The 288,358-nt window shown below is 40.5% G+C and overlaps 4 protein-coding genes across 14 annotated transcripts; 2 read left to right on the forward strand and 2 right to left on the reverse strand.

Annotated features, from left to right (window-relative positions):
* Nucleotides 1–12,355: 12,355 nt before the first annotated feature.
* Nucleotides 12,356–88,182, reverse strand: XRCC5 (X-ray repair cross complementing 5). The gene is made up of 21 exons (XM_016156705.2): nucleotides 88,040–88,182; nucleotides 85,589–85,702; nucleotides 82,941–83,124; nucleotides 82,043–82,091; nucleotides 80,977–81,099; nucleotides 77,851–78,042; nucleotides 74,907–75,021; nucleotides 73,544–73,682; nucleotides 71,174–71,286; nucleotides 68,235–68,297; nucleotides 66,148–66,285; nucleotides 65,192–65,282; nucleotides 62,791–62,924; nucleotides 57,508–57,704; nucleotides 50,226–50,319; nucleotides 48,671–48,740; nucleotides 25,353–25,462; nucleotides 23,570–23,666; nucleotides 21,824–21,891; nucleotides 13,376–13,450; nucleotides 12,356–12,601 (listed from the first exon to the last, which is right to left on the reverse strand). The coding sequence occupies exons 1-21, from the start codon at nucleotides 88,058–88,060 to the stop codon at nucleotides 12,587–12,589; spliced, it is 2,202 nt and encodes a 733-aa protein (XP_016012191.2). The 5' UTR covers nucleotides 88,061–88,182; the 3' UTR covers nucleotides 12,356–12,586.
* A 2,369-nt stretch (nucleotides 88,183–90,551) lies between these two features.
* Nucleotides 90,552–102,474, reverse strand: TMEM169 (transmembrane protein 169). Of its 10 annotated transcripts, XM_036235985.1 has the most exons (7): nucleotides 102,386–102,460; nucleotides 101,995–102,071; nucleotides 100,981–101,079; nucleotides 97,505–99,834; nucleotides 94,971–95,335; nucleotides 91,535–92,740; nucleotides 90,554–90,808 (listed from the first exon to the last, which is right to left on the reverse strand). In XM_036235985.1, the coding sequence occupies exons 5-6, from the start codon at nucleotides 95,239–95,241 to the stop codon at nucleotides 92,118–92,120; spliced, it is 894 nt and encodes a 297-aa protein (XP_036091878.1). In that variant the 5' UTR covers nucleotides 95,242–95,335; nucleotides 97,505–99,834; nucleotides 100,981–101,079; nucleotides 101,995–102,071; nucleotides 102,386–102,460; the 3' UTR covers nucleotides 90,554–90,808; nucleotides 91,535–92,117. The 10 variants fall into 10 exon arrangements, 9 of the variants coding, with proteins under 9 accessions (XP_036091881.1, XP_036091879.1, XP_036091877.1 ...); XM_036235988.1 differs by lacking the exons at nucleotides 97,505–99,834; nucleotides 101,995–102,071 and having other exon boundaries at nucleotides 90,552–90,808; nucleotides 102,386–102,402; XM_036235986.1 differs by lacking the exons at nucleotides 97,505–99,834; nucleotides 101,995–102,071; nucleotides 102,386–102,460 and adding an exon at nucleotides 101,711–101,984 and having other exon boundaries at nucleotides 90,552–90,808.
* A 49-nt stretch (nucleotides 102,475–102,523) lies between these two features.
* Nucleotides 102,524–128,693, forward strand: PECR (peroxisomal trans-2-enoyl-CoA reductase). The gene is made up of 8 exons (XM_016156766.2): nucleotides 102,524–102,709; nucleotides 110,829–110,962; nucleotides 111,313–111,478; nucleotides 116,417–116,498; nucleotides 121,548–121,644; nucleotides 123,472–123,582; nucleotides 127,527–127,638; nucleotides 128,143–128,693. Exons 1-8 carry the CDS (start codon nucleotides 102,586–102,588, stop codon nucleotides 128,226–128,228), a joined length of 912 nt encoding a protein of 303 aa, XP_016012252.2. The 5' UTR covers nucleotides 102,524–102,585; the 3' UTR covers nucleotides 128,229–128,693.
* A 17,971-nt stretch (nucleotides 128,694–146,664) lies between these two features.
* MREG (melanoregulin) lies at nucleotides 146,665–198,725 on the forward strand. Of its 2 annotated transcripts, none has more exons than XM_016156805.2 (5): nucleotides 146,665–146,984; nucleotides 163,898–164,057; nucleotides 194,800–194,890; nucleotides 196,161–196,324; nucleotides 196,869–198,725. In XM_016156805.2, exons 1-5 carry the CDS (start codon nucleotides 146,890–146,892, stop codon nucleotides 196,965–196,967), a joined length of 609 nt encoding a protein of 202 aa, XP_016012291.2. In that variant the 5' UTR covers nucleotides 146,665–146,889; the 3' UTR covers nucleotides 196,968–198,725. The 2 variants fall into 2 exon arrangements, with proteins under 2 accessions (XP_016012291.2, XP_036092831.1); XM_036236938.1 differs by lacking the exon at nucleotides 146,665–146,984 and adding an exon at nucleotides 153,736–155,295.
* The last annotated feature ends 89,633 nt before the right edge of the window (nucleotides 198,726–288,358 follow it).

Here is a 288,358-nt window from a genome sequence, read left to right on the forward strand (position 1 = left end):
TCTGTGCTCCTGTCTCTACAGGACAGACCACACACAGAGACAGGCTGTGTTCCCTAAGGCCAGCGGCGTTACTGCTTTATTCACTCTTTCCTTACCTGGCACCTTGCAACACCTTCCCCGCTCCCAGGGTCCGGTGCTTCGGCCACATGCACAGCCCTTCCCCTCTCCAAAGGCCCTGTGCCACCACGGATTCTGGCATCCACCCCTCAAGAGCCTCCAACCTCTGAGCCTCTTTCCGGTCCTGAAGAGCCTTTGAAACATTAAGCATCTTTTCTGTTTTCCAGCAGCACAGTTTGTGTGTGAACGTGCTTCCGAGGGGGCCGACCTTAAAAACCACAGTGGTCCACTCTTCCTTTGCTAGGAGTTGCGGACCCACCAACCGTGCCACCCTGAGTTGTCTTCCTGAGGAGCCCATGCAGTAAGGTGGCTCAGAGTGGAGATTGGGAAGCCAGACCACCTAAATCTAAATCTGGTTTTCACTCCTCATTACCTTTGTGACTTGGGAGCGTCACTTGGTGTCCCTCTGCTGTACATCGGTCCCTGGCACAACTAACGTTAAGCGATTGCTTTCATTCTTACAAAAACACAAACCAAGGTTTTAACAGGTCACCCCCCTGTACGGTTTAATCCAACTGGCACATAATAGGGATAGAAACATTGTCACCGTTTTCTCTTTTAGCATCATCCTCACAGGGTGCCAGCTCTGGGAAAGACTTCTTTTAGAGAGTTTCCGATTTCATAGTAGGAACCAAGGGCACTTCGTCACTTAGACACCGGTAAATACTCATGATGGTACGCTGCGAGGGAACAGGCACGACCGAACAGTCCCTGTTTACTGCGCGCTGTTTACGGAGGGGACGATGTGTACCACAGAGCAGAGCAGCCAGCCAGACCCTTCTCACAGAGAGGAGGCCCAGGCCTACTCCCACGTGTCAACACACGTGAGTGAGGTGGGCGGCCTGGCCCCATGCCCGAAAGCACCCTGAGTTCAGGCTACAGCAAGGTGCTCTCCCCCCACCAAACTGCGGGAGAAAGGAAGGGCTCTTCTCTGCAGACAAAATGCGAATGCCGACCCGAAGAGTAGTCTGGACCCAGCAGGGGAACCAGGCCAACGGGACACAGTGGGGGGGGGGGCTGCTTTGGGTGACTCAGGAGAACGGGTTTTGTGAATAGGGTTTCACGTGGCCTGGGGACGCTGAAGGAGCAGACGAATGGCCTGAGGCGAGCCCTCTACTCTGCTGGTCCTCGGCCTCCACAGCCAGGGAGGGGACAAACCAGGTGTGCTGTCTCTTCTGGCCTTGACGCTCTATGGCTATCCCCTGGCCTCTCGTACTTGACTGGCCATTGCTTGTTATTTATTCTGTCTGTCTCAGTCCCGTCACGGGTACACTACAATCCCCCAAAGCAAGAACCATTTAAGATCCAGGCTCTCATATTGGGGGCTGCTTAGAACCCCAGACCTAAATGGGGTTCAATAAGCTTTTCTTTTTATAGCAGTGGCTTCCGTGCTAGGCACACCACACTTATATATTTATCAATTCTTTAATTAATTCAACAGTTATTAAGTTCTTATCACTCATAATATGGTGTTGGTACTGGGGAGAATGAATGAGATAACCCAGGACATAAAACCCAGCAACTCACCCACTGGGCATGAGCTCGGAGCTCTGAGAGCTGGTCCCTCAAAGCATCCTGTCATGCCCCTGCTTCAGCATATACACCACGGCTACCTTGTGTCACCCCAACTTCCACAGTCAGGTGGGTGCAGGGGATACGTATCAGAGGGCCAAGACAGCTTCCAGAACCATCTAAAGCACCATGCTGTCAAGGGCTCCTCCTCAGGCCTGAATCACAATCACTTCCATGCTATACCTTTGGACCAGTGGATGGTCTGAAACCAAAGCATTTCCAGAGATTTTTCCCAAACTGCACGTATCCTGGATTCTGGCGTCAGGAGCCTCTCTTCTTTTCCTAGAAGCCTAGACACTCACAGAGCCTGATAATAAATGAGTTCATTACCTTGGCTGCTGGGGTCCATGACAGCCCATCTGCTGGCATGATTAATTAAAACTTTGACGGGCGATGGAGGCGCCATCTCAGGGCAGGAAAGCAATTAATCGGAGCATCTTCCAGCCCATCACTCCTGATGGATCCTAGAGACCGACTCCAGGAAGAGACAGTGGGGTCTTTGTGGGTCGGTCCCATTGCTGTCCTCTCCTTTACGTTCCCTGCAGCATCTCCTTCCCGGAAGCCCACTCTGAGTGAGTGGGGGTGGGGTGGGGAGCCACACCTTGCACTCCCCATGTTGGGCAGGGGGAACACCTCCTTAGAAGAGGGTTTTTTCCACTCCTCCCAGGAGCAGGAACTGTTGGGGTTCAAAGGAGGGCTTCACCCTCTCTTTTCTTGACCCCTGTGCTTGGGGGCAGCGAGCTCCCCACTTTCCATCTCCATGCGAAGATGAGTACACCACTCTGCCCTGCCAGCTGTGTGCGAAGCAAGGCTGCAAGGTAAGGCCTCAGAGCTCTTCAGCCCGTGGTACCAGAAGCCCGGCATTGGTCTGGATGCTGGTGCTTTCCTGGTCATAAGTAGGGCTGCTACTTTGGTCCCCAACTGTCTGTGATAAAGGTATGCTGATCTCTATGTCAGAACGCAGAGAAGGAGCCGCAAACTCTGAGGAGCCCCCATTACCTCTGGGGAGACGGAGGCACTGCACTTGTCTTTTCCCATGTAGCCCACAGGTCCTAGAATACCGGTGTGACATCCAGTGTGGTTCTCACTTGAAGGATGCCACAGTAGGTACCTCTTTGTGCCCTCACAATCTAGAGAAACTGTCAAGTTTGCCTTTGGTCTATAGAAATTCTGTACCTGTTTCTAATACCACTTCTTCCTCCACAACTCAGGTCCCGGTGCTCGTCTACTATGCCTGAAACTAACTCCGGTGAGAACAGGTTAAGTTATCACATTCATCAGGAGCATCATCATTTTAACGAAGACCAAAACCTTGAGCTGTGGAAATGAGAGAGAGGTGCACTTTTAGAACAGGAACGAATGAATGGAGGGAGGGCACTTTGGGGGGTCCTTTGGACCTCCTAGAAATAAACTTCTGTACTAATAGATTGGATAAACCCCTCCCCCTATATCCTCAACACTACCACTTATCAGAGGTAGCATTATTTCACCATATCGCCAGGAAAATGTGGGATGAGGGTTCCCCCTCTGGATGGCCTGTCGTGTGGGACTTACATCCTCTCAGGAATGATGTCCTGGAGTTGAGTATGGACTGGAGTTAACTCATATATATAGGCTTGGGTGCTTTCAATAGGTGCCTGTGCTTTTTGGTAGCACGAAGCGAAAAGGGGATGACTCGGAGACAAGAGGTGGGAGTGGGGCCCTCAGGCTGCGTATGTTGAACAGATACAGATAAGAACGAAGAGGGAGGGCAGGGAATTGGGGTCGTCTTTGTGGGACACTTTGACTCACGCCACGAGGCGCCTTAAGTGCTCAAGTTCTGCCTTCCTTACAAGCTCACTGTGGGATTGCAAGGAAAAGTCTCCATATTTCTGCATCTGTTTCTTTTACACGTCCATTTGGAGATTCCTTCTTGACTTATTGTATGGTAATGTGGTGGCAATAGGGAAACTTTTGTGTGATAAGAATTTTGAATTTTAACAGAAGAAACTTCTATTACTTTGTTCAAAGCCCCAGCAGCTGCCTGAGAATGTGGATGTGCTCAGTCTTGGCTACCTGTCTGTTTTAAGAGGTACCCAGAAGAGCGTCTGGCACACAGTAAGCATGTGGGGAAGAAACGAGTGAAAAGACTAGGAAGACTTGAAGTGTCCTTCAAGCCTTCATGCAGTCCAACATTTTTGAAATTTTTAAAGTCATAGAGCCTTATGTTCAAACAACAGCTCACGTGTATTCCCAATAGGAAAACAATAGAGGATCTGTTTGGGTTCAAGTGCATATGGATGGAGTGGGGAGTTCCTTATTTGCCCCATTCTGAAATTACAATTCAGAAAATGGGCATAAACAGACACTGCAGACTTGTGAAGCTGGCCCCACACGCAGATGCCTCCTCTCCTGGGTAGGTGGCCCTCAGAGGCCACCAGACTTCCCAGTGGAGGGCCTGGGGTACTCCGCAAGGCCATGCCCCCCAACTCTTCTCAACCAGAACAGCCCCACCACTACCTGTCATATACGGGGAGCTTCTGCACAGGCTTTCATTTGAGGAAAGGTTCTTAAAGAGAGTATTTATTGAAACAGAGGTTGGTTACCAGAGAGGGCTCAATTGCTCCTTATTACATGACCTAGAGTCAGGACACGCATACGCAAGGCAGGCACGGACATGCACACTCCTCTCTCCTTTCGTTTGGGGGTTACTGTTTCATTCTGTGCACTGAACACTCGTGCCTCACTGACTAGGATTTAATTTGGTAGGAGAAAGGAAGAGAAGTGGAGAGATGAAGAGGAAAAGCGACAAAGGAAGAATCTCCTCTGTCTCTTCCGGCCCTGTGGTGCACAGGAAGGAGCGACTGGGCAGCCTTTCTGCCCATGTCCCTCTAGGCAGATGTTTAGAGGTAAATACTGCCCAGAGTAGGAGAGAAACACCAGAAGATGGTGCCCAAACGTGGCCACACATGGAATCAGCATGGGATCTTTAGGCACTGCTGATGCCTGGCTCCTGTGTTCTGATTCAATCAGCGGGCTGTGCCGTGGGCGGCACGAGCTTTTAAAGCTCCTTGATGATTCTAGGTGGAGCCAAGTCTGGGAACCGCTGCACCAGGAGCAGGGATGTGCAGCCCTGCCTGAAGCCTCCCGGTGAGCAGCCTGTGTGATTCTCACCCCACTTCTCACCAAGTGTGGGTCCCAGGGACAGAAACTCGGACAGGACAGAGTTGCAGGACGCATGAAGGTGGGGCCAGAGCATCTGTAGCCACATGGTTATTCTGCGCCACAGGGCACAGGCAAAGGGGACAGACAAGAGCTTTGCAGAGGGCTGCAGGAAACAGGATGTGGTAGATTTTACGCACTTTCCTAAACATGGAGAAAGACGAGAGGGAAATGGCTGAGGCAGGAGGGACAGGGGGAGGGAGAGCGATGAGTGTGTCAAGGTGGGGCAGGGAGCAGTCAGGTGGCCCGCTCTGAGGAGTGGGAAGAGGCTGTGAGGGAAAGCCAACCCCGCCTGACAAGCGAGCAGAAGTGGGCGGATGTGCACATGCCCTTCCTTGACACTGGGCCCCAGTTTCCCAAGAATCTCAGGACCCAAGGAGTAGGGGAGAGACAGATTTCCCACCACAGAATGGCTGTCAGTGGGGTTGGGCTCTCTGCTACCCCTCGCCTTCCTCCAGTCCTTCAGGGGCTGCCCAGGCTTGGACCCACATTCTTCTAGACTATTCCATCAGCCTCCAAATGGCTCTCCCTGCTTCTCTGAGGAGTGGTGCAAGACTGCCAAATAACCTTGCTGCCTATCCGATTGAATTTTTTTCAAAAACGGGTTTTCCCATGATAATTGCCGTGACCTACCTTTGCAGTCTAACTGATCACCATTTTCCACCATGCAGCTCACTCTCCAGCCAGACCAGACCACTTACCCTTTCCCGAACCTGGCCGGAACTCTGCTGTGTCTCCATCTCAACACCTTTTCCTCTCTGTCATTCAATTCTTGTTCCATTCATGGTCTTTCTTAAATGGCACTGACTACAGAAAGTGTCCCATTACCAATACGGAAATTGATCTCTTCCTCAGTGCCCCTGAAGCCCTTCTTGGGTGCCTTTACAGCCTTTCTCAGCTCGCGGATTCTATTTGTGAGCTTCTGGAGGACTGGCAATGGTCTTCCACTCTGATCTGGAGTAGCTGGCAGTGTATTGGATACAGCAGGTAAGCAATGAAGTTTATGAAATTTTATAGACAAGGAACCTGGGACACACATCAGGGAACAGGGTGGGCACACGCACCTGCTGCAGGGCAGCTGGAATATTGAGAGAAGTGGCCCTTCCAGCTAGCCCTGAGGTGGGACAAGGTCCCAGTGTCCACATAATGCTCATAAAGGCAAATGTAAAAGGAGAGCCATGTGCCTGGGACCAGACACTGGCCACGTGGTCTCTTTCCTAAGAATTCATGAATAAGAGGACACAGATACATACATATCAATAACAACAGCTAAAATTTATGAAACACTTGGTTTCATTTCCATATTCTCAATAAACACAGAGACAGATTCTTTCTTCATAATTCTGCAGTCTGACCCTTTCTACTCACACAAGATGTACAAATGTTCATTACCTTCCCATCGAGCGAGAACATCACACACGCACGCGCGCGCGCGCACACACACACACACACACACACACACTTTTCCTATTTATAAAAAGGGGACTGAAATTGAGCCCCTTCCATCTCAGATGATGTTCTAGATACGACAGATACAACAAACTCCTCAAAGACCTGCTCACACGTGTGTCCAACTCAACCCACCACCTCTCTGTATCACAGTACTCTTGCCTCTAATGCCACACATTTATTCTCTGCAGACGTAATAACCAATCTCAGTGGCCGTTATGGATTGAATGTGTCCCCCACAAAAGCTATGTTGAAGTCTAACTCCCAGGACCTTAGAATGCGACCTTATTTGGAATCAGGGTTGTTGCTGACATAATTACTTAAGATGAGGTCCTACTGGAGTGAGGAGAACTTCTGACCCAGTGGCTGCTTCCTTATGAAAAGATGCCCTTGGAAATGAATACAGTGGTCCAGCACGGGGACGTGCGCACAGATGGGCACGCTGGGCGTGGGACTACGCCTTGTCTGTGTAATGAGTAAGAGTACATGTTAGAGGGTTTGAGTCTGTGCGTGCACATGTATTATGCCGGTAAAGTACATCTTAGAGGGTTTGAGTCTGTGTGTGTGTGCACGCACACAGACACACACACACACACACACACACACACACACACACACACACACAAATACCCTTCAGACCTGAAACTTCAAGTGTCTCAGTGCCTTCTTGGTTTAGACTATCAGTGGGTTGTACACTCCTCTGCCTCTCTTTCCCAGGGGGCACATGGTAGTTAATGAGTGGTGATTAAACTTCTATTAGGACACTAATCAACGTAGCCCACAAAAGGCATTTAATCTTGATGCTGCTGGAAGATCCAGGGCGCAGCAGGCCGGAAAAAGGGGAGGGAAATCTTTAAACAAAAGACTCAGATGAAGTGACACATTACTATGTGACCAACCTGAAGTTCTAAGACTTGAAACACATACACATGAATGTGCATGCGTGCAAACATGTCTCTGCCTATCTAGAACTCAAATTGCCTTGAGTTTTCTCTTAGAGTTTTCTATTCCTCATTTTCTGCTCCAATATCCTCCAAGAGACAGCTGTCAATTTTGTCAGACAAAACAGATGGCCTGTTGGAATGACGCATATGGATCACAGAGCAAGTTAAGGTCAGAGATTGAGTTCTCTCCCTGAAAGTAGTTACCGATTGGCTGACCCGCGTAGGGCTAGCGGTGTTCATTTGCAGAGGCAGAGCAGGGAATATTAAAGCCAGACAGATACTGGTGTAGAAGAAGAAATTTAGAATTGGAGAGGCTGATAATGGAAAATATTTACTGTGCACTTATTATGTGCCAAACATTTTATGTGGGTCATCCTCATTTATCCTGACGACTTTGGAAGATAGCTACTGTTACCATAAGCTCTGTTTGGCAGTTCAGAAACCAAGGCCAAGAATAGATGAGTAACTTGGCCATGGTCACACAGCCAGGAAATGGTAGAGGCAGGATGTGAAATGTAGGCGGTCTAAGCTGGGAATTAAAAAGCAAGCTTCTAGTGGGAAGAGGATGGAAAGAGCTGTGGAATTACCAAATGGCACAGACTCTACAGATGACTGAAACCCTAAATTACAGAACTGAAATTCCATTTCTGTACTTTCTTGGTGCCCCTCCAGCTGCCACCATTGTCCTCTGCGGGCCAGTGCAGGGACTCCGGTCATGGTGGGAGGGACAGCTGCACTTTCTGAAGGCGCCGAGCAGCAACATCTCAGGGAGAACAAAGTCTGTGTGAGGGGCACGGCAGGCGCTCCCCAATGGGCCCTGGGTATGGAGATCTGGGAGGCCCTGTGCTGTGGCAGAGGGTGGGACCTGCTCTGGCTCCCTCCAGAGGTTTCTGCAGAATCTCTGGCTGTGACACAGGACATAGGGAGATAAGTGAACAAGAAGCTGGAAGTACTCAAATTTACTGACACTGGCTTAGTCTACAGGGAGTGATATTCAAGTGACTGATTTTAAATCTCAAACAAACCCATCAACTACCATATATATAGCAAAATGGAAGACTAGAAGGGTGAAGCACCTTCTCTGAGCTTACGTAGCTAGCACGTGAGGGAACGGGGTGACAGAAGCTGTCGGCTGGCTAACCCAATATTCATTCTTCCCGTCCCTTCTTCCTGAGTTGTCTCAAGTAGGATGGCTGAAACAATATGGATCTTCTCACCCTCACAACCCCCTTTGCTGCTACGGTTACGCATGCGAATAGTTCCTGCTCAAAAATTATTTGACTCAGAAGGTCCTGTCTTCTCCCAGGCCATCCTGCCCACAGATGAGATGTAAGTGATTTCATTATTCTATTGCTTATAGAGCCTAAGGGGCTCATGAAGGTCACACAGATGTTAATTGCTACTGACATCAGAATTTAATAAACTTAGGAGTGTCTAGCAGCCATTATACCACTGAAGAACAGAAGGAAGCCTAGTCCGGGGTAATGTTCGGATGGAGAAAAGGGTGATTCCTTCCTTTCCAAAATGACCACTGCAAGTCAACACTATTTAAGCAGAGAGGATCAACTCCAGGTTAGGTGGACGGACCTACATGGGGGTGAAAGTGTGTGTGTGTGTGGGGAGGAAGCCCACTCCCCTCAACCCTCCCAATATTCCCTGCTCACCACAGGGACGAGGACCTACACATGTGACCGGTTCCAGGGCCACAGTTATTAGGAGTCATGAGAACCCTTCATAGGTTCTATGTACATTAAACTTCAAGTGCGTTTCCACTTTCTGCTCCATGCCGCCAGCCAGGTGGTGACGATGTCTGGTGTAGGAAGCAGACTACACACTTCAGCTGTGAGCCACAACCCAGCTGTTTCTACGCTGATTTCCATGTTGCTCCCTGTGTATTTAAGCTCCAGCGGGAGTTAACGAGAGAGGGGTGCTGGGCAAGGCAGCATACGGCCATCCTTGGGCCCTGGACTTGATACTAACTTAATATGGTCAAAACCTAGGGCGACCATATAATCTATAACCCATATCTGGAGGGCACTTTCAAGAGTGAAAGAGCGTAGTATTATGTCAGGACAATTCCCAAGTAAACTGGGATTCATGGTCACCTTATCTAAACTATCAAAACCTACCCGGGTCCTGACCCCCAACCTTCACCACACAGAGACTCTAATTTTCATAATAATTGCATAAGAAAACCTAAGTCTAATAGCAATAGATAATTATGAAAACTAGCACTGGAATACTCAAGGCTCTAAAGAAATAAGATGGAAATAGAGACATGAAGCAGACCTAGTCAAAAGTTCTGCGCATGCTTGTTATTTTGAGTCTTCATAATATCATAATACTATACTGCTTTATTCATATAAAGTACTTTATAGTTTACATAGTACTTCCAATGGGCATGTCCTTTCTTAGTAAGCCTGGGAGGCAGGTAACAGGTTTAGCATCTTGATAAAGGCCACAGAGCAAACAGCAGAGGCAGAACTTGAATCTAGAACCTGGGCTTGCCTAGTGGTCTTTCCCTTCAAGGCATCTACCCCAAATGAGCTATGAGCTTGTGTTTTGAACCTAGAGTACCTGGGGGAAAGGGGTCAATACAAAATGAAGCCGATGTGAGATAGTGGACCAATACATTATATGTTGCCTGAATCGAAATTAGTTGTAAAGCTAGTCATTAGTACTGTACATATTCAAAATAGAAAGTCATTAGCATTGTACATATTCAAAACAGAAATATATACATGTCCATTTATTTTCAAAACTATCCTTAACTAGGTAAAAAAACTGCCTATCCCCAATATGGTTTTCTGAAGAATCTTCTAAGATGCTAAATTTTCTATGTAAATTAACTGGCAAAGGATCAAACTCCAACATTTAAGTTAGTGGTTCATACCAAAAGGGCAGCACACACCCTTGAGGGGCATAAGGGTTGTGACTGGAGAGGTGAGTCCTCCTCCTTTATCTCTGCCTCCTCTGTAAGTCAGTAAATGTTAGTGACACAGAAGTCCAAAGATGACAGGGCTGACAGTCAGCGATTTCCAGTTCACATGCATGCAAACCTGTCATTCGCGGGACTAACGGGCTCCGAGGTCCAGTGCATGCCTGAGGACAACACTGCCTGCTGTTCTCCCCACGCCACAGTCAGCAGAACACCGAGGAGTTCTAGAGCCCTGCAAATCTCGTCTCAGGGCACGGGCCCTTCGGTGTGTTCATTCAAAATATGATGCCCCCAAGACGGAAAAAGTCAAGAACCATACGATTTCACTCATATGTGGACTATAAAACAGAAAGCAACAAACAAGACAAACACTCGCAGACGCAGACAACAGTATGGTGGTTACCAGAAGGAAAGGGGAGGGGAGCTAGAAGAGGATAAAGGGGGTCAAATATATGGTGACAGAAGGAGACTTGACTTTCGGTGGTGAACACACAATGCAATATACAGATAGTGTATTACAGAATTGTACACTTGAAACCTATATAGTCTTATTAACCAACGTCGCCTCAATACATTTAAACAATTTAAAAAAACATGATACCTCTACTCAGAACAGTATGCTCTGACAAAATCTACACAGCATGTATACACTGCCTACAAGAAACAGATTTAGAAATTACATGGCTAATTTAACCCTTTCTCATCCTAGCCTGTTAAACTGATTTCTTCCTTCAGGTATTCAGATAATTTAGGTAAAAATGTGCTTAGAGAAGCAAAAATAACCCACTGCCTGCATCATAAATCAAAAAGTATCAGAAGGTCTAAAGGACTAACTTGATTCAAACATTTCCTGGTTTGTCACCTGGTTTGACAGAAGGATTATTTCCAAGAGGAAATTCCACCTACTGCCAACAACAAGGGATGCTTCTGAGGCCACGCTCACAGAACTGATTCACACTGCCAGGAGGAGCTGATAAGAATAACGTGGAATTTTGAGAACAAAGTTTTCCCTGTTAATTTTATGAAATGTCTTGGTTTCATCCAAGTCACACACATATCCTGGGCTGTAACCCTCCAACCAGACAGTAGGACATGGCATCATTGGGGTTGCTTTAAACAGGCACCTGTATGTCAAGACTGACTAGAGTTTGCACAGTATCACATGGTGTCCCAGAGGCCCCGAGTAAGCCCCTCCTCCCTCTCTCCCCTCAGCTGACTGAATGATGTTCTGTCATGGAGATCTATTTCAAGCATTCTCTTGCAGATGATTAGTAATGAGCAGTGATCCGCAGGAGAAACAAGTCATTTGTGCCTTTAACGTTATATTTGCAAACTGAAGTGACTCAATGACCATTTATAGGGGTGCTGAGGATATGGGAGATTGCACACAGCAAAGTTTGTGAGACCAAGAAGGAAGAGTTAGAACTCTGGGAAGAAATGAGGTCAGGAAAACAAAATAATCCTTTGCTATTTCTTATTTTAGGAAAAAAAAAATTATACAGAGAAAAAAAGGACAGTTAGGTGGAGATGGGAAAGACTGGGAAATTAAGAAGTGTTTTAACACGACCAAACTTTCTCTCATGAGGTGTGAAAGTCAAATAATGAAATGATAAAATCCTAATTACTGGCGGTAAGTTTTTGTTTTTGTTTTTTTAGGGCTCACTAGTATGCCAGAAGCTGGGCCAAAAGAGCATCTTTATGAGGACACCATAACTCACTGCTTATAATGTGTACGCGCAGGAAGGCTGTGCTCTCCCTTCCGCCCTGCGTAATTTCCCACCTACAAGCACATCAAGACAAAGTGATATGTGACTAAAAGGCTTAAATAAAAAGAATAACGAGTCAGACCTTAACCAAGGTTTTCCAAACCCAGCTTTCTGTTAATAGGAAACAAATGCCATTGTGTGATCAGCATAAGTAGTGACTGCCGTGAGATGCTAGGACAATGGACTACACGCCTGGGGGGGGGGCACTGAGAAACTCACCAGTGACCATGCCACAGTGCTGGGTGAGATAACTCCGTGAGGGCTGCAATCCTCACCAAGATACCAGGTCGGGAGGAAATCCATTTCCCAGAAACTTCGAAGCACGTGCGTTACGTACGAAGATCAATAAGACCACAAGAGAAATAATATATATCGATCAGAAAATAACAATGGCTCTTTATAAACTTGCATGGGGTCTAAATATCCCTTTTATGTGCATATATTTATTACACAGAGAATTAGGTGATTCGCTTCCATGTAACCTGCAGGGACTGTCGCCAGACCTTCCTGTCCCCTTCAATGGCTTCCTCCAGTTTCTGTGTAGAACTCCCAGCACGACAGTGATGACAAGGCTTGCAGACTCCCCACACATCCAGGACCTAGATCAAGTCCAGCTGTCAAGAGGAACAACACATTTAGAAAGGGACCAGGCCAACTTCAGAGCACTGCTTCCCTGATGAGAAAGAGTTTAATGACAATTGCTCTCTTCATTGGTAGTATGCACGGACTTTCACACTTACTCACTGCTAACTATTTAAGGAGTTAAATAACAAGTATCTCCTCATTCCAATACTAAGAACTTTTCCACAAAAGGCTGAACATTTTTATTGGACAGCTGTCACGTGAGGCTTAAAGGCAGAAAGTTTCCACACGTGAAAGACGGATGTAAAGGCCAACACTTCCACACTGCCTCCCAGGCACCCGGACACAGTGTGATGAGGTGCAGAAATCCCCAAGTGCCTGTAAGCCTCTGCTGCTTACATTAACTGAGAACATTTAAGAATGAGGCTTTTTAAAGGCTGTTTTTATTCTGTCAACCCACACAAATCACATGTTGTTATTGCTTATTTTGTTGAGAACAACTTCAGTAAATTAAGACATTTTACTCCTTACAGGAATAGCCTCCCCAGTTCTCTTTAGTCCTTCACAGAAGAGGATTAAACCAAATGAACATATAACTAAAACCACTAAGTACAGAAATTTCCATTATGAAGTCACCTATCTGATTAAATTTATAATGGCAATAAATAATAGCATAGGGAGCTTCTGGTGTGGTAGAAATAAAACACAAATAAGAAACAAGTCTATGATAAGCAGCCTTCCTGCTATGTTTAAAGCTCAGATGACTTCAATCATTAGAACAGCTGGTGTATGTTAAAAGTACTTACTAAATCATCCACATCGCCACCTTCTTCAAATACGGCTGCTGTGTCTTCACTGGGATTTTCTTTGGGGGCCAGAAACTGTGAATATAAATTTGGTCATGAATACCAAAGGAACAGTTTCCTCTCTTTTGATGAAGGAGCAGACTGCTAGCACCGTAACAGGCAAACCTAAGAAGACCTGCTTAGCAAAGTCTCACTACAAATGGCCCAAAGAAACATCTTCGCGTCTGCTCCTTCATTTGTCCCAGGATGAAAAGACTAATTTTGAAGTTGAGTAGTCCACACTACCTAGTCACAGAGAAAGTTCTTGTGAAGAGGCAGGAAATGACATGGCTCGCCAAGGTAGTGACAATGTAAAGGGGCCTACGTCGGGCACTGAGGATACATGATATTCCCATCTGTGCTTCCACAGGAGACATGTGGCCTCATCAGGGTTAGGAAAAGAACCAAACTCCCCAAACCAGCATGTCTTGGTCTCTTCTGAAGGGAGCACAAGAATCAAGGGTCTGAGCTTAAAGATTATTATCAGCCATTCTTTAACTCCACTGTGGACAGAAGAGGTAAAAGGAAGAACTTCTTGTAAACGATGTGAAACAAAAAATGGGTGAGCTTGGGAGGTTGTTCAGTTCCTTTCTGTAAATCCTTCAGTGTGTGTTAGAAATGGTTTGAAAACAGAAAGGTGGATGAGAGAACTTCTAGTGTTCACTTCTGTTCAGCAGTAACGTTCCAGACCTGGAGCTTCTAAAAGACAGACACATAAAAGAGCAAGGGCCTGAATTAAATCTGCAAGGGTCGAGGAGTGAACCTCAGATTTTAAAAGGGTAGTGAGTGCCCTTGAAAACCATCTGAACACTCCTGTTCTCCATCCTGTCTCTTCGAGAGACAGCAGTGGGGACTCTTTTTCTTCAAGGCATGTGTGGTAACTACATCTGAGAGCTAGGTTTTATCAACCACTTATCTATCCAAATACCAGAAGTGATCTTCTGGTAGCATGAGTACTTAAAATGGTAGCAGCAGAGATGGTTCTACAGGAGTGAGTGTTTTTAAAAGGAGAAGTGGAAGGGGGAGCATCCTTCCCTCCGCCACTAGCATTCCTCAGGGTCAGTGTGCACGGAGCATGCCTGCCGTGAGTGAACCCGCCAGCCCACTTCTGCTCTCCTGCAGCTGCCTCCACCTAAGGGGGAAAAGTGTAGTTACACTTTTCTCACTTTCTCAACATGAAAAAAATGCAAGAACTTCTTTCTCTATACATTCCTGTAATTTTTGTGGTACAATGGACACAATCAAGGCCTCTAAAACTGAAACATAAACAGACTAAAATATGTCTAACAAATCAAAACCAAAGTCACCCTTTAAACATCAGGCTGTGTGTAGCAAGGCTATGACAAGCAGCCTTTGTGCTGTATTTACAACTCAGACGACTTTAAGCACTGCACGTCCTTCCATTCCTGATGTGTGAAAACTCACACAGTTAGCAAAATGGCAACAGCGGCGGCTGTCTGTGCAGAACTGGACGATGTTCCGTTAGCACTGCGCATGTGGCCATGATGGTTCCCTGTAGACACGAACTCTCTCCTGACTTTTCACCCCTCAGTCAAGAGTCCCCTCCCCATTCATTATCTTCGATATGACCGAGAGGTTGGGATCTGTCTTTTTCTAAGGCATTTGTGGATATTTCTATACCCTTTTGACCACCCGAAACTGGACTGTTCAGTGCTGGGTGGGACTCAATAGCGTAAGTGGCAGAAAATGCCACCAATGGTGGTACAGTCTGGAACGGAACTGTAATGCAGCTTCTATACCATTAATTTTATTTATTTATTCTGGTAGATTATTAATAAAGATACCTGAGGGCCAAATACAGATAAATAAATAAGAAAGCCACATATGTATTTGCATACAGTTTATGTCTAAAGATTAAACTGCTCTATCCTAGATTCCAAATTGATCTTTATTTATGATTCTCCTAATTATTATCACTGTTAAAAAATAATTTTTATTTTGTTTCTCTTCTCATTATCATTAATCTGCACATGATTTTCCCTATATCAGAAACACACAGCTAAGAATAAGACATCCATTTGGGGTGAAGGAAATAAAGAGCAGAGCTGTCATAAACCTCACTGGGGCCAAGAATGGCCAGCACTTTCCAAACACAAACTCTGTGGGCCAAAAGGTTCCACAGCGCACTCAACTTTGATCACCCCTTAGTAACCTGATACAGAGTAGGTACTTACTGGTGAGTCTAGAAAATCCCTCATGTTTTTTTGGCACATGGCTCTAAAAGCTCCAATCCCTGTCCCCTCCCCACCTGCAAAGCCCCTTTCACACTGCAATGACAAGATAAATTGAGATAGGACTGGCTGCACAGATCGACCACGGTATACACAATTAAACACAAATGGCACATCTCTGAGACCAGACCAAACTCCTAGGAACTGAGGAGCAGCAGCAAACAATCTGTCATTTCCATCAAGTGCGGAACATCTGCAACTGATTTTCCTGATAGACCTGCTCAACATTTCTGCGGAAGCAAATTACGGTTAAAAGCTGCGCTGCCATCCACTATCTTTCCCAAAGCCCCCAGGCAAGGCTGAGCTCTCACACACATCACTCCTCGTCATCAGGGTTTTCAACTGCAAGTAATTTCCAAGCTGTGCAGTGACAGGGAAGCTAGAGATATAGCAGAGAGTTCAGTAATTGGCCTGCTTTCTCAATAAACCCAAGAGATTCTCTGAAAACATCTGGAAAAGGGCGGAGTCTAGTCTCATAATTGTTTTGTGTGTGTCTCACCTCTGCAACATGCTGAAGAAGTAGAGAATAAATAAAAAGGGCACTGGTGTAACGTACTTCTCCTTCCTCGGGCCACTGTCACTTACTTGGGGTTCAGAGTTAAGAGCCTCTTTACTTGGAGATCTTAAGGGAATGGATAACCTCAATGCAATCCTGGCAATAAGCTGAGCAATGGAATCAATAACATCTGTATAGAAATTTCCAGTCCTATCCCTCCATAAAACTAGAAACAATCAGCTTGTGCTCAGAACCTGACCAATCCTCAAATCAAAAGTACATGGCTGCTGCTGAGCTAATTCAAACATTAGGCAAGACCAAAAAATCACCCATAATCCAGATGTATAAAAGCATCAGAAAGAATAAAAGTCCACTTGTATGTATTCTGCTAACATAGAGCCACTTGTAGCTTACTTCATGCTATAAGAGCAGGAGAGCGCGACAGAGAAACCCTGCAAACTCGTATGGAAAGAGAGAGCCAGCCCCTCAGCTCTGTCAGTGCCTCAGTAACCCTGAGCGCTGGCTACTTGACCTTTCCATAACAAATTTTCCTCAAAAATAAAATGGGGATACTACTCCTGTCTCATGGGGTTGTACAGAGTTTCAGATGAAATAAAGTGTGCAAAAATTCTTTCTGATACTGTAGGTTTTATGTTCCAATTCCTAAGAATATACCCAACATACGTCCACCAAATAATATGTACGAGAATATCTACAAGCATTTTTCTTCATAACTGCCAGTTCAGAAACCAATGTCCATCAACAGGAGAACAGATAAATAAATTGTGGCATAACCATAAAAGAAATACTACGAAGCTATAAATAAAGAATGAACAATTCTTGACAATATAACTGAATCATAAAAGGCCTGATTCCAATTATAAGAAGGTTAAGTACAGGCAAAACTATTCTCAAGTGACAGATGTCAGAACAGTGGTTACCTTGGGGGACAAGGGAATTATGCCTGGGAAGGTACTAGGGAGCCTATGGCGTGATAGGAATGTTCTATATTTTGATCTGGGTGCTAGGCATCGAGATATACAAATGTGCAAGAATTCATCAGGTTGCGCATTTAAGATTTTTGTGTTTACTATATGTATGCTCAACCTCCATAAAGATTTAAAAATTGTATCTTAAAAGTATCAAGATCTAAACAAATGTTCAGGTAACACTGTGACATTTTCATTACTGCTTTTCTTAGACTAGCATATAGAACAAAAACATCAGAGATTTAAGCCAGGGAAGGAAAGTAGAAAAGAACAAAGGAAAATGTCATGGGTCCATCAAGGGCCAGCAGTTAGAGACCATTGTTCTCAGGAAATGATTCTTAATTCCAATCTTATAATCCTTCACAAGACTTTGGCCATCTCACATGCAAAAATGAGCATCCTCTTGAAAGAGGGAGTGTGAGCATCTTTTCTTTATGTAGATGTGGCAGGTGGCATTCTAAGGTGGGGGCACAGAGAGGTGGGGCCAAACCTGACTATAGTAGGAGTCCAGGGGACTGGATTCCAGTCAGTTCTACTGGCCAAGAACTTGTTGTAGGACATTGAGCAAATAAACTTCACCTCTCTACACAGCATCTGTAGAATGACCAGATGGCTAAGCTCTGAGCACATATGACGCTAAGCTGGAGAATCGATGTCAACAATAACAAAGAAAGCTAACTTGGGCGGCTGCAAGAAAGATTAGTGCTAAAAAGATGATTTCCCCCACAAAGAGCTGGTATCAAATGTTTAGGCAGAGCTTAGCCTTTTAGAATCCCATGAGAAACAATACTCCAAAGCCATGGGAATAAATCCCATGTCCCCTCTGTGTTCTTAATACAGAGTTAAAAGAATGTAGGAGGTCGGCCTACAATTGGTTTTCTGGCCAATGGCTTACTATGAGGTCTCAGGTCATTTTACTTCATTTATCTGTTCTCCTGTTGATGGCCCTAAGTTTTTCATCTATAAAATAAGGAGTTTGCACTAGATCAGTATTTTTCAGGTTCTGTTCTGCGAGGTCCTGAGGGCCCTCCAAGTCCCCTAGGCATAGGTACTCCCCAACTGCCACATCCACTGCTCATCAACTGAGGAGTACCACCTTTATCTGTTTTACATAACAGGCTTCCTTGTAAGCTTTCAGTTTTAAAAATAAAAACTCAGCAAGGTCATCAGGATTCTTTTCAGCTGAATACAATTCTGTTCAACATAAGCCAATGTCCTCTGCCTCAGTTAAGAATCCAGCTTGTTTAGGTTGTTCTAGTCCAGTGCTTTTCGACAGTGCCATTATCAACACTGGACCAGATGATTCTTTCTTTGGTGGCTGCCCCGTGCTCTGCAGGGTGTTTCCAATCACCCCGGGCCTCTGCTCAGTAAGGGTCAGCAACATGCCCCTGCTGCGGCCACCAATCACATCTCCAGACTGCCAAATGCCGTCTGGGGAGCAAAATCTCCTGGTTGAGAACCACTGTCCTAACTATAACACAGGTTAGCAAGAAGAAACATAAAAAAAAAAAAAAAAACACCAAAGATAAACTTTAAGTGGAGGACCAGTCTATCCTGACCTTCCACAAGTCCAGGTCTTGTGGCCAAGGACAAAAGCCCAGGTGCTCCTGGAATGTGCCAGGATGCACAGCCACAGCTCTGCCCCCACCATGCTTTGAGAATGAAGTGATGGATGAAGGGTACACAAGAGCTACATAAAGACTTTACCAAACATCAAATGTTAATGCCATGTCTAAGAATAACAAGTAGAAATGGAAAAAGTTAAGAACTGACAGGTTATAATGACAATAAAGATGAATGTAAAAGAGGTAAGAGTTATTCCAGGCTTCAAAATGAAATGAGAGCTATCAGTACACTTAAAAGAAAATGACTATTTGTATCTAAATTTATGTCATGGAAGAACTTTCTATTTCTGCAACAGGGCTGACTTACCTATATTTGTCAAAGAATCAAAAATCCACACATTTCTAGAATACAGTGGGGGGAATGGCACTCCTTAAGACATGCAAGTGTAAAGTTAAGATTCAGTTTCACTTCAAATGGACATCCCTGGATAATTATTTCCTTTCAAATCATCAACATTTTATAGCAAGAATTTGATAGCTTGCCAACTTTAAATAACTTGTAAATATCTTGAAAAGAGTTTAAGAGCACCATGAAGATTGTTTTTCAATCTCTCTGATCATAGTCAAGTTTCCTTAACTGATTATTTGAGAAGTGACAAAATTTAATACTTGTTTTGAAGGCAATGTAAATGACTATTTTAACACATGATCAAAAGTGGTTATGCTTCCCTAACTTGGCCAAGAGAAATAGCTGAAGTGTGTCTCTCCTATTAAAGCCACAAGGAATCAGCTTCCATGAACCAGAATCTCTCTAGGTAATGCTCCCCATTACCATCTGTAAATGTACAATCTCTTCTGCACGTCTCACCAAATATCAACAGGTGCCATTTGAAAACAGTTTTAATGCAAAGGATTAGGTCTTTATTCTGGAAAACAAAACGAAGGATTCGTGGGATACTGAAGGAGACATAAAAGCACAACCTTGCCAGTCAGACGTGACAGCACGCACAGGTGAGGCGCAACCAGAGGCTCTACTGTGTTTACTGTTTCTTCCTTATTCGAAGATGGAGAAGTTTTCAGAATCGTCTTAAATTACAACCAACTGAAATCAGTTCTGCTGATAGGAGAATCATGTAAGGACATCGCCCCACACGTAATCATTAACTGCAATTCCTCTCCATAGCTTAATTATCAGACAATAAAATTCCTTTTGGGAAAGCTCTGTGCCCTTAAATTTCAAAGAAGATACCACACATGCAACAAAGAACAAACCTCAGACTATCTGCAAGAAGCATATTACCCCTTCTTTGATTTCTTTCCTCTGTAATATTCTAGATTCACTTAGCTGTGACACCTTTGGTTAAATGTACTGCTGTGAGGAAAACTACCTTTTTTAGATCACTGCTCCCCTCTTCCTCCAAAAACCATAATACATACTCAACTCTCATTTAGATAACAGATATTATTTTAATACAACAAAGACTAAAATTAAATTATTTGTCTTGACTAATTTTACTTGTTTAGCAAAAACTGATAAGCCTTTACCATATTGATGATTAATTTTATGTGCCAACTTAGGTAGGTTATGGTACCCAGTTACTGCTTTAAACACCAGTCTCAGTGTTGCTGCAAAGGTGTTTTGTAGATGTGATTAACATTTATGATCAGCTAACATTAAGTAAAGATTACCCTCAATAATGTTGCTAGCCCTCATCCAATCGGTTCTCATCCAAAGGAATTCTGCCTCAAGACTGTAACACAGAAATCCCCCCTGAGCTTCCAGCTTGCTGACCTGCCCTACTACTTGCAGATGCGCCAGCCTCTACAATTGTGTGAGCCAGTTCCTTAAAATAAATCAATCTAAACTCTCTCTCTCCCTCTCAACCCTTTCTGAGACAATAATCAGCATCTATGCTTCTAAAACTCCAAGGTATTACTTTCTGAAAGCAAGGACCATATCTATTCTTTAAAAAAATGCTTTTGCCAGGCACAGTACTTAATAAAAATTCTTGTATATTCTGACTATCCCAAACAACATTATTAGTCTCTGCTAAATGATTTTATAAAAATTCAAGGCATTTTAATTTGGCCTGAATTTAGCTGTATGGTGAACATTTCTAGCCTTCTTCCGGCCATTCCTTGAAGATTCCTGTCTGCTGCTTCAGACCGAGCTCTCCCTTACTGTGTGCAGTTATTTTTCGAGTCTCACTCCCTCCTATGCAACCTTGTAACTGAGTTTCGAGAGGACTGGGGCGCTATCTTATCGCCCGGCACAGTGCCTAGCATGTAGCAGAGGCTTAGTGCATACCTGGCAGCTGCCAGGTGCTGCGCTAGCGGGACTGGATCGGTCAGTGACTAACTGAAACTAAATGCTATGAACCATCTACTTTGGAGCTATGCAATTTCATTTCATTAAAATTTCATCAAAAACCTGAGGCATCATAAAGGATTACTGAGCTAAATAGCCACATGCATTTGACTCACAGCTGAATCAGATTCAGTATTCCTATTTCGAACAACTAGGAGACACTGGCCAAAGGGCCTGCGTCAATCCAAGTGCACAGGGTTTGCATACACAGGGTCTTCTACTTACTGAAAACACGTGGATGTGCCTTATGCTAGAATATTAGTGTTCTCTATCTTGCTGCAAATAACAATGACCAGAGGGACTTTAAAAATTCAAAACCATACCTAGGACCCATCTCAGATAAACAGTAGCTTGGGGGAGGGGCCCAGTCATCAGTACTTTTTCAAAAAACAAAACAGCTCCCAGGTGACTATTGTGTGGCCAGGGTGAGAATCCCTGGGCTAAAGGGATTTCATAGCTTGGACCCTATGATCCAGGCTAAGCTTGGACTCTGGAGCTACTGAAACTGGGATCACATATGAGTTCTGGAAACATACCACGGTCTATGGAAAACTGAGTGAAATTATAATTTCTCCCATAAGGACGCTGAGCTGAAGCAATATGCCTATTGACTGAGTAAAAATGGGTACACTAATTTTAGTTACCCTTAAAATTTAACTTCTTCAGGTAAGAATGGGCATCAAGAAAAGGATATCCACTGCAATGACAGACACATCTGAAGGCAGAGAGTTATCAATACCTTTTTGGCTTCCTCAGCTGTGACAGAACTTCCAGAGGCTTCATCTTTGGTGATCAGGGTAATTCCATCTAAAAAATAATTCACAGAGTGAAATCCAAGGACAGAATTAACCCCAATTCCACCTTCCTTTCCACCATTCCTCCTCTCATTTGCACTGGAGATTTTTAAAACTATAAAAAGGTGCTCTTCCCTATAAGAAATATCAAACTATAAAGGTACTTAACTCTCATTGTTCCTTCCATCTTACATTATCCTTTCTCCTATTTTTGCTTGTGTAAAATAAAGGCCACCTCTCAAATGCTACCTGCTCCACGAAGCCTTCCTTGACTAAATCCAGGTAGAAATGCTTTCACCTTTAGAATTCTCTGATCACTTTGTTTATCCCTTTGAAATGGCTCTCCTGACAGGACTACACACCTTTTTCTAAGGCAGGGATGAGGTTTTATTCACCTTTATATTCCCCTCAATGTAGTACACAGCAGCAGCTCAGTAAATAAATGACAATAGAATGACTTCTAGTAGTATTACTGGCTATTGATGGAATGGCAAGAAGGCTAAGGTCAGGAGGAAACACACTCTTATCATGGCCACATCTATCATTTAACATGCAATTTTAGCATAGTGAGAGCAAATTAAGGATAGAAAACCACCCTTTAGTTTTCTCTTCTTCCTAAGATTTTCTTCTGCCTCAAACATCTGATGTGTGAAACACTTTCAGGAAAGTACATACATTTAACATCCATTTGCACCTAGAAATGGCACAGGTGATGTGTATTCTCTCAATAGGATATTAACTCTCAGAAAATAAGTATCTTGTGTATGTCCTGTAAATTTCTTTTCAGCAAACAATATGCTAGAGGCATTCAATAAATACCAGAACCAATCTCTTTCATCTACCTGGTTGGCAGCAGAAACATGACAGTGATTTGAGCAAGCCTCACTCACCACCTATTCTAATTGCTTTTGCTCCCCAGTGTTAAAGGGCTGAAAAATTAACTGTCAGAGAAATGGCTGCCTGTGTGAGGAAAAGCTGCCCATTGGAAGTCAGACAGATAGGTATATAACTCCTTTACACAGAATTTTAAAGACAGGTTGAAATTAATTTGAGGGCCTTACTTCAAGCGAGAAGTTTCACACTTTTCAACACTGTTGTTTTTCTAGTATCTATTTTTAATATGTAATATCTTATACTTCGGTTCTAAAAGAAAATCAAGTCAGGTTTTAAAAAATGGGCAAAGACCACTGAAGAAAATCAAACATCAAGCCTAAAGTTTAAAGAGTGTATGTTGCCTTCTTCCTAGGTTTAATTTGCACTGGTCATTGTGATCAGTGAGGAACTGAGGGACTTTGGTACATGAAGATGCTGGTCTGCTGATATGAAAAGCCCAAGAACAGGGCAATCAAAGGTAACAGGAGAGCAAAATATGGGTGAGGTCGATGAAAGTGCTATGGATCCTGTAGGACTGAAAGTGCCTATGAATCTCAGAAAGGGGGCAATTTTGCCCACACAACTTCTTTTGACAAACAGAAAAGCGCAACCTTGGAAACAGGTCATGCTACCTAGAGTTTAGGATGGAACTTCTATGTTTACTTATTATTTATCACTTTGTATTTATGCTTATTTTAAGTTAACTGAATCCTGAGAATTTCCTAAATCCACACAGAAAGTCATCACACAATATAATTTATATTTAGAGTTTATATTTATAAAAAAAACTGGCATATTTGGAGAAAATGACAGCTTACCTTGAATGACGATTTCCCAGAAATGATTTAATTGTTTAATTTCTACTTTCTCTCGAAGGGCTTTCAGGAAATTGTTAAAGCGCTGCTCTTCGGACAACTGGTGGCACGTGGGGGTAGAGGAGGCGGCAAGTCAGAGCACATAAAAAGAGTCATCCCCAGACTGAAGTACTACATACGTCGAATCCACCCTTTATAAAAATTTAAAAAAATGCATCTATCTATTTACATGATGTTCTTTTGCAAATGGGAAACTGATATTTTAAATTTCAGATTTGCTTGCTGGGAACCGGAACTCCTTTACCTGTGGAACTTCCCAGAACCACACAGTTTTTTGCTGGCTGGGTACTTTGATCTTAACTTTTAATAGAGACATGTTCAAACAAAAAGAAAGAAAAATTCATTGAGCACTCACGGACCCATCACACAGCTTCAGCAATGACCAACTCGGCCCACCTTGTCTCAGCTACACCCCTACCTTCTCCCACAAACCCTTGGGTTGTTTTGAAGCAAACTTTCGTCATCTTATTTTGTCTATAAATATTTCAATAAGCAATATGTAAAACATATAGAGATTTAAGAAAAAATATACTCATAAAAATTAATAAGAATTCCTGAATAGGAACAAATACCCACTCGGTATTCACATTTTCCCGACTGTTCTATGAAACACATTAAAAAAAAAGTTTTCTAGTTAAAAAGGTCTATACATTAAGATGAATTCTGCTCTAAAGTTTCTTTTGATCCTCCTCTGCCTCTTTTTCTTTTTCTTTTAAAAAAAGAAATCTCATCACCTGGCACCTTTAAGGACAACTGGTGGGAACAGCGCAAGGAAGTATTACCAGACACTCTGTCTAGCCCTGGGCCGGGGGGCGGGGAGGGGTGGTTTACTTAAAAAAACAGTATGTTTCCACTATTTTCATTTAACCAAATTTTTCTCCACCTGAGTCACCTTTGTCTTATACTGACTCTACTTTGCCAAAATTTTGTCTTTTATCTTCAGGGAACTTGGGTTATCTAGTTCTGAATCTCTTATTCTATTCTAACCATTTTTCCTTTCTTTTTTTAAAAATCATTCTTTGTAGTACCTAAACTATTTAAGAATTAATTTGCTCATTAATTCAGCAAATATTTAATAAGAACTCACACAAGAACTAACATATCCTACAACTATGCCTACTTAAAACATATACTTTCTGATTTAAACTTGCAAACTCTTGCCTACAGTTGATATATAAAATCCTAGAAATAATTTGGAAAGTTTTTGGAAGTGTTTTCCAAACATTTCTAATAAAATCAACAAAAAGCCCACACAAAACGTAGGGTAGAGGTGCTGAGTAATTTTCAGTGTCTGCTCCTTCTCCCCTCCCAGCCCCTGCATTCAGATTCTTACTCCAGTCTTTATAAAATCCTTCTCAATAAATATGCCAATATGTATTTTCCATCAATTTCCTTAAAAGAGTTGGCTCATCCTTTAAAATGATTACAGGATTCCCAGAAGTCACAATGGAAATGTCCTTGGTTCTCTAATAGGAACCATAAAGCCAGGCTACGGTATAATAAAAAGCTAACTCCCAGGGATGAAACACTCTACTGACCCACCTATCTTTATTCTCTCTCAGATACGACACTGATAGTAAGATGAGTTAGTCGTTTCTGCTTCTCTTGGCGTACATTGCTATTCACAGTGAGAATGACTATTTCAAAGCCCAGACTTATTCATGGGATGCTGCACGTCTCTCCTCTGTGGTGCTAACTGTTTAGGAAGAGGCTAGGATAGCCTTACCTGAATGGCTTCTTCCCGGAAGGCTTTGATGCAGTCCACGCTCTTCATAAAATACAGTATTTCGTTAGTATCCAAAAACTGTTCAATGTGATTTATTAGCTGGTGACTCACTAGAACACAAGATAATAAATTAATTTTTCTCTATTTGAGTGATGCATGTTATAGAGAATATATGCTTCTGTGTGCCTATCAGTATGTATTGTGGTTCCAAAGCCTCATGGTCAGTATGCACAAAAGCCAAACTTCTTTTTGTTGGGATGGAGGGGTAGCGGGGCCGAGATGCAAAATGCTCATTCTAAAAGTCTATATTTAAAAAGGTTGGGTAGTACTTACTGAATAAAATTTAATTTCTAACATGCTTATAATTATAGCTAGATGTTCCATTTAGTATTACAAATACTAAGTTATTAAGGGTTTTTAAATTGTTGTTGTTGTTGCCTTTTACACAACTCCTCCCTGAATTTAGGGGCCATTTAGGTAATTCACAACTGCCTATCCTTATGTAGTCATAGAAAATAGAACCTCTAGTCCTTCCCCTAATTCCACTCAGGGTAAATATCAAACAATGCAAGACAGTGAAAAATAATGAGCCAGGAATAGCCTATCTTATATCATTCCCAGGCCAAGTTAGAAAAGACCAGCCTTATTTTAGTTTAATAATAATCCTTTAGAATGGGACGTCACTGCTACTTATCTTCTGCCCTCAGCTGAACCAAACATTCTCTACAAGCCATGAATATTTAATAAACAATAACTGCCAACCAGCAATGTCATAAATGCTGCAGAAAAAGAAAATACATTAATAATGTTACCATTTCCAAGATGGATTGCAACTTGAGGCTGCCTCACAAACAATTCTTCAATATGTAAAAAGCAAAGGAAAATAGCGACATAAAGTCACTGTGGAACTGAAGTTGCTGAGCAGATCAAAACTGACCCTCATGATCTGCATAGAGGAATAAGCCAAGGGGATTTATATATACCTTCACAGCCTAAAGATTCACTCTCACCTGTCCCTTGAAACCACTTACCAGCTGGCTGTTTGCCAATTTATGCTGAATAATAATAAAGATATTCTAAGATCATATGTTTGCCATAATCATGACCTCATCTGAGCACTCTAATAGTTATAAATGTGTGTACGCAATATTAATGAAAACTACTTTCAAGGCTCACCTATAATTGAATCACAGTGACCTGATGGTGCCACCGACTTTTTTCCTAAGGATCTTGAAGCATGTGGAAAGGATTAAAGAACTGGACGAAGTATTTTCTAACATAATAATTTCGCAGCAAGAGAAAATATTCCCAGTAACCATTTCATCTCTTCTACCAACTAGGAGATTATGAACTCCATTATAATAAGGTACTTAACAGACTTAAGGGATTAAAGAAACACTCCCCTGCAATTTCAGAAATCTTTACCAATGTATCCTGCAGCAGTAAATTAATATCCAACAACAATTCAAAGGAGAGAAAGAATATCTGAATGGGTCTTTTTAAAGAAGGTAAATAATACAACCCTGATTAGTAAGCAGAGCAGAATACCATCAACAGAAGCTCAAAGCAATAGAAACTATCTCCTTTTTTCAGCTTGAAAAGGTGAAGTAACAGAAATGTTTGATATTTCCTACACCGCTTACAGCAGCCTCCTTTATTAGACAGTCTGATACAAAGTTCACACAGAGTTATATATCTGGGCACAAATAAGAGCCTTTTAGGTCAATGGCAGTAATCCCAGAGATTCCAAGTTTCTCATTTCTTTTGAATGAGAATGAGGACTCTTAGCGAGCTATAATGTAAATGTTCCTATACGCTTGATTTAGTAATCATTTCCATTAATTTAATCTGGTAAATATTTATTGTGTAAGTGTTGCATATAAGACATTATGGTATGTTCTGCGGAAGATTCAGGTAAGTTGAAGATAAGATCCTTGCCTATGTCACAGTCTAACAGAGGATATAACACACATATAGAAAAATAACAGGAGGTAAATGTGATGAGTGCTATGAGGGATATGGAAATATATCAACTGATCTGAACTTTTAAAAATCTGTGGTGATTGTAGGAAAGCTTCATGAATTAACATGGTTTTATAGCTGGGCAATGAAAAATAGAAGTTGCCTGTCACACGGCAGAAAACAAAATGAGAAAAGTAGGAAGAATAGAGGTGAGAAAGTACAAGGTGTGAAGGAAAGCAAATGATCCAGTATGTGGAGTCCATGGATCGAAGTACACAGGGAAAAAAGGGAGGAGTAAGAATCAGACATAAAGAGGAGGGAGAGAAGGGAGTAACAAGAAGAAAGAAGAATATGTGTGGCAGTCCTGAGGCAGGATAGAGCCTGGCTCCTTAGAGAGTATGGGGAAAAAGGGGTACGAGACAAAGTCTTTAAGAAACTACAACATTTAGAGGCTGGAGAGAGGGAAGGGAGCCTATGAAGGAGGCTAAGAAGGGATAGTCAGGGAAGTGGATGAAAATCAGGAGGATATAGCATCAAGATACTAAGAAAGAGATGATCTGAAGAGGAGAGTTGTCTGTTGTATTATAAAGTATTACACAAATAATACTGCATGTTATTATTACATAAAGACTGCAAGGAGAAGAGTGTAATAAAGAGCATAACGGATTAAAAACTGAAACTTAGGGAGACCTTATACCCAGAAGCCCATGGAGCAACCACATAGGTACCAAACTGCTTTGCTAAAACATAGCTTTCTGACCCATTTTATCTTGAAGTATGATGGAACACACACACACACACACACACACACACACACGCAGTTACCATATTACAGACAAAAATATTCAATAGACTAAAATAAAGCAAATGAAAAAGCCAACGATCCACTTGCAATAACACGGGAAAGGGTTCAAAGAAAAGGAAATAGGAGTGTCGATAACCAGTTTCTATTTAAGAATTAAGTCCTTCTGTACCTGTGGGCCTATCTGGATTCGGTTTCCTTATTTACATGATATACTGTTCTATCCTTTCCTCCAGAAGGCTCAGGAACACAGACAAACATATCCATACTTCCAATAAATCCAATGAATACAAACAAAGACCCAGATTTTGCCCTTCTAGGAATAATCGATTATATGGTTTGTGCATCTGGCCCATGATTCTGAATTCTGTCCCTCTACCTAGACTATTTTGTGGTTACCTGATTGTAATGAACCATTTAACACTAGTGAAAACCAGTGATGAATGATGCTTTTAATATACTGGGTATTAAAATGGGGTGTGGACAAGAGACTTCCCTTCCCAAGTTTCGTGGCACTTCCTGTTTTCCTGCCACTTTTAATAAAGATAAAATGCAGAAGTGCCTGACAAAAAATAATAGCCTTTGGCTGGACTATGCTTTGACTACCCGCCCCCCCACACCCTACACAAAGGAAATGCTGAGCATTGGAGTGCTTTTCTCTGCTTCTGCATTGATCACAGGGCTAAGGAACGGCCTGTCAGTCTTCATACTCAGCAGTCAAAGCCCCAATGCTCAGTAAGTCACCAAAATGCTTCTCAGAATTAGTCAAAGGCTCAATAATACTCATTAGTAGCTAATATCTAAAAAGGGCATTGCAAGGGCCATTCATCTTGGGACACTAAGTCAGGCAAGGGCCATCATTTACCTCAAGGAGTCTTCAAAATCAAAATGTCTGTTCTGGAATTTGAGGTTTTAAATATAGGCATTATGTATTAACCCAGCATCTTACATGAATACAGACTGTCGATATACAAAATTAGTCTCAAAACAATAGTACTTTAGAGTTATATTAAAACATCATCCAGATTCATAAGTGTTATATAAGAGAAAAATGGCAATTTTCTTGTTTAATCTGAAATGTATGTTCTCCCTGTTTAGATAAAACACTCAGCACCATCCAAAGTCCCACAAAACAAATCACCTCCCTTCTTGCTACACAGTCACAAGTGCCAAAACACCCGGGGCCATGTCTTGCTGGCCTCTGACTTTATACTTACTTACCACCTCTGTTCTCTGTAAAGATATTTCTAACAAACTGAAAGAAAGTTATTCATTGTGGGTTTCTCCCCGCCATCGGTCCGAGTCACAAAAGCAGTAGGCTCACTGACTGTCACACACCATGCATAAAGGACTGAAGAGCCAGCTCAAGTGGTTTTGCTGAACCCAGACATCATTCAGGATGTTTCCCAATTTAATTCTTCTCACTATCTCAATGCTTCATGTGAATTCTGCTTACTGAAGAGGTGCACATTTTGCAGATATCAGCAGTTAAATCATTTTTAAATGTTAAGAACAGATTTATATAGCCAATGACAATGGCATCTTTATAAAACAAAATGAAAAACTGACAAGAAAAATCAAGCACTTAAATAAGTATATGGTCAGGTCAGTCATTAAAGGAATAAAAATAAATAATATTTAACAGCAAATAAAACTCTAAGCAAGTAGTCTAGTCTGCCACTAATTAAATCTACATGTAAATTATAATCACTGTTTTCAGCCAGAAACTTAAAAGAAACATTTGCCTGATAAGAAAATGAGTGTGTTTTAATATAGGCAACTAAAACAGAAACGGTCACAAACAGGCATCCTTATGTCTCCTTATTAAAGGATATAAATTTGCCACTGTGGGTAGAGGCTCTGTGTATCAGACAGGGCCCAACCAGAAGAACAGAAATCACTGAATATATAACTTGGGAAATTTAATGCAGGCAACTGTTACACAGATGATGAAGGACTATAATGTCAAATGAGAATGGTCCTGCAACCAAGAGATTATGGACAGCAAGAAGCCCTTAGCATCCCTTGACAGTGTATGGAAAAGGAAGAAAAGGGAAGGGAAGAGAGAGAAAAGAGAGAAGGAAGAGAGGAATAAAAAAAGGAAGGAAAAGGGGGTGTCTGTAGAGTTCACAGTCCTGGTGCTATGGGAGCCAAAACCATGGACCACTAGAGATGCTGCCCAGCACATTAAGTAAGAAAGAGAAATACCCTGGCTTCGCCTTCCCTCCTTACTTCCTACCAATATTCCACCAGGTCTCCTATTGGCTAAACTCAGTAGGAAGCTGGTAGACTTGGCAGCCTGGGAAATGCACCTGGAGGAGCCAGCTCTGCCCCACTCAGCCCCAGATCAGTGCCCAAGGAAAGGGTGAGGAGTGGTGTATAATAATACACCAGCACAATGTATTACTATAAACCCACAGAGACGGTGCCCCTTTTTATGCACTAGGTATTTCCAGGAGACAGAAATTAACATAGTATTCTTTAATTTAAATAAGGGAAGATAAAATGTACAGATTTTTTTCCCTTTCTTTCTAGTGAAGTAGGACACAATAAAACTCAACTGAAAGTTATTGAAAGGTTCATAAGCATATTTAAAGCTTTTCCCAGACATCTACTTTTTTTTTAAAGCTGTACTTTTACAAAAAAAAGTTATGTAAAAAATAAGATTTTCACTTCTATTTGAAACATCTTTAGAGCTACATACATTTTCTTTTCCTTCAGGTTTAATATGGTGAAACACAGCAAACAGCTGCCAAACAGTATGCAGACTGTGATGATAAACCAGAGGAGCTAGAAGTGGCTGGACCCTCCGCATGGTGCTCGTGTCCTTTCAGAAGTCAAACGTACTTCTGAAAATATAAGTGCCAAAAGAAGGTATCCGAAATATTTTTCCTCTAAATGACAAAAGATATGCTGATTAATTTCTTAAATATCCTTTCTGCTTCTACTTCTAAAAAGGGTTCCGATCTAAGATCCCAGGAATAATTTGCCCTCAATGCTTATGCTCTTTGATCTAGCATTCCTGTTTTTTAGTTTTTGCAGCCTTTAATGAAACAGTCTCGCTGGAGAAAAAGAAATCACTGGGTGGCCAATAAAAGAAATTGAAAACAAAGAGAAAAGTATAAGCTTTATGAACCCGACGAGGACGTTCAAATGTTACCTCGCATTTAAGAAGCTGGCGTGTGAAGCAGACACAGCTCGGCCCTGCTCTTTGCCTCGTCCCTGTCCTTCGTCCCTTTAGAAGCTGCTAGACTAGACTCGGCCTCAGGCAGAAGTTGCCTGCCTCCCTTTTAAGAACAGAAAAAGTCAGTGGACACCACATAGAGGAGAATGCGGCAGACGTGATATGACGCATGACCAGAGGCACGTGAAAATGAGCTAAGGTATAGAAAGCGCTGACCACCTCAACTGTACAGACTAAGCCATGGTGGTTTTAGTATTATTATCATTTTTCTTACCAATAACTAAAAAACTCAATTAAAGCCTCACCATTTAAACTTCACAAGTTCAATAACAGCCCATTTTTTCATGCTTAACGATTTTCTCATTAAATGCAGTAATTTCTTACAAATTGCACTAATAAAAGTAAGTCCTGCTGGGTGTTTTCTCCCCTTTTTAAATGCAGCCTTTTCATTGATGTGTTAAATTAAAACCCCAGGCATAAGGAGCCGAGTAAATGCAAAGTCTTTATTGTCAGAATCCATTCCTGCAGACTATGAGATCTTTGTTTTATTTTTGTTTGTATTTGTGCTGTGAGTCCTACTTTGTAGCCACAGGGAGAATGATACTGAAGGTCTCTTGGACTTGGCTCACTCTTGAAAAAAGGCGGTAGTGCAAGCAATTGAGAAACTAAAAAAATGACACCCAGTTAGCCCACTGGTTGTAAGCTCACTTTTTGTAAGAGAACATGATGACAAGTCTTTTCCATTCTGGGTGAATAATAACCCGAGTATAAGACCAGTAAATCTGTTTCTAAGTCAGCTGAAAAATTTGGTTTCCTGGTCAGTGGGGTGGTTCCATGGCATTCTAAGGTCTTTAAATCTTTTGTTAAAAACATTCCATTTAGCCATAAAGACTCACTGAACATGTCTCACAAAACCTGAAGGCTATCAATTAATATTTAGAGGATATATAGTGGTTAACTAAAGACCAAAGAACATCCACTCTAATTCAGGGTAACTAATTTCCCCAATTCCAGAAAGGAATGTACTTAAAAGTACAAAACTGGGACATGATGCCTAACGTAAGGAGGAAACTAAAGGAAGACCTCATCAAACAAGAAAGTGATTTCTTTGGCTTGTTTATGTAACATATATGTCATATGTTTGGAAGTATGCGTTGGGGGTGGAGGTAGAGAGGACAGAGAAAGACGGTTTCCACAATTTTCTAAGGTCTTAGAATTCTGAAACTTGGTGAAGCTCACTAAAATACAAGTGATAGAGAAGACTTCAGAACCTTACCATGTAGACTTGATCCCCATCTGATAGGCAGTAGGAAGGAAGAAGAATGCAAGACGATATAGTGTTTGGTACTGTAGCAATTTTACGGTATCTCTAGCTTCAATACCTGGGTAAATGTCATGAAATGAATGCAGGAAGTAAGCAGAGGGAACCAAGAAGCCATAGTGACAGCGCCGCCAAGAAGAAACACTCTGGAACAGGAGACCGATCTGGCAGTGGGAGCCAATTACAAGTTGGTAATTGAATGGGAGTAGAATTCACGTATTAGTAGGAGATACGACGTGTGAAGAGTCAGACACCTCAGCAGGGAGAGGAGCAGGCTTATACGTTGAATGCGCTTTTGTGGATGATGGAGGAGTGGGAGGTGGCATACGATGTTTTACGATGCTGCAAAAATTGGACTCATTCTTTCAAGGAAATATCAAGCACCAGAAATTTTAAAACAACCATATTCCATGTGGTAAATCTTTCTAAAAATTGAGAAATGATGCCCTGTGTTTAGATGCTTCCTTTCCTTAAGGACCCCTCAGATCCTTCTTTTTTCTTTTCATTTTTTTCCCTATTTTTTTCTGATTTTGTGAATAAAGTTGTATAATATTACAATATGTAAATATAGACATATTAATTTTATCTAATTCTTTGATAGGGCTAATATTTATGAATTGCTCCAAAGAACCTGAGAATTAATTTTGCCATAATTCAAAAATTTCAAATTGTTATTATTTCCAAGCATTGCTTTGTTAAAATCAACAATGAAAACAAATGAAAAATTACTTTAGCTGGAAGTACACTGAGAATATAAAAACAGATGGAGATTATTTGTGCCGCTGACGGTAGACTAGCAGCAGCATCTTTGATAGTGAATCATACTATAATAAAACTACTACTGGGCATTGGTATCCCAGGATATATTAGCTCTTAAATCACGAGCATCTCTTTAGAATGGAATTTGAGAGTGAGAAAAAAGAATAGACATTCTTGTGGAAAGAATATCATGAGCTAACAGAGGCAGGAAAGCCCATGTCACAAAGGTATTAGAAGGAATACAGTTTGTTTTGAGTACAGGGATTACCAAGGGGACCTCTAGAAGATGGCTCTGGAGTGGCAGGTGGGACCAGATAGTAGAAAGCCTGGAAGTGGGCACTAATTTTAAAGACATGAGGAATAATTAAGATGGGCTGACCCATAATCAAATCTGCGCCATAAGGAGCTAAATATGTACCAACATATAGTGAGCTGAATGAGAAGAACTCTGAGGATAATTAATATAGAATGCTATCACTGTCTAATGGTAAAGTAATGAAAGCCTGAAGTAGCATAGTGGTAGCTGGGATGGAAATGAAGAAACAGATCTAGAAAATGATTAGAAATTACCAGAGAATTAGAAATGAGTACAAAGTGGTCAGAAATGCTTATCGACAGTAAACTCAAGAGGCAAACAATAGTAACAAAAATCTCTTATTTCTGGGGACACACAGCACACACAGCACGAGGACACCCCATTACTTACATTGTTGCCTCACTTGAGATGTCTTTCTTTAGGCCCTCACCTCTCCAGCCTTCTATCACTCAGGTTATGCCAGTCTCCTCCATGAATTCTTCTCCGAGCTGGTCACCCACCTGCATCTGCACCCATACTCTGCCTTCCATCTTATCGTCTTGGATGAACTACCTGTGCATCCATTTTAGTTACCCCCTCCCACCTGTGCCCTAGACCCCAAACCTCTTCTCATGCAAAGATTTCATCCAGCCTCAGCCCTCTACAGTGCATCTCTATGCTGACTTCTCTCAGATTTATATTTATAAACCCAAACCTTTTTCCTAAAGTTCAGATGGGTATAACCAACTTTGTATCTTTTCCTTCTGAGTAAATAACAATTCCTTCCAGTTGCTTAGGCCAAAAAGCTTGGGAGTCATCCTATTTCTTTCTCTCATACCCTACATTCAAAACATCAGCAAAACAAGTCAATTCTACTTTCAAAACATATCAAGAATCTGACCTCTTCTTACTACCTCCAACACTACCTATCCCACTTGGATTACTAGTAGCCTTCTAGTTTATCTGCCTACATCAACCATTATCCATTCTCAACATGGCAGCCAGAGCATCTTTTAAAACATAAGTTGACCACATGCTCCTCTACTTAGAACTCTTCAGTGGTTTCTCATTTTTCTCAGAGTGAAAGCAAAAGGTCTAGGTGGCCTTCCATGGTATGTGCCTCCCTGATCTCATCTTCTACTTCTTTCCTCCAGGCAAACTGATGCCCGCTGAAGCTACTAGACAAAGCCAAACCTACTCCTTCTTCTGAGGAACAGGCTGCTCCCTGTCTGTAAAGGTCTCCCCAGAGGTATCTACTAGTCTCTCTCCTCCACTTTCCTCAATTCTGTTTATATGACACCCTAAAAGTGAGCCTTCCTTGATCCTCTACATAAAATGACAAGTCCATCTCACCCCAGGTTTCACTATTCCACCATCCTGTTTTATCTTCTTCTATAGTGCTGTCATGAGTTGAATGGTGTTCTCCCAAAATTTGTGCCTTTCCCAGAACCTCAGAATGTGATCTTACTTGGGAAGAATCCTTGTAGATGCAATCCAATTAAGATGAGGTCATAAGGATGAGCCCCAATTCACTATGACTGGTGTCCTTATAAGAAGACGTAAATTTGGACACAGACACACAAAGAGAACTCCATCAAAGATGGAGACAGAGATTGGAGTGATGAATGTACAAGCCAAAGAACAATAAGGATTGCCAGCTGTCACCAAAATCTAAGAGAGGGTTGGGCATGGAAGAGATTCTCCCTCAGAGTCCTCAGATGGAACCAACTCTTCTGACACCTTGATTTTGGATTTCTAACCTCCAGAATTGTGAGAAAATCAACTTCTGCTATTTTAAGTCCGCCAGATTATAGTACTTTGTGACAGCAGCTCTAGGAAACTAACACAAGTGCTTATCACCATGTGACATATATATTTTTGTTTACTGTCTGTGTCTTGCCACAATGATTAGCATATAGTAGGATACTAGGCATTTGCTAAATGGATGAACAAAATGATCTAGGCCTCAATGGTTTTCTCCTATTAAAATCTATAGAATGAAGATGTCATTTTGTGTTCCTTCAATTTAGACCCACACACTACACATTCAGTATTGGTTATCACTAATGAAATGGCCAGTCTAGAACTTTATGACCACCCTTTACCTTAACAGAAATGAAAATGGTTAAAATAAAGCTCTATGGATACGCATAGACAAAAAGTAACAGGCTATGTAAGAGATGTGTGCAAGTGTGTGTGGAAGAGATAACATTTTCCAACACCATCATGAACATATGCATGCAGGCATCTTTGTTTTTGCTTATCAAGTATGACTTAGCCCCATCTCATTTTGTTATAAGCTTCTTTTTCTCAGATCAAACTGCTTGATCCCACTGGGAATGGGTGGGATTTCCCCAAATGTACTGCCTATGGCTATAACCCCAATTTACCATACCTTAAAACAATGAACCATCTTGAGTGCACTATAGAGGATTAGTAGGAATTAGCAGGGTTATTCCTATGAAGAGAGAGTGAGAAAAGAAGGTAGAGAATGCATGTATGAGGAGAGTTTGGAAGAGAGGAAGATGATGAAAAAAGAGACTACTTTTTAACTTTATGTACAACTACATTACTATTTGACTTTGTCCAATGCATACTTATTTTTTAATGAGGAGAAGTCACAGGAGCAATTAAATCATCCTGAGACACATAAGAAGCTATCAAATAAGTAGACAATAAACAATTGTTTCTATTTCTAGTGAGTCCTAAAGGAAGAGACATTTTTCATGGCTTGGCAGTTACTGATGGTGAAGCTCAAAATACTTATAATCCATTGATCCTCTTCTTTTTGTTTTCTTCTTTCTGAAGCACTTAGTTCTTTCTGTTTACTACTCATATACTTAAAGGGTGGTACTAAAAAGGACCTTAGAAATTATTTATTTTCATCCCCTGTTCTTAGGAAAGTCTATCAAATTAAACCAGATTTTCTGCAGGTAAATTTTATCTTTGGTTTGTAGATTCAACCCTCTGCATAACTGTATATTAAAAATTCCAATATATAAGCCTTGCTGGCTGTATCTAATGAGTAATTAGAAATGAGGACAATTATGGGATAATCCAACCTTGGTTATTCCATGTAACTGCTTCTCAGTGTATTCAACAAATAATAAATCAACCAAAATAAACCTTGAGAAATGGCACCAAAGAAGAAACAAATGAAAGGAATAATGAATCTATGAATTTTCCAAATCTATAAAATGATCTAAAACTTGATATACTAAAATATCTATTGTCACTAAAATGTAAACTTGTTTTCATTATTCACAACTAATCATCTTTGTGCTCTAAAAAGTTCCTGAAATCTATACAATTTTCCCTGTACTAATGTAAATGGACTCCTGCCATGAAGCAAAGTATTCTGAAGCATAAACATAATCTTGCGATACATGAATCTAAATGTTTTTTTTTTTAATTCCCATACCTGAAGACCTTTATTTAAAGTACATTTTATTACCTGAATTGACAATGATTTCTTTATTGGTGCTCTGAGGAATTCACCTGGGTCTCTATATTTTATTTAGCTAGGCGAGGTAAAAATTATAAAGGTCTCACGAGCCCATAAGGTCTCAAGATGAGTAACTTTCAATACTCAAAATATCATGGAGAAAACTAGACAGAAAAATCGATGAAGATACAGATTTGAACAAATCATCATCCTAAATGGCTGACATTTACAGAACCCTCGACCGAACACCAGCGGAATACACGTTCTTCTAAAGGGCATGTGGAACATCTGTCCGAATAGACTTCACGCTAAGTCATAAAACAAGTCTCCATAAACTTAAAAAGGTTGAAGCCATTCACAATATGTTCTCCAATCACAAAAGTAAAAATAAAAATTAACAAAGAAATCTAGAAAATCTCCAATATTTGAAAATTAAACAACATACTTCTACATAATTCAAGGGTTGAAGAAGTAATCACATGAGAAATCACAAAGTATTTGTACTGAATGATAAGGAAAACATAACATCACAATTTATGGTGGTCAGCTAAAGAACTGGCTAGAGGAAAATGTATGGCTGTAAATGATTATATTAGAAAAGAAATGAGGTTTCATATATAATTTTAAGAACCTAGAAAAAAAAAAAAAGACCAAATTAAATCGAAAGCATGTAAAAGAAAGGGAATAATTAAGACTGGAGAAGAAATTCATGAAACAAAAAAAATTTTTTTAAAGATAATGGCAAAAAAACCAACAAAACTAAAAGTTAAGATCTTTTATGAAAGATAAAGAAAATTCATTGTGAAAATTAATAAAGGAAACTTCAACTAAAATTGTAGTCAGGAGGCCTGTAGAGGCAGCTCTCATACCCTGTCTCTCCATATTAATCACAGACTCCAAAAGGGGGACTACCTCGTCTCCCAAACAGGAAATGCAGCTACTTTACTACTCCAGCAGGTTTTCCTTTTACCCAGTAATAAGCCTGACCAACAGAAACACCACACAGCTCAGCCAATGAAAAGCTGCTATCACTTGAACTTACTTCCTCCAATGAACTTTCATTTTTCTCTTGCTGATGACTTCCTTGACCTACACTCCTTTCTATAAAAGTTTTCTACCTTGTATAACTCCTAGGAGTATCTCTCTGCTTGCTAGCTGACATGCTGCCTGATTGATGAACCAGTTAGTAGTAAAGCCAATTAGATCTTTGAATTCACTCAGTTAAAATTTTTTAACACCATATATAAAACTTTACTTAGAATGACCAATAAAAAGATAAGATATGAATTAGCAAAATCAGAAATAAAAGAAGGGAATTTCGACCAAGAGAACTTAAAAATATTTTAAGAGAAAAACAATATGAAAATTATGCCAATGAATTAGACAACTTGGAGGAAATGCTCAAATTCTTATAAAGACATAAATATTACAACTGACTCAAGCATAAATGGGAAGACCAAATCTATAATAAGTAAAATAACTGAATTAGTATTAAAAGTTTCCTAAAAAAACTCTGGCTCAGAAGGCTTTGCTGGAAAATTCTATCAAATATTTAAAGTAGATAGAATACTAATCTCAAAAAGGATGAGAGATATTTCCTAACTCATTCTATGAGACCTGTATATTCCTGATACATCGAAGCCAAAGACACCACAAGAAAACTACGAAAAACCATCCCTCATGAACATGTACACAAAACTCCTAACAAAATATTAGCAAAATGAATTCAAGACATACAAAAAGGATTATATACCATGACTGACTGAAATTTATTCCTGCAGGCAGAGCTGGTTTAACTGAAAACCAATGAATATAATACATATAGTACATTATCAGAAGAATCAAACCCACATGATCAACTCAACAGAAAATCCACCTAACAAAACTCAACATCCATTCGTAATAAAAACTCTCAACCAACTAGAAACGGAAGGTTTCTTTGAGCTGATAAAGGAATCTGAGAAAAACTTAGAACTAATATCATAATAATGGTGAAAAACTAAGAAAAGCTTTCCCCCTAAGATTAGAAGCTAGGATATTGACTCTCATCACTTGTATTCAACATTGTACTGGATGTTCCAGCTAGTACAATCAAAAAAAAGAAATTAAAGGCACATGCATTAGGAAGGAAGGCGTAAAACTGCCTTATTTGGAGATAACATAATCCTGTATGTAGAAAATCCTAGGGAGTATATAAAAAAAAATTAGAACTAATAAACAAATTTAACCAGGTTGCAGGACAGAAGATCAATATTACAAAGTCAACACTTCTACATATTAGAAACAAAAAATAACTTTAAATTCCAGTTCTAGAATTCCATTTATAGAATAAAAATTAGGCAAAAAAATTAACAAAAGTGCAGAAGTTGTAACTAAAAACTATAAAACACTATGAAGAGAAAGTAAATAAAATCTAAATAAATAAAAAATATTCCATGTTCATGGATTAGAAAATTCAATATTGTTAAGATGAAAATTTGCCCTTAATTATTTTATTTACTCAATGCAATCCCTATTAAAATCCCAGTGACTTTTTTTTTCCCGCATAAATTAAAGAGCTGATCCTATACTTTGTACGGAATTGTAAAAGATCTAGATTAGCCAAACAATTTTAGAAAAGAACAAAACTGAAAATATAGTAAGTATTTTAAAACTTACTATAAAGCTAAAGTAATCAAAACAATATATTAGTGAAAGACAGACATAAGACAACGTAACAGAATTGAAGAGTATAGAAATAAACTCTTACATTTATAGTCAACTAATTTTTAACAAGGTGCCAAGGTAATTCTACGGGAAAAGGACAGTCTTTTCAACAAATGGTGCTAGAACAATTTGTTACCCCTATGATAAACAATAAATCTAGGTATGTACCTCATACCCATTTACAAAAAAATCAACTAAAACTGTATTATAGATCTAAAACTTCCAGATTATAGGAGAAAATCTTTATGACCAGGGCTAGGCAAAGATTTCTTATATATGACACAAAATGATAGTCCATAAAAGAAAAAAAAGAAAAAAAACTATGTAATCAAAATTAAGAAATTTATACATCAAAATACACCATTAAAAAGACAAACAACAGACTGTAAAAAATATTTGCAAATCATATGTCTCATAAAGGACTTGTATCTAGAATTTATACAGAACTCTCTACACCTCAATAAGACAATCCCAATTTAAAAATGGTTTAAAAAAGGGCAACTGATTTGAATAGACATTTCATCAAAGAGCTATGAATAGCTAATAAGCACATGAAAAATGGTCAGGTCAGTATCATTAGTCTTTAAGGAATTGCAAATTAGAACCACAATAATATACCAATACATCGGCATTAGAAGAGCTATAATTGAAAAGACTGACAACATCACGAGTGTTATCAAGGATGTGAAGAAAGTGGAACCCTCATCCACTGCAGGTGGAGATGTAAAATGGTAAGGTGCTTTTGAAAAGAATGGCTATTCCTTAAAAAGTTAAACATAAATCTTTCCATATGACCAGCAAATCCACTCTAACCCAAGAAAAATAAAAACATAAATGATTTTATGCAAATTTTCATAGAAGCCTTATTTGTAATAGTTAAAAACTGGAAGGTATCCAAATATTCATCAATCGATGAATCAATAAAATGAGATATAGCCATAAAATTGAATATTTGGCAATAAAAAGAAATCAATTATCGATATATGTTATAACATGGACAAACTTCAAAAACATTAACTAAATGAAAAAGCCAGAAGCAAAAGACTGAATATTGAGTGATTCCGTTTACGTGAAATTTCCAGAAAAAGCAAATCTATAGAAACAGAAAGTGGTTGCTTGAGGGGTGGGGGTGGGAAAAAAGAATTGACTACAAATGGTCACAGAGAACTTTTGGGAGTGGGAGAAAAGTTCTTTAACTGAATTGTTGTGATGATTGTGGAACTTTATAAATTTACAAAAAGATCACTGAATTGCACTTAGGATGAATACATTTTATAGTAGAAAATTATACTTCGATAAACTATAAAAAGGTGGCAATAAATAGGTTCAATTTAGCCAAGAGATTTACCACAGACAAAAGAGAGACACTAGACGTTTCTACTTTAGAATAACTGCTAATGCTCAGAGAGCAAATCTTGTCCTCAATGTCCTAAAGAAACACTACTTAATTCCAAGAGCAGAGGAATTATCAAAGGGTAGTTCTCATCTGGGATATGGCTCCTGACTCTAATGGCCTACAGTGACTGAGTGTTAGGGTTGCATCACATTATCACTGAAAGGCATAAAGAGATAAACTACAGATTTCAGCAGTTTAATCTGACAAAGGAAATGAAAATGGGCCTGTATTAGTTAGCTCAGGCTGCCATAACAAAATACCATGGACTAGATAGGTGGTTTTGACAACAGAAATTTCTTTTCTCACAGTTCTGGAGGCTAGAGCCAGCAAGGTCAGGTTTTGGTGAGGGCCCTCTTTCTGGCTTGGATCACTTTCTTAATGTATTCTCAGATGGCAGAGACAAAAGAGAGAGAGAGAAAGAAGAGAGCGTGCAAGCTGGTATCTCTTCTTATCAGGGCATTAATCCCATTATGAAGGCTCAACCCTCATGATCTCATCTAAACTGAATGCCCTCCCAAAGACCCCATCTCCAAATACCATCAGAGTACAGGGCCTTAGCATATGAGTTTGGGGGTGTGGGGGCACTATGCAGTCCACAATAGGGTCTTTGATCCTAACTATTAAGATTTTTCTCCAACTGCCCATAAGGAACTGTGAAAAATAAAAACAGAATAATACAGTCAACTTTTCTTTTTCTCCTATGTCCAAAAACACCTATCTTGATAAAATTCTCCAGCCCTGCTAAAACTGTGCTTTATATCTGAACCAAACTCCCTTCCCTTTTCTGACCAAAGAAAGAACCATGCCACTTTTTAGAGATTTATGTAGACACAGATAACAGACAGTACTACCCGTATCAAATTATACTTGCCGCTTCTTTTTGTGTCAGCATATTTTTTGCCTTGGGCTTGCAATTTGAACGGGGAGAACCAAAACACGTTTATTGCATTTTACTGGGACTCCAAGCTGTTTCTAGACTCCTCTTAACACATTTCAGCTGATTAGTGACTATTTTAACAAAAGCCAAACATCCTTGCCTAAACATCTTAATTGGTTAAGAGCTTCTGTTGTTTGCCATGAGCCCAGTCACTTTAAGTCATTGATTAAAGTGCTTTGCACATCAGCACAATATGAAATTGGTTTCTTTTTTTCAACCAGCTGGGCTAAAAAAGCAATCTTGAAGGCAGCCCAATTCCAAGAGAACCAAGTGCAGTGCCCTGGATGACAACGATCTACTACACAAGGAAGAACTGTAGAATTTCGGAGGCAGAGAGAAAGAACCATGAACAAAAGAAATTGCCATGAGTAAGTACTTCCTTCAGCTGCTCTCTGCCTCACAAATCACTCTCATTAGCACTTACTGCAAGGGTGAACTCCAACAGCAAGTTGGATGACATACCCTTTCTCTGAAGCACCCACTATTAATTTTGCATTTGCCATCAGAGCCAATTGTGAGCACCTGCCTTGTTGCACAGCAGACATGGGTCATCAGGGCAAGCCTGCGGGTCACTGTGTTAAATGCAGGTGTGAACAGATTCTGTGCTTTTATAGTTGTTCAGACGCAGAGAAAGCATTGACATGAGTTCCACAATTTCAGCCAAAGGACAAAATATCCTTTCCACGTTTAACATAAAAAAAGAAAATATATTTGGCAGGTTTGAGGCAAGCAACTTTACCACCTGGGAGGAGAAAACAAACCACTGGGAGAAAATAGGAAGGCTTTTGTATGTCACATATAGACTTTCTCTAAAGCTCTTAAGAGAAATATTAGCACTGAGAACATCACTACAGCAAACAGGCTTTTATTTTTATGCTACCAGTTGGCTCTGTTAGTCAGACTACATTTAACAAGAGCCATACCCTGTAATTAGAGATATTCTGATCCACGGATTGACAGATTCTTGAAAGAATTTTAGCAGCTGAGTAAGAATGGATAGAAGCATTTTAGCGAGAATTTCTAAAAACTGAAAACATTTTAAAAGTGATTATGTGTGTATGGTGGTCTTTGGTTTCTGTCATGTCTTATTTTTTTCTGTCTTCATTTCAATGACTTCGTTTTAATTGGTTGCTAAATTTTATTATATTAAAATGTAAACTATGGGGCAGTGCTGTGCCATCTGATGAAATGTATTGTAGGCAACCAAAGAAAAGGCAGAAGTCACAGAGGCCAAGAACTGGCTCTGCGGAATTTGATTCAGTGTTTTCCACACCTCTGCAATAACTTTTTGGAAAGTCATCTTAACTACTCTGGGCCTCAGTCTACCCACATGAAACGATGTGGCAAGACACTAAGGGTCACTGAAACATAACTACCATGTCAAATAACAGCACACCCTTTTAGCGGGTATCCTTTAAAATTTCAAATTAACTGTTTCTGAATGAGACTACCTGTCACTGATAAATGAAACATAAAATAAGCCTGGACTATCAAGTTCTGTCTGGGGTTTAACAATTTAAAACTACACAAATCAAAAAGGAATCCAATGAAGAACAAGTTAGATGTTTAATAACAAATATAAAGTAGACTAAATCTCTAGAATCTGTAATTATGTATTTTCTTCCTTATAACTAGACATACCACTGCTATTTTGGGAAAGGACTAAGAAATTATGTCAAACTGTTAAAAAACAAAACGAAACTTTTATAAAAATGTTTAAAATTTTAGTTACTGTCTATATTTAGTACCTTTCTAGATGTTCAAAATATTTGAAAGAACTTTTTTAAATTTAATATCTCTGTGCAAAATAATACATAAAGGTCATATTTTTATCTTTTTATCCTTATCTAAAAAGAGCTATGGTAGGTTACAGAATTCATACCACGATTATGTAAACCAGGGCCTATAAAAAGAAGAAAACACACGGGAAACTTCTCTGAGATCCCAATGTTTGAGAAATCATAGTTTAGGGCTTGATTCATAGCAGAAAATCCTTTAACATAAGTCAACTTTTGTGCAAATGGGATAGTACTACACCACACAAAAAATAGAAATGAAAAAACTGTCTTTTTGGCTTTGATGAATAATATAATTCTATTAATAATTAAACCACATTAGACCTAATGTTGGAAGGTCTTGCAAAAGTGAATTTTAAGAAATACCCTTTAAAATTGAAGGATATTGTTTGATGAATAAATTAGAGAACAAAGTCAAAAAGATTCAAAGGTGAGATGTGACCCAAACACAGTGAGAGGAAGGAGTTATGAAAAAAATATAACGCCTAGTAGCCACAGAATAAAGTGATCATCATCTAGTCAAATGGATATATGCATTTCACTGCTTACTGTACATAAATCTCATGTTATATCAGGTTCCAAAAAGGAATCCCTACCATTAATTTAGGAAGCCTTTTCTTGACAGGTTTGTTTTTTCAAACTAATCAAGCTCCTGTGAATTCAATTTGATGGAATGGAGTTCTGTCTCCCTGTCACTAATCAGAAGCCTAACACAGAACCTATAATCTTGGAGGCAAAAATAAGGACCATGGAAGACAGAATCATCTCATATTATACAAAGTTACATTCCATCCTTTTGTCTCCATGTATACATCTTTTCTGGCTCTTAAGGTCCTCAGAGAACCTATGTTTGACACACTGCGTACATTTAAGCTACCTTACCTAATATCTCACACTCAGTGGGAATCTATAAATTCAGACATATCTTAATCACATAGGAACTATTTGGAGAATTAAAATAACGTGGCTTTTCCTTCTCCAATTTGCTCTCCAGTTTTGGACCACTTCAGCACTCTTCCTAAGTAAAAGTAGGGAAGGGACAAGGAATTTGAAATTTCTGGTTCTGCTTAGAAGCCCTGTTGTACCACTGGGGGAAGAGGGTGCTCACATAAGTGAGTAACCTCGATTCAAGGAGTCTCTGAGAACTCTGTGGACCTATGTTCCTCCAATAACCTAGAACTACAGACAACAGACATCAGAGACGATGGCGCTGATGAGCTTTCGAATACTGTGTGAGGCAAACAACTCCGCTCAGACAATTGAGAGGTTATTACATATATAGTGTGCTCAGGCATTTTTCTATTGTAAAACAGCAGTGACAGAATGGGGGCGGGGTGGGTAGGAAAGGAGAAGGAAAGGGACCAGAAAAAGAAGGGCAGCTGAGAATCAAAGACAGCTTATGGAAGCATCAGCAGCCAGAAAGAACCTGTTCCTAGGGTTCAGTGTAATCTCCTCCATGCCAACAAGCTTATGACAAGAAATATTTCTTATACCAAAAACCAGAAGATAAGAAAATGTGTAGCTGCCTGCTGTGGACTACTGATGTCAAGGCGATAGAATCACAATACTCTCTGTATGACTATGCTATTATTAGGCCAGACAGAATGGAATTACAGCCCTATTTTAGTTTATAGCAATAGATAGAAGGGCCAACTTCTATCTAAGGTTAAGACAATCTTACCAACTATCTATTATTGATCACACTTTTGGCAACTGAATTTAAAAAAGTAGATGTAAGGAGAAAAGAGAAGGGCTTCTCCCTCCCTTGCCCTAGGCAGAGATCTCCCAGAGGGATAAAGATCAATACCAGGTTAAAAAAAAAAAAAAAAAAAAAAAAGATCAATACCAAGGAGGCAGCTTAACGACTGGAGGAGTACTTTGGGCTGGCAGGGAAAGCAAGCCTTGGCTCACAAAGGGTCTTAGTTAAAGCGATGCCCAAGCAGAACAACAAAGGTAGAAGTCTTGAGGAAACAAAGTTTCTGAAGCTTGAAGCGAAAGGAAGCCAAGGCAGGACCACAAAATAGAATTAGGTGCTAATAAGTGGGCAGTCCCATTTTCCCACAGCTCTACAGAAAGCCTACTTTTATGAGGTCACTGGAGAGCTCTGACTAACCAAGTCCTAGTATTAGCAATGCACCAGGACTCAGTCACATTCAACATAAAAGGAAAGTCTACTCAACAGAAGTCCTAGCTATAGGTATAAGGTTTAAAATTCACGACCTTCTACTGCCCTTGTTATTTATACAAGACTGCTTCATATCCCCAATTCTATGGTTATGGGAAATATTATGTTTTCCTAAGATGTGAACAAATTCTCAGGATTTTACTCTCTCATGATCCTTTCAGAGTCTGGCCTTCTGTGCTCTCAGGTACTCTCTCTGCTCTGCCTGAAGTAATTCAAGACCCACAACTCTGCCTCTTTACGTAAACTTCTTCCCCAAAGAACTCAAACCAAGGAACAGTTTTACTGTCACTGAATACCTGCAGTCATGACTTGGGAACATTGCGCCCCCTTCTGTGGGTCCCAGGCCTGGCTGGTCCCAGATCTGGCTGTGATCCAGGCTCATGCTAGGAACAGGACCCCGGATTTAGAATGTTACATTAGTGTAGTAGGGCGCCTGTGCCTAAAATATGTCAACATAATTCAGCTTATTGTGTATCACGCATGTGTGGTTGAATGCCACTATTGTACTCTGATATGTGTGGAGCCCATGTGGTCCCCTGAGGAGCAGAAGGAGAGCACAAGAAAGGGAGCAGAAAAAAAAACAGAGCAGATGGCATGCTCTCCACAATCAAGTTGGTGCCCGCCGTTTCAGCCTCATGCCAGCGCCTTGTGCGTTCTTCCAACTGGGCATCTCACCACCGAAACCTTCCCTTCTCCATTAGCTTGGCACTGACACCCTCTTACCTGTTACACCTTTTCTCCTCAGCTCCTCCTCTCCTAAGCTCCAGTTTTTCTACTTTAATGATACTAGTAGCTTCCCACTCCTCTGAACCCGAGAACTGGTCAACAACCAAGCCTGGGGACAGAGACTCTATTTCCACCCCAAGCACTTATCAAAGTAGTTTCCCAATTAAAATAATTCTCTTTTTCAGGAAATTCTGATACTAGCTGTCAAAGCTTTAACATTTTTTTCTGTTCGTTCATGTAACTCTGCAGGAATGCTATGTTGGGTAATTGAGACAAAGAGTACAAAGAGCTAGCACAATGACCTGAACCTAGCAGACACTAAATAACTAGCAGCTACCTTTATAATGGTGATGATGCTGGACTCAGTCCCTGAAGAGACCACGCCTACATCATCAACCAGGGAGACCAGTCAAGTAACTGACAACCTATAATAAAAAGCTAAGAAGGTCATAATCCTTCTTTAAAAACACAATGATCATCAAAGGCCACAGAGTTCACTGACTTGTCACAGTAGTGTTTCTGACTCCGTCCAAACACAGAGTCACAATCTGCAGCCAAACAGACAACAGCACAGGTACAATTCTGTGAAAACCTTCGATCATTTCTGAAGTACTATTTTCATCCTTTTGGAAAGCTGTCATTTAAAGTCTAAATTTCTTTCTTCTATTTAGATATAACTCTGTTTTGTGTTAAAGCTCAAAAGCTTTCCTTCTAAATGGCAATTGTTAACAGGGCGAAAAAAAACAACAACTGCTTTTCTGATCTCAAAACATAAAACATACATACATACCCCACCTGAAAGAATGCACATCACTATGATGACAGAGCTGGTGTCCCTCAGGAGAGTCTTATACACATGGCTTTGGTGTTCCTGCTGACAGGATTTGGCCTGATTATATGCTCTCTCTGTGGCTTAGCTGGTTAAGACTGCCTTTGGTAAACAGCAAAGCAGGTCCAGGCATCTTTCCAGGATTCGCAGACTTTAAATAGTAAGGTACCCTAGACCTATGCTAGGTACTGTAGATGCTTAAACTAAAAAGGTATAGCATCCTAGGCAATGAGGAGTCATTTCTCTCCTTAAAATGCCAAGAAGTTGGAAGAGAAAGTTCTGTGCACACATTAACACAAACACTCACAGAAAAGGCCTGACCCTAGGCAGCAATAATAAATACTGTATTATACACAAATTTGCAGGGTTACAAGTGCCAGTTGTCATTCTTTAAAGGGTAAATGAGCAGGAATCTGAACATCATGAAGTATATGAATGTCAGTCCAAGACCCTCTATCCATCTCTGGAAGCTGTTTCAATACTAGTCCAAGCTGAAATGGAATTCTGTTATAGTTAATAAGAAAAATGTGATGGCATAGTTAATTTCAGAAGGGTCAAATCTAGAAGCAGCAGCAAGGTCTTTCTGGGATGACTGTAAAGGGGCTCAAACCCTTGGGACTAGAATAAGAATTATGTGTCTCAGAAAACAAAGATACGACATAAAAATGTTTTACCCCAAGCTCACTCACAATGATCCAAAGAACTTCAGTGAGTGGAACCAAAAGCTTCAAGGTTCTGGCCCAGTTTTCTTACAAATTATTTCTCCTTTCGGCAGACCTGTGCTGAGTCTATCATGTGCTCATAATGTTGTCTAAGTGAGCTCACGAATAAAAGACAATAGAAAGATCCATTGAAAAAGAAAACTGCTATATATAGCATGATAACAAAAGGCTATACTTCTTAATCGAGACTTTAAATCTATTAATCTAATTACATATCTTCCCTTAAATGCAGAGTCAATGGCATATCACTCACCTTCCTCAAAGCTGGCATTCTTCTGCCTCACTAGAACACGGAAGTTTTCAGCAGGATTCACACTTCCAACCTAGAATGCACCCACAGACAACAAACCTGCAGATCACTTCTCTTTTTGGCTATACCCCAGGCAAGACAAGATGGCTCAGTGTAGTAAGTATGCTCTTAAAAAATAAAACCAAAGGCAAAATGAAGACCCTTTGTATTCATTTTCATTTTCAGGGTCCTGTTAAAAGCTATCAGATTCTTGTGGCCAAAGAGCTGCTGTCTGTACTTTCACTTACCTAGCTGACTTCTTTCCAGAGGGGTCAGAAGTATTACCGCCAAGCTGCCAGCCAGCCCAGCTTGAAGGCTTTATGTGGCAGACGGCTTGTGCATCCTGATACCCAACCAATTAGGAAGGGGAGGATTCTGCACTGCGAGGTCAGCTCAGAATATATTTGTTCCACTAAGATGACATGAGAAATAACAGTCTGATGCTTGGTTCATTAAACTGCCCTTTTAAAAGGGACTACTGCTGGCCTCTGGCATTAAAGTTTTGGTAGAATACATACACATGTCCGAACTGAACATGTTTCTGCCCCTAAAGTAAAAGCAGATCATGTATCAAGATTTATTGCCGTGCTAGGTGGGAAAATTGCAAAGATGAAAATCTCTGACATACTATATGGCACTTTTTGATATATTTATGTCTTTAATCTTCCAATCCCAACCTTACTAGTCCTAAGTATCATTCAGCGCACAGGAGAGAGACAATGGGGTTCTGTTATGGCTGGTAAACTTTGGGACAAAATGTGTGAAAGTTTCCAGTTTGCTCTGGTATAGCAGTCAGAAAAGCTCTTAGAGCAAATAAGGTCATAATTTTTTTCCTTCACTATAAAACACTGAAATAAAACCCAAATCATTTTTTTCACAGTTTTTCTGAGAGCATTTCTTTTTGAGGCAGGAAAAAGGCATACCCTAGTGCTCTTTTTCCTAGTATATTTGGCTAGTAAGGGACAATTTTTAAGATCCACTGAATTCAAACTAATACCACTTACAATAGGCAATATGTTCAAGTTCCGAAAACCTTCCAACAAACTAAAGATCTCAAGTTTCAAAGACTGCTTGGTTTGGGGAAATCCTGATTTATGAAACCTGTTCTGAAGCTGTATATTAGAAAAAAAAAATAGAAGAGTTATACTCTTAAATTTTATGTACTTGGGACCTTAAGACTCATATCATCAATCCCAATTATACTGTCATTTTACCTAAACAGAAAGCTATGGCTGACATGAAGTCAACCAGAAAAAACCTCTACAAAAAGGGCTACCACTGAGATGCCCCATGTTCCATTTATTATATAGTGCTCTATGTACTACATACCATAAAGATAATTCCATAGGTAATTCAATGACAATAATTACAGGAGGAAAAGATGAGTGGGATGAGTCTGGTTTGTATATTGGCAAAGACCAGAGAAAGCGATATGTTAAAGGACTAACAAAACTGTTGCAATCTCCCCAAGTCCCCTCCTTCCTGAAGGGGGAGAATACACTGAGAAAGTTCTGCTTACCTTGGTGACACTGCTGTCAGCTAATCTGGAGATGCTGAAGTGGGCTTCCTCTTCCTCAGTCTTCAATTTTTTAGAGGTGGGTCCCTCTTCATGGCTAAAAAAGAAATAAATATTTTTTTCCTCCTTAAAACAGAAGAAACAGTACAAAACTCACAACTACTGATATGAAAAGTATAAATTTATTCAAGTGTCAAAAACAAACAGCCACACTTAGTCCTTCTTTACAGAGACTGCCTCCTTTGCCTAGCCTCAGAGCTCCTGACGACCCAATAGAAGCAGCCCTGATCTTGCTTCACAGCAGTACAGAAATCATAATTAGCAGTTGCATCACAAAGCCCTCTCAAAAGATGAAACTGCAAGCACAGGTAATGGAAACCGAACATGTCAGTAAGAAACCCATTTACTCTTCAGATGCAACTTGCTCATTTCTAATAGTTATCAGAACTGATAACTATTAGCTTTCCATATACACAGAAGACCTTTGCGTCTAATAACCCATCTTCTCCATCATGTACGTGAGAGCTTTATAAGCCTCCACCTACAGCTGTCAAAACTTAAGAGACAATCCTTAATTAAATATGCAAGAGCTTGCTCTTAGAGAAATCTCGAACTATAAAAACCATTTTCAAAAAAAAAAAAAATCTTTTAATTTATTCTCCTATAAACCTAATTCTGTTTGGGGCAACATGCTAATGGCCCAATAGCATCTGTGTGGTAGGGAAAGAGGACTCCGCGGAAGTGCTCAAGTAACATTAACATTCTGGCTTTAACAGCCTGCCTTAAAGTCAAGAGGAGGTCAAGTTAACTGCAAAGGAGAAGGAAATCGAATCCAAAGACTACCCATAAAATCCCTTAAGTTGCTGAATACAGAGAATGAAGATTTTTCTCCCAGAGAAATAATCAATCTGGGGCAAAAACAGCTGTCAAGAAATGGCTGAATGAGAAGGGAAATTAGTTACTAAGATCTAGTATTTCTAAATGTGATGTTTCAGTTCAAAAGCCCAACCTTCAGGCAGTGAGGCATTAAGAAGAGGTTATCCTAAAAATAAAGCAAAGAAAAATAAGGCATAAGTTGGCTCATTCAGTGATATTTCAATAACGAGTCTCTTCTTCCAGCTAGATACGAGGACAGAAGTAATCATTAGAGCCTCACAAAAACATGAATTAAATGTTTATTACTTGTCATCTTTCCCATTTACCACTTGCCTCTTTCCCTTTGAGAAGCAAAGCAGGAGACAGAAGGATGGGGACCAGGAAACATTAAGAAATGAGTCATCCTGGGCTCTTTCCTTCAAACAGAATAAGAAATGCACAAAGCCTTGATGGCAAAAGCGGAGGGAAAATGCACAAAACCCAAGAAAGCATGAAATTCCATCATAATTTGAGTTCATTCAAAAAAAAGTCACAGCCATTTCAGTTAACCTTTGCCAGTTGTTCCCATGAGATAGAAGAAATGGTACTGATGAACATTTGGAGACAAAAGACCTAGATCCTGCTTTCAGTTTTGCTGCCCACTAGCCCTGGAACCTTAAAGCTTCTCGAAGGTATTGATTTTGTATTAATTTTAGTATATTTAGAATTTAGAGTCTAATACGTTACTATCCTTTTCTCTGATCTTCAGTTTGCTCCTCAGGAAGACACTGTGATGAAAAGTATAATGACTATATCAACTATTCACTTCTCCTCTTCCAAAATACAAATTAACTTATATAATGGTATTACGAAGCACTAAATGTAGGGAGCACTATGCTAAGTTCTGTGAGAATACAAGGCTGAATCACATAAAGAATTTCTTACACCATCCAAGATTGCAGGAAAGTAAGGATAAAAAGCTATATATACCAATTCTCTAGAACTAGGTAGGGAAGGGCAGGTCCAGAAATAAGCAGAAAGTAGTGAAAATTTAATATAGTTAATAATCTCAAGATAGAATCATTTAATAGCATTATTAGGAGTTCTACATATAATAAACTCATACTTTCTATGTGAAGTGGAAAAGGGCAATGACTCTCATCCCCAAATTATCTACGAAGCTGAGCCCTGGACAGTAAAATTATCCATGCAAGGTCAAGGTAAACATATAAGTGTTAAGAGCTACTGAATTTGATGTCGTGACCATGAGTAATTTGTTGTTCGTTCTCCTTTCTCAATTTCTTTTATAAATAAGTACAAATTTTGTAATTCATTTATTTAGCCAAACATTTACCTAATACTATGTGTCAGCCACTAAGCTAGGCTGTAGACTCTAAATATACAAAAATTAATATATAATCAATACTTTTAAGAAGTTCGGCCAAATAAAAAAGCTAACTATATAAAAAGGCAATTAACAAAATATAGTAGTAAGCAGCATATCCCTGTGAGGGCACAGCACGTAGCTGTATTGGGTTGAGGCACGAGGTGCAAGCCAGGAAGTAGTGAGAGATAAGGATAGAAAATATCTAAATTATACACACAGATACTGTGAGGAAAGAGTGTGGTTCTCCAGGCCGCTGGGTTATGAACAAATCTTTTCTTTATGCTTATCTGGGTTTTCTCATTTGTGTAAGAGAGTTTGATCTTAAGCTGAAGGTAATGGAAAGACCAAAGCAAAGGCTTTTAATCAGGGGTCCAAGGATGGCATCGAGAAATGTGTGAACCCCCTGAAAGTATATGCAAAACTAAGTATGTTATGGTATTTTACTGGGGAGAGGGTTCATAGTTTATTATCTGATTATCAAAAGGGTTCATCATTCGCATGCACGCACACACACACAGATTAGGAATCACCTCATTAAAGAATTTTAGCGCGGGAGTGAGGGTAACAGAATGCAGAATGCAGAAGAGACTAAAAAGGGATATGACTAGAATGAGGGAAATAGTTAAAGGGTCGTCTCAGTAAAGTAGGCTAAATTGAGGCCTACGTAAAAGCAATGGCCGTGGGCGACACTAATTAGAGTTAACTTCTTTTAATGTTTATCATGTGCTTGTCACTATGCTAAGCACATTTAAAACAGCTCAGTTAAACTTCACGATAACACTATGAATTATGACTATTGCCTCTTTACAAATGAGCAAACCAAGGGTGAAAGGAGCTTGACCTTATCTAAAGCACAGTCAGTAAGGGTGCACGATTAATCCTGAACTCTTAACCACTCTCTTATACAGCCTCCTGGAAGGCAGGTATTTGTCACTGCCACTTGGCACAGAGCGACTTGGCAATTTTAACCACTATTAGAAGGAGATGCTTGGGTTTGACCCAAATGTATCTGACTCCAAAATCAATGCCATCAGCCACTAAACTAACCCGAAGGAAAAGGAGTGGATTTGAGGTAAATCTAATACAACTTGGTAAACCAATTAGATATGGAAAATCACGTGATGACTCCCTGCAAAAGTAGGTGTCATTCCCTATAATAGAGAATAATAGCATGGAGAGGGGCTTGAAAGGAGCGTGGAAGGAGAAAAAAGATGATGAAGTCATTTCTGGACATAATAAACTTGAGGTAACCATAGACAATTAAGATATCTAGACGATAGGATGCAAACATGTTAGAATAAACAGATATTTAGTAGTTTTTAAAGAATTGTATGTGAAATAACAAAAGGACTTAAAACATGCACTGTTAAGGAAATACGGCATCCCGGTTGAGAGTACAAGCTCTGGACAAGCTCTGGAGTCAGACTGTCCGCATTTAAATCCTTACTCCAAAATATAGTCGGATGTGATCTTGGGCAAGCTTCTTATCTTCTCTAAGTCTCAGTGTCCTCAGCTTTGATATGGGGTTATTTAATAAAAGAACCTACTTTACAGAATGGCCAAGAGGGTTCAAACATGTAAAGCGCTCAGCACGTTATCTGTGTCCAATAAATGCCAGCTTTTTCTGAGAAAGAGGCCTAAAGAACACCAACATTTAAGGTTGGCAGGGGTAGAAAAGTAGCCCCCAGAGGTATCTGAGAGGGAGCCGTCAAAAGTTTAGATAGAAAAACCTGGGGAAGTTCAAGTTAAGGAAGATATATGAGTTTCAAGAAGAATAACTGATGATGTCATAACCCAGTGCTACAAAGAGGTCAAGAAAAAAAGGTCTGCTAAGTGATGTAAACCTAGCAGCTGGTGTCTTTTGCAAGACCAGTTTCAGGGGAGCCGTGGGGGCACAAGCTGGAGACGATGAGTACCGGGAAAAGAAACAGTGCAGACTATCTTCCAATGAGCCTGGCTTATGAAAGGAAAGAAGATGACAGGAGGAAGCAAGGAGATTATTTTATTTTGTTGTAGGGAAAAGAAATAAAATGTTAATGTGTAGAGAGAAAGGAGCAAGTACTGAGGGAGAAGCTGAAAATACAGAAATTAAGGTACCAGATGAGGCAGAAGAATGGTATCTTAGGACATGGGTGAAAGGACTAACTTGGGAAGAGGTACTGAGAGAGGAAAGAAAGTGAAGGTCGAAGCAATACAGATGTGTTTTTAGAGAAGACAGGCCCCAAAACTGACGCATTCCCACCTACTGGCCTCTATTTTCTCTATAAAATTATTATTGCCATCATCATCACTGCCATAGCCATCACAAATATGCCAGGGACATGACTAAAGTTTCGTGAATCATTTCCTCACAAACACCATACTTGTAATGTGTAAGGCATTGTGCTGGGTTCTAGGGACACAATAGTGAACAGCACATATTACTCAATTAACCTTTATGACAACTCTATGAGACAGGTACTCCTATTGTCCCTATTTACTCATGAGGAGATTGAGGCTTAGGGAGGGTAAGTAACCTGTTCCTAAGGCCACACTGCAGAGCAAGGGGACCAACACACACTATCTGACTCTGGAGTCTGATGTCTTAACCAGTAACCGGGTGAGGTTGGCTACTGAAAGGTGGCGGGGAATCTTAGAGAACTTGAAAAAAATAGAAAACTTTAGACTATCTGCACAGAGACGAAAAGAAATTAAGACCGCACAGGAGTTAGTTACACAAGCAAGATTAGACCTCAGATGTCCTATTTCTCACACAAGTCCCCTGTCCAAGAGATGAGACGACATTTTCATTTCAAACAGTGTTTGGCAACATTAAGGGAAGCAATGCTTTTATATCATAAGGATAATATTTAGCATGTTTCTAGACTACAACGTCACATGGTGCCCTTACCCTGTTGGAATAAAGAAATCACTTTTAACACAAAAGATTCAACAGGTTTAGCAGGAATAGATCTTTCCAAATGTTCAATGTTTTTATTAATAATGACACTGTTATTGCTTTGGGTTTTGACTACTGCCTTCCCTCCAAATAGTTCAAAGTGCTTTATTATCTGTAATTTCATTGTTATAACAGCTCTTGAAATAAGACTGTTTTTAGATGGCGAAACTCTCAAAAAGGTAAAATTACTTAACCAAAATCAGGTCAAATTGACAAAGCTGGAATGAAGACTAGTGATTCCCTGCTCAGAGCTTTGTCTTGGCCTCTCATACTTCCTAAACAGACATATGCCCGCTCCACAATCTTAACTCCTCACCCCTACACTGGAAGTACATATCCTGAATACAGAGATGCTGATATACACAAAAATGTAGCTAGCTGTAAGCAACTTTTTTCTCCTTAAGGAAACCATACCATAAAAATCAAGGGCTTTAAGAACTTTGCACAAGGAACCAAGTCATTCTTCTTGAAAACAGGAGATACTTGATAAATATTTGTCAAATGCATCATTTCCACAGTTCTTAAAAACTAAGATTTCTGAAGAAAGGACAGAGAGCAGGAGCGTGAGGTGTGTGTAAGTGAGATAATTCTCAGGCCTTGGCAGATAGCTTGGCTATGTCACCAGCCACGACGGAAGCCAGCACTCAAGCTTCCTGAGTGCGTGGTAGGATTAGAGCCTAAGGTGTAATCACAGCAGGGATCAAATCACAGAACAAGTCTTCTGGGTCTGTCTAAGTGGTGTGTTTTTTTTTGTAACCAGCTAATTTACATTTTAATCAACAGGAGAAGGGGAAAATGACCCCTTTCTTTCCCACAACAGCAGAAGATAATCAAGATCATGAAGTGGAGCTTTAACACACAGAGAGAATAGCCAGGTGACTGCAGTGAGACTAAAGAAAGGATGCAGAATTTTACTGAACTGTTCTGAAAATACTAATCCAGAGAGATAGAGGTAGATGAGAATGGCAGAAGGAAAGTGGATTTTTAATGACAATCTTCCTGTGTAGAAGATGGCATGAGAGACTAAAGAGAAACATAAAACTCGCCAGGATGTGTTAGGAATGCACATGATAGAATCGATCAATCCTATGATTTTTTTTTCCAATTCTGACAAACATTGAGGTATTAACCTCTAAAGAGCTATAGAAAGTTCAAAGTTTTCTATTCAACTTAGAAGATAATTCACTAAATTAACAATTTAGAGAACCCTGTGAAGATTCTAGAAATTACTTAATACTCCTCCAGAGGGGGTATTTACAAATAAGCTTTACTTTGTCAATAAAGATACAGCCATGGGAAGGAAATCAAATAAAAAAAACTGTGGTCTAAACCTGGATCTCAGAATGCAACCTAAAAGAATGAATAGATCATTTTGATTTGGGGGGAAAAGCGACTAATAACCAAACCTACATCTGGTAAAATCAATGTTATATACCCAAATGATTTTGGATAATCAAAACCAGTTTCCTATGGTTTCTTTCTGTTTTACTTTGAATGGAAATTGATGCAGATTCTGAAGAATCTGATGAGGAAAAAAAAAATCACTAGCTACCTAAAAGTTTTATTTAAAGATTATGCAAGAAGCATTTTGCAATCTTTAAAGGACAAACATCTTGCTGATGGTATAACCAAGTACATCCCTGACATAGTAACAGCAGAGCTAAAGTGCCACGTTCTTCATTCTTTCTTCTTTTTCCTCCAGAAATATCATTGATATTCTCTGGACACCTAACCTCTCAATCGAAAAACCTGTGACTTTTACCCCTCTTCTCTTATTCCCAGCACCCTATTTTAAAAATGGTAAAATTCAATTTTAGATATTAAAAAAACTAGTTAACCTTCCTATATACCTAATTCATCAAGAATTTGATGCTGATCAAAAAAAGTCAACAACCCAGAAGGTAGCTCTGCATTCCAAGTGAACAGCAAGAATAAAATATACCTACAATGGACAGATATGAGAAACCAATATTTTCAATGCAAGGGTCAAATATGACCTTTGTGATTCCACAAACCTATATGTAACCCTTAATTATAGACCCCAATCTATGAATACCACCAATCTATGTACTCCGAAGTCAAATGCAACTACATCGAGTACTTACTTGTCGTGGAAGATGTCCTGAGCGGTCACTTGATCTTTTTTCTTGATGGCTTCAGTCAGTGGGAAAAGGGTCTTTATTTTAGAGAGAGGAGTCTGACATTTAGCTGTCACCTCGATGGGGGTATCCAGCATATTTAAAATATGCTGCTGAATTGGGGGCAGAGGCTCCTCGGGATGTAAAGTTCTGTGCAGCAGACACTGTGGAAAAGGTTTAAGGTTTTTAATATATAGATGTAGACATCATACATGGCTTCATTATGCTTTTCTGATCAGGGATCCTCCACATTTAGTTTGGGAGGGCTCTGTGATTCCTACCTTACATAAATGAGAACAAAGAGACGAGCCCAGGACCTCCTTTGTTAGCAGGACATGGATAATGTCTAAAAACAATGGTAAAACAGATCCAAGCCTAGCAGGACTATTAGCTGAAGCCCTCCTGGAAAAGAGCCTCATCTTATAAAAAGAAGCTGATACTTTAACTACTTGGAGAACATACAAGGTTCTCTAAGACACACGATTCCAAGAGCCCCTGACAACGTGGGATTATAACTTTTACCTCCCTTCAGCATACTGTGCTTTCTCCTTTGCTTGATCTTAGAAAACAATGTGGGGTGAATGAAACAAGTGGCTAATGCTCAATCCCAGGAAGAAATCTGTGGACAGGAATACTGGTCTGTCCTGAACCTCCCTGGATTGCAGAGTTTGGGCTATTCTCCACCAGTCCGTCAACTCTGTTCATCTCCCCTACTACCACTCTCATCCAGGCCTCACTACCTCTTCTGTCGGCTACCACAACCACTGTCTAACTGGTCTCCCTGCATCTACTTTCACTGTTCTACTATAGCTAAAGTTACCTTAAAACAAGCTCCTTACCATAACCTAAAGTCGTACATACCAGAGCCTCTGCATGTCTCCCGTATCACTCCACCTGTCACCCTCCTCCTTACTACAATCCAGCTCGCCTGGGCTCTTCCAGTTTTACTCTTATGCTGAATTCCTAGTGCTGGAAATAGTGCCTGGCACATAATGAGCACCTAACAGATATGCGTTGAAGGAATAAAGTGCTCTTTCTTAGGACTCTCTAGCTGTTGCCAGAGGTGTCAGGAAGCAGCATCAAGAGTGAGGCCAGGGCAGGTCCTCCATCACGCATACGAGAGGAAATCTGGACAGCAAGCCACTTCCATTCAATCACCTGTACTGCTTTCAGCCGGCTAAGCCTTGGCAGTACAGGTACCTGCCCAGAAAAGCAAATACTCTAAAAGGAGTATAGGAAGGTAAGCAAAAGGGTGAGATACCACTGAGAGAAAGAGAAAAAATTAAACTTATCAATTCATTAATATTTCCCTTTTATTGCTAGAGAATCAATTCCAAGATTAGGTTGGAAAACAAGGCTCCTTCTATTCCCACCTTTGAATGACTTATATATTACTAATTCTGAAGAAAAAACGGAGAGCTGAATAGCTCCTCCAATTTCAAAATACTGTTTCCTATCATAGGAATATGATTTATACCACCCCATAAACTGTTTTCCTGCCCTGTAGAAATGTAAGCTGTAAGTCTCCATTCTGATAAATAAAAGAAACTTAGGCTTAAATAGTAAATATCATTCAAGAATCAACGTTCTACAAATTCAGAAAACCGTGAGGTAGAATTAAGTACCAATTTCCTCTAGAAATTTCAGGTGATGCTCTCTTGTTTCAACACACCAACTTTCTTCTCCATAGTATATCCATTTGTTTCAGAGTCTGACTCCTGTTTTCCTCTTTCCTAATTATCTGACTTTCCCTTGAACATCAATAACATTGGCCTACTTAAAGTGAAGCAAAAGGGGAAACCAAAATGATCCCAAGCCCTGTGAATCCACTCCCCACCTTCCTGTGCGCAATTCTTAATTCACAGTGCTCTCCCTCAGGTCATTAAAATAGCTCCAACAGCTTAAAAGTCCTAAAGATATAAGCAATAATCAAACACACAACATAGCAGACTACCTTTCACACTCTGGAAGTTTCTATTTGATATTCAACTGACCTTTTTTTTTGGAAATAACTAGAATAAACCATGGACAAATATCCAATCTAGGCTCCCTACTGAAAAATATTACAGATTTTAAGTATGAACTGTAGGCAATTCTTTTAGACAGTGTCATCATCCATAAGTCAGTAATAAAGAATCTACAAGAGATGTTCTAAAGCATCAACCTTTCATATTTTCTTAAAGGTCACATTTTAGGTAAAGCTAAGTGTGATACTTATAAATTCAATCAAAATATTGAAATTCATTTCTTAAAAATAAGATTATGAGAAAGTGACACTTTTAGTAGCTGAGAAGCTGAGATTAGCCCTTGATTTGTTTTTCGTTTAAGCAATTATGATTCTTCGATGTGATTTTTACAATTTAAAAAAGACTAGAGAAAAAACTGCATGCACATGGTTAGTTCCTAAGTTACTAATATGTTGATTTTATAGCAACGCTATCAATTATTTAAAAGGCAGTTTTAACTGTATACTTAACAAAAGATGTATTTTTCGGCATTTCTTTCCAAAATTAGAATTATCCACTTGCCAACAAACTGATTATTAAACTCTTCCTCCTTTTGACCCCCACTCCCAGCTCATCTACTCTGTTATAAATATTTCATTTTAAAAGAAAAAGAAAGTTTTTCTGGGTTCCATATCCTCCTACAGCTTTCTGGGTCCTCTCTTTCTCTTCCCCTTCATCAGTAAAACTTTCTCCTCCAACACCAAACCTGGCTCCTACCCCATTACTCTGCTGACTCTGGGCATCCTAAGTCATCCTCTATATCTACAAACTCCACAGGCCCTCTGCCATGCTGCCCTTTACTCACCAATGTGCAACATCTGATTTGTGATTCTTTCCTTCCAGACATTCTTCTCTTCATAGATCTCCACAGGCATCAGTTTCTCCTAGTTCTGTCTACCTCTCTGACCTTTTTGAGGGTGGAGGCTGGAACGCGGTTTGTTTGTTTGTTTGTTTGTTTTTAACAGCTCTTCTTTTTATGTCTATCCCTAATTGTCCACTCACATGTTGATGTTCAGGACTCTGTTCTCTTTCCTTCCCACTCAATATACTCTCTCAGATGATCTCATTCAACTGTTTTTACCTAAATGAGGAGGGCTCTCTAATCTCTATTTAGTCCTGAATGCTCTCCTAGCTCTGCATCCTGATTTCCAACTTCCCACTGAGTGTCTACACTGGGAGAGCCAACAGATACTTCAAATTTAAACTTGCAAAAACAAATGACCTTTCCTGTCTGTTCACTCTATATGCTTTATCACAATTATGTCAACACCACCCTTCTAGTCATTCAAGCTAGGATCTTCAACTCCTCTTTATTTCTCATCAACCACCATCTAATCCCTTAAGTCATACTCTATCTTCTAAACTGTCTCCTCTTCATTCTCTCCGTCCCTGCTTTAATTTAAGGCTTCACGAGGGCCACTGCATGTTTTCTAACTGGTCTCCAGTCCATCTCCTATGCCACCAAGAGCTATTTTCTAAAAATCATGTCACCCATCTGCTGACAAAATCCTTTTGCAATTACCCACTGCCTATAGGATAAACTCCAAATGCTACTTACCTTCCCTGTCACTTTCCCATATAGCTAATTCTCCAAGTTAATGGAGCTATTTGTAGATCCCTAAATGCATCACAATTCCTCATGTTTTCATGCTTATGCATATGCTACTTCTTTTTCCTGATATGCCCTTGTCACAACATGCATCTCCCTTTTTCCTCAGTGATGCCTTCCTTAAGTCACCCACGTGCATGAATCTCTTGCTCTCTTATTTGCAAAGCATTTTGCACCCGCCACTTTTGTACCAATTGGTTTTATCTTTCTAACCGTCTGGAGGGGTCCTTTCAAGTAGTGAGCTTATAGTATCTTTAGCACATGGTACATTGTTAGTATTTTATTTAAAAAAAAAAAAAAACAGTAAATTCAATTTTAAATATCCTAACAATATTTTTTATACAGATAAGCCATATCAAAAAACTCTCTTTCTCAAAAGAAAACAAAGCGGGTAAGCTGTAAAAATCAAAGTTTCCAATTCTTACAGCTCTGAAAGATAACAATGTCTGTGTTCACAAAGCTCGTATAGACTCATTAATTCAACAAATACCTACTGAAGATAAATATAAACCACCCTAGGTAAATCTGCCAACTACCAGAATTTTCTCTTTTTCACAATAGTAACCTGTTTTTGCAAACTTTCCACACAAACTGGTCTGTTCCTCCCTTTCCTAAAATGGCAAAGGCCTTCGGGTCTTGAAGTCCACTTGTCAAAAACACCAAACTATTATAGAGACTTGATTATATTTAGAATACTAAAAGTATTCACTGAGTCAGGCCTTTACATGTTAAACTTCATATTTCTAATTTTAGAAAGGTTTTTTTTTTTTTTTCACTAAAGAATTATGAGCATCAAAAGCAGGCAATTTCTCTTGTGCAGAAGACCCTTCAAAATCCTATCAGGCCCTAATATGGGCTTGAGTTAGTTAAAGTGCTTTGAAAAGTGGGTCGAAAGACATAATCAATGGTCTCTCCATCACACAGCTCCCCCTTCCACAGGAAAAGCACCCCCAATTCCTCTGTGGGGAAGAGTTTGCCTGAGAAAGCTGCTTGTGCTTTTTTCCCGTTTTTCAGATTCAGAGAAGCCTATGTTCTGTGGTCACCACATTACCCCAGGACTGGAATGTCTCTCTCCCTTGAGCCCTAGTCTAGGACTCTGTTTCCTCAGCGTACGTCATCTCTCTCGTCTATTCTCCCCTATTCCAACTTCCACATTTCAATTCCTTTCACCCAAGATTCAGAAATCCGTATTTTATACTTTTCTGAATTTGTTACTCTTTAATAACTTCGTACTATAACCTCTTTATCTCACCTCTATGTTACCTTAAATTATGAAATTTTTGACAAATGTGGCACCAGAACACTTCTTCCCTAACAGTGATTATTATACAGTTCATAAAAACTAAAGAAAAATCTCATTCACATGAAATAGAGAAAAGCATAAAAGAATCTGCTTTTTATTAAGCTGTCTTTTAAAAAAATAAAAACAATAGCCTTTCTCCAGAAAATGAAAAAGAATTCTAACTTTACTTCTTGCTTTCTAAAAGCTTAGAGTACTTTTCTTTTTTTAGTGGGAAGAGGAAGTTATTCTTCTATTAAATAGAGCAACTGAGGCCCTCAAAGGATATACCCTAACTTTTCACTCAGTTCTCCTTCATTTAAGAAAATGCAATTGGTTCGTCTTTCCTTTCTCACCTGAAATAATCTCTGAAATTGAGGATTTGGGATTTTGGTGGTCGGAAATAAGTCCTCGATCGTGTCTTCCTCTTCATTTTTCTTTATCAAGCTCATGGAGTCAATCAAAGCATCAATGGCACTCAGTTGTGCTTCTAAAACAGGACAAAGAAGCAGAAAGAAAAAAAGACTACCTACATTATTTTCCATTAAAATGAGTTCTTGCCATTCATAGTTATTCACAGCAATATTGGCAGGTTATGTGGCCCTGGATCTGCTAAAAATATTCTCTAGTTATGCATGTCATTTACCCGAGTCTTGGTTTTCTTATTTGTTAAGAGTTATTTAGAGTAGCTGATCTCTTAGGTTCTTCCTTTCCAGCTCTACCATTCATTGAACTTTCAACAATGAAGTAGCATATTAAAAGGAAAAGAGTTTCTTCCAGAGGAACGCACCACAACCACACAAAACCCAACTTGTATACGGCAACTAAAAGTATTCACTATTTGATGAATTAATATTCAAAAAATTAGTAATTAGCTAAAGGAGAAAACCATTTTTAAAAAAGAAAAAGAAAACCTCTCTGATAATGAAGCATGAACTTTATAATAAGGATTTAACATCACTGTACCAGAGTGAGGAGATGCCTTGACAACCTCCCCAAGTCAGAATGAGCTCATGGTACTAAGCGCACTCGCACACACCTGCGTACACATCTTACTCCACTCCACTCAAGTGCTAAAGACACCCGAGAGCAGAAACATGACTTCCTTTTCTTTATATCTGACCTAATACCTAACAGAAAGCAAGTGTTTCTCAGTAAAAATCTACCGAGTCAACGAAAATGGCACAGTCCAAAGTAATGTGGATGAAAGGCAACTCTCCCCAAAATGCTTCTTCTCAAACTACGGTGCGTAACTTTCATTCTGCTGATTCATATAGCAGTTCAGCTGTGAAAAGCTGAAGCACTATTTTTGGATATTCAGGCACGGGGCAAAAGGTGGAAAAGAGTAAGCAGTTCCTAAAAAGTCAATTTTGCTTCTACTCTTCACCTTTTCAAATATCCCTTTTGTACGGCTACTACGAAATGAAAGAGCATACAGATATTTAGCATGAGATGTTTCTATCTCATTTTTGGACTTTCCAGGGGGAGGTTTCAGGGCTGGCATTACCATGTTAAGCTGACTGCTGCAGGATCCACCTGGCAATAGTAGGAAATGGTACCTGTGTGTTAACATTCAGTGATTTTCATTTGCAACTTCAAGGTAGTACCAGGCCTAATTATTATGGCATTGCATACCCTTACATAAGTGTCACCTTGGAAAATATGCTAAGCGGTTTTAATGATGCATTTCTCCAATGGCAAAAATACAAACAAAACTGTTTCCACTCACAGAAAATAAATCAAGAGATATTTAATGTTTTAGCTCCTGAGTAAATGATATATATCTATAATTTCTCAACAAAATCACCTTTTAAAAATGTTCTACTCGTTTAATATCTGGAATTACCAAGAGGAAGAGACAGAATACTGCAACGCGCTGGCAGCTCCCACACACTGAAGTCCATGCTGGGCTCCACTGTGATGCAGATGGACTCACTTCTAGAAGGTAAAGATACCAGCCCGAAGGGCCCACCTGACTCTTGGCTTTCCTACTGCACGCTGCGTCCAACTGGCCCAACCAAAGGAGAGAAAACCCAGTCCTGAGTCTCACCTCACAATTACCTAATCCTACACTGGCAGATTTAACCCTGTTAAGCGAAACATCTACTCATCATTTTGTGTTTTTTGGTATGTTCTCTCCATCTGGCCCACTCTTATACTTTATTACAACTGTCTTAAACTGTGAGCTCTCTGGAAGACAGGATTTGTGTCTGTGAGAATCATTCTGTATAACCATCCCCCACCCCCGACACAAGCAATAAAGGTCCTTTCTCACCAAGTTCAAAATAAATCCTAGAAATAAGGAACAATGGGACTTGGACTGTTACTGTAAACTACAAGAAACAGACAAAGGGAAGAGGTCCTCTTCAGCATTGTCACTTTTCAATTCAAAATTACAATTTTTGTAATGTAGGACACTAAAGTCACAGGTTTGATACACATGTCAACTCACTTCAGCAGAGGGCAAACCCAAACACTAGAGGATTCACATCCATAGCTAGCAAGCTATTCCCTAGATGCAAGCCCTAAATCAGAAGGGAGAACCTAGAGATGCTTGAGAATTTATAGAAAACCCATCTCGACTACAGGAGAACACTTGATGAACCACCTTCACCACTGTTGTATATGAGTATGATTCAAATCCGACTAATTCCACCCTGTGAAACCCCGGCCCCAACTAATGACTATAGACAGGTGATTTCCCCAGAACTGTCCATGTCTAAAGCTAATTAGTGAGCAAAACAGAAATAAACTCACCCGTGGGAGTGTATTTCTTATTATTATTCAAGGATGAAAACATGTATTGCCGCAAGTCCTCCATGAAAGGCAGCTGCACATACACTAAACACTAATGAGAAAGAAAGGAAAGAAAGGCAAAAACAATCGAATGAGCGAAAAAATATAAAACTGGTCCCAAATGCTAAGAAAGTGGCACAACAAAGTTATGTCAATAATCAGACTGCTCAATGCTGGTGCATGGACAGAAAAGTGTTTTGATTTTCATTTTGATTTTCATCAGCTGTACATTAACTGCAAACAGTACAAAGAATATTAAACATAAAAGAAATGCTTCAAAGAAAGACTATCGGAGAATACCTGCAAAATGCATGACCAATGCAATAAATGAGATGAGTCAAGGTGATTGAAAAGCTGATGTGCCAATCAAGATATTTGCCTTCTCTTTTCCAGTTCCGCCACAATAAGTTCTTTGAGAAATAGAAAATGGTAAGGAATACAGATCTATATTTTAAATAGAAGAGCCCTAAATAAACTGTATTTCACAAGGATCACAACAAAATCACACCCTCAACCTTCATCCATAGTAAATAAAGGTTGTTGTGAAAATAGAGGTAATCTCTATTCTCATTAGGTTCTGAGACATCAAGGATGAGAACCGAGAGGCGGTCACTGGATTGGGCAAACAGAAGGTCGCTGTTGACCTTCGCTGATTTGATTGAATAAAAAGCTCCTTTACATACTTACATTAATTTCTGTTCTTTCATCGAAACTGAAAGTGTGCTTCACAGGTCAGCAGCACTGGCATTATTTGGGAGTGAGAAATGCAGACTCTCATGCTAGACTCACAGAATCAGCAGCTCATTTTAACAAGCTCCCCCTAGTAATGCCCATGTACGTTAACGGCGAAGAAGCACTGTTTAGAATAAAGAAACTAAAGAAATAATGAACACAAACAAGAGACTTGTGGGTTTTACCTCATAGGTGTCCTTGATGTAAGGAAAAGCCACGCCGACTTGAGGATTAGCTCTTTTGTCGTAAGCATACCGAACTATGGCCACCATGCCTAGTTCATCCAATGCATGAATCAGGGAGGAAAGGGCAACAGCTGCTGCCTACGAAGAGAGGTGTGTGATTAACACGTTCCAACATGCGAGAATGCTCTAAACAGGACCAAATACTCCTGAGACTGTTACCCCTTCCTGCCTGCTTCGGATCTTCTTTTAAAGTGCCCTACTACCCACACTGTACACACTGGCATTTGATCATATTTACTGTACCTCTCCTGGAACTTTACTTCATAATCTAAATCCTTTCTTATCACTTCAACCAACCTTCCTTCTCTGATACATACCCTCACCCTTCTAGTCGCAGCCTTCCTAAACGAAATCCTTCTTGGTCCCTCTCTCGCCATAAATTACTATCTGTATCTTTACTTCCTTTAACCTTTAAATTTCATGAAATAATAGTCTTGCTGTGTTCACTGCTTAGAACACAATTATTCTTCAGTCTAATCCAGCTTCTGACCACACTTTCTTGGTGAAATTGTCCTCTGAGGTTACCCATGGCCTCCTAATTGCTAAGTCCTTGGTTGCCGTTCTACTTTTTTGACTTTTCAATGGCACATGACCAACCCCTTTCTCTATACTTTCTCCTTCCTTGGCTTCAGAAACAACACTCTCCCCTGATTATTATACTTTGCGGGCCATTCCTCCCTCAGCTCTTCTCTTCTTCCAAGTAATCCTGAAATTCTGCTCTTGAACTTTCCTCCTAAAACTCTACTTGGGGATTATTTTATCCAGTCTTGTGAGCCAATGAATCAAAAATCTGTATATTCAGCTTTAAAACGCTAAGATCCAGACTTACTAGCTGGTAGATATTTCATTTGATTATACCTTGGGTATCTCAAAGGCCACCCTTAGCTAGCAAGTCAAGATAATCACATGTACCTCAACACAGCTTTGTGACAAGATATGCCTCACTACATACCCATCAATTACACGAAGTATTCAGAATTTTCTTTGTGTAAAGGGACAATAAGTAGAAATTAAAATTTCAGCAGTTAAAAAGGCATATGAGATATGTTAACATATATTAGAACTGAATGTTTTCCAAATGGATTTGATTTAGGAGAAATCCATGAACTAATATTCTCAAATTTGAGGATTCACATATGCCTACTGTGCTCTAATAAATTCGTTCAGTACTGAGTGGAAGCCAGGCTTCTTCTAATTTTAACTGTTGACAGAATAATGGCATACTCATTTACTAAATCTGCAGCCAGTTAAGCTTCAGGCAGTTAAACTTCAGAAGGGAGGAGATAAAGAAGACTAGATCAGTTACACCATCACTCTTCTCCCAACCCAAACGAGCCTTCCACATCCAGTTTATTAATTTCAAATGCAAATACTTCCAAAATTTGGAGACCTGATTGAGTAATCTTCAAAAGACTATGATTGTCGTATTCAAGTTCAGATCAACATCTCCAAGGAAATTACAAGTTCTAACTTGGAAGCTACACAGAAAATATTTACTGAGAGGGCAGGTGTGTGTGTAAGATGTGATAGTCATGAGTTGGTTCATGGCCAGGCAGAAACCAGCCTGAAAACAGAATGTCTCGGGAAGGTGGGAGAGTATAGAGAGAGAGGAAAGGGGGAAAAGGCAAATTTCTGGATGGTGGAAGTGGTCCAGTGAGTCAGGGAAGCTCACCTCTGGGATGCTTAAGCTGACACTAAATGCTTAATGTTTATGAAAATGTCAACCTAACCTCAAACCTCCTGAATAGCAGACCATGGGATTCCCACACTGAATGCATGTGTTCAGATGTTCTTGTTTGTAACAGTCACCTGATCTCCAATTCGTAGAACTATGTCTTCAGACCTTGTGCTTATATGATGACAAATTAATCTTATCATTTCTCCATCTTCAGAGTTAAAAGTCAGTGAATTTTCCCACTGCTGTTGCAAGAACTAAAGTCATTTTAAACTATAAAATCCCCAAGCAAGTAACTTAAAATGATAATTCAATTCTGTGACACTACCTCAAAGGCCTACTGTCAACGCACCTCATCATCTTTTGCTGCGAAGACCTTTAGAACTTGATTTCCCATATAATATTTCCTGTGGACCTACAAGAGTAAGTGACAAAAGAATTGGTTTCAATCCAAAATAAGTAACACATAAAACTGTAGTGCTACATGCTACTAAGAAATTCTATTCGAAATGTTCTTACAGAAAAACATTCACAGGTAATAGACACAACTTATTACTTAAAGTTCAAGTCGATTCGACACCATGAATATCTGAGCACCTGGTGTGTGTCAAAAACATTGTTCTGTGTACTATAAAAACAATGAACGTTGTCCTGAGAAGCTTGGATAAATATGAAGTTAACTGCAATGCAGTACTATCATACAGTGTTACGAGAACACAAAAGCACAGTATTACAGTTTGGTGCTGTAAGAGCACATGAGAAGGGCATCAAGCCTGGTCATCAGGGGTCAGGGAAGGCTTCTACAAATGGTGACACTTAAGACCTAAAGAATGTGTAGGAATGAGATAAAAAGTCTGGGCAGAGATAATAGTGTAACTCTGGAGTGACATAAAAACAGAGTACATCAGGGGAACTGCTTTGGGTGTAGTATAGTCCCCTCCTACCTCTAAAGCCTAGAAATTATGAGCACATTCTCAAGTAAGAGCAGCTCAAGAAGACCGAGTCTCAAAGGTGTGGGGTGAGGCCCATATAATTCAAAACCCTTCATCTCCACTGCCATTCCCCATTTGAAAACCATTATTTGAAGAAATATGGAAATGATCCTATATTTTTAGTTTGCTATATTTATACAGATTTATTTGCCCTCCTAATAGAATCTGTAATAGTTCTTGACTGATTAAAGAAGAGCTAATGATATCTTTTCCTAAGGCACCTAAATGACTTTTCAAAAGACAGCCAGCCACTTGGGGGAAGTTCTGGCTAAATTCTTATCCGTCCTATAATTAGATACCCAGAACAGACAACTTGGAGGAAGACAAATTGAAAAGACTCCTGAAAATTTAAAAGAGAAGATTAATTCACAATTCAAAAAAGGAAAAAATACCTCAAACCAAAAAAACCTATTTTATATAATGAAAAGTTTCACATCGATTCAATCCAGAAATGTTAGTTTCCCTCATTTTAAGGAAGTTTGGAGAAATATGTGATCTTATTAAAGATAATTACTAGTTTGTTACAAGGTGCACAATTATTATACTTTATCTTGGTTGACATGGAAAACGTCTTGCTCTTAAGATGATGTGCATCTAAGATAATGTGAAGGCAGGTATGTAACAATGAGACTATTCAAAAATGAGGCTGTCCACTGGGAGGGCAGATTACAAATGATCAATGGCATAGGTTTTGGAGTCAGAGAGACCTGGTTCAAAACCCATCTCTACCACCTTCTAGCTAGGTGACCTTTGGCCAATTACTTAACAGCTCTGAAGCTTCTAATGTATAAAATACACATCATGGCACCTATCTAAGAGGGTCATAACAGGAATTAAATAGGAATTTAAACAAAACGCTTAATAAACTGACTGGAGTATTATAATCACTCAATAAATGATTGTTATTATGACTATCCTCATTGGACCTTTCTGAGATTGTACTTAAGACAAAAATAATTTGGAGCTTAAAACCAACAAAAAGTAGATTTAGAAAGTACTTCCTGACTTAAAAGTTAATTTTAAGTAAATAAAAATCTTTAAAAATGGAAAATGTACTTTTTGTTTGGATCACTACTTTTTGCTTTGCCATTCAGTAGGTCCTCACTCCTACCCTAGCACAGGTGACTTCAATTGTTTGCATCCCAACTTACACTTTCAGATGTTTGGACAGGTTTTTTCGGCCTATCTAGAATCAGAAAGACCTCACAGGAGGCCAGTTTCTGCAAACATGTCTGAATGAAGGTTGTTTCACTGAAAAGACTTGTAAGCACTATCAGTTTTAAGTTTATATACCTCCCGAAGTGAATAATTTTATTTTTAAGAAAAGTCTATTTTGTGTAATTTGTTAGAAAATTGTTAAAGATTCTAAACTTACGAAAAGCATTTATCCTCACTGTTAAATCACATTGACTTCAAGTAAATCCTCCCAATTTTCAGCTTATGAGTTTTAAAAATGTATCCAACAATTTGGGCATATCATGAAAAATATTCTCCCTAACCTCACTGAATTATTCGAACACTGAATCACACAGGGACTATGTGCTTGAGCAGCATAAAGAAGTTCAAATCCAGTATACTGACTAACATTTATTGTTATTACAATTCTTAAGTGAGTTCATCTAGAATCAACAAAAATCTTTTCATCCCTATAGAGCTTGAAAAGATACATTTTATACTTATTTGTTCTCTTTGGTTGCCAACCTCAAGAACAGTTTCAGCTAAGACCTCCAGGAATCTTTAATAACCCTTTCTAGGAGAGTACACGATATCCTAGACCTTCCGTGAATTACTGCATTTCCAACTGTGTCTATTTTTTGTATCTCCGCATTGGTGTCTAAAACAACATGACTTATAGACAAGTTTCACATCTTAGACCACTTTGTTGGGCACTGAAATGAAGGATAATGCATAAATCAATGTTATTCTAAGGTCTATGGTCATTCAATACCCAGCTAGACCTTTATTCCTATAAAACACTCCATTATACATAACAGTTTAGAAAGGGCAATATAATGACAAAGAACTAGATACTGTTTAAGGCTACTATGAGCTATGACTGACACGAAAGCTAGGAAGTGACTTTTAACTGAATCTATCTGATTCGTGCTGACTTCTCTACATCTTGGTTTTCTCTTCCAAAATCAGAGAGCAACAACAACTCCTAGACTACATTTTAGGAAAACTCAAGTGAAATAACCATATATTATAAATAAAAGGCCTAATCGAAATCACACCATCTCAAATAATAACAAGAAAAAGCTCATTTATTTTGTTACAATTAGTAGAATAAGTGCTGTACCTGAGAAGATCTACAAAATCCCAGAACGGAGAAGCACTTCCCCTCCGATTTATATTTCATTTGTTCCTCATCCACTTTAGAGAAAGGAATAATATCACTCCCATAGCGGAACCCTAGAGAACGAGAAGAGCATCTGTCAAGCATATGGGGCCTCATTTTCTACGAGCTGAAATCAGCCCTCCATATACATTAACAATGTATGCGCACTCCGGATCAAGCCTCCATACACTATTCCCTGGAATCAAATTTCTTCCCCTTGTGATCAATGGTGAAAAAGAAGCTGCAGATGCATAAACATATACAATACAGAGTCAATTAAAATCTAATTACACTTTTAAGTACATATTTTGCAATCTAGTTACCTTAATGATTATTCAGCCTAGAAGAATGAAGCGAATGCAATGTACTAGTTATCCTCCAAAGATAAACCATGGTTGACTATAGTACAATCATAATTTGTAAATATAATAACAAGAATACATTTATTCAGAAACCTGGAGACCCACAGAGAAAAATACCCACAGAAAATTTTCAGAACAAAATGTTCTCAAAAATGCATGCTGGAGGTACACAAATGCCTAAGAGAAGCAGCCAAAACTCTTCTTTTGAGAAACATTAAATTTATAAGTTGGCTATTTTTCTGCATTTAAATTTATTCTACTTCTGGGATTGGATTGTCTATTTTTTTCTTTTTCATTATTTAGGTTACTCATACAAATATAGGCACTTGGCTTCTTTTTAAAAAAAAAACAAACAAAAATCCTAATGCTGTTCCAGGGCTTCTGCTCTGGGGAAGGTAACAGTCTTTCAATACACAGTCTTATCTGTTTCGCTGGGAGAAGGATCATCAAAATCCAAAGATTCTGGCTTTGGGTAAAGGAAAGGAAAAGCACATGCACCTTTATTCCAGGAAGCAAAGAAACATGTGACTGAGGGCAGAGTCTGTGACCCATCATTTATCTGTCCCTGTTAATCTGTTGATGTCATGTATTTAATTTAAAAATGTTTTTCTACCTTACGTCTTTTTTAAAAATTCCAACAAAAAATTAACAAGGAATGATTATGGCATATGATTAAGAGTGGTATTTAAATCAAATCAAATGTTCTAACTTTTCTCTGTCATCAGACATCTCACTTGAATCATTTACCAGTACTTTGAAAATTCTAATTAAAACTGTCCAATGTTTTTTGGTTCATCTATTTAAAGGACAAATCAATAACTACATGGCAAAAAGGTCCTTGCAATCTATGAGGTCAACCAAGGGTTGCCTAGCCTAAAAAAATAAAAAATAAAAATAAAAGAGAAAATACAGGTTCTCTATTACATATTACCCTCCAGTACTCATCTGTATATGCCCAATACACCAACTCGACTATTTGAAATCACTGAGAATGTTCTCTATTTTCCTGGTCTTTCGCTTTTCATCATGCTACTCTTCCTAGGTGGGTCATTATACTACCTAGGATCAAATTATAAGCAAGTGATGAAGACATAATTCTAATCCAGGTCTGACTCCAAAATTCATGTTAACTGCATTATACTACTGAATTAAATTAAAAAATTAGTAGAGATTATAGGGTTTTGATTACATTCTATACACAATCCATCGGGAGAAAGAAAAAACCATAACCATCACCACTACCTTTAACCACCGCCCTCCACACCATCACCCCTACAATAATACAAATATCCAGAAACACTGCAACACAGCGCCACAGATTAAAAAGGCATTTTTTTCAAGGCTTGTAAACAAAAACTATACTGGGTGGCACAGAGTCTGGCAATAAGTGTCTATTATAGCTATCATTTGCTATCTTATAACTTCAGCTCTTGGACATTTAGACACTCTCAGCTATTTTCAGAGCCCCCTGGATAGAGATGCCACTTAGACATACTATACAGATCAAATGGGTATAATATAAGAAACACAACTTTAAAGATCCTAGTGAACACAAAGCAATATAACAAACATAAATCATCTTTGTTACCTGCTCAATTACCTAAAGGGAGCCTATCTGGCAGGATATAAGATCTCAAATTGGCACTCAGAAAAGTAATCACCATGGAAGTAAAAAATAAAATAGGGAAAATTTAAAAACTTGCTTCAGCCACATTAATATAAGTGTTTTCCTAGCTAGTAAATTTCAAACTTTAAAACAGAGTCAAGCATTAAGTCCTGTCACTTGAGACATTTAAAACTTAGATAGATGGAACACCTAAGTGCACCCCTGGGAACCATTCTGCCTAAGATCCAACAGATGAGCGAAAGTACCCAGTGTCTCATAATCCCCTCAGAGCTGTGTCTCTAGACACATATCACCTTGAAGAAAATCTCTTTTAGGCAAAAGTGGAAACCATTATTGGCATACCTTGAATAGTATCTTCTTTTGGAACTTCAGTTTCATCATCGTCATTTAAGCAGTAAACAGTTTCTTTTTGTATATCTTCTTTTTTTAGGGTTCTTGCATCTACAACCGTCCAGGACTTTTTAACTTTCTCCTGTACAATCTTATTTCCAAAAGTAAAGAGAAAACACAGAAAGCTAAGATTCCAATCAATAAAAGGTGAAACTTTAATATATTCTTTTTTTGCAGGAAAAAATCCAGAACAATTATTTACTCTAGCTAAATTGTTTTATTCTTGGTTATTGTAGAAATTGTATTTCATAACTTTTCCACATTTAATTTTCCCTAGAGTAATCCACAGGTAAATATTAATATTTGTATATACCCAAACACTTTCTATACAAAACCTCCAGATTGTCTAATGTAAGAGGACCTATACATTTTGTTACCATAATTTTCCAATAAAGAAAGGGAGAGCACTCTATGAGTAGTCAAAAGTTAATAAGAAAATCTTGAAGGAAAAAAAAAACTATGAAGAAAGAAGGAAACTATATTCTCTGTGCCCGGGGACACTATTCCAGGCCTGATGGATCCCAAAATAAAGAAGTACCTTTTCATGTACAGTGTGGTTTGGAATTAAGTCCTTGAATAAACAACAAATACTTGAATACATAAAAGTGTGTTTTTGGATATTTTGTATATTTAAATGCATTTATATATTTATTTTGTACATTTAAATAAAAAAAAGCAAGGAGGGTCATATGGCAGCATGGACCAGAGACTCGCACTCAAACTGGAATTGCAACAGATAATTACCCAAGAGTAACTCATTTTTGAAAGCGTGCTATTATATACAAACATACATGTATAGCAAAAGACAATCTCACAGTAACGAGTCAATTTTTTTTTGATATTTCATAGATATTATTACTACCAGATCATTAATAACAGAATTAGGTGTACTTGAGTGTTCGAAACTCTGAACTTAACTCTAGTGTATAGCTTATATTCCTGCTGTGATATATAATGACATGACTTAATGCATTCCACTTTCCTTCCCTAAAAGAGAAAAGAGAGTGAGAGAGAGAGAGAGAGTGAGCGAGTGTGTATGAGTGTGAAGAGAGGCCTGAAATTCATGATTAATAATCAATTATCAATGGAGAGAAAGAAAGAGGGACTCAATCTCAATCAGAGACAATTCGTAAAACTTCCCCTCCTAGTATGCCTTTTTCATAAAAGCCAAACAGAAATGAAATGAACAGGGAGAGCATTTAGAGAAGCAGTAATCATGGTACTGAATGACCCACACATGAATTGTCAGTTCCTTATCTAAGCATATTTGTCTGTCAGGTAACATTTCTTTAAAAAATATGAACCTACCACTTACCGATTTATATGCCATAATCTTTATAGACAAATTGGAGCCAATGGTCAGCTGACAGACCCAGGGCATGGAAGTCCTCTCAATTTTCTTAAAGACACACAGTTGTCTCAGACTCTCACTTAACAAAGAAAAATGTATAATGAAAACAACAATTCCAAAATGTTAACTTGTGCTAGATGATGCACTTAGTTTTCTAGAATGAGAAATGAACTGTTGTTGATCATAAATAAGGAACAGTAGGGGATGGCAGGAATGAGACGATCATAGTTGAGAGAGCCAGGATACAACTGAGTTGGCTTAGGAGAAAGGGGTTGAATTACTTTACTGACAGGTGAAAACAAACACCTCTATCTTCCCCTATTCAATCTTTTCTTTCAACTTGGCCAGTTGTTCTTAACATTTTTTTTTAGGACCAAGGACATTTTGAGGATATGATGAAAAGACATTCGTAAATGAGTATGCACATAATATAAAGAGTTCGCCAGCTCCCTCAAAACCTTGGATATGAGGATAAGAACCCCCATCTAGAATATCGTCAGGTGGGCACCATCCTAGAACATGACTGCTCACAAGTGCACAATTCTTATTTAATTCTAATTCTCTTAAATAAAAGGCATGTGTATATGCACATAAAACAGAATTAAATGAAGCCTCTCCAGGGGATAAAGGAACTTAGGAACCCATAGTTTAGTCTAAAAGTAAAGCAGAGAACTCTAACTGGGGATGGAGAGGGAGACTTGCTGGGTAGGAAACATAATGTAAAGTGTCACTTCATTTGTACATAAGCCAAGATCAATTCTCTTTTTATCTGGCCCCTAAATCAAACACAATAGAGAAGATTACTGGAGATATTTGGAATCTGTGGAATTCACTAAAATAAGGAATAAAAGGAATTAATGACCAAACATATTCAAAGCATACAGTCCAGACTATAATAGATCCCTCGGTACAGATGAAAAACATACCTAGAAAGAGGTAGAGAATTATGTGAGATTTACAATATGGATGAAAAAGCCTCAAGAAACTCCAATTTTCAGAAACAATTTACAATGAATAGCAAATAATCTCCCTGGCACCCTACTTCCAAAGCTTATGGTACACCTTGGCTTTGGATACGTTGGGGAATGAAAGGGTCTGAACCAGGTCTAATCTGTCTCATAGGACATTGCGAGTACAAGTTTGAGTCGGGTTTAAAACCATCAGGAGGTCTGAATTCTGTTTCAGGGGAAGTTCTAAAGACCATCAAATATGTAACATCTGAGAATACAGGATCAACTCTGCAGTACATGTGAACCTCCCCAAGTAGAAGTCAAGATATTTTCCGAAGACCTTCCAGATGAGGATAAGTCCAGTCCAGTGCTGTTCAGTTCACCTTTTTGCGATGACAGAAATGTTCTATTTCTAACTGCACCCTGTGCAATAGGCTACTGAGCACCTGAAACAGTGTGACTGAGGGACTAAATTTTTAATTTTATTTAATTTTAATGAATTTAAATTTAAATAGCCACATGTGGATAATAGGTGCTATACCACATGGCAAATTTCTGGTCCACACTTTCATGGCTGATCCAAAATCAAAGTAGCTTCAAATTGCTGGGACAATACATGTAATTTCCCTCCTTGCTATGCTATAGGAAAATGAACTTCTTAAACAATAATTTAGGTAGGCCTATAATTTTTCTTTATGATAGGATAGTTGAATATGTTAGCTTAAGACATGTATTCCCACATTAGAGCAAGCCATGTCCAAATTTGAAAATGACTTAGGAACACACATCAGCAAATATCATAAGAACACATATTATGACAAGAAACGTCACTTTATAGGACTCCTCATCGATTCTTTTCCAATCCCTAGTGAAATTATAATTTCCAAAATACCCATTTACCTACAATTTTCCAAGGGTGTCGGTGTTTAGAAAATCAGGTCTATTGCTTGTCAATTATAGCCCATCAGAAATATTTTAAAATTGTGGTTGAGAGAAAACATATACAACACATATATACTGCAGCTCCTTAAAAAGATCCTAACTGTTGAACCTTTACTTCAATAAAGAACTTCACTTAAAATGCCTATATTTTGTGTATTTATTGATAAACGAATTAATTTGGAAATATCAAGTGGTATTATCCCTCAGAATTTGAAACTGCACAAGTCACACTGTGTGGTAAGGCATCCTACTTCCATCTTTACCCAATCAGGCTCCTCAAACACATAGATGCTACAGACCTCTCCTAGGTGCTTTGCTCTAAATAAGTGTATGTTTAATTCCAACCATGAATAACACGAATAAAAAAGGCAGTCTCTAATTAGATGGTAAAAAAAGAGTTTGCTTTATTGTTATATGGTACATCGGGAATTTCATATTTTTAAAATCATTTCCCTTTATAAAACTCACATGAAATAAGGTTATAAATGCTATATATCTGGAGTTTCTTGTTTTGTTTTGCCTGACCAAATCAGTCTGTGACCAAAAGTGTTTTTTTTTTTTTATTACTATATTATAGTATATAAACCTAAATCAAAGGACAGGAGGATATTGAATATCTCAGATCTGCCACCACTTTTTATAGTTGGGAATTTTTTTGTAGGCATATGAAAAGGAAGGACCCAAGAAACATGCCCCAGGCATAAAGGAGAAATCTACTACCTCATCTTTTACATTTTGACTTGTTAAACATTTTGTGGAATTTCTGTATTTCCAAACTTTGCTGACACAGTCCTGGAAATAAACAAGAAATCTTGTGCCAACCACATGCTTCAGAAAAAGGGGATCATGGCCAGGTGCACCACCATTTATTTAACAAAAATTAGAATATTTGTTAAAGAATAACTACTAACTCAAGAGTGGCCTGGGGGGTGGAGGGGAACATTAGGAAGCTCTCTGTTCAAAAGAGAAATGTATGGGTACAAATGAAAATTGTAACCAAGGTTTTCACTTCTTACCTGAGGGAATAAATTTCATCCAGCCCATCTTCACCTTCTAAAGACATCATCACCGTTTTCACCATCTGAATACCTTCTTTTTGTTGCTCAGTTATTCCTTTTAAAGGAAAGGCAGGTCCAAGGTGGTCCGAGCGCAAGCTGCCATCTCCTCTGTCCCCAGTTCCATCTTCCTTGCCAATTGGGAAAGGCAAACTATCAGGAAAAGAACAGCAGTAGTTAAGAAGACACGCTCTGAAGCCAGATAATAAACTGGGTTCCAATTCTATGACTGTCCCTGGCTATGAGAAAATGGGCATGTCAGTCAACATCTCTAAACTTTAAATTTCTCATCTGTCAAATTGCACTTACTATCTTAAGCCAATATTCGACTGGTTTCAAGTAACTGAAGCCTCTGTGATTTGGTAAATTAATAAAAAAAAAAAAAAAAAGAGGAAGAAAGAAAGGGGAGATGGGAGATTGATTGGCTTATATAACCAAATAATTGAAAGGTCAGGGTTGCACAAGGCATTAGGATGAGTACACGCAGTGTCCCAAACATCATACAAATTACCTGACCCTCTCATTCTCTATCTCCATAGTCATTTGCTTTCATGCTGGCTTTGCTCTCTCAAACCGGTTTCTTCCACATCGCCGTTGAACACATTTCAGCTCACACTGCCCAACTCCACTACCAAAGATAGACTGGGTAGTTAAATCTCTCCTTTCACTATCAAAAAATCCTGGAATTAGTGGCAGCCTGGGGAGCAGATCTAGAAGAGGTCAGCCCTCATTCAAGCCAAGAGGTTAAAGTATAGCAAGAAATGCTTCCTAGTTTAGGCTGGGTGATATTCTGGGCACACAAAAATACATAAATGAGTGCTCATTAATGTCCTTCAAGGTTATTATAAAGATAGAGAATTTGTATAAAATAATTAAAACTCAAATAATATCAACGTTATTATTATGAAGAATTCCTCTACAGAAATTAGGTAATTGTTAAAAATAAGTAAAACCAATTTCGGTTTTATGTTTTACTCCAGTTGTTTGACTAAAGCTTGACTGGGGTTACCAGTCCTAAGAATATTCAATAATCAATATCTGAACTGAAAACCAACCAACCAAACACGTTTTATGATAATACTCTACATGGCACTTTACAAATGCTTTCAGGTAAATGATCTCATTTAACCCTTACATAATAGAGGATAGAGATTTCTACTTCTATTTTCTAAAAAGAAACTAAAGCTACAGAGATGAAATAATATGGCCAAGCCACACAGCTAATAAGTGACAGAGCAGAGACTCCGTCATCTGATTCTGAGGGCAATGTCCTTTCCATGCAGCATATCACTTTTGCAAAGCGACTGAATTCTGCAATCAGTTCACTCAACATTACCTGCCAGTCACCCTACGTGGATAGTTATTTTTAAGATGATTTGCTTGTCATTTTGCTATAATTAAGACAGGGCTTCCTATTTTCATTTTTTCTACATATACTTAGCATGACAGATCTGCATGTCCTGTATTACCTATCAGATAAAGAGCTTCCAAGGAGCAGGGTATGGCATATAGGGTTTGCATCAGGCTACTGAGGTTTCTCTAACATCAACAAGGACGAAGGGAAATGAAGAGTCAGGAAGTTACCCTAGAAAAATAAGTTACAATAACAATTCTTTCTACTCTGCAGTAAACCAGAAATAAACTTTCTCAGCAGCCAGTAGAAGAAAATAAAAACTAGGTTCAAGGAACAAGCCTGCTTAGAATATAGCACTTCTCTGATCTACTGGGATTTTTTTAGCCTACCTAAAACAACCAATCTTACTCAGGTTACGCTGAAGAATAAAACCGAAACTCTACTCTGTATGCTTTATATGCTAGAGGTTTGTGGCAATAGGAAGAAGAAATATTACTCAAGAGAAAAACACAACTGGTCAAATAACGAGCAAGTAGAAAAAAAAGGCGACGTTCCCTCTTCAGCATGCTTTTCAGTATTGCTCATACAGGAAAAAAGTGCCCTGTACTGACACACTGACACACTGACAGAAGTGCGGTGTGTTTCAGCTACGTGAAGGCATCCTGAGATTATGAACAGAGAGCAGAAGCCAATCTGGGCTGCTGAAGTACTGAGAAAAACCTTGGCTCAATAAGGAGAGAAGTGTCACTTTAAAAGCACTTAATTTCTCTGAAGTACTGTCTTAACAAGTATCAGTATGATGGGTTATTCTGAATTATTTTCCCACAGTTCCATTTTTCAGCAGTTCTAAGAGGTACATACATGAAAGAGAGGTGCTTAATCCCCCATGGTAGGCATTTTAAAGCCAAAGGCTCACCACTCTGAGCTGGAGGCTTCTCAGTATAGCTCTCAGTCTGAAAAATGAGAGGTCCCAGACGCCTAATAATTCAACATCTTATGTTATCACTCTGCTTTCGCCAAAAATAGGACAAGAAAAAATAGGTTTCAGACACAGCAGGAAGGATTAGTGTAGCAAAAAGAACTTTCTGTTAGGAACATAAGATAAAGAAAGAAAATGCCTTGAGGGGAAATTAAAGTTCCTGGGGAGGAACTCTCCAACAACCTGAAATACATTCCCCCTAAATTTGTATACCTCCTCTCTAAATACACATAAGCAAATTACATTTTATATATGTGCGTGTATCCTATAGATCTTAAAAAGAGTTAAAATTAAGCATTATTTGTGTTTAAAATGATCCCCAAGTTGGCATTCCTCTCTACCCTAAAAATATCTACTGTGAGATATAGTTCTCTAGGGCTGTTCAAGAAAAACACTATCAATCTGGTCATTATTTGGGTAAAGTCCTCTATGTAGACAGGAGATGAACTGTGTGTCCTCAAAAGGTTCTCTAATTCCTCAATGATTTGAGCCTAAGAACAGTGAACAAACAATTTACAACTGAGCTAAATTCTTATATTTCACTGTGACTTTCATCCCTTTATCACCGAAACTCAGAAGAGTTTCTTGGACATAGAGAGTAATCAGCGAATATTTGCTGAGGTCAGTCATCTGACAGATTCTAACTCAGTGCAGAGAGAAGACTCCTGGGAACCAACTGCTCTATAAAGGGGCTCCACTCACTGTGTTATGAGAGCACAGAATTCATCTACAAACACTGTTCTTAGGGTCTTACAAAAATTGCAGGGAGATACCGGAGTTCCTTAAGTTACAAATTATTGTATCCAGCTGATCTTTGCTGAATGGGCTGCTGAGGTCAGTGAACACTTCAATATGCCTCTTGTTAAACTTCTTTCCTCTGAAAGAGAAAGTTATCACATTAAGAAATCATTCTCCTGAATTATTTCCTACAAATTCAAACGCACTTGTTCACTAAACAGAAGGAAGGTACGGAATAGATTTAGAGACAGTTAATAAATGTGATTACCTCCTAAAAGGTCACATTTTATTGATGCTCAGTTAAGTTCCTACCAAACACACAATCACCCAGTTATAACTCATACTTTTAGAGAAAATAACTCATCTCAGAGAAAATTTCAGACCATCATGGATATATTATATCCCGGATTTCCTAACTCTAACGTTGGTTAGAGATGTCGTTATCATTAAAAAGGATCCCTTTCTAGGGGATGTAAACAGGCAAATGTAACAAGGAACCCTCCCAGTGTACTACGACTTCAGCCTAGCGAGACTTCACTTTCCACACATGCTGGTCTGATTCTATTCACAGGGCTAGCGGTAGGATTTTGCAAAGTATGTATGGAGATTAAGAAATAATAATATGAATTTAGGGCTGAAATTTTAGTTGCAAAGGTTATTCCTAATGGTCAAGGAATGTGCTCATGTGTGTATTCACAGACACACATTTTAAAGGCCAGTAAATAAATAAGTAATGAATCAAGAAGCCGGTCAGAGTGCCTATGCATCTAATTTCAGTAACACATGGACCATGGTACTAAGTATTTTTTTATTTCTGGTAATTAGCTTAAGTCAGATAGGAAGGGACTCGAAAAAGCCAAACATGTATTTCTCCCAGAGAAATTCTCAAGTATATCCCTTCCTCTTTTTAAATTTTTAAAAAAGAGAAGTTGAACTGAACCATAGAATTCTATCAAAAGTTTCTATAGGCACACAAATATGCTGCTTGATTAACGTTGAATCACACAATGCACTGAATACATCAACCCGTACTATTTTTGAAGACAAGCTCATTTCCAGCTCTCTTCGGCTGAGACACTTACACAGTTTCTTGTTGAATCACATCCATGCACACGATGAGTGCATCCAGGACTCAGCTAGTTAAGGGCAGAAGATATCACCAAACATTCCCTTTATCCCAAGAACATGCAACTTTTTTTCTGATAAAGTCCACGTGCTGGTAATTGTGGCTACTGTGCTGAGTGTGTGATTAGTTTATTTCACTAACACATATATATGCATGTATGCTATATCTCAAAGTGTGCATCCTGAAACATATAACCAGGAAAAATAAAATAAACTAAAAGGTAATCTAACATATTTTATTCATTTAAACAAAAGTTATAATGCCATTCTGCAGTAACTAAAACCTACTTTTGTGATCATGGTACATTCTTGAATATGAAGTGAGCCAAAACATGGCATTTGTAAGTTACTCTTAGTGATCAGGGATGGCACTTCTAACTATTTAGAAAAATAAGTGGAATCCCTTAAAATGAGGGAAAAAAATAAAAATGTTACAGTTTGGCTATCAGTCGGATTTTTGGCACAAAAATATCCTCCATCCAAGAAAGCATGGACAGTGCTAATGCTATACTCTTTTAGAAATATCTTCTCTATGTCCAAATGTTTCTAACCATCACCACCACCAAATGCTCTGCATACTGTTGATACACACATATCCCTTCCCCAATCCCTGGTATCTTCCCCTTCCAATGCTTCCCATCCTCTCAGTATCACTAGTGCAAAGAAGGGGCAAGATTCTGGAAGGTTGGAAATCCAGACATGCAATCCAACCTGATTAAATTCCTAACATATCACCTGCATGACCTCAGAGCCAAAAATGTTCATATAGTCAGAGCTGGGACTTGGAGAACCTCGCCCAAATTTCCCAGACTAAAGGTAATTTCTTAAGAGTATTCTCGGGATGAAAAAGGATACAGTCAGCTTGTTGAGAACCTGGTTGGATGTTCCTTTCAATGTCTTCCAGCAAGTCAAAATCTGGTAGCATCAGGTGTCTGTGCACTGTGATGTTTTGATACTGATCCTTATAAGCGAGGGCATTCTCAGTGCCATCTGTGCCAAAAAGGACTAATGCAATTTCATCCTTGCTCTCTGCAAACACCTAGAAAACAATGGTAGAAGGTTGAAAACCGTATAGTACAAGATGGAAGCCATTAGATACCTAACCTTCAGGGAGTGAGACAACAGGTCCCTGGAGCTACTGTCAACAATAGAAGGTTGGGCTAGATAGCTCATAGGACAATGACAATTCCTAGGTTCTAAGCAAATGTTTTAATTGACTATAGGTCCCATCCTTCATTTCAGCACAGGGGAATGAGAGGGTGGTAACTATTCTTGAAGAATTCTAGCCAAATCAGACTCTGATTCTCAATGAAAACTAAGTATGGATAACTTCAAAAAATTTTAGTCTGTCTTTCTGGAACGATTGCCAAGGTTTAAATTTTCCAGAGATTAAAAAAAGAATTGCCAGTTTATATCCTATGGCACAACAATTTCACTTACAGGTACATATACCATAGAGAGATTCTTGCCCATGTACACAGAGAGACAATGAACAAGAAAGTGCACATCAACACTGTTTATAGCAGGGCAAAACTAGGGTGGGAGCTATCCATCAACAGAACACAAAAAAGCACTGCAGAGTATTTCTACAATGGACTATTACCATCAAGTAAAAAATGAATAAATTTGTGCAATGTTTATCAACAGGAATAAATCTCAAAAACATAAGGTTGAGAAAAAATAAGCTGAAAAATTACATTTATCATATGATAATATTACATACACCTTTGAGAGCATCATACAATGCTAAATATCATTTATGCCCAAAAATATAAAATAAACATGGTAATAACTATGCAAATTTTGAGGAAAGGAGGGAAATGTGAGGAAACAGGAAGACTAGCAAGGGAAAAACAAGGGGCTTCATGTTTATTTATAATTTTTTTTAAGAAAAAAGAAAAAGAAATCAAAGTTGTCAAAATTTTATAATTCTATATTGCTAGATGATGGAAAAATAGCTTTCCATTAGCATTTGTCTCTTTTATGAAACATTTCATATCAAAGTATATAGTATCTGACACAACAGGCAGTGTTGTTCCCACCTACTTATTAAACTTTTTACATCAATGGGGAGAATGCTGCATGGGAGAGGATGGAATTCTGTCATTCTTCATTTTTGTTTGGTCTGTTAAATTCCCCAGTCTCTTAACAACTCCAGCTACAATCCCTAGTTGTACATACATGGAGGAGTTCAAACATGTCCAGCATACTAGTGGGGCAGGCCAGCTAGAATCCTTTCTGTCTCCTAAATAAGAATCCATCTTAAGGCAAGGTACTCTCACTCAACGACAAAACCTCAGTCAGAAGAAGGAAGGAAATTCTGAGTGCCGCATGAGACTGGCACCAGGTTTTGTCTCCCAATTTTCGGGATTCACTCGGACTCCCATAGAAAGGGCAGAGCCAAAAAAGAAAAACTGAAAGCACTGTTTCACTCTCAAAAAAAAAAGAAAAAAAAATCTATAGCACATTGGGCACGGCAGCACTACTTGAATACAACCAACATAAATATTATAACCAAGAATGGGATTACAGGCATTCTCTTCTTTAATATATTAGGGACTCCAGGTCATCAGAATTTGTTAAAATCTAGGATGACAGGTGGGAGGTAGTAGTGCCCAGTGGGAAGGGCAACACCCAGAAGAAACAGCAGAGCCGTCCAGGAGGAGACGCAATACCCGGGGAAAGAAGCAGAACTTCATGGACTTAGTAGTCATACCAGGTAGAAGGGGCGGAAAGCAAGAGAAGAGTCTAATTCATCCCCTCCCCCCTCTGAATGTGAGTTGGCCTTAGCGACTTGCTTGACTAATAGAAAGCATCAGAAATGACTTTCTGGGATTTCTAAAGCTACATTATAAAAAGCCACATAGGTAGGTCTCTTAGAATACTCACTCCTGGGACATTCCTTCTTAGAACTAGCTACTGCACTGTGAGAATCTCATGCTACATGGAGAAACCACATGCAAGGGTTCTGATGGACAGCCCCAACTGAAAGCAAAGCCACCACAAGGCATAACTAGCAGCCATGGGAATGAGCTGTCTTGGATATCTGGCCAAGTGTGGTTTTCGGACGACTGAGCCCTAGTGACCATTTGAGTGAATCTACATGTCACATAAGACATTAAGTTTTGGGATAGGATGTTACCAACAAAAGGTAACTGGAATAGGCACAAAGCAGTTCAAAAACTTGTTCAAGATCACAAGAAAAGCAAATGACTTGGCAGAGCAAGGGTTCAAACCAAGGCCATCTGGCTCTAAAGATTATACTTTTATACATGACTTACAATGCCTCGTGTTTCTGGTAAAAACTGTAAAATTCAGCAGAGCGGCCAAAAACAAAAGAGAAAAAAAAAATCAGGTTCTAGTGGTAGTTGGACATACATGCGAATGTATGTAAGAAAACTCTTCAGCTTCCTCAAAACACTGAGGCTGGACACTGTAAGTAGGCTAATATCTTGTATTATTAAATGGAGGCAACAAGCAGTTAGAACGAGTTATGAGCTCACCTGTCGCTGCACAAACATGGATATCACCTTCTTTGTTAGTTCAAACGGAGATTCTTCACCAGCAAAGGAGTTGCTCATGGTAAAGCCCACATCTATACACAGCACAACAGCTGCCTAGAAACAAAGTCCCAAAGAATATTTAAGAAATGTTCATGATAGTCATTAAAAAAAAAAAAAAAAGAGATAGGTCCTTTGTTTATTTCACCTTAAGAACCTGCACTGATATTTAAGGGACATGATAAAGGGAGGCAGAGTAAGACACATAAATTTTCACTATGGAGAAACTTTAATTAGCCCTAATATTTTCTAAAAGCTAGAAAGTGTCTGCCAAGACAGGAGCATGCTCCAGGTAGTTGCTGCTCCTTTGGTATGATCTGAAAACAATCTGCAAGCTAGAGCTAAGTCCAGCCCAGTTGAGCCCAAAATACATCACATAACTGCAAATGATCTGCAGACCCACAAGCATGAGAATAGATGCTTTCGTCATAAGCCAGTAATTTGGGATGTAGTTTGTTATAAAGTGTTTTGTGGCAACAGGTGACTACTACAATCTATATATGCTAAAATGATATACCCCAAACAATTTGAATCAGTTTATGAACTGGGAATCTAAAATGAAGACCAAGACACTGAAGCCATTCCAGTAGGGGACAAAGGCACAAAAACAAGTAATACCAGTGCAATGTTCCATGACAGAAGTATGCAGTGGAAGGAATAGAAGGAAAAGGAAGCAGAAAAGGCTGTCAGGATATGAAACATGGGAATCTTAAAGAATGAATAGGAGTCAATCATGTGAGCAAGGGAAATTATAGATTGAGAGAACCACACAAATAAAAACACCTAGTCATTAGATAGCAATTAATTATATAAGGACTAAGGAAATAGTGGAAAAATAAACTAAAAGGATACATGTGAAATTCTGTTTGGCATCCAAAATTTAATTGAGTATGAGCTCAAGGAGTCTTGAACAAATAGCGATTAATAATTTCAAGTGGATTATAAGTCACCAGTATGACATGTCTACAGCACTACATTCCCCACACCTATCTCATTCTAGCCTCCAGTTTACTGAATTCAAGGAAAAGATAATTCTTATGGTGAAAAAAAGACTAGACTAGCAATCTGGAGGCTTGAAATTCAGTCCCATCTTTATTATCGATTAGCTCTGAGTCCTTGGGAATGTCACTTAGCCTGCTATTTCACAAAAAGCAGTGCTCAGAGGCCTGTCTTTTGCTATAAATCGGGTATCCAAAAAATGGCATCGAAGGGTTTTATAATATAGAACTTGTACAGAAGAAAAATAGTCTATGTAATATTTCAAGTTCCTTTCTGGCAGCAGTAAGAAAAGCAAGAGAAACTGGGCAGCATAGCAACTTGGTTTTTATACACCAAAGCAATAAAGGCTGAATTTTGCTGCAAGTCTACCTGCCATAAACAGTTGCTCCACTAGAGCTGAGGTACAAGGGAGTTGAGTGGCAACATATGTTCATAATTGTTTTAAATCAACATTTCCCAAGGGGATATTGAAGGGGCTAGAGATCAGTTGCACAATCTCCTATCTTGTTTATCTGTATATCAGATGCCTAGTAAAGGGACTCCCTTGAACACACCTCCCTCTAGTGACCTTTCTAGACAACTACTACTCTTCACTTACATTGAAGAAATTTTAAAAATTCATTGTACTGTTATTAATCTGGGACACCAAGAGTCTTAGATTCCTAGGAATGCAGAAGTTCTCCAGGGCTCCACAACAAGTCTGGGTTCAAATCTGAGTTTCACCAGTTATGGACGGGATGCCCTGGGCTAAGCACATTTTTTATGCCTCGGTTTTCTCACCTATAAACTGGGGATAATAGTTTTCACTTAATGGGTTCCTTGTGAAGATCGATATAGGAATAAAGCCTTTAGATTAGTGTCTCACACAAAGTATACTTTTAATAACGCGAAATATTAGATTATGGAGATAATAATATAAAGTTTTCTTTACATTTCAAGTTATTTTATTCACAGTCCCTCTTTGAAGTTATACAATTCTGTGGGATAGGTGTTTACCATGGCTAACTTTCATTCTCGTATAATTTTTCAAAACCCTCGCTCAGAAGTAATGGAAATATGTGGCGCTAGGGGGTGGGCTGGGATTGAAGGGTAGAGAGGGAGGCCGACTTGGGAGAGAGGTGGGATGAGGAAGGCCTGGAGAGGAAGTGAGAGGATGGGAGGGCTGAGAAGGCGAAAGGGATGGGGAGCTCAAAAGGCGAGGCTCAGATTAAGGTGTGAGAGCTGCAAATCCCTTTTTTTACAGCGCATCCCTGGGTCTCGGCCCTACTGATCCAGCCTATGGCCCACCATGATCTCTTTTTCCTCACTCCTTGGCACCGCCGTGATCCCACGATTCCTGTTCTGAACCACCCTCTCCATCCCCAGCGCGGGCAGGGTGCAAGCTCATAGCTCTACCTTATTCCCCCACCGCGCCATATTGCCGGTCCGTAAGCGGCTTGGTCACCTCTTCCGGGCGGGAACCTGCCGCGCCGCAACTCAGTTCCGGAGGACTCCGAGCGAGAGCTTGAGAGGTAGACGGGATTCTCCGGGAACCTGGAAGGGGCGGGGAAACTGTTCGCCGACTCGCTGACTCTGAGCATGCGCAGATTTCCTGCCGGAATGCCTGGTGCGGTCGCGGTAGTAGTCCTTGATCTGCCCAACTCTCTAAAGCTAGATAAATGCGAATCACTCCTCCAAAAGATTCACTTCCATTTTTTTTCTTATTGAGAATAACACATAGAGAATTTTATGTCAGAGCTCTGGCGTTAGATATCCTTGAATGTGAGTATGACTCCAGTAAGTCATTTGTCTTAAGTCTGTCTTCTAAAAAGAGTGTGCTGGCTAGGAAATTACTGCTTGTCTATCGCCTATAGGAACATAGGCTATTGCCCATGGGAACATAACATTCTAACGATAAGCTTTCTGCTTCTGTTCCCTTGCTTGCACAACTGACCTGTGGGTTGACAGTTAGTAAATAGAAGAAAAATAGACTTTTGTGTTTAGACAGAATGAAGAATGTGGTTTAGGGCTTTAAAAAAACCTATACCTCTCCATTTCGGGACTGCTTAATTTGGGGTCTGCATACCCCTGGCAGACCCAGCTGGCTGAATAAAAAGTGCGTTTCCTATAACTCACTGATTTCTGGTGGCCCGTGTGTCTATTGGGGGCTGGCGGCTACAACAGGACATTCTTTGCCGAGGAAATGGAATGTACAGAGGCCTCGAGCTATGAAATAGCATTTGCTAAGGATCTCCCAATAGTTCGGAGTGTCGCTAGCATGGAAGAAAGGAGGAGAGGTTTAATTCAGAAGACAAACCTAGGGAGTTTTTCCAGAAATGGTGGCTACCAATCACAGCACCTGACGAACTTACTACCGCCCTCTTTCAATGAAATCTGTCCAGCCTGTAGTCTCTGCCCCTTTGAGAGAGGCATGACTAAGCCAAACGTTGCAGAGAAACAACTATTTTCTATACCAAATGGCCCACAAGCTGACAAGTGAATGGACAAAGTCTCCAACAACTTACAAAGTATCTCCAAACCTCTGCCCAGACTGGGAATTCAAATCCGACCAAATTCCGTCCCTCTTAAAATTGAACCTGGGAAAAGCTGACACAAAGCTGAAAAGATGGGGAGAGGCCATGAGGAGGGAGGGGCTTTGAGGGAGACAAAGTTACAAATGCGCTGAAGCCAGAAAAGGCAGATGTTTTCAGACTGTTCTTGAAGCCCAGAAGTTCTTCAAGCTTTTGATTTAAACTCGAGTTCTTTTAAAATAAATATGTTAAAAAAATTTTATATGATGCATAAATAGAATTACTGGTAACTCACCATGGTGAAAGAAATTTACTTGCTTTATGTCCATGTCCATATTTTATCTTCTATGTAGTTTCTCCTTTCTTTTTTTCCTCTTCTTCTCTTTTTTTCTCTCCCTTTCCCTTTCCCTCTGGCTTTCTCACACCCACACACCCTCCAGTACAGGTTTATTTCCTGGAAGACATAAAAGATTCTAGTACTTGTGTTTGTTTGCATCTTAGCCATCCCTAGAGTGGATGATCTTTAGAATCATCTACTTTCAGGCAGCTAGACAGTCATGATATTGAGAATCCATATGGACTTTAAGCACTGCTTCCACTTCAAAAGGCCTCCATCAAAAAGAGGCAAACATTATTAATATGACAGTGTGTGTAGCTACTCCTTTCTTCCTCCACAACAGAAGGATTCTGGCTTTGTTGGTTTCATTTCTCCCTGTCAGTTCAGGATCTGTTTGGATTTGTATGATACAGAATTGGATGGAAGGAAGGAAAATAAGAGATTGATGGGCTATGGCTAGTAGAAGAAAAGGGGCATTTGAGGATAGAGATGTGTGGGAGCCACAGTCCCATATGAAGGAAATGGATGGGATGAGAAAAGGAGAATGACATTGTTATTTGGGTGCCCCACCCCATGAGCCATGCCTCATAGTTTGGTTAATTTTTCTTCTTCTAGTCTAGGCTTTTACAGAACTCTGTTAGAGCTCTTTTGAAGTGGTTTTAGTTTACAAGCTTATTTTTTCCACTATGTTGCAACCCCGACTAGGGTGAGCGCCATGTCAACTTCATCTATGTCCCTTGGGCCTCACCTTTCCTCCGCCCTCCCCCATTCTGTTATTGCTCCCTTACTGTTGTCCTAATTTTGACTTTTGCCTTGGGCATTGATTTCTGGCCAATTCCAGAAAAATGTGATGAAAGTGGTTGCAATTTCCTAATGCAGGCTTAAGTAAATGTGTGACTATGGAAACAGTTCACCTAAATGGAATCTCCACAAAATAGTGGCACATGGAAGGAGTCGAAGCATAATGATTAAGACCATTATATGTAGGTAAAAGAGCCACTTCTTGCATACTGTAGCATTCAAAGCAGTTTGGGAGAAATTCAAAGACAAAATGAGCAAGTGTTGATTTGAATTTATTTTTATTTGTTTGTTTTAATTTCAATGTTTATATTTCTGCAAAAGCACCAGAAAGCACCAAGGTTATCTTCAAAAATGCTGGGCAGAGTTTTGTTTTGTTTTGTTTTTGTCAAACTAGTTATTTTTAAAAGGGGGTTAGTTTCTTCGGAAGATGGAGTTCAGCACCATACATGAGGCAGATGTCCCTAGCCTTCGATGGGAGAGCAGCCCAATGGTGTGGTTTGATTCACCAACTTCTTCCTGACATAAGAATAAGAAATGAGTACCAGATAATCCTGTAAGGGACCAAAACCTCCCAAATCTGCTTGACCTGTTAAGATTCCTTTTATATATATATAATTTTTTTTATTCATTCCAGGAAAAAAATTATGCTAATGTTATATAGTACTATTATATAGTTGTACTTATTATATAATTGTACTCAACTCTTTACTTTCCCTTTCTAAAAAACTCTGAAACCACATGACACTATAGATATTTAATTGCAAAGTAAATGAGTTACTAATATCTATGTATAGCATATACATAGTATATATAGCTAGTATCCACATATAAAATCTCTGTGTAATATTCAGGCCTAAATAAATAAATAAATAAATAAATAAAAATATATTCACAGTTTGAGATCTGAATGTATTAAATAATTACTGGAATTCTTACTTGCCTACCAAAATAGTCATTCTTTCCTTTTTTCTTAAATTAGCATAACCCCAATATTTAGTCTGATATATAACTGTGCAGTCAAAAGACTACACTTCCCAGCCTCTTTTGCTTGTGAGGTCATGTGACTAAAGGTTGGCCAATGAGATATATAAGAAGTGTTGAGGAGACTTCTGGGAAGTCTCCTTGAACAGAGAGAATGTGCTCTTCTTTGCCCCCTCCTCTATTCTGCCAAAAACATAGATGTGGCTGCTGCAAATGTAGACAGCACTGGGCTGTTAAAGATAAGGATGATGAGGATCGCACCTCACTAATGGTAGGAGGATAAAAGAAGCCTGCATCCCAATAGTCTGCGTGATGGTCTGCCTCCAGACTTCTTCTATACAAGAAAGAAATAAACTTCTATTTTGGGATATTAATTATATGCAGTTAAATAAAACCCTAAGTGATACACACAAATCTTTACATTCTGCTATACTGTACTTCCTAAATATTTAACTCCATCCCTATCTATTGTTTTATTGGTGGACTTGGTTCCCCACAGAGCATCCTTTTTCTCCCTGTCACATTTAGCCATATACTCCCTTGGGTTCCAGGCATCAGTAGCACCTTCGAGCTCCTAAACTGACAAACAACTGAGGTTCCTATCCCAGATAGCCATTTTAGGGCAGGAAATGAGGAAGAGTTTGTCCATTGTATAGGCTACTTTCCTGTAAATTGCTTTTCTGTTCCCTGCCCTCCTGAACCAACAAGATGGTAGGGCAGATCAGCGTGGGCTAGAATATTCTAGGACTGTGAGCGGGAGGAGATAATCAAAAGAAAGAATCTTCTGGAATTGAGTGCTATCCAGGCTACTTGGGACCAGAGAAGAAAGGAAGGTGTTGGGAATTTAGACAGTAGAAGTTTCTACTTCCTGGATGGGATCCCTGTTGGAGAGATTGCCTGAGATATTGTCAGATTCAAGCAACTCCACAATGCTGTAGGGAGAACAGTCCTCCAGACCTAGCTTGCTGCAGAGCCAGCCACAGAAACCTTTCTCCATGTCCCGGGCAGCTTGCCACCATGCTCCCCAGGACCATGAGAGCTGGACCACAGCAGCATAGAGGCCCAGGGAAGAGGCCATGGCCATGATGAGCACTGGATAGAAGAGAATGAGGCAGGGGCAACATGAGATCTTGTGCCAGAAGGTCCTTTCCTCATTATACACAAGGAAGATGTTGTACCAGGTGATAGTGCCATAGTAGAAAGAGACAACAAAAGAGAGGACAAAAACCACGGGCAAGCAGATCAGCGTCCAGAGGACCACATGGGGCCCGCGGTCTGCTGCCATCTGGCAGGCCTTTTTGCCTTCAGGTGTTGTTTCCTTCAATAATTCCTTAGGCTTGGTCAATTCCTGCAGCTCCTTTTCTGACAATGTGACATGGATGTCCACCATCTGACCCTTTTTCTTCCCTCGTGTGATAGTCCCAGTTAATGTGACATAGCGGCTATCCAAAGGCATGTTCCACATACCTGCAGAGCATAAAAAAGGTGAAGGTCAGACGATCACTCATTTCATCACACTGTTGTCCCCTGAGGCTGGGGCTGACAATGAGAGTGTCTACTTGTATAGTATCTAAAATGGTAGTAGAGTCAGTGAGTCACTGATGGGCTGAATGGGTGGTCTCCCTCAGGAGGGTGACCACTGGCATTACTATTCCCATAGTGAACTCTCAGTCTACACTGATAAAATGGTGAAGCAGGTTAAAGCTGTTTTTCATGTTCTCTCTCCACTTTTCTGGGACTCAATCTTATCAGGGTCTCTGTGATATGAAGGGGTGTGAAGTACTGTACTACAGACACCACTTTATAGTGATCTTATTTCTAGTTTATAAGTGCTGTAAAATGTTGCTTATGAGTGTCAACTACTGTGTATGAAGTTTGTACTGTATGTGTATTATACAGATGGGTAGCCCGGCCCCCTTCCTTTCTTATTCCTATCCCTACGATTTCCTGAGTGTGGGCCTCTTCATATGCCTGTGGATGTCCCAGCCTTTGTATCCCAGCTTTGTGCGCACACACACACCACCACCACCAACCACCAAACAGCCATTCTTTGGCCATCCTGAAGATGCTAACACAGGGAAGTCTGTGGCCCTCGGCATGTGAAATGTAGTCTAGAAATGGAGGGAGTGGGGAGAGTACAGGCTTTAAGTTGACATGTCCCCTACGCCCTGGTGGACTCCTTGCCCCATGGCTGAAAGAGGAATAGGACAGAGCCACCTACAGAGCAGCACCCAGGATAGTGAGTAGCAGGGACTCTGACTACTCAGAAAGGCTTTACTGTTCCCCCAGAATATATTGGTTTCACAGTCGCCCTCATCTCAGTGAATGACACCACCATCTATCCTCTTTGTTGTTCAGTCACTCTTGACTTCTCCCTTTCCTCACTCCCTACCTCCAATTCATCGTCAAGTTCCAGACTGGAGTCTAAATCCAGCCTCACTTCTCTAGCTATCTCCCTGCTGTCACCCTCATCCAAGCTTCTACATTAGTGCTATTGTGGCTACACTGAGTAACAGCCTCTCATCAGCTTCGACTCTTACCCATCCTAATCCACTCTTTATAGAGAGGCCAGAGTGACTATTAAAAGATATAATGAGATGTCTCTCCTTTGCTTAAACGTCTTCCATTGCCTTCCCCTTGCACTGATCACAAATCCCAAACTCTTTACTATGACAGGCAAGGCCCAACATGACCTGCCTACCTTTCTGACCTCCTCCCACCATCCCTGATTCTTTTCACTCCTTAGCAGAAATAACTCCATTCCAGAATTGGGCAATGGTGCTCCCACCTTAGGGTCTTTGCCTCTGCTGCTCTTCTTCATCTAAAAGCTCTGCCCAAGATCTTCTCATTCCTGGCTCCTTCATATCAATTGGATCGGCTCAAACATCACTTCCTCAGAGAAGCTTTGCACACTGTGTATTCTCTCCACTAATACCCTCCACCAGTTACTCATCTTCCCATCATTGTGGTTTACTGTCGTGGGAACTCAAATCACTACCTGAAGTAATCTTTTATCTGCTGATTTGTTCACTATCTGTCTTCTCCTGACCATAAGGTCAACTACATGAGAACAAGGATGTTGCTTGCTCACTGTGGGCATATGTCTCAGAGATCAATCCATCTACACAAATAGATCTACTTCATCCATCTCTTGCTGCACAGTGATGCTTATCATGAACACTCCAGAGGTTCATTTGCAGCAACAAACATTCTTATGCATGCCTCCTTACACAGATGCACATAAGTTTTGTGGAGTAAATACTGAGAATTTCCAGGACACAGGAGTATGAGCATACGTCCACTTCCTCAAATTGATGTTATATTTTACCCAATTTTTGGCCATCCTAAATGTAAAACAAGACTATAACTCACTGTTGTTATAATTTGCATTTTCTTGATTATGAAAGTCAACTATTATTGTTTCTTTATCTTACATGTATTAAATGATTAACACTGAATTCTTGTATTACTAATTTTAATGTATAAACAGGTCTCTTCCATTACACTAGGAGTTCCAAAAGGGTGAGATCTTCATATCACCCAGAAGAGAACATAATAAATGCTCAGTAAATACTATCAATTCATTGAATGAAGAAGACTACAACCTTGTGAGAAGAAATTTGTCAGCAAGAAGAAATAGGTCAGTGAGCAAATGTCTGTCTGATGGCTTTAAACAAGTGACCCCGGAGAGGCTTACCATCATCAGCAGGATAGTCTAGGATATCGTCTCCTTCTTCCTCTTTGGGCTGGACTCCACCCTCTGATTCCCCAAGCTCCTCATCCACTTTCTCACTCTCTGACCGATAGATGATGATAGATTCTGGGCGAGATTCCTTCTTCCTCTTTTTCCTATGACCCATTGTGGATTCCCCATCTAGGGCCAGGGCAGCAGCCACAACCTTCCTCAGAGAGCCCCGGTGGGGGCTTGGGAGTTGGCCCTGGCCTTCCACTGGTGCTGGCTCTTCCATCCCAGGTTTCACATCTAGTTATTCCTTGTGAAGAATCCGATTTGCTTGAGCAAATTTATAATCCGCACATCACAGAGCTTCTTCCTGGATGGGGCTATGCAAAGATGTCCCAAGGGTGAGTTCAACTTGAAAGATAGGAAAGCAAAGCCATTAACAAGGGAGGGATAGGGTGACATTAGAGGGGTTAGGGAAACGAGGCTGCGCTCGGCAGAAACCTTCTCCTCCCTTTACTTCTCATAACACTTTATTTTGGAGTGATGTGGAGATACTGTACGAGAATATGCTGTTGTGAATAAAATTTCAATGTGTGTTGCAATATTTTTGTCATATGCACAAACATATAATACTACACAAACTCTATCACTCTAGCTGGGGCATAAGCCGAGTGTAAGGAAATTGGGTGAGGAAGGCTTACAGACAAATGAGGGTTAAGGACCAGTTTTATTCCTACCATAGATGAAGATCCAGATTGCTGGGACCAGTAATCCAGGCTTCTGACCATCAAGTCACGCATTGCAACTGTGCTCAAATGGATAAATGCAACTTTCAATGAGCCACCCAAAGATGGCATAACTTTGCCCAACACGTCTACCCGAGTATTCTATAAAGGACACTTGTCTCTTGGTTTCAAGTTGGTCAAGATCCCAGAAAGTTCCTGAGATCTGTCCTATCACATGCTGGGAGACCAGTGGAGAAGATGCATACTTTTCACTCTTAACACTCCTTTTCCTCTTTTTGTTCTCCAAGCAAGGAGAGGTGAGTAGAGAGGCGAAGATTATAACATTTTAAAAATTAGGAATTCTTTTACACTTCCTCATCTCCAGTGGGAAGACCCCAGAGCTGCATATGTAGCAGATACTTAAAGGGTATTTGTCGACCTGATAGGACAGAGAAAGGAAAATGCCTAGTCAAAAATAAGATAGGAACAACTGTTAAGAGAGGGAAGCTTAATTATTTTCCCCATATCTGTACACTTTATTATGCTGTTAGTATTTTGTCTGAGAAACAGGTTCTGAACATTCCTCCTTCCTTTTAGTTTCTATAAGAGAAGGTAAAATGAATTTGCTCAATCTCTGAGACTTTAATCTTTAGAATTAAGAGAAGAGACAGACTTTGCTCTTTTCTCTGGAGGTCAGGCTTCACCCTGACTTTCACCCTCCACCTCCATTCTCAGTCGAGTGATTGTCAATGTATGTGATGCTGCACAATGTCACCTTGATAAGCCATTATAATTCTCCATTCTTACCACTCTGGTCTAAGAGACCATCATCTCTTATCTATGGTCCTAAAAGATGCTCCTTATCCTCTGGCTTCTACTCTTGGTCTTACAATCAATTCCACTCAGCTGTTAGAAAGATATCTTGAAAACGTTAATAAAATCATGCCATTTTCTGCTGAAAACACTCCAGGGACTTCCCGCAGTTCTAAAGTGAAATCCAAACCCAAGTGGCCTAAACACCTGCATGATCTGGCCCCTCCCCATCCTGCCATCCTATGCTGTGCCACCTTTCTCATATATACCACCTATGCACCAATCGTACTGGTGGCTTACGTATGCCTCAAGCACCAAGTGCTTTCCCCCTTGAGGCCTTTCTAAATGCTATCTGCCTTGGCTGGTATGCTTCTTTGCTCCCACCCCTTCCCACGCCCATAGCCTTTGTATCCCCCACGTCTCGGTTCAAATGTCAACTCCTCCAAGGCTTTCCTGACACCGAACATAAAATAGGCTCCCTGTCTTCTCTATCATTATTCTTTATCATAACAACCTATTCCTTGAAGAAGAATTATCAACATTTGTAATTAAGGTTTATTTGTGATTGTATCTGTGTATCGTCTATCTCCTTTACTGGACTATAAGTTCTACAAAGTGGTACCGTACAAGTAGGCCAATAAGTAATAAGTGTTCGATAAATTTTTTTAAGTGACCGCCTTAATGATTAAGGGGGAGGAGGTGAAGTGGTATCAATTAAGGATTAGCCTGATTTTGTCAGACACTGAGACTAAAGAAAAGTTTAATAAAGAGACAATTAATGTGCTCCTTTATTTTTAATAAGCTCGGTTATGGCACAATTGCTAGGTGCTCTTCCTATATCTGTTTTCTTCTTTAATAATGGAGGTTTTTAGCTGGTTACATGATTTCCTGGGTAAAGACAACATTTCTCAGCATCTCTTGCAGCTAAGTGTGATCATATGACTAGTCCTTGGCCACCAGGATGTGAGTAGATGTGACATGTGCAACTTCCACATCTGCCTCTCTCTTTACCTTCTTGAGGGCTGAAATGTAAACCTGATGGGCAATCTTCAGCCATGCAGACAAGGGCAAACCCCTAGGGATGGCAGAGGAATGAGAAAGAAGAAATAAGAGCCACTCTAACAGTTATAAACCCTCTTCCTCTGGACTGCAATATGAGGAAAAAATAAATATCAGTTTTATTTTAATCCAGGGTTATTTTGGTCTCTTAAAACTGCCATATAGAAATCTTACTCACTACATTGGGATTATCCAAGGTTATTTTACGTCCCAACCCTTCGCTGTGTTTTCAATTCATCAGCCCAAGGGCATAAGCAGATCTTGATATGTATTTCAGAGTGAGAGCATAAAATACCATCTTCCCCAATAACGGGTGGCTCAAGCAGTTTTGATTCTCCTTGGTGAGCCAGGAATTCTGAAACTCGGCCGTCCAGTACGAAGGATATAATATTGATGCTGGCTCAAGCCCCCTTGGAAACCTACTGGAAAGGTTAATACTCTATATGATACTGTTAAGGACTGAATATTTGTTCAAAATTCATATATTGAAATTTTAATCCCTAATGTGACGGTATTAGGTAGTGGAGTCTTTAGAATTAGGTTATGAGGGTGCAGCCCTCACAAATGAGATTAGTGCCCTTATTAAAAAAAAAACAAAAACAAAAACAGAGAGCTCTCTTTTTCTGTCTGTCCTGTGAAGAAGTCACATCAAGAAGCCAACCATTAATGACATGGAAGATGTCTATTAACCAGGCTTTCACCAGACACTGGATCTGCCTGCACCTTGATCTTGGACTTCCCACCTTGCGGACCATGAGGGGAAAAAAATAGTTTATTATTTAAGCTACCCAATAAATGATATTTTTGTTATAGCAGCCTAAACAAAGACAGAGACTATTCTCTGCATGTAATGAGATGGCGTCCATTGTACCAAAAGGGAGTTTCATTAAAAACAAACAGAAACACACACACACACACACACACACACACACACACACACACACACACACAGCTCTTAGGTATTCAGTAAAACACCCGGAGACTCACAACACTACAAAATGAGTATGCCAGCCCAGATACAGTGCCCTTGTAGGGCTGAGCCATCAGCAGGAAGTCTAGTCACTACTCCCTGCTGACCAGTTCCTATCTAATCAGTCACTCAGTCACTGACCCCATCCCTACCTCCACAGGGGTGGTTCACTGCTGGTTCATAGAACTCTCACCATTAGGCCTGATTTCTGTGGACTTTGCTCATAATTCTCTGCTCTTACATGGTCACTGGAGCAGACTTGGTGGCTGGAGAAGCCAGAAAGCTTTGAAGCCTCTGCCCTTATGTTCATCGCAGGGACATAAGTAATATACATGGACGAAGTATGGCTGGAAAAAAGCTAATAAGAATCAAGGACACCAAGCTTTAGCACTTGGACACAATAAGGAATGGCAGGGGCTATAGTAATTACAGGAGCTCAGGTCTCGTCTAAAGTACAAAGTTACTGTTCTCTTCCACCCGTCAAGCTCACTCTGTTTAGCCAACTGCTTTCATAGAGAAATGCAGGCCCAAACGGTATGGATTATCCGAAATTTCATGTGAAAATTCCTGATTTTAATTGTTGTAATTAGTCCAAATTTAAATACATTACCAAGTGGACAACCAACCAAAACAAAACACAAATGTCCTGCCATTTTGCCACTTCTGGCTTATAAAGCTTCCAAATCAGGGTGCCCTGCTCTGCTGGTCTAAGAACAATCAGGAGTTGACTCCTTGCACCTTTGCCCACACAGACACATCTCTCTTTTCCAAGGAACCTGACTGGGGCTGGGAGGATGGAGTATCATCATTTTCAAGTTAATTTACCAGTACTCCAGTGAACTGTGTCTTGCTCCAGCCCTGCTATTCTTTCAGTTCTTCTCTGATTTGTGTATCTGTCACTCAAGGGGCCACATATCACCTGTCTGGAGGGACTGACTCTCCAAAAAGCATCTTGATTTATCACCATTACATGTACTAAGCCAAGTCGAAAATAAAACGTGTATCATTTTACCACTGAAAGCTACTAATAGACTATTCTCAGGGAAGTAGTCTCAGCAATGTAAAAAGGAAAGGGAATTTGGCTCAGACTGATCTAAAGTGACAGAAATGATGAAGAAACAGCAACTTAAACTCCCAGTCTCCAGTTAGTTACTGTGAATTGGCTGTGAGCACAGTCAGACTGCAGCCTTCCCTCGTAGTCCTGTGAGCAGCATTCTTCTTGTCACTGACCATCTACCTGGTCCTGAAAGGCTCTCCCACTGAGCCAGGTTCAACAGCTGTCCACAGAAGTCGTTCCCGGCAGCAACAGTAGCTGACAGTAAGAGAGGAGCTTGAGCATCATCTCATTGTAAGATATGATCTTCGCCATCTGATATTTTGTTTGCTCATTGCCTCACTGCTTATGGCACACACACTCTTTCCATCTCCCACTCCTGCTCCCAACATACACGCGTTGGAATATAAATCCTACAAAAGCAGGGACGCCTACACGTCTTGTTGATGGTACTCTATCTTCCATGCTTAGAACAGTACCTGGCATGTGGCAGATGCTCAATAAAAGGTGGCTGAATATCTGTGAACTGGTTAAGGATCTTATTTATGTAAGTGGGCTCGGGACTGCTCTTACTGCAAAGCAGGGTGAGGCTAGATGCCTCATTGATATTCCTAAGACACCAAGATTCTGTGAGTCCGAATGCTGAGAATCCCACAGAGCCAGCAGCTGCTCTGCAGAGAAGAGAAAATGAAGTTACCAGGCAGATGGGGTGGGGGAGGGGTGGGAAGATGGGTGAGCAGCAAGTGCATCTCAGAAGATGAAGGGCGCCAGTGCTGGCTAATGCAGTATGACAGGGTGGGAATGTGGAAGGATCTTGGCCATGGCGATGCCTTTTTCACCAAGACAAAGGGGGCAGTGATGCCAAGTGCAGGGAAGAGCAGCATTTGATTCAGACAAAAGAGGAGTCAGTGCTGTGCGTGCGGAGTGGTCGGTCTGAGAAGAGATGGCTAAATCAGGAGCCAGAGTTAAAATTTGGAAACAAACAGCCTCCTAAAGGCAGAACTATCGCTGTGCCTCCAGGCCTTATGGGGTTAGCAGACTTTCAAACCCTGACGAAGGTCAGAGGCAGAAGCAGAGAGGACATGCTTCTTTAACAAAAGATCTCTCAAAGGAACCCCATCTCTCTTAGTAACAGGCTCTCTCCACACTGGGAGAAATAGCTTTCTGATTACTCATTCTGTGACCTCCTTGCTGCTTCTTGATATCCTCAGTAGTCAAAACTGGCTTGAGGCCACTCCTGTCACATTTTAACTGGAGTGCCAGAGTCCCTCTCTCAGTCTACTGGGCCGCGACACACAGGCTGCAGTACAGCCAGGCCCACTCTGATCTGCCCTGGCAGAGCCCTGTGAATCCATAGGTCCCACCCAGTCACGAACCATTAGACTATATCTTTCATAAAGTTACCTTTATAAGAAATTTAAAGTATTCCTCCTTCCCAAGAGAGAAAACCTGGAATTTTCTGGAAAAAAAAAAATGCCTCAGAATTGAGTCGAATTTCTCTTCCTGTTAAAAAAAATATTTTGTTATTGGGAATCAAAACACCAGGAATGATATTTTTCTGCAACAATACTTCGAACTTTCTCATATAAATTTACTTCTTTGTTAAGGAGGCGATGGTGTAATTTTTTAAAATTTGGTCATAACTACATAACGCACTTAACTAATAGAAGTAAGTGATTCCTAGATAAACTATTTAGAAAATGGGAAGAGGAAGAGATTTCTTCCCTTTTCTAAAGAGTGTTGATTGGAACCTGTTAGCAACAAAGTTTGAGGGGCAAATGTTTCTTAAAGGAGGAAAGAAAAGGGCAGGAGATGGAGGAATAGTGAAGAAGCTGTCTAATTCCACTCTCTACCAGACCTATTTTAAATTTGCTTTGTGAATAACTAGGTGGTGGGCCCAACCAAAGAATGATGGCATTTGCTTGGTTTTACTTTATTTTAATACCTGGCAGGAGGAAAGACAACCGATTTAGAAACAGCATCCTGCCTGGATTGTTAAAACCACAATACCTGACATATTCCCTAGATATGCAAAGATCTTATCTTAGGCAAAGTCTCGCCAGGCTAGTCCGCTCTAGTGGTTTGACAGCATGATGCAAGATGAACAATGAGGAGAATCGGAATAATAACTCACTGTTACTGGGCACCCAAACACGGATGAGAAATTTCCCCCATCCTCAGCAGGCTCACTCCCCTGCATAAGGAACGAATTAGAGGATAGGTTCTCAGACACCTCTAGATGCAGGAAGCAGGCACCCTTCAAGGAAAGATCCTCTTTTGGACTCATCAATTTATGCAGCCTGACAAAAATGGATCAGATGTCAGATCTGGTAAAGGTTACTTCTTCCCTTTATCCTTGAGAGGGAGACGAGGTGGAGGTAGGCTGGGGTTAATTTTTTAAATCATTTATTATCTTACTTCTGTGGATAACTGCAATGGTACCCTCCTCCTCCTTCATTCCAATCTCCAGGGTCCCTTCCGGAGAATGAAAGGATCTGAAAGCCAAATTTCTTCCCCTCAGTTAAGCCAGCCCCTTCCCTTTCCATCCAGCCGCACACAGCAGCTGGGGCCAGAGCATCGCCTTAAGGGTGATGCCGGCGGGCGCAGCCAGGCTCCCACGCTGCAGCCTCTCCTTTCCCAGATGCCCTGGAGATTTAATTTTAATTAACCGTGAGAGCTATAGCATCGAGGATTGAATTTTTCAAAAGAGAGTACACTCCCGCTTTCCGTCTGCTTCCTTTCTGCCACCCACCCCCAACGACCCTATGGCATCGAAATTGAAAAGAAAAAAACGAACGAGGAGTCTCACCTACACGTGCCAGGGACAGAGGCTGGCAGAGACGATGCGGACGGTCCAGAAGCCGCCGCAGGGGAACAGAGAGCTTCCGCGGCTGGCCAGCGCAGCGACGAGGCGGAGCCAGGGCGTCTTAGGCCCGCCCATCTCCGAGGTTCTGCAGACGCTGTATCCGGAGTCGGCCTACCCTGAGGACACGCAGACACTGTTTGATCATGAACTCTCTGGTCAGGGACAAGAGCTGCATGGTGGCCGACTTGCTGAAAAATCAAGTGGCCATCGTCACCGGAGGAGGCACGGGAATCGGAAAGGCCATTGCAGCGGAGCTTCTGTACTTGGGTATGCGAAGCAGCCCCATGGGCCACGAATGCCTGATGCCGAAATAACTCCATATCTGAAAGTTACTCTATACTTTGTTCGAATGACTCATACAAACAAAAAGAAGTTTATCCAAATCATCTAGCGTAAGAGTTAGGAGAAGGATTATATTTAATGGCTTTCTCATAAGGTAATATAAGAGCATTGCAATAAATTCAAATAGTATCAAAGTATGTAAAAGAAAAAAAAAAGAAAGAGCTTTCTCTTTCTGCTCTGCTCTTAAATCCCCTTCCTGGAGATTTTCTGTGAATCTACCCACAGGCCCACCTATACACACACATGTGTGTATTTTGTTACTTACAAAACTGGGACCACAGTATTCTTATTGCTCCGTAACTCCATTCCATGTGAGTCCCTAAGGTAGTATTTAATTCTTTTCAAAGTTATGTAGTATTCCAGTGTATGGGTCGCAATAGTTTATTTAACTATTCCTTTAATAGAAATTTAGGTTTCCAGTGTTTTACCCAGCATTGCAGTGGTTTTCCCGGTAATAACTTTGCATACTGATTCAAGCTTGTATGTAGTGAAAAGCTCTGGCTGTTAAAGTAAATAGACTTTCAAAGTTGTTTTTCAGTAGAGCTCTACTTGGATCACATAACTTTTCTGAAGCCTTCAGGGTCCAGGTGGGAATCAGTGATGATTTAGTAAACTTCTAATTAGATAATTCTTGTGAAAAAATGTACTTATTGTATGTCTTATTTGAGGCCTTGGACAAAGTCGGGCGTTAATGACCTTAGTATTCCTGAACTGTTTTTCCCCCCCCCATTTAATGAGGTCCAATTTCTTTTCTTTCCTTTTTCTCCCCCTCTTTAATCTTCTGCCACTTCCCCCTGCTTCCAGCTCTGACCTATGGATGTTGCCTTTCTCCTTAAGAATTGGATCTCTGAAGGCCGGGTGTCTCCTCCCACACTGGCGCAGTGGGCTCCTGCTGACTTCCTACTGTGTGGTCTGTGCTCCCACTCCGGGAAGGGGGTGGTGGAGCCTCGCGCATCTGCGGTATGGTCCGCGGATCCACCTGGGGTGCAAACCCAGGACCTTCTGTGTGTAAAGCAGACATGCTAACCACTACACTATGGAGCCACCCCGTGTTGGGTGCTATTTTAAATGGAATTGCTTTCTTAATTTCATTTTAAGATTGTTCATTGCCAGTGTATAGAAAGACAATTGATTTTTGTATTTGATGTTTTATCCTGCAACCTTGATAAACTCATTTGTTAGTTATAATAGTTTTTATTGGATTTCTTAGGATTTTCTGTATGCAAGATCACGTCTTCTCTGCACAGAGATAATTTTACTTCTTCCTTTCCAACCGGCTACCTTTCCTTCCTTCCTTCCCTCCCTCCCTCCCTCCCTCCCTCCCTTCCTTCCTTCCTTCCTTCCTTCCTTCCTTCCTTTTCTTTTCTTTCTTTCTTTCTTTCCCTTTTTCTTTTTACATCCCCATGGCCATTTTGTAACTGCCAATCTGTACTTCTTGACCCCTTCATCTTTTTCACCTAGCTCCAAACCATCAGTTTATCTGTACCTATGACTGTTTCTTTTCTGTTTGTTCATTTGTCTTGTTTTTTAGATTCTACATATAAATAAGATCGTATAGTATTTGCCTTTCTCTGTCTGGTTTATTTCACTTAGCATAATACTTTCTAGGTCTGTTCATGTTGTCACAAATGATAAGATTTCATTCTTTTTTATGGCCAAGTAATATTCCATTGTGTATATGTACCACATCTTCTTTATCCAATCATCTATTGATAGACAATTAGGTTGCTTCCATATCTTGGCTATTGTAAATAATGTTGCAGTGAACATAAGGATGTTCAAATTACCTTTCAAATTAGTGTTGTGGATTTCTTTGGATAAATTCTCAGAAGTGGAAATGTTGGGGTATAATGTAGTTTTAATTTTTGAGGAAATTCCGTATCGTTGTCAATTGTGGCTGCATCAATTTTCAATCCCACCAACAGTGCCCAAGGGTTCCCTTTTCTCCATATTTTCACCAACATTTGCCGTTTATTGATTTATTAATGATAACCATTCTGACAAGTGTGAGGTGATATCTCACTGTGGTTTCAGTTTGCATTTCTTGGATGATTAGTGACATTGAATATCTTTTCCTATGTCTACCAGTCATCTTTTTGTCCTCTTTGGAGAATTGTGTATTGAGGTCCTCCACTCACTTGAGGCCCTATTTCTTAATATGGACTTATGAACCTAAGTTACAAAGGTCAGCTTTTTAATCTCTGTCTTGTTCAGCCTGTACCCTACTTTAGGAACTAGATCCAATTCTACCCATCTCGCAGGCAGAAAGAGCAAAGAAAGAAGGGGATGAGATAGAGGTGACAGCTGATCCAGGGGTACTCATTTCTCCTTTCCATGTCACTGATGGGATTAGTTATTTCCCCCAACTCAGGGAAGCCCAACTGAGGCAGTTGGATCTGGACTAAAAGTGTGTGTTTCTTTCCTCTCCACCAGAATTCAGTGAGTTATAGGAAACACACTCTTTATTCAGCCAGCTGGGTCTGCCAGCGGTACGCAGACCTCAAATTAAGGAGCCCTGCAATGTAGAGGTATAGGTTTTTTAAGTCCTTAAACCACATTCTTCATTCTGTCTGAACACAAAAGTCTATTTTTATTCTGTTTACTAACTGTCAACCCACAGTTGTGCAAGCAGGGATATAGAAACAGAACATTTCTTGTTAGAGCATTATGTTGCCATAGTGATAACCTATGTTCCCATGGGTGAGAGCCAAACAGTAATTGTTCAGCCAACACATTCCCCACTGGCCTTAGCAGAAAATCAAATCTTTTATTCTTCATATGGAAAATTCCTCATAGCCTCTATTTTGTAATACTAAAAGTTTAATAGCATTAATTCTCTTCCTTATATATGCAAATAAGAAATCGAAGAAACATGGGCCAAAAGTTAACTAGAGGAGGAGGATGATTAAAGGTCCAGCTACAGCAGATAGAAGGGTTGTTAGCCATGGTGACCAATTGAACACCCTATGAAATCAGTTATTTGATTCCAGTCTCTGTTCTTCCCTGGCATCTAAATTTCTCTGTACTAGTCATAAGCTTTCTCTATTTATTCCAGAGTTATTGGCATAGAAGCAACAGGTTTCACCCAGGGCCATACATAATCCATCTCGTTCTAAAAATAGTAAATCTAAACCTCTTCTATTTTGGAGGACTACTTCTGCTAGTGAATCAACTTGACGTTCTAGCCTGCTGAGCTCAATTAAATTTAGGGGAGTTCCTACCCCGACACTATAAGGGGGTTTTAGGTTTAGGCACAACCAGCAATCTTGTCCTATGTCTGGGGTGGTCTTATTTAAGACCTCGTGTATTGTCGTTAGCAAAGTTATCAGTGCTCCTTCTGGTTCTGGTTGTGGCTGGTCGAATGCCCGAGCTAAAGAGGATAAAAAGGAAGAAACAGAGGGTTATACTTATGCATGCTTGAGTCTTAGTCTTAAGGACCCATCTTCCTGAGTTGTCCACTCTTCTGCCGCCTTCACATGGGAGTGATGAAGTGATGAATCCATGGTAGGATCTTGTCTACTTTAACTGAAGTGGGCGTCGTCAGGTAGACAGTGAAAAGTCCTTTCTATTTGGGTTCTAGACTTTTGGAAGTGAACTTCTGGATCCACACAGAGTCCCCAGGCCGGCAAATGTTGGGGAAGTCTGTCCCTGGGGCTGAGTAAACAGCACGAACCCAGGACCAAATCTCCTGTGCACTTCGAAGGGCCTGTAAAGACTTAAGTAAGACCAGGTTACGTAGTTCTGCCTTTTTCTCATCTTCTGTGCTAGGTACTGAAGCTGGGGGGTTTTCAAAGAAAATTTTAAATGGGGTGAATCCATTGATATATGGAGTCCACCTGGCTTGGAGAAGAGCAAAGGTGAGAAATTCTACCCAGGTCCCACCAGTTTCTAATCCTAACTTGACTAATGTCTCTTTTAGAGTCCGATTCTTTTTCTCTATTTGGCCCAAACTTTGGGGCCGGTAGGCGCAGTGGAGTTTCCATCGCAAATTTAGGTAGCTAGCCAATTGCTGTGATAACTTTGCTACTAAGGCTGGCCCATTATCTGACCCTAAATTTCCAGGGAGACCAAATCGAGGGAGGATTTCTTGTAGTAGTTTCTTAGTGACTACTAAGGCAGTCTCTTTCCTGGTAGGGAAGGCCTCTACGCATCCTGAAAAAGTGTCTATAAAAACAAGGAAATATTTGTAGGCCCCCCTCCCCACAGTCAGGGCTACCTCAGTGAAACTGACTTCCCAGTGGTCCCCTGGATGAGTTTCTCTTTTCCTATGCCTAGATTTTCCTATCTTCCCCTTCTTTGGATTAACTTGGGCACGAGCTGGGCATCGTGAGGCAATCTCCTCTGCAGTTCTCCCTTTTAACACGTGAAAGTAGGAGTCTAAAGCTTAGAGCATCTTAGTCCGCCCTAGGTGTGTGGTCTGGTGAAGTTAGTAGAGGAGAGTCCTTCCAAGGGCCTGTGAGAGCCCGATTTTTCCATCTTGGGTCGTCCACCACCCCTGTTGGTTCCTAGTGGCTCCCTTGTCTTGAAAATATATGTTCTCTTCCTCTGTATCGATCAGAGACGGAGGCAATTCTGGGTACGGGACAATAGTCAGTAGATGTGGTGGGGGCCCCACTGGCCTTGTGGACGCCGCTGTCCTCTCTACAATCGGCTTGTCGGTTTCCCTCAGCCTCAGGACTATTCCCTTTTTGACGCCCTTTACAAAGAACAATAGCAAGAGCCTTAGGCATCTCTATGGCTTCAAGTAAGACTAAAATCTCCCCCTCGTTCTTAACGTCCTTCCCAGCTGAAGCCAGAAGCCCTCTTTCCTTGTAGATGGCTCCTTGTACGTGTGCAGTGGCAAAGGCATATCGGCTGTCTGTGCATATTGTGACTGCTTTATCCTTTCCCCATCTTAGTGCCTCAGTGAGGGCGATGAGTTCTGCCTTTCAAGCAGAAGTCCCATGGGGAAGAGCTTGCGACCAGATTGTGCTAGTTAGAGTTATGACCACTGCCCCTGCATACCTCCTTCCTTCCTTCATGAAGCTGCTCCTGTCCATGAACAGAGCTTCATCGGCCTCGGGCAGAGGGGAGTCTTTGAGGTCAGGCTGTGAGGAACATACAGTGTCAGCGAAATCTATGCAGGCACGAACTGGGGGCCGTGGGGTCTGGGTCTGGCAACAGATTGGCTGGGTTGATGACAGTAGCTTAGGATTTTAGCCATACGTTTGGGGTCATCTGGTGCTTTCCTATTGTTGAACACCTTCTGGGCTATCTCAGAAACAGAAGTAGGAAGGAATAAGCATTCTCCTCACACTATAATTTATGCTTTTTTGAAAATTATGCCTAAGTTTTGATAAATTTAATTCTATTTTAAAGTTAATCTTGTCTTATAAGGAACTCACTGTGAATCATTTCAATATTTGCTGTATAAAGCTCTCTGGAATTCCAAAAGTTGTCTCCATTTAGAGTTTACTAAATTATAACTTAAATTTGAAAAACAGGGTTTTTTTTTAAAGTACCTTATTTTAATATGCAGAAGCTAACACATCTTATGTAACTAATGTAATTCTGTCCAAATGGAGAGCCGTTTTACTCTCTGCCTTTAGTAACTTCATTTATTCTACATATTACTGCAAAGTAACAGATAATCACCCTACAGCCTGGGCTTTAAGGCTCTATTAGGGTGAGGACAGGGACACAGGAGTATGTAGAAGGAGCAGCCAGCCTTAGCTTGGTGAGGGAGAGGGAGAAGGGTTATTAATATAGTGGTAATGATCAGTGCAGTTGAATTTAAATCTTCCTTATGTCTTTGGGCCTCTCAGAAACGGAGGTGCTCTTCCCTTTCTCTGCTTTGAGGCTGCACTGGCAAACATTTCTGCTTACCATATTTGTATATGAAGAGAAAGAAGCATTCTTTTTAGGATGAGCCAAGACTGAGAGCAACAATGAGCCATAAGGTTCAGGATTAGTTAGTAAGGTAAGTGGATATTCCAAAGTCTGGTAGCTTGGTCTTTTCACTTAAGGAAAATACCAGTAGCAGCGTCAGCCTTCCCGTGGGCAGCTGCCCCTCTTCCTTTAACATTACAAGTCCATGAACAGGGGTTCTGTTTTCACTTCCTGTGTTAACTGGTTTTTATTTTGTTTTACACTTGTATCTTTCTCGGCCAGTCCCTCTTTCAGCCATGCATTTTTGTAAACGTACATAGGTTTATCGTTGGGAGACAAAGAGGCCACAAGACTGCATGTTTTTGCTGTCTGTGCATGCACTGAAGTTCCGATGCATGGTAACCAGTCACTGGCAGGCATTGAAAGACGTGACATGATTAGTCACTTTGGCACCGATCAGGGGATGCCTCTGTCATGCACGTTGTGGACTGAAGAGCTAGTTGTGAAGTTTGTGTTCTGTGTAATTACTCACAGTTAATATCCCATGGTAACTGAAATTTGAACCCTGTAGGTGGGGGACTGGAGTTATTTATCTGAGCTAAGGTAACTGAAATGAGTGTCTGTGAGAGCTGAGCAGAACAAGGACTGCCTTTCCTTACGCACCACCCTTCCCGGCCGCCGTGCTCCTTTTCTCATGTATTTTATTTCTGCATGTATTATAAATCCCATAATACATTGTTATCATTTTTACTTTAAACAATCACTGTTTCTTAGAGGTTTGAATAGAAAGAAGGAAATTCTTTATGTTTAGCAACATAATTACCATTTCTGGTTTTCTTCTGTAGATTTAGATTTTCATCTGGTATCATTGTCTTTCTCGCTCGAAGGACTTTCTTTGATCTTTTTGTATGCAGGCCTGCCTTAATGAATTCTTCCAGCTATTATATATGTGAACAAGTCTTGATTCTGCCATCATTTTTGAAAGCTATTTTCACTGGGTCAAGAATTATAGGTGCATAATCCTTGCTACTGCCCCCTTCCCCCAAGTACCTTTAAGACATTTCATTGTCTTCTGGCTTGTATTGTTTCTGTTTCTACAAATAAATCTTCTGTCCTTTTTTTTTTTATCCCCCCCCCTTTCGTTCTGTACTGAATGAGCTCTTTTTTTCTGGCTTTTAAAATTTTTCTCTTTATCACTGACTTATTTAATTATATCATCAGTGTCATTTCTGGGTGTGTTTTTATTAATTGACTTTTCTCCTCATTATGACTTATATTTTCCTACTCCTTTGCACGCCTGGTAGTTTTTCGTTGCATGCCAGACATTTGAATTTTACTTTGTTGGATGCTGGTTCTTTTTATATTCTTATAAATATTCTTGAGCTTTGTTCTGTGATGCAATTAAGTTACTTGGAGATAGTTCAATACTTTAAAAGAGGCTTACTTTATGTTGAGCATTGACCTGAACAGCCTCTAGTCTAGGGCTAATTTTGCCTCACTTCTGAGGCCATACCCTTCTGAGTACTTTACCCAATGTACCCAAAGTGAAAGCTTTTCCTGATGGGAACATAACTACTCCCAGTGCTTTGTGAGTACCAAGGTGTGTTGTCTCTGCTCATTTGGGGTCATTTGTTCCCCAGCCTCAGATCGTTTCCTTACTTACATGCTCTAATCAGTGTGCAGCTAAAGATTTGAGGAAATTCTCGGCAGGTCTCTGGAGTTGTTTCTCTCCGTGTACCTCTCTTCTCTCTATGCCCTGTGTAATCTGGCCATATTAGACTTCCTAGACGTCCAGCTTCATCTCTTCCATGCAGGAGACTACTGGGCTCTGAATAGGTCCCTCCTCCTTGTGCTGCAGCCAAAAACTCTCTTCAGGAAGCAAACTGGAATAATCATAGAGTTCACGCCACTTGTTTCCACTCTCTGAGATCACTCTCCAGTGCTACCTGATGTCCAATGCCTGAAAACCGTGGTTTTGTATATCTTGTCCAGTTTTCTAATTATTTTGGGCTGTTGGGTAAACTCGGTTCGTGTTACTCCATCTTGACCAGAAGCAGAACTGGCGATTCATCTTTTTGATGGAACACGTGCAGATTTGCTAAATTATTATTATTATTTGGAATTTGGACAGCTAATGAGAGCATATTTACTTGTTCTTTGGCTCTTTTCTCCTCAGGCTGTAATGTGGTCATTGCGTCCCGTAAGTTTGATGTATTGAAATCTGCTGCAGATGAACTGAAGACTCACTTTTCCCCCACTATCAAGTCTCAAGTCACTCCCATACAGTGCAACATCCGCAAAGAAGAAGAGGTAATGCAAATATATCTGTATCATTCACTCCTTCATTTTTAATATATAGTAGTGGTTCCTAAACCTGACTGTGCTTCAGGTTTTCCTATCGTAACCGTCTCAGGTGAGGTTCACAAGAAGCAGAGCCTGTGAAGGAGATTCTTCTGATGATCTATTGAGTAAGTCACCTCAGGAAAAGGAACAAAAGGGAAGCAAAATAAATTTCATTTTATAATCTTGGGGGTATTGTGATACTCCGGGTTACCCATTCATGGTGAGAGATTGTAAACTCTGTTACTCTCCTAGAACAGGACAGCAACCAAGTAGCAAATTAGGTTATTAACCAGTTGGCTTTTAATGTTTTTCTTTAGGTGAATAATTTGGTCAAATCCACCCTCAATACTTATGGTAAGATCGATTTCTTAGTAAACAATGCAGGAGGCCAGTTCTTTTCTCTTGTTGAAAACGTCACTCCAAAGGGATGGCATGCTGTGATCGAAACCAACCTGTCAGGAACCTTCTACCTGTGCAAAGCAGGCAAGTGTGATTTGTTTAAAGGTTATAGACAATACTGAAAGAGGAATTGTTAGGGGCTCAGAAGCTCCATGTCATCAACATTTGCTGCCCTAATTTTCCCACGTACAACATAGGAATATAAATTGCTACACTTTCAAATAGTAATTTGGCAATATTTATAAAGTAGGGATGGCTTTTGAATTTGTGATTTTATTTCTAGGAATTTGTCATGAGGAAATTATTGAGGATCTGTACAAAGATATGGTTACAATGTTGTTCATAAAATTAAAAAGAACTCTCACATCGAACTTTCTTTTTCTTTAAAAAATGAATATGTTAAAGCTGTGTTAAGAACCTGTTAATTAATTCAGTCAAATCTTAAGGGAGAATACCAGAGTCCACATTCTTTCTGAGGAACAACTAATTAGTATATGTGTATAATCTTTGTATTAAAGGTTATGTTTCATAGGTGGTGACATTAAACTCCTAAAGTTGGGTAACTTAAGTGTTTCCTTCTTACAAACTATGCAAGATATTTTTATGATGCAGAACATAGAACGAGTTTATTCTGACCTAAAGGATCTTCGCCCCAACGTGGGTTACACTTTGTATTCTTAGTATCTTTAAGCCAAAGGTCTTGAAGACCTTCCCAGGCTTCATTATATCTTTAAAACTATAAAGATCTGTGATACAGGATTGGCTGCTCCAGTGTAGAGACCCAGAAAAGACAATTTAAAGAAGATAATGAAGGGGTTCAGAACAGTCTCTCCAAAATTTGCTTCTCTGTCATGTGGATTATTTTGACCTGAAAGCATTCGAGACCTGGCAGTTTCAGAAAACACATTTGCCCCTTCCTTAACTACCTAGAAGAATTTAAATTGGGTGCCTTGCCCATACTAAGAGTTATTACCAAAGACACCTTTTTATGACCTATATGTAGAGCAGGACAAACATCTAATTACTGAACATATGCTGTTGTTCTTCTTCAGTGACCCCCCTCTCCTCTCTAAAGACCCAAGGTACCTTACCTCATCCTTAGCTCAGAGTGGCAGATATACTTCATTTCAACTTTTCATATCAGAATTGCTCGTGTATGTGGAGTCATGACTCTCTCATGTATGTGGGGATCCCATTCATATGTGTATAATTTAATCTGGTTATTTTTTGTAGTTAATTTGTCTCATGCAGATTTTATTTTTAGGCTAGCCAAAGAACCTAGAAGGGTAGAAGAAAATTTCTCCCTCCCCAACACATAAAAGTTCAGGTAGGTAGTTTAGGGATAGTATTGTAGTTCCATAGTCATAAGGACTGTGATATTGTGATTTATAAATACATCCTCCATCCACAGTTCCTGGCCAACAGCTCCCTAAATCCTTGGAATTTCCTGATCAGTAAGAGCAATGGAAGCATCTTTTGTCATATTTGGTCTCTTGTTCTCAGTTCTTGAAATTGATTCAGAGCCATTAAGGTGAAATGGCTGTCTTGCTATACATAACAAACCCTTATCAACCATAACCAAGATAATGTTAATGAAGCAAGTTTTGGAAATCCCCTAAAGTTGGGAGCAGTACTGGTTACCGGGGAACCAACTATGAATAGAGGGTTGGAACTTTCAGTCCTGCCCCGTAATTTCTGGGGAGGAGAGAGAGGTTGGAAGTTGAATCAATCACCAATAGCCAATGATTTAATTAACTGTACTTATGTCATGAAGCCTCCATAAAAGCCCAAAACGATGGGGTTCAGAGAGCTTCCAGGTTCGTGAACCATAACACTTCTACACGCCACAGTGCTGGGCCTGAAATTCTATGAGGACAGGTAGTTCCTTTGTTCAGAACCTTGTCCTATGTATCTCTTCATCTGACTATTGATTCCTATCCTTTAATATTCTTTGTCATAAACTGGTAATCTGGTGAGTAAACTAGTTTCTTGAGTTCTGAGAGTGACGATAGCCAATTAGTGGACGCCAAGCAGGAGGTCATAGGCACCTCTGATTTATAGCCACTCAATCCGAAGCACAGGAAACAACAACCTGGACTTGGGACTGACTTCTGATGACTATCTTGGATATCTTGAAGAGATAGCCTCGTAATGGCTCTGGAAAAGTGTCAAGGGAGAAACACAAAGATGATTTCAGAGTAAAATATGGAGGAGTTTTTAAGCACAAGCAGGAAGTCAGTATAAGTAATTTAAATAAAATTCTTCTTTCTTATGCTAGTTATCAAATCATTTTACAGATTTTTAAAATATTTGATGTGGCACATACTGCTTTATTGATTTTCATTTCCCAACTTTTTTTTTTTTTTTTTTTTTTTGGCTATTTAGAACCATTGATTCTTTCAGATGAATTTTATGTTCTAGTTTCTTTCCCGAAAGTCCTGTTGGGGAATTTAATTGGAATTGTGTTAAACTTTTTAATAATTTGGAAATAATTAACATATTTGAATATTGTCTTCCTATTTTGACATGTCTTTTTATTAATTAATTTTTCTTTCATATCTAAAGGTTTGTGGTTTTTGTCATGGAGATCTCATATATTTTTTTTATTAAGATTCACCTAGATTTTTTTTATGTCTATTGCTTTTTTGAATGGGCCTTTTCCAAATAATTTATCAACCAGATTATTGTTGGTTTACAGAAGAATTATTTTTTTAAATTGATTTTATAGATTTATCAATAGATCATTACTTATGGTTTGTCAAATTAGTCTTTTGGGTTTTCTATATATACGATTCTGTTGTCTAAAGAAAACTAGTATATTTCATTGATTCAGAGATACAGTCAATTGTGAAATGCACCATCATTTTATAGATTGTTAAAAAAAATAAAAACAGTACTTTTTGTAATTGTAAGATGCCACCAATTGCAGGACATATCATAATTTGCAATGTGAAAAAGTTGTCTTTGATTTTAAATATATTGTATTTCATGTCTTCTTTTCTAGTGGTTTTACTCCTCTTTTCTGTCATATGTTAAGAATTGGTAAGAATTCCCAGGAAAGCATTAAGTATAGTGGGGAGCCATCCTTATTTTTGGTTAAGTTTCTAATAGAAAGTATATTGAATTGATCTCAGGTCTTTAATTAATCTAATATTCTAAAAATTGGATTTCTGTTGAAGCGAGTCCTGAGGTACATCTGTAGCCTTGTCTTGACTTATATGAATAGAATGGATGCCTATATGTCAAATTGGACTTGAAAAATGATGAAATATTAAAGCACGAAGTTAACAAAAGGTTTAAGATTGATTTGCTAAAAACAATAAAACATTACTAAGAGAAATGAAAGAAGATCTGAATAAATGAAAAGACATTCTGTGTTTATGAATTGAAAGGCCCAATATGTTGAGATGGCATTTCTTCCCAAATTGATCTGTAGGTTCAATGCAATCTCTATCATTTTTTTTGTGTGTGTGAAAATTGACAAGCTGATCCTAAAATATGTATGGAAATGCAAAGAACTCAGAATAGTCAAAACAATTTTACAAAAGTAGAAAATTAGAGGATTGATTTCTCTTGATTTCAAAGCTACTTCTTGATTTGAAAAAACTGTGATACTGGCATAAGGATAGATGTATAGGTAAATGTCACAGAATTCAGAGTCCAGAAATCAGCATTTATGTATATGGTCAACTGATACCTGACAAAGGTACCAATGCGATTCTATGGTAAATAGTAGTCTTTTCAACAAATGGTACTGCGACAGTGGATATCTACATGCAAAAAGACACTTATCTCTCAGCATAAATGAAAGTTAACCAAAAGTTCAAAATGGATCATGGACCTAGATGCAAAAAGTAAAATTATAAAACTTTTAGAAGCAAACAAAGAAGAAAATCTTTCTGATCTTGGGTTAGGCAGAGTCCTAAGATACACTACCAAAAATACCTCTTATAAGATATAAAATTGATAAACTGAACTTAAAATTAAACATGTTTGTGCTTCAAAAGACACCATTAAGAAAATGAAAAGATAAGCCATGGACTGGGAGAAAAGATATCCAAATCACATATCCGAAAAAGCACTTGTATCTACAATATGCAAAGAACTTTTATAATTCAAAAATAAGAAAACAATCCAATTAAAAGATGAGCAAAAGATTTGAGTAGATTTCACCAAAGAAGATATGTGAATGGCTAATAAGCTCATCAGAAGATGCTCAGCACCATTAGTCATTAATCATCACCTGCAAATCAAAAGTTTCACGAGATACCACTTTACATCCACTAGAATGGCTATAATCAAATAGCCAGACAGTAATAGTGTGGAGAAACTGGAATCCTCATGCATTTTTGGAGGAATGTCAAATTGTGGAGACACTTTGGAAAGCTATTTGGCAGTTTTCTGAAAAGCTAAACATAGACCCTGTATATACTCATAGATATGTACTCAAGAGAAATAAAAACATGTTTCTACATAAAGACTTGTGTTCATATCACCCCTAAAGTGGAAACTATCTAAATGTTCATCAGCTAGTGATTGGTTAAATAAAATGTGTCAATCCATACAATGGAATACTATTCAGCAATAAAAAGTAACTATTGATACATGTTACAGTACAGGTGAATCTCACAGTTCCATGAAGCCAGACAGAAAAGACCACATATTATGTGATTCTGTTTATGTGAAATGTTTAGAAGGGGCAAATCTGTAGAAACAAAGTAAATGAATGCTGGAGAATGGGTTGGGCTGCAAATATGCCCAAAGGAACTTTTTGGGATGATGGAAATGTTCTGAAATTGCGTTGTGGTGATAGTAACAGGTCTGTATATTTATTAAAAATCATTAAATTATGCACTAAGTGAGTGAATTTTATGATATGTGAAGTGTACCTCAATCAGGCTTTTATGAAAAAGAAATGTAAATTAAAATTGAAAATATATCAAATAAAAAGCACTCTGGAGCAGGATCAGAGAAGGGTTAGGACAGTATTTAGTATAATTTTCATTTGTCTGTTTTCTGCAGTTTACAAGTCCTGGATGAAAGAGCATGGAGGATCTATCGTCAATATTATTATAGGTATTAGAAGTGGATATCCAGGATTTGGGTAAGCATTTTAATATTTTTTTCCTGTGCGTCAAAGGTTCAGAAATAGCCAAAGTAAAACTAGCATGTCAATGAAGTAGTATTGAGTATCAATTTATTACACACACATCAAAAAGACAGTTTATGGACCAGGAGTACTCAAGCAAAAACATGGAATAAGGCTCAGGGGTGTATTGTTATCAAGCAGTTTATCTGGTGAGACAACCTGTGACTAGTCTTCACGGTGATTGTTTATAGTATTTGATTTTTTAATAGTTACCTCATATACACCTTGGGAGGCAGTTAAGTTTACCTATGATTTCCAGAGGCAAAAGCAAGAAATGACTCAGGTCAGGTTAGCTTTGCAAAACAAAGTTAAGCTGTGTTTCTGTAAGTTAACTGGTTTCGTCTGCTCAGGGGGACTTCAAGGCTGGTCTCCCTTTGCTTTTGATTTTAACAATTGTCTTCGGATTTTGTCCTTTGAATACAGAGAGGAGGGCAGGGAAATTTTCTTAAAGGAGTAATTTTATTACTCCTTTAAGAGTTACGATCTCAATATTTAACATTTCCCTTTATTTGGACTTCAAAAATGTACTTCTGAATTTCTCATTCATGTTAGGGGTTCCAGATTTACCAAGAAAAGAAAAACGAGCAAACAGGATGCCTTATTTAATACGTTTTTAATTACAAATATGTCCCAACTATTGATGGGGCATACTTATGGTAAAAAAAAATTTCATGGTTTATCTGAAATTTATATTTAACTGAATGTCCTATATTTTATCTGCTGAACCTGATTCAGATGTTTCTGAATGGGTCCCTATTGTTTAGAAGCCTCTGTGAAGGTGTGAAATGAAACTAACCTAATCTTCAAATTAGATTTGAATATCATGAATATACCTATTTAATTTTAGGCATAACTGCTAAATTGTTTCTTCATAATAAAATTTGACATATTTGACCCTTATTCCGATTATGTTAAATTTTTACATTGCAAACCGATTTTTTTTTTAAAAAAAGGAAGGAAATCAAAGAACTAATGAAACCAAATCAGTAGATTTTTCATAATTGTCCAAAAGGCCATCCAGGTAGAAAAACGATGTGCCAGGGAGCTAATTGAAAACCACGTGTACAGCAGTTAAAAAGTCTGGTTTAAGAAGTTTAGTTTTGCTCATTTCTTTAGTATCTTTTATAAGTTTTGATTCCTTTTATTTTTAAATATATATTTTTTAAATTTTCCATCATGGAATCTTTATTTCTTTGAAATGAACCTATCTTGGCGTTATAAAAACAATGCGTGCTAGTTTTTATAGATATAAAAAACTATATAAGGTAGAAAGTCAAACCCTCTAAACCCTCTCATCCCAGAAATAACCCATTAACTAATTAAAATAACGATCTTAATTTCTGTATAATTATTAAGTAATCTTTAATCTGTAGGGTGATATTTTGGCACTGTGTGAATATTCTCTTTGACGTTATGATTTTAGCGACCATTGCTGATTCTTACCTGAATCACTGAGGGTATGAAAATGTAGATTTTTCTGATTTCATAATTAATTCTATATTTATTAGCTGATATTCTTCCATAGAGAGGATTTTTTTTTTGCCACAACTATCCCTTCTTTCTCTCCTTATATCTATATATATTTATTAATGTTATCATCATAATTATTAAATTGTTTTTGGTATACTATTATCAACTTATGGATTTCCTTTCAAATTCATTGTTTCAAATGTAGAGATTGCCTCAAATTTAATAGAAATTTGTATTGTTTCTACATTTGGTTATTACAAATAATTCTGTAATGAATGACATTGTATATATTTGTTTCATATTTGTGGAAGTATATCTTCAGTTGGGTTGCTGAGTGAAGGGTAAATAGATACTGTTCGGTTTCCAATTTTTTTTCCATTTTGCACTCCCACCAACAATATATGAGAGTGCCAGTTCTCCACAACCTCACCCAAATTGGGTATTTCAACTTCTGGTCAACTGTGATGAACAAGAGATGGTATTCCCAGTTGAGCATCTCTTCAGTTGTTGAAGGGCTGTCTGGATATCTTTTTGTGTGTAGTTGAACTGTATTGCTGTCTTGACACATTTTTCTATGGAGGTTCTAATAATTTTCTTCTGAATTTCATCTAAGGCTAGTCTGTTTTTCCATTGTGCAAAGAAGTTTAGACTGACCTGATAATCTTTTGGGTCATTGTCAGTAATTACAAGAACAAGAGATGGGTCAAAAAGCAACTCACATCTCCCTTGGAGAGGCAAGTTTTTGTGGCTCAAATGCTCCCCAAAGGGTGAATGAGTAAACGGATTTGTAGTATATTTATATAATGGACAAGTACTCAGAAATAAAAAGGAATGAACTATCGACTCTTGCAACAACACAGATAAATCTTGAAATAATTATTTGGAGTGACAGAAACCAGATGAAAAGGATAATTTGTGTATACTTTGTAGAAGTATTTTTAAAATTCATTAGTGCTGAATTCACTGAAAGTTGCACATGATTCCGCCTCATATTTACGAATTACAGGAATGTGACAGCCTTAAGAGCAGTTTATCATTTATAATCTGTTATTGCACAGATTCTAAGAGGCTTTAAATCATGTCTGATACTAAATCACATTAGTATTTCAGAAAGCTATCAGTGAAAGAATGGATGTGAGACCTGCCATTCAAACGGTAAAATGAAATCTTACCCATATCTGGATCATAGTGCAGATAAATACCAGTCCCTCTGGGACATTCCTTTAGAAGAGTAACTGAAATAGCACCTCATTCAACATAGTCATCACCCCACAGCTGAATTGCCCACCCTCTGTCCTCTCCTGACATGAAAATGGAGGCTTTACCCCCATGGTCCATTCAGACTTGTCATCCATCTGGACCTCCACCTCTCCCGGTAATGCTAGCTAGAATCAAATCCTTCAGAACCCAGGACTATTGGATAAACTGGATCAGATGAACTCTACTTTTACTTCGTAAATGTTACAATTTTTTTTTTTTTTATCCCAAAGATGAGCAGATTAAGATGTGTTGTTTCAGAGTCTGGAGTAACTTCTTTCAAGGTCCATATAATTTCTTGCAGAGCCGACTACTACAGAGGAAGTCTTCAAGAATAGAGAGCTGGGGCTTTCAGGTTTTGACACCTGTTGCCAATGCTCTTGACACCCATTGGCAATTTCACTTCTGATCTCTCCTCTGCCTCATTTAGTAAATCTTTGAGTGTGGAAATGTAGTTTGAAAATGCTGTTATGTTTGCCTTGAGTTTATTGAATGTCCTTCTCTTTATCTGTAAATGTTGAAAGAACTGTATAGGGGAGGAAAAAGAATTTTCCCCTCTACCTGTGATTTCTTGGCTGAGACTCCTGTAATAAAAGACAGATTAACCAGAGAAAAACAAGCAGAAGTTTATTCATGGATACATGGAAATACCCAGAGAAAATGAGTAATTCCCTGAGGTGACTCGGAATTCAGACTTAAATACTATTTTAATAAAGAAGGGGGGGGCAGGAGATGTAAGCCTTGATTTTTAGGGAGGATGACTGGGTCCTTGGAAGAAGAGATGGGAGGTGTGAGAGTTTGTGACAAAGTTTGTCTGGGAGTGGTGTCAACTTCTAGTTTCCTCTCCTGTGATAAGAATGAATTTTTCATAGTTGATGAAACTCCTGGGGAGGGAATTTATGACAATGGAGTTCCTTTTGGATGATCTGTCTTCTGGCAGATAAGGGGAGTTCGGAGAAAGTCTCTCCTTGCATTTGCTGTTGATTTCAAGTGCCAACAGCTCAAAATAATCGATATGTCAAAGTGGCATTTTTTGAGGTGGAATGCCTTAAGCTCTTACACTTGTATTTTGGGGTGGCACTCTCTGCTCCCCTTCAACTGCCTCTTGCTCACATTCTACAAACCGGTTCGGGCGTTTAGAAAATAACTCCTGTCTAGTTTTCTACCTCTCTTTTAGTTCTAGGGGTTTTCTCTCTTGGGTGGCTACCAGTTTCAGAACGACTGCCATTTGCTTCCTCAGGGGCTCCATGTCACTGTGGAGCATTTTCTAGAGATGCAGGACCTCATGTGGTAGCCTTGACGGTCATGGGGCTGAGTGTAGGTGGACAAACACCTCTAGGTCTTCCTCACAGCACAGGCTTGTGCTTCCTATGTGAGCATGTCAGTTCTCGCCCCTGCCTCTTGCTCCTGGTGGTATGGAGGAGCTTGGTCATCTTTTAGTCATTCTTCTCAGCTGCACGTTGCTCTGGTGGTGACAAACAAGACAAGGGAAGCTGTCCTGTAGACCCACCCAGGACTTTCAAATGCAGTAGCAACAAAAGTTGTGGCCGCATTTGATGGTGATGGGGCCACTCAGGTAATCTGACAGGTGGAGCAGGGGGTTCCTTCTGGAATCCCTCCAGGGCTGCCACAGCCGACACTGGGACTGAGGTGGGTTTTCTTCAGGAAGATAGGGCTCTGTAGGAACTCTTGAGTGAGAGGTGGATACACCCTCAGGTCTTACATACTTGATTCTGAGGACCTTGTCATAAATTCTAAGGTATAGTGTACCTGTACCTTTTGCACAAGACCCCAAACAGACACAGAATCTAAATATTTTCAACCTCATGTCTGGAAAAACTTTAAAATTTCTTTAAATTTTGGTATGTCTAGAAATTTCTAGCCTGATGTATGAATTTCATATGCCTTGTTATCTAAAATTGCTTTAAAAAACAACCACACTTGTAACCTTCCAAATTACCATTTTTGTTTTGTTTTGTTTTCCTCTGTAATAAAAAGGTTCTTCAAAATATTTCTCTTATGCTCATGTGAATTAGAGAGTCTCATGTGGGCCTACAGAATGAGAGATTTACTCAGCCATTAAATAGCTGTGGTTTGGCTTTAATATAGAAGGACCCAGTTCTTTCCCGTTGTCCAGAGCCTCAAAAAGATAGAATCTCATGACAAGAATGTTCTTGTGGGGCTCTGACAGGTCATTGGTACACACCTGTTGGTTTAGATAAGGAGAGAAATAGTCAACAGAAGCTGATTATATTGTTTATATTTTGTCTTTCGAAGGCACAGCATAGCTGCCAGAGGAGGTGTTTATAGCCTCACCAAAACCTTAGCTTTGGAATGGGCCAGCAATGGAGTAAGGATCAACTGTGTTGCCCCTGTAAGTAGATGTTCTGTTTGAAAGTTGTTGACAGATTGTGTTCTTCTGATTATTGTGTGTTGTCGATAGAGGTATTTGTTAATATGTATGTATACTAGAAAAAACTGGCTTTTAAAAATAGATAAAATCAGGAAAAGCCTTCTTTGATTTATAACTATTGTTTGATTTGATTGTCAAGGTTAAATTAAGGCAGTGATTCTTGTATATTATTAGAATTATCAGTGAAATATTTTTAAAATAGTGAGATTATATATATATATTTGACTCTGCTCTCTGGAGCCCAGGCATCAATATTTTTAAAATTTACCCAGGAAATTCAAGTGCACAGTGAGCATCGAAAACTACTGCTTTAAAGGATGGATTTTTCTGGATTATTTTGTTATTTCTTGCGATATCATTAATCCCTTCTTCATTAGGAGGGAGAGAAACTTAAAGTCTAAGCTGTAGGAAAGAGCTCCGAGTTAAAGATCAACTGGAAGTCAAAGAGATAATTTCTCTGAAACCTAATGTAAGTGTAAGGGGGGAAAAAACTGTCATTGTGTGAGAAGTAAGATAATAGTTTATGCTTCCGTGAGGATTACATCCTGGCCATATACTGAGAGACATAAAATAAAACTTCTCGCTCGTCCTGCGAAACTCACCTCGAATCCACTTCTCTGTGACGTTTCCTGGTTGTTGCTAAGACAGCAATCATCCTTCCATCTGAAAGTCTATAACATTAATGGACATTATCTATTGTAATCTATGCTGCTCAGTGGGAACTAAGCATGAATTGACTCGTCGACATTAGTTAAAAAATCTCATCTCTAACGAATTTCAGGCTTCTAGCCAGAAACATCATTTCCCTTGATTCTTTCATAGCTGACATTTATTACCTTACCTATATTACACTCAAATATTTATAAGATAAATTAAATATAATTCCATTCTTAATATTAATAACTTGGAATACTAGCTTTCAAAATGCATTTCTTGAAAACCTTTCGTATTGGTATGTGAATGTTATAAGTACAATATGAAACTCATGTTTGTTCTTCTGAGACATTTTTAAGTTTAGTGTCTAAACCTTTATACTCCTAGAATATTCCTTCTCTTTGAATGAAAGATTATAAATTAATTATAAATCGATATGTCACCCTAGTATCATTTAGAATAAATAATACTGCTAAATTTCTTTTTCTTACTTTGATGCCTCCTGTGTCCTAGCCTCCTCCTCATAACCTCTTGTAGTTTGGGGCCAAAACAAATAACTTTATCCTGTGTTACACAGTTTTTGAGTCATTTTTTTGGCTTTATAAACCGTTGAAAGCTAGTGAAAGCAATATGAAAGAATTCCTAAACAATTAAAATTTTAGCTTATTTATATTGTATTCAAATGTTTTATTTGTGATTTCACTCTAGGTGAAAAGTCATGGCACTATTGCACTTTCTAAGCCTCACATAACCATAATCTAGTCTTGTATTGTAAAAGAGAAAAGCTTGGTGGAGGATAAAATAGACTCCCCTGTCCCATTGCTCCCATTTAAGTGGCTTACTCATCTACTCGTGTAATTATGCTTTCAGAAACCAAGACTTTTCTGAAAAAATTCAGGGTGTGACTGATTACTAAGGAAGGGGAGGTCACAAAATATGCATCCAGATAATCCATTCGTAATAGCAATATTTCTTCGACAGTACTGAGAAAAATTACTATTAGAAATCTTAACTTTTCTATTAAACTTAAACCACTTAATTTTTGGTATGGGTTGGTAGATTGCCTTGATGTTTTTATAATTAAATTTTAATTTTACACGCTTTATTTTGTTTCTGTTTAATTTTTAAATATAGGGACTTATTTATTCCCAGACTGCTTTTGACAACTATGGTCATTTGGCAGAAGATTTATACAGAAAAGCCCTTTTGAAAATCCCAGCCAAAAGATTTGGAGTTCCTAAGGAGGTAATGTGTATTTCTAACTCTGATTAGAATTACTTTGGTTCATACTTGGGTAATGTATAGCATTTTAGTGTCCTTTTTAGGTAGTATGATTGGCCAATAGAGATGATCGCTCCCCCTGTCATCAACTCATTTCCCTGGGCTTTCTGGCTCTTGGGGAGCATTCTGTGCTTTGAATACTCACAGAGGTCCTTATTCAGGAGGGAATGCAGTGTGAATTAAGAACAGCATATTCTTTAATCCTCACAAATTGGCAGATTTTTAAAGAGCATTTGCAGTGTGGAACCTGAAACCATGCCAGTGAACTTTCTGTACTCGGTTATATGAAAATCTCTTGATCTTTCTTGCACTTTGTCTGGGTGTTTCACCTACAGATGATTTAACACCAGGCCATTGGTCTTTTGGGAAATATTGGTTCACTGAATTATGCAGATCTAAATGTTGACACACAATTCTAAGTGTTGACATTCGGTATCCAAAGATGACGTTTGATAAATTGTCAAGCTCATGATAATAAGTGCAAGTTTTCCAAAATTCTAATTTTCACTTGAAAGTTCAAATCTTATCATTGACAACAGATACTTTCATTGTTTCTCTTTGAAGTGCCAGTCTCACTGTGCTCATTTTGGAAAATGTCTGCCCAACATCCAAATATGAATAACTGTACTTTGTTAGTCATTCTTCCAAGTAAAAAACAGTGTTTCACAGAAAAAGTGGCTAGTTCAGTTTGGAACTCAAACAACACACTCTTTTTCTTTAGGCAACCATTGTTTTTCTATGTGCAGCAGAAGAGCTTAACGTGTAATTCCTATTTCATCATGCTGGATATTTAAAAGATGTAGATGATATGGTCAAGATTAATGCAACTAGTAGGTTTTACTGCTTCATCAAGGACATTCTAAAGTGAAACAGGCTTTCTCCCCACAAGGAGGACTGGACAGTAAAGAATATCATGACTGCTAGTATAAAGAGATCACTTGCTCAATTTTGTGTTCCTGCTGTGATTTGTGCTGAGGCTCCAACAGTCTTTCCCACCATTGCTTTGGCACCATTAGTACAAATATCGACAAAGTGGGGAAAACAAACAAACAAATAAGGACTTAGTATTATTCTGAAAAAAAATTTTACTTTGGAAATCTCCTGAAAAGGTCTTAGGTATACCCAGCGTTTGCTGATCATGCTTTGACCAATAATGTAGGTGATACCTTCAAGTTTGGTCGTGCAGGGAAGCAGAGATGATGGTAGCTGCCATGAGATGCGGCGTAAGGAGAGAGTTTCAGCTTCTGTCTGATCGGGTGCTCGTAACCTTACATCACATTTTTGAGATACTTCTGATTGCCCCAGCCAATCATCAGGGTCCCATCCGGTGCAGAACGTTCATACCAGACCATGAACCCAACTCTTTATCAGTGAGTTGCCTTCTTTTAGGAGGGTCAGAATGTAGCTATAGTTTTAAAAGGAACTGCCTTGACCCTCCCATGGTTTCCATCAATATCTCTTGGAAAGGGATTTTGCAGCACATGACAGACCCTTCCATTGGCTTATGAGATCCTGCACACTCATTTTTACAAATTAAGAAACTAAGGGTCAATGAGCTTCTGTAATTTGTCTAAGGCCATACATAGGTCGTGGTACTGGGGTACAAAGCCAAGCTTATTTAAAATCCTCGTTATTGTCGATAAACAAAGCTGAAAGTAAACAGGTAACTAACTAAGCTAAAAGAGGTGTTACCCACATAAAGTGGGTACAAGTTACTAGTCTCAAACAGGCATTATTGATTGATAAAGCTCTTGTGAATGAATGACTTAGTACTTTAAGCCCATCCATCAAATGAAACTGTTAAAATGAATGTTAAGAAGAATACCTCTGAAGATATCACAATAACACCCAGTTAATTTGAACTAATTGTATTAGTTCAGTTTAGCTCCATGTTGAGCTCCAAGAATAAAGCAGACATTGAATAGTTATATGTCTTTCACCTAGACGATAGCTTTGATTCAGTGTTATTTAATAATGCCTAGTATGTGGGCAATCACTGTAGTAGGAGCTGGGCAATGCAACATCCCTTCATTTGAGGGGGAAAGATGCATACAGATTCTTTCATTCTGTTTACATTTATTAAGTGTTTATTTTATGCTAAACACCATCAAAGGATGGGGGCCACCACCCAATATTTGAAAACAAAATTCAGCATAACGCCACATTTATTGCTGGTCAGGCACAGTCTCTCTGAGCAGACTATGGATCTTTTGCTTTTTCTTGGGTACGGGGGGGGGGGGGGGGGTTGGGGGGCAGGGAGGGGAGCTAATGTGGTTTCAGGGATCTGAAGACTTTCAAAGCTCATGGTTACTTGGGTGAGATGGTTGTTCTTTGGCTGGATTTAGAAAGGAGCTTACTGGAGTGAGTCTTCCTAACTGGCTAACTTGCAAAATCGAGGCACTTTATCAATTAGTAAGCTAACAAAACATGTTGACAGGAAGAGTTGTCAATGATTAAACAGGATAAACTAGTCTGCTGGTTAACTTGTTGCTGTGGCTCAGGTCTCTCTACCCTTTTCCAAGAATATAAGAATTTGTAAATTATTAATTCTGTCCCAGCTCTGTCTAATAGTCACAAACACAATTTTAGGCTTCCAAGTAGCCACATTAAGAAAAGTTTAAAAGAGGTGAACTTGGTCTTCATAATATATTTTATTTAACCCAATATATCCAAAACATCATCATTTTAACATGTAATCAATAGCCAAAACTTTTAATTAGCTGTTTTACATTCTTTTCATATTGAGTCTTTAAAATCTGGTTTGTTTTATACTTACAGACTGCCCAGATGGAAAGTGTTTTGGTAGCACCATATGGCCAGCAGCCTCTGTTTTAGACCATGCAGTTCTATCCTAGCTGCTGGGAACTCAAGGACGGAGAGAATGCTATGCCTGTCCTCCAGGGTCTCAGAATCTCAAAGAGGAATCGTCATGTAAACGAACATGGTTACAGGGCTATGTGTAGGACCAGGGTGGGGCAAGCATGCCATGGACATAAAATTTAAGGACACACTCGCTCTTATGGTTGTACAAGTATAGGGTCTGCCCAAGAGTGAGCGCCTCCTTAAATGCTGTACCCAAAGCCCCTCATTAGTCTCTCCCTAGTCCCAGCCCTGCTTGGGAGCCTGATAAAATGGCAGATTCTGAGGCTCTGAGTTTACAATTCAGAAGCTATCTGGTAGGATCCAGGAATCTGGAGCTTCAATAAGCATTCCTAAGAATTCCAAGGCAGGCAGGTATTCAGGATCACCCTTTGAGAAACTCGGCCTGTGCCAACAGCCTCACGGGAGAGTTCCTTTACATCCAGTGAAATAATTTCTCTCGTTTGCTGTCGTTTGGGGAGTAGACGTTGCTGAACTCATCCATGAACTGTCTTTTTAGAGGATGCAAGGGGATTCTGAAGACCCTCTTGCAGAGCACTCCTGTCATGTGAGTTGCCCTGCTTTCAGCCTGCAGGACCATGGACTGAACAAACTTAATGGCATTTTATTGTTCTACAGACCCATTGACTCTCTCGGGGACACGAATGTAAAAGCCATATGGCGGCAGTGAGAAGTGGGGTTGTGGATGGGCAGTGAAAGGTGTGGAAGGAACTGAGTTGTTTGAAATGGGAAAGAGCCAAGATTAAGCACTGTGTTCACTATGGCTTCTTCACATTGTGTGGCTTATGTGACACTCTCAGAGGCTCCATCCTATCTTGCTGTCATCTTCACCCTAATCTCTTACTGGTTTTCATGATGCTCAAATAGAAAAAGGCAGTCGTTTCTGTACTGTCGAATTATGGTACACACATACTGTGAGATTCATGTTATAGCCACGTGCTCTGAGATGTGTTCACTCTGGAATGGGGAGCAACTCCAAATGGGGTGTATCTGCTTTTCTGTGTGCATGTGTGTGCTTCTATGTCCAGGTCTCCTCCTTGGTATGCTTCCTGCTCTCTCCAGCAGCTTCCTATATCACCGGTCAAATGGTAGACATCGATGGGGGCTACTTTCTGTATGGTCCTGCATTTGAGATACCAGGTGAGCAGTCAAGAAATGAGTAGTCACTAACAGCATGCCTTTCCATGTCACATTTTCAAAATGCCTTGAGTAGTTACATAAGAGATACAAGTTTCCTCTTACAGAGCCTCATAATGTGCAAAATGTTGATATTCATGATATGATTTTTAAAGGAAGTATTTTTAGCCACAGACAATACCTAAGTATCTTTACTATAGAACTTAGAACTTAGTTTTATATATTTAAAAAAATTTTTGTGTGAATGTAGTTTGGTAGAACTTGAACCATGAAAAATATTTTCAATATGAATATAGGAGGATATATATATATATATATACACACATATATATATAGTAAGAAGTTGCCATATATTTTTTAGATTTAATTCCTTTATAGACTTAATTCCTTTTTGTTCCTCCAATAATCAGCTTAGATATCTGAGCAGAAGAGGGTTTGGTGGAAAATAGAAGGACTTCTAAGGTTAACAACAGATTTGCGATTAATTTGGAGTTTTTCACTTAACAGATCATGACAACTGGCCTGAGGGGATAGGTGACCTTTCTGAAGTCAAAAGGATGAAGAAATCTTTAGAGCGTGAATCCAAGCTCTGAAGTAAGGGAAGAAGGAAGTGTCCTATGTGCCCAAATGCCTTAACATCTCAAGAATGTACTTCTGTACCTTATAGGAGCTTATATTTACATGGAAAAAAATACTTTCTGCTTTTTAAATGTTATCAATTGTGTCTATGCAAAAACTATTCCTGAAATAAATGCATTTTTAAGGTCCAAACCAATGCCTTTTAGCCTGCAATTTAAAAGAAATTTTTTATGAATGGAAACTAACATCCTTTATGATTATACTTTTTTATTTCTAAGAAAAGTATTTGAAAAGTGAAATAATTTCAAATAAATAATAGAGGTATCATGATCTCCCAAAAGGTTGTAATATGTAATTATAAAGGTAGGCAATAAATCTAAATTGTGGCATCATTATGATTCTGACAGCTAGAGTTATACAGTGACTCATTTTACCTGGCAAGCACTTTCATATCAATAAAGCTTTATAGTAAGTATCCATTTGTGTTTTGTTTTATTCATGAAGTCAAATTTATATAAACCCTCTTAATTTAAAAGAGAAGTTATGTATAGATTTTTTTGCAGTGCTTAATTTATGTCTTGATTTCTTACCCAAAGTATTTCCTTTTCCCCATGTTTTTCCTTTTGTATGCAAAAAATTTTTGAATTACATTGTGTGGATGTATTAAGGTTCAGTATTTTGCCTTCAATTGATCCTTTCTGGCAGTTATCTTGATTTCTGAAATGCCATTTTTAAATTACGAGTGTTTGTTTTCTGACTTAATTAAACTTCTTTCAATGGGCATATTTCCTTTTTAAACATAGTAGGTATTTCCTTTTTTTAAAATCAGTAACTCTGATTTTACCAAGCTCTAGGTGGGGCCCCCGAATCAGCCATTTTATCAGGCTCCCAAGCAGGGCCAGGATTAGGATGAGACTAATGAGATGCCAAGGGTACAGGGTTCAAGGAAGTGCTCATGCTCGGGTTCGCACAAGTGCCCAGCCACTGTGATTGTGTGTCCATGCTATTAATGTGAAAAGAACAGAAACCTTTTCTTCGTAGACAACATTTTAGCTGTGGCCTCTGGATGTGATGCTGTCATAGTTAACGTAGAATTACAAGCTATATTGGAGGTCAAGGTAGCCCTGGCGCAGGAAAAGGCAGGGCTTGCCTTTTGAATTACCTCAAGTCGACGACTGCTAAGGACCCCTTCAATCCCAATAGTGTCGACATTTATTTCTGCTGAAGGCGCGGAGCCTGTTCTACATAGCTCTACACTTAGCTACAACTTCTTATTAGATCTTAATAGGCCGTCACTGGATTGCTGATCATTATGTATATTCTAGAATCATAAGTCTACTCTCCAAGACTTCTAAATGTGTCATAATAGTGTCCCATCAGTAACATTCTTACGCTGCTAACACTTAGTAATTTTTGCTGTAGACTAAATGTTTCTGAATAGGCTTACTTATTCACTCAGTTAATAGTTGGAGGCTAGTGCCATGTGGTCAGCATTATGATAGGAACTGGGCATGTGGAAGGATCAATACTAAAAAAAAGAATACACATATACCTTGGCCCATGGAGTGTATGAGAGCGGGGTGGGGGTGGGGGAGCAGAGGGAGGGAGGGAGGGAGGGAGGGGGAGCGAAAGAGAGAGAGAGAGAGAGAGAGAGAGAACCATTAATGAAGCCACACAAATAAATTGCAAATTCGTGGCTGTATCAATTCAAGTCCTCTGAAAAACAGACACCAGTTTGTGCATGAGACTTATTGTGAAATATGCCTTGGAGGTTAAAGAGTAAGGAGCCCAAGAAGGCAGTGATAGTCTTCACTGTGACACAAATGTGACTGACACCTGTAGAAGAGAAAGAGAGGAGTGGGCAGGAAACATCTCAGGCTGCGGCGAAGTGATACCCTTTCCAAGTTAGGGCCGCTGCGTGTGTGTATTCACAGTCACAGTGGGGCGAGGAGGTGCCAGGAGACACTCAGTGGATTACGTGGGTTCCTCCTGTGCTCCTCCCTGTTCCCAGTGTATAAAAGTAGCTCTGATGACTCCTGTTGCTGGTGACGACTCCGTTTCTCACCAGCTGGTGCCCGAACACAGGGGGTTCAAATACCCTGGAATCAGCCATAGTTTGTAGTTCATTGAGACTTCGCTGTGTCCCCTGGCAATAGTTGTCCCCTCGGGGACCAGGACCTTCCATGCTGCAGGGCCCCGAAATGCAGGGGTGGGAAGCACAAAGTCCTACAGTGGATCTCTAGGAGTGATGGTAAGTAGGGTCACACCCTCTTCCGCTTATTGGTTCCCAGACATGTTCCCAAAGCACTGGGGACACACATCTTGAAAGATGGTACTTCATCCTTTCCAAGGGTCACTGGCACTTCCTCTGTGAGCCTGGCTGCTTCTGGAAGTGCCGTGTGTGATACATCGGTGCTTCCATGAGCAGGGACCCACCCTTGCACCTCTTTTACTGGGAAGCGGGTCACCTGGTTGGGTGCTGTCGCATGGATTTCATGCCTACGGATTAGGCTTTGTTTAAGCCCCTAGAGAGTGGTGGCATCTGAGTCCTGTGAGCAGGAATGGCAAACTCTTACTTGGCACAGGTATCTGTCACTGTGAGGAGTGACACAGATGCCACACAGTCATTTTGAACAGAGAAAGTTTAATATGTAGAATTATAAGTTACAACGGAGGATTGGAGCAATGAGGGATTGGCTAGTAGGAGGTAAAGGAAACTTTAAAGAATATGGGCATAGCAGAGGTAAGGAGCACCTACCAATCTACTGCTAAGGCTGCGATGAACCCACTCCCCTCCCAGCCCCAACCCCAGGCTGACGCCCGTACCTCGTTGCGAGGGCATAGCCTGGCTCACTTGATGGCAGAACCATCATTAATGAGGCTATGCTGGTGGCACTTGCCTGAAATCTGCCCTCTAGAAACTGTGCACAGCAGGTGTCTCACCAAAGGCCTCTGCTAGAAAACTGCCTGAAGGAGATGCCAAGGGAAGCTGCTGGCCACTTTGCACACGCCGGGCTGGGCGGGCGGCCTGCAGAACAGGAGTCTGGAAACGACCCTTTACCTCCTGCCGTGTCTCTCCATCGCCCTCTGCTGACAGAGCTTCAGTGCCAGCTGGTCAAGGAAAAACCATTGCAAGGGCCCAGATCCATCTTCACAGCGCTGAGAAGCAATAAATCTATAACGGGCCCACTCAGACTTGCCATCAAGCAGCCTGTCGCTCTCCTCAAGGCACAGGGCCATATCTTGGCTCGGCGTTGTTCTCCGTGTAGACAGGTTGAGCTTTCAGAGGCAGCTCCGACTACATCGGCTTTGGCGAAGCGGGAGTCCACGCTGTTGGGTCCGTTTGTAGTTTTCCTCCGTTAGTGTGCCATTTCTGCAATGGCAGATGAGGGCCAGAGAACAACAACAATCTTGGCTGCATGCTGTTCTGTGCCTCTTCCATAACGATGCTTTCCTGGGGGGTATTAATATGTGAGACAAAAATAACACTTTTCACCCACTTCCCAGTGTTTATCCACATGCCTCTGGCCCAGACACCCTGGTTTCCAACCATTCAGTCCCTTCCTTTTCAGGTTCCTGGCCAAATAACCAGGCCATGTCCCCTCTGTTCAGAAATCTGTATTCCCACTTCCAGCTATTTTTTTTTCCAGCATGAATACAAGTTACACTGCCTAAAGATAGCCTATTAGAAAGCTTTGCCCTCCCCACTGTTTTACAGGGCCACCCCTGAATGCAGCTGTACTGAAGTTATGACAACTGGGAAGGAGAGAGGAGACGAAGACCTCAGGCTGCAGCACAGGCCAAGAAAGGGTTGACCAGGCTGATGGAGAGTCCCTGCAGCCCCACCGCTCACAGGAATTGGCTTGAATTAACAGCCTGGCTGTGTTTGGTCCTTGGCTGGGAGCATCCTGAGGGCAATTGCACTGGAGGATCCAGAGCTGTCTGTCAATCAGCTATGTTCCCCATAACAAAGATCTAAGTGGTGTGTTTTTATGGCTGCCACATGCTGTATCCTGTACTTGTTTTGGCCCCATTTATTTTTAACACTATGTGGGGGCTTGGCTCAAAAAAGGGTCACTTATGATTAATCATGGAAAACCAGCCTGTCTGGGCAGTGCCTTCTTGGAATTCCAAGACCAGCCTGCAAAGCTTCAACTTGACCTTTAGTTTCTTCTCTTGGTGTTTCTTCTGCATGCCTTGTTTACAAGGGTTTCACTTCACTGAAGTAGCTGTCTCTTGTAATAAGATCAACTAGCAGGACGATTCAAAACCTTATTCAAAAAAGATGTATTAGATCAAAAGCTGGTGATTAATCTAGCTCTTGTTTTAAGACAGTTATATAAAGGGATACTAACTTCCCAGTTATCTGAAGGAATATTTTGAATCTTCTCTTGTGGACAATACTGTTTATGATTTGTATGGTAACCAAGGTGCTCTGTTGGTTAGTGTCAGCTTTCGCCTACCACGTACAGTGAGAGGCATATGTGCATTCTGCCTAGTGGGAGTCAGATTGTCGGCACCTGACAAATCCTGATGCATTCTTGGGGGTCTTCTTACTCCCCTCATCTCACAAGGTCCCCCACCTGTTCCCATCTGTAGCTTCCAAACTTGCTTTCTTTGAAGTTGTCAATTTCCTAAAAGGAAACACCTTGAAAACCCCTTCTGATTGGGATACTTTGCAGAGGTGACCGAAAACTTTTCTGCATCCTGTCCCCTTGCTTATTTCGCCCTTTCCTGTCCATTCTTGCAGAGCTCTTGGTGGGCTCTTTCCATGAGTCATAGGTTTTAGGGTCTGCTGTCTGCATTCGAACCCCAGCTTCTACCACATACTCACTTTTGCGACAGCTTTGAGACAATCGAGGAATTTAAATATGGATTTGGTATGAGTAGATAACATGAAAGAATTGCTGGTTATTTTATTAGATGTGATAATGGCATGGTGGTTACTTTTTTTTTAAAAAAAACTGTGCTTACCTATTAGGGAAGAAATGTTGGTATTTTGGATTTGCTTAAAATACTCCAGTTTAAGAAACAAATGGAGGAGGAGAGCAAGTGAACCAGATTGGAAGCATGGTGGCAGTTGTTTACGTAGGTAACAGATACATTATATGTTTTATGGTTAATTGTACTAGTCTTTCTATCTTTGGGTAAGTTTGGAAATTCCTCAAATAAACAATTGTAAAATAAAAATAATTTCGTTAATTATTTGGTTAGAGGGCCACCTGGGAAAGAGTTAGTTGGTTATATACAAGGCTTATTTGGGAGAAACAGGAGTGAGTTTGCATTAGACATCCCATGGTTTATGGGGGCACATGAGTATGGCAGAGGGAGTGGGAGACCAGGTTTCAAGTGGCATTTGCATTTAGTGGTACAAAACTGTTGCCTCTTGACTTGAATTCTGCCCTGCAGGCACTGGGCATAACCCATGTGCTCCTGGCCAGCCTTCTACACCAAACTGGTTAGCATCACAGTTAGTTCCGGCCAGTAGGGAGACATATACAGCTGGAAGAAATGGACAGTGGCCCAATTATTATGGTAGCCTTGATGTACTTGAGTTCATAGATGTGAATGGGAAAATAATATCCAGTTGGGAACTCTGGAAAAACTCAAACAAATCAGTAAAGTAAAAACAATATTTCTTGTTTTTCGTTAACATCTTGGACCATTCAGCCTCTGTTTGCATCTGTTTAGACTGAGTCACAAATTTAGAGTTTGTAGTTCTAAATATGACTCAACAGAATCACCTTTTCCAAATGCTAATAATTATCATAGACCTAAGTAGCAAAAGTTTTTTTTTTTTTAAAGAATAATTTCTGTGGGTGATTTAGAATAGATGTAAATCTGAATTCCTTACCCTGTAATTTTAACTTTCTGAAGGAAAGGCTGTATGCCAAAGCTTATTTTGTTAGATTTCCTTGGCTTCTTGTTTTCGGATGAACAAAGAAGAGAGCTGTAGTCTATTTTAATCTTCCTGGGGGAAGATAAACCTGTGAAACATGGAGTCTACATTTTGGGGTTAGTGGAATTGACCATGGAGGGGAGGAAGGAGGGACCTAATAAACAACTCTCTTTGATATTGTTGGGATCTAGATTAGGGGAATTGGGGAGGGTGGATGCCTTTATCTAATTTTTGTAATTAGTTCTTACTATTTTACTTGGAAAAATAAAACTAAAGAGATTTCAGCAAGATACAGAAGAAAACATTTCGGCGAACAAGTAGTGTTTGTCTCTGTGTCTGTGGGTGTAGCAATGCGCTTGTAGCTGGCTTGTGAGTTCAAATCAGAGAGCATATTATATTGCCCACTGAGTTAAACTCTAGAATCAATACATGATGGAAAATAACAAAAGCTAGTATTTATTAATTACTATATGCCAGATACTGTCAAGCATTTTCCATGCATGATCTTCTTTTAACTTTACAAAAACTCTATGAGGTAGGTTTCAATAGTGCCAGTATGTTACAGTTGAGGAAACTGGCCCCAAGAGGTCAAGTAACTTTTTCAAGATCTCAGTTAGCTAATGTCAGAAGTGGGATTTAGAGCTTATGACCAATGCAATACACTAAGAGAAACAGACTAGCACCAAGATATCTAGAGGTAATTGAAAAAAATTTTTTTTAACAATTCAAATGCACACTAAAATAAAGAGAATAGTATAAGAATACTTCCCATTACCCAGCTTTAACAATTACCTATATTTTTCATTATTTGTTTATCTTCCCTGCTTAATTTCCAAGGATTTTGAGCAATTTCCAAATATCCTTTCATTTCACAGCAAGAGTTAACTTTAATATGATTGAAAATGTTAATGTGAACAGGAAAAGATGTGCCTTTCAGAAAACGGAAGTGTGATCCACCACGGAAGCATAAGAAAAGCCCACGTGGCCACCACGAGCAGTGCCCACCTGCCACTGAGCATGAGATACAAGCTCTATCTGTGGGCTACAAACATTTGGTTTGTTTGGTGTGTCTGTCCCTTTTTTGGAGGAGAATGCTTCAGACTCTCAGACCTAAATTCATCAACCCATCTCCCTTTCCTCTGAATCCATGTCCAAAAAGGAATCTAAAAATTTGATTTTCTGTAGAGCTTTGCCTGAAGAAAAATAATGGGCTGGGCTGGCCCATAGGAATTTTCAGCCAGTTTGAGAGTTTTGTGTATTTCAGTTTCTGATGTGTTTGTGAACATGGCTCAAATTTGAGAACTCCGGAGAGAGGGAGAGAAAGAGAACAAATTTGGGTTTCTAGACCTGTGTGCCCAAGAGCCAGTCTCGCTAGAGGCGGTGGGAAGGTTATTACACTTTCTGCCTAGTCTTAATCGTTTTGTCTTTGGTGCCTGAACACAGCAAGCTACCTTCATCCTTCAATTTTAAAAGTAAGTTATTTGTCTCTGGCCATGCTACCCTGAACAAGCCCGATCCCGTCTGATCTCAGAAGCTAGGCAGAGTCAGGCCCAGTTAGTACTTGTATGAAAGACCAGGTGCTGTAGGTGTAAAAAATTAAAAATAAGGGATTGTAAGCTGACAAGGTCCTTGTAATCTGTGAGGTCAACCAAGGGTTGCCTCACCTTAAAAAAAAAAAAAAGTAAATTATTTATTAAAAATATAACGTATTTTTGTTTGTGCACTAGTATTTTAACTGGCATTGCCATTTGTAAATGCTCCGATCATAGAATGGCATATGTTAAGTGGTCTACATTGAGTTCTACATTTCGATGGGGAATATAATCACAAATACTTGCCTCCCTCTTTCTCCTTCTCTCTCTCAGACCAGACAAATAGATAGCTCTTTATTTTTGTTTTTTATGTGGCAAAATATATATAACAAAAGTTTGCCATTTCATCACATAATTTTTAATTGTTCGTTTTGTGTGTGCCTGTCCAATAGATAATCATTTTAGAGATTATCACCTAGAATCTCTGAACATCATTTTTGTTTCAATTAACGTTTAAATCTGTATGAATCACAACACCTTAAATTCTTTGAAAGGAATTTTTACTTCTAAACAGAAATTACCTCTTGCATTTAAATGAGCTTCTCATAGTTGCACATAATTTTGCGTCTATTCAGTGTCTACTACATGAATGGGATACTTAATTTTAAATACAGATAGTTTTACTTGACTTGCCTCTTGAAATCTAAATATATTCTGACGATATAGCAACAACATTCTGATAATTTCCAGTTAGTCAAAAGTAAGGACTCCTACAGCGGAAAGTTAATAAATAAAACTGCTTCCAAGGAAGAAAGTTCTTTTTCACCCATTTTAAAAAATGTAAATGAAAGTGACATATAATGAACAGTTTTAAATGAACTATTTACTGGCATTATGCAACTACCACCTCTGTCCAGTTCCAAAATATTCCCAAAAGGGTTGCTCCCCTCCCCGCTCTGCCCAGTCCTGGCAAGAATCAGTTGGTGTGCTGTCCCTGTGGATTTACCTATTCTGGATATTTTATGTACATTGAATCATACAATATGTGACCTTTTGTGTCTTGCTTTTTTCACTTACCGTAATGTTTTTGAGGTTCATTCACCTCGTAGCATGTATTTTTAATCATTAATGTGGGTGAGATTGCCTCCACTGGTAGACAGAATTCCCTGAATCTTATTTCCAGAATTGTTCCCTCCAAGAGCAGAAGGCTTTAGTGATCATGCCTGGAGGACTTAATATATTTTACCACGATTAAAAAAAAAAAAAGAAAAGAAATATAAGAATCTATTTAATCTTACATTGATGTAATCTGATAAAAGAATTCCTGGCATTCCCAGAGGAAGAAAATTCTGAGCTTGTGGGACAACCCACAGGGACGGATTTAGGTTTAGGGGTTGCCGGGCAGTGGACGCTGTGATGTGCCACACAGATCCTCCCTCAGGAAGGAAGGCGTTATTGGGCCAGCTTCTGGAAGAGCCACCGGCAGCCAGCCCTCAGCTCTCAGCCTCCCTCCTAGACAACCTCAGCCAAAAAAAAGCTGCCTCGCCCAAGGCCATGTTCCCTGGCCAGGTAACCAACCCTCAGCAACTCAGAACAGCTTCGGAGCTCATTCTTCTATCCCCAGAACTCCCACTAGAGCTGGCTGAGGCCCAGTCATGCTCCTTTCCCCTCCTTCTTCCCTTCTCTTCCCAGGCCTTGATTCCGTGAGTGTTCCCTATTAAACCTTCTGTGAGCAAACTCCATCTCAGAGTCAGCTTCCCTGAGAACCCAATGTGTGAGACCAGATTTCTTGCATGGTTACATGAGGTGTCCAGTGGAGGAATGAAGGCTTGAACTTCTCTAGGCTGAGAAGCTTTTACTACTGGAGGCTGCTATGGATATTAGAGGTCCTCTCTCCAAGAATTAAAAACTTGGAGAGTTTAAAAGCAACCTCTTCTGGGTATCTGGCAGGGGTGAGGGTGGGAGTGGGGTAAATTAAGGCTTTTGCCTTTACTTGTCTTACTTTTCTACAGAAATCATTCTCTTATTGCCAATATATGCATTTTCAAGGGTTCTTGTACCATTTTAAGGACATTAATGGTGCCAGGAATCATGAAGGGGATATACTCGAATTTGGGGTCAAACTGTTATTTCTACTAATTCTTCATCTTGCTAATGTTTTTTTTCAATGGGCCAAGGACCATTATATTTAACACAATCTGGGCAAGGAATGGGTCTGCCTTGGACTGAGAAGTCCTCGTGATTAGTCCAGGAAGGTTATGGACAAAAACAGGACACCATGTCTCTTTATGGGCTGTAAAGGATAGGAAAAGTGTGAGAAATAAGGAGGGTGGCTCAGTGTAAAATCCTTACCAGAAGTGATGAGGCCTTTCTAAACTGAAAAACAGCTGACAGAGCTAATGGAGAGAAGACGACGTGATGTGCAACACGGGAAGAGAGAGTGAAGCTCATAGACTTAAGTTAGGAGACTTGACGAAGTCACGGAAAAGGGCACTTCCGTCATATACTTAAAGGGGCCTCGACTTTGGCCGAGTAGAACATCAAGCATCTATTGGTTTGTTGAGAGGTTGACTCTTTCCCCTTCTAAGTCCTGGTGTGTCCTGTTGTCCTGTTATGGAGAGGCTGACGGACACCTTCTTTAAGACACAGCTCACTACCGATGCTCCTCTGGCACCAACCCCCCTCCTTCCTGCTGCGTGGCTGTGTTCCGGCTTCTCCCGATACCCTGCTCCTCACACCAACTCAATACTTTGCTTCCATTACCTTGCAGAACAACGTTGCTCTCTTTTTCGCCCTCTCATAGCCCACTTATCTGAGATAATTTCTTCATAATCCAGGTGGCCCCTCGATGCATTTCACCAATGACAGTTCTTTCTCTGGGGAATTACACTCCCACCTTTTGATTTATGTCCTCAGGCTGTTTCCAAGATAGACTTATTTAAGTAGATCAAAAGCAAAATTAATTAATAATAAAATTTAAAAATAAAAACTCATCAATTTTAATCACTTCTTTAAGATTACTTCTTTTACATAAGTTGAGAAATATATGTAATGGCCTATGCCCTTTTCCATAGTTTTCAGGAGAATAAATCGAGGAGCAATGCTTAATAAGATCAAAAGAAATACTAAAGGGATAATTAGTGATGTCTGGCACCTGCTTGTCAAGGGAAGCTAGGGCTTACTGCTCCATTTAGCAGTGCCCTAAACAGGTTAGGTGTAGCCAAGCGTCAGTTTAAACCTTCCATCTGAATAGTGAGCTGGCCCTTTAAGATCGAAGTCTTCCCAGGCATCCTAGCTGCAACCACTTTCCACCTGCTGAGGGAAAGAAAGCTTTCTAACCCATTTGCAATCCATTCCCACAGAAACCGCAGTTCATTTACAATGGAAATCCACAAGGTGGCAGCAGGGAGGATGACAGGAGGGTTTACATACTACAATCTTCTTGGGGAGCTGTACATGGAGTTTTGCTTGTGTAGATCTCGTGTGCAAAAGTTGATGAGTTCTGGCTTGTTTATGTATCTCTGTGAGTTTTATGGAGAAAGAAGTAATATAAATGAGTGAGAAACTGAAAGCACGCTGGCATAAATTTGGTCATCTATTAAAATTCAGATTGGTAGGATCTGGGGATGAAGTTCAGGCAAATTTTTGGGGCCTTTCATAGAAATATGAACAGTGCTCACATATTCTTCAAAATCATTTTTGATGCATTTCTTCTATTTTGAACTTCATGTCACCTTGCATAGAATGGGCTTAATAATAGTCATTAAATAGTTTAAGTGGGTTAGAAACCAGTGTGGCATAATTTTAGTTAGGCATAATATGGAGAGATTTTGCAGAGTGTAAAATATTTGGGATTGTAGGGGAGTGATCTTATAGGTGCGGGAAAAAGTCATATATTAGGTCACATCTGTGGGGCTAAAAATTGAAACTTTTTGGTCATCCGAAAAGTGCTCGTTAAAGGAGGATAGTTAGCTACAGCAGTAGAGTTAGCTGTGAAGCTATGGCGGGCTGGTTGGCTACGGGTGTATAGTTAGAAATGCCAGGCTAGTTGAACATGGTAAAGTCAGGGGTGAGGTAAGGAATCAAAAAGAAGGGTGCCTTGAGGCTCAGAGAAATATAGAAGGTTTCGGTTTCATAATTTTCCAGTCTTTGCTTTGGGTAGTACTCTGAGGGTGAGTACTGCTTATTGTTCAAATTTGTATTCCATGAGAGATTGAGCAGTGTTGACGCTCAATAAATCTTCATTGAACTGAATACTTTTAGGTGGTCACAACTGCTGCATAAGGCAATGAATGAGGTAGAATCTGACCGAAGGATGCAGATACTGCCGAACTCATTTATGAACCACCGGAAATTTTTAGGGGATGCAGGGAGATCTGGAAACACCTCTTGCAGAAAGCTCCTGTCGTCTGAGTTGCTGGGTGTTGGACCTGACAGAACCATGGGCTGGCTCTTCTCTGCGGAGTGCTTTCTGTCCACTCCAGTTGGCAGAAGCTCCTTGGACACACATAACCACATCTGAACCAGCGCATCAGCAGCTGCCATTACTGAGTGTAGTGGACGTGTATTGTTTTTGCCTTGCCAGCAACCATTCCTTTGTTTGTGGCTCCAGATGATTTTCCTTAGGAAACTCTCACCCTCTTAGTCCAGCTGGCTTACTTTTCCTGTCCCCACATTTCTCTTCACTTAAGCAATGCAAAGGTGTGCTTAAGACTCAGTAGGTGTATTCCCTCCCTCTGAAATAGCAATTGGTTCCATTTCAGGCCAAGGAAAGCCAGGCCTGGGCCTGTTGATCGAGACTAACTGGGTGGAGTGGTTCTCTTTCTGATGATAATCTCAGCAGAAAAGGTGGTGCAATCCAGGGCTACTAGGGGCCTGAAGAGTGTTACCAACTCAAAGCTCAGTGAGGAAAAGAGAGTACTTTAGTCATTTTGGGCTGCTGTAAGAGAAATACCATAGACTGGTGGCTGAAAAACAACAAATCTTTATTTCTCAGAGTTCTGAAAGCTCGGAAGTCCAAGATCAAGTCCCTGGCATATTCGATGTCTGGTGAGAACCTGCTTTCTGGTTCATGGACAGCCGTCCTCTTGTTGTGTTCTCACATGGTGGAAGGGATGAGGGAGCTCTCTGAGGTCTCTTCTGCGAGGGCACTAATCCCATTTGGGAAGGCTCCACCCTCATGACAGAATCACCTCCCAAAGTCCTCACCTTCAATTTCCATTGGGGATTAGGTTTCAACATATGAATTTGGGGAATACATAAACATTCCATCTACAGCAGACACTAACCCTTGTTTTTCTCCTGAGTGCCTGGATCCAATTACGTCTACAGCTAGCATTACTTCGAAATTTTCCAGTTACTTGAACCAGTAAATTTCTTTTTTATATTTAAACCAGTTCGAGTGATTTTTTTTTTGTCATTTACAATTGCTTGCTGACTAATACCTGGAAAAAAAGGGTCACAAAAATCTAGACGCGAAGGTATTATACAGAGTTGACAGGGTTAGATTCCCTTCTTGGTGGGACTGTAAGAATCAAGTTTTCTTGAAGAATCTCTTAATATGCTCTATACCTCTTCTAGCTTACCTCATGTTTTTATTCTCTCCTATAGCATCCTTTTTAAAGGTTAGACTTATTCCTAAGTATGAAGTTGTTTAGCAAAGATTTGCTACTAAATTTTGAAGTAAGCAAAGATATTTGTCTATGGGAACTGAAGAATGAGCAAAGACTGATTATTAAGGTTTTCTCAGAGTATATATTTGGGAGAACAGAAGGGAAGTAAAACTGCCCAACAGACTGCACCAAATAAAAACATTTTGAAAATTTAGAAAGTATTTTGCATTATGGGAAACCACAGAGTAATATGACTAAAGGATTCTCAGATGGCAGATATTATTTATTTCTCTTCAGGGAGGAGAAACCAAGCAGAGAAACAGAAATAAAAGATATTACCTGACTATATCAAGTAAATCAAACTTTGGATAATTGTGCCTAACCTAAAAAGAGAACTGTTTTTTTTTTTTTCTAATTCTCTCTCTCTCTCTCTCATCACAATTACCATTTTCTTGCCTCTTAACCTTCCTCAGTGGAACTGTATGGCTTTAGTTTGGAAAGCAACAGAATCTGACCTTGGTTAACTCAGGCAAAAAAAAGTGGAAAAAAGTATCAATTAACAGTTAGGGAGTAACCCACAGAATGATGGGAAAACTAAACAGCCAGAACAACTAGATTTCAGAAAAAAAGGAACAGGAAAAGGTCCAGGCATCTAAATAGCAAACTGATGTTGGGTCTCCTCCTCAAGATGCTGTCTCGAAAGTAATTCACATCTCAACTCCACCCATTTTCCATCTTTGAGTCCTTGCTGTTAAATTGCAAATTTCACAAAGGGTGCCTGATTGGCCCTTCGTGGCCACATGCCCATCTTTCGTGGGAGGTTAGGGGTTGAGGAAGGAGAGGAGTTCATTTTTTGTCATGCCCATGCCATGGGACTGGAGGAGGGGTGTTTCTCAAAGAAAAAGTATTGTCACCAAAAGGAGAGGTGGGACGTACTGCAGAGGCAGAAACAAGGGACCTGATAGGAACACTTTACCTTGGCGACATCCAGTCATTCTGCTCCCCAATATGACCTCTCCAGAGATAGAAGGCATGTTAGCTGTTCGTCTTGGGTCCTTGGTGTGAGTGATGATGCTGAGGGGTACTGGCTTGTTTCAGAAGATGTCTGTTTTCTCTAAGGAAAAGAGTGCTCTTTAGATTATCTGTACTGGTTTGGGCAGCTCATAAATAATAGCCTTGAGAAATTAAACATACATTTTCATGTAAACTCTGGGTTCACAACACAGTTCTTTGTTGGCTTTCACACATTTAATTCGACACATTTAAGTGCCTAGTATGTGCCTGCACTGTTCTCGATGTTGTGACACAGCGTGTCCTTCTACTCACCACTGTATCTCCAACACCTTGTTCAATAAATATCTATTGAATGAATAACTGAATGACACAAGCATAGCTTTTCTGTGGAATGTGCTAATGATATGATGTTGCAACTTAAGTATTTTGATTTTCCATTTTTTTCCTACCCCACATATGCCTTTTCCTCCAGCTTACAGAAGTCATCAGTAAATTCTTAAAGAAGGAGGACTTCAAGCTACACTAGTTATTTTCAAAGCAGACTCTAGAGTTTTCCCTGCCATGGAAAAATCTGAAAATATAGACCAGCAGTTCTGCCTTGAAAACAAGCAGCTGATGAGTCTGTGAGTCACCAGTCGCCCCAGAGGACGGCCTACTTCCCCAACATCAGGTGCCCAGGGGTACTTGGTAAATGTCAGCTGTTGTCGCCTGTGGTAGGTGTGTTGGCATAGACTCAGGCAGTAGGAACAATCTAGCATCATTCTAAAAAAAGGAAAGCTCACTGCTCTCCTGCAAGGATGTCTGAAACAAGAAATGGGGCTGCCCAAATGTGGCTGCAGCTGTCTGGAAGCTGACCTGCAAGGTTTGGCGGCGTTGTCATGCCGCTCAGAGGTCCAGTTTACTAAAACACAGGGAGCTCTTGAAGGTATCCAACTTCTGGGAAGATAAGCACTATGAAAACACATTTAATTACCCTTAGACAACTAAGAAATAGACTGTTCATATCAATTTGAAAAAATGAGGCAGTATAATGTGTACTAATAAGAATAAGTCTGTAAGCCATTTTAACTGTATTAAGTAAAAAAAAGCTGGCAGAGAGATTAATGAGTACCTTTTATATTGATTAAAACACACTATAAAAAAAATAACACACACAATGATACTACACATACATCGAAGGGACACCTGTGTGTATGTATGTCCAGAAAATAGTTTGTACTGATAATAATGGTTACCCTGCGGAGGGCTGGAAGGAGACAGGACTGTGGATTGTGGATTGTGGTCAGGGGAAACTTTAACAGCAATATTTCTATTTTTTAGAGGAATGTTTCATTTTTAACCTTTAAAACTTAAAATTAATTTTAAGTCGAAAGTATGAATAATTGTTAGAGCAGGCAACCACTACGCATGACCCTTAGTAAAGTGGAGCATAAACCTCTCAGTCAAGTTTGTTAAACAGACGTGGTTCTAGGGCTTCCTAGAAATATCCCATATGAAACAGACCACTTCAAAGATACCCACACATTACTGAGGCACATATGTAGAAAGAAACATTGTCACACGCAAACCAAGTAGTATTGGAACTGGCGTTTTGCCCGACAGGCCTCTATTATTTGGATTTAATCAATAGTGCTAAGTTCTGGTATTTTTATAGTGCTTTATGGTTTTCAAACAATCTCATTTGAGTCTCACAGCTTTGTCTAGTAGTTAAGGTCAGACTCATCATCTCCCTTCTTCAGGTTAGAAACCGAGGTTCAGAAAAATTAAGTGACTTGTCTAAGATTAAAATTAGTACCTCTATTTTCCAGGAGCTGAATGCCTTCTCTGATTTCTCTATTCTCAACAAATCCAACTCCAATGGTCCATAGTAGCTGTCAGACCCTAAATTTCATCTTCATGCTGGCTGAGTTTACATTTTGGCAGCTGCTTCTATCTACTTTCTACCTAAACCCAGGTGGATTGACTCAAATCTAAAATCCAATTTCAGAACACAGTGCATTCTACCAAGTGAATTTTCCAGCTTGTAGGGAGCTTGTTGACAAGAACAACACTCAGCCTGTATCCTGGTACAATTACAAGTGATAAATGACATGGTGCTGGGCTTGATACCAGCCCTGTGCAGCCTGGTGACACCCAGTACTCTGTCATGTCCTGTTAACTTTTCATGATGGGTCCATATTTCCCCGACTAAGTCAGAGTCCTTAGGGATCTTCTCTTATTCTTCTCTTTCCCTCAACAACTAGTCTCTCAAAAAATATGCACTTGATAAGTTCCTTCGGCCTGTTAATGTAGCCAGGACAGGACAAACCTACATGTAGTGACACAGTTTAAAAATTATTACACCACCCATGAGAATTGACACTTCCGAAAATAAACTCTTGCTCTTCCTCCTCACCCCTGCAAACTGGCTCCTCCCACACTCTTCTCTATTTCAGGCAACTGCAATTTAACCTTCACAGATTGTAAACTCAAAAGTTTGCAATCACTCCTTTCTTTTTTTATATCCTATTTCCAATCCGTTAGCAAATCTTAGTGGTTCTACCTTCAAATTCCATCTGGAGTCCCACTACTTCTTACCTCCTTTACTGCCACTTCCCTGGTCCAAACCACTGTCATTTGTCACCAGGATCATTACAACGGCCTCCAGTTGCAGTTCCCTAAAACAGCTCTTGGCACCAAAATTCTTCTCAACGTAGCTGCCAATGGATCCTATTGCTACCTAGGTAGGCCATATTACTCTCTCTACTCAAAACCTCCAACTGAAGTTTTGCTCAGCTCATATGGAGCAAAATCCAAAGTCCTTACAAAGTCCTACAGGGTCCCACATTCCATCATCTCCTATTACTCTTCCCCTGGCCCACGGGTCTCTGAGGCCCCTGGAATCCATGCTGCTTCTCGGGCACCCTACAGTTTATTCTCTCCTCTGGGGTTTTGCACCTGGTCTTCGCTCTGTCTGAAATGCTCTTTCCTCTGACATCAGGGCTAGATTGCTTATCTCCTCCAGATCTTTGCTTAAATGTCACCATATCGGGGGCCTTTCCTGACCACCCCATTTAAAATTGTAGGCACTCCCCCTATTCCCAGTGTGTGCGCGCGCACACACAGACATGCACACATATCCTATCCTTCCCTGTCACTTCTTATCCCCTTGGCAGGCTTATTTTACTCCACTGTAGTTATCACCTTCTAACACACTGAATAATGTGCTGTTTTTATTTGTCTAACTCCCCTACTAGAATGTTTGCTTCAAGAGAGCAGGAACAAACTGCTCACTGCTCTATCCCCAGTACCTAGAACATGCCTGATGCATGACAGATGCTCAGTAGTATTTGTTGAATAATTCAGATTGGCAAAGATAAAAATTAGATGGTACCTTGCATTGGTGGGGGTACAGGAAAATAGATACTTTCATATGTTGCTGGTCAGACTGTAAACCGGACTTACCTCTTTGGGGGGCAATTTGGCAAGAGCCATCAAAATTTAAAAAGGCATCTTATCCAGCAATTCAACTGCCAAACATTTACTCAATAGATACACGTCTAAACACATCGTTCAAGGACGTTCATTGCAGCATTACTTTAATAACAAAAGGCTGGAATTCACTTAAAGGTACATCAATAGGGGCCTGGCTAAATAACATATGGGCATCCGTATGACTTCATAAGATGCAACTGTTTAAATGATAGAGGAAGATATATATGTGCTGCTATGGAATAGTTTCGAAGATGTACTTAGTGAAACAAGCTGGGGGCAGAAATGTGCGTGGTACCCTACTGCTTGGGTAAAAAAGGAGGGAGATTCGTGTACATATACTTACAAGTTTGTATAAACATAAACAACTACATATATACATAAACATATAAATACATACATAAATAGCTCTGGAAAAATCTCAAGAAACTGATAGTGGTTGCCTTTCTTGAGGAGGTTATTCAAGGACAGGGAGGCTTGGAAATAATTTTGTAAAATCATTGTGACTATAGTACTGAAAAAAACCCACCTCCATAATGGGTCAATCCGTATGCTCTTTTGCTAATTTTTAGTCTGTGTAGAGCTGAATTGTTAAAAATGCCCTAAACTCTGCTTTGAAGGCGTGGGGGCGGGAGGAGGACGTTTACCGTCCTCAGGGAGTGAAGCCAATAAAACGTATGAATAGATTGAGCCCGACCTCGTGCTCCGTGACCCGAGGGCTTTCCCCCTCCTCCCTGCCGCTCGGGTCGCGCGTCGGTGCCCTTGGATTTTGCCGTCTGGCTGGAGTCCCTGCTTCCTCCTGAGAGGGCAGCAGCGGGGCGTCTGCGGGACGCATGCGCCCCAATTTGTGCCGGGGGAATTAAAAGAGAGAGGGAAAAAAAAAAAAAAAGCCCCAACGTAACACCCGCCCCGAACAAAACCCAAGGGGAGGAAAGCGCGCGGCCCTGCAGACGCCGGGCGGTGGAGGCGGCTCCTGTTTCGACCGCGACACCGGGCGCGGCGTGATGCGCACGGACCGGCCCGCGACGCCCGGGCCGCCACTGTCCCCGCACCTGGACGCCGGCCCGGTGGCCGCGCCCCAGCTGCGTGCTCTCGCAGCCGCGACTCTCTCGGAGTCTCCCGGCGCCGGCCGGGCAGCTCGCTCTCCATGGGGCTGAGAGACTGGCTGAGGACCGTGTGCTGCTGCTGTCCGTGCAAGTGCCTGGAGGAGCCCGCCGTGCCGGAGAAGGAGCCCCTGGTCAGGTGGGTGCGCGCCCTGGCCGGGATTTGGGGTTACCTGGCCGCAGCCCGCTGTCGCGAAGTGGGGATACCTGCGTGCCGGTCAGAGTTGGCGAGGTGGGCTTGCTTAAGGGGCACACCGAGGCATAAACTAAGTCCCTTGGTTCCTTACAGGATAGCCTGTTTCTTGGGCTTGTTCTTTAGTAAGATTTTTGCCCGAAAGCACAAATCCTCGGAGGCACCTGAGACCCAGGTGGATGCCTGTGGAAAGAGTCAGGAGTTCGGGGGCAGGAAAGTACGAAGAGAAGTTCTCCTAGGGGTCCGATTAAATAGACTTGCGACTGACTATGTATTCGATAGGTATATTTCAGTGCATTAGGCACTTGTAAGTTTCTGTTTCACTCAGGAAAAAAGTTGGCTACGTTGTCATTCAATTTTATTATCAAATAAAACAATTTCAGTGACTGAGCTCAAGGAAATATTTTTCACGTTAAAAAATACATCCCCCCCCCCCAAGGGGCAGCCTATTCACTAAGATGTGGATTCATTACAGGTCAGGCTATGAAGTGTGAGAAAATTTAATGCACATTACCAGTGTGATAAGTGGTTTTGTGAAGGGACCATAACAACACAGTTTTGTTCAGGATTGCGATTTCGAACAATTATATTTTAACTCTATTGAAATTAAGAAATTAAGATGCCTTGGGGGTAGTAGCTATAAAAAAAAAAAAACTTCAGTATTTAAAATGAAGTTTGAAAACAGTATATTAGATGGAATTCCAGGTTTGAGTAAGCAAATATATTTAAGCCAGTATTTCTTTCTTATGATGTATGCAACTAATATGAGAAAGCTTTCACAACTTTTTTTAAAGCATGATTTTACCTTTTCCTATTCCATCAAGTCTAAAAACTCCCCTTGACTTTTGAGATCTTATATAACCCCTTCCTGCCTGTCCACTCTTATTTCCCAGTACATTAAACACTGCACACGCCTTAATTTAATCAGACAGGCATCTTTGCTGCCCTAGGAACAATCTAACCAACCTTATTCTCTCAAACTTGCCTGAGTTGTGACCTTTATCCTTCCTGCCCCTTCCTAAACGCTAGTCCTGAAGGCCCCCTGCAAGCAGTCTTCTTTGATTACTTTGTCCTTATTCATCTCTCTCCCCTGTGACTTAGGACTTAGAATTTGCCATCTGTCCCTCACGGTTTAGTGAGCACCAGTGTGTGTAAACATATATGTCATGCTGTTGTATATAGCTAAGCAGTCACAGTACATAGTGTTTTTCTTTGTATTTGTGATGGTGCCCCCACTTAGATTATTAGATTATTGTGGGCAGGGAGATAATAAATAATCAATCCCTAGTTTTTAAATTTTATTTCTTAATTTATCTTTTAAATTTTTATTTATTTATGTTTTTAGGCGAGGCTGCCCTTGGTTGACCTCACAGATTGCAAGGACCTTGTCAGCTTACGATCCCTTATTTTTTAATTTTTTGCACCTACAGCACCTGGTCTTCCTAGGTGGTCTCCCATCCAAGTACTAAGCGGGCCCGACCCTGCTTAAGCTTCTGAGATCAGATGGGGTCGGGGTAGCATGGCTGTAGACTCTACCCCTCGTTTTAAATGTAGTGGGTAAAATCTAGAATTTCATACTTGGGTTGCACACTCAGTTTCTCAGTGTTTGTAGTAACATGAAATGCAACCTTCGGCTTAGTCTCATCCTCAAAGCCTTGGGTCTTTCTAATTTTCTGTCCATGATTGCTATTTGAGTTAATAGTTTTGGTTGTTTTTAACTCTCCAGCCTCTCATGTGTTGGTTTATACTAGGATGTCAGTGAATCTTGCATGTGATTTTAAGGAGACAGAGTCATTTAGGGCAGAAGAGCATAGTGCTCATGAGTCAGATTGCCTGGGGTTAAGTCCTAACTGGTTGACCTGTGGCACAAGTTATGAAATTTATTTGGGCCTTAATTTCCTCATCTGTAAAATGGGGATGATAATACTACGTACCTCAAAGGGTTGCAGTGAGAACTAAAAGGAACTAGTCCATGTAAAGTGCTTAATATAGTATCTGACATAAAGTAAACATTCAATACATTTTAGTTATTAATTGTTATCTGAGCACGTGGAATGAGTGGACTGGTGTTTTGTGGTTTAGTGTCATTGTGGCATCATTTCAGCATAGCAGTATTTGGGAAGAGCAGCCTATCGATGGACGTGCGGAGCAGCGATATGTGTGTGTGTGTGGATGGAGCAGCGATGTGTGTGTGTGTGGATACCTTCATGTTCTTTCCTACCCAAGCCATGGGCTCGTTTGAATCTTTTCGTCGCTGCTGTTTATTTTTAATTTTTTTCAATTTGTGAATTTAGTGGTTTTAGTATATTAGCAAAGTTGTGCAGGTATCACCACTATCTTATTCAGAACATTTTTGTCACCCCAACAAGGAACCATACCCATTAAGCAGCCACTTGCCACCCTCCCTTCCCTGTCCCTCGTCCTCATCCCAAGACAACCGCTAAGCTACTTTCTCACTTTATAGATTTGCCTGTTCTGAACATTTTGTATAAATGGAATCGTACACTATGTGGCCTTTTGTATCTGGCTTCTTTCGCTTAGCATAATGTTTTAAAGTTTCATCATGTAGTCTGTATCGGCGCTTCATTTCTTTTTCTATTTGAATAATATTTCGTTGTCTGGATATATTATGTTTTATTTACCTGTTCTTCAAGTGATGGACATTTGGGTGGTTTCCACTTTTTGAATCTGATAAATAATGCTGCTGTAAACACTTGTGTACAAGTTTTTGTGTGGACATGTTTTTGATTCTTTGATTATACACCTAGAAATAAAATTCTGAATCATATAGTAATTAAACATTTAATTTTCTGAGGAACTGCCAGAATGTTTTCCAAAGTGGCTGGTTTGAAATCTTGATGTGGTGAAATCATGGGCAGATGGTCCTAATTTTTATTTTATTGAGAACTTCATCCTTTATGTCATAATATTTTTTTCAATTAAAAAAAAAAATTTGTAAAGACACCTCCTATTCTTCTCCTCAACTAGATCCTTTGCTCTATTGTAACACAATGGTTTACAAGTTTTATTTTGCATCGCAAGGTAACAGTGCTTGGAAAAGGTGTTTTCAGGGGGTAGAGGGAAGACATTTGTCATTTGTATGCATGATCATCTATAGTCCTTTTCCAAAATGCCCTGGGGACTCTTGTTAGTTCAGGAAAAACAACTCTTAGTCTCATCTTGTTTGCCAATCTGTTTTTGTTTTTGACCTTGCTCCTTTTGCTTTTTCTGGGTCCTGGTACCTGAAGGGAAATGCCTGTCTCCTGCCTGGTCTGCATTTATATTTCTCTCTGTCGCCCCCCCCTTTTCTCTAGACATATGCTAAGGCCTCCCCTGACCGAAAATTCATCCAGACACTGCCATGGCCTTCAGTTACCATCCTTTGCTTTACGTAGCGTCAGGTGTAAGTTATCTTTAAATGTGGTCAACTGTGCCCCCCACCTCCTTCTCACCATGAAAGCTGTTTTTTATCCCCTGTATTATTACATGAACGTTGCTTAGAGAAAGAAATCCGATGTTCTTCTCTCGGTGTCCATAGCATACCTCCGTGCTGACCATCTGTGCCTGGCTTCTCTGATTTTGCAACCTCTAGTCTCTGATCTTTCTCATCGAGCTGGTTTTCCACCCCGTACCTTTGCTCATTGTTAGCTGGGCATCTTTTCGTTCTCTCTCCTTAACATTCTGCTCAGGTTTTAAGGGCCATTTCAGTTGCCACTTTTGTGATGAAGCCTTAGAAAGCCTCCTCAAGTGCTTTGGTGTCTCTTTTCTTTCTTTTTACCCCTCCGATTACTTACTGCTTTCTGCCTGCTCTTATGGTTATAAGGCTGTAACCCCTGCCAATTGGAGGCTTGAATCTTGACAGGAGGGACTAAGTCTTACTCACCTGAGTATCCCCTGTTTTGTGACCAAGCACAGTGCTCAGCATGGAGTAAGAAGCGAACACTTGTCTATTAATAAAAATTATAATAACAGCTGTTCACTTATTAACTTCCATGCGCAAATTTTAAAAAACGTATTTAAAACAAAGTCTTATGAAGACTAATAAAGCAAACACTCGTATACAAAGCACCAACTTTAATAAAACTTAAAGAGAGTGGGAGCTCCTCCATGGCCCCTCCTTAACTACATCCTCTTCCCACTTCCAAAGGTGACCTGTAAATGGAATCCGTGTGTAGCATTCTTAACTTTAAATTAATGGTGCATACTGCATGTAGGCTGTCGCATAACTGAGATCACTTTACTCTGTTATTTCATCATCACGATGACCTAATAAGGTAGGTAATACGTCTCCGTTTTATAAATGAAGAATCCTGGGCTTTGAGAGTTTAAATAGTTAATTCAGAGTCACAACTGATAAGCCGGAGAGCCAGAATTTGAACTCATGTTTGTCAGTGTCCAGGCCTTGCCTTGTAGAATGTTCAGGAAACTACCAAAGGTTTTCCAAAAGTGATTGATAATATTTGTACACTAGAAATTGGTGGCGATCACTAGTCTTTGTTCCTGTCCATTTTGGCCCCTTTCGTCTTCCCTTCTTCCATGTCCTTCGTTAGTGTAATTCTTCTACTTAGATATGGAAGCACCCTGGCCTCGTAAACCAATCCTGATGGGAGACAGGAGACTGTGTTCTCGTCCCAGCTATTAACCAGCTACGGGCTTTGGGAGAAGTCTCTTAGCTTGCTGGAACCTTATTTTCTTCTTCTGTAATGTGGGAAGATGAGATTTCAATGGGCCATCTTGAAGGCCTGTTCCATTCTTGACACAGGTGGCCGCCTTCCTGTGGGCTTGTGTCGGCTGAAATTCTGTTTGACCTGGAATACAGGGGCAGTGAGGCTGTCTGTGGTACTGGAACCAGGAGGCCCAGGAGACGAGAATTACCACCATTTTGTCTAACGCTCTTGCTGCCTGGGACTGCTTCACCAGGGAGTAGCTGAATAGTCATTTCTAAGGCCAGGAAGTTAAGATCAAGTTTGACTCTGGAGAAAGGACACATGGCCCAACCTTGATTAACATCAGGCTTCAGCCCCAGGAAAGCCAAAGGTTTTGTTTAGTCTCACTGTTTCTCACGTTCACCTCAGTTTTAGGACTGAGTCATGTTAAGATTCATCTTAGCAATCATCTAGGTAAGGTTTGGGGTTCTGCACGCCATTTTCCCCTACTCTGGCTATATTTCTAAAGTAGAATAATAGTGATCACAACAACAAAAAACCAATGTGTAGTGAGGACAGGATGATAATGCGTATGGATTGTTTTGGAACGGCAAGATCATTGATCATTTGTCTACAGACTAGTGAATGACTTTTTGGTTCAAGATTTCATGTTACTAATTAAAAGAAACTTTTGGGGAATGTAGTACTAGTTTCCTAGGGTTGTGCAACAAATCACCAAAAATTTGGTAGCTTAAAACAACAGCAGTTTATGCTTTCATAGTTCCGGAAGCCAGGGTCTGAAATCAAGGCGTTGAGAGGGCCATGCTCCCTCCAAGGACTCTAGGGAGAGTTATTCCTTGCTGATTCCAGCTTCTGGCGGCTCCTGGTGCCCCTTGGCTTGTGGAAGCACAGCTCCAATCTTTGCTTCTGTCTTCTTCCATGTGCGTCTCTTCCTCCTTGTCTCAAATATCCCTCTCTTTTCTCTTCAAAGGACAGCAGTCATTGGACGTAGGGTCCGCCTTTAATTCAAGATGAGATCATCTCAAGATCCTTAACTTAATCACATCTGCGAAGCCCCATTTCCAAACAAGATCACTTTCACAGGAACCTGGGATTAGGGCTTAAACTTATCTTTTTAGGGGACACTGTTCAGCCCCACTACAGGGTACATTTTTTTTTTGGCGGGCGGGGGGGGGGGAATGTTCAAAATCAAAGCATTGGTTTTTGTTTCACTTTTATGGCTTCTTCTGTCAGTGATCAGAGATTGTTATTGCCATAAAAAAGTCCACCCGAGCGTGAGTTGTGGCCCAGAAGATTATATGATTCGGGAGGCACAGCTGCAGTCAGTCACCTTTAAGCAGAGAGATGCCCGGGTCGTTTGGCACCCCAGGGACTGCTGCCATGCGACATTCAATACAGACGTCAGGCCTGGAAGAGTCTAAAACGGAATGTGAAAGAAGCGCAGTGGACATGTCACACACCAAAGCGTCTTTCACAGTAGTTCCTTTGAACTCTTTCAGGGAAATATAATTCTCACTCCCTGATTTGGGCTGTTAATAACTGATAAGCACCACCACTTCCCAGTTGTTCAAAAGCAAAAGAAGAAAGGGGGCAGGTTACCAACCATGGGTGATATTTTATTTGTGGTTCTCTCTTAAGCCACTGTAGTGAACCGTATAAGGGGCTTCAAGTCCGTTTTCCTCCCCGCTCTTCCCAGTGCCCACCTGCGCCCTCCATTCGTGATAACAGAGCTTCTGCGCGCATCTGTGGGCAGGCAACAGAGGACAGATGTCAGTGTTTTATTTTTCTCCAGTGCCCAGAGTTCCTATTAGGGAAAAATAAAATAAAACCTCGGTTTGCTCTCGGTGGTTGTTTCATGCCCCAAAAGAAGGAACCGATAGGAGCCTGTGAGTGTGGACACCAGAGTGGAATTTCTCTGACCATGAAGAAATGGCTCAGTTTGAGTGCTGCTGCTTCCAGCATGCGGAAGGGGGCGGGAGGCCGAAGTCGCGACACACTCATTCCTTGCCCCGTCTCTTCTTAGCCTTTATGGGTTGTACTTAGTGCTTATGGTGTGCTGGGCACTGTCGTAAGCGCATCACATCTATTAATGAAATCCTCACCATAAGCATACAAGGCAGGATTCTTGTTATTCATAGTTGTTATAGTCTGTTAGTCACTGCAAATCCTGAAATACTCTTGAGGGGGAGAATACTGAATCATTGCTCCAAGGGGGCAGGGTTAGAGTCCTGTCAGCCGATTCATCGGCTGATCAGTACATACCTTGTTTTATGTGTGTTTCTGCTTAAAGACACTTTAGTTAATTTATATTATTGATGAGTATATAGCAAATATTACGGATATGTTAAGATCTTAATATGTTATTATTCATTAGTATAATTGAATATTGTTGATTCATTAACATCGAACTTGGGCCAAGAGCACTGTAGCTCATGCCTGAATGAAGCTTACCTAACATGTATTTTACCACTTCTGCACTATACTTGGGGCCATTCTAAACATCAAAATCAGCAAAAAGCACCAAAGTGCAAAAAATGTGGCACTAAATAGACCACCCAAAGGACACTTGTTTTCAGGATGAAAGCCGAGTCAAGGAGGCAGAGAGCATCGCCCCGCTGGTGGACCTCAGCCGGGAACGCGGGCCTCAAGCACTGCGGACAGTACCATGAGTGTTGATTTCAGGATAACAGATCAATTTTAGCAAGTGGGCGAATTTGCAGATGCAGAATCTGGGAATAATGAGGATAGACTGTAATTACGTCTCTATCCCACCGTGACAGATGAAGAAACTGAGGCACAGGAGCTTCAGTAGCTTGCTCAGAGGCACAGAAGGCAGAGCTGGGATTCAAATCTGTTTATATTTCAGAGCCATGGAAAGAGCAGTGGCCTCCTCGTATGCAGGGAGGGAGGCCCGTGGCTAGCTGCTTACTTGGTCTGTGCTAGAAATTGTGTTTGAAATATGAGACTTGCCCTGAAACGTGACAGCCTGGGGTTGAGAAAAACTAGTCCCACTTTTCTGTATGATTGCTGGTAAAACCAGGTGTCAGTGGGAAAGAAGGATGGTGGATTTGAGACACTTAAAAGAGAATCATGAAACCTAGAAGGACAATAATCTTTTACCTGTAGAGTTTTTCATTTAACAGCATGGACTCATATGACCTCTGAGTAGATCAAATTGTCTTCTGCCCTAGGAAGGGCTTTAAAAAAATGTTGGCTAACATGTTAGTGTCAGTGAGACAGCTCAGATCAGGGCCCAGATGGCCTGACTCTTTTCCCATTATATGCTGCTGGGTTCCCTGTGCTTACACAAGTCACCCATGGCATCTTGCAGAACCTGCCGTTTACAAAGCTTGTAGCCCTGGGGCGGAAGGTGATTCACAGGAAGTGACTGCAGAGGCACAGAGGATTCCTGCTACAGGAAGGAGCTCCTGGCTGCTCCAGGAATCCATTCCAAAGCTTGTACTTCAATGTTCTTGAAGGACAGAGGAGAAGGAAGAGGAGGGTCATGGGTGCTGTTCCCAGAACAGGGCCTCGGCTCCAATGAATACGAGCTAAGTGCTTTACCGAGATGTCAGCCTCTCAAAATTCATGTAAGGATGACTTTTAAAGGTTTCCCATGCAACCTACAGCATCCCTTTCCCCCTTTCATGACTTGCATTAGTCAGTCTTAGTAAAATCGGAAGTTCCCAGGAAGGTGAAATTTCTTTCTTGTCTATATCATGTGATCTAGGTTTCCTGGAACGTTTTATTCTCTAGATATCTTCAGGTGATCTTATCACTACACATTTGTTTAAAAAGTAAATTCTGTGTAAATGTTGGGCAAAACAGTTTATTCTGTTAGTGTTTGAAATCCTCTTTAGTCTGGTAGATAAATATTTGTTTTGTGCCAGTTATATACTGCGCACTCTATTGTGCTTGTTTTTGGAAATAATTCTGGTGAGACAGTATGTATCTAATGAACCCCTGTGTTGTTTGACACGTGATAAGCGTTTACTGATTTGCTTCTCACTTATTTTTTTTCCTTAACTTTTGAACAGCTGTATTGGTGCGTATGCTATCAGAGATTAAACACATACAAAAATACGTACCGTATAAAGAACAACCAGAAAGTGCAGATGACTATAGCCACCACCCAGGGCAAGAGGGAGCTGTTGGCAGCCCCACGTTTCTCACCCCCGTTCATATCTAGACCATGTGACAGTCATTTCCTTGCTTTTCTTCATAGCTTACCATCTCTGCATGCCTCTGAACTATGTACCTTATTTTTGCCCATTACACAAATGGGATCGAACTTTGAGAGATCAGTCCAAGTTGCTGCGTGGGGCTTGGTTGCGGTTCTCACTGCTTCATTTTGTTCACCCTACCGTTGGTGGACTTCTGGGTGCTTTCCAGTTTGGGGCTATTCCTCATGGTTTAGATTTTAAAGTCGGCGCATAAGGCGAAGTTGTTCGGCCCCCAGCCACGCTGGCCTTCGCCTGGGTCCTCAGATGCACCAGGCATGAGCCTGTCTCAGAGCCTTGGCACTTCCTGCCCTGCCTGCTGAGAAGGTTCTTCCTCTGCGCAGGAAATAAAGTGGGCGACTCGACTCCCTCCCTTTATGCAAGTCTCAGGGTGGTTTTGTTGGAGAGGCCTTCTATGGCTGCCCTCTTCAAAGCAGTGCCCCCCACGCCCTCCCTCTGTGCCGTATTCACCGTGTATTTTTCTCCAGAACCCTGAGCACCGCTTGACATAAACATGCATGCATATTGTCTGTTTCCTCCCACCATACTGAGAGCCTCACCTTCGTAAATTTAAAGAACTCAAAATGTTCGGGGTTTTGTCTATGAGTCTGGAGGCAGGGATTCATCCCCATTTCTACCGTCCACAGCACTTTGAACTGGGGAAACAAAAGTTCATGCGTTCGCAAATATTTACTGAGCATCTACTAAGTGCCAGGCCCCATTCTAAGCACTTGAGATATATCCCTGAGCAAAATAGATACAGATCCTGTTCTCATGGGGCTTTAATGGTAGCGGGGTGAGGGGAACCACAGAACGGTCAACATAATAAGTAATTAGAAGATACGTAAGTGTGTAGGAAAAAGAAAAGGAAGAACGGGGTAGGGGAGCATGCTCACAGTTTTAAGCGCATAGGTCAGGGTAGGCCTCATGGAGTTACAAAGATTTGAAGGAGGGAAGGGAGTGAGGCATGTGGATATCTAGGCGAGAAGGGTCAGCCAGAGCGAGGGCCTGAGAGGGGAGTGTGACTCGTGGGTTCAGGGGACAGCAGAGAGGCCAGAGTGGCTGGAGTGTCACGAGGGGCCTCAGAGACCACGCTAGGACTTTGGCTGATACTCTAAGTTAAATGGGAGCCCCTGGGGGGATTTGGAGTTTGGGGGGGGGGTGCCGTGATCTGATTTACATATTAAAAAGATCACTTTGGCTGTTGTAGTAAGAATAGAATGGGAGGAGGCACTGGTAGCAAGAGGTGGGTCAGTGAAAATCACTGTTGCAGGAATTCTTACGCAGGACACTGATGCCCTCCCTGGCTTGGGTCGTAGTGGTAGAGGCGGATTTTTAAAACATGTGTTACCAGTAGGACTTTCTGACATATTGGATGTAGGGGATGAGAGCACCAAGGGTGACTTGAAGGGTTTGAGCCTGAGAGGCCCGAAGGATGAGGCTCCCTTCCACCCTCTCCGTGGGGGCGCTGCTGGGGGGAGGTTTGGCGGCAAGCTCAGGTACTTGGCGTTGACCGTACTGAGCTTGGGCATCTGTTAGACATACATGTGGAGATGAGACTAAGGCAGGTAGATAGAGGAGTCTGGAATTCGTGAGAGAGCTGTGAGCTAGGGATACAGGTACGGATGTAGGAACACTACCTCATGCGGATGGGGTTCGAAGCCATGAGACCGGATGAAGTGACCAGGAGTGAATGTAAACAGAGAGACCTAGGGCTGAGTCTAGTCTCCCTGAGCCCCAGTGGAAGAGAGAAGAATACTGCTTCCCCACCTGCTTCTCAGGGTTCTTGTCAGAACCGTCTTCAAGCCTTTAAGGCACTTAAAGCAGCGAGTGACACATGATCACACAGGGCTCCGTTTCAGCCGTGGGGGCGGAAGAAGTGTAGGGGCACATGCAAGGGTGGCGCCAGAAACGAGGTACCTGGTCTCTTCCCTCCTGCACACTGAGCCAAGTCATACCTGTGGTGTTGAAGGAAGTCGTGAGCCTAGGGGGTTAAATGCTGAGAAAAGTCCCAGAATCTGCAGAACAGTGTTTAAATTTGGGGTTACATTGGATTAACTAGGTAGGAGAAGGCAGCCAGAGTATCTGTCTTGAAGGGAATGAAGAAAGAAGGAAGGAAGGGAGAGAGAGGGAAGGAAGGAAGGGGGAGAGAGGGAAGGAAAGAAGGAAGAAGGAAGGAAGGAAGGAAGGAAGGAAGGAAGGAAGGAAGGAAGGAAGGAAGGAAGGAAGGAAGAGAGGGAGGGAGGGAGGGAAGGAAGGAAGGAAAGGTTAGGGAGACAGAGGAGGGCACCAAACAGCCTTTTGAGGTCAGTTTTCTGTTTCGGTTGCTGGTTACTGGAGATTATATCTTTTCACTGTTTCAGAGCTTGGATCTTAGACCAGTGATCCCTGACACGTGACCTGTCTGTGGGGAGAGCAGTAAAGTCACTGGAACTGATGACATCAGCAGCCGGCCTTGTGTGCAGGGTATTCTGTGGGGCTTTCTCAAGTCTTTTACACTAGGTCCTTGTTGGTAGTGAGGAAACTCTTGTAAGCGGCTGTCTGCTGCGTAGCACTTTGCACCTCAGCCCCTGGGCAAGGAGGGGCCAGTGTTTCAGTCCGCTGTCTCTCTTTAGCTGTAGATAATATTGAAAGATAAGCTCCCCAGCAATTTGGTCTCGTGTCCCCAGGTGGGGTTGGGGGTGGAATCTGGGACTCATCTCATCCTACCCTTTTGGGAGTAAAAGCAGCTTGAATTTCTAATATAACTTCAGAGCCACCTCTTAAATGCCTGAGGTTAATAAAATATTTATCATCAGCAGATGGTGGCCAAGGGCAAAACAGCTTCTCACTTCCTTCAGTACCTTTTAGAAATCATTATGTGGGGATGGGAGAGAGAGCGAAGCTTGGGATTCAGCGACCCCCTCCTTCCCTCTGTGGCCTCCTCCCGGACCTCAGGGCCTTTGCACTGAATTCTTTTTACTCAGGCCCCAGGATCCTTCACAGTCTCAGGTGCTTGGAGGTTCCCAAGCTGCTTCTCCAGTTTGCTTTAGGCTTTTCTTTGTTCTGGTCTCTCCACCCTAAGGGTTTCAAGTTTTAAAGCAGAGTGGGCTGCGGCCTTGCCTGGGCGCTGGTGCAGGATCTATGAGGAGCAGGGACGTGCAAGCCAGTGCCTGTCCCCGGGTCCGGTGAGGCAGCCACATCTTCTGTCTGAATGAGCTCTCACCCGCATTCACGTTCATCTTGACCAGGATTTTGATAAAATTAGTAATTTAATGATTTATTTAGCAACAGAATCCATCTTTTTCTATGCCCCAAAGAAACCTGACTTGTAATTCTAATCAATGAGAAGAACTTGGCGGGAATGAGGTCCAGGCTGGAAGAGGCCACGGAGCAGAGCGGAGGGGCCAACGCTGCGGAGTGGACTGGACCCTGCCCGGGAGGTGGCAGGAGCCCCAGGCACACAGCGCTGGTGACAGACCTTGCTCACCCAGAGGCAGGAGGCTGCGGTTCTCTTCCCTGTTTATACTGTCCCCTGGGCCTCAGTGACTAGGCAGAGTCTGAGGCTCCTGAGACGACCGGGAATGCTTCTCCTAATTAGGACAGGACCAGATGAGGAGAGAATAGGGAGCTGACTGCTGTCTGGAGACCTGAGCACTTCTAAACAGGCTGGTGGTGACCTGTGCATCTTCATTCACGTTTGTAGGTTAAGGAAGAGTAGCTAGTGTTTTATAGGGACTGGAGTTGTGCACGTGTGTGTGTGTGTGTGTGTGTGTGTGTTTGTGTGTGTGTTGGGGGGGAGACGTGAGAGGAGGGTAGGGGGACTGGCCAGGGCGGTGGCTATCTTAATTTCAAAACACATAGAAGAATGGTGGATTATTAAATAAAAAGTATCTAGGTTATTCAGGACCAAATGTTATTACCGATTATTCAGGTAAATACTGGCTTATTTCCAAACCTTCCGCTTTAGAGAGATTTTTAAAAAGTGGTAATAGTGAGTCATGTCTGGGATTTTCATTAGCAGATTGAGGTCCAGCTCAGTTTGCTTCCTACATCAAGTACTTTTCACGTAACTGCTCTGTGCCTGACCCTGCTGGGTGATATGGGTTTTAAAGGAAATATTGGTTTGCGATTCCTGCCCTACAAGAACTTATCAACTTGTTGAAGACACAAGACTTATACAAATGAAACAAATTTGGGGAAAATTTAAAGGCTGGCTTCAGGAAAGTGCTAGGGTTTCGTGGCCTGAGAGGTGTATATGTACTGCGGTGTTGGCAGCCACGGTCACAGCTTGAAGACTGTGCACCTGGCGTCTGGATGCCTGGAGGAGAACCCCCCGGGTACTTTGCCCGTCACACATGTAGTCATTATCTGAGCCACTGTTTGTGGGTGCATCTCTGTCACAGCATGTGGATATCAAGTCTGATGACATGTGGCTGCTTAGAGATGCTCCATCAGGCACTTGTGCCGGGAGGATGTCAGCTGGCTGCCTGGCCCGGGAGAGGTCAAGCGACTTCATAGTCTCGTCCCTGGCTGCAGAGCGGGACAGTGTAACCCACCCTTACAACCTCAGGTGGTGGTGTAACAGGAGGGGTGGAGTGTGGGAGCCTCTGCGTTCCCTCTGCCTTGGCCCTTACCTGCTCTCTCCAGCTCCCTGTCGCACCTGCTCCTTAGGTCTAGCGATACCCCTGAGGTCTGTCATCACTCTCCCTCTGATCCCGTGGCTCCCTCGGGTCCTGATCTGCGGCCCTGCCCTCGGTCCTCAGCCTAGATCCTCACCTCTCCCTGAACGTCCTGCAGGCTCACGAGTCAGCCTTGCTTTCCCCTGTGATGCCTCAGTTCAAGGCATGCCCTTCACAGGTCAGCCTTGACCCCTTTCCTGGTGCCTCTGTGCCGCCGGTCACCAGCCACAGGGCCTCCGCTTACCCCTCTCAGATGCTGCTGGAATCCGCCCTCTCATTTCCATTCCCACTATTTCCCTAGCCCACACCCTGCTCGCTCTCACGTAAACCAGTATTCCAAAATGTTCAGCGTTACATATGTATTTTTTTAGCAGTGAAACTCCACCTTTCCTCTGCCCTGAAGAAATCTCCATGTAGCTCTAAGCAGCGAGTTTACATAGAGCAGCTGTTCTGGTTTTGGTGGTTTGTGGGCTTCTTTCTCTCTCTGGGGGAGCCCGGCCCAGCTTCTGCTGCACTCCTCCCCAAGAGCGGCCCCCAGGCACGGGCACTAGGACTTTAAAGAGCAGGACGCGAAGACCACTCCTACCGTTTTGTGACAGCCTCCTAAGCCATCCTCCTGTTCCTTCTTCACATGGTTATTTCTCTAAAATCCCCTCAATAACTTATCACAGTACATAGAATAAAGCCCGAACTCAGCACTGTCCTCAGCCTGACCCCAAATCATTTTTTCTTCTTCGCGGCCTGCATTTGCCCCCCTGCATTCGTCCACCGTGTGGCGGAGCCCTGCAGGGACACTTGGGATTCCTCAACCCGAGGGCACTTTAAGCCCCCCTACCGCGCCTGTGCTGTTCCGTCTGCCGGGAATGCTTTTCCCTTTGCTCCTCTCCTTGGTGAAAAGCTGTGTATTTCTCGGGTCTGGGTTAGATGTCGTTGCCTCCATGAAACCTTTCTTGAACTTCCTTCTTATCATCACATGCAATTTGTCACTCCTTTGCTCCCATGACATTCTGATTATACTTAAACAATTTTTTTTTTTTCACTTATCTCATTGCATTATCGTCACACTAAGGGCAGGGACAATGTCTTATTTATTTTTGAGACTCCAAGGCACCCAGCCCAGCACCCAGTCTGCAACAGGCATTCATTCTATGTTGGTTAAATAGGCAAATAACGGAATGAATGAATTAATTGACATGCTCATTAAAGCCTAGATGGGAATGGCACCAAGGCATCATTTGCCTCACCTGTCATTGGCTCATCATTCTTAAGAAGAGCCAGGCTGTGGGGCTCTGTTTTAGCCTAGGCAGTGTCAAGCAGACTTGGAAAACGGAGTGGTTCTGAGAATGGTAGGGCTGAGCTGTGTCTGGTTCCCAGGAAGTTACTCCTTTCCCTGTAGCTCTGAATCCCTCTGTCATGTCCCAGAGCCTCCACTTCTGGACTGCAGCTGGAGGGATTTCAGGAGCGCCGTTTGGCATCCTCTGCCTGATTCAGGTAGCTGGCCTCCCGTGGGCCTGGGTTCCAAGATCCCATCCCCAGTTGCCCCCATTTTCACTCCTTGGTTCACTGGTTGGCTCTCCCAAGTCCGAGTCCTTGACTGGTAGCCTGACCTGTACCCCCTCATCTTAGTGCTGGAGCCCCTCCCCTGCTGGGAGGGTTCCTGCTGTCGAACCCCGATTTGGAGACTGGAACTTTGCTTCCTGTTGTAAGATTTCCTTACGGCCAACTTCTGAGTTTCTCATGTTTGTTTAAATCTTCGGTTACCTTCAGCCCACCTGTCGATTACTCGTATCCCTCCTTCCTGGGCGCTGGGCGTCTTCGGCTTGTCCTCATTTGCTATTCCTCGTGTCACACCTGCAGGTGTGTTTGCCACCCCATGGCTGTGGGGCATTCTAGCTGTCTAAGAAAATGGCATCACTCATCATCCAGGTGGAAAGCCAGAGAGCTTCTGCCTTCTTCATGTTTTTGAATAGCATACTTTTCTTCAGCTCCACAGCATCATTCTAATCCTGATACCTATCATGTCTCCCCTGAGTTAACTCAGTTGCATTTTAATGAGTCCCCCAAAACCACTCTCGACCCCTCTCAAGCATCTGCCACACTTTAGCCAGAGAGATCTTTAAAGGTGTAACACTGTTCACGTCACTTCGCAGACCTGCTTAAAATTTAAAACCCTTCCACATCGTACCTTGCTGTTAGGAATAAAAACCCTATTTCTAAATAATGTTAGGAAACACAGCCTACGAAGCCATGTGGGTCTGACCCCAGCTTCTCTTTTACTCTCTGGCCAATGTTCCCTTTCTTCAGCGCATGGACACCCTGCTTCCTCCCACCGCAGGGCCTTCGAGTGTGTTGTTCCCTTTGCCTGGACCTCTGTTCTTCTCTTTCAGCGTAAAGCTCAAGCACCCCCTCTTCACAGTGCCTGTCTGATGCCTGCCCCCACTAGATCTCGAGGCTCCCTGAGTTCCCCCTTTATAACACTTACCATAAATACAGAGTCATTCGTAAATGTGTTTCCTTCCCTGGACTCCGGTGAGGTCCAGGGACAGGTACCATGCCTGTGCTGCTCAAAGTTTTATTGAGCGCTGCGATTAGCGTGGAGTCGGTGCTTCAAACATATTATTAGATGAAGGGAAGGGCCCCAGAGTGACCCTGTTTGTCCGGCCCCACGGAAGTTAGCCAGGCTGTGCACAAGCATGTCCCAGGTGCGACACTCTGTTGCTCATCTCCTCCGTAGGCCCACGGATGGATATCACCTTACGAAGGGTAAATCATAAAACCAGCATACAAAAAGAGGCTACTGAAATTCTTGACATCCCGCAATATTAATTGAAACTCCTTGGATATTCATATTTACCGCTTAATTTTCATGTTTTAAGGAATTCGATAGATATTATGTACTTTAAATTTACCATGCTTCCTTGAATTCAGAGCCAGTAAAAAGTTCATCTCTTCATGGTAATTGTTTTTCTTTTAATCATGTGAGCAATAGTCCTTATGGATTTCTTTTTTTGTTTTGTTTTAACTAGCTGCCAGGGTAGTCAGTGCTATATTTCACTTTTAACACAGTAAAATTGCCTCTGCTCAGGTGACCGATTACATCTCTTCTCTGTTGTTTTTAAAGTGGTTTTAAATTGTTTTATTGTACTATGCTTAATTATTAAAGACAATACAGACCTTTTATAGAAACATAGTTGTGCATTACATTATATATTATATAACATTTTTAATTTATATTATGCTAATAGATATGGTATGTACTATATAATATATGTATTATAAAACCCTTACGCCCCCTTTGTTTTATATCATAGAGATAGCAATCCGTATTCTTCATTTGGAGCAACTCTGGCAAGGGATGATGAGAAGAATTTGTGGAGCATGCCTCATGATGTGTCTCACACGGAGGCGGACGATGACAGAATCCTGTACAATCTGATAGTCGTTCGTAATCAGCAGGCCACAGATTCAGAGGTAAGCGCCTTTTGAGATTTTGCTGTGTGCAGGTGACATGTCTGTTAGAAAACAGCAATGACCGAGAAGGCCCGCTTATGATAAAGAAAAGAATGAAGGATGAGATGTTTGAAATGAAGGGCAGATATTTTAGCAGCCGTTAATTGTAGCTGGTCCTGGTAGACCTGCTTGACTAAACAGATAAGCCTAATTTCTAATTATTACTTTAATGATCCAAATTACAATAATACAGAAACAGCAAGGCGGTGCTGTTGTTGAAGATCGTGAAGATACTTTATCGTCCTCGAAGACTTAGCCAGTCCCTCTGTAGTCTTTCCAGTAGTTTAGCAAGCCACAGTTAGAAGATTCATTCTGAAGGTTGGAGGGTACTTTGCATTTTCATTAATTCTGAATTAGTGGGGCCTGACTTCATTTTTATTGTTGTTGTTTTTTTCGTTTTATTTTACCTGTTTATAGCTTCTTAAATTATGCCTGTTGATCAGATAGCAGCGTATCACTATATTTGAGATGATTTTTGTGATAAGGCTTGAAACCACTCTTCATGAACTCTTAATCCAAATTATTGGTATGGGAATGCTAGAATATTGAAATAAGGACTTAATAATTTAAGAGAAAATAGCAAAGAGGATCATGTTTTCTCCTTTATTTCAAAAGTAGTATTACAGTACTACATATAACACAATATAATATAATATTATGGATATCATTTTCCAGTCTAGGTTTTCTTTCTGACTTCTGAGATCACCAGTTAGCCCTGAGTAGACAACTGTATGAAACATAGATACCATATTAAATATACACTATAAGTTTTTTTGTGTCTTACAGTACTTGAGAAGAGTAGGGATATTTAAACCTCAGGCTCTGGCTCTCAAAAGAAACATAAGAGAGAGAGAGAGAGAGAGAGAGAGAGAGAGAGAGAGAGAGAAGAGGGAGGGTGTGGGTGTGTGTGTGTCTGTGTGTCTGTGTGTCTGTGTTGGAGAAGGGTCCTGTAGAGTGTTGTCTGTTCCTTGTCTAGGTTTTTTCTTTATTACTAATTAATTGCTAACTATCTTTTCCATGCCTCCCCCCCACCCCCCCAAAAAAAGAAAAGAAGCTTTAGTAGGAGGTGAACAGGAAGTGGTAACTTTTAAAAATGCTATGGGTTGGTCCTGGTTCTTTTATTCTTCTGTGGCTTGGGTGCCCTTGTGGGTTAGAGGTGGGTGTGGAGGTGGGATCCCGGTTTGGGTGAAGGACTAACACTTACCTTTGCTTCTCGAGGCCCTGGGGGAAGTCTGGGCTTTGTACCCCTCATAGGGTGTAAGTCAGGGGCACAGAATCCCACTGGCAGCTGTGCTCTGCCCTGTCCCTGGCTTCCCGTGTCCCTAGCACAGTTTCCTCCTTGACCGATGACACTTAAAGCACATCCTAAAGCCTGCTCCAGTGAGGAACAATGCCCTGGCTGCCCTTCCTGAGCCTATGGACAGGAGTACATGACCTCGTTTTCCCTTTGATGGGAAGAGCCGAGCATAACCCTGCTGAACTCTTTGCCTAAGACATGAAGTCAAGCTTATCTCTGGAAGAACTCTGTAACCAAGGCAGACAATCAAATAAATGGTAGATAGATGTGATGATAATACATGAAATGATTTGAATTATCTCTGTCCATAGTGCTTTCTTTTTTTAAGTACAAAAAAATATACACAAAGGATATACATATTTTATATATAATTGTGTTAAATGTATGTGGGTTGTAACATATATATTATGTACACATGGTTTTAAAAAGTTTCTTATATTTTCTTCCCCAAATTCGAGATGCATATAAAACGTATATTATTGGATCTATTCATTACGTACTATTCTGCACCTTGCTTTTTTCCCCCACTTAATAATGTACTTCGGACAGTTTTTCATTTCAGTATGTTTAGACTTACCTTTTTGCTTTTGGGAGCCCTCTAGTATTCTCTTGGATGGATTTACCATCATTTGATCAACTAGCCCCTATGGATTGTTATGTTGATTCAGGTTTTTTGCTATTAGAAACAATGCTGCAGTAGCTGTTCATGCATACTCTATGACCTTCGGTAGGTTTTTCTCAGGCTTTAAGAGAGGAGAGGAGGCATCTGAAAAAATGCAGAGGGAAGGGCTTGCAGAAATGACCGACTCAGCAGTTATAGATTAACCACGCCCTATAGATCTCTGAATGGCCTTCTGGAAACTCTTGGAACACCTATAAGATAAAGGATCTGTAAATAGATAGGACCAGTGGTCTGGGTGCAGCCCCCACCTGGAACTCCCCCTCCCATCCTGACTCACAAAGTGCATGTAGAACTTCAGACAAAGGAATCACGCGCCCCTTGCGCGGACACTGCAGAGGAATGTAAACTGTAAGAAATCTAACCAAGGCGGACTTGTGTTTTGGTGCTGTTCAGCCCCACATGCTGCACACTGGCTCATAAATCCTTTCTCTGAAAAAGTTGTTTGAGCATCCAGATTCCTCCATTGGGTGTCGCTTCCTGCAACAGCGCGACCAGGGAGTGTGTGCATTTCAAATGGAATTGTCACAGAGCTTCCTTGGAGGAGCCTAGGAAAAGCGCTTCAGGGTACAGAACTGAATAGCATTGGAAGCTCATACCTTGTTTAAGGGGAGCAGCTGCTGAGCTCCAGAGGGCTGTTTGCCATGCTGAGAACGTGGATCTGGAAGCGCCAGAACTTTTGATTTTTAAGAGAAGCTGAAAATCCAAATTTCCATATTAAATATCCAGGTTTTTAAGTGATAACTCATGTTAAAAAAAAACTTGTCAACTGAACAAAATCTGTTTGCAGGCTACTGATCTATAAGGAACATTTACAAGAAAGATTACTACTATTTATTGTTACTATGTCCAGTGTGATTGAAAAGCGAACTCGCTGTAACTTTAGAAGGTAGGAGCGGGAGCTAGTGAGGGGTGTTTTAAATATGAATGGTTCATATCTATGAATTTTGCTTATTTCCTTTTTCACGCAGGATGAAATTGGTCCACATTTTAATAAAACAGAGGCTTTTAGTTTTAAAACAAAAATTCTGTCCACTAAAGGAACAAGAAACCCTGGGTATTTTTGCATGACACTTTAAAAGCTCAAACAAGGTATTAAGGAAAACTGGACATGATGTTTTTTCTTGAGTAGCAATAGCATGGAAAGACCCAGGAACACCCATATTTAGAGTTCTCTGAAAAATGAAAAAGAATTTCAGAACAATGTGTGTACTATTTGTATATATTTTCTTATTGAATCTGAAGCTGGCGGAGGAAGAGCTACAAATAGTTAAGGCTAAATTTGCAGGGTTTTTTTCCTCTTAAATTGAAAAAAAAAATCAGAAAAGAAGACATAACGAGAACTGGATAATAAAGCAGAGACATGAACTTAAAGTAACTTGCAGTGTCAGAAAATGTAAAGAGGAACATTATTTAAATCTAAGAAAATCCACTTTTCATTTACACGAGCTTTGAAAGCTAATGGACTTTTAGCAGAAGGGATGCATTTGCAGACCTCTAAGTAGTGGAAAAGTTATTGCATTTGTCTTTGGATGATGTCATGAAATGCCTTATGTTTGACTAGGCAATGGTAAGCAACCTCAAAATCATGGCACTAAATCCTTATCCTTCTCATTAAACTAGTTGTACTTCACATAAGACATTCTGTTCTAGGGAGCTTCGTGGTGGTTCATGAAATATCACCGCACCTTCTTTATTTATTTGCATAAGTAATTTTAATTATAATGATCTATCTTGTCCTCCAAAATTTTAATAATAATGAAAACAGTGCCACATACTGTTCAACCACTTTACATGTGTTTACTATGTATGCCCTCTCACAACCCAGGACATAGGTACCATTATTGTTTCTATTTGAAGCAGTTTGTCCAAGGCGAAAGCTGAAAGTGTGGAGCCTGGATTTGAATCTGGGCTTTGTGAATCCAGAGACATAATATATAATGAGCACCCTGAAGGATATTGTGTGTGATTCCATGTAGATTAAAAAATGCATGAGCAAAGTCTGTCCAAAGCCCGTTTCTGTGACTTGTCGATGCCGGTGATGGGAAAGGCATTCTCACCTCATGAGAACGAGAACTGTTTGGTTTGAGGAGCGTGCCCATGTTTCAGGCGGTGTTCCCAGTTGGAACATAAAACACCTTTCCCAAGTTATGCTTTTCCATGGCGATCACAGCCCATTATGACTCCTGCTCCGGTCTTCTGTTTTATTGGCTCCAAGATATTTCATCTTGCTCCTTCACTTTGGTTAGTGTCCTCTGACCTCTGTCAATTGGTGTCCCTTCTGAGGGTTGGGTAACAGTGCCTTTAGGAGACAACATTTTTACTCTGCTGAAAAAGACTTTTACATTCTTGATTAAGAAAGCAAGTGCTGCAAATTAAATCATTCTCATCAACATGTTTAAGCACCATTTTCATTCAGGATAGGTGATGTTTATTTGGCATAATCAGTGATAGAAATTCTATGTTTTTTATTAAAAAATTATTAAATCATTACATGCTCAGAAATGTATGTAGTTCTCATGACAAGTGCCTGCCTCGGTGCCACTGAGGAATACCGGGTCCACGTAAATGCCAGATGTTTGTGTGGCTGGAGTGAGCCTGTGAAAATCATACTCTGGGGAACAGGCAAGTGTTATTATTTTTTAAAACCACAGAGGCAAAAACATACAATGTTCCTGGTTTATAGTTTACAGTTTGCTTTTCTGTGTGTCGGGACTCCCTCCTGGGGGAGTGTAGCCAGGCATTGTAAACAGTTGCTCTCACATGTTTAAAACAGCAGCAGACATCCCAGGGGCTGTTTGCAGTGCATGCGTTAGACAGCTAGCCTGTCATATCCCTAGTACAGAAAGAAGGGATGAAACGGAGTTGCCTGGAAGGTTCAGTTGGAGGAGGTGGAAAAGGGGGAGAGACGTTTGAATTGATCACGTACCAGCCACGGGACTCAGACAAGGCATTCCAGCTCAGCTCTGCATTGCTCTGTCTCAGGTCTTCACGCACTGGACGAGGCCTGCATCCGGTTTCTCTGCACATGAGTGAACACTGGCTACTGTAAGACATAGGACTGCAAGTTTTCCCACCAAGCATGATGGAACAAAATAACAGGGGAAAGTGAAACAGTTCTCGAGATAATTCTGGGTCCCTCCAAAGGCCCTTTTCTCTGGGGTCCAGATGATCTGGATTGTTGAATGCAATCATTCTATTTCGCTTTGCTAGTGACTGGGTTAGCAGGGGAGAGGATAAAAATGTTTATTAGGATCTGAGAATCCAGTGATCTTACCATCTGTTTTTTAGGTAACGGTATTTGTCTTTATGCTCTGTGCTAAGCAGCTTGCTGCATGTTCTCCTGACACATGCGAATCCTCACAGTGACCCTGCGAAGGATGCATTTTGACACATAAGAATAGAGGCTTTCAGTTTTCTGTACCAGGCCTTGGAAGAAATGAGAGGGAGAACTGAGTTCATAGCTCGGTCCGCATGACTTGGAACCCCATGTGACGAAACTCTGCCCCAGGCTCTCTGGTGACTGTAGGAAAGGCCTCAATGGAATCTTCTTGGCCAAAGAGAAAGTTACCAAATACATATTGACTTTCTGCCGCACGTGGAAACTCTGTGTGTGTACTTATTGACCATTACCCTGTGTTGGCTGAATTACAGAGTGACTTTGCTGTTTGTTTAGTGTCAACCTGTGTTGGGCACTGCAGGTAACGTGCTTCAGATGCTGGTGCTTTAGGAATTTTTAACACCCCAGGTACCAGTCTGGGTATGGAAATCCATTATACCACACCAGGAGGTATTCTGTTTGATACACACACACACACACACACACACACACACACACACGCACACAGAGATACTGGTATTAAAGTTTCTTACTACATAGGTAGCACGTCAGAACTATCTACATGTAGAGTTGAGACAATAAACATTGAAAAACTTGATGTAGGCAGGGGGAGATCATTAGCTATTTAGTAAGAAGCGAGGTGGTGAGAAACATGGGCTTTGGGATTATATGGATTTGCGGATAGGAGTCATACCTCTGTGTTCTAGTCGTGTTCTAGCAGGGTGACACTGAATAGCTATGTCACTTTCTTAACCTCCACATTGGTCAATAAAACAGCCGATAGCTCCAAATTCATCAGTTTTCACTACTATATAGAGTAGATACAGTTGAGACTGTGGGTGGGCACCACCACTGAATATCAGTATAGGGATATAAACCTAGACGAGGCTGATGTCTGGCCGGGCCTCCCTCTGAGTTGCTTAGCCATGGAAGGGACATGGAGAGGACAGAACATGGGGGAGCTTTTTGTACCTGGGTTCTACTCTTTTTCTAGGCATCCATGTACTACTAGAGTGTAATGGCCATGCTTCTTCCTTTTTACTGTACTTTAGACTCTGTCCTCATTGGCCTCCTTCCCCTTTGCCCCCCAAAAGTACACGAAAGCCAGAAGTTAATGTACCTTGAGAGTACTGACAGGTCAGTGAAATAAAGAGGATGGACAACAAGTTGGGGACCTCCAGAAAATGCAGTATCTGGGGAAGAAGGGCAGGACGCTGGCCAACTTTCTCCAGATCCAGAATGTCACTGTCACAGCAACATACTGCTGCACCTCTGAGCTTCCTGAGTTTTTGTGCTCGCGATGGTGGAAATTTCCAGAAGGAAGGCACATAAATGTTGGCAAGCATGCGCAGGGTACTTCGCTGATAGGAATTATATCTTTCTATTTGTTTTTCTGGAACTTGTGCAAGCCATTTGGTCCTGAGAAGAAACCGAAACCATAAAGGTGCTTCAAAAGTTGTAATTTTTTGAAATTAAAGTTGACCACTTATAAGTTTGATACACCAGAGATTAATACCAAGTTAAGCTTTTAGTAACCTACCTCATTGTTGGCTTTGGTTTTTCCTAGAACAAATGAGATCGTTGGAAATGCCTGCCTATCATCCGGTCAGGCATCCTCCTACGTACATGACCTGGCTTCTCACAGTAGTCTTTTGATGTAGGTGAACCGTTTGTTAGAGAGAAAATACACGCACACAAAGATTTTAAGTGACCTTTCTTTATAGCACTCAAGCAGAAATAGGCTTTTGACTCAGGTTCAGTGCCCTTGGCTGTGGAGTAGTGATGGAAAGCTACATGGATCTGAGAATTTAGGGCAAGTGATTTTCTTTGTCTTTTAATTTAAATGTGAAGAGTAACAATCAGGTGGTAAAATAAGCTTATAGAAAAGATGTAAGATGCTGTCCAACTTATTTCTTTCTTAAGGAAGCTCCAACTTTTAATTGTTTTTTCAAAGGTGTCTAGGTTATTCAAATATATTTGTCAAAGATATTCTCCTATATTTGAGGATTTGTTACAACCAAAATTCAAATTCTGCCTGATGTAGGTATTAATTGGTTCATTTTATTAGTAATTGATGTGTCTAATGCTAAATCAAGTAGGTTCGATTTGGAATTAGAGTGTTGTCAGTTCTTCATACACCTGAAAGGCTAGTATTTCTTAGTCTTGTTAATTTGGTGTCAACAATGTAGGAAATTATTTTTTGTTCTTCCTGGCTACCCCAGGAAGAACAACTCAGTATGAGAACTAAATGGTTGCCATTAAGTTAGAATTTCTACTTTCGTCACAGTAAAGACTCACTTCTAGTTTCACAGCTGTTCTTAGGTCAGTGTGATGGACATGTCCCCAAGGGAACTGGTTGGTTGTTCATGCAAAGCTCACAGACTTGCAGTACTGTGGGTGATGTCACTTCTGCCCAAGACCTGATGATCAGCTTTGCAGGCTTCTGAACTTGATTTTCTCAGAACAATTTGAACTTAAGGGATGTAGTAGGGTTCTAAGAAAAACCAACAAGACCGATCTATCTATCTATCTATCTATCTATCTATCTATCTATCTATCTATCTATGTATCATCTGTCATGGAGAGATGTTTATTTGCAGGAATTGGCTCACACAATTGTGGAGGCTTGGTGAATCTAAAATCTGATGGAGGAGGCTGGTTGGCTAGAGAATCAGGGAAGAATCACTGTTCAAATTCAAAGTCAGTCAGCTGGCAAAATTTCTTCTCGTTCAGAGGAAGTCAGTCTTTGTTCCATTAAAGCCTTCGAGTGATTGAATAAGGTCCAGTCACATTGTGTATGGAGGGTAATCTGCTTTACTTCAAATGTACCAATTTCAATATTAATCTCATTTACAAACATCTTCACAGAAACATCAAGAATGTTTGACTACATATCTGGGTACCATGGTCCAGCCAAATTGACACATAAAATTAACCATCATAGGGGATTTTACTGACACTAACCAAATTCATAAGAGACCGCCTTGTAATGCATGGAGCCACCTGGTGTGCCGCACACTTGATGGGTCAGTGCAGTCTCTCCCCTACACTAAAATCTGTAAGGGAAGCCAGTGACCAGACTAGAAGGTGGCCTGGTGAAAAGGAATCAGATGAAAACATTGGCAACTGACATTTATAGGGCACTTGTTATATACCAGGTGCTGCTCTAAGCATTTTAGTTATATTATGCTAAGGACCATTGTCTTCCGGAAGTGATAATCTGGTGCTTTTTTCTCCATCATAAAGCGTTTCCTGTCATTTGGTTAGGACACCCCGCCCCTTGATTGTGGTAGATAGAAATTTCTGAACATCACCCCCAGGTGAACAGTCGTCTCAGGCACTGGACACAGGCAGCAGCATGTGGAATCTAGGGAAACCCAGAATTATGTCATGTGAGATAAATCTGGGGCTGAGAGCAAGGGCTGTATTTCAAATAAACACTCAACTCTATGAGGAGGCTAGGCAGATACCCAAACAGATCCAGCAGATTAGGAATGGAAAATAGGGAACTCTAGACATTGCAGTCAGAGTGAAACACACAGATTATTGAAGATGGAACTTAATGCTTTGCCAAGACTCAGCAAGTTCTACTGTCCCATTTTCTCTCGTGAGACCTCTGGACACTATTTTCCTAATCTAATAACGATGTCATCTCTGTGCTCATAGTTAACTACACTTCTCCGATTGAAGGCTTGTTCATCTTCTTGATTTAGAATTTAATAAATCAAGCTGGACTAAGGGCACAGAAACTGATGAGTTTTGAGGAATCTCTGCCTGAAGGGAACTGTGCCAGCATTCAGTAAAGATCTACGTTTTTCTCTTGGCTGAGATACAAGCGAGCCCACGGGAAGTGGTTGCCCCAGAATGGTATCCCTTGTGATCAAAATAGCTCCTCTGCTTCCTCAGCAATCACTTTGGCTCTGTTCAGCAGTCTGAAATTCTTTTAAAGGTGGAGTAGCCTAAATACGGGATCTAAATGAAATCGACTCACTCCGCAGCTTTGCTGTTGACAGTCCATCGCGTGGACATTCGCACACGGTTAAACAAAGATAGCTGTTATTCGTGGTATTGTTTTGTAAAGTAAAAATCTGGAAATAAAAATACCCAATGAAAGCACCAGTTAAATATAGCATAAATAGCTGTACTAATGGATGCTACGCAGCTCGAAAAATGATGAGGTCATATTTATAGGTACTGGCTTGAAAAGATAGTTATGATCTGTTGCTAAGTGGGTATATATAATATCATTTGTACAAAAGCATGTATGTGCTAATACATAGCTCTAACATTTTTGGAAAGTTACCTATGAACTTTTTAACCATGGTGACTCCTGGGGAGTTAAAAGTGAGTGGAGGGAGGGAACTTTTTTCCCCCTTTAACTTTATGGTCTTCTGTTTGAGACCGATCTTAGATCATATACATGTATTACTTCGTATACATATGTTCAAAATAAAATTCTCTCCCTATTATTTTACAGCACACTCTGGTGGTGGCAGTTTCCCTGTGTCTTAAACTATTTCTCGCTTTGTTTTACTCTGGGTATCCTTCAGAAGGGAGAAAGGGAGGGAGAGGTAGGGGGGAGAGAGAGAGAGAATGAAAGTTCACTTAGGAAGAGTTGGAGCCAGCTTTGAGGAATCCCGCCAGAATGGGCTGATGCAGAACGTGCGTGCGTGGAGCAGTCAGTCCGTATTTATCTTTTCAGCGTTGTAAGAGTCTTCTGATAAACCTTTCTCTGGAGCTTGCTTCGCATCCCTCCGCCTGTGAATTCATATGGAAATGAACCAAGCTGCCTCTGCCGGCTGATTCATCACCCTCACCCTTTCAACCACCCCGCCCCACCCCTTCCTTTGGTTGGTCTTGCTCATCTTAGAAAAACTGAAAAGGGCTCTTAATTGCACCGAGCCCTTGAGCGCCCTGGATACTGGCACAATGGGACGCCCTGATGTGAATGTGCTCAGCGGGGGCATCTCAGGAAGGCTGATGAGGCATCGTGCGTAAGAGCAACTTGGCTTGCTTTCTGGTTTTGATTGAACACGTGGGGGAAATGGTAGCAGCCGCTCAGTTCTGATGGCGGCTCAGATCAACTGCTCTCAGGCTTAAAACCCCCAGTTTTCTTGATATGAAACCCTCCCTTGATTTGGGTGCCCTGTTGTCACATAATTGTCAGCATGTTCTTGTTACGTACTGTGCAGGAGGGAGCTGTGCCATTAGATGGTTTTGCAGTCTCAGAGACAGGCCAGGTGGCTCATGAATACAGATGGGCCCGCCCTCTGGAAATACTGGTCATGTCTAACTAAAAGTTACGCGAAGTCACACCGGGCTCTTACCACATTGCTGTTGTCATAGTTATTAAAGCAGTTAGAACGAATTTCAGTGGACCTGAGTTAAAATTAACCTCATATCTTCATCCATAAAAAATGTTTTGGGATGAGAGGCCACAAGCATGTGGGAAATGTGCGTTTGGGCTGCGGGGCGCCTGTCCTGGCTCTGGAAGCATGTTTTTCAACCGGAAACCGGAAGATCCAGGTGCTCTTGCCCATGAATCAGGCCCAGATATTGGGTGAGTCATGGGGGAAGGAGCGTAGCCTTTTGTAGGACAAGCACTATTTTTTATTCATTTGTACAGCTGAATACACTTCAGTCTGTTTGAGCTTACTTTTTAATTTTCACTTTCGGTGAGTTTACCAGAAAGTTTTGCAACTAAGTACAAGTGGTGACAATAAAAGTCCGCTGCAGTCACATTTGTTGTTAAACACAGAACATGTTTTGGGGCTGGAATCTGTTATCCATGTGTCTTGTCTTTTTCCCAGCAATCACTTAAAATTTGGGAGACTCCAAAGAAAACTAGAAGTGGGAATGGCAGCAGCTTGTAAGAAGAGAGAGACCTTCAGACCAAGGACTGGTCAGGGTGCTTGTTCTTTCGGCCCCGTCTTGGCAATCTGCCGAAATAGATTGAAAAATGCCCTTGTTGTCTTCTATCTGTCTGAAGCCAGAGACGATTCCGTATTTTTTTTTTCTACTGGGGAACGACTTACAGGATATACTCTCAAACTATTATCTCTTTGCCTCTCCAGGCAGAAGGCTGGAGGGAATGGGTGATGTGTGGGAGGATGTGGACAGTTTAGAGTGGGGCTGAGCTACCCGAGGACGTACTTGCGCCCAGCAGGATGGGCAGCTTTCACATACAGAACCCTGTCGCTGCCTGCCTGGACCCCCTCCTAACTTCCCGAGAGCCCTTCCAGGGCTCCTCTTATGTTACCCTCTGCCTGTACCCCCTTCAGTTGGTTCCTCAGCAAGCCTAGCTCTCTCCCTAACTATCTCATTCCTGTCCTTTTTTCTTCCATCTTTCCACCCAGTCAAACATCCATTTACTCTGCATAGAGTCAGCTCAACTGGAAATTAAAAAGAAGCAGGTGTTAGGAGAAAAACAGGAATTCAGTGAAGAGTGTGAATGATTTGAAAGAGGAATGTGTGAACCCAAATTTGTTATAATTAGTAAAGTAGTGAGGAAGAGAAGAGGTTTTCTAAGTGGAGAGGCCAGTTCAGCTCAGTGCTTTTTTGCTGGGCCTCCAGGTCCACCCATACATATATCGTCACTGTGGTTTTGAGTTTCCCTGAATTGGGATTGGAGCTGCCTCATCACCTTGGAAATGCTGCCAGAAGCTTGAGATCCAGTATTCCTGGGATAGGGACAAGGGTCCTGCATGAGGACCCTGAGGTTGGAGGCCAAAGCACTGGCCAAGTGGGACCGCTTCTTGTCCCAAGGGATTTTGTGGGGCCCGAGGGCTGAATTGTTTGAATTGGTGAACCAACCCTGCCTGAGCTGGCAGTCAGCAGTGAGCATGTCTTTGAGTGGCCTAAGAATGTGGACAACTAACTGGGGGTGCCCGATGTCTTTCCCAGCTGACCAGGGTTAGGTAAGGCAGGGGCATTTGAAAAATGATCTCCGTCCTAGCCGGCACATCCTTGGCTGATGGGGAAACACTGACTGCTGTTCATACCGCTCGCTCCGCCTGTTCCCCTGCCCTAGTTTTGAAAGGTCTTGTCTTTCTCTCATTTCCTCTGCTTTCAGTCCCCTTAGATTCTTCCTCCAGTGGCAGAAAGTCGAGGGCAGGGCAGCATAAAACAGTCGGGGAGGGAAGCAAGCCGCTCTCTGATAGTTTCATCCATCCTTTTCCTTCTTTTGCTTGCTAGAATATTTTTACCTCTGTCTGTGCTTGCCTCTGTGGGAATGTCTCAGCGGACACAGGGTCATATCTGGTCATTAGTAAGGACGGACTCCGGCTCACGTGTAACCTCGGCTCTTGATTGTTGAGTGTTTGAAATCAAGAGCGTTTCACTGATGCCTCAGTTCTCACCTGAATATTCTAGTCCATGACATAGTATTTATCTTTTGCCTGTTGGAAAATGATGTTTGGAGAAAACATCTTTGGGTATATAGCAGCTGGAGAGAACACATACTGAAATGTGTTGGAGTGATATATATATATTTTTTAATATGAGTTTATTTGAGCCAAACTGTCAACATATGCTGGGGAACAAGATCTCAGATGCTCCCCAGAGTGATGATTTGCTGTTGAACTTCCGCCTCCAGGCTTTGGTAGCAGTTGACCCTACATATTGTTTTTAACCAATTATGGCAGCTGACACCTTGCTCATCATGGCAAATGTCTCTTTCTTGTGAGGATGCCCGTCATAGTGGTTAAGGTCTCACCCTAATAACCTCATTTTAATTTGATTACCTCTTTAAAGACCCTATCTCCCAATAAAGTCACATTCTAAGGTGCTGGAGGTAGGACTTTGGTGGAGGGATTTTTTTTTGGGGGGGGGAGGACACAATTAAACCTGTAATGGAAGGCAGGCAGGCATGTCATTAATAGGAATAAACATAGTTGTTTTATTTGGTGGTCAGATGTAGACCTTTGGGCATAGCAGTAAACAAAGGGTCTGCCCTCGGAGCTCACATTCTACCGAGGAGAGAATAACAACAAATGAATACGAAGTAGGTTGTGATAAGCGCTTTGAAGAAACATGAGACAGTAAGAGGGAATAGAAAGTGACCCTGGGCTGGGGAGCAGGGATCTGGATGAGGTGAGGGAGTGAGCCTTGTGAAGGGCATTCCAGGCGGAGGGAACAGCGGCTGCAAAGGCTCCGAGGTGGGTATGTGCCAGGAACAGCAAGAAGGCCAGCGTGGCCGCTGCACTGCGCGACACTGGGAAGACCAGCAAGGACCAGATTGTGAAGGCCCCGGAGGCCGTGGCGAGGATTCTGAATTCTGTTCCAAGAGGGATGGGTGCTCTTTTGAATTGAACAAATAGTAAATGCTTATTTGTCCCTTCACAGGATTTGTTCTTTGCCCCTGGCCCCTATACTCTCAGTCTGGGAAGCTCACATTCCTTGGGAGCCCCTCCCTCCACATTGAGAGATAATTCTCCATGGGTGTCTTGATCCCTGGGCACGTTCTGAGCAGAGGCTCTGTCTGCCTTTCGTTCTGGACCCTCCTTTCAAGGATGTTTTCATAGTGAACATCCCGAGGAGGTGTAGGTAGTTCTTTCTCTGGAGCAAACGGCAGGCAGGCCTATGGCTCATTATAAAAGATTCAGATTTCCTAAATTCGAGGATCCCCTCCTGTAATGCAGCATACTGAACATGTAGGTGTCTTGGCCCTCTTCCTGTTGCTTGTTGGAATCGGGTCTCAGAGAACTGGCATAAAAAATGCTGATCTGCTATTGCTGAGTCCTTTGTCTCTGATCCAGGAATCTTGTGTTTTTGTTTTTTTTTTTGTTTGTTTGTGTTTTTTTTTTTTTTGTATTTTGTTTTTGTTTTTTGCCAGCACACATGAAACTGGCAGGGGAACTTGTTAGCTCGTAAAAGAGTCAGACCTTAGATGCCTCCCAGTTCCTGACACCCTTAAAATAGCTTCTGTGTTGGCATCATGACTGAGATCTTGACCATAGGTTGATGCTTTGGCGTGTATGTCTGTGGTTTCCAAATTTCTTTTCTATTGTCTTTGGAGCTCTCTGCCCCCCTCCAGTGAAACGTACCAGGAAACTGCTAAGATTAAAACTTCTCCTGTCAAAGTTAACGGTAAGAACCCAGATTTTCCCGTCTCAGACGGCCTCTCAGGCATCTTTGGGAAAGCCACCCCACATAAAGTTCCAAAAACACTGCGTTGGGCTACTAAAAAGCCCCTTTAAATAAACTCGAAACTTGATATCTGGGAGCAATACTACATCGCTTCTTTATCGGAGACTAATTCGCCATATCTTGGAAAAACATTAATGTACCTGTTAATAGTAAGTCATTACAAGTTCAGGACTGGTGAGTTTTGATCGCGGGGTGGGACAGGGGCAGTGCAGCGGTGGGCCCTGGGCATTTGGGCAGGACTAAAACGTAGAGGAGGGATTGGGGCAGAAACAAGAGGTCCTGAGGGGGTAGGAGATGATGAATAAAATCACACTTCAGCTGCCCGGTTTCCTTGATCCTTACCATCCCTTCAAAGTACCCTACAGGCTTTGAGAAGGACCAGTGAAGAGAGGCACACTTACTTTCACATATGTTTTCTGTCGGGGTTCTGTGTGGAGCATCGTATGGAAAAATGAGTCTCCTCGAAGGAGCAAGTTGGAAAGCTCATCTGCTTTGTTTGCTCTGTTGCCTGGGGCTCTGGCAATGGGTGTTAAAAAGTAAAGCGGTTGCTTATTTTGTAGAGCGCTAGGAGGAGTATGGAGGACATATTTCAGAAGTCCTCGTATTTAACTATGGCTCAGCGATATGGCCTTTAACCCCAGACGCATTGCGTGTTGCCCTCCCTGGCATCTGCATCCTAAGGAGCTAGACCTCATTCGTGACCTTTGAGTGAGATGCATGCACTATGCCTGGAATGAGGGCGGGGGACCTTTCCGAGAATAAAACAGGTAGACTGGATTCCTCCCTGCCACGTTTTCCTCCCCATTCTAAATAAACTATAGCCCACAGGGCACATCCAGTTTTTCTGGGGACACAGACACGCCCATTGTTTACGTGTCATCTTTGGCTGCTTCTGTGCTACTGGGAGGAATGGAGTTGTCGTGACCAGAGACCTCTCATCTATTAAACCCTAAAATATTTACTAGTTGGCTTGAGGCCATCCAAGCTTTGCCTTTGGTTTGGTGCTCAGTAGACTCGACTGAAACGATTGTATGGATTTAATTTTTCTCGAGAAAGGGACGGTCACAGCCCTTTGGAAGAGAGTTTCCTTGCTGATCCTTGGAAGAAAGAGATCCTCTTTAGAAATGGAGAGACTCCTCCGGACTTTTCAGTTATGGGTGCAAAAAAACCCACTTTTTTACTTACTGATTTTTTTTTTTTTTGAAAAATGACTGTATACTTATTATATGAGATGAGTCCAAATAATAAAAAAAAAACACTGTAATTCCCAAATATGACAAATGCGTGAAATGCACCGCAGGTTAGTGCCACACCGCTGTTTTCCTTTTCCATTCTGGGTTTTAAATGCACAGGAATTGTGTTAGGGGCTTCGTCTGAATCAATGAAAGCCTGCCATATTTACAAGGAACCAGGCAGGTGACCGATGAGGCAGAGGTCTTGAAAACTGAAAATGGCTTCCTAATTCAGTATTCACCAGGCAGCTTCCCAGCTGGCTTGGCAGAGGGTCATCCATGTGTCCGTAACAGCCAGTAAAGACTGGAGTGGTTATAAACAATGTGTTAACCGGTGAGTGTCCAGGCAATTACAGGACTGCTTCTGCTTAAGAGATCGTCTTTCCTTGCTGCTGTGGCATTACATCATACTCAAGGCTTTGTTAGAGTACCCCCAAACTCTTGGATTGGGGAGGGAGTGTCTGGAGGCTCAGCTGAAGATTATGGGGGCATAAAAATGGACAGTGACTGAGATACTGGAATTGTCAGGAAAATGCTTTTCAAGGCTTCAATTTAAATAATAACTCCAAGCTATTAAAGGAATTCCATTGTCATAGACAGGTGACATAGACAAGCGTCTTGTACCTCTTGCAGAAGAAGGTCCAGTGTGGCTTTGAGTTGTGGTCTTAGGGGTGTAACAGCTGGAAGTGTGCTTGGTGTGATTAGGAAAGTGATTTAGTTTGCAGCTCTTTATCTTAAAAAGCATGTGGATGATTTAGAGATGGTCTACCCATAGACAATGAAAATATAGGTAAATTAGAAAGTTGGAGTCAAGTGATTGGGGAGAGATGGGGTGAGCAAACACAGATTGTCGGAGCAGATTCACATGGTCATAATCTTACCGAATATCAAGCTTTACTAATACTTTCAAAGTCACAGGTAGGTGAGAGGCTCAGATGAAGCAGACAGAGGAGATCTGGGACCCCCATTCCCCACAGGACAGGCATCTCTGACTGGATGAGTCTAAGTGAAGTTCACTGGGTTAATCTCACACAGTGGAAAGCATTTAAATTACCAAGAGCTCCACTGTATACTTATTCATTATTTTGTAGCACAGTTACATTCTCCAGGGAGCCATACCCTGAAGAATGGGTGCCTTGAGTCTAAGTAATCCCTTGGCCAGAGACATTCTGCTAAGGGCATTCTGTAGATACGTTTCTTCCTCGGAGCAAATATCATTCCTCTAGTTACTAGGGGGTTCAATCAATAAGGAAATTAGATAGGATCACCTGCCTTCTTTCTATTTTCCTGGGAACTTACCCTCCCCACCCCCAACTCTTGGTGGTGGGAATGCGCGCGTGCACACACACACTCACACACTGACTGGATCCCACGCCAGCTGCTTTAACTCCTTTCTGGGGGTGGCAGGGGTGGGGGGGGATAGGGGTGGAGGGGTGAAGATGGAAAGGAAGAGTTATTCAGTGTCAGGCAAAAATAAACAATTGGACAGCTTTCAAATAAAGAAAGAGCAGTTGTGAGTAGGGTCCCTAGTGATAAGGTATGCAGGAAGAGTAATTACAAAAAAAGGTTACCACTACAATAAGAAGTATTTGGGTTAAAAAAAAAAAAGGAGAACTTTCAGATATGGGGGGTGGTTAATTTATAAAAGCAAATTATAACTCTTAATTTCTCTTTTTCCTTTCTCTCCCTTTATCTCTGGCTCTGCTGAATGCCCCCCCCCCACCCCATTCCCCCATCCCCCCCGAAAATAAAGATCTTGACTCTACCTGGAACTCCTTCCTGGTCACGACCTTGTCCTTGCTCTGTTCTCCCACTCCTCCTCTTTGAAGCTGGCACAGATCCTGGGAAACAGAGTAAATGCCCCACAGAAGCAACAGTGCTTTCAGTTAAATGCTGGGACACACACAGGAACTTGGAAATTTATCAATGGGATATTCAATTTAATGGAATCCATTGAAATCAAATGAGCTAAAGTTTGTGAGTTGCCATCCAGATTATAGTAAAGACTTTTCTAAATGAATTCAGATTACAGTAGTACCCATCAGTAGACTTTTCCATTTTGGAGATGATTCAACACTAGATTACATTAATGAGGAAAGCTGTAAAAAAGAATACTTCTTAGGGATTTTAAAGTTTTGGTTCTGATTATAAAAGATGTACATGACCATTGTGGAAAGTTTGGATCGTATAGGAGAAAAAAATCACCTGTACATAATCCTACTGTGAGATAAATACTATATACTATCACCTGGAAAGAATCTGCAATGCATAAGAATCCACACAAGAATGTTTTTTTCTGGTGGGATTTGGCTAACAAGATGTCCCTTTGCAAATTTTGCCACACTTTGAAATTAAACCATTATTATTATCTAATCAGCACCATCCAAAAAAACAAAAAACAAAAAAAAACGAGCTGCTGAAGTAATTTAAAATTTTCTAGTAGCTACATTGAAGAATTTAAAATAAATAGGTGGAATTAATTAATAACATATTTCAACCAAATATATCCACAATATTATCATTTCAATATGTAATTAATATAAATGCTCTTAAATGATGTATTTTACTTTTTTTGGTACAAGACTTCAAAATGCATCGTGTATTTTACATTTATAGCACTTCTCAGTTTGGCCTTGCCACACTCCAAGTGCTCCTAGCCCGTGTGGCCAGTGGCTGCTGTATTGGCCTGCACAGGGCTGGGTGGATGCTGAGGGATAGCCAGATCTCTGCGATGTCTTCATGATGATTCGTACAGTCCATCGTCCATCATTAAATCTGAATTTGCTTCAGTACTTTGAAGAAGCAGCCTTCCTTGATGGGAAGGTATATATTTAAAGTAATGGAGCGAACTGCTTATTTTTATCTTGCCAGAAATCCGCGTCCCCGTTTCTTCTCCAGGCACAGGAATCGAGTCTTATTTACCCTTTGCCTTCAGTGACAGCAACTAATTGTCCTTCTTCCCCTGCAGCGACTGGAGCAGCAGAACTCTGAGGTGGTTCCAACTAGTTGATTAGGAATAACAATGTCACTTTCTTCCCACTGGCAGCATTAGCCAAATCACATCCTGAGTCTGGCCCTTCTCCTAAATCTAAAGCCACACATGAGCAGGGACCCCCCAAATTAGACAAAAGTGACTTGAAATCTCATTGCTTAGCAGCCCCTTTCCATGGGTTTTTGGGCACACTTCCCCAGCAGGAGCTGCAAGCTATCCCTTGGCTTAATCTGGTTAAAACCAGATAAAGAATTAGGTCAGGGGCCTCTGGCTGCAAAGCGTCTGTTTCCAGAACTCCAGCGGAGCTGTGGAATAAAAATAAACAAGGAGAGTTGGAAAAGCATTACTTGGCATTTACATTTGATTTATTCTAGGTCAAATTTTTGGCTTGTTCTAGGTCAGAAAACCTGAACATTGCAAGGGGCATTAAGCCACCAAAGTAAGGATGCACCTTTCCATGGTGCTCCCAGCAGCAACTCCGAGTTGACATTTGGGTTTGAGGCTCTGCTGCCAGACCTTGGGAAGGTTTCGCTTTATGATCTTTTAAGTATCAGCATCTGGGGTGGGGGACTCAGAGGCCAGTGGTCAGTGCAGCGAGCTAATCCCACTGGGATTCAGAGAAAGGCAAATAGATAGCTCTGGAGGGTCAGTCAGTAGGGAGGAGACCCAGGAGCAAATCTGTAACCCAAAGGCTTGTTCTCGTCTCACTGAACTGGTGGGTCTGATGAGGCTAGTGGGAGAGAGAGAGAACCACATCAGAGTTTAATTTACTCACCTAAAAAGGCTCATTGCCCTAGCCCTAGTTACCAACAGATAGGCCTTTCTTGGAGTGAGTGCTCCCGAACGATGAGATGTCTGGGCAGAAGCAGTAAAGTTAACCCTTGTTGGGAGGTGTCGGAAGGCCCTTCAAGTCCTGGAGCCCCCAGAGACCTGAGTGCCAGGTCCCTGGGCACTGTGTCCTACTTGGCCTCCACTCCCTACCACCCCCTCCTGGAAGGTTCATCCAGTCTATTATTTATTCTCTAATACACTGAGTTTCTCTGCTCTGTTATTTGATCCTGTGCCATCTGGGCCGAGGTGGAAGCAGAGGGCTAATGAGTGGACCGGCTGTCTAGGAACAGTGAAACACAACCCTATCTTTCCTTCTTACATACCATGTCTGGTGGATGGAGAGAATAGGCTTTTATAGCCCTGAAAGAGGATGCTCCTTCTGGGTAGGTGGCCTTGACACTGTCCAGAACCAGCTGTGTTTAAAGGGAGCGCTTAGCTTCCTCTACATAATCAACTCTCACCTTCCTTCCCCGCAGAGTGTCCCCAGCCTGCCCCTTGTTCTGCCTCCCGCTGCTAGGCAGTGAGGAGTGTGTGGTGAGGGGTAGCAGGGGAAGGGATGCGGGGATTGTCCGTCTTCTAAACCTGACCGGCTGTGCCAGAAGCCCCTTTTGGGATGAAAGTCCCTGCCCGTTATGTCCCGTTTCTCTTTGTGTCCCAGTTTCTACATCGGTGACAGGGAAAGACAATGTGGTGGGCTAAGTTTGGGCCTAACTGAGTGCAGCTCAGGGTACTGGGAGGAACGTGGGTTTGGAGTCGGAAAGACTTGGGTTTAAATTTTTGGTTCTCCACTTAATAGGTGTGCGGTCTCAGCTGAGTCGTTTGACCTCCTGCGGCCTCGCTTAACACACTTCTAGAAAGGGATTCGTAAACCCGTCTCATCAGATTTCCTGATGAATGGAATAATAATACATAGCGAGGGCTTGAGATGTGTCTGCTCATAGCGCAGCCTCCGTAAGGCACATCCTTAACTTGGTGGCTTAATGCAGTCCCGTTGCCCCTTGCAATGCTCATGTGTTCTGACCTAGAACAAGAGCAAAAACTTCGACCTAGAATAAATGTATCATTTAAAGAGACATATATATATATGTGAAGAGTACTTTTGATATATCGAATGCTTGATCAGGCACAGAGTAGAGGTGAACGGATTGTTTCTTTTGTTGCATCTTTCTTGAATGTATTCCGTTTTCTAAAAAATATGAGAATCAAAATCATGGGATTATATAAACCTGCCTTATTCAAGTTTATGTACATGAATTAGAGTCTAAGTAGCTTTTTTCTAAGATTTAGTGCTTCTTTTTAGATTGAAAATCGGCACTCAGTCACCAGTAGAAAGTCACCTTTAAGTGATTGTCACATTCATTTGGGTTCAGCAAATCTTTTGGGACACCTGCTGTATACAGAGGACTGCGTAATAATACATGGATGGATCAGATTCTTGTATTCATGGAGCCTGCAATCCAGTAGTGAAGGAGACATTGCAAACACCTACATAACAATGGATATATAGTAAACAACTCTACGACAGTTTTCATAGAGGGGCTGAGGAATTCGAAAAGAAGGCGCAGTTACTTTCAGCTGTTAGGAAACGGGAAAGTTTCTCAAGGTGGTGGCGTTTGAGCTGAGCCTTGAAAAGTGAATAGGATTCAGATGGTGGTGGAGTGAGGCATGGTCACAGGCACGCCGGTGGTCTCATGTGGCAGGAGCACACTGAGCAGAAGGACATGGTTGGAACAAGACTGGAAGGTCATATCTTGGAGAGCCTGTTCGGGAGTGCAGCTTCATTCAGAAAGTGGTGCGGAGCCACTGAAGATTCGGGGAGGGAAACGACCCAGTCTCACCTTCAGGAAGACAGCTGGTTGGAGGGAGATTGGGGACATTAGCTTCTGGAAGCAGAGGGACCAGTATTGCAGCTATTCAGGCCAATTAAGGCTGAGGCAATGGGAATAAGAAGGAGGGGAATTCGGTGACAGAGGGAGAACCAACAGGATTAGGTGACTGGTTTGGATTCAGAAGGTGGGATTGAAGGGGAGCGAGAGCAGATAACCTAGTTGGGAGCAGAAGAGGGAAGATGTCGGCCTGGGGAGGCTGGTGGGGGCGTCAGACTGTTGAATAGCGTGGTCAGCGGTCCATCCCCATGGAGACACCCAGCAGAAAGGGGCGAATTGAAATCCAGAGCTGAGGCTTGGGGTCAGGGCAAAAGAAGGAGACTTGGGGTGACAACAAGTTTGAGGCATGAGGAGAAATTATCTAGGGAGATGGAGATAAGGAGAAGACCCAAGATAGAGCCTTGAAGAAAGGAGGGCAGAAAAGAAGAAGCAGAGGAGGAAGGAAGGGAGTGAGGGAGACCTGCTGGAGCATGCACTTCGGACAGCAGATTTCAGACAGACCTACTGTGGAAAGACCCTAGGCAAGACGCTGGACCTCTCCTCCAACGTTTGGGGATTCTGAGCCACCTCACGAGTGGTGGCGGAGTCCATGCCTGCTGTACTCATCGGGTCTGTAGTAGATGCTCATTCCATCACTCCTTTCCTACAGAAGCCTAGAGGGGCACGTTAAGAAAGGGATGATCATCAGGACTGAATGCTTTAGAAAAGGCGAGGGCCTTCAGAAAGGACTATGAGACACCCCCATTTCGGCCGTAGTGACGTGAGGAAGGCAAGGAAAGCACCTTAGTACTTTCCGTGGGTAGCGGATCTGAAAAAGGCTGATGCTAGGGGCTGGTGAGTAAAGGGATGAGGAGGAAGCGAGAGCAGCAAGCGGAAGCTCCCCTTGTAAGCCGTTTGGGCAATGCAGGGAGGGATGGAGAATGGGCTGGAGCTTGAGGAAGTAGTGAGGTTGAGGGCAGGGCATTTGGCTGCTGGCGTCAGCGAGACCAGCTGCCTCATAGGACGAATGAGCTAGTTCCTCAGAACATACTTTCTATCTTGGATTTGGCATATGAATTTCAAGCTTTTGGCTGTTTGTTCAAAGGTACCAGCTGATTAGCTCTGGGAGGAGGGAGGCCGTCATGTGAGCCAGCGAAACCGTGGTTTGTCACTTGAGCTCTGTGGAGGACTTGGCTGGGGTTCTGAAGTAGGCACTCTTGTAACCCTGTAATCTTGCAAGCCTGGGAGAAAAGGGCTGCAAGCTCTCCAGGGACTTTTCCAAGGAAAGATGATGTGGCTGGTTTCCTTTTGAAGTGAGAGGTGGTACATGGGGGTGGGGGGGGGGGAGGAGCAGAGGAAAATACCTTAGGTAAGTCTAAGAAACCTGGGGATTTTCTCAGGCCTGAACCCTGAAGTGTAGTTTCAGAAACATGGGGGAGGTTCACAGCTCTCTCTGTTGCAGACAAGCACAGCCCATTCCAAAATACTGACCTGTTTCCCTCGGTCCTAAGGCCTTTGCATCGTCTGCCACGCCTTACTGCTCACCACTCCGGCATCTTGAAGGGAATGGTTTTGTCTTTTTCTCAGACCTCAGAGTCGAAGTGTCCATGAGCTGGACAGAAGGGAGTAGGGGAAGAAAGGGATGGGAAAAGTGGACGGGGGTTGTTCTTTCACTTGCTCCAAAAAGGGGGGACGGAACTGAAGTCCCCAAAAGGATTGGAGCACAACCTGCCAGCGAGTTGATGCCTGAGAGTGTTCTTGGTTTCGGCAAAATTCTTGGCTAGAGCCTGGGACTGCTTTGCCTCTAGAAAAGTTGTTTTCTCTCAAAATATCGATTGTGTTTTCTTAATTCCTCTTCAGGCACAGCTGCGGTGGCTTCAGGTTGGTCTTTTCTCTGATCAACTGCTCTTTCAGGTCCTCTTGCTCTACTTCCTTTCCTCGCTTCCCACCTTGCTCAGCCACCCTCCCTTCCTGCTTGAAGAGGTAGTATGAGCAGTGGCTAAGGGCCTGGACCCTGCAACCAGGCTGCCTGGGTTTGAAATCCCAGCGTCTCACTACACATGTGCACACTTGGGCAAGTTACGTTGCCTCTCTGAGCCTGTTTTCTCTTTCTTAGGATGTTATAATAATATCCATCTTGTAGAGAAACATCATTCTATGAAAAGTAACCAAGCAAACACATGTAAAGAGCTTAGTAATAGCTAGGAAGTAGTAAGTGCTGTTCTGTAAATCAATCAATTCTCTCTCTCTCTCTTTCTCTCTCTGTAAGTGCCTTTAAATCCTTTTTGGACTTTGTCAGGTGACACAGGGAAAATATATTATGTTGAAAGAACCTATAGGGATTATATTTCTAGCAATTATATATTATATAGTATGTTTTTGTATAAAGTTTAGAAATTATAACAGCATTCTAGTGATGGAGGGCTCATTATCTTACAAAGCCTCATTCTGGATAGGAAGTTCCTTCTAACATTGACCTTTCTCCTGGCTTCCACCAAGACTAGCCTGAGTGAGCTGCTGTGTAGGCAGGTCCCTTCATCCGGTACTTTGACTGTGTTGATATTTTCAGCCTAAGAGTAGGGTGTATTTTTGTTTATTTCTAATAAATTTTGACCTGTAAATTTTATTCCATAGGTCTTATTTGTTACATGGTTCACATCTTGATTCTCTCATTCCATATATTAACTATCCCTCCTACTATAGTGACTTTTGACATCACGAGGTCACTGATAAACATGATGACAAGGCCTCAGAACTGAGCCTTATTGTACATTATTAAATATCTTTTCCCAGACTGACAGCGGCCATTTTGAGGACTCTTTGGTCACTGCAAAACTACCCTACTCTGCGTTATCCATCTCACATTTCTCTGTGAAAAGCAAACATGGAGGATCTGCTTGTTAAAATCCAGACTCCCCTCCCTCATGTATTACATGTCTTTCTTACTTATCTGATATTTTCTGCTATATACCTAATGAAAAAAAAAAAAAAGCAAAATTGGAAAAGCAGTCAATATGATTTTTCTTTTTTAGAGAATCTCTATTCATTTTAAGTAGAAAGTAGAATAAGATGATATGAATTAACTGAAAATTGAAAAGAAAGATAATAGTTACAGTGTTCAAAGAATTCATTTTACTAAGAAGCTATCACTTTTAAGTAAAAATATTTGGCTACTATTTACTTACTAGTTCCCTAAAGTAGATGTTTAATTTTTGTAATGCATTATTGTTATAGGAACAGTTATATGGTGTCTTCTTTTAATGTCAATGTTGAGCTGAAGTGGAAATTCCCAAAGGGATATGTATAGTGCATGACGCTGTGGTTACTTAATACTTTTTGATGGTGACGTTAGAAAAGAATGACTAGGAAGCAAAATATCTTAAGACTTTTTTGAGTCTTAAAGTACACTGAGGAAAATATTGTAATTTTTTAGGGGATCATTTTCTGTAAAACAAATACATATGTTTATTATAATTCTGTTTCTGTCTATGTCAGGTACACAAAAAGTAAAGTTAAAGAAGAATTTGCAACATTATATCTGATATAGAATGACTGCTAAAATCTATTATGAAGTGAAAAGTACAGGATATACTATTCTACCATTTATGGAAAAAATGGAAGGGTATAGGAGAAATTGGTAAAATTAATTACTTGTAGAGATGACATTAGTGGGTGGGGAACAGAGCCTTTAGTCCTTTAGAATTGTGAATTATATGAACACATTAACTAACTTAAGCAAACAATAAATACATAAGAAAAAGGACCTGGGTTTAGGAAGCAAAAATAACTATTCATTATTTTCTATTTCCTTTCAGTTATTTATTTTTTAAGGGTATGTGGCTTTGGAATTAGATGCACTTAGATTTGAATTCTGGCTTAACTTCTACTGGTGGTTGAGTATGGGGAGAGTTACGTAAGTTCACAAATAATTTGGGAAAGACCTTCTTGGCTGAGTTTTTATGCAGATCAAATATACTAAGGAACACTTCGGTTTGCGATGATCAGATCTTGGGGTATGGCATGAAAAAGATGAAGCAGATTTCAGCCTGTGTATGAGCATTTTCCTGTGAAGACTTTTTACCATCCAAGAAAGACATAAGACAAGGAAGGTCATCCTAATGCTTGGGTTTTAGATGGTTAATAGACTTTGGCTCAAAGTTATTGAATCACAAGTTGACTTTGAATTGATCATCGATCAGCCAGATGGAGTCAACATATTTTTTAAGTGAGGGAGCCGAGTGGTTAAGCCAATGATATAGTTAGACCTTTTCCTTCTGGATCTTTAGAAGAATTCAGCCAGTTAGATATAACTGTTGTAATAAGTCTCCCCTGTTGTAATAAGTCTTGTGAAGGTGAGAAGCTCTGCTCCGATGGACAAGGAAGGCATCATGAAGCAATCTCTGGATGCAGAAAAGGACTGTTGTTATGTCTACTGCATTGCCTAAGGCAGTCTTGGGACAGAAAGGGTCAGACCCCGGCAAAGCCAGTAACACTGCATTTTCCGTTAGCCACCCTGGGACACTCCCAGCTGAATAGATATATATGCTGAACATTTTCCCCCAGGGGTTAGACGTAGGAAAATATGAGATAATATTTTGTGTAGTATTTATAGTTTCTTTTTTTGTTTATGTATTCAATGAGTGGACTTTGTAACATGAATCTTCCAGATGCAAGGACCAGAAAAAGAACTCCAGTTGTTTGAACCTAAATGAAATTGGATTAGATAACAGAGTTTCAGAAGTAGGATTGACTTCAAGTGAGATTTGATCCTGAGGCCCAGGATGTCCTTAGGCTCTATCTCTCTGATTCTTCCATATTTGTCCTCCTGTGAGTATTGACTTCTTCCTTAGGCTCTTCTCAGGGTAGTAAAAGTGATGGGCACAGTTCTAGATTTTCTACGCTCACATGATATTTGTTGGAAGAGAGAACACTGCTCCTGATTGCTCCCAGAAGCTTCCTAGATTTTGTTGCATTTCCTTGGCTTGAGTTGGGTTATGTGTCCATTGCTGAGCCCATGGATATGTTTGTTGGCTTAAGTTATTGGGTTTCATACCTGGTGCCCCTTCAAAGGATTCTGATTTCATTGGTTCGGGGAGTGGATCCAATGTATTGGTATTTTAAATGCTCCTTGGATGATTCTAATATACAGCTGAAGTTGAGTTCTTATGGTTTAAACCAATCAGTATACACTCTTAGAGCTGAGCATGTAACTGCTCTCTCCAAAGGAAGGTCTGAGTGAACTTGATAGATTGATGGAGAAGGGGCATAGAGATGTCGTGGAAGCAAACTTCGAATATTTACTCGTGGCAGGCATATTAGTTGCAGACATGTTAGCTGCCCCAGTGTCCGCATCTTCCTTTCTTCCTTATTCTCAGAACCCAGCTTTAGTTTGGGGCAGCAAGGTGCCACTCCAGGAGCTAGATCATGAGTACTACTGGTAATCTGTCTCTTCACTTTTTCTCCTGTGCAGTGAGAGAGAGAAAGAGAGAGAGAGAGAGAGAGAGAGAGAGAGAGAGAGAGAGAGAGAGCGAGCGAGAGCGAGAGCGCTAAATTATGCTTTGAACATAGCAGAAAGTACAAAGAATTTTAAAATTAATACGGGAGGAATTGGAAGTGTAAGCTACCACAGGTGGAGGAAAGGAAGGGGAAGGGGAGGAGGGAAGAAGACATGTTCAAAAGTGGCTACTTCTGAGAAAAAAAGACTAGAAGATGAGAAAGCGAACTTATAGTTTCCATTTTATACCCTTCTGTTCTCTTTGAATTTTTCTTTTTATAGGATTGTTATTTTTTATAATTCAAAATATATCGATCTCTTTTGAAGTTGTTCTCAAGAGTTTAAGATGGTTTAAAATATGTGTAACCTGTTGATAGAGTATATTTCTTTAAATGTGTAAATCACCTTTTTAACAAGAAATAAGAGGTACTTTTTAACTGTCCATTCATCCACAATCTCACAATAACATAGTATAGATAAGAATAAAACGTTTTAATTTCGTGTGTGAGAAAATGATCCCAGGAGTTTAAATCAGAACTCAAGGTCAAAGCCAGCTCGTGGGATCTAAAGCTAGAGGAGAACTAGCTGTGGATGGTTGTAGGAGATTGAGTTTTGTTCTGCCTTTCGTATTGTTGCCTCAACCTTATTATCTAGCAGCCCTACTCTGATTTAGCCAATGACTAGAGAGGAGAAAAACCTCAAGAGTTCAGCTATGAGCATCTTCCGTGATTTGTTTTCAATCATAAGCTTTTCAGTTTGACTTGGTTCCCAGGTATCTTAACTGATCTTTAATTGTTACTTTCAAATTATTTGTCTAAAAAGTCATTACAATTTAAAAGTTGCAGGACATCCCAAGACTTGTTTTTCTCTAGGACCAGAGAATAGGTGAGTTAGTTTTCTTCGTTGTGGGTCAGATTTTGTACATCACAGTTTTTCATTTGTCACATTTAGGTTCTATTCTTTGTGGTCAGGTGTTAAAGAGGAATTCAAATTTCCCTCTTACAATTTATTTTATCAAAACCAAATTCTTGGGTAGAACCCTACCCAAGCCTCTACTGTTTTTAGAGCTTTAAATTTTGCACAAAACATACAGATACTTTGATATGATTATCCATGGCTATTCTGTCCAAAGACAGTAATAATATGAATATAGAAAATGCCTAATTTCCTGAAGAAGTCCCTATTGTGTGCAAGTCAGTTAAGGCATCATGTGTGGGTCCATCCTTAGCAGATTTTTACCTGTCATATTGTTGCTTTTCCATCAGTATCAGAGTCACAGACACTGACACTGAATGAATTTGTATAACATTCAGTGTTGGTATCTAGGAATAGCAAAATGACTGAAAGATGGTGAGGAGGAAGAGAGCGTTTTAAAAAAAGTCTGAAGCCTGGATCAACCAATGATGAACGGGTAGCTGAAAAATAGAGATTTGGCTACATTTAGTTGAGGGAACAGTTCTGAGCCATCAGCCTAAGAAGCCAAAAGAAAAATGAGCAGGGACCTTGAATCGCAAGTTAATGAAGCCACCTAGTGGTTTGTTACAAAATTTAAGGTTGTGTGAATATGTGAGCCAACTCTGTGTGTTGATTGTGTGGCGTTTCTAATCACACGTGATTAGGAGTCGGATCACTTTTCATTTAGTCCAGCAAGGAAGAGGGTCAGTGTCGTCGAGAATAAGCACAGCACTGCTCTGTGAATTGTTTTATTTACTTGTATTCTTCTTAGTATCAAAAAAGACTTAATGCAACTTACATGAGAATGCAGTGAAATAGCACAAACTAGAAGATAAGAAAGAATGAACATGAGTAAGGACAGAGAAATAGTCAAAGATTTCAGCGATTCAAAAATGTCTCTACATTTTTCATGAAATAACTCTACATTTTCAGGTAAGCCTGGAAACTGATCACTTACAAAATTTACAGTGTCCAGAAAGATAAAGCAATTTTCAGGAATGGAAAACCATACGTGATGCCAAGAGCAGAGAAATTTTTCTTGTGGGGGTCCTCACACATGAGATGCTGCATGATATAGTATATAATGTCCTCAGTCCTTGTAATAGAAACCATCCCGAGTCTGGGAGGATTGTTTCTTAAATGTGTCTACGCTATTTGAGACGAATGTACACCAGACTCCATTTTCGGGATTTGCATTAATGCATTTGGGTCTCACAATAAGTGTACGTGGGAGGAAAAGGTAGTATCATTACTCCTGTATTGGACATGAGGCCATGAGACAAAGTCATGAATGTGCCCAGAGTCAGGTGTTACTAAATATTGGAGCTGGGATCCAGACCTGGGCAGTCTGGCTCTAGTACTCATGCTCTTCGCCAAGAGGCTGTATGCCAAATGGCCTATTTAGTGCCATGAGGCCCATCCAATGAAAGCGAAAATACCTAAGTTCCTCCCCACCCCCCCATGACTTATACATTCTCCAGGGGGCAATACAGGTGTGCTTTAACATGCTGTTAAGGATGAGGTCACGGTTGTGTATTTCTGAGATGACCAGTTAACCTTGCTCTCTTCTAGGGCCACAGGCTTTATCTCTGAGCCCAATCTCTATACGTGTTTACATGTATTTGTTAAAAAAAAAAAAAAAAAAAGGACCAGCAAAGAGTGCTCAAATTTTCCGCTTCCTGACTTCTAGAAAATAGCTGGAATCCATGACCTTCTGGTGGCATCACCTAAGATACAGATCTAGAATACAGTCGTAACGAAACACTTTATTTTGCGAGCTTTTCTTTTTTGAGTGGTACAAACATTTGTGAATGCCAGCTAAATTGATTTCTCTTCACCAGTCCTGAAAGGTGATTAGCAATGAGCGAGGCAAACCTTGAAAAGAGCTTGGTAGGACAATAATGGCATCGCTGAAACATTTTCAGTTAGAAGCGTCAAAATATCGTATACCTTGAGTCTTAAATTGAGCATTTAGAATGACGTTCTTTTAAGTTGTGCTTTAGGATAAGTGTGTGGTTAGTGTTTTTGCTAAGAGGAAAAGTTAAACCTTATAATAACATGGCTCTTCTATATAGATACGGCTCCTTAAAGACAAATTTCTGTGACATTTTAGAGGAATGCGTAGCTCAATAAAGGAGCTCAGTAATGCTCCCGAAAGAGTCAAGTTTTGTTTGGGGGCCACCATGATTATCTACGACCCATAAGACTGAAGTTTTCAGAATGATCACCTTACGATAGTTTTGCTGAAGGCTTGTCATGGGAGTGCAAATGAGAGAGAGTGACGCCGACATACAGTGAGGAAACATTGGCTGGGAATCAAGAAATTCGAGCTTCCTAAGCCTCCTTTATCCTGATAACCAAGGAAGACACATTTTTCTCATGAACTTGGGACTCAGACATGGATTCAAATGCCAATTCGAATCCTATTAGCTGGGTGATATTGGATTAGCCAGGTAACCTCCTTGGGCCTTAGTTTCTTCATCTATAAAATGGCTGTAATAATACATGGATTTTATTGGTGCTCCTGGTGTAGTTACTGTACTTTTTCATACCTTTAGTCTTTATAACCATCTTAAATGGAATAGTCACTATTGTTTTCTCTGCCTCGCAGATGAGATCACCGAGGTTGAGAGACTAGGTCATGTAAGGAGTTTAATTAAGACAATTTATGTAATGCGTCATATCGCCTGTTGCATAGCAGATTCTCCAGAATTGGTAGCTGACATATTTCTGTCAACTCCATCTCACCCATATCCGCTTCTTTTTAGATATGCTTAGAAGTTTAGTGAAGAGGAGAACTACAGCTTAAGTTTGAGAGTTAGAGGTTTAGGCCAAAGGATAAAAATAAAACTGAATTTTTATTTTACTACAGGAGTGGCAAAAACTCAACTATGATATCTACACCCTGCGACAGATTCGAAGGGAAGTGAGAAATAGATGGAAACACATTTTGGAAGATTTAGGTGAGTCCAAGAGTGATTTTGAAATGGTAAACATAAGCAGTTGTGATTATTCATCTTCATTTTCATCACTGTGGTTTATACAAAAGGAATGTCAATAACCGACTACTTAAGGCTCCTGTAATCATTTTCTTCCTGTATCCCCCAGCACGAACATCTGATATTTCTGTTATCACAAGCCCATGTCTTGAGGACACATTTTGCCATGTGTTATTCCATCTGTCCTCAGGATGGAGTAGCGCAGGGCACTGGAATCATCTGGACACCATCACTGAAATTTTTTGGCATTATGTGTTGATTGAATTAGAGGGGAGTGATTGGCCGATTAGTAATAGCTTTATAAAATCAGGCAGATTGGAAGAAATATTGTTTGTGAAATAACTTTTTTGTGCGTGTAAAATTTATTATAAACATTCAGAAGGGCGAGAAGACAGAAAAGCTTCAAAGTTGGGGAAAATACCTGTGGCATTAGAGTAAATAGTGGATATTGATTTTTCTTAATTCTGCCAGCGTTGTGGTACAACAAACATGGCCTTCACATTATAAAATAAGCCCATTTTAATGTTGAAAAAATGAATTGATCAATTTTGGAGTCTTCAGTCCTGCTTTGAAAGAAAGCATGACACCTTGGCATCATAACTTTTCAAAAGTGGGTACCCAAGTTGCTAGCTCCTGTTGCTTTACTTGGGATATAATAGGATGAGGCGGACTTCTGCTTTCCTTCTTACCCACCCAATATTGTTGAGACTTAATAGTCTCCATTTTTACAATATAACTTATTCCAGGCAGGTTTAAATCTTTAAGTCTTTTATACCTTTGGGTAAGTAATTTTAACCAGCCAACCATATTCTGGGGAAGGGAATCTGGGCTTGGAGGAGTAGGGACCTGGAAGTGCCCCTTTGTGGTGCCACACTGCAAGGGGAGGTGGGAATTCTGGGGACAGGGGAGAGGGTGAAGAGGAGGGAATGGGAGGAGGGTTTCAAACCAAAAAAAGTACTGGGAGCAGTCAGTGGGTGAGTATGTGAGGCTTAACTCTGAGGAAAAAGTTAACAAAGAAAATTAAACACAAAGAAACATCAAACAGATTTTAATACAGGGCCTTCCGGTCCCAGTGAGCTGGGAAGCAACATATGGAGCTTTGTTTTTGGCTTCAGTTTTCTGATATTTGTTCAGAATCCACATATGGGTCCCTTAATCTCCTGCCGGGACGGTACTGTGGGACAGTCATTTCCTCAGACAACTTTATATGACAGGTAAATATTTTTTACTTTAGGATTTCAAAAGGAAGCAGACTCCTTGTTGTCAGTGACGAAACTCAGCACCATCAGCGATTCTAAAAACACAAAGAAAGCTCGAGAGTTATTGTTAAAACTGGCTGAAGAGACCACTATTTTTCCAACAAGTTGGGAGCTCTCAGAGAGATATCTCTTTGTTGTGGTAAGTGGATGCATTTTTTTTTTTTCAATCTGGCTTTAAATTTTTTTGTCTTTCTCTTATTCCATATACTCATCGTTCTACCACCACCAGCAACGACACAATATGAGGTGTCATGCTGCTGGCGTCTTATGCACTGGTTTTCCGGGGCCAGCAGCATCAGGATCACGTAGAGGACTTTAAAAGTTCATATTTCTGGATTGTATTCTGGGCCAATGAGGCTTGGGTTGTGGTTCAAGAATCTGTATTTTCAGACAGTTCTACTTTTCGAACCATTCGGAGGTCAGAGGTGTGAGAAATATTGTTTACATAACCTAAGTTTGAAAAAGAATTTGAAAGGACTCTAGGAGTGGTGGAATGTTTCTTGGATAATGTAAGTAAAGGATTAAGGTGTGTCTGTAAATCTGTAGGAAATTTGATAAATACTGATAAATATGTACTCATTACTTCTAGGGTGGAATTTGTTGTTGTTAGATTGGTTTTCCCCATCGACATGGCTTGGTTCCCATCTTGACAACACATTTATTTTTAATTTTTTTTTTGGCAGGACCGTCTCATTGCTCTTGATGCTGCAGAAGAGTTCTTTAAAATCGCCCGTCGAACTTACCCCAAGAAGCCTGGGGTGCCGTGCCTGGCAGATGGCTAGGGAGAACCGCACTGCCTTCCATTTGCAAGTCCCTAGAGGAGAGACAAGGAGGCAGAATTGGAATTCTCCCCTTGGAACTCAGCAGCCAACCAGAGTTGGACAGATGCATGTAGATGAGAATGAACACATAGAGGGCTTGATGAAAAATCATTCTGAATCCTACGAAAATCTAAGGATTTGGATATCTGGTCTTCGGGAGTACTTTTACGCTGTGAGATGTTCAAGGTGCATTAAAACACCCTGGTGATGTTGCATCAAAGAGTTGTTCAGTGGGATATTTCATCATGGATGATTAATTCCAAGAACCCATTGCCCTTGTTTTGGTTTTGGTCGTATAATAAGCCCTGATCATTAATCCTACTGGGAAAATGGACTGTTTTAGTTATTAAAACGATAAGATTAATGGAGAGAGCTATCATTGAGCCCAAATATGGATTACCAATTTTTAAATGATTGTTATGTTATGTAGGCTAACACCAAAATCATACCAGGTACTTCGTGACCTTTCTTTAATTTGGAAGACCCTGTAGAACCTTGGAAGGTGTCAGAGGCATCATTCCGAGTATCAGTTATGATTATTCAGAAATATTGAGGTACTAGATAATAGAAATGTCTAGGAATGCTGCTCAGATGTGAGTTCCAAATAGAGTGATCACAAGCAGAACTCCTGCAGCTACATATAAAAAAAACTCTTCAGTTGTGATATGGGCATCTTTAACTCATCATTACTGATATCTGGTTACCTCTTTTTTGCATAACGTCCATTTCTAGTCCAAAAGCTCTTGATATTTTATCCAGGATAGCATCTGTAAAAAGAAATGTTTGACCTCCACTTTCTTCTCTTTAATCTGTTTCTGGCCAATAGGCTGAGTGCTGCACCTGCCTGGGGCCCTCTAGTGCAGACTTGAAGCTCTGCCGGCAGTGTTGCTTTGAAGAAGGACTTTTATTCTGAAGATGATTTTCAAAATGGAGCAATGCTGCCAATACAGCTTGCTTCTCTCCACAGACTGAGAAGTCCAGCTTCACAAGTTCCTTGCCCCTTAAGCAAGAAGCTTGCCAAGAAATCATGGTCCTTTTTATTGAAAAGATTTTCAGAATTTGGAAATTCTGAAAATTGGAGGGGTCATCAGTAGATTTCTGAGAACAACAGCAATATTATTAATTTTACAGATTTTGTTCTTCTGACTTCAGGTTTAAAGCTAACTTGTTTTTAGTCTGTTCCAGGGGATTGTGACTTGAAAATTTCCATATCCTGACTAGCTCTTTTTGTAGTATATACAATGTTTAAATTATTTGTTAGAGGAAATACACATTCTCCATTTATTAATGCATTGCAGAGCAATTGAACAGATGTTTCAGGAGAAGTCTTCCTTAATAAGCTAAAAGTCCTATTTTTTATATTCAGTGCTTAATCGCTTTCATGTTTTTAAAATTAGCCTGCAGATATTTTCTCTCACTTCCGTGGGCTCTTGCAAGGTAAACATACAAACAAACAGTGAAACAAACAATGAAAAACAAACAAAATAAATATAAAACTGGAAAATCGTCTTTGGAATTTGTGTTTTATTTTTCTGTATGTTTTGATGTCAAAATAGATGAGATCGTTTGCATTTATGGAGAATAAACTGTAACTATGGTCTTCATTTTTGGTAATGAATGGTGAGTAAGGATAAGATCGTCTCTATTATTATAAAAACACATGGAATTATCTGGGAAATTTTTTTCAAGGAATTAAAAGGTTTCTGTATTTACTTTTCAGTTGGACGTGTGTTGTATTTCCAAGAAATAAGAAGAAACAGATGTTCTTTCCATGATCCCTTTAAATTAAAGGGTAAAGAAGCCGACTAAGAGGTGGATTTAAGGACATCCCCTCATCCTAAAGCTAGTCGAGGGGCAGATCTGTGCTCAAGTCCAGTGGACACTGCAGTACATGAGAGAGGCTCGAGGGTGACTGCAGAGACCACCTCAGAAGTCACAAGGTGCTCAGCCGAACCGGGTTACACAGAAGTGCAGGTGGCTGGGGGTTTTTCCTCCTTTCTCAATGTGTCTCCGTGTTGACCTGTAGTACTGTGGTACTTCTCAAAGGTTCATCTGTGTATGCAAGGCGATTTCATGGGGTAGATGGATGGACATTTTTATATTAATATTTATTTCAATGTTCACCTGTAATTAGCAGATCAAACACCAGATTTCCTATTAATGTATATAATTGTAGCAAACATTAAAGTATGTATGTTTTCTTAAAGGGAACACCCAGGAAGGCACAGTGGACACACTGACCAAAGTGATAGGAAAGTATCGGTGAAGGGGTCCCAGCATCACTGAGACGCTCGGTGGGTAGCCCTATTGGCCAGAAGTGGGCTCACTGATAACAATGGAGAAGGAAGAACAGAGGCCCAGGGGCAGTGCCTCCCTGTCAGAAGCAAAGTGGGCATGATTTTCATCATGAGTGGTTAGGTCTAAGAGGTGCCTACGGAGAGATTTGGCTATGGTTAATAGAACATGGTCTCCCTAGAATCAAAGTGGGTGGGTAGCCATTGAGGGTATTGCTCAAGCTATACCATCAAAAGATCTCAAGGATGGATGGCTGATCACGAGATAGGTAGGGTACAGCCACCCCAATACAGAGTTATAACCTCTAGCTAAGCTTACAGATTTTGGCTACTTTCCAAACCCAGAAACTGCTGATGGAAGTAAAGGCCAGATCCTGGAGAAGGAGGGCTGTACGAGACCACTGTGAGTGTATGTGGCGATGATTCCTTGAGCCCTTCCTCAAAAGCACCTATGGTTATTTACTTGGATAACTTGGGGAAAGGAGTGCACACAAGCATTTTGAGGATGTGGGACACACAGTTCAAGTTGAAATTGATGTTCAAGGACGAGAGTATCACTATAGTGTGCCTTTTAGAATGGGGTCTTACGGGACTCAGGTAATAATAAATGGAGTCCTATGCCAGGGTCAGTTCGCCCTAGGTCCATTGAGTTCATGGATCTCCCCAGGGGTCATCTTCCCACTTTCAGATTAAATTGTTGGGCTGAACATATTTGGGACTTGGCAGAACCACCATTCATTTGTTTCTTGGCTTGTGGTTTAAAAACTGTTTTAATGAGAAAGCTAAGTGAATGCCTCTGAAACTGCTCCACCTCCTGGCCGAGATAGTAAACCAAGGTCACATCCCACGGAGGTTGCAGCAATCAGCGCTCCCCTTAAAGACCTCAAGGATGCAGGAGTCTTGGTCCTGATCATAATTCCATTTAATTCACCACACTGGCCCCTTTGAAAACTAGATAGCTTAAACTTGGCTTCTTTTTCATTGGCTTAATGCATTTATTCTTTTCCTCTGATCACTTTCTATTACTAATATCACACGAAATATGTTTTAATTTTATTAGGTTGCATCGAAAGGAGTATATTCGATTTCCAAGTCACTACCATGTACAAAGTAAAAATGGCCAGCTGCTTTGAACTTTGTGTTTACAATGTTTTAAGAAATTTATTATTACCTTCCAGAGTATTAGTCCATATCCTGTTTTGACACACTGCAAAAGGGCACTTGGCATCTTGATTTTTCAATTTTTAAGTCCCTTAACATACGGGTTTAGAAGATTAGGTTTTGGAGAATTTAGTCAGGGACTCTGGTTTTAGCTTAAGTCTCATCCTTTGATCATTTATTAACTAAATGGGGTTATCTGACAGCTACTCATCTCTATATTCCAAGTATTTAGTGAGATTAAATTTAGAACAGAACTATAAACACAAAAATTAAATTATGACATTTAAAATAGCCTAATAAAGCTGAAAACCAATAGCTGTAGTATTTAAGTAGTAATGTATTTTGAAATTTTTTCAGCATCAGTAGGAAATGAATAAGTCAACTTTATCAAATACCTTAGAGACATAAAGGATTTAAAGTATCCTAATTAAGAATCCACTTTCCAAAGATGGTTGTTTAATCATTTAAGTTATCTTTATCAAAATTTACACCAGAAGGTTCATAAGTTGCATGAAGGGTGTGGGGAATGCTTTTCCACTTATGAAATAGGAAGTAGTCTGTGTAAGTGGTTAGCTAGAAAGACTGTCTGGCCTCCATCATCTTTGCAGGAAGAAGATGTTAAGAACCTATCAAACCCAGCAGTGCTCAAGTCCTTGAGCCCTATTTGTCCTTTACCTACTTCACAGAGCTGACGCTATGTTGTCTGATTTTATTATTGGACTATTGTTGTGTCTGCATAAGAATGAAACTTTGACTCAATTTTTTTTCAGATTTTTATTTCCATCTTGTAGGTCCTGAGAAAAGAAAGGGGGGCACTTCTCTGGAATTACAGGAAGCAAATGGATCATCCCTGGCTAATAAGTGCTGTATGCTTAGAAGAATTTGGTCCAAGACTCATTGTGATATAGCGCCTGTTTGCAAGATTATGGGGCAGGAGACTATGGCCTTTACCCTTCTCTCCTAATTCCTGGAAACCGTAGATATTTACTAAAAGACTGGACATTTGCTGAAAGGTCATATTTACTTAGGTCAATTTCAAAACCAAGTTTTAAAATAGAAAAGTCATGCAGAACATTTTAAAGTAGAAAAAACCCTGTAATACTTAAACTCTAATACAAGCATAACATTTTGGGAGATTTCATTCTTTTTCATGTGTATATGAGAAATTTATATGTACAGTTTTATATCCTGATTATTAAATCTAGGTCAGGGGTCATGAACTCAAATGTCTCCCAGGATCACCGAGTAGGGACTGCAGATCAAAGGATGTTATGTGTTCCTTATCCAAAAGGAAAGTTAAAACTCCACTCCAAATGATCATTCTCATGCAAAAGAGCATAGTTTCACCAGTTATTTTTATTTTTTGACAAGAGCCCAAATCGTGGTTTTTATATAAGTTTTATCAATTTTCAGTGTTGGTTATTAAATTGAAAATTTAAAAACATGGTAGAGCCAATGATACATATATATACATACATACATACATACATACATACATACATATATATATAAATGAACTGATAGTTTATCACATTTCACATGTCATAAACATTTTCTGTTAGTAAGCAGCCTCTAGAGCATCATTTTTACAGAGATACATAATATTAAATTGAGTAGATGTAACACATTTTACAATCTCATCTATTTTTAAACATTTAGAAGTTCTTTTCAAGTTTTCTCTGCAACGAACATCTTCATGCATGTTTCTTTGTCCTGTGTTTAGTGGAATTATAGAATCTAAGGGCATGGATATTTAAATCATTTTTATGTACATCATTAGATATTTTCCAGAAGGTTTGTACCAGTTTATACTCTCTCTAGCAGTGATGGTTTCACCGTATCTCTGTCATCACAGGTATATATATCGGAAAAAAATTGACACACACACAAAAGGCATCCACTCTTTATTAGTTAAGGAGAACATTATTTTACATGTTTGTTTACCACTTTCAGTTCTTTTGTGACTTGTCTATTCGTTTCCTTTGTCCTTTGTCCATAGGGAAAACGCCTACTTTGAAATTTTAACGTCAGTCTATGCAGCAGCCGGGTATAAATAAACATCAACACCTGCTTCATGTTTAAAACATCTGTTTTATGGGGCTTTTCTCTGCTAGTCGTCAGCTTTCATCTTTGGGTCTCTCACTGTCTCACATGGCAGCATCCATAATAGAGGCAAAATGGATTGAAAGCCATCTTTAAATAGCCTTTGATACTATCTGTGTCTTTTTAATTCATTTTGTGGGATACGATTCTCAAAGATTGATGAAGTTTATACCTACATTTTATGATTAGTTACAGAATTATTATGAATTACTGTGAGTTTACAAACACAAATTTTCCTACTGTGCTATGAGGGTCAAGACTAGCTCCTGGCTTTGCGACTCCATACTCAAAATTCCAGAGCTCAGAGGGCCCTTAAAAGCCATCTGTTCCAAATTGGTCATTTGGCTAATGTGTAAAATGAGTTCCAGTTACTTTTCCAAAGTCACCAGCTAGCAAATAACTACATTGTGGTCAACTATCCGGGACTCTGATTTCTAGTTTAAATTTTTATTTTCCATTTTCCCATGCCGCCTTCCTCTAGTGCTGCATGTGTTGCTACATTTTGCAATAGAATTTGGTCTTAATGTATCTGAATTCAGCTAATAAATAGGTGGTGCATTTTTGTATATTCATGTCTGAATTCCATTACAGAAAATGATTATTTTGCTCTTCTAAGCCCGAAGAGAAATTTCCGTGGAAAGCCTTTATAAATATTGGTTTTATTACTCTTTTACCCCAAGAGGTATGATGGGAACAGTGGGATTAAAGAGGTGGAAAAAAAAGTCACCAAATATTTTACTTATGTATGATAGAAGTACAAAAATTTAGTCCAGATATTTTATTTTATTAGAAGTAACTCTATTAGTGTCGTCATTACGGAGGTTTGAATCTAATTTGGGGGCAAAACATTAAACTAGTGATTTTTATCCAACGGTATCTGATGTCAATAAAATGCGTACATTAAAGGAATTGCGTGCTTTGTTCTAGAAGCTGAACATTCACTCTTAGATATCTTGAACGTCCCTCTCTGTGGAAGGGTCTGCATCTTTCTCTGTGGCAGCTGAGCAGGTAGCCTGAAGGGGCTTGCCATTCAAGCGTAGCAGGAGTGCCAGAATAAGCCTAAAGTAGTAGTGTTGAAACTTGAGGGTGTTATTAGATATGCAGGTGCCTGGGTCCCGCTCAAGATAGTATGCTTCTGTAGGACTACCGTGGAGACTGGGAATATTCATTTTAATAGACTTTTCATTTTAGAATAGTTTTAAATTGCCAGAAAAATGGTGAAGATAGTGCAGAAAATTCCATATACCCTGCTCCCATGTTCCTATATCATTAACATCTTACATGACTATGATCCAATTACCACATCTAGTGAGCCAATATTGATACATTATTGTTAACTAAAGTCCACGCTTTATTCCAATTTTCCTAGTTTTTACCTACTGCCCCTTTCTGTTCCAGGATCCGATCCAGGATACCACATTGCATTTAGTTGTCATGTCCAAGGCTTCTCTTGGCTGTGACAGTTTCTTGACTTCCTTGTTTTTGAGGAGTACTGGCCAAATAAATGTTTTGTTAAAAGTACCTCAGTCGGGGTTTTTCTGATAATTTTCTTGTGATTAGACCTGGAGGAAGACCACAGAGGTAAAGTGGCATTTTCATCACATCATACCAAGGGTACATGCATCAACGTGACTTATTAGGACAGCGTTAATATTGATCGCCTGGCTGAGAGACTCTGCAGTTTTAACTCCTCCCACTTTAGAAGATTTCGATGCAGGTGATCTTGGGGAGTACATGTGGAGAAAGACCAGGTATCATGTCCACTCTAGAATTCAGGCACATCTGAGGATGTTTGAGGGATTAGTGGGTGAAGTAAGGACTGGACCCAGCTGTAAGTAACAGAGAACCCTGCACAGAGGTCTTCTTTGTCTTATGCAACAACAAGTCTGGGAATGGACAGTCCATACATCAACTGTGGAATCTGTGGCTTGCTTCCTGCTCCTTATCCCCAACTTGACTTTAATCTTCGTGGTTCCAAGAGGGCTGCTACCTCCAGACTTAGCATCTACATCCAGAGGAAAGGTATAAGGACAAAGGAACAAAGGGCAAATTAGCCGTGCCTGTCACTTAAAAAAAAAGAGTTCTACTTACAAAATATGATTGTCCAGAACTGGGTCACTGGGCCAGCCACGAATACAAGGGAGTTTGAGAAGGCATGTAATTTTAACTGAGCATATAACTACCTGAACGGAAGCGCTATCCTGTGCATTAGCAAGAAGGGAGTAAGACCATTGGGTCGGCAATCAACAGTGTCTGCTTCGGGGGAGTGCCACCAAGGATGTATGAATATTCTGCAAATTGATTTGCCCCCCTCCTTATCCCTCTGTCTCTTCTTTCATAGCAAAGGGATCTTCTAAAAGGGCAAAAAGGTTCACGTTCCCTCCTGCTTAAAGGAACGTTCTTAGGAAAAACTCCAAAATCCAAAACGTGCCCACAAGATTCTGCTCTTCGGGACCTCGCTCTTCTCTTCAGACTCACTCTGCAAGCCAGCACAATGGGCTGCTGACGGTGGTGCAGACAGACTCTGCTCTCTCTTCCCACTTCACAGCCTATGCGCATGTCCTTTATTTGGAACACTCTTCAGCTGCCTGCCTGCCACCTCCCCCTTAGCTGATTACTGCTCCTATCTCCTGTTCATTCTTCAGCTCTTTATGTTTCAGTTCAATATACGTTCATCAATAAAACCTTCCCCAACTGCACAGACTGGCTTAGGCTCCACTATAATAGACACAGTCTTACAGCATCATGCACTTTTTTTTTTTTCCCTGCGTGGTTCTTAACACAGCCATCATCTTGAATCTGTTTATGCAAGTATTAGATTAATGGTTGTCTACTCCATAAACTGCAAGCTCCATGAAGCAGGCAGGCACCACATCTATCTCTGCTCATTATTTGATTCCCAGTGTCTAGTGGAGTGGCTGCATATGGAAGATATTAAGTAAATATTGGCTGAGAGAACGAACGAGGAAAGCCTGTATCCTGAGGGAAGGGAGAATCAAGAGGCAGAGTTTTGATTCAAGAACAAAGAATGGATGATGGAGGGAGGCATTCTGAGTCTAGCTCTGTCACTGATGTTCTCCTCCTTTGCCACTGTGGGCTCACACCTGCCTTTCAAGGTGAGGAGACATTTAAAAGAAAAGATAAAAACACCAAACGAGCTTTTTTCTTGTGTTCCTCATGGGACACTGGAGATGTTTGCAGTCTTGGCCCCAGGGGCATTGACAAGGGCATAAGAAAACGCTGTCTGTGAAACGTGGGCGCCTTGTGCAGCAATGGTCATAGTCTTAGGATGTTCATTGCTGCTTCAGGCATGGAGACCTACACTTTCACCACAAAGGCTGGTGATGCCATAGGTGACCACAGGGACAGTTTATCTTAGTGGTTAAAAGCACAGGCTTTGACATTCAGATCTCAGCTTTGTCATTAACAATGTAGATTACTCTGGGCAAGTTACTTAACTGCTTTAATCCTCAGTTTCCTCTATAGAAAAATGAGCAAAAATGTTTGTGATGAAATTTGGATGAATTATTGCAGGAAAAGTGATCAATACAGACAGCCCCACTAAGATCTCACTTGTGGAAGCTGCCGCTGTGGTCCCAAAGTGCGTTAGGAACCTGCAGATTCTGGAAAAAATTTAAAGGTAGAGGGCAGAATTCCACAGTGAATTGAGAGGCAGGTAGAGAGATTTTGTTTTGTGACTGCTCTTGAAACTTTATAGTAACTTCCAAGCTGATATGGCATGGGAAATATAGTTTCACACACAAAGGCAAACCTGAAAGGATCTAATTTAACTTTTTTTTTTTTTTTTTTTCCCCCCTGCACAGGCTTCTGGAAGAGGCAGCAAGTCCTCACAAGACTGTGGCAGTGCCATGAAAATTACTGGCTCTTCTGAAAGCTTTATTGATCCTGGGCAGTAGAGGGACCGGAGCTCAGGAGAGGGCGCAGCAGAGAGGTCGAGAGCCCACCCTCTGGAGCTGGATGCCTGAGCTCTGAACTGAGTTCAGCTGTACAAAATTGAGGAATCTACCCAACCTTTGTTTCCTCGCCTATAAAATAGATGATCTAATTCTTAGGGATTTTTGCAAGAACTACATAACTAATTCATATCAGACAGTTGTTCTCAATGGGGACGAGGGCAATTTTGTTCCCCAGGGGACATATGTCTGGAGACGTGTTTTGTTTCTCCTAAGTGGGGGGATATGCTATTGGCATCTAGTGGGTAGAAGCCCAAAGATGCTGCTAGACATCCTACAGTGCACAGGACAGATACCCACGGCAAGAATTGTTCAAAATGTCAACAGTGCTGAGGCTGAGAATTCCTAAGATGTGGTACTGAGAAAAAAATCCTGTCTCATAGAGATTGCTTAGTGTGAGAGCTCGTTAATAAATTTCACATAGCGATAACAAAGCATTTGTCACACATAGCTTACCAAGTACTCATGCTTGTTTTGACCAAGTGAAAGGGACCGAGAAGAGTTTTTCTCATTTTCTGACAAAACCATACCCATGACATTTCAGCTGGGAGATGCAGTTGTCAGTTTTTTGTTTTGACAATGTTTTAAATTCCATAATCAAGAAAAATAAGTGACTTTCGACCATAAAAATGCTGCTCTTTTGGTTTGGATAGTTTGGAAGATGCTTATTTGTCTTCTTAGTGGATGAAGAAGTAAGTAAATGGGTAATTATAGCGAAAGCTTCCAGGTACAAACTTTGAAGAATATGTCACAGGCAGGCCTGAAGCATGGGACTGTTATGGAAATGTGGCCCTGGCAATTGACCTTGGGATACTGGCCATTGAGTCTCCTTCCAGCGAACCTTCAGAATTTTGCCATACTTAGCGCTAGTTACTTGCCTTTGTGGGAAGACAGGTGTTAGCCCTATGGAGGGAAATCTCACAGAGAAATGTTCTAAATAGATCTCTTGTCATCCTCATGGACAGATGCAGCGCCATCAGTGGAGGGGTGAGGATGAGGGTGGGGCACCTTCGTGCCTACAGAAAGGGAGGCTTGTCTTTCTAACTGGAAAAACGCTGCCCAGCATCCTGCTCTTTGTGGCTTTCTGTGTTAGGTATAAATTCATCTTGTATGAAAATACCTCATATACCTTCGCTTAGGTCCTGGGCAGTGGTGGGACAGGAACTCAGAAGAGGGTGGCATTCTGTCAATTGTCACCTAAATAAAATAAATACGAGTTTAAAGGGCTTGCGTTCAGAAGAGCTAGGGCTCTGCAGAAAAGCCTCCGGAAGCTGGGGGTAGGGCGGGGCTGGGGTGGTGGAATGTGCGGATGTGGAAGATGGGGAGAGAGATGGAGAGGGCTGAGAGAAGAATGGGGTCCAGGAAGGCTGACAGGCTGAGGATCCATTCTTTCTACCTAGTCCTGCTTTAAACAGAGTGGTCATATCTATTTTTATCTAAATCTGTCTATGCTTTTAACATTGTCATTCCAAATAATATTTCATTATTTCCCCTAAGGAGTTTTGCTTTCAGTAAAAAAAAAAAAATGTTGAAAATCACTGGCATACATAGATAAAAAATAACGCCTTATTTATAGAATGCGGTAGGTTAATAGTCCCCATCCCCCCCAAAGTCCCTATTCATTGAGGAGTTCAGGATGTCAGAAAAAAGTTAATACAATACCAGGGTTATTTCCTAAAGCTAGCAAGATCTTTTCAACCCGCACTGAGAGAAGGCTCTTAAAAATTACCCAGGGCTCTTATCAGGGGATCAGGGGAGACTGGGGTAGAGGGGATGGGAATAACTCCTTAACTCGAGTGTGCTCTGGGTCTCTCTGAAATCAGGATAACCTGTGTCCTTTCCCTCTGAACACCTGTGGAGGCAGTACCGTGAATGCTCAGGTGCGTGCATCTTGATGATTTCAGTTGGCTGGTGATTTGTAACAGGTTTGCATCTTTAACCCAAGGATCCTCTTAGCTCCATCCAGGGGCTTTGCAGAAAGTTTCTGCTTGAACACTAGATGCCACTGTTGACTCACTCTACTGTCTGTTAGCATCAAGATTTCCTGAACATGTATGCAAAGGCCTGTTAATTTTTCTCTCATTTAATGATTGATAGAGAGGTTTGCATGTGGGTTTTTTTTTTTCTTTTGGATAAATTTCAGATATCATTTTTTTCCTACAGAACATTTGACAATCGGCAGAAAATGGAAAGATAAAGAGACCTGAAATATTTCTTAAAGGAGAAATGTCATAACTTACAGGAAAGGCTTGTAAATAAAATTAATTTGGTGTCTTTAGGTTTCTGCCTGAGAAAAGATTCAAGTTATCCTCAAGTCTACTTGTTTCTCTAGTTCTGTGGCATATGAGGTTATTTTCATCTTTGGCATTTATTTAGATATTGTAGCAGAGATATGCCTAAAGGTTGTCTTTATCTCTCAACAGGCCAGGTTGAAGATGTCATTAAGGGTTTTTTTCTTTCTTTCTTGTTACAGACTATTTTTTACAGAAGTTTCAGGTTCCAAGAAAATTCAGCAGAAGGTACAGAGACTTTCTATATGTTCACTAAAGCTTATTTGGAACCATAGAAAATTATAAATAACATTGGAGAACCATTGCTCCATTTTAGTCCTCGAAATTCCCCCATCCTTTCAGAAGAAGTATGACTCTACTTGGAGACAGCTCTCTCGCCGTACTTTCACAGCAAAGGGCTCAGAGCATTTATCATGTTGCATTGAAACACATGTTTACATAACTGTCGCTCCCAGACAAGACCTCCTCTGGGGTAACACCAAAACCTGATTATCTTTGTACCCCTGTGACCCAGTCTTTTCACAGTGCCTTGCCTATACCATGCCAGTTTTTTTTTTCAGCCTTGACTTATGATCAGAATGCCTTTGGAGTTATAAAGGCACAGATCTCTAGACCTCCCTGCAGACGTCTTGAGTCAGAATTTCGAGACAGAATAGTCCAGCCTGGTTCAGCATGGCGGAGAGATGAAAAACAAAGACTTGGCAATCTTAGATCTGAATTCTCCAGGATATCTGTCCCACGACTTCACTCCCCCCATTATTTATTTTTTGCCCCTCATTTAATTGAAATATAGGCAACCTTTTCATTGATATCTCCACATAATTGATTCTATTATACCCAGTAATTTTTTTTTCTGCAATGATAAGATTTTTGGAAGAATATACATGAATTACTAGCCCCTTTGAGTCACAACTTGGGAAAAGTGACTCGATGACTCTAAGACATCCAATTTTAGAAAACCATCCAACTTTTGGATGGAGAACCACACCCAGAATAAAAATATCTCTTTAACTCATATTATCTGCATATAATGCCAAACAAATTTCTAAGTGTCTCTTTAGATTTATATGTGATGGAAATCCCAAGATGTTGAATGTAAACTAGGATAATAAGTGGGGAAATTAATTATACCATAACCACTATTACGAATTTAATCTCTATACAATGTTACCAATTATCTCTTTGTTTTATGTGCTATTGTTTTAGTTCAGTAAATATAAAAATCATTGTAAGGTGTTTCATAGTTTCACTGGGATCCTATAATCCTGCTTTTCCCATGACCATTAATTTTTTTTTTTTTAAACTGGAGAAGTTTTCAGGAACATAGCTCCTTTTCAGTCTCTTTGCTGGATCCCTCTCTAACCAGTCTGAAAATGTAGGAATTTCTATGGATTTTTATTCACTGTTTCATCAAAAACAAACGTTTATATTAATCATTAATATATTATAAAGAAAACATTGTAATGGAGGAAGACAAGAGTAGACAAATAAACAAAGTAACTACAAGTTCCAATAAAAATAAGCCCAGAGTGGAACTGGGCAAGACCTTTCTACATGGGGCAGTCAGGGATGTCTTCTCTACATTTGACTTGAGACCTAAAGGATGAATGACAGCCAGTCATGCAAATATTCGAAGGAAGACTATTGTAGCCAGAGTGAATAGCAGTGCAAAAACCTGAAGGTGTTAAAAGCTTTGGCATAATTGAGGGACAGAAGGGAGAGCAATGTGCTTAGAGCATCATGAGGGGTGAGCGCTGAGGTCCCTGGGAAAGGTGGATGTTATATCCTTGCAATGGGCAGAGGAAATGACTGGAAGAGTTTGTACCAGGAAGAGCCACGATCTGATGCCGATTTTAAGACAGTCAGTCACTCTTGCAAATGATAGGAATGGATTGGAGGATTGCAAGAATGTAAGCAAGATCAGTTAGGAATGAAAGAGGTGGTGGTTTGGATTATGGTGCGGGTGGTGAGGATGAAGATAAACAGGTGAATTTTGAGATATATTTTCGGGATGTAATGGACAACGAATTTTGGAGATGGTACAGGCAAAGGAGAAATCAAGGCTCATTCATAGCTTTCTAGCCGCGCAAGAGTGTGGCACCATTTGTTGAGATGAGAAAGACTGGAAGTAGGAACTGGATCAGTTTCGATGGAGCACCAAGAGTTTTTTTCTCAATAATTAAATAATTCGTTTTGTTTCTAAATACATATAGAATATTCTTTCTTTGCAATAACTGTATCGAATGTAATTCATATACTATATAATTCGCCTATTTAAAATGCATAATTCGAAGGATTTTAGTAGACTCACAGAGTTGTGAAACTATTACTGCAATCGATTTGGGAGTATTTTCATTACTCTGTACCCTTTAGCAGTCATTCATTCTTCACATCTGCCCCCCACCCCCTACCCAAACTCTAGGCACCACTAACGTAATTGTCTCCATCGATTTACATATTCTGGGCATGTAGTGTAGGTAGAATGATACACTAGGCGGCCTTTCGCGTCTGACTTCTTTCACTTAGGGTAATGTTTCCCAGGCCCAGTCCCACTGTAGCATGTACCAGTATTTCCTTCCTTTTCATTGTTAAATAACATTCTGTTGTACGGATAGGCCGCATTTTATTTCTCCATTCATTGGTCGATGAATATTTGGATTGTTTCCCCTTCGGGGCTATTATACATAGTGCTGCTATGAACATTTGTGGAAATCCAAGAGTTTTGTTTAAATTTCTGAAATTCGCAGTTTTTATGGGACAGCTGAGTAAAGGAGTCACGTTGCTGCCATGGTTTCGTGTTTTCTTCTTCCAGGTGACCTTTTGAACTTTGTTATTGTAGTGAGGAGACCTCATTCCACTGTAAACCAAACATCCCGAATCCTTAGATTACCACCTCAGGACTCTTTCTTTCTGTATGTACGCTGAGAAATATTTTGGAAGCATCTTGCAGTTCATCGGTTGGTGGGCATTCCACGGAGTTAGCTCACATCGTTGTCATTCTCCTGGGGGACTTCCTGGAGGAAGGTGTGCAGCCTGACAGGTGTCATGAGAGACAGGGTATGCCGGGAGGAGAAGCTATAGTCAGTGAGGCAGTCCTGAGTGGAAACCCTGGTCAACTGCTTAAACTTCCTGGCCCTCATCTGTAAAATGACCATATTCAGTAGCGTTTATCTCACTGAGCTGTCGTTAGGAGTAAATAAGATAACGTTGCACACCTGCTAGCACACAGTAATTTCCCAGCAACGATTTTACTACTGTGATGCAGCCACATCTCCGTGGGCTTCTGGTAACATTTCATGAATTTTCTCTCTGGTCAGTGTGGCCATTGCCAAGTCTGATTCATATCACTTTATCAATAATACATAGATAATAATACATGCCTCATAGATTATTATAATGATGAAATGAGATAAGAACTGTAAAGGACTTGGCATAAAATATATCATCAATACGTGAGAGGTGTGACTGTTTCTTTGGTAAGCATATATTTTTTGAACACTACAAACCACTGATCTAGTCCTAGGGATACAGCAATGAGTGGAATCAAATCCCTGCCCTGGTGACTTCTATGCAGTTGCCATCATCACTGTTATTATGAATCTGGTCCGGGTCGCTCTGCACACAGTGGAAGAGAGAACTAGGCATGTATGTCTTAGGTGTTGCCTAGGAAGGTACACTGACTGTATTTCTATTTTACCTGGAAAAGCAGCCTCACAGCCTTTGATCTTTCTCCTTCTGAGGAGCGGACAAACAAAACCCTCTAAAGAATCAAGCTGTTTCCATCTGAGCCTGTCAACTCTCTCCCTCTGCCTTTCCCACGGTCCTTGTACAGGTCCCTGAAGAGTCCCACTGCTCAGGCAAGGCTGCCTGCTCACAGCCCGCGGCGTTGAATTCTGCTCTGTGTGTAGGGTTTTAAGTCTAATCGCCTGCAAACTTGGAAATTATTACTGATGTCCTCAACTGTTTACTAATGTGGAGCAACTGTGATTTGTGCTTTCATATTTTTTCAAAGCCCATTTACTTTGCAAGTGCAGTTCTAAAAGTGCTCAGGGGGATTCCCAAGTGGCAGATGCTAATACACGCGCGTGCCGATGGCTTATCAGAAGATGGCAGCAGAGACATGTTTGGTCGGTCTCTACCGAGGGACCCTGGACCTTTTAGGCAGTTTCTCATTCTGACCTGGCATTCAAAACCTGAATTTGTTGCCTCTCGTGTGTGTGCGTGTGTGTGCGTGTGTGTGTGTGTGTGTGTGTGTGTGTGTGTTTTCTGCGTAAACATCACAGACAATGCCACAGACAGGACATTTTGAGAGGTCCATTTGGAAAAGCGAGCAAGGTTGTTTGTGGATAGCGTCTTCGATCCTTTTACAATTGCTTAGTAACTTGCTGCTAATGGGCCTATGGTAGTAGATTAAAAGTAATTAATAAGAAGCCAAGTGATGGTGCTTATCTCACTGGGGTTTTTAATAGGACATTTTAGGCATCTCCATAGGTTGGTTAACAATGGATTATGACATAAAAAAAAAGACTTGCAAGGAGAGGATAGATGTGAAAGACGATTTTATTTGATTACAGGTATTAAGATGCTTGTCCTGGTTTGTTTTTGTCATCTCTTCAAGGGTTATTGGAGCAGAGCCCACTGCCCTTGCAGGAAAACACCCTTTGCAGTTTCTACTGCATTTTTCCTGGATTCTCGAGAAAATGTCTACTATTTATGTCACACAGTTCACTGCCTGGCCCTTGGTGCCTTGTGTAGATTTCCTGGATCATTTGATAGGGAACAGGGGAATCTGCAGGCACTTTGAAATCCATGACACGGGTAGATTCTCTAGCTTCAGCTCTGCCATAATTCAAAAAGGGGTTTTAAAAACAGAACAAGAGCAGGTACTGCTATGATGACATAGAATCTCGAGGGCGAAAAGGGGGTGCAGTGGAGAGTGCGTGGCTCTGCTCCCGTGAACTGCTAAGTCTCCCTCATCCACGTGCGTTTGCACATAGTGGTAGCTACATAATTCGTGGGCCCAGGGTAAAATGAAAATATCAGGTCTTTTGTTTAAAATTATTAAGAATTTCAAGATGACAACACTGGATAATTACATCAAGTGCGGGGACTCTTCTGAGTGTGGAGCCCTTTGCAAACTGCATGAATTTCACATCCATGAAGCCAGCCGTTTGCGTGTGTGCGTGCGTGTGTGTGTGTGTGTGTGTGTGTGTGTGTGTAAGAGAAAGAGAGGAAATTCTTTTTAAAAATTCTATTTTCACGGCTTAGTGTCTTTAAGGCAGGGGTTCTCAACCTCAGCGTTATTGACATGTGGACCAGACCACTCTTTGTTGTGGGGGCTGAACTGTGCACTATAGGATGTTTAGCTGCATCCTCTTTGTTGTCTACCCCATAGCGCCTCCCACACTTAGGTGTGACGATCAAAAATATCTTCACACATTTGCCCAACAGTTTCCTCTTTGGGCAAAATCACTACAATTGGGAATAACTACTTTAAGGAAAGGTTTTACCACATTTCCAAAGATAGCTTAATGGGTTACCTTTCTTCTTTCTTGTTTTTCTGTTCGTTTCTCTTTTTTATTCTTACCCGAGCATGAAGGGAAATATGAAATGCAGTTTTAGACCTGTGCCTGGTGGGTGCAGAATACCAAACATGCAGCCAGGCTGATCTGGCTTTGGGGACTCACGCTGGGTTTAGGGCACACCCTGGCTCTGCATATGCGTAATTTGTCCTGGTTGCCTTGAGTGGGTATACATTTCACAGAATGTCTGTTCTCTGAGCCCTGAAATGTATCCTTTAATCTTTGACTCAAAAAACCCCTTGACTCTGGAAGGAGACACCTAAGGCTTTCAGCTGACAGGCAGGGGAGAGGACTGTTTGTATTGCTAATTTGTTTTCACTCCTTCCTCTGCTTTTCCTTCGTGCTGATGTTCTTTAGTTTTTGAGTATGAATAATTCTGCATAGCCCGAGAGGAGAAGCAGGAGGCCTGCTTGTAGAGTTGTTTGTACTATAATGAAAAAGAAAGTTTAAAAGCCTAGTGAAGCCTGAGCATTTGGGAAGAGAGTTCTAAAATGCACTTTAAGAATAACTCATAAAACACAACGAACTCTAGAAGCCTCTCAAAGGTCAAGGAAATAAATTGCCCACTCACTTTAGAAAGGCCACCCCCAAGCAGAACTGCCCCCCATCAATGCTGAGTCTCAATGCAGTGTCCAAATCACTTACATGCCTTTCAGGATAGCTTTCTTAACCCTGTAATTCATGAACTGTCATCTTGAAAGCCAACTAAACATTCACATTTTCTGGATTGTTCGTTGTAACTTGGTAACTTGATAACTAATCATCTGAGATATTTGATCTTTACTATTTTGTGTACAGATAGGTTCTTCTGGTCTGGAGATGGTTGGGTCTGTGCACATTTAAGGCCAAAGAAGTCAAGGACACTAGGTCTAAATTCCTCTTCTAATGACTTCAGTAAACCAGAGTGAAACGTTTGTAGGTAGCATTTCAGAAGAGGGAGGAAGGGTGAGAAGGAGGCAGATATTTACCTATAGGGTGGGCATGGGTACACCTCCTCAGAGATAAGTTATAGCTAAGCTTTAGAATACATACTATTAACCTAAGTTTTATCTTTTTTCGCCTCTGCCCTACCTTCAGCTACCTCCTGTGGGTACACGAAATTCTTGAAATGTTAAAATTTAGAGATCCTTTAAGGGCAGAAAAGAATAGCATCATCTTTCCACAATTCCTGGAGTGCTAATGTGGGGTTGACTCTCTGCTAAGTATTAGGAGAAGGAGTGTAATTAGTATGGCCCTTAATGAGATTTGAAGGGTGAAAGGACTTGGATATGGGGAGAGGAGAGAGGAGAATCTTCTAAGTGAATGGAACACTATGAGAAGAGGTAGCTAGAAAACATATAGTAATGGTGTTCTGAGAGCACGCTTTTTCCCCTCTTTCATCAGAGCATTCTTACAAAGATGGAAAAAATACAATATCTCAAAAGTCAGTTCCAATTGGTTTCTGTTGACTTCATAGCTGATACCGAAAGAGAGCATTCGAAGTTGAATAGTAAAAATAGGAAAAAAAAAAAAAAACTACACTTTTTAAAGATGGAGACACAGATATTGGCTGGGGAAAGCAATGTACCTGAAGTGGCTTGGTATTTCTGAGTCATGGGATCATGGTTCCCATTAGTAGAAATATGCAAAGCCAACCTCCAGACTTGAGGTTGAAAGGTGACCCTTGAGAATTTACCCTTTTGTGAGGAATTTAGCACAAGCCATCACTTTGAATCATAAAGCTCTGTCTGCTTACTCATTTTCCCCCTTTTTCTCCAATTAGCAAACATTGGTCAAGAGCTCTTATTCTCTCCTTGCACTTGAATTTTTGAAAATTCATTATAAATAATATAGTTAACTCCAGGTCTTAGCACCATAGAACTTGAACAAGTTAATCTGAAGAAAAAGAGGGAAGAAGGTACAAACCTTTTTTAAAAACCATTAAACTTTTTTTTTTTTAAGCACAAAATGTGGCTAAATTACATCTTGCATAGTATTCCACTTAAGACAACTTCTGGTCTAAAAGTCAGATGTAATTCGTAGTTATAACTAATTTTCATAATTTTAGCTTCAATTCAACACAGCTGGGGTTTTAGAATTGACTTAAGATCTTCTTCTTGCTATTAATTTAAAATATGAAAATGAAACTGCAGACTTTATCTTCTTTTTTGAGTAAACATACAGGCAAAAATATGTCTGTGAAACTTGAAATCTTTTTTTTTTTTTATGTGAATAGTTAGGACAATAACAAGGTTAAGCTAAAACAGAGAATTACTTCTTACTGCATTGTATTTATATCAAGTCTGACATCTCAAAAAAAGTTGGTCCTGCATCATTAATTTTAAAGTTGGTTGTCTGTGAATTAATAGAACATAACACCTCAAATTCTCGGCTGAATTAAATAAATAACCCAGTCAGGGCCATGGTAGATACAAATGTCTAGTTTAGATCTCCCAAGTTCCTAAGAGTGATTGCTGAATCAGAGGAAAGGGGCAGAGTCTGACACATCAAGTGATTTATAAGTCCCTGTTTCATGGAAAAAAATCAAGCTAAAATCAATTCAGGTTTTACTTGCATTAAGTTCTCTTTCAAACTGCATGAAGACTCAGGAAGTCAGTATACTAGGTGTGTAAAGATATAAATTCACGTCGTGTGCTCCGAAGTCTTTCTACTCCCATTGGTGAGTCTTGATAGTACACGAACAAGATTGAGGAGGACAAATGAGGCAGTCTCCTTCTCTTGATCGATGCCAGAGCTGAAGTGAGACGGGAGAGTGGATTATCTAAAGTGTCTTAGCATGCTAAGATTCTTTGGCACCCAGAGAAAGAGTGAGTTATGGTTTCTGAGAATTATGCATTTGGATATACCACACATACAGGGAAGTTGGGAAAAAAGGCTAGTGAGAAAAACAGAGACGCAGAGAAGGGCCTCAATTCCTCAGTGCTTGCTCATTCATAGGCTACCTGGCCAGGTCCCCAGATGTCATTGCTTCTCAAGCCCTCTGCTGCTTGTAAAAGAGATGAACTTTTGCTTGAACTGATAGAACTTTAAGGCTGGAATATCCCTGGATAGCTATTCCAGAAGAGTCAAAGTATCAATTTGCTCTTGTTATTCTTATTATTAAAATTTTATCTCCACTTGACAACAGTGGCTGCTGTAAAACCACCCCTCCAATAATAGTTGTTATGAGGACCAGAACTGCCTGAAGCCCCTGAATGTCTGTGAATGGCTGTCTTCTGGGTGCTTCCTAGATTGCCTGGGGATCTAGGCCTCTGGACCTCTTCTCTCCTGGAGTGTGAAGTTGATTGTTGAGAAGATGCCTGCTTGGGGGGGGGGGGTGCTCCTGACAGAAGATAGCAGTTTTTCTGAGCCAGAAATAGAAGGTTTGGACTCATTGTGGTGCCATAAACTTGCAATGGAGTTTTGGGAATAGAGAGCTTGACAGGATAGCTGAAATGATAGAGTAATATTGACTTAATGTTAAGGGAGGAGGATACCACAGAAGGAGCAGATTGGATTGTGGCTGCTGAACGTTACTGCTTACGTTCCGAGACCCAGAATCTGTAGGACAGGAAACCAATTCATGGAGCAGTGATATTGTCTCTCGCAACCTCTCCCACGTATAGGTGATGACCACTGTATGGCCTAAGAAGTGTGAATGTGAGCTAAGGAGAAAGGCTCTTGTGTATGGATTAAATAATTTGTGCCTTCTTTATAGCTACACTTTCTTTAAAGTTCTGAAAACAGCAAAACTCAAAAACAGGAGGAGGCAACAGAAAAACCTCTTTCATCCTTATCTGTAGCTGAAACATTTCAATTCAGAGTCGGCCTACCCATGCCTCGCAAATCTTACAGCAAGTCTTAACACTTAACTCAGAAAAATGTTTAAATTATAGCAATTCTTTACATTTCATGAGGAAAAAAGATGTTCAAGTTAACCCAAACTTTAAAATTTTTTTTTGTTTAACAAAATTTTAAAAAAGCACTGCTTGCACAAGGCAAAATTTTAAGTTAGTACATAAAAATGTAGTGGGAAAGTAAGTTTCCTTTCCACCCAAGACCCCAGCCTCTAATTCTTCTCCCCAAAGACAACAGCTAAGATAATTTTCTGGCATAAGTTGCCAGAGACAATCTTTCAAGTCCAAATGTGTATGTGTGTGTTTATGGGTCTAGAGTCTTTTCAAATGCTAGTGTGAGTGTGTGTGACCCACCTCCAAGTATTACCACATTATACATATCGTTCTGCATTTTGCCATTTTCCTGTCTTATCTTAGAGATCGTTTCATATGATATTGAGCTGCCTCATTTTTTAAATGATGCAATGAATATGATAACACACTTTTCTTTGTGCATAACTGTGAGAAAACCCGGAGTTAGTTATAAAAGAGTAGAATTGCTGGGACAGAGCAGATGCCTTTTTTTTATTTTGATAAATATTGATAAATCTTTCTCCAAAAAAAAAAAAGTGTCACCCATTTATACTCACATCGGCAATGCATCGACGTGTTTTTTCCTTACCTTTCTCTTAACACAGTTCAGGTTTGTGATAGAGCTAACAATTTCTTCTTTCCATCTCCTCTCCATCTGTGAAACGCGAGGCTTCTATGTAATATTAGCCAACTTTCAAAGAAGAAATCGTTTCCTCAATAACACGTCTCCTCTTCTGCCGTCTGGTTATGGGAGCTTCCCCCATATTTAGGAAACTAGGACAGTCGATTCCATTTGGTAGAAATAGTTTGAACTCTATTTCTTATTTGATTCTAATTTGATTTACACATGTCCTAAGTCCCACTACTGAAAACCAGAGGACATAGTGCTCCTAGGTACCTTGAATCATTTAACAATTAAAAGGAAAACGAAAGACCTGGAAAAATAGTAAGGTGTGTTGGAAAATACATGGAGAAAAATGTATCTCTGGATATATATCTCCTCTTGGCATACAGATCAGCACATGCTTGTTTGCTCGAGGTCCAGATGGAATCAGAACGGGGTAAAAATAAAGGAAAAGATGAGCTGTGCAACCAACTTGTCCTTTGGGTAGGCAATTTCAAGGGAGTGAGCAACAGATAGGAACTGAGCAACAGGAAGCACTTAGTTTGCTGTGAGAGGAAAGGAGGAGGAAGTCAGTAGAAAGAAAAAAAGCAGAAGATGCAGGAAGACAGGTCCTGGAAGAGCCAGGAGAGGCCGAGCTTCCAAGCGTGGATGGAGAGGAGAGAGGACGCTCACTGCAAAGAGGAACGTAAGTACCACTCACCCTGGAACGAAGCGGGGTTAGGAGTGCTGACCCCCATGGAGTTGAAAATCTGCGTATAACTTTTGACTCCAAGGTAAGCTTTTCATAGCCTTGGATTCAAACGCCCAAATGGTATTTTCCATCCCCGATGGGAATCTGCAGTTGGGAATGTGAAAATACTATTTCGACGAGAACTTAGTTGAATCTGCAGATACGAAACCCACGAATAGGAAGGGCTGACTATTCATGCAGGGAGGGCGGAATCCCCAGATGGGGGGAACCGAGCAGCTCAAACCTGTGTTGTTTAAGGGTCGACTACAGTTGATGCCAACCGAGACAGCTCAGAGCAGAGGGAAAAGAAGTCCAAAGAGTTCATTTCATGCAGAGCATGCGGGACTTGGAGAAGACCCAGGTGTAATCCCCGAATCAACTGCTATAAGGTTTGTGACCTCTGTTTGGATTTTCCCGCTTGTGAAATGGGGCATTCTGCGTTTCTCAGAGCTTTGGGGATCAAATGTCACAGCGCATGCGAGCGTGTCTGATACAATGCTTGGAACAGTTATCGCTAGCAATAACGGTGGGTCTGCATCTAAAGGCTGAAGGTTTGAGGCCCAGGAAGATGTGTGGGCCCATTTCCTGGGAACATAGACCAGAGCAAAAAGGAGGGTGGTGGGTGACCTGAAAAGTCAGTGGCATTGGGACCTGTGGGAAAGAACAGGTAACATTTTGAATCCTATTTTTAAGAAAATTACAATTTTTGATACATTCTTGCAAAAAAAGGGGCGATTGAAGGGAAAATACCAAGCAGTTAAATGAATACAGTTATTTATAGTCAACCAGGACTATTTAAAAAGGTGATCTTTTCTTGCCAGGTAGGCAGCAGAGATGGCTTAGGAAATCTGGCAGGACCCGACTGTAAGCATGGGAATGTGTCAGGTAGGCAGTGCCCTGTGTGCAAATCCTCTTTCAGGAAAAAAAATGCAAGCTTGTTCTCAGCCCATTTTCCATTTTTACCATCATCTCTCCAGGTGTTACCAAACCACAGAGGCATTTTGTATTAAATACAAAAGCTGCGAAGGGCCGCACCTAGGATATCAGTGTATCGGTGCAGCTGCAACGTGTTGAGTCATTTCTTTAATTAGCTCTGGTCTTCAAAATATGATCCCTATTGTTTCAGGAAGAAAGTTACTTTGTCTCGCTGTTGGGAGGCTCTGGTGTGGCTGACAGAGGCACAGAGACAAGCCATGTGGGATCTAGGAGTTGTCTTCTCTGTGTTAATCTTGCCTCTCCTTTCACAATGATTAGGTTAAGTTCTCTGATATACTGAGATATGTTCTCTAAGGTCAAAACGGGCACAGGGCTCAAAAGGAATCCTTTGATAATGAAGGATTGTTGGAATCAAAGAGAAGAACTCAACCCCCCCTCCCCCCGCCAAAAGGCCTCTGTGATATCAAGATTTTACTAATTCATTACAGATTACTGTTCATGTGAGGATATCAAAGCACTCCATGAGCGTTACACTGCCTCTTCTCATTGTGCATTGATAATGAGGAGGAGCACAAGAGAACAGAGATCAGATCCTTGTCCACACGCGCACTCACAGCAGCTCTCAAAGAAGGAAAAACCAAAGTTTTCTCATCAAGGTTTCTATTCATATCCATCTTCCCAGATGGCCACAACTCCAACCTGGCTGAAAATGCGAGAATGCAACCTTTGCCCCTGCCTGCTACCTTGGGGAAAAAAAAAAAAAAAAGGTCATGGCTGTTGATTGAGGGTAATGAAGCCCAGCTGCAATGCTTTTCTTGCCACCAGCTCTTGTGGGGGGAAATGGGGCTCTAAACCCAGGCCCCTCTTCAGGCAATGAGGGAGGAAAATGTCTGGTCCTGCTTGACATCTGGACCTCACCGTGGTGCGAAGTAAAACTCATCAACTCAGGTGGCCAAGAAAAGCAGATGTGTAGCATGGCTGAGTGTGAAGTGTGGGGGAAATGGCTTTATGGGCCTTTGGCTGAGATGCTCACATTTAAATGTTATACACAGGAAGTCATCAGGTAGTGAAATAACATAAACAGACCTTACTTCATGAAGTAATTTATTTTGAATTGGCAGCAGCAGCAACAACCTGTATAGCACAAAGGAACATAAGGATTTCCCAACAAGCAAGGGCTGCTCGTAATGAAAAAGTTGGGGGCACTATTTCCTTAATATTGGACATTTATTCATCATCAGAGGGGATGATGTTGACTCGTGGCAATAATATTTCCCAAAGCACTTGTGATGGTAGGAATTCTTTAGTCTTTACTACCACCTGTAAGAGAAATAGGAATTATTATCCATAGTCAACATGGGGGGAAACGGAGGCTTACGCTGGTCAGAAAATGTGGCCACACAGCTAGTAAATAGTGGAAAGGGAATTGAAATGAAGTCTCTCCTCCAAATTCAGAGTTCTTTCCACTCAGCTGGTATTTCTCTAAGTGGGGCGCGTACCACTGGTGGTGCATGAGATAATTTTAGGTGGCATATGAATTAAAATGAAATCATTTTTAATGAGTTATTTTAATCTATACGAAAAAGTCAGAACGAAGCAGTTAATTCAGGTTAACTCGCGGTAAACTCAAGTTCTGGAGCTGTTAGTACCTGGATTCCGGTCTCAATTCTGCTACCCGCTGTGTGATTCCTTCCTCATCAGTCTAAGCCTCAATTTCCTAATCTGTAAAATGGGGATATTATCAGCTTCTACTTCAGTTGTTGTGAGGATGAGCTAATATTTGCAAAGCACTTAAAGTAGGGCCTGACAAACTGTAAGAGTTCTCTAAGTGTTTGGTAAGGAAGTAATAAAAATAGCACATTAAATTTATCATTGCATGGATATTTTGACTTTGCAGAGGTAATTAGGAATTTATGTTTAAAAAGGAATGGGAATAATTTTGAAATAAACTAGGTTACTCATAGCACACATAGGAGTCCTTCGTGAAGAAACTGGCACTTGGGAAGTCTTATTTTAAAGCAGGGAAGACAGCAGCACAAAGAAGTTGGAGGCTGCACCTCACTGACTTTCTTCTGAAAGGGAAGATGGCAGTGGAGTCTTGCCCTGTATCAAGACACTTGCTAGTTTGCTGTCTCTCTTTATCCTCCCACCGTTTCTAAAGAGGTCCTCTTCTCAGGCGATATTCCTCGGATCCAGAGAGCAGGCATGAAATGTTACTTTAGCCAGAAACACAGTTACTATCACCCAAGCAGACCCAGGCCAGGAAGGCTGCCTTGGTTTCCTGCTCTGCACGTTTTAGTCCGCTTGTCAGGAATAGGAGGTGGAAGCCAGTCGTGAGGCAGGGCGACGGAGGAGGGAGACTTGGGCACGCTGAGACAAGGGGAGGAATTATCAATTCAAAAAGCCAGACACCATGACCAGAAAAAGGAGACAGGAGCAGAAATGCCTCTAAATGACTCATCCTGCTTCTACACCAGACGGTTACCTCAGTGACACTGAGGGACACAGATCTGTCGATACCGCTGAATGGCAGGAGAAAGGAATGAATGTGCCATTTATGGTGTGTCTCTTTTAGGGACGGATTCACTATAACCCGCTCCTCCCTGGACTGAGGTCTGTATTCCGGCCAAGGGTCATACGGCACAAGCATCCTGGTTTGTTGACGGGAGTTTTCCCTCCCTGCTCCCTAATAAGCTACTGTAACAGTTCACCTTCTTTGAGACAACTCTCTACTGAGACATTTTGCCCTCAAGTCACTAATAGACAGCAACCTAAAATCTCAAGAGCAAAGTAAGCAGAGTACGGTGGCTTCTTCCTTTGTTATGCTTGACAACAAAGTCACCTTAGGCTCCGGGCTGGAAGCCGCATCAGCATCAGATTCCATGTCACTCTGGGCTGGGGGGACATGGAGAGTGTCAGGCTCTCATGTGGTAATTTTAGAAATCTGGCACTTGGGAGAGGGTCTGGGAGTCAGGTGGGGTTGGATTACCTGTTCAGACAGACTCGTTCTGCTGCAGCTGCTTTGGCATAAACAGAGTTGGTAAGTTGTACAAGAAAATTATTCTGATTGCCTTAACCAAAAGTTCAATTTACTGGAAGGATTAGTGGTAGCTAAGAGAACTGAAGAAAAACTGAATAATCAGATCTTGTAAAGGAGAGAAAACAGGCAGCTCCAGAAAGCTACAGGATCAGTAGCTAGCATTTATTGAGTGCTTACTATGTTCCTGTCCTTGTTCTAAGCCTTTGACATGTAATAATTCATCTGACCCTTGCAAGAATGATATGAGGTAGATACCATTATCATCTTGTGGGTGAAAAGGTTAATAAAACCCAGTTCCCCTGTGGCATGACAATCTGACCTTTGGTTAACTCCTAACTGTTACTCTGGAAACCAGATGTAATGATATATGTCAACCATAATGCTGGGCGGCATTGCTTGTGGTAGAGATGACCCCTGATTGGTTAATGGCTCCTAGACTGGGAAAACTATAAATTTCCTATTAGGAAGCTATCGTTTTGAGAGCTTCTCTGACTCTTACAAATGGCATGTCCTTATGCGAGGACTTGCAAGCTATGCCTATTGGATCCTTAAAAGAACTGCTAGCTCTTGGGGAAGAAAGCAGGGAGGGCATGAGGTTTTAAAGTCAGAGCAACTCCCACTCGGCACGAATCTTGGCTCCTTGTACTTGATCCCTGCTGCGTGGATTCTTGTAAGGGCTCCTGTTCTAACGTCTGATAGGCTTCTGAGTAAACGGAAGCCAAACACAGAGGCCGTTGCCGTCTTCTGAGCCCGACTCTTTATTTGAACCTAAGAAGATCCCCGATGGGCACTGCATATCGCTTTTATACAGAAAAGGAAACTGAGACTGTGAGGTGTTAAGTGACCTTAAGTAATCCAAAGACGTGTGGATAATCAACGGTGGCTCCATGTTCATTCCAGAGTAACTTGGCTCTGGAACCCACACCGTGTCACGATGCCTCTCAAACAATGGGCCAGTCTGTACAGGGCACAGCATCGTGGGGTCACTCAACTCAACGTGCAGATCCCTAGAGGACAGAGACCCGGCTGGCCCAGGAGGACCATTTGGTACTTTTCACAACATGTCCTGCCAGGTCTTAGATAAAGCATTAAATTATTCGCTCGTTCATTTATTTGTTCACTCATTTAACAACATTTCGGGAGCCCTGAGAATGTCGGGCAGGAAAGGTGCCCCTGGGTAAAACTGTTAGGTAGCTGAAGTTTATCAGAAGCAGAAGACACCAGGTGTAGTTGATGAAGAGAAATTAAAGATAAGCAGGAGAAGACGAGAGCGAGTTGAGGGGAGAGGCTTTGGAGAGCCTGAGCTTACTGGATCGTGGGTGCAGACTGGGCCGGGTCAGGACAAGGCCCTGGTGCCCACCAGGAGGTGAGGGGCGAGCAGTAGGGCAGAGTTGGAGAGGGTGAAGTTGGAAACAGAAGACAGAGCAGGGAGAATAGGATGGGGGGGGGGGTGTTTGGAACCCAGTGATGAGCTGGCAGGTGGGGTTGGGAGAGAAGACGGGAGGAGTTAGTGGGTTTGCCGGGTCAGGAGCACGGGCAGAGGCGGTGCCCTCAGGAGGTACTTTAATCCGAAGGACCATCTGGAACCACAGTGCTGAATGACAATGACAGCTCGTGGCTTCTTAGATGGCCATGCCTGGCAGTTCAAGGCCAATTACTCTGGGGTTTGGGGGTCCGGGCAGTGGGTCTGTAGCACTGCTTGGCTTTCCCTCTGGGCCTTACCTCCTGGTCACCTCCTACTTTGGAATTTTTTCCTTCTTTACTCCTAGCCCTAGATCTCAAGGTATCGCTGGTTGCCTGGCTAGTGAATTTGAGAAATGAATTCAGAGAATGAGGTTAGTGTTAGTGACTGAAGGGTTTACCTGTTTTAGAGAATATGTTTATATTCAATCTGTCCTTGGGAAGTCATTGTGGGAACTTTAGATACTGAGACATTTCTTCTAGTTGACGGAGAAATATTTTTAAGCAGAAGGACCTTTGTCCAGACTTTAAACCCAGTCAAAAATCTGGCTAAGGAAGAACTTTCACAAATGAAAGATGGCTACAAATTATGCATATTGCTTTGCAAAGTAATGGACCCCTTGTCATTTAATGTGTACAGGCAGAATGATTACCAGTTAACTTTTCTCAGAGACTCTATTTAGAAAGGACTGAATCAGTGGCATCCTTTTAAAAATGATTTTCCCCCTCTATGAGACCTCCATGCAACAAGGAAAAAATAACACTCGATGAGAATCTAGTCTTTCTCCATTTTCTTTGCCTCATAAAGAAGAAGGATTCATACTTATACCAGTGTCTCAGCTTTCCTGTATGAGCCATGGGGGAAAAAATCCGAAACCCCAACCAAGAAAGCCAGAGAGGTTAAGTTGAGGTGCATAATAGAGAACTGAGCTAGAGAAGGGTGGGAGGATTGGAGGGTGAGCCAGACAGGCTGGATGTTGTGGAGAGGTTTTGGTCTGGCTTCGAGAGAAGGATGGAGAGTAAGATTTCAGGAAGCAGCTGCCATCTCTGTGGAAGGTATTGAGAATGGCAGGGATTCGGAGTAATGGATTTTAAAGATATCTTGGTGCACATTAAGAATATACTCCTTCTGTTCGGCTTTTTCTTTAGAGGCCAAGTGTATATTTGAATTGCTTTGAATGACATTTTTTTGAGAGACAGCAGTTTCTTTGAACGTGACTTCACATTGAGATCGGACCACAAAGCTGTCTGGTATTCATAGGGAAGAAGCCAGATATGAAATAGATAAATGGTAAAATAGAGATAAAATAGAAAAATGGTAAACCACTCTGGATGATGCCAGGATGGACAGCCCAGGTAAAAATAATAAGGTAACTCACTCCAGCCTTGCCCTCGTCCCCTGAGTGCCTGCTCTGACTGCTGGGGCTCTGCAAAGCCCAGGTTGAAATCACCCTCTGAATACACCCCACAGTCCCTTCCAGCTCTGAAAGTCATTGTGCAACGCCAACCTTGCCTCATTCTCAGTCATAGACACTCACCACAAGCAAACGTAGACTCTTTCTGGTTACACATCTTCATTGCCACATTTTGGAAAAGGCACCCTCAGCATGGAACCCGTCCGGCTCTGGGCTGTGGGGTGGTGTAGTTTGTGAATGGGGCCCACTGTGGTTCTGTGGACCCAGGTAGCATGACCCAGCTCCCTGCCTTGCCTCGGGGCGGATGTCTAGTTACACATCACAGCCAGGTTCTGGACCAAGCTGCTCACATTACCCAATATTTTCCTCCTGCCTCCAGACATGACTTCTCATAAATCCCTTTGCTGTATCCCTTTGGAACAGGGCTCAAGGGTTTAAACCGGTTTATTCAGCAGGATTCTGGGTGTCCTGAAAACAAGGGATCATTGAGGTCGACTGGGAGAGCTGTGGTCTTGAGCAAGCTGACTTGCAGAGGACACAGCAGACTGCCTTTCACAGCAAAACCATTTGAGGAGCAGACAGACACTTGCACGTGGTTGCATAGAGGCTAAAGACACATAGAAAAATCCCAGGTGTGGAGCCCCATTTGAGAGGCAAAACTCTGGTTCCTGGGATGATGTGATATTGGTGCTCACCACTGGATGAGATATGTGTTTTTCCATGCTTCCCACTGGAGCAAGCTGGAATTACCTCTCACTGAGAACTTCCATGCAATTTGGCACATCTGCTGAAAAGCCAACTTTCAACTTGCAATATAGAACTCTTAAAAAAAAAAAAGACTCATGATCGATTTTTTTTTTTAATTATAAAGGTAATACATGCTTGTTTTGACAAATTTATATGATTCAGAAGTACATGCATATAAAAGCATCTCCTGCTTTTCTGTGAACTCTTTTCCCAAAGGTAACTGTTGTTAATGATTTAGCATGTGCCCTTCCAGAATTTTTTCCACAAGAGGTTCGCCTTCCAGCTCAGGAGACAGGGGGATACAAAGTGCTGATCTTACCATTTTAGACGTGAGGAGACACGTGGGATCCGAGCGATTGGGGCTGATTAAGGCCCTGTGAGATGCAGGGGCCAAACCCAGCCAGGCCCTGGTTTAAGACAATGATTTTTCCAGCAACTCTGCTCTCATCTCATGGGCTCCAGTCCTTCGTCTGTATTGTTTTTAATGCAGTTTTAATAGCCTAGACCCACGCTTGATTTATCTCGTTTCATAGCAGGTGGTGATAGACTCCTGGGCTGCTTCTGGGCCTGCTGCGAGGTCCAAGGCGAGCAGTCGGCAAGTCCCCAGGGCTTCCTGATGAAACGTTTTTTTTTTTTTTTTTTTTTTTTTTTTTTAATTTCTGAAAACCTTTAAGATTTTCCTAACGACCCGGAGATGGCATGGTGGCAGGAGCACATAGGGTGTCAGTCTATGACCTGGGCAGTATTTCTTTCCCTGTGTAGGAATTTCCAGGGGTGTTGGGGAGGAGGATGCTCTACCTCTCCCACTGGCTGCCACCCAGGCCAGGCCCTAGGACTGACTGTTAGGTCGGGACTTGTCAGGTCCTTGTTCTAGAGATTCTGCAGGCAACAGGGAGCACTATGTGTCACTGCACAGAGTACGTCCTCCCTTCCCCTTACCTCTCTTAATAACTGCCGTTTTTCAGTATTCGTATTAGCCATCAACAACATACAATAATTATTACTATTAACAACCGTTATATCATTAATTAAATGATCACTCGATCCATTATTAATTTAATTAATTATATTATTAGTATTATGTTATCGTTAATAGCAACTATTTATGGAGTACCTACTAGTGTCAGGCACTAGGCATATATTGGTGATTAAAATAACTAGTCCTGCCCTCGTGAAGCTTACAACCAGTGAGAAGAAGGACACTAACAGCCGACAAAATAAGCAAGTAGATTTTGTAGCATCTTTAATGTTGTAGTCAGGTTTTGAAAAGTCAGGAGAAGTCTGCCAGTTGAGAACTATAAGGAGAAAGTAGTTTATCTTCTTTTAGTTGCTTGCTGATTTAAAAGTTGGGTCCCTACATGTCTCTGTAAGTACATATCTTGACTCAAGTTTTCCACAGAATTCTCAGTGTCTTGAGAATAAGTTATTTCAAGAGACCAATTATCCTGTATTGACTGTCTCCCCATGGGATGCACAGAACACACATTCATTTTGTCTCTCTCTCTCTTCCCAGCTCAAGAATTCTCTTCAATACTCTTTTCAAAGACCCCTTTTGGAGGGAGGACCCCTCCCTGGCTATCATGGTCATGTAAGTATTACCTTTGATCTATTTGAATAGGGATAACCCAGTGCCCACCAGCATGGTGTCTGCACGCAGTAGGTGCTCAGGATTAATTACGTGACAGAACGATGTTGGAGGAACAGATAATTATAACAATTGATGCTCAGTTGGTGTTCAGCAGATATCAAAAGTACTTCATCTAATCCTGGTAGATATTTATTATTCTCAATTTAAACATGAAGAACATGCTCAGAAAGGTTGGGTGAACCTAAGGTCATACAGCTGATAAGTGGAACTTCGACCCAGTTCTAGGCTCTTGCTTGTACCCTGTAATCTGAATGAGGTTTAGTCTTTCCATAATAGGCAACATGAATACAGCTTTGTCCTAGATGTTTGCATGTACTCTATAACACAACCAATTGAAATGATGGGTCAGTATCTTTCTCATGATCAAACTTTTTTTTTTTTTTTTTTAAATATGAATATAACCTGGATGGCTCAGAGACTAAAAAAATAAGTCTAGCAAGATGACAGGGAGTTAGAGAAAATCTCTGGCCTTGAATAACCTCCAGCCCCTACTCCCACCTTCCCACCAAGTTTTGTAGATATGAAACACGTAATGACAAAATTTCACACACACTTTACATAATGGAAAAATAATAAACATTTGTTTTGCTGTTGGGTATTTTGATATCTGTGATAACATTCACCATTCGGGTTTGGCCCAGTGCAGTGGTTCTCAAATTTTAGTGGGCATGAAAATTTTAGTGGGCTTCTTAAAAAATTCAGATTCCCTTGTCACCCTGGCCATTCTGTTTAGGAGGTCTGTAGTAGTTAGCAGCTTCTCAAGAGGGTTCTGATGCAAGTGGCCCGATAGACACATTTGCAGGGACATTGGCTTAGTGTCATTCAGAAAACTGTGCTCTTTTCCTGACTTGAATTTTTAAGGACACTACTCAGGAGCTCCAAGGCCAACACCTTGTTGATTCTTACCTGAAGTCTGACTTCAGGACACTTTCAGGGTTAATTTGTGTTACTTCCCTTGGATGATGGCCGAAGTTTCTCACCACCACCTTGCCATAGCATGTGGGTTTTTTTTGTTTTGTTTTGTTTGTTTGTTTTAATTTTGGTTGAAACTCTAAGGCTGGGGGCCAGGGATAGGTCTCTTCCTAAAATGCCTCCTACTTTTTATGGTCATCAAAGCACTATCTGTGTCTGCAGGTCACTGACCTAAATGTCTCTCTGATGACTCAAAATGGTGCGAGGAGTCGTTACCGATTGACCAAATTCTGCACCTGCTTCTCTTCTTTCCTTGTTAAATATTTGCTGTCTGTCTGAATTGGGAAAGGGTAGTTCACACCAAAAGCAAAGGGTTTTGGCTGATGCCTCTTTGTACTTTTTTGTGGTTTCATTTTCTTGAGAAATGTGGGTAGAAATGCTGCCCATGCCTCCTCCTAATGGGTTATTCATACAAGTGCTCCTTGAGTCGATCAGTCTGTTTGTCTCTTCTGTGGCTTTACGGATGCTCTGTTTATTCACCTGTAGCGAATGTACTTGGATTCTAGATGTTTCAAAGAATCTTTCTATGTGGGCCTACATAATATTATACAACAGCAATAACTCTTTTAAAGGCATGTGACTTTGTAAGAAGTTCTAATTGCTTATTGTTTGGAAAGTGTTTTGTGGCTCCTAATTAAGCATTTCGTTAATTTCTGCCAAGGTCTTTTGGTCTATAAATTAACTACTGAGTCGATTTTTATTTTTTTCAAACGAATTCAATATGATTTTATGTCTATCCTTTGGCAATTTGTGAATTTTGTTAAATTGAAGCCCTTACGTGAGACATCCAGCGAATGACTTTTAGTAGATAATTACAGTAAAAACAGCCACAAGACTTACCTCCATCAGAAATATGCTTATATATTTATTGAGGTATAATTGACATAACATGTTAATTTCAAGTATGTATCATAGTGTTTCAATATTTGTGTATATTATACAGTGATGACCACAGTAAGTCCAGTTAATAGTCTTTATGAAAATATGCTTATATCGAAAAAGAAACTTGGGGAAAGGAAAACCTATCAGGTATAGGGATGTGGAAATCTTAATCTTAGAAAACATTTTTAGAAAAATCTCCATTAAATAAATAAATAAATGAATAATATATTGGCCTTCCATGTATCCATTACTAAGATTCAACAATTATCAGTTTATGACCAATTTTATTTGCCTGTATCTCCTCTCATTACTCCTTTTCCTGATTATTTTGAAGGAAACCTTAGGTATATAGGTAATATAATTTATATGTAAATATTTTGAGATGTATTTATAAAAGACAGACTATGCTATTAAAATGTATGTACAATAATCACACAAAATTAACAGAAAAATTTAATAACATCACATAGTGATTATTCATGTTTCCTTAATTGCTTTAAGAATGTTCTCTTGCTCAAACACTCTTGCCCTTCTTTCCTTTCCTTCTTCTTTTTTTTTTTTCCTTTTGTCAGGATTCAAAAAGTCTATATAATGAGATTGGTTAAATATCTTTGACATCTATTTTAATCGATACTCTCTTTCATTTCCTTGTATTTTTCTTGTGATTTTTATTATTATTTTTTTATTGAAGAAATCGTGTAGTTTGCCCTAGAGTTCTTACAGTTGGATTTTACTGTCTATCCCTAGGATTGTGTTAAATAAAATAAAATTTATCATGAGTTCACACTGATACTTCCAAATGAAATTCAATGCTGTGGGTTTTTACTTATTCTGCTACATTTGTAGCTTCTTTTCCCTGTTCTCCAAAATGCCAGTTCTTAACAATAGCAACATAATTACTCATTTGTTTATCTTGTACTACTCACGAGACAATCTCAGAATAACAATGCCAACACTACTACCAACACCATCATTATTAAAGCTAATTTGTGGTAATTTTGTTTTGTAATTATATTTGTCTCTAGGTATGTACAGTGTAAATTCAGTGGTGTGCTGGTAAATGTTTAACAATCAGTATTCTAAAAGCAAAGAAACGACAATGAGAAAACCAAAATAAGCAGAAGCTTGATTTGTAGCATTTGCTGATTTCTTTTTTATTTTTATTTTCATTTATTTTTTATTATGGTGACATTGGTTAATGACATCTATTAAGTTTCAAGTGTACAGTTCAACAGTAAGTCATATATATTTTGCATTGTATGTTCACTGCTCAGTTAGATTTCTTTCTGTCACCACATATTTGACCCCTTCTACCCCACTTGCCACCCCACCCCTTCCCCCACTACCCTCTGGTAACCACTATCCTATAGTCCATGTCCATGAGCCTCTGTTTGTCATGTTTGTTTGTTGCTTTTAGGTTTATATCCCACATATAAGTGATATGTGGTTTTCAACTTTTTCTGTCTGGCTTATTTCTCTTAGCATGATTATCTCAAACATTTGCTGATTTCCATGGAGCACTCGCCCCCATGTGGCTGCTTTCAGGCCCCAGTGTGGCTTCCTTTCACATGGAACCAGGGCTGACTCCGTGTGACCAATAGAAGAATATGGTGGGAGTGACAACGTGTGACTTCTAAAGCTGTGTGATTAAGGCATTGCAGCTTTTGCTTTGGTCTCTCCGAATCCCTGCCCTGGGAAAAGCCAGCCACTCAAGTAGCTCTGTGTAAAGGTCTGCTAGAGAAGGATCTGAGGCCTTCAACCAAGTGCCAGCATTAACTTGCCAGCCACGTGAGTGAGTCACTTTAGAAGTAGATTCTCCAGCCCTTGCCGGATGACTGCAGCTCTGGCTATACCTAACTGCAACCTCATGAGTGACTCAAGCCAGAACTGCTCAAACAGACCACTCCTGAACCCTGAGCCACAGAGAAATAATCAATATTGTTGTTTTACATCACCAAATATTTCACTCAACACTATGTAGTTAATGCACTATCTGAATTGCGAGTTAGTAGGTAACAATTTTCACAATAACTTTGCGAGATGGAAATTTTCTGAAACAATACTTATCGCTCTTTTCTGATTATAATAGAAAATGGGAAAGCGCAATAAAGTTCTTAAGAAAAAATAGAAAGCAACTTTAACCTACTATGAGATAGGTCATATCATCTCCGTTATATAGTTTAAAAACCCAAGATGCGGAGGGTTGAAACTTCCCCACGCTGCACAGCCACTAGCAATAAAAGCAGTATTTGAATACAAGTATGTTTAACTCAACTATATTTCTCTGTATTCTGCTAATCTTAAAAAAAAAAAAAGGAATTAAATACTATTGCCCTTTAAATGAAAACCCTGTGTTCAGCAAAAATATCCCTTAGCCTTGGTTTCAGCTCATCGATTCATCCACACATTCAACTCATAGTATTGAGCACCAACTGGGTATTAGGCTCTGCTAGGTGCTGGGGAGACAGGTGAGCCAGGGAGACACACTTGGTCTCTCTTTCTCTCTCATGGAGATTACCGTATAGTGGAAGACATTGACATTAAAAAGATAAACACACAGCAAATATAATAGATTCAGATTGCTGTGGCGACAAAAAGAAGTACATGCATTGAGAAAGAATGCCATAATTTAGAATAAAATTTAGATCGATGAGTCAGGAGACGCTAGATATTTTAATCGAGACCTAGGAGTCAGCCAGGTGAAAACCAGGGACCAGAGGGTTCCAGGCAAAGGGAACAGCATGTGCTAAGACGTGGAGGTGGGAAATTGGTTGCTGTCGTTATGGAATCAAAGATAGTGTCTGTGGAGGGTAATGCATGCCGGGAAGAAAGGTGTGAGGTCAAGCTGGAGAAGGGGCCAGACCTCAAGTCCTACGTAGCATAGGACATGCTTCAGGGTGCAGGTTTCCTCTTAGCAGCAAAGGGAAACCTCCCAGGGACTTTTAATTTCTGATTTGCATTTCAAGATTGTTCTAACCTCTGTGTGGAGAAAGGTAGAGAAGTTAAGAGTAGAAGTAGGCAGACCATCAAGAGGGTTCTCAAAGCTCTTTACCTCGTACCATGACATGGCGTCATGAACTAGGGTGACAGGAGTGGTTTGAGATTATGATGGTGGAGTTGAGACTTGGTGATAGATTGAACTTGATGATGACGGAATGCTTACAGAAATGAACACCGGGGTGAATCAAAGTGACATTTATGAACGTGAGAAAGACTGCAGGAAGAACAGATTTTGGCTGGGGCATAAAGAATTTGGTTTTATATATTGTGATTGTCAATTCCATAGTGTTTGGGCAAGATAAAAGAATGAGGCCAGTCCTTGGGAAAGGATTTATCTTATATCTCAGTTCTAGTTTTGACGGCAACCAGCTGTTTACAGATATCATCTAACGACTATTACCTTCTCATGCTTTTCTTCCACTAAAGGGCGAACGTTTGAGGATCTCAAACTGCAGATAAGGAAACGTGTTAGTAGTTAGCACAGCTCTGGCTGGACAACCCTTTAGGATTAAACGAGTCTCCGCTAACCACGTCAGAGCAGTAACCTGGAGGTCTCCTTTGAAGAATCCACCCCTACACTTTTCCTTTTTGGTCACTGCCAAGGGAGGAGGGGATTTCATTCTTCAAAGATTATGTGTTTGCAATAAAAGTCTTTACTGTTTACTCCTCTTTGGCTCTGTGTCTGGGGATGTTAACACGCTCAGTTAACTGGCAGGATACAGAACTATTTCATTACAGTGCATGCACATCTTAGGTAGATAAGCCACTTATCAATTTATTTAGCTATTTTAATATTGCTTGTTCCAAAGAGAAATAGATATATAGATTCCCCTTTGTAGAATTGAGCAGGCTGATTCACCTTTTATGTATCTACCAGATGTTCTTGAGGACAGTAAGATATAAATATAATTCTCCAAATCACATCTTGGGTAAAAATACGTCCTAGCTATAGAAATATGGAAAAGAAAATATAAAATAATCTAACACTTAATTTTTTTTTTTTTTAATAAAAACTCTTATAAAACCAGATCTCACATATAATTTGAATTTTTTAATGACAGAAAGAACTTTTCTTTTTTTGGGGAGATTTTCTCTTCCTTACTTGATCTCTTTGCTATAGGGATTTCTCTCAAATTTGCATGTGTTTCCTCTGAGTCTGGTTAGCACCTTCGAAGACGTGGGCTCCTTATTCGCGGGCATCGTGGCCTAGTGGGAAGAATACCAACCTGGGCACGTGGTGTCCCCCTTAGAGGGAGCGCCCTACCTCTGAGCCACCCGGAGCCCATTTCTTCATGGAGAAGTAAAACACTGTTGGCGATGGCTGCCTTGGTACAGTTCCGTGAGAACTAATGAGCAGGGTGTGACTTCGGAAGCCATCAAGATGAGGTGTTGTTCCGACTCCTCCTGCTTGGAGGATGAGTTCCTTCAGTAGCCCCCGTTGCATCGCCGCCGTCTCTGCCTTGGCAAAGACCATCTTCCTGTCTGCCCTGGATGGCTGAACCGACTTCCTGACAACAGCCCTGTCGTCCTCCAGGCTCTCCTCCGCCATGCTGCTATAGCCGTCTTCCCCGAAGGCAAACCTCAAGCGCCACACTGTACTGCCTCTGTGTTTTACAGAAAAGTCCAGGGTCTGGGAAACGCCTTTCAGGGGTCCCGCATTTCACCCCTTCCTCCATTCTGCCATCACTGTTCCAGCTACCCAGATCCACCATCCATTCTCTGAACTCATCCTGCGGTTGTGTTCTCTGGGCCTTTGTGAGAGCTGCTTTCTCCTTTTGGAATCCCTTCTCCCTAGCTGGCCTGATGGGTTACTCCTACTTAGCCTTTCTCTCCTCAGCTTAAGCCTCACCACTTCTTAAGCCTTTCCTGGCTCCTCAACCTGTTTTCCTCATCTCATTGATCTCTTCTGTTGTCCAGTTGCTTGGGCCCTGTTCCAGTTATAGCCCCATTTTACACCATTTTGTAATTACTTGCAAAACCTGAGTGTTCTAGGCTTTGGAAGTCTGAGGAAGAATGTAGCACCTTTCAACACAGTTTCCCACTCAAAGCGTTCTTCACCCTCCTCTGTTCATACAGGAGCCTCCGTGCAAAACTTCCCTTTCTGAAGAATTTCTGGGAGTTCCAAGATGGGTCATAGGTGAGTCCATAAGCCTTTGCTCCCTTTTGCTATTGTGGCCAGCAAGGTAGCTGATGACCGACTGATTCCCTCTCCCTCTAATGCTTCTGTTTGAACCATCATGGAGGATGGTCACCTTCATGCCTGTTGGGAAAGAATGTGAGAGCCTGGGGTGAGCTATGCTGCTACCACTGTATCCTCTAGCTGAGGGACAGATCCCTGCCTGGTCTCCCTCGGTGCCTTTTTGAGTTAGAAGAATGCTCCTTCCCTGTGTGGAATGTCATTCAGGGGTGGGGTGGGGGTGGGCACTGGAAGCCTCTGGGAGTTAAAGAGGGGATGATAACTACATTGTCAGTTCATGTGGTGCTCTGCTTGTCTCCTTGGACTCACAATGTCATGGGTCTGGGTTGGGGCGCGGTTTAGCAAAAGTTGTACTGATGGTCCCCACAAGAGTGGTGATATAAAATGCTTACTGTGAATATAGGAATCCTGGATTGTCTGAAATATATATTACCAGGAGTGGGGGGTTGCTGCAGAACCTGGTGAGTGTCATTTTTATAGTAGGCTTGTTTTTAGATCCCAGGGACTGTGAGAGTGGGCATCCTAGGATTTCCAGAAGTCGTAGTCTAGACTCGAGATAAGACAGACGCTCTCGTCTCTCACGTCTGTCTCCTCCCATCTGTCCTCACCAGGGGAGGAACTTGTTTTATAGCGCTGCAGTCTCTGGGGACATTATTTGGCCTGATGGAAAAGAATTCCTTAGATAAAAAAAAAAAAAGATGAATATTTCAGATGAAGAATTAAGGATGTGTCTGAAAATTTCTGACATAGATAGGGGAAGAAGTCCTAATATGTTTCTATGGTTATACAGTCAAAAATTTATGTTAACTACATGAATGATGTGAGTTGACTGGGAAAGGTCACCCTGAGAGCATTTTAAGATTCCTTGGTTATGTAATTATATATCCAGAAGGTACCATTTCCAACAGAGTGGTAGATTAAAAATTATAATCAGTGTTCTTAAGCATGTAATTAGCATATCAAACATTGATGGTTTGGACCCTAATTAATTACGTAGCCTGCTAACAGAAGGAGTTCTGATTTTTCAGGTACCTAGGAGTCTTACTTCCCGGTGAAGGAAAATTTTAACTAATCATGTAATAATGTTTCTCTTCCACATCTCTTGGAGCAAGATGTCAACACTCTCCTTGGTCACTCTTAGATCTGGGTAGGGAGCGAATGTCGGGAGTGTAGGAGAGAATTTGGTTGCTCTGTCAAAATGGTGAATCAAGTATGTCCATGATCACAGTTTCCTTCTGTATCTGAAATAATTTCACATGTGACTCTTAGGAGCATTATGAATAAACTTGAAAATACTTAGGCTCTCTTTCTAATAGCAATGAAACCGAATCATTTTATTTTTTAATGCTGTGATCTATTATTTAGAAGTAATTTTGTCTTATAGCCAGGGGTAATCTCACCACTGAGTAATGCTTCTATTTATGTAAGTCTGTCTCTCAGAGGCTGTCTGAAGAAATCCCCAATGCAGGAGGCAGGATATAAAATTGAATACCATCATATAATATCCCCAAAGGGAGTTGTTTAGTATTTTCTTATCCAGTTACCCATGGCTACAGGGAAAGATTTTTCAAAATTCGATACAAATTGTGTTAGCTTATTTTTCTTCTTGACACCCTTAAGTCTTCTTTGATCACAGTGGATTTTAGAGGAAAGGAAAAAAATTCCTTTAGATTTTTCAGTGTCAAGGGGGCACCCAAATAGTTACTCTGTCGCTCTCTCACAGAGCTGCTAATTGTGTGGAAGGACAAAGGTACCTGCAGAGGAAGCATTCTGGGACCTCAGTAAAAGCTATTTGCTCTGCTCAGTGTCAGCAGGCCTTGGGCACTAGCCAAGGGGGATTGATTATCGAAGGACTCTGTTTGGAGGTAGTTTTCTCTAAAAGACAATTTAATTTGTCATATCACTGATCAAGCATCAGTTAACCAACAGGTATTTAATTACTGAGAAACTACTATGTTTGTATACTTTCATCTATTCTGTAAAACAGCATTAATCAAAAGCTTGGCTTTCACTGGGTTCATGAACCGTAGTCATTCTATAAGGAGCCAGGACTCCAAAATTATCAAGAAAGGGTAGAAAATGGCACCCTCATGGTTCATCAGGCTCTGAAGCTCCCCACATCTCACTGAGGACATTCAAATGTAGTTAATATAAGAGAATATGTGCTCTAATTCATTTTAATTTCCTCGAAGTAATTTTATAGCAGAAGGGGTTACTCTACAGTGTAAAAAGAGAAGACCAAAAAAAATGAGGCACATTTGTGTTTATCCTTCTGAGAAGAGCCTCCCTTGTCTCCAGCACACCTAGAAAGGTAAGCCACTAGTGAAGCAGACATGGTCAGCCCCGTTGCCACTGTCTGAGGGATGTTCGTCAAGCAGCCCTCCGGGTCCTTTGGCTGTGATTCTGTGTCCACTACACAACCTCGTGAATGGATAATTTGTTTTTTTCAAGGGCAGGAGGACGATGGTGTGTCAGGATCTGCCCAAGTTATGAACCTCTCTCCTGTCTGTCCTAGAGCATACTTTGATTCTCTAAATTACCATAAAGTGACAATTTTAGGACTTAAGGTGACAGAAATCGACTGAAGAGGTACACTGGCTTTTTAAGTCCCTTTCAAATGCAGTGTCCAAACTGTAATACCCATGAGGTTTTCAACCCTTTACCTGAAGGTCATTCCAGTGTTCCACGTGTCTGAAGCTGTCAACGATCATGGCTCCACTTGTGTTTGCAGGTAGACAGAGAGGGGCTGCCCAGAGCCAATGGCCGAAATTTCGTAGGGAATTTCTGAGACAGAGCTCTCGAAAAAGGAGGTTGTCCTCATCTTTTTCAGACTTTTCTCTGCAGAAGCGACTGCATCCTGTCCATTCCCTACTGCCCCCAGGCCCCAACCAAAGGCTACAATCGATGTCACCCAGAGTCCATTGGAATTCGAACCAAATGATCAGTCTTCTCTAAAATATTCTAGAGATTTAGATTTTTAAACATAGGCAATTCAGGCAGAAATTTGTATGTTATTGGTATTTCTTCTCGTCAAACATATAGATATCTTGCAGGAAAGAACAGTATAACAGTAGATTTACTTGGCTTAAGAAAAATAGTTATATTAATATTCCTTGGTCCCAGAAGAACACACAGTCTTTCTCTGCTGGTGTGAAGGAAGAATCTATAGGTTTTTCACTTGGAGGGCTCTCCAAATATTTAGAGAAAAGACAGTAATCTTAGCCACTAGGAGAATACATTCCTCTTTCATGTTGAGTCTATTGTCAGTAGGTTTTGTAGAATCTCTTGTGGTTTAGTGAGTGGGACTCAGCCCTCTAGGATCTGCTCCACTATGGGTGACCCAGTGACTCGATTAATACGCAGATCTTCAAACAGCAAAGTTATGGACCAAGCAAACCAAGGACCTGTTGGCAATTTCACCAAAGTATAGATGTCCCATGGAGCCCACCCTGGGCAGCCAGCCTCCACCACGCATTTCTGTCTCCACTTTTTTTTCCTGTCATTGTCTGCATCCCCTTCCCATGTTATTTAAAATCAACACAATGTTTGGAAGAATATCAAATTAAAACACATGAAATGCAAACAGCGAAAACTAAATGTAACTGCTGATCGATCATCTTACTCTCCTACTTAAAACTTCCCATTGTATATGTTAGTTTTATCTAGTTTTATCGAAGTTTCTCATAGCAGAAGGCAGGGAATGTAGCAAGAACAGCCTGAATCAATCAGGAACAGTACTTGAAACCTTATTTTTATGCTAAAAACATGCAAATTTTGTATTTTATTGCAAAATAGTACCATGTTTGTTTTAATCTAAAAAGAATGTCCTTTCCTTAGCATCTTCATGTAACGTTTATATTCCAGAAAAATGAGCTCCATTTATTTGTGTTTTTCTATAAGCTCTGGCCAGCTCCAGTGGGCGGACGGACATACATTTGTTTGAGAAGGAAGGGGCTTCCGCAACGAACTCCAAGCTCCGTAGCCTGGTGTACAAAGCCCCACATCCTCTCTCTCGCCTGCTACTCCAAGCTCTTTCCTTTTTTGATATTCTATCCTCCAGGCTCACTGGGCTCTTTGGCATAGTTCCTAATACTCCTTGGGCCTTTCTTTACACAAGTCGTTCCTTTTTAATCAAAATGGAGTTTATGCTAATGTGGTGACGTGGTAGGCTCCTAGATAGCTTCAGGATAGGGGCTAGTTGCCAGAGGAGCCAAGCATGTGATTAGATGATTGGAACTTTTCGGCCCAACCATTTTCTGACCTGCAGGGAGGGGAGAGGGGCTGGAGACTGAGGTAATCACCAATTGCCAATGATTTAATCAATCACGCCTCTATAATGGGACCTCTATAAAATCCTGAAACAGTGCAGTGCCTGGAAGGCAATTTACCCCACCTGCTCTACCTCTGTGCGTCTACCTAAGAAGCAACTTATTCATTCTTCCTTTCCTAGCTCGTTTGTCTTTCTCCTCCCTGAAGTCCTGCTTGATGACTTCAAACAAAATTTTTCACATTTCTTTCGGGAAAGTATAAATTGGATGATTCAGTGCCTTCCAGTTTTCTGAGGATAAACTTCTTTCATAGCCAAATACATTGGATTTGATCCCCAGTCCACATGTAATACCGGGTACTATGTCCTTCCCAACATTTCTAGGTTCCAAGGGAGGCTTGCAACTTTCTGCTTTCTGAATTCTCAGTTATCCACTGTGCCTCCCTGCTTCTTCCTAGGTGTGAACTAGCTCCTATATCCCCCCAAAACACCACTAACAAAAAACTGTTGTGTGGAAAAGACATTTACTGAAGTTTTTCATGTAACAGAGGGCCATCACCAAATAGTATCTAACAGTGAGCAACTTAAAATTAAATATTTGGTGTTTTGATTCTTGGCCAGCCCCATGAGGGTAGCCTCTCAGTGACAATCCCTGTTCCCAGGTATCACCTGTTGCCATGTTTCTAGGGCCTGTTCTCCATTGTCCTTGACCTTTACTCTGAGTCTCCAGGCCCTTACAAGTGCCTCTCTCCCAAGCTGCTGTGGAGTAATTTAGTGCCTTCTTAGTCTTATTTCTTTTTCATTTGCATTAGTTCAGAGGGGGCTCTCATTTTACAAAGAGGCTGTTCTAATGAAAAGAAAACCATTTTTTTTCCTAAGAGCAATCTTTAACATCTTAGAGAAACGGACTCAAAGCGTAGTCAGCATTATGGGTGGATGCTGCGATGTGCCTCCCAGATCATGCTGCAGAAATGAAGGCGGTGCTTCCTCAGCTGCTGCAAGTGGCAGGAAGCTTTCAGCTGTCAGTTCTTTTCAGAGATTGCCTCAGCTGAAGAGAGCCACCTTGTTCAAGTCCACATCCTCTTTCTGGAGTAGCCTACAGCCAGTGACTGGTTGAAGCAGTCCCCGTACCCCAACTCAGACAATACTTAATGGCCATCCCAGCTTCAGAGATCTGCATGGGGTTGACTGAGGCTTTTGCCGAGGTTGCATTCCAGCTCAGCTTCTTCCACTCCATCCATTCTTTGGGATTGATCCCAAAACACTCTACTGCATCCTAAAGCCCTCTGGCATCCTAATTTCCATCTCGGAGTCTGCTTCCCAGGGAACCAAACCGTCACTCTGCTTTGCGAGTTATTTATTCTATTAGGCTTGAGGTTTATTTGTTTGTTTCTAAAGTAGGAATCCTATTAGGATGTGTAGTAAAATAGATAAAATGCAGAAAATACTTAGCAGAATGCCAAGCACATTAATGGATAGTGTGTCCTTACTAAATTTTATCCATCATTATTATTGTAGTGTTGTCGTGATCACTTTTGTACCTCTTACCGAAACATGCCATAGGACTTATTACATTATGTTAACGTTGCCTATTTATGTTCTGAGGTGTTCAGTGAGAAAAAAACTTAAACTACTACTGCAAGGGACTACGACTCCTCCTTTTTTTAAAGGGTTCACCAAGTCACTTAATGAGTATAAACTCAGGTAGGGTTGAAAGGGCCTTATTATGAATAACACAAGATGTTCTTCTTACCCTTGGCACTGAGGAAATTCCAAGGGTTTTAGAAGATCTTGGAAAAGACCAAATATGTATTTCTTATGATATCATAATATAACAGAGGCGTAGTAAAAACCTATGGCAGAGAGGTACAAAAAGCAGGGACATGAGTTTTTAATCCTCTCAGTGCCAATTTTCTTGGCGTTAAACCGGAAAGGCAAGCACGTGATACATTTTTAAATTTTTTGATCTTGCCATTTTTCTACCCCTTCAACATTCAATCAATCCCTTCTCTTTTTAAATACTACTTTCAGAGAAGTCTGAAACCAAGCAGCTAAGCTATATTCTCAGTTGAAGGTGTAAATCGATAGCACTGTACTTAAGTTACCTCCCTGAGATACTTTCACTTTAAATGGAGACAAAGCAATAGTAAGCCAAAAGAAGTAATTAAGTATTTTCAAGCATTTAAACAGGATGATCGAGAGAAGTTATGAACAGGGCTTGCTTAAGGCAAAGAGAAACCTTTCATCAGAGAAGTTATAGGTCTGGGGTGAGGCTACCCACCATAACCTGCCAGTTAGAGCCAGATCACCCTGTGAGGTCACTTTTGGTCGCTTGAACTTGTCAGATTTATCACGGAGCCCCTTCTTCATTCAGAACAGTAACTCACGTCTATAAAAAATGATTGGTAATATGAACATTTCTGAAATGGGAAATAAGTACTTACATTCATTTTCTATTACATCATAACAAATTATCCCAATACTTAATGACTTACAACAACATACATGTATTATCTCACAATTTATTCGCGTCAGGAATCTGGGCATAGCTTAGCTGTGTCCTTTGCTTCATGGTCTTTCACAGGCTGCAGTAAAGGGTCTCCCAGTGCTAAGGTCTCACCCGAAGGCCCAACTGGGGAAGGAGCTATATCCGAGTTTGCTTACGTGGTTGTGCGCAGGGTTCATTTCTTCAAGGGCTGTTGGACTTGATGTCTCTGTACCTAGCTGTTGGTCAGAAGCTGTGCTCGATTTCTTCTTGCAAGGTGGGCCAGATTGCTCTACGCTCTGCAACATGGCAGGTTGCTTCATCAAAGCCAGCAAGAGATAGTCTACAAGCCAGAGGCAGGTTACAATCTTCATAACCTAATCCCAGGATGACATCCTGTCAACATTGCTATATTCTATTGGTGAGAGGCAAGTTACTCAAGAGGAGGTGATTACGTAGGAAATACCAAGAAGCTGGCATCATTTTGGTCATCTTAGAGGCTGCCTGCCTTACTGTTTCACTAAGAGGCAAAGTATATTTAAAGATATTATGAAATAGACAAAAGATTTCATTTACTAGCATAGCTACTTTGGGAATGGTAATTGCATAAGCCTATTGAATGGTGAAGTCTCTCCTAAGTAAAATTTGATTTCCTGAATAAATGCACTGCTTTATTCTTCAAATATTCCATAAATTTCCTAATCTAACCTTCAGAATCTTTGAAGTCATCATCAGATGCCTTCACACTTTTGCCAAATAGTTTCCTCTTTTTTATACCCCTGCATGAAATTTCTCTTCTAGATCATTAAAGAGAAAGAAAGCTCCACAGAAAAAAACACTATGAGCATGTGTAATTTTCTTTGAATTGTGGGCAAGGGATGGTGTTTATGGAAGTAAATAAAGCAGTGTCTGAAATCTTATGAACAAGATCCAGCTTTCAGTTAAGCTAAACAGATTGTATTCTATTTGCAGTTCTCAGCAGGGTGTATCTGTTGCCGACCGAAGAAAAGACTTCTTTATTTCGAAAACATGTGGAGATTAAAAAACTCATATGGAAAAAAAAGGAGAGAGAAAACATGATGTGAGTCGAGTTGAGACCATTCATTTGTGGAAATTTATAAAAATGTGTCACAAAGCTCACTTTAAGCTTCCTAATTGCCAGCTGTGGGCCTGATAAATGTGGGCCGGGTCCTAATTTCCATGTTGTGAGATTTTCTCTACAGCTGTCTTGATTGCCTGGTTGCAATTTTTTAAGTTGAGTTCTCTGATTTTTTTTTTCTTTTGCTCTTGAATTCTTAATAAAATCAGAGCACTCTCCTTTTGATCTGTCTGTAGCAATAGAAGAAGCAAATGAAAGGAGAGAGAAGGAGAAAGTTTACAGATAGATTAGGTGGTGAGATTTGACGTATCACACATGCCTCTCACGTTACACAATGTCTGCTATTCCCTATATTAGAGGAAAAATGCTGTTGGAGACTTTTACTATCATTTTTGATTTTCTGATTTAAATCACAAGGAGCAAGTAGAAGAAAGCTGCTGATAATACAGTAGGGAAGGCCCTGGGTTATGCCTGAGTTAGCACGGCAATTTAGTGGGTAGTTAAAAACCAGAAAGAAGGCATGCATCTAGAAAGAAGAAAGGGTTCAGTGCTAGGAGACGAGATGCAAAGGGGAAGCAAATGTGCCCAGGATAAACCTTAGTCATGTCCCAAGTTTGTGTAAGATAAGATTGATCTTTGCAGAGGATGATCAGTTTTTCAAAATGATTATATTCTTGGAGATATGCTGTGTCTCCTGAACCTAAATGACTAAGGGATTATTTTAAATGGCATTCATTAATTTGTTCTAAATATAGAAGTAGTATATGCACAGCATAGAAAATTTGAATGTACATGAAGCTGAGTGTTTGATGTAGATAAGATCCTTTGGAGAGTCCCCCATTTTTGGTTGCTGGAGGTTGTGGGGTTCCTAGTTCATACGGGGAACAACTTTGATTTTGCTTCTTCATCAGAATGAGTGTAAGGCAAGGACATACCTAGAGCTCTTGACAAACACTTGAAATCACTATAGATGCTGCAATTGGAGATATTAAGTGTTCAATATAGTATTATGAACTGGATGTATTTTGAGATGGATAGCTATATTATTGCTTGATGCTATCGACAGATTTTGAGAAACATACTATTGGCTATTGTGATTTTGTCTCCCGAAGGAAATGAATCATCTTGGTGTCAGTCATCCTAAGACATGAAATGACAGGACCTCAGATGGGGGTAGAGTAGGATCTTCACCTGTGATTGAGGGTGAAACTTTTATGAGGCTCAGGATGGGAGAGACTTAGAAATTTGGGATTTCGAGAGGGAAGCTGGCCTTGCCTTATGGAAGACACTGAGGAGTAAGATAGGGAATTTAGGAGTAAGGTCAAGTTCTGAGTGGTCATTGTTTGTAGCAGCAAAAGTCTCTCTAAACTCTATTTTCATTATTCCTTAATAACTAGTAAAATTTGATTTAATGCTACATTCTGTTTCCAGCTCTCCTTGGATTGGAAAGGTAAGGAACTGAATCCAAGTGAAAAAGTGAAGGGCAGAGAAACCAACCTAGAGTAGCCACTGATGTGAAAGATGAAAGTGATTTGAGAGACCAGAAGTAGGACGTGCTTCTTTCCCAACCCTTGGCCACATGGGGTATTATTAAGCTTTCTAATTTTTGCTCACTGGACCAGTGCAAAATAACATTTCACTATTGTTTGACATTCATTTCTTTAATTATTAATGATGTCGAACATCTAATAATTTTTTAAAAATAATCGTTTTGCTGTTTGTATTTCTATTTTCTGTAAGCTTTTAATATATATAGTTGACCCTCAAACAATATGGGGGTTAGGGGTGCTGACCACCTCCCAATTGAAGATCCATGATTAACTTTTGACTCTCCCTAAACTTAGTTGTCCCTCCGTGTCTGTGGGGGATTGGTTTCAGGACCCCCCTTGGATACCAAAATTCATAGATGTTCAAGTCCCCAATATAAAATAGTGTGGATTATTGCATACAAGCAGCCCTCTGCATCTCTAAATTCCCAAATGAGGATAGAAAACAGTACTTATTGAAAAGTATAAGTGGACTTGTGCAGTTCAAATCTGTGCTGTTCAAGGGTCAACTGTATAATCTCCATTTTTCTATTGAATGAATGGCTGTTCTTTTCCTTTGTAAAATTTGTGTGAAATTTTCTTTCTTTCTTTCCTTTCTCCTTCCTTCCTTCCTCCCTCCCTCCCCCCTCCTCTCCTCTCCCTCCCCTCCTCTCCTGCTTTTATTCCTGACTCTGGCCCTGTTGACTGAGATCAAACCAATGCCACCAACTGATATTTGGCTGTGAATTCACAATGTTGGTAGCTATGCAGAGGCAATAGTCTCCCCAGGCTGATGTGCTAGTCTTCCCTTTCCTACCACCTTTGACAGCCACATCACCTTGCTTCCTAATTCTCCTGAAAGCTCTGACTTTTCTATTTGGGCCAGGTGCTTCAGGAGAGCTGGTAACTTTCCTTTCATCCTAAATTTTCTTGTTTGGGGCTTTGCTTTCTCAGCTCTTTCCACAATTGAGTAGGGTCTATTTTTGTAAACAAGTCCTTATTTTATAGCACTTATAGTGGCTCTGCCTTCCTTGAGTGACCCTGATGGATACATTATTCATTTTCTTAGCTCTTCTTTTATTTCTTACTATAGTGTTAATGTTTTCTTCATCTAGATTGTGCATATACTTTTAATAGTAATTCTTAGGTATTTTATCTTTCGTCTTGCTTTTTGTGAATGGAATTTTTCATCCACGATATTTTCTAATTGGATCCTACCTCCCTTGCTGGCCCTTCTGCTTGGCACTCTCATCCACCAGATATACCTATGGCTTCCTCCATTACTCCCTTGAGATCTTTACCTAGTGCCATCTTTTCAGTGAGGACTTCCCTGGCCATAGACGCTCCTTTCTTGCTTTATTTTTATCCTTACCACTGGTCACCGTTTAACATATCATACATTTTACTTATTTATCTTACATATTGTCTGTCCTTCTTCACTAGAATATAAGCTCCATGAGGATAAGGATTTTAAAATCTGGTTTGTTTACTTCTAAACCTCTAATGCCACATAGCAAATGATAGGTAGTTGGTAAATATTTTCTGAAGAAATGAATATATAGAAAAGTTCTTGATTTAAAAAATAACTTTGCAGTTCATCACCTTACTTATTCTATTATTGTTTTCAGCAGTTATGTTAGTTCTCTTGTGTTTCCTAATCTACAAACTCATGTCATCTACAGATAATAATAATTTTGACTCTCCTAATACTTACACTTCATTTATTTTTATTGTCTGATTGCTTTGATTAGTTATTCCATGATGATGTTAAATAATCTTGGCAATAATGAACGCCATTCCTCCTTCCCCTGATTTTAATGTTTTTCCATTAAAATCTTTTAGATCAAGTTCACTAATCCTAGACTTTTTCTATTTAGGTGTAACTTGTTTAAAAGGTAATTATTTTGATACTTAGAGTTACATATAAGGAAGTCATCAATTTAATTAATGGATTATATTCAAAAATATTATTGTTAAATCAGCTTTTTTGGATCCCAGAACTTATTTTTCCATGCGAGCAGTGGTATAAATAATGACTAGGTTTCCTAGCCTATTTTATACCCCATCATGTTTCAAGTGTGGTATTGTTCTTCAAAGTGAGGCATCAAGGTCCATTTCCCCTGTGAAATTTCGCATAGACAGAAATAAATGTTCCATCCACTTAATTGCTATCATCCTTATTCTCTTAATCACTTCTTGGCACCAACATACCACACTATATAATAGTAATTTGTGTTCAAGACTATCTCTTTCCTGCCAGAGATTTAGCCTGAATTCCCAAACTAAAATGAGCATAAAAGGGACAATTAGGTCATATGAATGTTTAAAAATTGACCAAGTGGGTCACTTAATAGGCAGTGGTGGGGACTAATGGGTAACTTGAGAGCTTATGGCCTGTCGAAAGGTGCACAGATAGCACCTGTTTAGGAAAATGGACCCAGTATTGCCAGATGTTCTGATTTTTAAGATGCATGTGGATATCCTGACCTTTGTGGGAAATCTCCCATTTTTTAAAGGTGGGTGTATTGTTTAACACTGTCAGGGAATACATGGCACATTCAAACTGGGTCATTGACAAAGGAATTATTTAAAAAGTGAGAGCTAGGTTTCCCTCACCTGTCAATGAATGGTAAAGCAGCACCTGAGGGCTAGCCACAGTAGGGAGCTGTAATGCTTCTTGATCTAAAGGGCCCAGTTGTGGCTATAGAAGAAGGCTCAGAGGGCTGCCTGATAGGAGCATGGTCTTGGGGGAAGAGAAGTATCCGATCCATGGTAGGGAAGGAGTCAAAGATCTAAGCACCCCCATCTCCTCCTCTTATGCTCTGATCATCTGCGTACTCCTCCGTGGCTTGAAATCAAGAGAAAGCCAGTGGGCAGAGGGGCCTGTTGATTCAGTCCCCAAAGGCCAGCAGGGCAGAACAGAGAGAGTGGATCTTAAAGGTCAACTGGAAAATATCCAGCATAGACAGCTATTGACTCAGATTAAATAAAATGCAAACAAATACTGAGAAGGAAAATGAAACGTGCCGCAGGATGTTCCTGTGGGACTTAAGGTTAAGGGCTTGGAAGACACTGGTATGTCTTTACATTTGTATCATTTTATCCTCGTAGTGTGTTTACACAAAATGCTTGATAACTGGGTGAGTAAAAGTGCTTTGAAAACTGAATTCAACATGGCTGGGAAATGCATTTTATATTCTCCCATTGAGATGAAATAGTTTCTCTTCAGGACATTTTTTCCCCCCAAAAGAATAAATATAACGTTATCATTAGGGAGTTTATGGTCTAATTTTTTTAAATGTTGTATTCTAACTTATTGTATTAGTTATCTATTGCTACATAACAAGTAAACTCAAAATTTAGTGACCTAAAACAGCAAATGTATATTATCTCATAGATTCTGAGAGTCAGGGAATCAGGGATGGCTTAGCTGGGTGATTATGTCTTAGGGTCCGAGTTGTACGATCCGGAAACTTGACTGATGCTGGAGGATTCGTGTCCAAGAAGGCTCACTTACATGACTGTTCGTGGAAGTATTAGTCCCTTGACACATGGCTTCTCTGTAGGTTTCCTGAATGTCCTCAAGAAATGGCAACTGGCTTCTCCTAGAGTGAGTGTTCCAACCAACGTGAAAGGCACAACGTCATTTAAAATCTAATCTTGAAAGTGACATACCATCACTTCTGCCGTATTCCACTGGCCACACAAACCAACGTGGTACCCTCTGTGGAAGGAGAGTAAACAAGGATTTGAATACCAGGGGACAGGAGCACAGGGGCCCATCCTGGAAGCCGGCTACCACACTCATTCTGTCTCACTTTCACAGACCGTCCTCTTTTCATATATTCTTGTGTTTCTTTCTCAGTGCTCAAAAGTGGGTACAACAGAGGGAGAGCTGCCCTTGAGTCAGTGTTCACAGACAATGCCAACAAGTTTCAACAAGGGAGTGTTGGATCTCTACTGTATGGTGACCCGTGCATCCCAAGCATCAGCTTCACCTTCTCTTCACGGCCTCGGCATATTGATAACTAAGAAAAGAGAGAAAATGGTACTGGGTGGGAAAGATGTAAAAGAGGAAAGTCAGCTCTTCCCATTCTTGGTCTGAGTCCACCAACTCCAAGAGAAATCCCTTTTCCTGTACCTCTCCTACCCTGCCTGCAGTGTGGGCAGTTCTAGATCATCACAACCTCACTGTATTTCCTTTCACACACACACATATGCACACGCACACATGCACACTCTAAATATGTGAGTGAAGAGACGGGGCTCCTAAGATTTAGGATTCTCTCCCATCATCTGTAAAAAGTTAGGGCGTCGTTTGTCTTCCAGACACCAAGAAATCCCAGTGATAAACAGGTGATAAAACTCTACGGTTCTCGATCTTCTTATACACTCCCAATATTTCACTCTTGACTTGACCGGCTCTAGTCATGGGCTCTGTCACAGATGGACAAACTATTCTGTATCTCTCCAGATCTTAATTTTATATTTTTTTTCCTCAGTATCTCATTAGTTTGATCTAAATAAAAGCAGCTTTTCATGTTTATTAAATTCTATTTTTGGTTAGAAAATTGGAATGATTCAATTTTCTCAGATGGTTTCTTCTGCTTTTGTCCATGTTTTAAGAATATTGCATAAGCCCCAAAGAATTTAAGGATTTCCAGAACCAAGTGATAGGTATTCCAAATGAGATATGAGCATTTACAAAGAACGTTGCTAGGCAGCTATTTACAAACAAAGGCATTTTTCCAGCTGAAAAAAATTAAAAAGCAAATGTTATCATTAAATGACAAATAGTCAGGGAAACTACCTTTACTGCATAAAGATTTATGACTTAATCTCTCTCTCTCTTTTTTTTTTATAGTGCAGATAGTGGTCGCTTGAAGAAGAAGGAAAATGTATTAAGGGATTTCTGTGAGGAAAAAAAGTAAGAATGTGTGTTGGTTTGAAACGATGACTGAACAAACTGAACAATGATTTCATTTCATTACAGTCCAGCAGTAAATCTGTAACCCTTCTCTCACTAGTGACACTGTAAGGAATCTAGGCCAGCTAGTTCCAGGCCATAATCTTTCACGCTGGGAAATGTCTCTGCTAGGTGTATAGGACCCAAAAAGTCTGATATGAATTCTCTATTAATCTTGACCACTCTTGCTTGTAGTTCATCCCTTTAGGGGCTGCAGTCCAGTAGTGCTGAGATTTGGGAATCCTCTAGGAATATAGTTAGTTACCTTAGCATGCCACAGAGTATGAGGAAGCAGCTACTTGGGTGCTCATATTTTTAGGCAAAAACAAAATAAAAGAACAATTGTAGGTAATAAAGAGATGCAACCGATGTCATAACTTCGACTCACCTGGCTTTATCACCTACTAACCCACATTTTATCTCACTGAGCCTTAGCGTCTCCATGTATAAACTGAGGCAATTGAGTTAGAACAATGGTTACTGGCTTTTCCATCACCGAGAACACATTTTATTATTTTTCCTCTGCAGACAACATGTTTTGGGAGATTTTATCTAGATTGTGACATTTATACTGTAGTAATTTATTTGTTTCACTTTTTATTGTGTTCCCACTTTAACATTATGCATATTTTAAGCAGCAATGTATTTATGCAATGATTTATAAAACATTATGAAATCATATAGTCAAAGCCATGGCTGAGATGGTAATAAGCATCTCACAGTACTGTTCACTGCAGTCCTTTGCTTTATTTTGTGAGCTAAGTATCATTTTCACCTTCTATCCAGAACTTTGGCATGTGGATAACTAAAAAAAAAAAAAAAAAAAGGAGGACATGGTACTAGGTGGGCAGGATGCAAAAGAAGGATGTCAGATTCAGGATCCAAGGTCATATGTCCAAGGTCATGCTTGTGGGCCCAGTCTTTACTGTGAGTAGTTCACATGTAAATTTATTAACAACATCTGATCTGCCTCTGGTAAACTCAGCATTCCTCTGAGGACATATTAGACAATGAGAATGACTGATAAGTAGAAGATGGATGATATTACCAGATCGAGTTAACCTATTTCTAGTTGAAAGTGGAGTTATATGCATGTGCGGCTTTACCAGAACTATTTGTATGCTTCTATAGGTTGTTAATTTTGGCTGGAAATATTGTAAAACCTCTAAGTGTTTAGAATTCTTGTGCAACGGTGGTTGTACTGCCTTCTCATTCACTTCGTTGTGTTGTGAATAAATGGAATTTGAATTTGGCAGGCTCAGTTAGTTGGAGTAGAGTGCTAACCATATCAGAGGTTTTGTTCTGTTTATAGCCATGGGTTTCCCTGTTAATGATCTCTGCCAGCCTTCTGACCAATGAATGCCTGCTACTTGTCAGAAGAGAGTCACTCAGAGTCTCTTGGCCTGCCTCGATTGACAGACAACTCTTGCATGAATTTTAAAGACAGATTTCCTCTTAGTGTCTCAGAAAGCGTTAACTTTGTGCTTTTACAGCTTTGAACACCTTCTCTTTGCTTCCTCTCTCTTGTCATCTTGTATACCAGTAGAGTGAGTTTATGTATCTGGGAAGAATTAGATTTTCCATCAAGGCAGTAGTTAGAAAAAGCTAGAAAATGGATTCTCCTTTCGAGCTTCCAGAAAGGAACGTAGCCCTGCCGACACCTTGATTTTAGCCCCAGGAGACTCATTTCAGACTTCTGATCTTCATTCTGGGAAGTGAGCTCTGTGCGTCATCTGTAGCCTCATGGCCTCTTCTTTTTTCCCCTAGGCGTAAGGTAATGAATTTGTGTTGTTTTAAACCACTAAGTTTGTGGTAACTTATTACAGCACCAATAGAGAACTAATACAGTGTCCAATAAAACTGACAAGAAAAATGTCCCAGCGTAAGCTTCTCAGTTCTGTCTCACTCCCCTGTGATCCCTCTGAGAGTCTCTCATCATTTGCAGTGCCTTGGAGGAGGGGATTAGCATCCACATTGAAAGGAGAAGCCTTCTTTGATCCATCCCTGTAGAAGTTATCACTTCTTTAACCCTTAGAAGTGATAAGGTTATATTTATTTTGTTTATGACTATATTAAATATATTAATTGTATTTAACCCATTGTATCTTACCCAATATAATTCATTGTTGATGTATAATTAATTGTACGAATTGCTTAATAATAATCTGGGTATAAGAAATGATGATCACTTTAGTTTTTTCTATATCAAATGAAATCCAGCTTGGTTCTTTACTCCTGGGAGTTTGTGAGAGGTCAGTAATTGTTATTTTGGGTAGCAGGGGATGAGGGTGAAGGAAACTCCCTCTCTGCTTTTTAGATTCTGCAAGAAACTTGGGGATTATGTGGTCCAGGGAAATGGGGAGCAGCCTTGGTCCTTCTTCAAGGGCGGCCTTCAAAGGCAGGTGGCTGTGTAAACAGCTCCATCCCTTCCGTGCGGTGCTCAGGCACAGAAAATTTTGCTTGGAGGTGCTTTTTCAGTCACTCATATACCTGTCCTCATCTGAAAGCCTGGCGCCCCAGGTACACTGACCTGAGCAGGCTCTAGTCTCGCTACTTCACTAAATTATATTCTCCCATGCTTCTTCCCTGTCTCAGGGGACCCGAGCATGCTCAGGTCATTTAGCCATTCCCATCTCCACTCTCTCTTTCTTGAATGGGTGCTTAATTTCTGCACTGCACCTAGACCAGGGGTGGAAAACGAGCCCTGTGGGCCATACTCAGCCTTAAGCCTCTTGTCTTTTATCCTTGGTGTGCACAGTGGTGGCCTGCATGGAGTTTAAAATCTGAATGAATCGTTATTGTTTATAAACGAAGATTTAAATATGTCCAGATTTTATTGAAAATTCAGCAGGTCTGGCAAGGTGGGATCTGTACCCCCCAGGGCAGCAGCCAGCTGAGCAATGGCTGGCATTTGCTTTCCGCATCTCTTCACTCCTCACCTCTCTCTACTGTATTCTCATCACTGAGGCCAACGTCAGTTGTTGTCATCTTATGCCAGGTTCACCTCACTTCTTTACATGGTCTTTCTGGCCTTTATAGGTCTGAGAGATTGTAAGTAAGCCCTGGTTCAGACTTTCCAGATACCTGATAACTTTTTTTTTCTTTTTTCGTAATCTCAGAACCGCAAAAGTATTTCTATCATCTCTATGAGGTATGCAAATCTTACAGCTTGAAATAAAGACCTGGCTACTAGCCTGGTGAGAAATAGGCACTAGGAAAAGGGAAAGTTGGATTGCTTTGCATGGAATCTTGAGCAGCAAAAACAAAACACAGGATACTTTCTCAGTATTCATGCTACATGAAGTTACTAATAATTCATTTCCACAGAATGAGGCTTCCCCATCTAACGCAATGCATAGCTTAGTGAGATACTATAGACCTGTTTGGTGAGTGAATGGAGAGAGTTAATGAAGGTAGCCTTTTGCTACTACGTGGTGGAGAAATAAGGTAGGGGCTTCTTGACTCTGGATGTTGTTGAAAATGATCTATGTAGTGAGGCAAATAGATTCAAAAATTTCACATACCAAATAGATTCTAAATTTCATGAAAGAGATCTCAGGGGTTGTATTATAGTCTGTAGCTGAAAAAACAAGGTTCAGCCTGATTTAAATTGGTTTAGCTAATTAATAAACCAGGCAGGGTCCTACACATCAGTGCCAGGTATGGTCCCATGAAATTGTTTTTTTCTTGGGGCCGGAGGAGGATAGAGGGGCTGAAAACAATGACATTCTGTCAGCACAGATGTCCCCTCCCCTTTCCAACACTTTAGTCCCAAACTCCTCCTTATGACGGACCCGATAGAATTATCACGAGTAAATATGTTTGAGGATGCATCTCCCATCGATGCTTTTGGTGTCAGGAAAAGAAAGCACGAAGAGTATGTTCTCTGAAACGGTTTGTGGTAATACTATAAAAACAGACAGTGTTTGTCTTCAGCATCATTTCCAGCTGATCCAATCTTACTTGGCTTGGAACCATCCTGTTTGAGTCTCCTTCCTAAATTCTTCCCTACCTGTCACCAAAAGCTATAAATCAGGCTGGCAAAGGGAAGTGGAGAGCTTCCACAGTAAACTCGATAATTAAGGCAAAGACCTGGGTGGAGGAATTGGGGCCAATGCTGCAGTGGAGGAGTGACTGACCTTTGGTGGCGTGCACCATAAAGCATGAAATGATGGAACTGGGAGGGAACTCAATGACTCTCTGATCCAACACCTGCAGCTCGAAGATGAACACAGGCCTGGAGAAGGTCAGTGCCTTAATTAAGTTCATTCATCAAATTAGAGGAAGCTCTGGTTTTGGAAACCAGTATTTCTAGATCCTGTCAGGTTTTTTTTTTCCTTTCTTTCTGGATTTCCAAATTAATTTCTTTTTAGAATTATACAAATTATTCTTCTATAATTATTTTCCCCTAAGGCTAACTGTTTTATTTCAAACTTTTCCCCTCAAAGAAATAACTCTTTAATCATCAAATACCCATATCTTAGGTGTTTAGTCAGTTTTGACAAACATATAAATCTGTAACCACCACCCTAAAGAAGATATAGAAGATTTTCATCATTTCAAAAAGTTTCCTCTGCCCCTTTCCATTCAATTTTCCCTCCCCCCAATCATCATATGCTAGTTTCATCTGTTCTCGTATTTAATATAAATGGAATCAGATATAGTATGTACTCTTTTATGCTTGGCTTCTTTCACTTAATGCAGGGATTGGCAACACTTTTCTATAAAGGACCAGATAGTAATTATCTTTGGCTTTGCATTCCATTTGGTCTCTCTCTCAACTACTCAACCTCTGCTGTTGTAGCTCCAGAGCAGTCGTTGACAAGACAGGAATGAGGGGGCGTGGCTGTGTTCCAATAATGCATTAGTTACAGGAACAGATGGTGGACTAGATTTGGCCTGTGGGCTGTAGTTTGCCAACCTCTGGATTAGAATAATATTTTTGATATTTATCCATATTGTTGCCCGTATTGGTGGTTCATTCTTTTTATTGCTGAGGATTATATATGAATTTAATACTGAGGTTATAATATGAATATACTACAACATTTTTATTCATTCTCCTGTTGATGGACATTTGGATTGCTTCCATTCTGGGGCTATTATGAATAGGCTGCTACAAACATTCTTATACAAACCTTTTGCAGAACATATATTTTCATTTCTCTTGAGTAAATGTTTAAGAGGGGAATTGCTGGGACCTATGAGAGATGAATGTTTAACCTTAAAGAAATTGTCACAAGGCTCTTCAAAGAGGCCATGCCACCTGACACTCCCATCAGCTGTGTATGAGAGTTGCATTTGCTCCCTATCCTTGCCCACATGTCCCCTGGTCTTTTGGTTTTAGCCACTCTAACAGGTGTAACTTAATTGTTCTTTGAATCATGCTTTCTGTCCTTCATGAACACCCTTCCATCTATCATTCATTATATCTTTTTAAACTCCATCTCTTTTTCTCTGTGCTGAGTTTTCCCCTTTATCTGTAGACTTGGTACTCTTCATCTCATAATCTTTCAGTCTATTCTTAACCATCTGTCACCTTTGCTACCAAGCATATAACATTGTTTGGGCTTCCTTGACCAACTGAATTTTCTCTAAGCCTAGCTTCACCTGAATACAGAGTAGGGACAATCCTACCAAACTACCAGCCTGCCACACGACCCTCATGCACTGGTTTCTTTTTCATGGATGCCTTTATTTCTACAGCAGTGTAAGTGTATCCAAGCGGAACCTGGTTTGGCATAGCCATAACCTTCTCTAGCTCCAGAAAGAGCTTCTTTCACATACTCACGACCCTTGGAAATTACTTTAACACAACATTCCCCTCTCATCCTGCCCCTATAGTTAGACCTCAGATGCAATTTCTCTGGGACAAATAGACATGTTCATTTAAACTAATTAATATGAAAATAATCAAGGGTTTTGATAGACTGCAGAAAAAGAGAGAATGACAGTTCCTGGGACAGAAGGCAATGTTTATAGGCAGAGGTGCAGTGAAGGTGGTAAGAGTAGGGGTGCAGGGGAAGTGGAGGGGGTTGGAAGATGGAGTGTAGTACAGTGAGGGTCAAGTTCACCTTTCTCACCTTTTATACCAAAATTGACTCTTTGCATGGACCTGGATGCTAGCAAGCTGATTGTGCTCAGGAGATAAATAGCTGTTCCTTTGAGTTGGCTGCGAAGGAAGATTTGAGCCCTTCCAGTCTCCTTCCTTCCCTCCTCCCCATTCTTTTAATTGTAAACCTTCAGTTGCCCAGTGACTCTATACTACCTTCTGGCTGCTGCTACTCAGTGGGGTATCTATCTCTGTCTGTCTTAAAGTATGTCCAAGCAATGATTGTCCCTGGCTACCTCCATTTTATTTAAGACTTAGTTATTCTGTGCCTCACTTGTAAGAGACCATTCACAGACAGATTTACACACTGTAGAGTAAATGACAGCTAACTCTCCCCCCAGAAATATTATTTGCAATCCAACCAGGACAATGTACTAAACCAAATAAGAAATCTGATGGGGGAGGACTGAGTGAAATCTTTTCTATAGTAAGATGCCCCACCCTTCCCACCCCCCGCCCCCCCAAAAAAAAGAGAAAATGAAAGAAAACAAAGGTACCTATAATTGAATTTTCAGATACTTGGCAAGCTGGCACAATATTTCAAAATTCCGTACCTTCTATTTTGTAGAAGAGCGCATTACCAGACTTCTTCAAATAACAAATTATCCAACTCCAGAATCAGCCAAGTCAGACCATCAGGAAGACAGACTAACATAATAGCATGTCTGGCGTTAACTTGCTGTGTTTAACATGAACATGAACACAGAGAACGTTAGAGTCCTAAGACAGTTTTCGAATCCTAGCTTTGCTATTTAATGGCTGTGTGGTCCTGTGATCTCAAGAAAGTCCCTTAATGTCTTTGCTTCAGTTATCTTTTATTGTGTAGCAAACTACCCCAAAGCTTAGTGGCCTTGTTGATTAGCAGTTTGGGCTAAATTTAGCTAGGTGGCTCTTTTGCCAGGCTTACTTGGATTTGCTCAGGCGACAGCAGTCAGATGGCTACTTTCTGGAGTCTGAAGGCCTAGAAGGCCTCATTTACATGTCTGGTGGTTGTTGATGGCTATTAGCTAGGCCTATCTCTGTGTAGACTCTCATCACCCAGAAGGCTAGCTCAAGCCTCCCCCTATGATAGTCTAAAGACAACAAGAGTGTAAAAGTGGAAATCACAAGGCTTCTTGAAACCAAGGCTTGGAACTCCTACAGCGTTACCCATTTCTGCCACATTTTATTGGTCAAAGCCAGTCACTAGGACCACACAGAACCAAGGCCATGGAGGAGTGCACTCTACCTCTTGACGGGAGAAGTAGCAACATCACATTGCCAAGGGCTGTGCATATAGGAAGAGAAGAAGTTTGTGGCTATGTGTTGCAATTTCTCACACTCTCTGAACCTATGTTTCTAAATCTATAAAATGGGGCTAAAAACTGTCGAACAGATTAGGATTCTCAGTTTCTTCTACTAGCTCATTTTTTTCCTCTTTTCTGTCATTCTCTATCAGGTTATGTCCTAGGTCTTCTGTCTCCTCTTTTGATGATTTATTCTTAAAGCCATCGAATCCATACTTATTGTATGCCACAGGACTTCAAGGTATTTCCTTCTGCAGCAATAGATGACTGATAGGATTACCTTGTATGAGTCTCCCCCATCAGATTGAAAGATCCACCAGAAAAGTAAATATGTTTGTTTTGCTGTATTCCTATTGCTCAGTACAGAAGATGCTTAATAAAGATGTTAAGCGAATAAATGATTACGCGGGACAGTATACATGGAAGCATTTTGCATATTATAGGCACATAGTTGGCATTCAGCAGATGGTGTTTTAAAATGGGTTAGGTAATGCTCAGTAGAATCTGTATCTAGTTCTCTTCAGGTCTTGAAAATACTCTGAGCTTTATAACTCAAGCTTATGTACAAGAAAAACGTCCCTAGATTTATAATCAGCTGTATATTGACTCTGCAATCACTTCCTTTTACCTGTAGGAAATTTAAGATTATTAAGGAAAATAAAAAATAAATGCAAGTTCAGGAAGTTCTTTGCTTGTATTACTTTGTTTTCTAATTTTAAATCTTATTAGTTTAAAGTGATAATAAAAAAAGCCATTTGGAGACAGGACAATATTATCACATCTGGAGAAACTTAATAAGATTAGGACAAAGGCTCTATTCTTTCCTTGATGCACATGTGCAGTTCTCATTAACTTTTGTATTATCTCAAGGAAAATATTAGAAAATGTCATGCACCATAAACATTCCGCACAAAGGGGGTTAATTAATAGGTACATTTAGTATGAATGCAGATGTTAACCATTAACTATGATAAGTGTTCTCTACTAGCTGGTGTCCAAGGATAATTAATGCTCACTAATTCCCACAGCACTTAGGAGAAAACATAAATACAAGATACCGGTGTAAATGATTAAAAACTTTTGAATAATTCCAAATAATTTTGAAAACATTCTTAAGATTTAGATGTTCAATACTTTGTTGATTAGGTGAATCCTTAAAAATAAATATACTATTTCTGTTAAACTATTCAAGGTAAGCCGAACTCCAAAAAAATCACTTTCCTAACATCCTGTATCTGTGAAATAATAGGTGTTGAGAATTCACATGTTTTTTCAATACCAATGTATCATTTTAGTACTTTATATAGAATCAAACTTTCCAAATGAAACAGGTTCCTATATAAAGAAATGTGCTTTTCTTTTCCACTCATTTTGGGTCACTCCATGCCTTGTCCATTGGATTTATAGCATTGTGTATTTTAAAATATTTATGTGAAAATATAATTACAAATACTAACAAGCCAAATGTATGTGTCTGTAAGTTTGCATATGGTATTAGAAAGATAAATAATTATATTAGAGTGTGTGTTTTTATGGACGCTGATGCAATATCTAACTCTAAGGGTCTTAAAATTTCCTTTGCTTTTCAAAATATTCTGTGTGATTGTCATTTGTTTAAAGCAAGATAGAATCCAAGGTTGACAGAAACAGGAATGCACCACTCAACTACCCCTTCAAGAAAGGAGTTGCCACCCAACATGAGGAGGGTACTCGGTGGACACCTTCAACTATAGCTCCTTGAGCATCTGTCACAAGCTTTTGAATTCAGGCCCTGCTCTTCTTGTAGAAGCTCATAGCCAACAAGGGAACAAGATGGTGATCCAATGACCTACCCTTTCCCCCCAAAGTGGGACTCTTCTAATAGGGTAGAGATATACTTTGTCAGGTCTACATCACTATCAAAGGCTTCTCTTGCCCATTCCTGCCTTCTCTCTTTCCTTTCATGGAGTCTATTCTCCAATAAACCTTTAGTTCCTCTAACTTCTCCTTACTGTCGACCCCTCAGAGAATCCAATTGGCACACTCTATTTCCCAGTACCTAAGAGATAAACACAAATAAACTTGGGATCTGATTTGAGATGACGAAGGTACAGAAATTCATCATGTAAACAAACCATGATGACCGTACTCTGAACTAGGTAGAATAAAGTAATGGAAAAATGAAAAAGAGGAGTTAATTTTCTAAGACATATGAAAATACTGATGATAAAGAAATTAACAGAGTAAAAAGGAAAATAGATTTTACTAACAATCAACAGAACAGAGATAAATGCTATCCCAAACACTTTTTAAAAAGTGCCAAACTATCATATTTCAAATACATATTATACACAGGTTTTAATTAAAAAGACAATATTTTACTATTGTTAAATAAATCTCTAAGTGGATATGTCCTATAAATGGATTGATCAAACATGCTTAACGCTAAAAATATAATTTATAGTTTTTACATGAGAAAACTATGTTAGTCTGTGCTTTCACAGGGGCCAGGAAAATAGCCTCATTTTTGTAAATCAAGTGTCGAAGGTAGTCATTAAAATGGCATTCTACTTTCGAAAATGTTAAGCTTACCAAATACCATTCTATAGACCGCATTTTGAGAAGTACTGCTACACTCAGCGCACCAAACTGAACACAACTCTGATAGTTTGAGGTGAGGAAGAGTTCAAAATGCAGTAAAAATTCATCTCTAATGCTTAACTGAAGGGAAAAAACAATGGAGGAGGAAAAGATAGTCATGGTCCTCAGTAACGATGGGAGAAAATGTAACAAAACAAGTATGCATATGTTTGCAGTTACTTTAAATAGTTTCAAATATTTTTCATACAAAACCCTTTTATTGTGATGCATTTGCAATAACTGGCACAGTATGGAGTAAGTTGAAACATGTGTGGAAGACCATCGGTTCATGTAGTAGAAGCAGGGAAAATAGTTGACTGATTAAGTGGGCTGTTTCGAGGGCAGCCCGAGAATGGGAATATTAACCACTTGGCTGCCAGTGCTGTGCTCCTATCGTCAGCTTTTTACGACCCTGCTACAGGAAAAGTGTGTCCGGGTGTCCACCTAACATGCATTCATAGGTGACAAAAATGCGTTCTCGCACAGTCGAGCTTTGGCACAACATTTTTACTTGTTCCTATTTTTGTTTCAAAATAAAACAGTACCTCCTGATTTATCATACCACAAAGAATAACATTTTCCCGAGTTCTGAGCACAGAAGAGTTTCAGAAAGAAACTCTATACGTGCGAAGGCGTGGTTATCGATATGGTTATCGATAACGAGGCTACTTAACTGAACTTTAGTCAGACTCGGGTAGTTTGGGCCTTATCCTCAACAGCCAGAATCCACACCCTCGATATCAGGTTCCTCATCCTCCACTATCCCCCAGCTGATGTCTGATCACACCGCAAGGTTCTGGTCGAGTCGGTTTAGTCTAAATCTCTTCTTACCCCTGAGTCTCCTCTTAGTAATTTTTCATCTACTGACCACCTGCCTTCTGCTTCCTAGGCTATCAATCTCCACCTATGCTTGTTGTATTTGGAGTTGAGTCCAATCTCTCCCCCTTAATACAAACCCTGTTGCAATAGTCCTTTCTCGAATAAAGCCTTCCTTACTATCTTCAGGAAGTGTTGAAATAAGTTTTTAACACTGTATAGACAAGTTTCTTTGTCTTTCTCATTGGGATTTTCTTAAATGCATGTCTATATCTATACTCACCATTCTTCTGATCTGATCCTTCTCATGTGGCCAATATTTATTTAAAGTTGCCATTATTTACAGTGGATGTATGTTCACTTATTTTGGTTCACTCTACTCTAATGTTTATTTGTGTTTGTCCTATTCTGCTGGTGATCCTCACCCCCATGTTTCCGGAGTTGGTGGGAAGGAAAGGGGAGCTAACTCCTAGAAAATTGCACAAAACTCATGGCTGTTATCCTAACTGACCTAAGCAGCAGGAAGTAGACAACTGTCACTGATGAAGAAGTGACAGGTATGCAGACAGTTTCTGTCAGGCACGTCATGGTGGAAAAAAGGCCGAGAGCTACTAGCTGACAAACTTCTCAGAGATGGATGTGCTGTTCTTTACAGGCCACTGCTCACCTCTCCTAGTACACTACAGCCAGGTAATGAACGACCTGGGAAGGCTCCACTCCACCAATGATGGGCATGATGGTCAGGTTAGTTGAAAAGCATTTGACTCAGAGTTGAATGAGTGAGGATGTGGTGGAAAAAGCTGGAAGGAGAGAGAACTCAGGGGAGTGTGGGGAAGGGAAAATAGACTCAAGATATCCTTACTGGGGACCCATTATACTTATAGAAGTTACAGAAGAAGACCCATTATACTTATGAGTTGAGTTTGATGAGGGATCTCATTCTGCTTTGGCCCACTGTTCGGGCTCCCGTGGTTGGGAAGAGAGGCCTCTGCTCACTGCACTTCCTCTCTCCAGGGGCTGGTGAGGGGAAGCACTGGCTGAGACTGTGTCTTTTGTTAGGCTTACCTTCCTTAAGTCACTTGCAAATGTGGTGTTTATATTGTTTCCCTTGTAAAATACACCTCTTTCTACAAATAATGACTGTTTGAAAGATCAGTGGGGTTGGTTGGGTGTGGAACAGGGGGAAAGAGGCTTGTTTGTAGTTTCCAGCCAATAGCAATGATATTTTGAGGAATATTATAAGGATCTACATATTTCTAATGGTCTCAACCTGGGCTATTTGAAGCTTTAGAAGGTGATATCTGAACTACAAATGGGTATCATCTAATTTCTTTGAGAAATATCATGACTCTTATCTGAAAAGCATCACAGGGTTGGGTGCATATTTCAAGGAAAATTACAAGCTTATTGTTACAGCAGTAACACTAGTGGTGCAGTGAGTCAAATAAAAAGGGTATAATTTATTCTGAAAAGGAGAGCAAGAAGAGAAAAAAAAATCTATGGACAATTTTTCCCTTCCTTTGCCCTTGGGTCCTGTACATGCCAATTTCTTATTTAAAGGTGCCAGACAACTCATTTAGAGTTATTAAATACAAGCCTGAGCTTGCTCTTTGCATAAACGTGTGCTGCTTTGTGATATAGGCCTACACGTATAAATTAGATTGTTGCTTCTAGCTCAGGTACCTGAATTGGTTGCTTTTCTTTTTAAAAACAAAAAGTAATTACAAACGGTTACATGTTTCCATTAGCCGTTCAGTAATTGCTATAGGGTGAGAGGGATTTTGGGGAAAAGTATGATCCCATATATTAATATTCATGAGCTTTGTAGGCACATTCCCATTCTGCCCCTAGAAATCGAATTCAATGAACACATTTGCAAGCTTGAAATAGTTAGTTTATGTCTGTGACTAGGTAATGCCAAACAATTAGGTTCTAAATGAAAACTGCAGTTGATCAACATGTTGGCTGGTTCATCTAATGCCTGAAAATAACTTTGAATATTGTTGTTGTTGTTGTTGCTTTTTAACAAAGTGGATTCTGAGCTCTCAATTCATATTTTTTCAGTTTCGTGGGGGTGCTCAAGGGGACAGAGTTGGCCAAAGCCAGTTCAGACCCATCTGTATTGGACACTTAAAAATACTAGGTGACTGGCTAAGAACTCAGAGTCATTTTGGGCCTCAGATCTGACTTCGTTTAGATCACACTTAAATTGAATTCCTAATTTTTAACTGCCTTCTAAGTAGATGACGATATAAAGAGAGTGCTTTGTTTTATCTCTCAATATCTGATTGCTCCCTGGAATTTTAAGACTTTTATGCAGTTATCTTTATATCTAGTCTTTCATTAGGTTCTGCTGTTTCCCTTGTTAAAATGTTCTTACCTTTGCTTTTTCCTGTTGTAGCACACACTTAGTAGTTTGGCTGACCTGCCCCTTTCCCCTGAGAAATGTCCAGTTTTCTCAGAGTGGACTCCTAGCTACTGTCCTTTTTTATGTGGCCTTACCTTACATACGATCCTAAATGATTGCTCCCGAGCTGGAGAACTCAGGCGGATACTTATCAAGATCCAATTTTGAAATGAGAGAGAGACATAGAAAGCAGGAGTGGTTGAGAGCTGGGGTCACACCAGTAGCAACCCTAGGATGACAAGAAAAGGGACCACAGCTGGTAAGGTCCCCGGTTCTCCTCGTTCCAGATCTCTCAGGTTTGGTTTGCCCAGTTAAATTCCAGAGATATCATAACATACTTGCAGTACTTCTTTTTAGTTCATTTGGTTTAAATTATTTAGAGTTATTTTCTTAAGCAATACGATAGCCACATTATTCAGTAGCGCAGACAAAATACCTTGAACAAGGGGCACGTTTACTGATTAAAAATACTTTTACCTGGTAGACATGCAGAAGTGGTAATATTTTTCCCCTCTTTTTTCTTTTTGTTTGACCCCAAATAAAAAAGAACAAACTCATGTAGGAAAAAAAATGCAGGAAAGGGATCTTATATTTTTTGAGAGTGAGAAGCCTAGAATAGTGGAACACACACACACACACACACACACACACACACACATACCTACATACATACACACATATACATACATTCATACATATACACACACACATATACACTTTCACTTACTATGTGGCCTTGGACAAACTCCTTCACCTCTCAGGGCCTTGTTTCCTTACTTGTGAAAGGGATAATTTACCAATCTCATGGGACTGTTTCGAAGACTGTCAAAAGCCACCCAGTGGGAAGGTCTTGGAAAAATCCAAAAGAACTTCTGAATGGTTCCAAAGCTTCAATGCCACCCCGTGTCCCGAACTGAGGGATTCAAAAGGAGGTCGTCGGATGCTGCTGTGCCAGACGCCGCACTGGCTTTTTACGTGTAGAGCGTTATCCATGGTCATTGGGACATTAATTCTCTAGACAGAGGTGGGGTTTGAGGAAAGAGAGGCAGCAGGTGATATTGCCGTGCCCTCTGAAAACTTCGTGAAATAAGATGCCATTGTTTAAAGTGATTCTTTGGAGGAATAATGATTGTCAGATTTGACATTGAACTTGGGAATGAACACAGGATTCAGAAGAGACTCAGGAGGCCTGGGTTCCAGCTACAGCAGTGCCCCATGTAGCTAGGGCATCACTTAACAATTTTGAGAGTTTTTTTTTTTAATGAAAGAATTAGAATAGAATTTTAAGTTTCTGCCTAATATAGAAATGAAGACGTCCATTATTCTTAAGTCGAGATGAGTGGGTTTGAGAACTGAGCAGAGACCAGCATAGCGTCCTCCACGGGAGTTGGGAGTACTGATCCTGGATGGCATTTTGGAACTTTGTCCAGGCAGGGGAGGGATTAGGTGTTACAATGATTGGCTGGTAACAATGGTGCTACATGTCCTGCATGCAGGGGCTCATCCTGTGCAACAAACGGCTGTCCCCTGTCCTGTACAACTCTGAACTTCCTGACAAACTTTTATGTAGGTGAAAAACCTCTTGGTAATGATCAGAGTCTGAAACCTAACTCTATTTTACATATAAAGGCAAAGAGTTTTCTGTATCGCTTTCATACGCACTGAATTTTCCGTGGATACAATTACTGCATAAGCAATGAGTACTGTGCTTTGCTTTATAACGACGCAGAGAAATGCACCATGCCAGATGCATTCGCAATGCTCTCAGGATCTGAGGTGTCAGCGCTCAGAGATTCTGAGGCGGGAGGCAGGGCCCGATGACAGCAGATGTCCTATGGTATGTTCTAAGTGACATTCCCTGTGTTTCCCCTTGATATTCCAATTTTATTTAAAATTTTCCTTGGTAGGTAGGGTCTAGTATCTACGTATTTTACTTCTGGACAATAACAGGGAGACATATTTGTTAAAGGAAGGGGGATTGGATTTTCTGGGGTTGAGATATACCGGGCCAGCATCAAGTGAAGGGAGCTAGCAACCTTAAATGGCCTCAAAACTGCAATGAGGAAGGATATTGAAAGCATCTGTTCAGGATTTGGGGCGAAAGCACAGGGGTTTTATTTTCGGTCTAATTTAGCAGTAATAAATTAGTTATATCTGGTGAGAAAGGGTTTGTTTCTTTTCCTTCAAATCTTGCCTAATTGTGTCTCTATATTCATAATATAGTCTAGTTTCTATGGTGTTGGATGGATTTATAATAAACTATAAATATCCTCAGTCCCTGGTCTAGGAAAGGTCAGGCAGTTAACTTCGGCTTTCTGAGCCCAAAGCATCACATTTGCAGGCAAGAGCTACTTCGTTTGGGCAGAACATCCTTCTAAGTGAATGTCACAGGCAGCCACAGCGTGGCATTATGGCTCCAAGCTTGTGATGGCCTACGAATGTCAAAGGCCTCTTACCAGACTCCGCTTCAGTCTTGCTCCCTTCCAGTTTACTCCAAACTCAGCAAGACATTGAGAAAATTCATTCTGCATTTAGAGCTGTAGCCATAGTAAGAAAAGTATGTATGAGAAGGGAGCAAATTCTAGTGGAAAGCTAAGGAGTAGATCGGGGCCTTTATTCTTGGCACTAATGCTAGAAATAAGCTATTGACAATTCAATGATATACATGACTGAACAATGACATTGGAGCCTTCCATGATGGTGAATTTCAAAATGAACGCTGTTTGTATCAGTGGTAGAGAATTGAGCATGTGAATTTGTTTGTAGCCTGCTTTTTAAAACATATAGATAAGAAGAATAAACAGTGAAATCCTAGCGACCAGTGATAGTCTCATCTATGTCTTTACATCGTCTTCTTAGAAGGCATTTTCCAAAATATGTTCAGAGTTCTGGATAGTTTCTTTTCTTTTTTCCCCTCTTTTTTCTTTTTAGTTTAGCAAAGCTGAATGCTAAGCATTACAGCCTTAATGAAGCAAGGAAGAATTTGGCAACAGATACTGACCTTAAGAATGATGCAGTGGACATTTCCATTTCCAATATTTTCTTTATGGTTGTTGATATGTATTGAGCAATTTTAAGGTAATAAAATTGTAATGAAATTTCTAAATGAGGATGTCTTTGCTGACTGCTCCATGTGAAAAAATGGAAATAATTTAGGAGAATTGAGACTGGTTCTGTGCACGCTCGTGTGCGCTTGTGCGCGCTCTCTCTCTCAATCTCACACACACAACACACACACACACACACACATACAACGCATACACACACGCTTGCTCGAGCTTTCCTTTTTGGCCTGCCAATACCCCTTTGATAAGGGAAAAGCCTCTTATCAACTTCAAAACCTAGGCCTATGAAATGCTTTAGTCATGCTCTGTGTAACCCACTCCCTGCATGGTGAAGAGATGGCTCCTATATCTTCACCTTACAGAAAAATGGAAGATAGCTGGATTTCTTCAAGGAAAGTGTGAAAAGGTGAAAACACTGAATTGTTAAAGAAATGGTTGACGAAGGTGTTAAGTGGATTTCCTCCCAGGAAACTAGAGGATGTCCCAGAGGAGGGCTGCTCCCTGGACTCAGAGGTTGGAGTTGCATGAGGCCCTGGATGGAAACCGCAGGACAAGGCAAAGGGTCTCGTGCCTTCTAATTTCCTGAAAGGAATCGCTTTAAAGTTGTTTCTTCTGAAAATGCCAGTGAGATCCAGCTAACGTGATCATCAGATATAAAACCAAAGGCCATTCTTCCCTCTGTCTGAAAGCGTCGTTTTGGCTATTTTGGAGGGATTTTTACTGAAAAGCTCTGAAATGGCATTATTCTTCTAGAAGGTGACTCTTCTCTGATTAACAATATAATGCTCTGGGGGCAATGATATCTCAAGTTGCCAGACAATGATATCTCAAATATCCCCAGACATTTTCTGACACCGCTGCTGGAGCTGGCAGAATTCGAGGTGGGTGACCTCCTTCTCCTCACTATCCACGAGAACATTGAACTTGACTTGTTCCGCACAAAAGTCGAGGCATCAGCTGACATCAGGGACATTTGGACGAATGGGCTCAACTGCTGCGTCCAAGCTCCATCTCTCCTTATCTCTCAGCTCTGCTCTCTGGTTTTACTTACTTCAAGCAGGCTCTTGCCATGTGTTAGCAAGATGGCCCCAGCAGAGAGATTCTCTTTCCAAAGAGTTCCTAAAATAGAAATGATTAGTATTTGCTGAATGCCGAATATGTACCAGGCATGATTTTGAGCACTTTACACTTATTTTTAAGCTGTCTCATAATTACGTGGCTAGAAATCATTTTCTCCATTTTTCTACAGAAGGAGCCAGAGTCAGCAGAGAAGCAATAATTTGGCAAGATCTTATATTCCTATCTAGTAATTGGTGGAGTTGGGATTTGAACCCACACAGTTCTTTCCAGGGCCTGTTAAATTAACACTACAGTCTATTGGAATTGACCCATGTTGGCTTGGCTCGGATCATGTGCCCATTCTTAAACCGATTACTGTGTCATGGCTGGAATGCTATGATTGGCCAGGCTTGGATCACTATCTACTCCTGGACTGAGGGTAAGTTCAATGCCGCTGGACTGAGAATAGATGAAAGGTGTGTTTTTCCAAAGGAAAGTCAGAGGGAAAATGGATTCTGGGCAGAATAAAACATCTGATTTCCACTACACTGTCCATTGTTTCATGTGGATTGATTTTGTCCCTTACTCCATAACACAATCCAATATTGGGCACATATTAAATGATAATTGGTTAGTTGAGAAGTTATTCTTTTTGAGGAGTTGTTCTTTTAGGGAAATGGTTTACAAGGTTAATTAGCTATTCTTGAACTTGTGGCTTGTTACGTTTCTGGATAAGTAACTAGAGGATAAGGGTGTTACTAAGTGTCTGTCTTCTGTGCAATACGAAGTATCCTAAAATGTAAATAAGCAAGCTAACACAGTGAACAATACACTAACCATATTTTATTTAGGATATTCATGGGAAAGTGCTGTAGAAGGTGGAGGAATTGTGGGGCTGTGAGGGGAAAAGTAAAGGACTCTTGGAGGAGTGCTGGGTAGTATTGGTTGGGATGGATTGAGGGGAAGATTCAATGGAGTTGAACTTCATGCTCTGAAAGTAAATTGGGCGTGTGACTCGGCTTAGTCGTTGGCTCATTGGCCGCTGGAAAAACCATAATTAGTAATGTAAATAAATATATGAAACAGTGGTGGATGGAGGCATACAGCTATTTCATTTGCTTTCACTTATGTATTCATTCAGTAAGTAAGCATATACCAGAGGAACCAAATTTTCTAGGGCGAGTGAAATAAATCTTTTTGAAGAGGTGGCATTTAATCTGAGAGTAAAGATGAGTACAATGTTACCGATTCCAGGGTTTGGAAGGAGAGAAAAGGAAAACATTTTTTTTTTTTTATTATTCAGAATAATGAATTCAGAAAATATTTATTGAGCACACTACATGCTATTCAAAGTGCAAGAGATAGAAGGGTGAAGAAAGTAGACAATGTCCCTCAATTCCTGGTACTTATATTCAAGTGGGAGAGATGGAGAATAAACAGATACTACAAATACGTATGCATCAGATAGCAGTAAGTACAATGTTGAAAAATAAAGCAGAGTTAAGTGATGAAGGTAGGGGTTCTTGGGGAGGTGGTGTTATTTGGGATAAGGCCATTGTAGAAAGTTCTCAGAGGGTGATGTTTATACAGAGACCTAAAGAAGGTGAAAGAGTGAACCATGAAGCTATCTTGTCCCAGTCAGAGAACAGCCAGCGCAAAGATCCTGAGGTGAACAAGGTGGAGTGCTGGAGAAACATACCCGTGGGAGCAGAGTGAGCAAGAGGAAAAGTGATCTGAGATGCAATGAGAGAAGCAGTGGGGCCAGAGGCTGCATGGTCTTAGAATCCATTCTAATGTCTTCGGCTTTTACTTCGAATGAGATGAAAAGCCATTGGAAGGTTTTGGGCAGATGGGCTATGGATATGACTTGCTTTATATGAAAATATAAAGGATAGCTTTGCCTGCTGTACTAAAAATTTATTGTAGAGGAGCAGGAGATAGAAGCAGGGAGATAATTTGGAGGTTAGAACAATAATCCAGGCAAGAGAGAATGATGGCTTGGGTTATAGTGATGGCAGTGAAGTTAGTGAGCAGGGATTGGTTCTGGATTATGTTTTGAAAGTGGAGCCAGGTGGACTTGCCGATATGGGATATGAGGAAAAGAGAGAGATGTCAAGATGGCTTCAAGGCTTTTGACCTAAAGAAATAGAAGAAAGACCATTGCTATTTACTGAAGTGGAGAAAGCTGTGGGAGGAACAGGGTTGTGAGGGAAGATCAAATCAATTTTGAACATGTAATTTGGAGATGCCTATTAGACATCCGAGTGATTAGTCTGCCTGCCCTCTAGTTATGAATTTTGAGTAGATGGAAACAGTCAGCACTTTCTCTTGTCTTTGACTCTAGCACTTGGGAGAATCCGACACACAGTAGGAACTTCACACATTTTGCTCTGTGCTTGCATGAATGAACAGCAGGGGATAAGGCCAGAAAGGAAGGTTGGCACTAGAACACGAAGGGCCCTTATAGGATGGGAAGTGGAAAGCCACTGAAGGTTTTCCAGCGGGAAAGTAACATGGTCGATGCTATGATCTAGGAAGACCGACCTTGTAGGTATCTCATCTTGCCCACCACTCACCCACTGCAGAGCTGCTCTCGCAGGGCCTTCCTCTTATTCCTGAATTTTCTCCTGTCCCCATGGACAGGAGTCTGATCACAAAGCTGCTGCTCTGTAACCCTTTGGATTTGCTGTTTGTAGTGGGATTCCCCTGAATTTGAACGTTGACTTCCTTTATTGGGTACATTTATTCTACCAGTACCAAGTTCTAGTACTACGCATCTCGGCCCTTGGTAACTGTCCCGCTCCCGGCCACTGCTTGACCTGAGGGAGCATCCAGACAGCAGCACATGTAAATAGACAGGATAGGAAGGACAATGGAGAGAGGAAGGGGATCTCTGCAGAGGTCACGAGGCCACTGACCATACAGGGATTGGTGGGAATGATGGGAACAAAGGAAGGAAAGCAGGTACACTTACGTTCATTTTTTTCCCCATTTATTTTGAGTATTACACATGGTCATAGACTTTTCTAACCTTAGGATAAATTTTACACTGAACATTATTTTAGTGGGTTCTTCATGAACTGTAAATCCTTTATGATTTTTCTTTACACTGTTTTTTTTTTTTTCCAGTAGGATCCTCATAGATAATCAGCGTTTTTCGTTTGTTTTGTATGATATTATCTTGAATAATAAATAGCGACATGGGCTCAAGGAAAGTACATTATGAAGATAATATTTCATCTTTTCCTAGCTTTGTAAAAAAACCCAAACCTACGATTGTGTTCAGTATTAAAAGTAATTTAGACAGGAGTCAAAATTACCTAGTAGTTAGATTGCTTTACACTTTCCTCAATTCAGTATCCATTTATTTGTTATCTATTTCAACTATTATTTTTGTACTTATTTTTACCCTAGTCCTTCCCAGTTCCCCCTCAGCTCTTGACAGTTCTAGTAACCAGCAACAAATCCGACGAAGGTGAGGTTGGTGGGCAGCAGTTCTCAAGAAATCCAAGGTTAATATTACTTTAGAGAGAGGTTAGATCAGAGTTCCCAAACCCTGCTGAACATGAGGATCCCATAGAGAGCTTGTTAAAGCTGTAGATGTTGGATTCCACCCTTAGAAATTCTGATTCACACAGTCCGGGGTAGGCCTGGGAGCCTATATTTTAGCACCCTCCCCGTGGAATTATGCTGCATACTTGTGTTTGAGGACCATGAAGCTAAACTTTTATTTTTTAAATCAGTTCTTGCTTGGATTTCAACAATTTCATTTCTTCTGTGTCCGTAGCTGATACTACTGGTCTCGTCTGGCCCATTGCTTTTAACTGTAGGGGTGTGTGTGTGTGTGTGTGTGTGTGTATGAGAGAAAGAGAGAGAGAGAGAGAGAGAGAGAGAGAGAGAGAGAGAGAGAGAGAGAGAGAGAGATATCAATCCTTGCCTAAACAGAAGAGATTAAAGTAGGAGCAATATTAAATATATTTAACAACTGGTAGATGGTGATTGCCTGCAGTGGAGGCTGAAGTTTCAGCATATGGCCTTGCGAGGACAACTCCATGCAAAGGCTGATGAGCAGCCACAATCTGGGGTAAAGGATACAGATAAGTGCCCAGCATTTGCCCACTGGGAGGCCAATGCTACTGACAGGGGCTCCATATGGAGGGCGGTAGGAACACTGAAAAAAGGACTGGCTGGCTTTTGGATCAAAGGCTGTGGGGGAGGGGTCTAGGTGTTTGCATCTGGTTGGAAGAGGAGATGGGGGTATTGGTTGAGGCTGGAGGAGAAGCTGCAGGAAGTAACTAATTAGCAACTGGATGGTATTACTTCAATATATTAATCAGAGTATATTCAAGCAGAATATCAATCTGAGATTTCAAAAACTTCGTCCCAGTACCTCAGGGTGTAGCAGTAAACCTCCCCTGTTATTCTTCTGTCCCCAACCTTATGCCCCCTTTCTGAAATCTTGGTTTTTGTGTTTCAGTTCTCGCGTGATATCTGTCCATATTTCAGCTGCCCGAGAATTGAAGCTTGCCTTGGTTTTTCTAGTTCTCGCTGTTGATGCTGGAGCCAGCCGGCCAGCTCCTGAACTACATGAAGCAGTTGGCACCCAAACTGCTAATAGGCTTCCCTGAGCCTGACTTACGGCCAGGTCCCTGCCAGCTCCTCGCCTCTGCCTGAATCCTGGCAGGCCTCCCCTCCAACTCTGTATTCGTCCTTTGCAGATAACGAGGCCTTGCCCAGCAATGTTCCAGGCTTCTGAAACCAGAGCAAATGAGAGCAAAGGAGCATTCCTCCTTTCCCTTGTAAAAAAAATGAGTTAATTTATTTTATTTATTTATCTTTGCAACAGAATTCAGTCTTGAGGCCAATACTCTAAAGAAGGTACATTATTCTGTCATCAGCCAGCCTGTCATAGAAAGAATAAACATCATAACAGTGGATTGTCCAAATAATCCATTTGATTTCTTTTCCTCCTTTCTATCACCAAAAGTAGGACCCCCCAGATTCAATATAGAAAATTAATCAAAGGAGGATATAATTAACAGATGATGATCATAGTTTATTTTAGCCCTTTAGAAAAAAAGAAAACTTGTTTTCAAGCAGTAAAATGAAGTGAATCATCAATACAGATTTCACATACGCAAAAGCTGAACTGCAAAGGCAAGCATCAGAGCTGTTCACAAAAGTAAGGGTGCTGGTGTCGAATATTAAGGTCTGTGTTAAGATGGATCCCCTCTCGCCTCTTTATCTGGGTAACACTGGACGACCTGTCCATACAGGGAGACAGCTCTAGGCGTAAACTTGCTTTAGGTCCCCATATAAAGTCTATTCATGTTTTTCCATCTCTCCTGCCACAACCTTTGCTCAAGCCACCATTGTATCTTACTTGGATGACTGTAACTTCTGACCTCTTTTCCTTAGTTCTTGTCTTCCTCCATCCAATTCATTCTTCCCATGCAGTGAATGATCTTTGTGTATGTATACACACATATGTAAACATATGTAGTATGTATATGTAATATGTGTATTTTATGTACTACATATACATACATATATAATTTTTAATAAAAGAATCTCTAAATATAATTTCTTTTCAATATGGAAGGCTTGCACTTAGAGAACAATTCTAAATGCAAAAGAAGAATAGTATGTAGTGAAAATCTGTCTTCCATTTCTCTCCTGCAGCCATCCCGGCTCCATGTTCAGAGACAACCAATACTGCCAGATTTCTACGAATCTTTCTTGACATAGCCTACACATGCATGAACAATTCTTTATTATTTTTCCTTCTTTTTTTTTCACAGATGGTATCACATGATGTACTGTTCTGCACCTTACTTTTATGCACTTACAAATCCATTTTGGAGATTGTTTCATATCTGTACATAAAGATCTTGTCATTCTTTTTAATGGTTGTATAGTATTCCACTGCATACATGTGTCATGATGTATTAAATCAGCCCCTCATTGAGAGATACTTATGTTGTTCTGATATTTAATTGATTTAAACAATTCTATAATAAATAACCTGTATAGAATACTTCACTTATTGAGGTGATATCTATAGAATATTTTTCCCAGAAGCGAAATTCTGATCAAAGAGTATATGCATTTTCAAATTTCTTAGACATCAACAATTCAGTTGAAGTAATTTACATTGCCATCAGCTGTGTATTAGTGCCCCTGTTTCCACACACCTGAAAACACATTTTTAAACAATTCGGTAGGTGAAAAATATCATCTGTGATTTTAATGTATGTTTTTCTTATTATTACTCAGGTAAGCATATTTTCATGTTTTGCAGTGAACACCTATATTTATTTTTCATTGAACTGTCCTTTGTCTTTTTTTCTATTTTGTAGGCTTTTTTTTTTTTTTTACTTATTAATGAGAGGGAGCTCTATTATAGTAGTAAAATTAACCCTTTGTGATATGAATGGCAAATAGTTTTTCTAGTTTTTGTTCTAATTTTGCCTGTGTTAATTTCACTAACAAAAATTTTGATTTTAATGTCTTTCTATATATTTAACAATGCATTTTTATAACATTTGTTTTCCCTTACATAATAATGGCTTCAACACTAATTTTTAAATTCCCTATTTCTTTAGTACTTTTATTATTTCATGTTTTGCAGTTTCATCTTTAAATCATTTGAAATTTATGTAGGTGTAAAGTATAAATAATAGAACCAACTTACTTTTTTTTCCTGACAAATGGCTATTCAGTGTTTCATGTTCTATCTTTTTAATAATCTATCTTTGCTCCCTAGAATTGAAAAAAAAAATGCCAATAGTCATACAACAATGACTATGTACCAACATTGTTTAAAGCTTTTTATATTTATTAACTTATTTGATACTTATAAAACTCTTTGGGGCACGTACTTTATGATTCCCATTTAATGGATAAAAAAATTGAGGCAGAGAAAAGGTAGGGAATTTGTTTAAGGCACACAGATCTGGTCCCAAGATCATGGTTTTAATCTAGAGACCCTTCAATCACTGTTAACATACCGAGTGATCCTCTTTAAAGGCTATGTCATTTTATTGCTAAAATCTCCAGCAGTTTCCCATTTTTATTGTAAAGGGCGAGTATCTTTGTCGTGGTCTACAAAGCTTGGCAAGATCTAGCCCCTACCTACATTTCCATCCTTAATTTGGACCACTTGCCTTTTCACATGTTATGTTCCAGCTGTACAGTTTCCTTTGGTTCTTCCTTGCCCCAGAGCCTTTGCACGTGCTCCTCCTGCTCTCGGAAGACTTTTCCCTCTACTCTTTGTGGGCGGGCTTCTCCTCAGAGGGACACTCCTCACCAAGCTGACCACTGAACTCTATTTCAACTCTCTGTGCATAGCCTTAGGAACACTTATGATTTACAATTTTTTTGTTTGCTTATTTGTATTTTATCTAACCCCCCCCCCCCAATGTATGTTTCATGAGGGTAGAGATCATATGCATCTTGTTCCTTCTTGTGTCCCCAACATTAATACAGTGGGTGACATTTACCCACTCAAGGAATATTTGTGAAACAAGGGAAGGAAAATGTCTATCTTACATAGTAATGGGGGAAATATAGAAGTCAAAATTAAACCGAAGTATATAATATGATATTAAAGTAAATCGTCAGTTTATAGCAACAAGTGTTTTTAGACAACCTACCATAGAGTTGGCCCCTTCCAGCTCTGTACCATTCACTGAATATATATCTCCCTTTGAGATTCTTAGGCATGTTATTTTATTTAGTTGTTTGTTTTCCTGTGTTTTCCTTCCTCTATGAAAATGTAAGCTTGTGAAGTCAAAGGCTGAATTAAGGTGTCTTTGTGTCCCCTTTACCTAGCACTTTGACTGGCATGTATTGGTAAAAATGTATTTTTGAATGGAAAGATTGTATAGGGAGATACAAAGAGTTGGAACTCATGGTACCTGGGTGAAAGTAGTTTGTTTGTAAGCTAGATGTGGGAGCAAAGTAGATACATTAGAAGTAAAATGACATTCAAAGTATAAAAAGGACTCAAGACAACACTATAGTCATGTTCCAAGACTGTTTGTGACTAATTACAAATATTAAGTTGCTTGGAAGTTCAGAAAAGTGGGAGATCTTTTCAGACTAGGTAGTTAGGAAAAATTTCCAAGAAGTCAGGATTTAAGTTCATTCTTGGAGGATGATAGGATTTGGATAATGTCAATAGACTCTACCTTTGACTGTTTTGACTATCTGCCACTAGTGAGGTTTGTGTCTATACCGTATTGATTTTTTTTCCCCCAAAATGAAAATCATTTGAAAGTCTATAGATTTCTAAACTGAGTAGGTAGCATTTTAATTGGTAGCTATAAAAATAAGAAGTAAAATGAATAAAAGGAAAGCAATTTAATAAGTGAATGTTTGACATAATCTTGTGATTTATTACCCTCTATGTATAAAAAGACTGATTCATGGAATTTTACAAGATAGATATATACTATTACTGTCTTTCATTCCCAAGGGGGTAAATAAAGGAACTACTCTGAATTTCGATCATTTTACCTTTTGAAATTTACCACTGTAAAGTTTAACATTTAAGTCAATTTGAGCTGTGGGAAAAGAATTATCTCTAAGAATGAAACCCTCTGCATACGTAGGGCTCATTTTTTAGGGTGCCAAGGACCAGTGACTATCTGTGCTTATGTGAATGAAACATGCACATGGAGTCATTTGGCCTCTGGCAATTGGAGAATACTGAGTGAAGCAATTTTTCTGCCACCTCTCTGTCATATTTTGAAGAGCTAAATCGGGTTCCTAAAATTGTTGAAAAAGAAAAAAGGCATTATAATCTCAACTCTTCAGTTTAGAAATTATATTTGATGTCCCCTTTAGAGAAATGTCTATTTAGTTCTTCTGCCCATTTTTTAAATTGGATTCTTTTGGTTACAATTCTTTATTAGTAACCCCTTATTAATATGACTCGCAAAGCTTTTCTTCCATTCTGTTGGCTGTTTTTTCACTTCGTTAATTGTTTCTTTTGCTGCACAGACACACAAGATGGTCAACACGCTAATCATCAGGGAAAATGCAAATCAAAACTATAATGAGTTATCACCAAACTCCTGTTACAATGGCTTTTATGAAGAAGACAAGAGACTCTGGTGCTGGCAAGGTGTGGTGAATAGGAAACATTTATACATTGTTGATGGGAATGTTTGTTGGTCTAACCACTATAGAAAACAATATAGAGATTCCTCAAAAAATTCAAAATAAATCTACCAGATGACCCAGCAATTCCACCTCTAGCTATGTACCTAAAGGGAATGAAAATAGGATTTTTAACAAGATAACATGCACTCCCATGTTTATCGCAGAATTATTTAAAATAGCCAAGATATGGAAACAACCCAAATGCCCATCAATGCCCATCAATGAATGAATGGATAAAAAAGATGTGGTACGTATGCATAATAAAATATTATTCAGCCACCAAAAAGGAGGGTATTCTCTCATTTGCAACAACATGGATAGTCCTTGAGCACATTAAGCTAAATAAGATAAGTCAGACAAAGAAAAGTACTGTATATGGAATCTGAAAAAAGGAAGCCTGTAAATAACAGTGTAAAGTGGTGGTTACCAGAGTATGGTGGGAAGAGAGGATAAGAGTGATGGTGTTTAAAAGTACAAACTTATAATGGGTAGTAAATAAGCCCTAAAGATCTAATGTACAGTATAATGAATATAGATAACAATATTGTACTATAATTATCTAATGTGATAAATATTGCTACATTCACAATCATATTACAATCTATAAATGTATCAAAGTAACATGTTGTAAACTTTAAACAGTGTTATATGTCAAATTTATTCAATTAAAAAAAAAGTCTAAAATCAGCTAACTGCCTTTAAAGAAAAGAAGTTGAAAGCTTCAAGGCAAGGATCTCTTTTTCTAGATTAATATAAATTTGCAGGATGTATGTCTAGGGACTGTTTGGGATTGAAACAGTTCCCTGGAGCTGAATTAGGAGAACGTTACCATCACTAGAGGTTCAGTAGGCAGAACCAAGTTGACTGGGCTAGTGCATATGGTTCTGCTCTCTACTGCCCTTGCTTTGAAGTTATCTGGGGGCTTTTGCAACTGTTCTGGCCTGCTCTGTGGAGAGCCCATGGTTTTCACTTAATACAGTTCCCTAGGCATTATTTAATGTTCAAATGGTGTTGTAGCAAGGGCTCATTTATCAGTTGCTAAGCCACAGCAGGTTGTGAGGGGAAAGGAAAACACAGCTCAGAAAAAAGTCAGTGAACAGGTAAGGGGCTTATTTGCTAGGCCTAGATGAATTAAAATGAATTCATGAATTAACTTTCTGAATTAGAAAACTTATAGTCGTGAAGAACATGTCAGAAATGTGCCACATCAAGACTCCACTTTGTACTAAGCCATGTTTTGATTGAGGGAGCAGTCAATTTGACATATCTGTGAAAAGAAAGAGTGTTGGTTCTTTTACTCATGAACTTTCAGAGCTCTCAAATCCCCAGATAAACAAAACAGTGTCTTGTGTTATTTTCTCAGTTGGAGTCTGTTTAGAATAAAATTGAGCTATTTCCCCAATGGCTAAAAAACAGTCATTGAACATTATTCAAGCAAGGAAGAACACGTAGTCTCCTCCACTTCAATCTATTAACATGTGTATATTTTTTAGAGAAATTAACTTATGTTTAGACCTATTCATCATTTAAAAAAAAAAAAACCCGTAGATAAATAAGACCAGCGAATATTACTTACCCTGTTAGCAATGTCTTTATAGGGTTTTCAAATGATTCTTGTAAATGAGTGAGCTTCATGCATTCAATTTTAACTGCATAAATACATCTGATTTTAAATAAGCATTTTTTTGGTTTCATTTTGGGCAAAAATTCTAATTCCTGTTTCCTTTGGTTCTCTAAAGATTTTTTTATGCTGAAATTTTTTAAAACATGTATTGTTTTGTCTCAGCATGTACATGCCTGGTTAAATGAATTCTCCTCAAAGGATATTGGAGCTGTTGTCTGAAGTGATGTCATATTAAGTTTAAAACTAACAGCTTAATTGGTTGTTTGTAATCTTGTAGGCAAAAAAGTCGTTAGGTATACTAATTTCTTTTTATTTCTTGTGTAGGTAGAATCTGATCTAGTCCAAGAAAAATAAAGTAACCAGTCAGGTCGGAAATTATGGTCTTGTGCTTTGTTTCTGATTTTAAAGGATCTTGAGTATTCCTAATTAAACATCTTGACCACTGAATTTATATTGAATGTATGAAAAATAAGGGCTGATAGTTACAAATAATGGTAACTTTTATTAAGTTTTCAGATGATTTATATATTTTTCATTAATCTTTATAAGTGACTCTATGAAAAAAAAAAACAGATGCTCTATCATCTCTATTTTGTATATGAGGGCTCATGGCTTTGAAAAAGCAGTTTTGTCAGGGTGGTGTAGCCAGGGGAGGAACTCAGGTTGAAATCCCATTCTCTCTACAGCTAAGGTACAAGCTCTTGCCACTACTCATTGGTTCTTGAACTTTTAGATTTCATGAACCAATAAAACTTAAAAAAAAAAAAACCCAAAAAATCCTTAGGGTTGAAATAAGGTTTACAATTTTTATATGTACAAATAAATAGAAGATTAAAATTATAAGAAATAATATCTCAACACGATTTTATAAACGAAAGGGTATTAGAACATTTATTATATTTTAAAATGTTAAAATGTAATATATCATATTACTTTGTGTTTCTGAAAGGCCAGAATTCTGAAATATGTCTGATTCCTGATCTGGAGGGAAAGCTTGCTTTGAACATGTGTGTAGATAATGTATCTCTGGACATTTCAACCATAACAAAGCAAGAAGTCATATCTTAGAACAAAGAGCAGTTGTTTTTGTTGTTTGTTTGTTTTGGTTCTTTTTTTTGATATTTCTCAATTAGAGTCGGCATGCAATATATCAGTAGCAGGTGTGCAACATAGTGATTAGACATTTATATACTTTACAAAGTAATTACACTGATGTTTAATACACATCCGCCACTATATATAGTTACTACAATGTTTTAGACTATATTCCCTATGCTGTACTTTACATCCCTGTGACTATCTTAATAACTGGCAATTTGTATTTTTAATCCCTTTCACCTTTTCACCCATTCCTCCAAACGTCCGATCATCTGGTGACCACTAAAGAACAGCACTTATTGGGAAAGGACAGTTAGGAATCTTACACCAAATGCTTTTATAAACCATAGTGGACATGATCTTATTTTTCTCAGTTTGTCAAAGACCGGTGATAATTGCCATGGCCCACTGCAGGTCTGAGGACAAGCATTTAGTAACCATGTAGAACAAAACACTGCTTTTCTCATGTGTGTTTTTGAGATAGGGATACTGAAGGATGGCCAGGGATAGATTTTAATATCATCGTCTAGATCTAGAACGTAAAAAATGGCTCCTCTCCATGTCTATGGGTATGGCAGCAGTCTTTTAGTATCTTCCACACATTTGCCTGTGTTATCAGAAAACACAGCCTTTTCCCCATTCCCTAAGGCAACAGACTGAATTGGGTTTTCCTTTCCGCTTTATTGTTTTCAGATGTTTGCCAACTTTCAACTGACCATTTTCTTTCACTGATAAATGTGAAGGAAATTACAGTCCCTGTATACTGAAGGCCAGGAGTGTCCCCTCAAGCTTCTAGATAACAAAAAAAGGCTGTTTCTTTCAACTCTGAGATCAAGTAAACAATTGAAAAAAGGGGTAGCTCCATCAGTAGGAGCTGGAACGATAACTCCATTGCTAGGAACAGCCACAGTTAAAAAATCACTTTTCAAAGCTTATATGATCTTAAGGAACAGTTTTCCTCAGTGTCATCATTAATTTAAATTAATTTAATGACAATGTTATTGATGTATGTGCAAATATAAAACAGTATAAATTCTTGATGCTTCTTACTCTAATCATAAAACTGAAACAGATTTATAAACTAAGAATAAAACTCTTAAACCAATAAAACTCAAATCGATAGCATTTATTTGGTGTGACAGATGAAGTTTTGTTGAAACTAAATTGCTACTCAGAGTATGAATATGTTCTTGATGGCCATGATGCAGGTTTTAGAATTTGGCTTACCCACATAATTGCAAGCAGTGGGGCGGTCTTGATTCTTCCACCATTTATTCATTTGAACTGTGTATGGAGAAACTTTGTGCCTTGACCTCATTCCCTTTCATTTGGCATAAATGTATCTTTTATTTCATAAGTATAACCTCTATTTTTTTCCTCATTAGGCTATGTTAATTAAAATATTGCTTCATGATAAAGTGATCTTAAACACAAACACACAGACAATACAATAAAGTTGCAGTTTCAAAAAAAAAAAAAAACTCAGTACAGGGGCCATTTCTTTTTTACAGTTTTTTTTTTTTTTTTTTTTTAATTTCTGTTGCCTTGCGTGGAAGAACTTGAAGAGACTGTTTCTCTTTCATCATTGTATCTCCATTGCTTAAAACAGTGCTCCAGGCACATAGTAGGCCCTCAACCATATATGTTGAATGAATGAAAAAAGGAATATGAGCTTTGATGGAAGAAAGTAATGGTCTAATGCTAACTGGTATGGGACAGAACTGAGTGTGAACTCATCAGTGTAGGGGAAGGAAAATAATTTCCCTCCACTCTTCAGAGTTCTTGGCTGAAGCCCCTGTATATTTTGATATTATATTAAATAATATAATAAGAGAAAAACAAACAAGAAGCTTATTAACATGCCTACCTCATGTATACATAGAATACCCAGAGAAATATGAGTAACTCCCTCAGATGGCTTAGAACTCCAGCTTAAATACCATCTTCGGCTAAAGACAAAAGAAGAAATGTCTTTATATGACCCTACTTTGTGTTACAACAAGTTTCTGAAACAACCTATTTTTCTGTATCATTTTGTCACTGTGGCACTGTGTGATTGTGGTATAAGACAGAGAATCACAGAATATTTAAGCCGAGACATTAAAGCTTATGTCTCCAGAGTCTTCATTTCATGGATGTCTCTCAAGAGGGAATATGCTCAACAGATTTCTCTTTGTGCACAAAGACACACGATTCAGTGGCACACAGTATAAATAATAAATACTATTTACGAATCGTAGAAAATCATGTGTTTCAGATGAATATAGAACTTTTCTTTTAAAATCATGGTGATGACTCAAAACCACACAAGAAAGATGACTTCTATGAAACTTTCCAGAGATGTTTGGTAATTCTTTAATCTTATTTTGTAAAACAATTAAATGTGGTCAATTCTACTAAAGTCAACGTAAACTTATTAAATGTTTTTAGCAGACCTGTTGGTACCTTGGACATATCAGCCTAGGCCATGCATTATTGATGAGCTATCTCACCTGTAGGGGATGCAAATTGTTTTCTTTGGGGGTGGGGGCAAAAATCTTAGATATTAAAATGGTCGTGGGCCTTTAAAATTCAACCTTACTCAGCAAAATCTCATTCATTAGTATTTAATTTCTCTTAGAGCTTAAATTTTATTTTATTTTGTTTTTACGTTAGGGGTTTGCTAATGAAAAAAAGGTTAAGAGACACTATCCTATGAGCAGAGCAATGCATACCATAAGTGCAGAGTGCCAGGGGAAGCGATGGGACCTTCCTCCTGCCCTGGCCAGTTGCTTCTCTGCATGTGCTCATGTGGCTCCTCTGCCGAGAGCTGCCTTTACCCTGACCTCTCTCTTAATCTGGTATTCTGGTTTGAAATATGACTCCACCCCCTGTGCCAGGAAACAGGACTTGTCCAGGCCCTCCCCTTGTACCTAACCCGCAGGGGGAGCAGTCTAGGGTTCAGGCTTTAGCTCCAGGAGAAACGCCTGCGTCCCTCCTGCTGGAGAGGGTCTGTTCATGCAGAGCACTTTATCCCAGCCCCAGGCATGCCAGAGCTGGGACTGTCACAGGCCTCCCCTCGGTGCCGTGCCATGCCACGGTGTCCCTCTTTTGCCTGGGGTGGCTTCCATTTTCCAGCCAGTGCTCCTGAGATTTCATTAGTAGCCAAATACATCTTCGTATTATTTACTGATTCTATTGGATGCTTTGGTTCTGCTGTTAACCCTTTTGAATATATGAAGAAAACAGCTTTAATTATTCATCAATCTAGCTTCTGTATCAATAATTGAAAAGCCACCTTCCCTTTGTTAGTATTTGTATACGCCAGTTTCTTCATCCCTTTTAATCTGGCCAGTATGTCTCTGACTGCAGTTATTTTCCTCATGTGGATGGTAAGCTTTGGACTTGTTCATTTATAATTCTGGTCCTCAGAAAGTACTAGAGATAAAAAGAAAATGCTGAAATATCTAATAAAATGTTCAGGCCTACCTTACCTGCAAAAAAGAGGGTGAGAAGAAGCATTTGGATTGATGCATTAGGTGACCTCACATGCCCCATAAGCAGGAAAGAACCACTGCCCGTTACACATGTGACCATGCTGTTCTAGTCAGATGGTCAGTGTGGGTGTGATCCAAGCAATGATCTGAAGTTGAGGACATCAAACTTCTGCAGCCCAGCTGGGACCCTTCTGCTATTTTATAATCAGGCAACTGGGCAGCTGCATCATCAGAAAAAGCCAGAAGGTGGATTCAAGTTCCTGAAAGGGTGTCAGGTTTCTCTCTGTTTCTGAAGCCAATCATTTGAAGTGATCTGCACACTCTCACTTACGGGCAGGGTTGGGTTCCAACAGCCAATTTCAAAGTCAGTTGTTTTGAACTTGAAAATATATATTTTTTTCTATCAAAAATAATAAAGGAACAAAAGGCTAGCGTAGAAATCTATTTGCATTCAAACCTTGATGAAATAACATACGAGTACAACAAAAAGCGGGAGAAGAATCAAAAATATTGTAGTTTAGAAATGAAGATCGTGCTTGCTATCCATTAATTATAACTGAAAATAACCAAATTATTAAAAATAGTTTCTTATATACATGGCATGGCCTTGCCAGTGGCCTTTTTAATTAGGTGAAGATCAGAAGAAACTTGGAGACTTGTAGAAATTACAGAGGCGAAATTCTCAGGACATTGAGTCTTTAGAAGTTAAAACGTGTTTGTACTTTAAAACCATATTTTGACACCCTTGCTTTGCTGGCACCAATCAGCCACCATAAAGCTCGTTTTTAATTACAAAGAAGAAATGCAGAGAAAAAAGAGGGAGAGTGTGTGAGAATGGGTTTCCTCAGATCCTGAGACAGAGATTCGTTTATGAGTTTATTGGGGAGCACAATCCGGATGCGCCCCTGTGAGGAAGGACTGTGGAGGGGAAGTTGAGCCGAGATGCAGCCACAACAGAAGACTCAGCCGATGCCATGGAGCAGACAGGCCTTTCAGAGCTGTCCCATCTTAAGGCAAGAGGCCAAGATTTACATCTAGTCATTCATTGACTGTCACTGGATACAGGCCATTCCCAGGAAGGGAATGTGATCTTGAACAAGGTGATTCTCCAGCCTAGAGCAATCCCTGGAAAGGGACAGTTACGAGACTCATGGACACTGGCACTCCTAGTCTTTTGGGAGGCAGAGTGCGTGGGCAGGGTCAGTCCTCAGTCCTGACGTCACAGTATCCACTGCAGAGCCAGGTATTTGTTTTCTGAGGTATCTGGGCAAGAATTAAAGAAGACAAAAAAGTTTTGTTTTGTTTTGTTTTTTAATGTGTGTATATAGGGGAGAGAAAGTTGATCTATGCGGGCATTAACCCTTAACCCATCTGAGAGCTTTGGGAGAGGGAGGACAGCCAGGGAGTAGCCCTTGCAAGGTCCTTCTGAGGGGAAGGGACGGAGGTGTGATGGAAGGCATTGCTCAGACTGCAGGCTGTTCTTCCCAGAACAACTTAGCTGTTCCATGAGAGTATGCTGGATTGTGGGTGGCAGCCTACGTCCTGATGTTGAATGTAGGGAACCTCAGAAAAAGTTACATATTCTACCTGAGGGACAGTTAAGCAAGCAGAGGCCACTGTGATGGTGCCCAACATTTTTGGAATAAGACAAAGCAATTATTTGGGGCAAAAGTTTTACCTACCAGTTAAACAAAAAAATGGGTGTGTGATGTTTTGTATATTTCTACAAAATAATGCTGTATGGCAAGCAATTACTTTTGATACCATTGTGGAGCTAATTATATTTATTAATCTTTAAATTAACTGTATATTAAGGATTTTGTGATACCCTCTGAGCCCACTGGACATGATCATTGCAAAGCCAGTTGGGAATTTTTGGATTTTCTTGTGCCTAGTACTGACCAGAGGAGACAGAAAAGAAGTAAATAGAGAAATAGGGTGGTTCCTATGTTCAAGGAGGTTATGACTCAATTTTGAAAAGACAGAATGCAAAGTAAGCCGTATTCCTAATGTCAGAGAATCTTTTATTGTTCTAGAAAAACTTTCCTTAAATATAGAGAAGACTTGGGGAGATGGAAGAGAGAGGGCAGCAAGCAGATACATTTTTCCTTCTGTCTCTAGAAGGACGAACAGCTTGAGCCTTCCAGAGCGAGTTAGCATACTGTTTTACACAAATCCTGAGTACTCTCGGGTTTTTAAGTATCGATTTCTCGTTTATGTCATCCTCGTGGTGCTTTGGAATGTGATTATCTCAGATATTTGGGAGGCATTCTGTGACCTATATTCCAGGCATTGTCCCTTTGTCCTCTTTTGGGCTCGCCGATCTGTAATTGGTGTGCTTTTCTAGAATCCAGGTTTCTCTTTGTTTAGGAAATAATTGCTTGACACAGGTAACCCTACTTTGTGTCTCTTTTTATTTAAAAAAAATTACCAATCGTATAGCTTGTTTTCTTTAACTTTACCTTATTTAGCTCTGATTACCTGACAAGTAGCATATTTACTGCCTAGGAAATCACCTCTTTTGCAAATCAGTGTTTGGTGGGAGCTGAGAGGAGAAAATTTGACCACGGCTGAGGAGTCTGTTTCTCTTTATCTCTTGTTTTATTCTGCATGGGCTCAGAGGGCCATCAGAAGGACCCTACACCAGCCACTTTCCAATTCATTGCACTGATTATGCTTTAAGCAGATGTTTATGTTTTCATTCCTGGCGATATGGTCCGGGTGCTCTTGATAAACATAAGATGTGGGAAAAGTTTATCTCGGAGTCCTCCATCCTTCTTGCAGAGACCTTCCTCTTCTTGTCTGTCTCGTCGAACTCCAGGCTCGCTGTCTCTTACTGGCACAGCTTTCTCCTTTGTCCTCCCATGCGGACCACCCCCACAGGTAGTGGGCCCGCTTTCCCACCTGGCTTTCCTAAACTTGCCATGTAAACTTGCTCTGTTTGAGTTTCATTACCTCAGGGCCTTGTTAGAAGACTGGCCAGTTCTTCTCATAAACCCCTTCACGCCACACTGGTTATTATGTTCATGAATCCCTTTCATGTTAATTGTTGATAAAAATCAATCCTAAATATGCATGCCCTTGCAAAGAACCCATTTCATTTTATCTGACTGGCATTTTTAATGCCTTAACTCCATCCAGGCTTCCCAATCTGTCCTGTGTTTAGAGAAAAGATCCACAGGATACACACATTTTCCTTGAAGATTTCCTTGAAAATTTACTTAAAGATTTTTTTTCTTTTTAGAGGGGGAAAACATATTCTTTTGATGTTAAAGTAAATGAGGTATATATTACAAAATTCCCCATATCTTAAAAATAAAGCATGAGAAAATAAGAAGTTTTACTTTCAGGAAATTACTCTGGGCTTGGTCTTCAGATAACCCTAGGATTTGTTCTCACTCCCTTCTCCCATCAGGAATTCTTGGATGAAAAACGGAGAAGCAATGGCTTAAGCCAAAGTAGTTTTCAACGGTCAGAATTTTAGGCATTTTAGGAGGTTGGTGGGGAAGATTTTTTTTTTCTCCCTTAGGCATTTCTGTGATCACATGCCCAGATATGGGATGTATTTCATGGGCTGGTTATGTGGGCAGGAATACATTTTTCAGGCCTGAACACTATTTGAATTTCTCTACCAAATTGTGTTTGGTTTTGTTTGTGCTTTTGCTCATGTGTCTTGGTGGTGAGTGAATAAAAGATCATAGTGATGACATTTAGCAAAAAGATAACACAGAGCTGCTTTTCAGTTTATATTTTGGGGTGAGATAAGATCCTTTAGATGCTTCTTTATGAAGGATGTTTTAAAATTGTTGAATTATTTACTTACAGGAGATAAGTTGGTGTCATACAAGAGAATGAATCTTTGGGGAACTTTGAAAATAGTTTTAAACGTTCAAATATGCACATTTGTATTATTGCATAACAAATTTTATTCTTTAAAGAGGAACCGTGATGAGAAACTGCAAAATTCATGAGATTATTTTCATTTATTTATTTTTAGTCAGGATTTTCTAGAGAGGAATCATATATTTGGACAATTGCTCGAATTATTCATACTTTGTTGTTTTAATGTCTACTGTATCCAGCTGTGATTTCATAGCTCATGTGCTTTCTTTACAAAAAGGATTAAATTAATAGCAAAGCCAAAACATTATGGTCATTTCCTTTGAAGGAAAATTTCCATTTTTACATTGTTTTCAACAAATAACTTACTGTAACTATTGATTGAAATATGCTTACCATCTTTTGATGTGTTGGAGGGGGGAATAAAAGCATATTTTATCTTCCTGCAAAACTGGAGAGTATTTTGCTAGAGATTATGAGGAGTTTTGGGGAAAAGCCTTACCCCAAAGTGATATTCCTATTTTTATTCTCCTTCCTGAAATCTTCTGGGAGAGATTTATCATTCCAATGTAAGCAGCATTCTGGGAGGAACAACCCCTAAAATCATTTATCAGTCCCTTAAATCCTAGTGCTAGTTTGTTTATCAGCAGCTTTGCCATTTTGGGCCAAGAACTATTGTTAAGAACATTTATTGTCAAGTCAAAGAACACTATTTTAATCACAATGTTAAAGGAAATGAAAAAAAAAAAAAGTAAATAATATCTAATTGTACCACTTTAACAGAATAAGTTCAACTTTGTGTTTCCTTCCCGTCTTTGTCCATTTTTATGTACATGTCTAATATTGATGTAGTCATAGTGTTGGCTCACTGTGCACCTACCATGCTGTGTGGCACAGGGAAGGTGCTTAGCAAATCCTTGTTGAAGGGATAAATGGACTGGCACTGCATCGGAACCGAAGGATAACCATGTGTTTACTTTAAACTGATCTCGAGTGTTGCCATTCGCAGCCCACCAGCCCATGACTTAGGTCAAGACATTACATATCAGGAACACAGGATCAATCTATCCAGTCCACCCCTCTTCCCTGCATCATGGGACTACTGGCCAGTAATGGGAAACTGGACATTTAAATTCCATTTGAGGCAATCACCAGGGATCTTTTTTCAATTCTGGCTAAACCTTCTTAATTTCAGCTTCTATTTTGGGTCCTGATCTGTCCTAGAGATGTAAAGACTGAAGTTAGTTTTCCTGGTCTGACTTCAGGTTCTCTCTGAAGACTTTGGCTAACACTGGTCCTTGACCGTCTTCTACTACTTAGGGCTCACATGTACAGCCTTTATAATTCTTACTCTAGCTTCCAGACCGAATCCTGGCTCCCAACTGCTGGAGTGTGGAAAGGTCAGACCTGCCCCAGCCTCCTCACTAGGGAACATGTAGGTCATGCCTATCTTAGGTCCATTTCTCCTTGTGA

Source organism: Rousettus aegyptiacus, unplaced genomic scaffold (genome assembly GCF_014176215.1).
Source record: "Rousettus aegyptiacus isolate mRouAeg1 unplaced genomic scaffold, mRouAeg1.p scaffold_m13_p_2, whole genome shotgun sequence".
In the NCBI taxonomy this organism is placed as follows: Eukaryota; Metazoa; Chordata; class Mammalia; order Chiroptera; family Pteropodidae; genus Rousettus; species Rousettus aegyptiacus.

What these genes read in the sequence shown, in the direction of transcription:
- XRCC5 (XM_016156705.2), bottom strand. Translation starts at nt 88,060, where the DNA reads ATGGCGCGGTGGGGGAATAAG. An exon ending in GATTTTGTAGATCTTCTCAG is followed by an intron (nt 68,298 to 71,173) that starts GTACAGCACTTA and finishes TTACTCTTGTAG; the next exon opens with GTCCACAGGAAATATTATAT. An exon ending in TCCGGGAAGAAGCCATTCAG is followed by an intron (nt 23,667 to 25,352) that starts GTAAGGCTATCC and finishes ACGTGCCACCAG; the next exon opens with TTGTCCGAAGAGCAGCGCTT.
- TMEM169 (XM_036235988.1), bottom strand. Translation starts at nt 95,241, where the DNA reads ATGGAAGAGCCAGCACCAGTGGAAGGCCAGGGCCAACTCCCAAGCCCC. An exon ending in AGACTATCCTGCTGATGATG is followed by an intron (nt 92,741 to 94,970) that starts GTAAGCCTCTCC and finishes TATGCTCTGCAG; the next exon opens with GTATGTGGAACATGCCTTTG.
- PECR (XM_016156766.2), top strand. Translation starts at nt 102,586, where the DNA reads ATGAACTCTCTGGTCAGGGACAAGAGCTGCATGGTGGCCGACTTGCTG. An exon ending in AGCGGAGCTTCTGTACTTGG is followed by an intron (nt 102,710 to 110,828) that starts GTATGCGAAGCA and finishes TTTTCTCCTCAG; the next exon opens with GCTGTAATGTGGTCATTGCG. An exon ending in CTTCTACCTGTGCAAAGCAG is followed by an intron (nt 111,479 to 116,416) that starts GCAAGTGTGATT and finishes TGTTTTCTGCAG; the next exon opens with TTTACAAGTCCTGGATGAAA.
- MREG (XM_016156805.2), top strand. Translation starts at nt 146,890, where the DNA reads ATGGGGCTGAGAGACTGGCTGAGGACCGTGTGCTGCTGCTGTCCGTGC. An exon ending in AGCAGGCCACAGATTCAGAG is followed by an intron (nt 164,058 to 194,799) that starts GTAAGCGCCTTT and finishes ATTTTACTACAG; the next exon opens with GAGTGGCAAAAACTCAACTA. An exon ending in AGAGATATCTCTTTGTTGTG is followed by an intron (nt 196,325 to 196,868) that starts GTAAGTGGATGC and finishes TTTTTTTGGCAG; the next exon opens with GACCGTCTCATTGCTCTTGA.